The sequence below is a fragment of the Scyliorhinus torazame genome, chromosome 1, assembly GCF_047496885.1.
Source record: "Scyliorhinus torazame isolate Kashiwa2021f chromosome 1, sScyTor2.1, whole genome shotgun sequence".
Taxonomy (NCBI): domain Eukaryota; kingdom Metazoa; phylum Chordata; class Chondrichthyes; order Carcharhiniformes; family Scyliorhinidae; genus Scyliorhinus; species Scyliorhinus torazame.
Window position 1 is genome coordinate 258,129,523 of NC_092707.1, and position 276,275 is coordinate 258,405,797.

Below are 276,275 nucleotides of genomic sequence, written 5' to 3' on the forward strand. Positions count from 1 at the left end.
TGATACAACCAAGAAAGATTTTGATTTGTTTCTGATACAACCAAGAAAGATTTTGATTGGACACTAAAGCAGATGCAGGCAGCCAATCACATGCAGATGTCCAGATGTGGTGTAATGTGGGAAAAGAATATGAAGCAAGGTGTTTGGATTTATCATGATCATCTTTTCTGGACCCTCCCTCACGAGTTTTGTGACATGCCTCTGGTAGCACATGATCTGTATGCCGAATTGCAGAAGTCAAACGCTGGTGACCAACAAGCAATTATTCAAATAGAATTAAGTGAAAAGTAAATTGGCTTTTTTTCTATGTGAACTGTTGAATGACTGCAAAAGATGTATCACCATATATGCCTGTTTTAACAGAGGACGTTTAATGATGAAGAACACATAAGTAGTGTTGTACCGGACGATAGAGTAGTTTTAACCTGTGGGAAACCAGTATGATCAGACCAGCTACTCATTTTACATTCTTTAATTTTGCTTTTCACTAAGTTCAATGGAAGGTAATGTCAGGCAGTGTTTAAAATGGGTGCCTGATCTAATCATGTAAGTTGCCTACCAGATGGGTTAAGGTAACTTACTCTCTGTGACACTGCTTATTGGAAGTGGAAGGTCTGAGAATCATTTTGTTCATGGGTTGTGTGTTTAGCCACATATCTATGTAAACAAGACAGTGGTTCACCCATCACAATAACACAGCAAATTCACTGAAACAGTCTATTACACAATGACACAAGGTGAAATGATGTCTTAAAGATACTGCAAGATGCATAATGTCACAGATCTAACACTTGTAGAACTATTTGCTGACTAATTTACAAAATTAGTTTGAGATGGAATTAATCTTGGTCTTCCCTCCTGAACAATGCTGTCGGATAGAAATTGCCGATTTAAACAAAAGAACTGTGGCAGGCTTGTTAGTTTCCCAGCCACCCCAAAAAATAAATCTATTACATAATACACACAAAAAAATTCCAGTTCTGAATAACTTTCAGACTTCACTGTTAAAAGGATTGACTGCTTTACGTGGACAGTCTTCAATTTCATTCCAGTGCCATTGTTGAAAAACTGGTGTTGCCAGCCTGATTGTTCCTGCATGCTGTGTGACCTGGCCAACCCAGCCTGTGTCACTGCCGTGTAAAATATGGCAGACTTGATTCTAAAAACAGATTCTGACATCATCTGAGGTTAATGTAATCAATACGTTAATGTTCTTTACAAAGGAAAGCTTTCCTTTTTATTTGTTCTGTGCCACCTCCCCTGAATTATAATTTTCAAGTGTTCATATTTTAATATATAAATTATATATGTCCATAGTTTTCTAACAGTCTTCTATTACTACAAGCTTTTTGCTCACTGCTGTCAAATGCTAGGACATTGAGGCTAAACTTGATTCTTAATATAAATCCCTTAGTGTATCCTGTTCACTGAACAGTCAGATTATTGGACTGAATTATTGGACAGCAGCAGTGACAGCACTTGCCGTGGACCTGAAAGAAAGCAGCATGGTGGCACAGTGGTTAGCACTGCTGCCTCACAGCACCAGGGACCCAGGTTCGATTCTGTCTGTGAATTTGCACATTCTCCCCGTGTCTGTGGGTTTCCTCCAGGCGCTCCGGTTTCCTCCCACAGTCCAAAGCGCATGGTTACGGGATAGGGTGGGGGAGTGGGCTAGGCAGAGTGTTCTTTTGTAGGGTTGATGCAGACTCGATGGGCTGAATGGCCCCCTGCACTGTGGGGGTCTGGAAAACTGCAAGGATCTAGCCATCTCTGGCATGGATTTCAGCTTCCCTGATGTTAATTTGAATCTTGGTGCGACGCATGGTGAAACCTTTCTCTCCTAAAATCCATGTTTCCTCTTTATTCCCTCTGTCACTCTCCCTCTTTTTTTGACCCATTTTTCCACCTGCCCATTCTGTGATATCAGAATCTAAGAACAAGAAACAGCAGCAGGTGTAGGTCCTATGGTCCACCAAGCCTGCTCCACCATTATCTAATTAAGCTTATTTGTACAACCCTAAAGGAAATATAATCTTCCTTGGATATGGAAACCAAAACTCCACATCAGTCTTGTCTGCATTGCGGTTCACAGAGCCCCTCATTACGGCACGCAGAGCTCCTCATTGTGGCTCGTGGAGTCCCTCATTGTGGCCCACGGCACCCCTCATTGCGGTCCACCGAGCTCCTCATGGTGGCTCGTGGAGTCCCTCATTGCAGCACCTGGGGGTCTACATCGCGGCTCGTGGAGCCCCTCATTAGGGCCCCTGGGGGTCCTCATTGGGGCTCGCAGAGCCCCTCATTGCGGCCCACGGAGCCCCTCACTGCGGCCCACGGAGCCCCTCACTACGGCTCACGGACCCCTCATTGTGGCCTATTGCGGCCCGCGAAACCCCTCCTTGCGGCACCTGGGGGTCCTCATTGTGGCCCGTGAAGCACCGCATTGCTGCCCGTGGAGCCTCTCATTGCGGCCCACAGAGCCCTTCACTGCGGCTCGTGGAGCACCTTATTGTGGCTCATGGTTCCCCTCATTACGGCCCGTGGAGCCCCTCATTGCGGCCAGTGATGCCTCTCATTGCGGCCTGCAGAACGATGGTTGAAATGTCACTGAGTTTGAAGATTTCTGCAGGGGACTGCTCCAATCAGAGTTGTTTCTCTCCTGCCATTTATAGGCTCAATTGTGAGCCTATCAGCAACAAACATGGCAAAGGAACAGACTGAATGGAGCAACAATGAACAATGGCAACTGTGAGTATCTTCACGCCTTACCCTGGTTCTGGCTGCTTTCCGCCAGCTCCCGGTTCCCACTGTGAGAAATGAACATTTTTGTGTTGTTTTTACCTGTATAAACTCTGGTTCACAATTAAGATGTCAACAATGAAGCATGATGGGAAAATTAACATGTCAAGTTCTGAGTAAGCTATAGTGAGCGAATTGATGTAACTATGTACCAGGATGACCTTCGGGGAAGAACGGGATGTACAATAACAGAAATTGCTAAGCAAGAGGGAAGATAGCAGGTGCAAGCAGGGGGCCTCATTCTTATCTTTAATTGACGGTCCAAGGATATACCAGGAGCTGACAGAAATCACTATGCAAGGGGGAGGCCAAATAAGGGATCACTGATAAGGGAACTGCCCTTTCTATAGTTTGTGGGATGTGTTTCTCACGGATTGTATTTTCATGGATTGTATATAACAAAGTGATGCTGTGTGAATTCTGTGTGTCTGCTATTGCTTACTGGCGGCACCCGCTCTTGCAAGATCGATTGAAATAAATACTTCTTCAGAATTTGACTAAGTGTAAATTATTAACAGGTGAGCAGTGTTTCTCACAATTGGGGGCTCGTGGCCGGGATAGTTTTCATTGATCGAGGGGGGCGACTCAAGAGGAACCGAGAAGACGAGTCCCGTTATTTAAACGGTCTCGTACTTCATCTTGAGTGGTTACCCACGGTCAACTGAACACGTTCCTAGGGTAGTCATTCTGAAGAAGCAAATAACGGATTATAGTGGCAGGCACGCCGTGAGTGACAGTCAGGCAACTCTGCATGGAGCAAGGTAAGAAAAACAACTTTTAAGTATTACCTTGTTGACTTGGGTTTGTATCTAAACATCCGCAAGGGCGGATTGATGATATAAGGACTCTGGAGTTTATATCTAAACATCCGTGTAAGTGTATGGGCGGATTGATGATATAAGTACTTTCAGGATTGTGATTGTTTTGACGGACCGGTCATAACTAGACACTTTACTTAGAAATAAGTGAAAGTTGAGTACATTACAATGGGAAGTAAAAACTCGGAACAAGGAGACGGCGTTGATAAGAAAATCCCTAAGAATATCCCACCAGAAAGTCCAGTGGGTCGGATGTTAGTGAATTGGGATTTTGAGAGCCACGTACAAAAAAATAAGGACAGGAATATATATGTCAATGATAAAAGACCCTGTTCCGATAAAGAAGTAAGCTACGCGAGTTGTTGGCTTCCTAGCAGGAACGCCACCCGAATATATCCATTAATCCCACAGGGCGAAGACGTTCCCACCGCCCCTCTTAAACAATGGGACGTCCTAGATAATTTGCCACCCCCTTATAAGAATAAGTCAAACGACGATAACTCGCCAAATGACCAACAAGTGAATAAAGGCGAATCAGAGGAAGCCCCTGAAGAAGAAGGAGAGAGTAAAATGATATTAAGATCCACAAAAGGACAGGGAAAGGAACCAGAAATAACGAAACTGAACCCCCTTCGGGAAGTCCCGATTGGAGATGGAGATGTAGGATTTTTAAATTCTCCTTTAAATTCAGGAGAAGTCAGAGCATTCAAAAAAAGAAATGAAAACGTTAATGGACTGGCGGAAAAATTCGATCAGTTCTTAGGTCCTAATATATACACATGGACCGAATTAATGTCCATTATGAGTATCCTATTCACGGGGGAAGAAAGGGGTATGATTAGAAAAGCAGGCATGCGAAAGTGGGAGAATAGTCACCCGCCAGGGGTAAACGGACAAACAGCAGAAGAAAAGTACCCCAATCAAGACCCACACGGGAACCATCAGTCAGGGAGCCATAGAGATCAAATGAAAGATCTGAGAAATATTATCGTTGAAGGCATAAGGGAAGCAGTGCCCAAGGTACATAATCTAAATAAAGCCTTCGAAATTAGACAGGAAGGGACGGAAACCCCCTCCGCATTCTTAGAGCGACTTCGGGAATCAGTAAGGAAGTATTCTGGATTAGACCCTAACGACCCAGTAGGACAGGGACTACTGAAGGTCCACTTGGTGACCAAATCCTGGCCTGACGTACATAAAAAGTTACAGAAAATAGAGGATTGGAATGAGAAATCTCTAGATGAATTACTAAGAGAAGCACAGAAGGTATTTGTAAGACGAGGAGGATACAGAAATAGTCAACAGGCGGGGTGTTTTAACTGCGGGAGAATGGGTCACTTCAAACGGGACTGCCAGGACAGAAAGAGAAAGATACAGAGAGAGACAGAGACAGAGAGAGACAGGCAGAGAGAGAGAGAGAGACAGGCAGAGAGAGAGATACAGACAGAGAGAGAGATACAGACACAGAGAGAGATACAGACAGGGAGAGAGATACAGACACAGAGACTGAGAGAGATACAGAGAGAGAAGGCTGCAACAGGCCTGGAGTCACTGTTTCAAAACAGAGAGAGAGAGACAGTTTGATACAGAGAAGGCTGCAAATACTGAACTATCACCCGTGGGAAGGCTGAAATAAGCTTACCCTACAACTCTGCCAACCGCAGGGGCCCAACAACCAGGCATTTCAAAATAATTATTATAATTAATAAATTAATCAAATTTGATACTACTGATTCAGTATTAATAAATTATACAATGTAATACAGTCAAACAGTTGATTGATCAGTAACATTTCAATAATAGTATGGGAATGAAAGTACAACATTCTGCAATTTGACATCTTCTGGATTATACACAGAAGCTTGTTGAAAGGGTTGGTTTTCTTGCAGAGACAAAAAGGCGTATAGCTTGGAATGATGCCATTCGCATCTCCAAACTTTAAAAAATATATATATATTTGTCACTCAAAAGGACTAGGAGTAAAAGTTGGATTGCTGCCAAGTTCCCGTTATCAGGTGTCCTTGAACGATCTGTTCTTTTTAATCAAAGTTGTTTTGGGTTTTTTAAGACCAGCTTCCACATCGTTTGAAGTTTTAATTTCCAGGCTAATTCTAAACATTTATTTTAAAATATCAAACACAATAACTTATTAAACATATAGGTTTTCTGTAGATGAACTCGTCGATTCTATTAAAGAAGGCACTACTAGAAGTTTGGAGATAAATTGGGACTTCCACACTCCTTGGCATCCCCCCTCTTCGGGACGGGTGGAAAGGATGAATCAAACCCTTAAAAATCATTTGTCAAAAATAATACTAGAAACTAGGCTCCCCTGGACAAAATGCTTACCAATAGCCCTTCTAAGAATCCAAACGGTTCCAAGAAAAGATTTGGGGTTGTCCCCATACGAAATGTTGTTCGGATTGCCATACCTTGGAACAATGGGGGAAATGCCCATTATAGAATGTAAAGATATCTATGTAAAGAAATACATACTGGCACTGTCTTCCTCATTATCATTCCTCAGGAGACAAGGACTGCTAGCGCAGACACCTCCCCTTGAATTCGCAGTCCACAAATTTAAACCAGGAGATTGGGTACTGGTGAAATTGTGGAAAGAAACCAAGCTTCAACCCACTTGGGACGGACCGTTCCTGGTTTTGTTAGCCACAGAGACTGCCATACGAACTGCGGAAAAAGGTTGGACTCATTACAGCAGAACGAAGGGACCCGTGAAATCACCACCTGAACAGGAACAATGGCATGTGGAGGCCACTGAGGAACCATTTAAGATAAGATTGAAAAGACACTAAATCTTGAACTGTTCAATAATATGACAAAACTACAGCTAAAATGGACTATGCAATGTATAATAATATTAATGAGGTGGGAGTTCGGAATCGGTCGTATGATTACATTGACAATCCCAGGAAGTCGGTACCCTCAGGTAATACGGACTGATCTATGCACCCTCATAGACTGCGAGTCAGCGGGGAATGGAAAGGAGTTTAGGGTCGATTCTCTTCATTATTACCGAAGCGGAAAGATTACGGAAAGGGAGGGCTGGCTGAAAAGGTTCTGCCAATTGCCCAGAGGGGCACCACCGGTCGTATCCATTCACCAGATTAATGGAAATTCCCCCTCAACGTGCAAGGCTGGAATTTGTCACCCCGTATACATCACCGTAAAACACACGGCCCGGATTGAGACAGGCAATAGGGTTTGTTCACTTCGACATGAGATATTCGGGGTAAACGTGAGAAATGGCGAGACTGAATGCTGCTTCCGCATCTCATTAGACCAGGGAGCAACTCCCACTAATGGAACTAGGAACGACAAGGCAGAGAAAGGACAGGGAGTCAAAATAATTGAAGTAAAAGATTTAGAGCAAGCCTTTGAGATAGAGACCGGCTATGAGGAACAGAATGCGTGGATTGAGTGGGTGAGGTATTCGGCCCAGACGCTGAAGAAAGACAATTGTTATGCTTGCGCATCAGGTAGACCACAGGCCCATATGGAGCTCTTTCCACTGGGGTGGACAGACAATAGAGGGAGCATGGAATGCATGATGGCCTTGTACCAAGATGAGACAGCCTGGGGCAACAAGACCTGCACTGCCCTATCTCTGATGTTTCCTCCTGTTAATAAGAAACTATCAGCAAACCCTCCCTCCTTCTTGGTTACCGTGACGCATCATAAATCGTGTATAAGTCGTTCTGATACGGGGCTAAGTAAAGATATGGGAGAACTCAAGACTTGTACTGAGACTAAGAACGTGACCACCCAGGGCAATTACTCATCACTAAAAATACCACGTGCGGATATATGGTGGTATTGCGGAGGAAAGATTCTAAGACCCACTCTACCGCCCAATGGAAAGGGACATGCGCATTAGTTCAGCTCTTCATTCCGTTCAGTATAGCCTATGAAAGACAAGAGGAGAGGGGGAGTGTAAAAGGGGAACGATCTAAACGGGGCATACCCACCTCATTTGATGACAGTATTTACCTGGACCCCGTTGGCATTCCCAGAGAAGTACCAGATGAGTTCAAAGCCCGAAATCAGATTGCAGCTGGGTTCGAGTCCCTCTTTTGGTGGGTTACGATCAATAAGAATGTGGATTGGATAAACTATATATACTATAATCAACAGAGGTTCATCAATTATACCAGGGACGCCGTGAAGGGCATAGCAGAACAACTGGACGCAACCAGTAGAATGGCCTGGGAGAATAGATTGGCTCTGGATATGATTTTGGCAGAGAAAGGTGGTGTATGCGTTATGCTTAAGGGACAGTGTTGCACGTTTATCCCCAACAACACGGCACCCGACGGATCGATTACCCGTGCGCTACAAGGGTTAACCACTCTGGCTGTGGAAATGGCAGACAACTCAGCGGCAGACACATCCATGACTGGGTGGCTTGAATCAATGTTTGGGAAATGGAAAGGGTTAATTGTATCCATCCTCACCTCCATCATCGTGGCGATAGGAGCATTGGCGGCAATAGGCTGTTGCATCATCCCGTGCGTAAGAGGCTTGGTGCAGAGGCTCGTCGAAACAGCCTTGACCAAGCAGATGCCATTACCCCTGGGTAAAGGAGGCCAGGCTACAATTTGCCTGCTAGAAAGAGGGAAGACTGAAGGAGAGGACGGCCCCATAGAAAGGGAAATTGAGAGGATGTTGGACAATTTTGGGGTAGGTTAGAAGAGGCTACAAAGTGTAAAAAGCAACAAGAGTAAAAAGAAAAAAATGGGGATTTGTGAGAAATGAACATTTTTGTGTTGTTTTTACATGTATAAACTCTGGTTCACAATTAAGATGTCAACAATGAAGCATGATGGGAAAATTAATATGTCAAGTTCTGAGTAAGCTATAGTGAGCGAATTGATGTAACTATGTACCAGGATGACCTTCGGGGAAGAACGGGATGTACAATAACAGAAATTGCTAAGCAAGGGGGAAGATAGCAGGTGCAAGCAGGGGGCCTCATTCTTATCTTTAATTGACGGTCCAAGGATATACCAGGAGCTATGCAAGGGGGAGGCCAAATAAGGGATCACTGATAAGGGAACTGCCCTTTCTATAGTTTGTGGGATGTGTTTCTCACGGATTGTTTCTCACAGATTGTATTTTCATGGATTGTATATAACAAAGTGATGCTGTGTGAATTCTGTGTGTCTGCTATTGCTTACTGGCGGCACCCGCTCTTGCAAGATCGATTGAAATAAATACTTCTTCAGAATTTGACTAAGTATAAATTATTAACAGGTGAGCGGAGTTTCTCACACCACTAATCCTCAGGCCTCAATTCAGACCCCTCTTCCACTCTTCCCACATCGCAGCTGATTGAAGGTGTGTATCTGCGAAACAAGTATGTGGGGTTTGTGTGTGAGGCTATTGGGTGTATGAGTGTGCATGGTGGGTGTGAGTGTGTGTACATGGGGTGCCGAGTGTTGGGAGGGTGTTTGTGGGTTGCGTGAGTGTAGGGTGCCTGTGTGTGGGGGGATGATTGTGTGGGTTGCATGAGTGTGTGGTGTGTATTTGTGTGGCGTGTGAGTGGGTTGCATGAATGTGTGTGTGTGAAATGCATGTTTGAGTGTGTGTGGAGTGCATGTTTGAGTGGGATGGGTGTATGGGGTGCATGTATATGGGGAGCATGAGTGTGGGGTTTGTGAGGTATATGCATTTGGGGTGCACGAGTGTGGGGTTTCTGAGTGGGGTGCATATGGTGTATAAGTATGAGGTGCTTGAGTGTGTTGTGCGTGGGTGTGTGGGGGTTGTGAGTATATATGCTGTGTGTGTGGGGTCAGTGTGTGTGTGTGTGTGTGTGTGTATATATATGTGTTGTCTGTGGGGTGAATGTGTAAAGGGTGTTTGTGCGTGCGCGGGGGCAATGTGTACGTGTGTGTGGGGGGCGTGTCTCTGAGGCGCATGTGATGTGTGAGTGTGGGGTGCATGAGTGTATAGGGTTCGTGAGTGTGTGAGGTGTGTTTGGGTTGCTCAAGTATGTGGGGTGTGTGATAAACCATCAATAATAGACGACGAGTGATAAGCGTAACTGAGGCTTTAATACACTAAACAGCAAGCCACCTGCCTCTGGACCCGAACTGGGTCCGGAGGCAGAGACTTGCCACTTTTATACAGAAGCCTGAGGGGAGGAGGCAAAGGCGGAGCCAACCTGGACAAGCCCAGGCATGTACAACACAGCACAGTGAATATAAGACAATAATGTGGTTTACCACATTGTGTGTGTGGGATGTGTATGTTGTACGTAAGTGAATGTGTGAGGTGGGGGGGGGGGTGGTTTATGAGTATGGTGTGTGTGGGATGAGTCTGCACAATCAATGTGTGTTGTCTGTGGGGTGAATGTGTGAGGTGTGTTGTCTGGGTTGAATGTGTGTGTGTGTACGTGTGGCGTACATGACTGAGGTAAATGAGTGTGCGGGGTGGGTGGGTGTGTGTGGTGTACGTAAGTGTATGGGGTGCATGAGTGTGGGGTGCGTGGCTATGTGTAGGGTGTGCATGGGGTGCATGAGTGTATGTGGGGTACGTGAGTGTGTGGGATGCCCGAGTGTGTGCCATTGGTCATCTTTGATGCATTATACTTGATCTCTTTACTTAGGTGACACCGTGGTTGGCACTGCCAGGTACCCGGGTTCGATTGGCATATGGTACACTTGCCTTTATCAATCATGGCATAGATTTAAAAAAGCAAGGAAGTCATGTTGGAGTTGTATAGAATGTTGGTGAGACCACAGCTGGAGTACTGTGCAGTTCTGATCGCCACATTATTGGAAGGATGTGATTGCACTGGAGTCGGTGCAGAGGCGTTTCACCAGGATGTTGGAACATTTAAATTATGGAGAGATGGGATAGGCTTGGATTGTTTTCCCTGGAGCACAGAAGACTGAGGGTCGACCTGATCGAGGTGTACAAGATTATGAGAGGCATGGACAGGGTGGATTGGGTACAGCTGTTCCCCTTCGTTGAAGGGCCATTTAGGAGGGGACACAAGTTCAAGGTGAGGGGCGGGAGGTTCAGGGGGGGATTTGAGGAAAAACATTTTTACCCAGAGGGTGGTGACAGTCTGGAACGTGCTGCCTGGGAGAGTGGTAGAGGCAGGTTGCCTCACATCCTTTAAAAAGTGCCTGGATGAGCACTTGGCACGTCTTAGCATTCAAGGCTACGGGCCAGGCGTTAACAAATGGGATTAAGATTGGCAGATTAGGTGCCTATCATGTGGCGGTGCAGACTCGATGGGCCAAAGGCCCTTTTCTGTACTGTATTTTTCTGTGATTCTGACCTTGGGTGACTGTGTGGAGTTTGCACATTCTCCCCGTGTCTGCGTGGGTTTCCTCCGGGTGCACCGGTTTCCTCCCACAGTTCAAAGATGTGCGGGTTAGTTGGATTGGCCATGCTGAATTGCCCCTTCGTATCCAAAGGTTAGATGGGGTTACGAGGATAGGGTGTGGTCGTGGGCCCAGGTAGGGTGGTCGTGGGCCTAGGTAGGGTGCTCCTTCGGATGGTTGGTGCTAAATGGCCTCCTGCATTGTAGTGATTCTATGGATTTTATGATTCACTTAAGTCATTTGTATAAATTACAAATAGTTAAAACTGTTGCACTAATCCTTGTGGCACTCGATTGGACCAGCCTGCGAATTTTAAACAACCCATTTATTCCAAATCTGTTTCCTGCCCTTTATCCATGCAACTGTAACATCATCAACCTCAAGAGTTGCTAATCCCTCGAATCCAGCTCCTTTGGGCTCGATGTGTCATTCGTATGCCTGATTAGACTCCTGAGACATCTGTTCTACTCAGAAATCAATCATGACAGGAGACTCCCAGGAGAATATTCCTTTAGGGATATCCTCAAAGCATCCCTGAAAAGATCTAAACATTGTTGCTGATTCACGGGAGTCCCTGGTTTGTGACTGAACAAAATGGAGAAGCGTTACTCAGGAAGGCACCAAAGACATCAAGAGACTTCATCTGGCACACACACAGAGGTGAAGTTGAGGCATTGGAAGGAGCACACAAACTTTCAAACACCCTTCAAGCACCACCTGCCCCACATGTGGCAGTGTCTGCAGATCGCACATTGGACTCCTCAGCATTAGATTAATAGAATCCCTACAGTGTGAAAGGAGGCTAGTTGGCCCACTGAGTCTGCATTGACCCTCTAAAAGAGCACTATTGAACCCAAGGGACTGCCTAAAAAGAGAAAGAATGGGCAAAACTGGCAGATGGATTTCAATGGGGAAAAATGAGAGGTTGTCCACCTTGCATCTAAAAGGAATAAAACGGTACTGACTAAATGATGAATAGATGGAAACAGTGGAGGTGCAAAAAGGCTTGTCGATGCTACCTACCAGAGTAACCAGAGTTAAATGTAATAATAATCTTTATTAGTGTCACAGGTAGGCTTACATTAACACTGCATTGAAGTTACTGTAAAAATCCCCTAGTCACTACATTGCGGCGCCTGTTCGGGTACACAGAGGGAGAATTCAGAATGTCCAAGTCACCTAACAAGTGCGTCTTTTGGGACTTGTGGGAGGAAACCGGAGCAGCCAGAGGAAACCCACGCAGACACGGAGAACGTGCAGTCTCCGCACAGACTGTGACCAAAGCGGGGAATCAAACTTGCCGCTATGAAGCAACAGTGCTAACCACTGTGCTGCCACCACAAACGTGGGTTGTATTCCATGGTCTTTAGAAGGTTAAGGAGTGATTTAACTGAAGTTGTCCAGGTATTAAGGTGAAATAATGGGGTAGATAGAGAAACTGGGCTGATTAATATGGGGTGGGGGGGGGGGCAGCATGCTGGTATCAAAAACAGGGGTAGGGGAGGGTAAAGCAGTGTTTTCCGAACTTTTTTTCCGGGGACCCATTTTTACCAACCTTCGGGACCCACGCCAGCCGACCTTCGCGACCCACGCCGGCTACCATTGGCCCAATTAATAAATCCATACCTTAAAAACCGTCTTTATACTGCTTTGTGTCTGATTTCAGCTGCTTCTTAATGGGCTGTTCACCAGAGGCCCTGGAGCTCACATCAGCACTGCTTTGTCATGTTGTGGACCCTCCTGAACAGCTCACACCACCACTGCCTTGTCATGTTGTGGACCCTCCTGAACAGCTCACACCACCACTGCCTTGTCATGTTGTGGACCCTCCTGAACAGCTCACACCACCACTGCCTTGTCATGTTGTGGACCCTCCTGAACAGCTCACACCACCACTGCTTTGTCATGCTGTGGATTCTCCCGAGCCATTCTCTCCAGCAGGTTTAGTCGAAAGATCCTGGCCTGTTTGTGTCTCTTGCCATCTCTTCCTTATAACAAAACGATCCATTTTAAATTTTATTTGTTTGCTGCTGGCAAAATGGAGGAATCACAATTGTGGCCAAAGCACATGACGTCAATGTTCAGGGCGCGTGACCTGCTCCCTGCCTCGCTTCAGACAGGAAGATAACATTGAATTTTTTTTTAAAGCTCCTGCGTCAGCGTGCTGACGTCATGAGGAGGCGCTGCTTCTCACTGGGTGCCGCGCATGCGCACTGATGAAGAGGCACGCATTTTGTTATATGGTCGTGGCCGTCACACGTGCTAAAAGCTGCCTGCTGTGGCTGCCAGCTGTTGCACGTGAATTCATGTGATCAGGATCGCCGCGATGGACGGCTCCGTGGCCCTCCCAACACCCGCCCATGACCCACCCGCGAGTCGCGAACCCCTCTTTGAAAATGCCTGGGGTAAAGTGCCAGAAATGTAAAAGGAGTTGATGGATTAGGAGGGATCCCAGATAGGGGTAGTGAAGCGTAAGTGGGAGGAAGAGTTGGGGGGGGGGGGAGGGGGGTGCTTGTGTGTTGGAGGAGGCTTTGAGGAGGGTGATCGCATCCTCTTGTATGCTAGGCTTAGCCTTATTCAGTTCAAGGTGGCACATATGACTGTGGCCAGGATGAGGTTTGTGAAGGGGTAGAGGATAGGTGTCTCTCTAATCTAAAATACTCCTCGTGCTGTGATCAGTCTCTCTCCTTTGCTAACGACCCAGCATTCCCTGAGGTATGATATTTATTCTGGGAGCTAGTGGTACCCTCTCATGTTTGAATTACACGGAGATGTAATAATTAACTCTTCACTGGCTTGTCTATTTACATATCATTACATTGCCTTTTTTTAGACATTTATTTTCTGTTTACAAAGAAAAAAGAATGGATAATATTTGTAAAATACATGATATGAAGATGACTTTAACATTTAGTGAAAAATCAATAATGAGAAAGTTCAACAGGTACGATTCACAAATGGAGACTGTCCTTAGTCTTCACTCGTGGTGTGTTGAAGTACCAACAAGTCATCATGTCTTCGACTGGTTGAACCACTTTTGTTGTCTGACCTGGTCTTTTTTCTGTGCTTGTGGTGTTGATGTATGTCATTTGCCTTAAAAACTGGTTTGCTTTTTTGTCTTGGAGCAAATACGAATTCATGAAATTCGTTGGCATGACATTTGTTTATTCTGAACAATGTCCATGTTTCTACTCCTGGCATTGTTTTGGACTGTGCTGTAAAGTTGTCCTTCAGTTTCACAGTTGTACCATTGTGTACAGTATGTTGTTCCATGGTTTCTGTTTTTGTGCTGAAGAACTATTCCTTCTGGATAGTTGGAGTCATTTTCAAACTTTTTAGTATCAGTGTCCTTTGTGTTATCTGATGTTTCATTGAGCTTTATGATCTGAAGTTCATGTGAATGATCTGATGTTTCATTGATCTTGGTGACATCAGTCATTTCTGGTTGATCTGATGCATGTTTGATTCCTTGGTGCTCCTCTTCTGGAGTCAACTTCTCCAAGATGTCATTTTCTTGTAGGTTGTTTAGATTAGATGTGGTCTCAATTGATTCATTTATTGTTTTACTTTGATTGTCATGTTCCTTTGTACAGTTGAGCTGAGATCTGTCAGTCTCGCTGTGGTGCTGCACATCTTGTATGCTACTTGTGATCACTTTGTCACTATTCGCAAATACAATGGGTAGACATTCATAGTCTTCTTGTTGATCAAATAAGCTAGTGAGACCTTCATAGTCTTCTTCTTGCATTGTTCTCTCTCTGGGTCTTTCATTACTTCCATTCTGGAGTCTGACAGTGCTGTCTCTATGGAGTCTTTCAGTGCTCTCTTTGTGGAGTCCTTCAGTGCTCTCTCTGTGGAGTCCTTCAGTGCTCTCTCTGTGGAGTCCTTCAGTGCTCTCTCTGTGGAGTCCTACAGTGCTCTCTCTGTGGAGTCTTTCAGTGCTCTCTCTGTGGAGTCTTTCTCTTCTTGTTCATTTGACAGGTTACTGTCATCCAATTTATCACTATCTGCCAATTCATCTACCATTAGTAGAGTGGTATTTAGCTTTTCAACCGTGTTGCTAATACTATGATCGTCATATCCGAATATCTCAGCCATGTCTGAGTAATATTCTTCAATGTAGCATTCATCTTCTTTAGTTTTGGATTTGTTGATATTTTTTTCGTGTTGCATGCTGCAAACATTTTGTTTCATGGTGCTGCAAAAGTTTTCTTCAACTGTTTGTGGAAATTCAGGCATTGTTCTGCCTTGTGAGGTAAAAAAAACTTGTGTTTTGTGCTTTTAAAACAGATTTTTAAAAAAATTCTGGCAGTTTCCCTTTAAGTGGGCATGTCCAAAATGTTCTGTTATGCGTAATCTTCGATTGCGCATGCGCAAGTCGTTCTCCCCTTGTGTGCTTTTTTCAACTGCACATGCGCAGCTTCTCGCTCATGCGCAGAACGGTATGTTTGCCGGTTAGCGTCTTTTTTGGAAGTGTGCATGTGCGTACTCGTCCCGCACATGTGCAGAACGGTCAGAATTGGATCGCGCATTTTTTCTGGGTGTGCTCATTCGTCTTTTTGAGCGTGATTAATTTTCAACTGCACCATAGCTTTAACGTAGGGAAAAACATTTTCACTTTGACGATTTAACGTTTCCGCACATCTATTTTTAAATTGTTTCCTCGCATTGCACATTTTAATCGAATCTTGAGACAGCATTGTTTTGTTGCTTTTGCAGTCTTTTGATGAACTCTTCATCACTTTCACAATAATGATCAAATTTTTTAACTACCAGTTCAATGTTTCTTTTTTCAGCATCATTCTCAAATGGAATGTGTTATATACATCTGTGGCCTGTTGCCCAACCGTAAGTAATAAGGCAATTTTTCACTCATCTCTGGCAGTTTCTATATTAGAGGATGAGAGATAGAGTTGAAACTCTTGTTTAAACATTTGGCAGTTAGCATTATGATCACAGTTCATCCGGAGTCATCGTGGCGCATGAGCTTTGTCCATCAGTCCTGGATTCGTCGATGTCTCACAGCAACAGGTCTGTTTTTCGAAATTCGAATTGCATCTTAGTTTATTTACTAGATTCTCACTAAACTAAACTAGTTGGCGACAGTAGATACACCTGGTACCACGTTATTACGTGGTACATTAAAATTTAAAGCTTTCCACTCCTGGAAGCATTTTATATTACACTTTGGGAAAGGCAGCGCCAGCTGACGGAACCCCTGGCAGCAGGGATGGGCATCAGGGCCAGAGGCCCCTACATACCGGCCACCAAGAGGGCCAGGGGTGCAGAGGGGGGGGGGGGGGGGGGAACCTGCGGGGGCAGAGCCCGCAGTGCAAACCGGGACCACCATGTCGCCCTTTGGACCTGGTTAGGCACGGTGGCAAGCACCATGCTAACATGTTGGCCATTCAGCCCTGCAGACAATGGATATTGGAATTCAACCAGCAATGGTGGCCTTCCTGCTAGTCGCTGCAGCCCTGGGGGATGCCTTGCGGCTGTACGAGCTGGAGCTGCTCAAGGAAGAGGAATGCAGCAGTGGAGCATGCCTCAATGGAACAGGAGGCAGCCGGCAGGATGGAGTGCCAGCCACGCAACAGGCCGTGGAGGAGGAGTTGCAAAGGAGGCGCTTAATGTGACTTTGTGTGTACCGGCAGTGCCTCTCATTCGAGGACCTGCAGAACCGGGCATGCCATCGAAGCCTCCAACTGAGCAGGGGGACAGAGTGACAGATCTGCCAGATCATGGCGTACCTGGCATTGTGGGGGAAATGGGAGAGGACACCCGCTCCCGGTGCCTGTCAAGGTTACTTCTTCCTAAACTTCTACGCCACGGGGTCCTTCCAGGCACCGAGTGGGGACCCATCTGGAATCTCAAAGACCTCAGTGCACAGGTGCATTCGCGCCGTCCAGGTTGCTCAATATATGCACTTCAATGTGGACCGAGCCCACCAGGATGCCCGCGCACTGGTATTCGCCGGCATCGACGGGATACTCTGGGTCCACGGGGTGATCCAACAGGATGCATGACCCCCTAGGAGTACCTGCAGGTGACAGGCCGCTCTACACAAACGGAAAGTGGGAGGAATCTGTGTTAAGCCAGAGAAAATGGGCGAGGTACTAAATGAGTACTCTGCATCAATGTTCACCAAAAAAAGGACTTTGTGGAAGATGATTCTTGGGTCTGGTATGCGGACAGTCTGACTCATGTTGACATCGAAAAGGAGGAAGTATTGGGTGTTTTAAAAGACATTAAGGTAGATAAGTCTCCTGGGCCACATGGGATTTACCCCCAGAATACTGAGGGAAGCAAGGGAGGAAATTGCTGGGACCTTGACTGACATCTTTGTATCCTCATTGGCTAGAGGTGAGATCCCAGAGGACTGAAGAATAGCTAATAGAACATAGTGCAGAAGAAGGCCATTCGGCCCATCGAGTCTGCACAGATGCTCTTAAGCCCTCACTTACACCCTATCCCCGTAACCCAATAACCCCGCCTAACCTTTTTGGACACTAAGGGCAATTTATCATGGCCAATCCACCTAACCTGCACGTCTATGGATTGTGGTAGGAAACCAGAGCACCCGGCGGAAACCCACACAGATACGGGAGAACGTGCAGACTCCGCACAGACAGTGACCCAGCGGGGAATCGAACCTGGGACCCTGACGCTGTGAAGCCACAGTGCTACCCACTGTGCTACCATGCTGCCCATTGTGCTGCCATGCTACCTAATGTGGTATCGCTGTTTAAGGCAGGTAGTAGGGATAATCCAGGAAACTATAGGCCGTTGAGCCTCATGTCAGTGGTAGGTAACTTATTGGAGAGAATTCTCAAGGACAGGATTTATACCCATTTGGAAACAAATGGACTCTTTAGCAACAGGGGTATTGCCTCACTAATTTGATCGAAATGTTTGAGGAGGTGACAAAGATGAGTGATGAGAGGAGGGCGGTGGATGTTGTTTACATGGACTTCAGTAAAGCCTTTGACAAGGTGCCTCATGACAGACTGGTACAAAAGGTGAAGTCACACGTGATCAGAGGTGAGGTGGCAAGATGGATACAGAACTGACTCAGTCACAGAAGGCAAAGGGTAGCAGTAGAAGGGTGTTTTTCTGAATGGAAGGTTGTGACTAGTGGTGTTACACAGGGATCTGTGCTGGGCCATCTATTTATAGTATACATAAACAATTTGGAGGAAAATGTAGCTGGTCTGATTAGTAAGTTCACAGATGACACCAAGGTTGGTGGAGTGGCAGATAGTGTTGAGGATTATCAGAGGATACAGCAGGTCATAGGTTGGAGACTTGGGCAGAGAAGTGGCAAATGGAGTTTAATCCAGACAAATGTGAGGTAATGCATTTTGGTAGGTCTAACATAGAGGGGAAATATACCGTAAATGGCAAAAGTCTTAGGAATATAGAAAGTGAGGGAGATCTGGGTGTGCAGGTCCACAGATCTTTGAAGGTGGCATCACAAGTGGATATGATGGTCAAGAAAGCATACAGAGTACTTGCCTTCATTGGACGGGGCATCGAGTATAAAAACTGGCAAGTCATGGTACAGTTGTATAGAACCTTTGCCGCACTTGGAATATTGGGCACAATTCTGGTCGCCAAACTACCAGAAGGATATGGAGGCTCTGGAGAGGGTGCAGAGGAGGTTTACCAGGATGTTGTCTGGTCTGGAGGGTGTTAGCTATGTGGAGAGGCTGAATAGACCCGGACTGTTTCCATTAGTCCCATGGGAGTGTCCCTTTAAGAAAGGTTTTGTCTTATCACATGGCTTCAGTGATGTCATTTTGTGGGTGGAGCTGAGCTGTGGCTGTGAGGTTTGTTTTACTTTGGCTTTCAGTTTTGACTGCTGAGGACAACAGACAGAGAAAATAAGTATTTTGGCCTGTCTCTCTCTATTTTCATTTTAAAGAGTTGTTCCAAAAATGAACATTGATTATAGCTACCTGCTGCTTTGGTAACTTAAAATATATAGTTTGTTTTATGGAAGGATTTAAATCTGCTGGTGAGACGGGGTCAGAATCTCAGGGAAAGCCAGTCTCATTCAAGTGAGAATGCAGAGTGCTGGGCCACACCTTTGAAAAGAGGTTTTTGGATGATGGGATTTTGTTTTTGAATTGCTACAGTTAAGGGGGTATTCATTAAATGTTATACATACATTACTGTAACTGTGGGGTGTCTTTATGTTTGTAATTGATAAATTATTGCAGTTTGTTTATATAAATGTTAACTAAGTTCTTTGAATAAAGCTTATTTTGATTAATGTGTCTAGGAAGATTGTTGAATCACACCTGAAGTGAAGGCTCTTGTGCTCATCCTAGTCAAATTCAACATAAAGGTTGTAGGTCAGGTGGACTTCATAATATACTTGGAGTTTCTAAGCCCTGGACCATAACATTAGAAAGACAGAGGTTGAGGGGTGACCTGATAGAGGTCTACAAGATTATGAGGGGCATGGAAAGAGTGGATGGGCAGGCATTCTTTCCCAGGGTGGAGGGGTCAGTCATCAGGGGGCATAGGTTTAAGGTCCATGGGGCAGATGGGGGGGGGGGGGGGGGGTGGGGTTGGATCCAAGGAGGTTTGGGCAGCCCAGGGTGTAGGAGTTCTCCTACTCACACATGCATAAAGTGTACTCCCGGATTGATTTCTTTATTTTGAGCAGGGCCTTGCTGGCTGGGGTGGTGGACATGGGGTACTCAGCGATTATAATCTCAGACAATGCTCCGCACTGGGTTGACCTGCAGTTTAGTAAAGACAGTAATCAGCACCCGCGCTGGAGGTTGGATGTGGGACTTTTGGCGGATGAAGGGGTGTGCGAGCGGCTGAGGAAATGCATTCAGAGCTACCTGCAGGTCAATGACACGGGGGAAATTTCAGCAACAGTGGTGTGGGAAGCACTGAAGGCGGTGGTCAGGGGGGAGCTGATTTCGATCCGGGCCCACAGGGAGAAATTAGACAGGGCAGAGACAGACCGACTGGTAAAAGAGATACTACAGATCGATAGGAGGTATGCGGAGACCCCAGAGGCAGGGCTTTTAACGGAACGGCAGAGGTTACATGAAGAGTTTAGCTTGCTGACCACAGGGAGGGCGGTGCAGCAGCTGAGAAAGGCGAGGTGGGCGATCTACGAACATGGAGAGAAGGCCAGCAGAATGCTTGCACAGCAGCTTAGGAAGAGGGAGGCAGCTAGGGAGATAGGGAATGTAAAGAATGGAGATGGGAACCTGGTTGGTGATTCAGTAGGGGTGAAGAAGGCGTTTAGGGATTTCTATAACAGGCTGCACAGGTCGGAACCCCCTACGGGGCCAGAGGGGATGAGGCACTTCTTGGAGGGGCTGAATTACCCAAAGGTGGACGGGGAGCTGGTAGAAGGGCTGGGGGCCCCGATCGGGCTGGAGGAGATAGTGGAGGGTCTGAAGGCCATGCAGTCGGGTAAAACCCCGGGGCCAGACGGGTACCCAGTGAAGTTTTATAAAACGTTCTCTGGGATATTGGGGCCGGTGTTGATGAGGATGTTCAATGAGGCAAGGGAGAGAGGGGTGCTGCCCCCGACGATGTCACAGGCCACGATTTCGCTGATTCTGAAGCGGGACAAGAACCCGGAGGAGTGTGAGTCCTACAGGCCGATATCCCTGTTGAATGTGGATGCCAAACTGCTGGCCAAAATCTTGACCTCCAGGATTGAGGATTGTGTTCCGGATGTTATTGGGGAGGACCAGACGGGGTTTGTTAAGGGCAGGCAGTTGGTGGCCAATGTAAGAAGGCTGTTAAATGTGATCATGATGCCCCCGGAAGGTAGGGAGGTTGAGGTAGTGATCGCAATGGTTGCAGAAAAGACTTTTGATCGGGTAGAATGGGAATATCTGTGGGAGGTACTGGGACAGTTTGGGTTCGGGCGGGGCTTTATTGACTGGGTCAGGTTGCTGTATCAGGCTCCTGTGGCAGGTGTACGGACGAATAGGACTACATCGGACTATTTTAGACTGCACCGGGAGACGAGACACGGATGCCCCCTCTCCCCACTGTTGTTTGCGCTGGCTATAGAGCCTTTGGCAATTGCTCTGAGAGCCTCGAGGGGCTGGAGAGGACTGGGGCGGGTGGAGCACAGGATTTCGCTCTATGCGGATGACCTGCTTCTGTACGTTTCGGACCCCATAGAGGGGATGGAAGAAATCATGAGGGCTTTAGGGGAATTTGGCCAGTTTTCGGGGTATAAGCTTAATATGGGAAAGAGTGAGATATTTGTGGTCCAGGCGAGGGGACAGGAGAGGTGACTGGGAGAGCTGCCATTTAGGTTAGCAAAGGGGACTTCCGGTGGCACCCTCGAGGAAGCAGATCGCAGGTCGGATCGCTCCCGCCCACGATGGGCAAACGGACCTTTTCCAACTGACTTTTTCGGGACCTGAATCGGTGGAGGAGACGATAGAGAAGAGGCTTCCCCTCGCCCCCGCACCCCCCCCCCCCCCCCCCCCCCCCCCCCCCCCCCCCCCCCCCCCCCCCCCCGGGTATAGACCGCTGGACCAGAAGTGGTCGAGTGGAGCGGCAAGGATCGAAGCGGGAGCAGCGGGGACCCCAGACCGGGCGGCGAAACATGGCAGACAGCAGGGACCAGGGCTCACTGGCCAAGGGAGCAACAGATGGAGTTCTTCAGGAATTGCTTCGCCGAACTGAAGAGGGTCACGCTAGACCAGATGAGGGCGGTAATGGACCGAATGGTCGAGACACAGGCGGTCCAAGAGAAGGCGCTCAGGGAGGTCGAGGTCGAGGTGAAGCTCTCCAGCCAGCGGGACACGGTAACAGAGCTGGAGCACGAGGTGGAAGAGCTGAACGCCCGCCAGAGGAGGATGCAGGAGCAGCTTGAAGAGCTGGGGAACAGAGCCAGGAGGCAGAATTTGAGGATCGTTGGCCTCCCCGAGGGCTGCGAGGGATCGCATGTGGTTGCATACGTGGTGGGTATGCGCGAGGCGCTGATGGGACCGGAGGCCTTCCCTCGACCCCTGGAGTTGGATGGGGCACATAGAGCCCCCCCAAGGAAGCCCAGGACGGGCGACCGACCGAGGGCCTTGGTGGTCCGCTTTCACCAGCTGGCTGACAGGGAACGTGTGCTGCGATGGGCCAAGGCGGAGAGGAGCAGCAGATGGGAGAACTGCGAGGTGTGCATTTACCAGGACCTGGGAACGGAGCTGGCCAAGAGGTGTGCAGGATTCATCAAGGTAAAGGCAGCCCTCTACAAAAAGGAGGTGAGGTTTGGAATGCTTTATCCTGCGAAGCTTTGGGTTACGTTTGAGGAACTCCACTACTACTTTGAGACACCAGAACAAGTTTGGGCCTTCATTAAAGAGAAGAAGCTGGACTTGAACTAACGGGCACTTAGTTTTCTCAGTGCTGTACAGTGGCGGTGGTCTGTTAACCTAACTTGCTCTGACTAGGAGTGGACTTTTATTAAAAGACGAAGCTGGACTTGAACTAATGGACTCTGGGCTCTCGGGGGGTGGGGGGGGGGGGCAGCTGAGAAGTAGAGCAGAGGAGACTTAAGTTGGCAAGGGGGGGTGACCAGGGATCCCCCCGGGGGAGAAAGTCGCTTGCAGACTCTCAGGGAACAGCGCAAGAAACCGACAGCAGCAGCACCCGAGGAGGGGTTTAGAGCCACATTAGTTTAGTTGAACACGTGTGGCATGGGCAAGCAGAGCTGATAGGGGATGTGCCTTATTAACATGTTTATTCTTTCCCACTGTTCGTTTTCACTATGTTAAGGCTCTTTGCATAGGGCCTTTTTTTCTCTCTGTAAATGTTACAAATTTGTTTCAAAAAAAAAAAAAAGCAGCTAGTGGACCAAATGAAGGACGATTTTCGGAGATGGGACGCGCTTCCGTTGTCTCTGGCTGGGAGGGTGCAAACTGTGAAGATGACGGTCCTCCCGCTTCAGGTACCTAGGTATCCAAGTGGCGCGGGAATGGGACCAGCTGCATAAACTGAATCTGGCCCGGCTAGTGGACCAAATGAAGGACGAGTTTCGGAGATGGGACGCGCTTCCGTTGTCTCTGGCTGGGAGGGTGCAAACTGTGAAGATGACGGTCCTCCCGAGATTCCTATTTGTATTTCAGTGTCTCTCCATTTTTATTCTGCGGTCTTTTTTTAAGCAGGTCTACAGAGTGACATGGGCTTTGTCTTGGCGGGCAAGACCCCGCGAGTAAGGAAGGTAATGCTTGAGCGGTGTCCGGTATCTGCGGGCTGGCGCAGTCAAATTTTAGAAACTATTACTGGGCGGCTAATATAGCCACGATCAGGAAGTGGGAGAGGGGTCGGCATGGGTGTGCATGGAGGCGGCTTCATGTAAGTGCATCAGTTTGGGGGCGTTGGTAACTGCGCCTCTGCAGTTCCCGCCGGCACGGTACTCCACCAGTCAGTGGTGGTGGCGGCCCTGAGAGTTTGGGGCAAGTGGAGGCGGCATGTGGGAGCAGAGGGAGCATCGGTTTGGGCCCCAATCTGTGATAATCACTGGTTTGCCCCGGGAAGTATGGACAGGGGGTTCCGGTTATGGCGGAGAGTGGGGATTGAGAGGATGGGGGATATGTTCATAGAGGGGAACTTTCCAAGTGTGAGGGCTCTGGAGGAGAAGTTTGGGTTGGCGAGGGGAAACAAATTCCGGTATCTGCAGGTGCGGGACTTCCTATGTGAACAGGTGTCAACCATCCCGCTCCTACCGCTAAGGGCGATTCAGGACAGGGTAGTTTCCAGAGGGTGGGTAGGAGAAGAGAGTGTCTCTGACATTTACAAGGAACTTATGGGGTCAGAGGAGATGCAGACCGAGGAGCTGAAGCGCAAGTGGGAGGAGGAGCTGGGAGGTGAGATAGAGGGTGGTCTATGGGCAGACACGTTGAGTAGAGTCAACGTGTCCGCAACATGTGCCAGGCTCAGCCTGATACAATTTAAGGTTGTTCACCGGGCTCACATGACAGTGGCCCGGATGAGCAGATTCTTTGGGGGGTTGAGGACAGGTGCACAATGTGCGGGAGGATCGGCGAACCATGTCCACATGTTCTGGGCATGTCCGAAGCTTAGGGGATTTTGGCAGGAGTTTGCAGATGTCATGTCCACGGTGTTAAAGGCAAAGGTGGCGCTGAGTCCAGAGGTGGCGATTTTTGGGGTGTCAGAAGACCTGGGAATCCAGGAGGAAAAAGAGGCAGACGTTCTGGCCTTTGCTTCCCTGGTAGCCCGGAGATGGATACAGTTAGCTTGGAGGGACTCAAAGCCCCCGAAGTTGGAGACCTGGATATCGAACATGGCTAGCTTTCTCTGTTTGGAGAAAATCAAGTTCGCCTTGAGAGGGTCACTCATCGGGTTCACCTGGAGGTGGCAACCGTTCGTCGACTTCTTTGCGGGAAATTAATCGTCAGATGACCGGGGGAGGGGAGGAGGGGTGGGGCGGGGGGGAGAGTAGTTTAGATTAGAGTAGGGGGTCAATAAGGGTGGGACCTGTACGAGAGGTAAATGGCTTTTGCACTATGTTTATGGTTTCATGTATATTGTTTATTTTGTTGTTATTACTATACCGAAAAAAGCTCAATAAAATGTTTATTAAAAAAAAGGGTCATTTCAAGTTGGCAGGCTATGACTAGTGGGGCGCCGCATGGATCAGTACTTGGGTGACAGCTACTCACAATCTACATCAGACAATTGGATGTGCAGATTAAATGTAATATTTTCAAATTTGCTGATGGCGTAAAACTAGGTGGAAGTGTGAGTTGTGAGGAGGACACAAAAACGTTTCAAGAGAATTTGGAGAGGCTAATCGAGTGGACAAAAATGTGGCACATGACATGGAATACAATGTGGAGAAACGTGAGATTATCCATTTTGGTCGGAAAAACAAATAGAGTATTTATTAAATGGTGAGAGACTGGGAAGCATCGAACTTCAAAGGGGCTTGGGTGTCTTTGTCCGTGAGTCACTGAAAGCTAACATGCAATTAAGAAGGCAAATGGTACGATGGCCTTTATTACTTGAGGATTGAGTATGGGAGTAAAGTTGCATTACTGCAAACATATAGAACCTTGGCAAGACCCTACCAGGTGTACTGTGTGCAGTTTAGTCTCCTTACTTGAGGATAGATGTACCCGCCATAGATGGAGTACAACAAATGTCTATTAAATTAATTCCTGAGATGGAGGAATTGTTCTATGGGGAACAATTAAATGCACTGGGCCTTTATTCACTGGAGTTTAGAAGAAGAAGAGGTGATCTCATTCAAACATACAAAATTCTTACAGGGCTCGATAGGGTAGGTGCAGGAAGGATGTTTCCCTTGGCTAGGTGTGTGTAGAACCTAAATACACAGTCTCAGAATAAGGAGAAGGCCATTTAGACTGAGATGAGGAGTCAGAAGGTGATGAATGTTTGGAATTCACTGCCTCAGAGGTTTGTGGTGGTTCAGTTGTTGAGTACGCTCAAGACTGTGATCAATCGATTTCTACATTTCATCAAGAGATACGAGGATCATGCAGGAAAATGGGCCAGGGTTCTCCAAATTCCCGGCCAAGTGTTGACGCTGGCATAAACACCTGAGTGGTGTGCGTCGGTGTCAAAGGGCCTCCTGGCCCAGTGATTCAGAGGTCCTCGGGGCCAGGACAGCGGCGGAGTGCTATGCACTGCTCCGGCGCCGAAAGGCAGCCCTGCACGGCCGGCGCGGGTCCGCACATGCACGCGACGGCTGTCTCCGCGCTGGCGCATGCGCGTGGTGGCCGTCTCTGCGCCGGCATCACGCTACATGGCAGAGACCTTCAGCGGACCCGCGCGGAAAGAGGTAGGCCCCCTCCAGATCGTTGGCGCCCGCCGATTGGTAGCCCCTGATTGAGGGCCTGGATGCCGTGGAGGCCCCCCCCCCCCCCGAGTCAGAACCCCCTGGCCCCCCACCAGGACGGCCACCGCGCCCGCGTGTCTCAGCTCCCGCCAGGTGGTACCAGGTTGGGACCACGCCGTTGGGACTTGGCGGGAATTCGGCCGGTCGACCGCGGAGAATCGCCACGGGTGGGGGGGGGGGCTCTTTCAGTGGCCCCCAACTGGTGCCGTGTTGACAGCGCAGGCGCGATTGGCGCCGATTCTCCGGTCGCCGGAGAATCGCATCCCGGCGTCGGAGCGACGTGGCGGAAATTTCCCGCATCACCGCCGATTCTCTGACCCGGCGCCGGCTCGGAGAATCCCGGCCATGGTGTTGAAGTCGGAGATCAGGCATGATCTCACTCAATGGCAGAGTGGGCTTGAAGGGCTGAATGACCTATTCCTGCTTCTATCTCTTATGTTCTTATGTATAATATCGAGCGCGTAACATGATTGGGACTAGCATCTTAAATTTATAAAAATATTTAAAACATATCAAGGTGGAAGAAAATTGACAAATATAAAATTACCTTTCCAAGGCCAGAGAAGTTCTTTAGTGATAGTTATGACTTAACACACCATTAAAACTCCAGTGACATCTGAGGGACAGAGAGGAGGTCGGGGGCGGGGGCTGCCTGGGGATGGACAGGTGGAGGTGCAGATCACGGGCAGATCACTGATCGGTGGGTCGGGGGGGCAATGAACCCCCCCCGCAACTAGGCTGATCACCTGGAATGTTCGAGGGTTAAATGGGCCGGTCAAAAGGGCACGTGTGTTCGCACATCTTAGGGGATTGAAGGCAGACGTGGTGATGTTGCAGGAGACGCACCTTAAGGTAACGGACCAGGTTAGACTGAGGAAAGGCTGGGTCAGCCAGGTGTTTCATTCGGGACTAGATTCAAAGACTAGAGGGGTCGCGATCCTGAACAATAAGCAGGTGGTGTTTGAGGTGGGTAGAATAGTCTCGGACGTGGGAGGTCGGTTCATTATGGTCAGTGGGAAACTGGAGGGGGTGCAAGTGGTATTAGTGAATGTATATGCGCCAAATTGGGATGATGTGGAGTTTATAAAGAGGATGCTGGGGAAGATACCGGACCTGGACTCGCACATGTTGGTCATGGGAGGGGACTTCAATACAGTTATGGACCCCGGCTTAGACCGGTCAAGCTCGAAAACGGGCAGGGTGCCAGCAATGGTAAAGGAACTAAGAGGGTTCATGGAGCTGATGGGGGGGTGGAACCATGGAGATCTGGGCAGCCGAGGGCGAAGGAGTTCTTCTACTCACAGGTGCATAAAGTGTACTCTCAGATTGATTTCTTTATTTTGAGCAGGGCCTTTCTGGCTGGGGTGGTGGACACGGTGTACTCGGCGATCACAATCTCAGACCATGCACCGCACTGGGTTGACCTGCAGGTTAGTGAAGACAGTAATCAGCACCCACACTGGAGGTTAGATGTGGGGCTTTTGGCGGATGAAGGGGTGTGCGAGCGGCTGAGGAAATGCATTCAGCACTGCCTGCAGGTCAATGACACGGGGGAAATTTCAGCAGCGGTGGTGTGGGAAGCACTGAAGGCGGTGGTAAGGGGGAGCTGATCTCGATATGGGCCCATAGGGAGAGGTTTGACAGGGCAGAGACGGAAAGACTGATAAAGGGGTGGCCAATGTAAGAAGGCTGTTAAATGTGATGCCCCGGAAAGTAGGGAGGTGGAGATAGTGATCGCAATAGATGTAGAAAAGGCTTTTGATTGGGTAGAATGGGATTATCTGTGGGAGGTACTAGGACGGTTCGGATCTGGGCGGGGCTTTATTGACTGGGCCAGGTTGCTGTATCAGGCTCCTGTGGCAAGTGTGCAGATGAATAGGACAACATCCGCCTATTTTAGACTGCACCGGGGGACGAGACAGGGATGCCCCCTCTCCCCACTGTTGTTTGCGCTGGCTATTGAGCCGTTGGCAATTGCTCTGAAAGCTTCAAGGGGCTGGAGGGGACTGGTCCGGGGGGGTGAGTGGAGCACAGGGTTTCGCTCTATGCGGATGATCTGCTTCTGTACGTTTCGGACCCAGTAGAGGGGATGGAGGAAATCATGAAGATTTTGGGGGAATTCGGCCGGTTTTCGGGGTATAAGCTAAACATGGAAAAGAGTGAGATGTTTGTGGTTCAGGTGAGGGGACAGGAGGGGTGACTGGGGGAGCTGCCGTTTAGGTCAGTAGGGGGTAGTTTTAGTTACCTGGGCATCCAAGTGGCGCGGGAATGGGACCGGCTGCATAAATTGAATCTGGCCCGGCTAGTGGACCAAATGAAGGATGATTTCCGGAAATGGGACACGCTACCGTTGTCGCTGGCCGGGAAGGTACAAACGGTGTAAATGACGGTCCTCCCGAGGTTCCTATTTGTATTTCAATGTCTCCCCATTTTTATTCCGCGGTTCTTTTTTAAGTGGGTCAACAGGGTGTTGCGCGTTTCTTTTACTTTGTCTTTTCTGTGGCTCTGTTCCAATTATGGTAATCAGTGAGTTTGCCCTTCTTTCTGTGTTATCTATGTCTTGATGCTTAGAGTCGCCAGGTAGCGAATGATACCACCACAAGTTTCAACCGGCTATCGATCAAAGAGCCAAACACCAGTTAGTTAGTTCAAGGTCAAGGGTACTTTATTTACACACAATTAGTCATGCAACATAAACACTACTAGTTAACTACACCTATCGACTAAGACAACCTGTACTTAACTTCGGGCACCCGACTTAGGTCGAAAACAGTGGCCGCTGTTCGCTTATGGATCTATCGGGTTTGAAATGAGTAACTGCTGCTCAGCTAGGCTCATCCATCTGGTAGTGGGCGTTGAACTTGTACTTGCTTCTGGTGTTGCTACACTTGGCGATGGCCGTGACCGGGGTACCAAGACCAAGAGAGCGAACACATGGCGAACTCTTCTTCTTATACTCATGGGGCTTTCGCGCTCTTTTGGCGGTCCTTCGATTTGGGCCTTTCTAATTGGGTGATCCAGATCACTCTGTTCGATTCCTTAGCCAATAAGTGGGCGGGGATCTGGATGGCTGGGCGTGTTCCAAGCGGTCACTGAACCCGTTGTTTGCGTTTCCCTTGAACAGGGTTGGGGGGGTGGGGGGGTGGGTGGGGGTGGGGGGTGGGTGGGGGGTGGGGGGCTGGGGGGGGGGGTTGGGGGGGTGGGGGGGGCTGGGGGGGCTGGGGGGGGGGTTGGGGGGGTGGGGGGGGGCTGGGGGGGTGGGGGGTGGGGGGGGGGTGGGGGTGGGGGGGGCTGGGGGGGGAGGGGGGGTGGGGGTGGGTGTGGGGGGGTGTGGGGGGGTGTGGGGGGGTGTGGGGGGGGCTGGGGGGGGAGGGGGGGTGGGGGTGGGTGTGGGGGGGTGTGGGGGGGTGTGGGGGGGGGGTGGGGGGTGGGGGGGTGTGGGGGTGGGGGGGGGTGGGGAGGGGGGTGGGGTGGGTGTGGGGGGGTGTGGGGGGGGGGGGGAGGGGGGGGTGTGGGGGGCTGTGGGGGGGGTGGGGGGGTGCTGGGGGGGGAGGGGGGGTGGGGGTGGGTGTGGGGGGGTGTGGGGGGGGTGTGGGGGGTGGGGGGGTGTGGGGGTGGGGGGGGGTGGGGAGGGGGGGGGGGTGGGTGTGGGGGGGTGTGGGGGGGGGGTGGGGGTGGGGGGGGTGGGGTGGGGGGTGGGGGGGGTGGGAGGGTGGGTGGGGGGGGTGGGGGGGTGGGGTGGGGGGTGGGGGGGGGTGGGGGGGTGTGGGGGGTGGGGGGGTGTGGGGGGTGGGGGGGTGTGGGGGTGGGGGGGGTGGGGAGGGGGGTGGGGTGGGTGTGGGGGGGTGTGGGGGGGGGTGGGGGTGGGGGGGGTGGGGTGGGGGGTGGGGGGGGTGGGAGGGTGGGGTGGGGGGTGGGGGGGGTGGGGGGGTGTGGGGGGGTGTGGGGGGTGGGGGGGTGTGGGGGGTGGGGGGGTGTGGGGGTGGGGGTGGGGGTGGTGGGGGGGGGGGTGGGGGGGGGGGTGGGGGGTGGGGGGGGGGTGGGGGGTTTATTTAGGTCAGAGTAGGGGGTCAATAAGGGTGGGACCTGTACGAAAGGTAAACGGTTTTTGCACTATGTTTATGGTTTCATGTATCTTGTCTATTTTGTTGTTGTTTCTATACCAAAAATACCTCAATAAAATGTTTTTTTTTTAATCCACTGGCACTTTATGAACAAGGCACAACTGATTTTGGGGCTTTTAACAGTAATCTTACAGCATAAAAGTGGGAGTGATCAGTCCACTGATTTCTAATTGATTACAGCCTGTGAGGACAATGCATCCCATGGAAAATTATCAAAACACTGATAACTTCTAAATTTCTATGCACTGGCAGACTCCAGAATTGCTGTCAGAGTCAGAGAAATAATCGTGGCGAACGCTGACAGTTTCATCACCATTGCTACCACAAAGTCCAGATCAGTAATGGTCTGAAATGCATTGATTCTCTGTGACCAGGATCAAGAATCCCGAAAGTTATGTTGCCTGCCTGGTGCTCGGGTTCGGGATATCTCATCTGGGCTGCAGAGGGACTTGGAGTGGGAGCGTAAAGATCCAGTTGTCATGGTCCACGTAGGACAAGGACAGAGGTTTTGCTAAGGGAGTATGAACAGCAAGGAGCTAAATTAAAAAGCAGAACCAAAAAGGTAATAATCTCTGGATTACTACCTGAGCCATGAGCTAATTAGCACAGGGTCTGTAAGATTCAGGAGCTAAATGCTTGGCTCAAAGATTAATGTGGGAGGAATGGGTTTGAATTCATGGGACATTGGCACCCGTACTGGGGAAGGTGGGACACCTGTTCCAATGGGAAGGTCTTCATCTGAATCATGCTGGGACCAGAGTCCTGGCGAGGGGTGTGTGTGTGTGTGTGTGGGGGGGGGGGGGGGGCATCACAGAGATGTGGCTGCATGGGTATCAGGGCTGGGATCTAAATATCCAAAGATATGTGTCCTATCGAAAGGATAGGCAAAGGAATGAAGTTAAATTGATAGCGAGATGCAATATAGGATCAGAAGGGATAGAACCTGTGTGGGTAGAGTTGAGGAATCGCAAAGGATAAAAGACCCTGCCGAGCAGAAGTCAGGATGTGGGGCAGAAAATAAATCAGGAGATAGAAATGGCATTAAAGAAAGGCAATATTACAATAATCATAGGGGACTTCAATATGCAGGAGGACTGGGAAAATCAGGTTGGTAGTGGATCTCAAGAAAAGGAATTTGTGGAATGTTTAAGAGATAGATTTGTGGAGCAGCTTGTGACAGAACCTACTAGGGAACAGGCAATTCTGATTTGGTGATGTGTAATGAGGCAGACTTGATTAGGGAACTTAAGGTGAAGTGGCCATAATATGATAGAATTTACCCTGCAGTTTGAGAGGGGGAAGCTGGAATCAGATGTAATGGTTTCACAATTAAATAAAGGTAACTACAAAGACTTGAGGGAGGAGCTGGCCAGAGTTGATTGGAAAAGGAGCCGAGCAGGGAAGACAGTGGAACAGCAATGGCAGGAGTTTTGGGGGTTATTTGGGAGGCACAACAGAAATTCATCCCAAGGAGGAGGAAACATGCTAAGGGGAGGACAAGGCATCCATGGTTGACGAGGGAAGTCAAGGACAGCATAAAAGCAAAAGAAAAAGCTTACAAAGTGGTGAGTTTAGTGGATGTCAGAGGATTGGGAAACCTTTAAAGCGAGCAGAAGACAACCAAAAAAGCAGCTAAAATCCATGATCCTGGTTGCCCAAACACAAAAGGCCCAGGCCAAAAGAGAAAAAGAAAATCAGCACCTCCTGTTGATGAGGATGTACGTGATTATGTTGAACGCTTCCGTTCTGTGTTTACTAAGTGTTCCGGAATTGCTGTACACGCTGGTATGCCGGCGCTTGTTAATGGCCTTGTACAGGGGTTGCAGCCTGATATTAAGAAAATGTTTACACTGAATTGTGTTGGTTGGGAGGAGGGTAAGCAAAACCTGCCTGAAATCATTAGTGCACGACAACACTGAGCGGCAGCTCCAGTATCAGCAGCCCAAATTAAATGAAGGCACTGACAAAATTCTGTATGCCTGCCCACCTGGTGGACAGCAACAGCAGTGGACTCGGAATGGTAGACGTGGGAGAGGTAGGCAAGCAGGCCGGGGAGGGAATAGTGGTGCCAGTTATACGTGTGGTTTCCAGGGCACTGGTCCCGGGATTGCCCTCAGAGACGGCAGCAGCCAACCCCTACTGCCATGGCACTCCCGCCTCCACCACCTCTGAACCCTCAGACTATTCCTTATACTAAACAGTCCCTTTGGTCCACCAGGACCCTCCTGTTGGGATGCCACACCCATCAAATGCGTGCCACTACGGCTGAAGAACCTATTACACTATTGGTAGTTAATGGAACTTTCTCGTTGATACTGCCACCACTTCACTATTTGTACAGATGAGGCTCCTAGCATTCGCCTGTCACACAAACTGTTGATGTTGTCGGAGTAATGGGCCAGCTGTTAGACGTTTTAGTTGCTGTGATATGAAGAGTCTAAAGTTCTGTTCCTTTTTCACAAACACCCATTTATTTCATTCCAACAGCCTTTGCACAAAACTCTAACTACACATCACCTGACAGAGGCCACCTGAAGCCCCTTTACATATCAGTGTCAATTAATGGATACTTAACATAAATGAGACAACTAATTGCAATGCCTCTTAACCCATTACTTAACAGTCTCCCCTTCCTTGGAGAAAAAAATAATAATTAGGTGAAAACAAAATTTCAAAAAACTCAAAAACACACACATGATTTCCCCCCTTTTGGCTTCCGGTGACGGCGGGCGGGAGGTGGCCGCACAATGGAGGGCTCCCATTCGGGAATGGCATTTTCGGGGCCTTAAGCCCGGTCCCAGGGTCCACGGTGGCGGCAAAAGCAGGGAGAAGGCACAGAGGCGGCAGAGTGAAGGTACATTGAAGAAAAATGTCGAGGGTGAGCAAAAAAACTGAAGGTCCTTCGGGGAGTGGAAAGGTCACCGCGGGGTCACCAAGGAAAATGGAGGCTGGAGCACCAGGGGAGACCGCATTGCTTACGGCTGAAGAAATAACTAAGGTGATGGCTGCGGAATTCGAAAGGCAGTTTACAAAATACATGGAGACAATGAGGAAGGAGATGAGAGAGGTTTTGAGTGTGCTGGTGGAGGAGGCGATTTCCCCGGTGACGAAGGCGGTGGCGAGCGCAGTGGCGGAGGTGTGAGAGCAAGGGGAGGCGCTGAAGGAAGTGGAGGAGACATTATTGCAGCACGGTGATCAACTTGCCTCGATGGGGAAGGAGATGTGGAAGGTGATGGACATTAACAAGGAACTGTGAGGAAAAATGGAAGAACTGGAAAACAGATCCAGGTAACAGAATTTGAGGATTGTGGGGCTGCTTGAAGGAGTTGAAGGACCGAGGCTGACTGAGTATTTTGCCGCGATGCTGGCGAAACTATTGGGGGAAGGGGAGGATCCCTCCCGATATGAACTGGATCGGGCTCATCGGTCGTGGAGGCCTGTACCAAAGGCAAGTGAGCCGCCAAGGGTAGTGACTCTGTGCTTCCGTAGGTACAGGGTGAAGGAGAAGGTCCTGAGCTGGGCCAAGCAGAAGCGGGTGGTGCAGTGGGCTGGAGCTGGTATACGTGTATACCAGGACTTTACGGTGGAGCTGGCAAGGAGGCGGGCTGCCTTCAACCGGGTGAAGAGGGCACTGTACATTAGCAAGGTGCAGTGCGCATTGTATATCCAGCGAAGCTGAGGGTGACTTACAAGCTCAGGGACTTTTATTTTGGAACGGCGGAAGCAGCGGAGGAGTTTGCGAAGGCAGAAGGACTGTGGCAGAACTGAGAAATTGAGAAATGGCCATGTGCTGATGTAACCTCATGACTGTATTTTCTTCTTTTTTGTTTCACTGTGTGCGGGTGTAGGGGCTAAAGGAGCCAATGTTGTATATATTTGGACAAGGGACGTGATGGGACTTTCACTCGAAATGAGGACTCTTTGGGGTGTAGGTGGATATGCGGGGTTTGTGTGCTAAAAGGGGATTTCTGGGATTTCCTACGACCGGGCAAGGGGGAAAGGGACCCGGGCGGAGGCCTCCACACTGGCCGGTTTAAGCCGGCCAGTGAATGGGAGTGAGGTGGGGGGAGGGGCTGCGGCCATCGGACCCTGGCAGAACAGGGTCCGAGTGGTCTAACCGGGGTGGAAAGTTGGGGAGAAGGAACCGAGGTTGGGGTGTAGCCACCTGGGTTGGCCATCTCCCGACGTAATTGGAGAACAGCAAAGGCTGCAGGGAAATTCAGCCAACACAGGCAGAAACTAGCAGGTACAAGTTACTGTGTATTAAACTCTGCAAAAGCCCAGACAGCATCGATACAAGCAGCCATCTGCATAATAATGTAGCAGCCATCTACATACTAATGAGCGATCCCCAGGTACAATCAAAACATTTGGGATAAACAAAGCCAAGCCAGACTCCCCGGCGCCAACAGGATCCAACACAAAAGAGGTTAACGGACACCTCAAGACCGCCCATCGATCAGGGAACCGCTCCAGTATTGGAGAAATCGAACCAAGCGATTGGAACGAAGTCCAATCACTTGGAACCAGGTACAGGGTCCGCCCCGAAAGGCGGGAATCCCCTGGGGACTATAAAGTTAAGCCCCCAAGTTCGAATCGTTCTTCTTGACCGGGTCACTCAGCAACGCGAACCAACCCTTGACAGTGACCGGTTCAGCTTCCGCCGATATCCAGTAAGTCTTAATCAACACTCGCTACAAGATAGGCGCTCCTAGCTACCAGTCCGTACCAACTACGAATCCCGCAGACTCAGAACCCGAACGAAAGGCCATTTGTTCCCCTGACCTGGTGGGCCAGTCTGAAGCTAAGTATAGGCCTGTTAGTTGTAGAAGTAGCTTCAAAGTAGAATTTATGCATGAGTAGCGATTACTGTGTATAATAAATGTGCTTTGATTTGAATCTTACTAATTTGTGTATTGAGTTATTGATCATTACTTGAACTTTAACCTCGTGACGGTATCATAAAGATACCTGGCGACTCGAGAGCAAAGGTTATAAAACAGAGCCAGTTGAACCAACCAAAAGTTAGCAACATATTACTGGCGACATCTAACGGGACCCGATCTAGAAGTGGCTTAACCACTCCGGGAGAACCCAAAAATTTGAATTAGAGATCCAATTGGGAACAGAACACCACAAGTGTTCAAGCAGTTCTGATCAATCCTCATAATTCGGAAGTGTGTTAAATGCATGCGTAACTAACAGGGCTACAAGGTAAACTGATAGATTTTTTGTTGCGACAAAACTGTCGGGAGTTTCTATTTTGGAAAATAGCGAAAGCCGTACCCGTAATTACAGCACCGCCTTAAGCATGTAAAGCTCACAGTTTTGAGTTTAGACCCTTCGGTCGTAGCAGCCCTTCCCGACCCACAGAATGTCGGAGGAGGCACCCTTGCAGAAATGCATACCGCGGTCCTAGATGCGATCGGGTACAACCGGGGTGACCCCGGAGATGGCCTCAATAAATGCAGGCAAAAGAAAAGCAAGCACCCCACAGCGTTTGCTGGACGCCTGTGGATCCATTTTGCAGCAGTTTTTGGAGACTTAGACCGCGCCCATTTGTCCCCAGACAACATGGCCAAATGGATCCGCACCCTTATCTCCCATGCCACAGAAACAGGACAAAAAGCTTATGCAAATTATGATCCCTCAGAGGAGGCTCATAATGAGAAATGGGTTGTAAAAAGATTGTCCTGCGCCTGGGAGCAGTCTGTACAAAACAAACCCACAGTTAAAAATCCCGAAGAAAAGCAGGCAGAAGCAGACAAGCAGTTAAAACACACCAGAACCCTGCATGGGTAAATGAAGGCAAGAACAGCCCCCCACAAAGGTCACAGGAGTGTTACAACTGTAGACAGTTGGGACACTTTGCAAGAGAGTGCAATGCCCCACGAAAGCCACAGAGAGCCCAGCAGACGGGCACTCTAAGTAAGAATAAGACAGAGCCCATACATAGTGTGAGCACCCGTTCAGATCAGACGGACCGGAACGGACAGACGGTGTTCGGGCTCCCCAGTTGGGTCTGCGAAAGCCTTTGGGATAGGTCCGGACGACCGGTAGTTGCAGCGAAAATACGGGGACAGCCCATTGAGTTTCTCTGGGACACAGGAGGGTCCCGCACCACAATACATTTGTCCACCATGTACCAAAAGGACACGTGGACCACTACAGCCACTATCACCCTCAGCGGCTTTACAGGCCACTCACAGCAGGGACACATCACAGCCCCTGTACCCATTCAAATCGGCAACATCACCACAAGGACCCCATAGTTTTAGTCGATCTGCCCCACACAGCAGAACACATTGTGGGCATAGACTTTATGGATTCCTACAATCTATCCTTTGATCCAGTCAACCAATTTGTCTGGAAAATGGCAAAATCTGCAAGAGCCCCCGCAACGCTCACAATAGGTGAATACGGCAACAAAATTAGCGCAGTAGGCGAATTTTGGTTTAACCCGACGACAATTAACACAGACAAGCAGGTTCGGGCAGTGTTACAAAAGAACAGGACAGCATTCGCGACCCACAAACACGACTGTGGCGGGAATACGGGTTCAGTACAAATCACTGGACCTGAGCCTAGACCCCAAAAGCAGTATGGATTTCCCCAAGAGGCAGAGGGAGAAATCTCAAAAGTAATCAACAGCTTATTAGAGCAGGGCGTACTTAGATCAGTAGCCTCCACTAATAATGCCCCGATTTGGCCAGTGAGAAAGCCCGATGGATCATGGCGACTGACCATCGATTACCGGGAACTCAACAAAGTCACCCCCGCAGCAGCCCCACAGTAGCAACAAGTCCCGAGACCATGCTCAAGCAGGGACTCAATTCCCGATTCTTTCCGGTTTTGGATGTCAGTAATGGATTCTGGTCAATTCCATTGGCAAAGGCGTGCCAGTACAAATTTGCCTTCACCTTTAAAAATCAACAGTACGCTTCCGGTTGCGGTGATGTCCAGCTAAGCCGCACGTTTCGGCGGCTCCAGCTCAAACGGACCTTCGGGCTCTTTTAAGAGCCCCAGCGGGGAATTTTTTCAAGACGAAACCCGGTGTGGGGTGAGATAACAGGGAGTCCCCCCCCCCAACGAAAGAGGAAAATATCGGCGGCGGCGGCTACATCGCGAAGAATCCTCGAGGATAGGGACAGGAGGAAAAAAGGAGCAAGATGGCGGCGGAGAAAGCCCAGGTGACATGGGGGCCCGACCAAGACGAATTTTTAAGACGGTGTGTGGAGCTACTTAAGAAGGAGGTGCTGACCCCGATGCTACAGGCAATTGAGGGGCTTAAGGAGGCACAAAAGACCCAGGAGACGGAGCTTCGCGTGGTGGAGCAGAAGGTGACGGACAACGAAGACGAGATCCTGGGCCTGGCGGTCAAAACGCAGACGCACGAGGCGCTCCACAAAAAGTGCATTGAAAGGCTTGAAGCCCTAGAAAATAGAGCACGGAGAAAGAACCTTCGGATCCTGGGTCTCCCCGAGGGAGTGGAAGGAGCGGACTGCGGGGCCTACGTGAGCACGATGCGAAGCTCGCTGATGGGAGCTGAGGCCCCCTCGGGCCTCTTGGAAGTGGAAGGGGCTCATCGGGTCCCTGCGACGAGACCAAAGGCGGGAGAACCACCTAGGGCGACAATCGTGCGATTTCATCGCTTCAATGACAGAGAAGTGGTTCTGAGATGGGCCAAAAAGGTACGAAGTAGTAGATGGGAGAATGCGGTGGTACGGGTGTACCAGGATTGGAGTGCGGAGGTGGCGAGAAGGAGGGCGAGTTTTAATCGAGCCAAGGAGGTGCTACACAAGAAGAAGGTGAAGTTTGGGATGCTGCAGCCGACGCGACTATGGGTCACGTACCAGGAGAGACATCACTACTTCGAAACGGCGGAAGAAGCATGGACCTTTATTAAAAATGAGAAACTGGATCGGAACTGAGGGACTGATGGTAGAGGGGAAATGACACTGTCGATGTATATAGGGATGTAAATTGGGAAGGGGGACACACTAAGAAATGTGGGCGCCGGTGGGGGGAAAGAAGAGAAATAGGCGGGGGATGGGGAATGGGAGTGGGGCGGTAGAGGGAGCTGCGCCACAAGGGGCGGGACAACTATAGAGAATACGGGGCTTACTGTCCTTGTTCCCGCGCCAGAAAGGTGATGGCGGGAAGATAGGCGCAAGGTAGATGGGAGTTCCCCACACGGGGGGGGGTCAAGGAGTGAGCGGGAGAAGCCGGGGTCAGTTGAAGTCAGCTGACTTTCGGAAGTAATATGGGGGGAGCAATCACGCTCGATGGGGATCTAGCGGGGGGGGGAGGATAACTGGGTTGCTGCTGCAGAAATCAAAGAGGAACTGGTTAAAGAAAGGGTGGTCGGGGATGGAATGAGCCACCTGGGGAAAGGGTGGGAGCGCGGAACCGGGACGTGGGACTGGCCTAGAGAGGGTGATGGCTAGCCGACATGGGAAGGGGGCAGGTAGCCCCCCAGTGCGGCTGATCACGTGGAACGTGAGAGGCCTAAATGGACCGATTAAAAGGGCCCGAGTGTTCGCGCACTTGAAAGGACTGAGGGCAGACGTGGCTATGCTTCAGGAGACGCACCTGAAGGTGGCGGACCAAGTTAGGTTAAGGAAAGGATGGGTGGGACAGGTGTTCCACTCAGGGCTGGATGCAAAGAATAGAGGGGTGGCCATACTGATGGGGAAACGGGTATCATTCGAAGCTAGGAGCATTGTAGCAGATAGCGGAGGCAGATATGTGATGGTGAGTGGCAGACTGGAGGGAACGGAGGTCGTGTTGGTTAACGTATATGCCCCGAATTGGGATGATGCGGGATTCATGAAGCGGATGCTGGGACGTATCCCGGACCTGGAGGTAGGAAACCTGATAATGGGGGGGAGACTTCAACACTGTGTTGGACCCAGGGTTAGATAGATCTAGATCTAGGACCGGAAGAAGGCCGGCAGCGGCCAAGGTGCTTAAGGGGTTCGTGGACCAAATGGGGGGAATGGATCCATGGAGATTTGTTAGGCCGAAGGCCAAGGAGTTCTCCTTCTTCTCCCATGTTCACAAGGTGTATTCCCGGATAGATTTCTTTGTTTTGGGAAGGTCGCTGATCTCGAGGGTGGAAGAAACTAAGTATTCAGCTATAGCTGTCTCAGATCATGCCCCACATTGGGTGGACCTGGAACTAGGAGAGGAGAGGGAGCAGCGTGCACTCTGGCGATTAGATGTGGGATTGCTGGTGGATGAGGGAGTCTGTGGAAGGGTGCGGGGATGTATCGAGAGATACCTGGAGGCCAATGACGACGGGGAGGTCCGAGTGGGAGTAGTATGGGAAGCACTAAAAGCGGTGGTCAGAGGAGAGCTGATCTCCATCAGGGCCCACAAAGGGAAAATAGAGGCCAAGGAAAGGGAAAGATTACTGGGGGAGATTTTAAGGGTAGATAAAGAATACGCGGAGGCCCCGGAGGAAGGACTATACAGGGAGAGATGACGACTCCAGACGGAGTTCAACTTTCTGACCACTAGGAGGGTGGAGGCGCAGTGGAGGAAGGCACAGGGGATGAGATATGAATACGGGGAAAAGGCTAGTCGCCTGTTGGCCCATCAGCTGCGAAAGAGGACAGCGGCGAGGGAGATAGGGGGAATTAGAGATGAAAAGGGAGCTACGGTGCGGAGAGCAGGGAAGATAAACGAGGTGTTTAAGACCTTTTACGAAAGACTTTATAGGTCCCAACCCCCGGAGGGAAAAGAGGAGATGCGGCACTTTTTGGACCAATTAAGGTTCCCGAGGGTGGAGAAGCAGGAGGTGGAAGGCCTGGGGGCACCAATTGGGGTGGACGAGGTTACCAAGGGGCTGGGGAACATGCAGGCAGGGAAGGCCCCGGGACCAGATGGGTTCCCGGTGGAATTTTATAGAAAATATGTGGACCTGCTGGCCCCGCTGTTGGTAAGGACTTTTAACGAGGCCAGAGAAGGGGGGACTCTACCCCCGACAACGTCGGAGGCGACGATATCGCTAATTTTGAAGCGGGATAAAGATCCGCTGCAGTGCGGGTCCTATAGGCCTATCTCACTGCTAAATGTGGACGCCAAATTGCTAGCAAAGGTGCTGGCAACGAGGATAGAGGATTGTGTCCTGGGGGTGGTGCACGAAGACCAGACAGGATTCGTAAAGGGGAGACAACTAAATGTCAACGTGCGACGGCTATTAGGGGTGATAATGGTGCCCCCAGTAGAGGGGAGGCAGAGATAGTGGCGGCAATGGATGCAGAGAAGGCATTTGATAGGGTGGAGTGGGAGTATCTATGGGAGGTGCTGAGGAGGTTCGGGTTCGGGGATGGGTTTGTTAGCTGGGTCAAGCTCCTCTATGGGGCCCCAACGGCAAGTGTGGTCACGGGTCGGCAAAGATCGGAGTATTTTCGACTATACAGGGGAACAAGACAGGGATGCCCGCTATCTCCATTACTGTTCGCGTTGGCAATTGAACCACTGGCCATGGCGCTGAGAGACTCCAGAAAATGGAGAGGGGTGATTAGAGGGGGAGAGGAACACCAAGTGTCACTCTACGCGGATGACCTACTGCTATATGTAGCGGACCCAGTGGGGGGGATGACAGAGGTCATGCAGATATTGAGGGAGTTCGGAGATTTCTCGGGATATAGGCATAACATGGGAAAGAGTGAACTTTTTGTGATACACCCTGGGGACCAGAGTAGAGGGATAGATGGCCTACCGTTAAGGAGAGTGGAAAGAAACTTTCGATACCTGGGGATTCAGATAGCCAGGAGCTGGGGAACCTTAAACAGACTTAATCTGACACGACTGGTGGAACAAATGGAAGATGCAGCCGCTGTCACTGGCGGGCAGAGTGCAGGCAATTAAGATGATGGTCCTCCCGAGGTTCCTATTTGTGTTCCAATGTCTCCCTATACTGATTACTAAGGCCTTTTTAAAATAAAATAGACAGGAGCATCACGAGCTTCGTGTGGGCAGGGAAGGTTCCGAGGGTAAGGAGGGGGTTCTTACAACGTAGTAGAGACAGAGGGGGACTGGCGCTGCCGAATTTGGGCGATTACTACTGGGCCGCCAATGTGGCGATGATTCGTAAATGGATGATAGAGGGAGAGGGAGCGGCGTGGAAAAGACTAGAGATGAAGTCCTGTAAAGGGATGAGTCTAGAAGCGCTGGTGACGGGAGGGGGAGGGGAATGTGGGGGGGGGGGGGGGAGTTTCATTTTATGTTATCTGGTTAGTTTACCATGTTAGTTAGTTACTCAATGTTAGATTGTAGTTATCATGTTACTTGTACTTTTAATTTTTCTTTCGTTTGATGAGTAAGGGGAAAAATTGTGATTGAAAAACTTTAATAAAATATATATATTTTAAAAAAAATCAACAGTACACGTGGACATGCCTTCCACAAGGATTCCACAACTCCCCCTCCATTTTCCACCGACAGCTGGCAAATGGTCTATCAAAATTTTCACGTCCCGAATGTCTGTTCCAGTACGTAGACGACCTACTACTGCAGACAGACACCAAGGAAGAGCACATCGAGCTTCTGTCCGACCTCCTGGAACTCCTACAAGCAATTGGATGTAAAGTTAACCCCAAAAAGGCCCAGATTCTGGAAACTAAGGTGATATATTTAGGTACAATTACCAGAGATGGTAAACGCGAGATCGAGCACAAAAGGTTTGACTCGATTGCTAAATTGCCCCTTCCCCACAACGTTTCAGCCCTCCGATCGGTTTTAGGACTGGTCGGCTACTGCCGAAACCACATTGACGGTTTCGCCAGCAAGGCAGCACCCCTCTCAGACCTCCTAAAGAAAGGAGCCCCCCGGGAATGTCTTCTGCAGCATACGGATGCTGTTGACTCTTTGAAACAAGCATTCATAGCACTACAAGTTCCAGACCCGCTTTCCCCCGATGCGATAGAGGTAGCAAGCACAGACCGCACCCTTTCGGCCGTGCTCCTTCAGGAACGGCACGAACAGTTAAGGCCCGTGGCTTACGACTCCAGAGTTTTAGATGCTGTGGAGCAGGGATTTTCAGCCTGTGAAAGGCACCTGCTCGCAGTTTTTTGGGCAGTACAGTATTTTTCTTACATTACCAGACTGAACCCCATCACAATCTTCACGGAACACACCCCCACCCAACCTTTACTGGACGGACGACTCAAGGACGGTACAGTTAGTCAGATTAGAGCAGCTAGATGGACCCTTCTTTTGCAGGGACGGGACATCACTGGTAAAAGGACTTTTTTAGCCGACAACTTACAGTACCCCGGAACCCCCCATGAATGTGAAATTATCTCTCCACACCACAACACAGGCCCCTTTATTGCTAAAACACCCCCCAGAAAGATAGGTAGTTCAACCCAGAGCCCCAAGCACGCAGACACGTGCGAACCCATTAGGATATATGTGGATTGGTCTTCCACAATATTAGAAGGGAAGCGCATAACAGGATGCGGTATTTACGTTGGGGACCCGGAGGGACGCGCCCTAAAAGAAATAGCAATAAAACTTCCAGGACACTTAGGCGCGCAGGCGGCAGAACTTGTGGCATCGCATACATAGTGGAACACCCAGATTCCTTCCCCAGCCCAGCAGACATATATTCGGACAGCTTCTATGTTTGCAACAGCCGTACGGAATTCCTACCCCTGTGGAAAGCAAGAGGATTTGTTTCCACAGACGGAAAGCCCCTACCCTCAGCCCCATTGCTCCGTCACATTTTAGAGAGAGCCCAGAACAGGACCTTTGGGATCATCAAAGTTCGAAGTCACCATGGTTCCTCCCCCCCGCTAGAAATGTAAAGGCCGACGCACTGGCTAAAGCAGGTTCCAGGCACGGATATTTTTGGACACCCCCCGAAAGCGCACCAGTGAATGCAGTTCAGGTCTCGCAGACTAATATCGAGGATTTAGTGCAGGCCCAGAAGCAGGACAGCAATCTCAGGGAGATTTTGAAAGGAAACTATCCAGCCCCCTATAATAGGTTTAGAAATGCTCCGACCACACATGACGGTGTGGTGTTAAAAGACACCCTTTATGTGGTTCTTGAACAGGACAGGAATCAGCTCATTTGTTTGTTCCATGACAGTCATGGACATCAGGAAATTGATCCCACTATAGCCCACCTCAGGCAGCTCTGTTGGTGGCCAAGTTTAAAAGAAGACGTAACGCACTACGTTGAGAATTGCCTTATCTGTGCCCAGAACAATCCGGACAGATACGCCAAAAAGGCTCAGCTCAGTCACACCCGACCCGTTAATGGCCCCTGGACTAACCTCCAGATTGATTTTATAGGACCATTGCCCCCTTGCAGGAATGGTTATAAGTATGTACTCGTGGTGATAGACACGTTTACCAAATGGGTGGAAGCATTCCCATCCAGAACGAACACGGCAAAGACCACAGCCAAGATTTTAACCCACTACATCTTTACGAGATGGGGACTCCCCCGCAGCATTGAATCCGACCAAGGTTCCCATTTTACGGGACGTGTCATGAAGAACGTCCTCACGATATTTGGCATTACCCAAAAATTCCACATTGCATACCACCCCCAGTCGAGTGGTATCGTGGAGCGCATGAATTGAACTCTAAAATCAACCCTCAGAAAAATGGTCCAGCAAAACAACACCACTTGGGACTCAGTCCTCCCTTTTGCGCTGATGTTTTTGCGAAACACGGTTTACACATCCACAGGTTACACCCCACACGCTCTCATGACCGGACGCCCCATGAAAGGCACAGAATTTTTATTAGGATTAGATTTGACCAGCCCCGAAGTGACGGCCCTCACACACGAGAAAGCAGCAGAACAATTTGTGGCGAATGTTAAAACGGCTCAGCTAGCAGCCGCAGTGAAATTGGGCACAAGAAAGAAACAGAGCAAGGCCTGTTTCGATAAGACAGTGCATGCGACTGAGTTCAGTGTAGGACAGCAAGTCATGCTCTCCGTATACAACCCCGGCACACTCCTGTCACCAAAGTATTCGGGTCCGTACTCCATTGCGGACAAAGTAAGCCCTTCCGTCTACAAAATAAAGTACCCCAATGGAAAGACTGTGTGGTTCCATATCAACCAGATGAAGGCATATGGAACACAGTCTAACCACGCACACCACGTCATGCTCGACGCAGCACACCGCAACCCGCCCACAGCCAACGTAACCCTACCCTCCCCAACACGTCCAGCCCAGCCACGGACACCACCCCGACTCCACCCCCGAACCATAGACTCCGCCCCGGAACACTCACAGACTGCAGCAGCAGCGACAGCGACTGTGACTCGGAAAATAGCCACAGCACGCCTCCTTACTATCCCCATGCAACAGGACCGACACCCAGCGAATCTGACCACGATTCGAGTGATCCCTTCATGATCACTTTCCGAAACAAACCCCACCACCGACCTACAATGACGACCCCGATTCCGTCCCCACAGAACTAGACACCACCTTTTGGCACCCAGATAATTCGTACAGACTCGTCCGGAATGACGAGAGCGATCCAAATTCACATCAAGCAGCCCTATCAGCCCTGATACAGTCAAGAGTTTGGCATCTGGGAGAAGATGACGACTTTGAGTCTGACTCCCAAAGCGAGAACCCCTTTGCGACCCTGTTCGCAACCGATAACTGAGGTGTCCAGATGATGTTTTAAAAAGGTACCGCTTGGGAGAAAACGGTGTCCTTTCTGATGGAACCTGCAGCATGTTTGATGTTGTTTGTACTTGTTCTGTTAAATGTTGTCTGTTAGACCGGAAATTTCTTTTCCACGGCCCCACGACACCACCCTTCTGACGCCCACTGGCAGTCTGAGAAAGTAGTTTGGCCAGACGCTAGTTCAGCGGAACTAGTTTGTCCGCAGAGACTTGTCAATGTCCCAGGCACCAGTTCAGAGGAACTCGTCTGTCGACTGAAACACAGACCCCCGTTCGTAACTGCCCTTCTGGTTCGAAGGAAGAACCAATACGGCAACCCCCCACGATGACTACATTTCTTTCCCGTTCTTGTCGGTTGCTCAGGCAGTGGAGAAACGGCATTGGGACCCGCCCTGCCTGGGAACCCCCCCTCTGGTCAGCTACGCTCGGGTAGGGGAGACACGGTATTGGTAGCCATCCTACCCAGAGACTCCATCCAAATCGTACCCGTCGCGGCCCATACGCACCTCATTTCGTCAAGTTTTGTTCAAAACGTTTTCTTTTGTTTTCAGGTGACCCTTAGGTTGCCAACCTTATGCTATTTACATCCTCAAACATTTGGATGGTAAATCGCACAGCCTGTGAGGTTCAGTATTTGTAAGTGTGTCTTGTCCTGAAATTCGGTTTTTGAAAAAAAAATGAGGGAATCACACAAATTAACAATTATAAAGGGAGTAATTGGCACTAAAGGACAGACAGGCTATCATACGAGATATTAAACCAAGTTAGTAACAGACACTATGCTTGATCCCACAGAACTCCAGACGCTCCAGGACCAGAGAAGAGAAGAGAAGTGAAGTGAAAGAAGAAGAACCATGAGGACATCCTCCGCGTGGCTCATCACCCTAATGGACATTTGGTTGCACGCGAACCCCCTGACCTCAACCCCCCCCAGCCGTTGATGATTCACTTCCCCACAGTACCCAGAGCCCAGTCACAAGCGACACCACACCATCTTGGTGTGCCAGGTTGATAACCTGGTACTCCCTGTCCTACTTGATAGAATCCCTATTAGTATTGGCGATACTCTGCTGCATCGTGCAGACTATTCGTCTGAGAAAATGGAGAAGGAGAGCCTACCGCGCTCGCACCCCGTATATAGAATAAGATCCCCTATTTTTGGATGTGACCAGACCCCCGACCTCCACGATCTATAATAAAGAGCATTCGTTTGCGATTTGTTGTAAATAAAGAAATGTTCATGAGCAATTGTACAATCCTGAGCTTGACTGCCAAGCCAGAAAAATGTGTATAATATTGCTATGATTTTGTTTGTATGGTTTAGGAAGTTTTTTAAAAAAATAATTTTTATTAAAGGTTTTCATAAAATATCAATAACAAAATGAGAAAGAAAAAAGAACCCAACAGGGTTAAGTACAAAACACAATCTAAAGAAGCAACCCCCCAAACCCCTCCCCCCCTGTACCTAAATAATAAATTAACATTAACACCCCGTCTTAACACAACAGGTGTATACACCCCCTCAGACCCTCCAGTGTAAATAACATAAACAAAAATAAAGAAATAAAGTAAACCCCCCCCCCCGCCCGAGCTGCTGCTGCTATTGACCAATGTCTATCGTTCTGCCAGAAAGTCTAAGAACAGTTGCCACCACCTAAAGAACCCTTGTACCGACCCTCTCAAGGCAAATTCCACCCTCTCCAATTTATTGAACCCTGCCATATCACTGATCCAGGATTCCACGCTTGGGGGCCTAGTATCTTTCCACTGAAGGAGAATCCTTCGCCAGGCTACCAGGGACGCAAAGGCCAGAATTCCGGCCTCTTTCGCCTCCTGCACTCCCGGCTCCACTGCCACCCCAAATATTGCGAGCCCCCAGCCCGGTTTGACCCTGGATCCTACCACCCTCGACACCGTCCTCGATGGTTTAGGAAGTTAGTGTGATGAAATGTTTGAGTGAGTGTAGTTTATTTAGGATAGTTAGAGGTTCCGATTTTCTTATTTTGTAATGCATGTCCCTGTTTGACATAGCGCCCCTCAGAATTGTCAGTTAAAATTTTTTTTGCATAGTTATGGTCAGTGTAGAGGCCATAGAAGAGTGCTCGCCTGGTCAGGGAATGAAAAACAACGTAGTTATGTGATCCTTCACGCTTCGCGTTAGGATCACAAGGAGGGAGTGTAGCCACCTGGGTTGGCCAACTCCTGATGTAAAATGGAGAACAGCAAAGGCTGCAGGGAAATTCTGCCAACACGGGCAGAAACTAGCAGGTGCAAGTTACTGTATATTAAACTCTGCAAAAGCCCAGACAGCATCGATACAAGCAGTCATCTACATAATAATGTAGCAACCATCTACATACTAGTGCCAACAATGCATGCCATCCAGGCCACAATGCATGGGTGGCATCTGCGGTGGAGGCATTGGGGGCGACGGTTTTGGCTATGGATCGACATGTCCAAGGCCTGGGGCATTCTGCAGGTGCTGGACGAGGCCCAGGACAGGGTTGCCACCTCACAGGTGACCATGTCCCAGAGCAACCTGGAAATTGCAGCGGCGCTGCTGAGTGTGGCCCAGTCACAGCAGGCCCTGGCTGGGAACGTTGGTGACATTGCCCAGGCGCTGGCTGATGTGGCGCAGTCCCAGATGGAGATGGTCCACTCCCTGTGCTCCATGCCACGAGCAAGCTGACCCTGGTCGAGATCAGAGCGGGCCTCCAGGACTGGCAGTGGTAGGGAGCCTCAGGGGATAGCTCCGCTCGCACCCCCATCCTATGGAGTAGCCCGGGAGCCATTGGGCACCCCAAGGGAGGCGGAGATGGTAGGGCCCGTGCCGGTGACTCCCAAAAGGGAGGTGCCAGAACACCGCAGCACCTCGGACTCCCCCCGGACTCCTCCCACCTCCCCCCTCTCCCCCACTCCTCTTGTCCCTGGTCCATCTGGCGGGCAGTGGGTAGAATGGGGCAGCACCATGCCCCCCGGGACACCCAAGCAGCAGCCGGGCCCATCCAGGCCCGGTCACCCCAGAGAACACCAGCCAACGGGGACCCAAGTGCAGGATGGGAATCACAGCAGGCCGCCTCCACTCCTGCTGTACCGTCTGGGGAACCACCTAGGTGTAGCATTAGGGCCCATAAAGGCAGGAAATTAGACACTTGTTAGGTTGGTATCGGTGCACGGCACAGTTTATTTATAGGAGTTATGACACAAATTTGTCAATATTCGTTCACAATAAACACCTGTTGCCACCATTACAACCTGCCTCAGTGCTCTGTCTGATGGGTGGGCTGGTCTAGGCTGGCCGGGAGGAGGGGGAGGGGAAGTGGGCGGACATTAGGGGGAATCGGCGGACCCTGTGGGTGGCCCGTGCGTCCCTCTTCCGCCACCCCAGGGATCCGATGGGACGGTGTGATGGAATGGCCAGCTCGCATTCCGGGATCACCCAGGTGGATGGTGAAAGTGCTACTAACTAATGTGGAGCAACAGAACTCATCGCAGAGCGGGTTGTCATCATCATCCGCGAAAAGCGACGGGCCCCGACGGAGTCCTTGGGCGAGCACTCAGATCCTGCGCAGACCAGCTGGCGAATGTATTCGCAGATATCTTCAACACCTCGCTTCTCTGCTCCGAGGTCCCCACCTCCTTCAAGAAGACCACCATAATACCAGTACCAAAAAAGAACAAGGTAGCCTGCCTCAACGACTACTGACCGGTGACCCTGACATCTGTTATCATGAAATGCTGCGAGCGGCTAGTCATGAGACGGATCAACGCCAGCCTCCCAGGCAGTCTTGATCCATTGCAGTTCACCTGTCGCCGCAACCGATCTACAGCAGATGCTATTTCTCTGGCCCTACAATCAACACTTGAACACCTGTACTTCCGGTGGCGCTCGCGAGCGGAGTGGCTGCGTCGAGAAGAGGCTCCCGCCGGTCCACGATTTTTCGGACTTTTTCGGGGGTTTCCCCGTGGTTCTCTCTTCCTGGGTTGTTTCGGCCATTGGGGCCTGAGGGACGGGCGTCGAGTCGGTCCAGCTGGGATCCGGTGAGGAGCCCCGCGGGAGTGTCCAGCGGCCGGAACGGGAGGTATCGACCCAGAGGTCGGATGCGTGGGCGGAGCTTGTCACAAGGCGAGGCAAACGAGGTGGCAGGCCTGAGTCCAGACCGCGATGTAGAGGGGGACTAGCGCACACTGGGTGGCTCCCACTGAAAATGGATCTTTGAGGAGTTTGAAGTCCGGTCCCTGGGGGAAGAGATTTCTTGACTTTGGAATTTTGGGGGATAAAATTTGTGAAAATAATTATTTAGTTATTTTCGGATTGAAGAAAGAGAGAAGAAATAATAAGTCATTAGAGGATGCGAAAAGCAGCTAGGAAGAAATCCCGGGCTCGCCGTTGAATGAGAGGACCAGCAAAAGCGCTGACAAGATGGCGGATGCCGGACCGCATGGTGGGGCCGCATTACTTACGGTGGAGAAGATAACCGAGGTGATGGCGGTGGAGCTGGAAAAGCAGTTTGCGAGGCATATGGAGACTTTGAGGAAGGAGACGGCGGTCGCATTGAAGTCATTGGTGGAGGAGGCAATCGCCCCGGGGAGGGTAGCTGTGGCAAAGACATTGGCCGAGGTGAGAGAGCTGGGCGAGAAGATGAAGGAAGTGGAGGAGGCCGTGTCGCAGCACAGCGACCAGCTCACCTCGATGGGGGACGAGCTGCGGAGGGTGATGGAGATCAACAAAGGGCTCCGAGCAAAGCTCGAGGACTTGGAGAACTGCTCGAGACGGCACAATCTGAGAATTGTGGGCTTGCCCGAAGGGACAGAGGGCCCAAGGCCAACAGAGTACTTCGCTAAGAAGTTGGCGGAGCTGATGGGGGAGGGTGAGAACTCCTCTCGGTAGGAGCTAGACCAGCTCATTGGTCATTAAGGCCGAAGCCCAAAGTGAATGAGCCGCCAAGACCAGTAATTATCTGCTTCCATAAGTACTGCATGAAGGAGAAGGTGTTAAGCTGGGCGAAGGTGCAGTGGGATGGTGCTGGAGTTCAGATCTACCAGGACCTGACGGTTGAGTTGGCAAAGAGACGAGCGGCGTTCGGGCGGGTGAAGGCGGCACTGTACAAAAAGGGGGTGCGATTTGGTATGGTGTACCCGGTGAAGCTGAGGGTAACGTACAACGCCAAAGACTTTTATTTCGAGACAGCGGAGGCGGCTGACGCGTTCGTGAGGGCAGAAGGCTTGGGACAGACGTGAGGAGCGGAGCTGGAAGAGAGACTGTGGACTGTGTTTGGCCAGCTGGAAAATGTATAAATGCTATAACTTTCTTTTTACTGATGTGTATTGTAATTTACTTCTCTTTGCATTGTAACAGAGTTCAAGTTAATGGTGAGTTGATTGGCGTTCTGTGTTGCGACGGTTAAATCTTATGTTCGTGAATTGTATGGGTTGGATTGCTGGTTTTGTTTTTTATTTCTCTGGGACTGGGTGGAAGGGGACGGTATATCTTGGTGGAGGGAGCCACCCACGCTAGCTAACTAAAGTCGGCTAGTGAACGGAGGTGAGGTGAGAGGAGGGCTGCGGACGTTGGAGCCTGGATAGCAGGCTTCAATTGGCCTACGAGGCGAGTGAGAGGGGGGAAGGGATTGATGTTGGGAGATGTTTTTTCAAGGGGAACTGTAGGGGGGGTTCTTGGGAGGGGGGGAAAGGGGTTCGATGTTAACAATGGACAGGGGCAGGTCAGGCTTATGGGGCAGGGCCCGGTGGTATGATGATTGTGGATAAGAAGGATGGGGGGGGCGGTGAGAGACCCCAGTTAGGATAGTCACGTGGAACATGAGAATACTAGGAGGTCCGGTCAAGAGGTCCCGAATGCTTACGCATCTTAAAAGTTTGAAAGCCGATGTGGCAATGCTGCAGGAGACTCACTTGAGGGTGAAGGACCAGGTGAGACTTAAAAAGGGCTGGGTTAGTCAAGTGGTTCACTCTGGATTTGATGGAAGGGCTCGAGGGGTAGCGGTGCTGGTCAGCAAAAGGGTACGCTTCCAGATGGAGAAGGTGGTGGCAGATCAGGGGGGTAGGTATGTGATTGTGACAGGGGCGCTGGAGGGGAGATTAGTGGCGCTGTTAAGTGTATACGGTCCCAATTGGGACGATGTGGGATTTGCGAAGAAGGTGTTTGGGGCTATTCCCGACTTGGACACACACGAGCTGATTGTGGGGGGGTGACTGGAACTTGGTGCAGGAGCCAAGGTTGGACAGATCAGGGCAGCGCTCGCTGGTCCTATCAGGGGGGGTGAAGGCGCTGGCTGGGCTAACGGTGGAAATGGGAGGGGTGGACCTTTGGAGGTTTCCTCACCCAAGGGAACGGGAGCACTCGTTTTTCTCAGCAGTCCATAAGGTATACTCGCGGATCGACTTTTTTGTGGTGGGGAAGGCTTTGCTGGTTGGGGTTAAGGGGTCGGAATACTCGGCAATTGCAGTGTCAGATCATGCTCCACATTGGTTGGATATGGTGCTGGAGAAGGGGGCAGCGCAGAGGCCGGGGTGGAAACTGGATGTGGGGCTTTTGGGGAACCAAGGGTTCTGTGAGAAAATTGAAAAGGTAATTAAGGAATATGTAGGTTTCAACTGTACGGCTGAGGTGTAGAAGGCAGTTGTCTGGGAGGCTCTAAAGGCGGTGGTGAGGGGGGAGGCAATTTCGTTTAAGGCCAGGGTGGACAAAGAGGAGAGGTTGGAGCGGCAGAGGGTAATAGATGAGATGTTGGAGGTAGATAGGATTTATGCTGAAGATGGGGACCCAGCGAAGCTGGAAAGAGGAAGGAACTACAGGCGAGCTTCGACCGACTGTCCACCAGGAAGGCGGTGCGCCAACTGAGACGAGCAAGGGGTGCAGTTTATGAACATGGAGATAAGGTTAGCAGGTATGTTAGCAGGTCAGTTCCGGAGGGAGGCAGCGGTAAGGGAAATTCTTCAGGTGAAGGATAGGGCAGGGAAGTTGGTGGTGGCCCCAGTGCTGTTTAACAAGGTTTTTGAGGAGTTTTATGAGAGGTTGTACAAGTCAGAGCCACTCGGGGGAGACCGGGAGATGCAGGAATTTCTAGATGGGTTGGAGTACCCGAGGCTAGGAGAGGGGTATAGGGGTACATGAGATAGTGGAGCAGGAGATAAAGGATGCGATTGGGAGGATTCAGTCGGGGAAGGTGGCAGGGCTGGATGGGTTTTTGGTGGAATATTATAAAAAATTCAAGGATAGGCTGGCACCCCTGATGGTGGGGATGTTTGAAGAAGCGATAGGGAAGGGGGTGTTGTCGCAAACCTTGGGCAGGCATCGATTTCACTGTTGCTAAAAAAAGATAAGGATCCAACGGAGTGTGGGTCGTATCGGCCCATATCACTTCTGAATGTGGACGCAAAAGTATTGGCGAAGGTACTGGCGGGTAGGCTGGAGGAGTGCCTCCCGAAGGTGATAAGTGAGGGTCAGACGGGGTTCGTGAGAGGGAGGCATCTTTTTTCGAACATTAGGAGGATGTTGAATGTCGCTATGGCACCGGCGGAAGGGAAGGAAACAGGTGGTTGTGGCATTGGACGCTGAGAAGGTGTTTGACCGGGTAGAATGGGGGTACTTGATGGCAGTTCTGGAGCGGTTTGGGATTGGACCAAGATTTGTGAACTGGGTAAAGCTACTATATAAGGAGCCGAGGGCGAGTGTCTGCACAAACAACATCAGCTTGAGATACTTTTCTCTCCACCGTGGGACGAGGCAGGGATGTCCTATGTCCCCCCTGCTGTTTGGATTGCGATTGAGCCGTTGGCCATCGCATTAAGAAGTTCGGGAGCATGGAAAGGAATAGTGCAGGGGGGGGGATGGGGGGGGGGGGAGGGGCCTCCGCAGATACAACATTTCTAGTTTGGTGGGGAGAGTGAAAGCTGATCTGGCAAGGTGGGATGGTCTCCCTCTGTCACTGACGGGTCGGGTACAGGCGGTTAAAATGAATGTGTTGCCGCGATTTCTGTTTATTTTTCAATGCTTACCGATTTTCCTGCCAAAGGCTTTTTTCAGGGAGATTGAGGGAAGGATTACGTCGTTCATATGGGGAGGGAAGGTGGCCAGAGTTAGAAAGGTGCTGCTACAGAGGGGAAGGCAGGCAGGGGGTTTGGGTCTTCCAAACCTGATGTATTACTACTGGGCGGCGAATGTGGAGAAGGTGCGGAGCTGGGTCAGAGGGGTGGATTCCCAGTGGGTCAGAATGGAGGAGAGTTTGTGCAGGGGGTCGGGGCTGAAGGCACTAGCAACACACCGCTCCCGATAGCTCCGGGGAAATACTCAGGGAGTCCGGTATTAATAGCTTCATTGAAAATCTGGAGGCAGTTTCGCCAACACTTCGTGTTGGGGGCAGGGTCAAGGGAAATGCCGATTCGGGGGAACCACAGATTTGATCCAGGGAGGTGGGATGGAAAGTTCCAGAAATGGGAAGAGAAGGGGATTGAGACGCTAAAAGATTTGTTTCTTAGGGGTCAGTTTGCAGGATTGAAGGAGCTGGAAGCGAAGTATGGGCTGGAGCGGGGAGAAATGTTTAGATACATGCAGGTTCGAGATTTTGCCAGAAAGGAGATACAGAGCTTCCCGGAGGAACTGGCCCACATTGCTAGAGGAGGTGCTGATGACAAGGAGACTGGAGAAGGGGGCAGAGTCAGCGGTGTACGGAGCTATTTTGGAAGAGGAAAAGGCACCACCGGAAGGGATCAAAGAAAAGTGGGAGGAAGACTTGGGGTAGGCCATAGAGGAGGGGTTCTGGTATGAGGTACTCCGGAGAGTGAATGCCTCCACCTCATGCGCGAGGTTGGGGCTGATACAGCTGAAGGTGGTAGACAGAGCACACCTCACGAGGGCGAGGATGAGCCGATTCTTTGAAGGAATAGAAGATGAGTGTGAGTGTGTGTTGCGGGGGGGGGGGGGGGGTGCGCTAATCACGTTCATATGTTTTGGTCCTGTCCAAAGCTAGGGGAGTACTGGAAGGAGGTGTTTAGGGTAATTTCCAAGGTAGTGCATGTGAAACTGGGCCTGGGTCCTCGGGCGGCCATATTCGGGGTGTTGGACCAGCCAGGGTTGGAAACGGGTGCGGAGGCAGATGTCGTAGCCTTCGCCTCGTTGATCGCCCGAAGGCGGATCCTGCTGGGATGGAGACCAGCCTCTCCACCCAGTGCCCTGGTGTGGCGGGGGGACCTGTTGGAATACTTGACCCTTGAGAAGGTTAAGTTTGAACTGAGGGGAAGCTCGGAGGGGTTCTACAAGTCATGGGCACTATTTATTATGGACTTTCAAGAACTGGATAACATCAAACATTAGTTGGGGGGGATGGTGGGAGGGTTGGGGGGGGAGGGGGGCTGTGTATATTAAGGGTGACTATGGGTAATACCTGATTTCTTTTTGTCATTTTCTGTAAACATGCGGGCTGATGTTTGGGGGTTGGTGGGAGGATGGGATTGTTGTTACTGTTATGGGGATTGACATATTTGTTGCTGATTATTGTTTATTGTTGGTGGGTGTAAATTTGGGAGAAAATGTGAAAAAGGAGAATAAAAATATATTTTTTGAAAAACTCAAACATCTCAACAACAAGGACACCAATGTAAGACTGCTGTTCATAGACTACAGCTCCGCCTTCAATACCATTATCCAGACATGACTAATAACCAAACTCTGCAATCTTGGACTTGACCTCTCCCTGTGCAGCTGGATCCTTGACTTCCTCACCAACAGACCGCAAACTGTCAGGTTAGATAACAGCACTTCCTCCACAATAGTCCTCAACACCGGAGCCCCGCAAGGATGTGTGCTCAGTCCTGTATTGTACTCCCTATACACACACGACTGTGTAGCAAGATTCAACTCCAATTCAATCTATAAGTTTGCTGATGATACGACTGTGGTGGGACGTATCGCAAACAGCAATGAATCAGACTACAGGAGGGAGATAAATCACTTGGTTGCATGGTGTACTGAAAGCAACCTCTCTCTAAATGTCGGAAAGACCAAGGAACTGACCATTGACTTCAGGAAGCCTAGCACGACCCCCCCCCCCCCCCCCCCCGCCATTTGCATCAATGGCTCCGAAGTGGAGATGGTCGATAGCTTTAGGTTCCTGGGGGTCACCATCACCAACAGTCTGTCCTGGTCCACTCACGTTGATGCAACAGTCAAGAAAGCCTAACAACGTCTCTACTTCCTACAGAAGCTAAAGAAATTTGGCATGTCTGTATTGACTCTCTCAAACCTCTACAGATGTGCGATAGAGAGCATCCTTTCCGGCTGCATTACAGCTTGGTATGGCAACTGCTCGGCCCAAGATCGCAAGAAACTGCAGAGTGTGGTGAACTCAGCCCAACGCATCACACAAGCTTGCCAACCTCACATTGATTCTGTCTACACCTCCCGCTGCCTCAGGAAGGCAGACAGCATTGTTAGAGGCCCCTCCCACCCAGGCTTTGCCCCCTTCCAGACCTTTCCATCAGGCAGAAGACACAGAAGTCTGAAGAACCCACATCCAGACATAGGAACAGCTTCTTCCCCACAGCTACTAGACTCCTCAACAACTCTCCCTTGGACTGATCTGTTTCCCGTAAGAACACTATTCACAATGCCCTATGCTGCTCTTACTCATGTATTTGCTTTGTTTTGACCTTGTTCTACACTGTAACCAATCACTATTTGTTGATGTACCTGTTGTGTTACGCTCCTTCATGTAGCATAAGCTGCTTCCTTGATGTATGCTCTGACAAAGGAAGGTTCAGACTTGGAGATAGGTTTAACACATTTATTGAACAGTTAACAATTCTCCTACTTGAGTTTGACTCTCCTGCTAATCTTGCTATAGTAACTCAGTCTAACTAACCAGTCTGCTCTAAGCCATGCGGTGGGTGTGATGCTTCTGATCTGCCCCCGTGTCGCCTGTGGAAAGAGGAAGAGCATGTGTGCCCTGTCCTTTTATATGGGTTGCCCCCTTGTGGTAGCGTCACCTCTGGGTTTCTTGACTGCCCATTGGTCGTGTCCTATTCTATGTGATCATTAGCTGTACGTCTGCATGTCATGATGTCTCTGGTGTTCCCTCTAGTGTTTACTTAGTCTTAGTGTATTTACATTAATCCCTTGTGTATTTACAGTGATGCATATCACCACATCCCCCTTTTTTCGTGTTACATATTTTCTGTACAGTGTTAAAGAAAATTGAACAAAATAGGTAGATAAGTGATGACATGTACAAGATATGATGACAGTGATGATTATACAATTCCAAATAATATGCATGAGTACAAAGTTAATGAATGAATATGGTTGAGTGGCTTTCTTGTTATGTTATTGAAGTGTTGATGTTGATGTTGTCATTTCCTTGTGAACACTGGCAGTGTCCCTGTGCTTAAGGAACCAAGAAGTCATCAGGAGGTGTGCAAATGGTCAAATCACTTTGTTGTCTGATGTGGACTCTTTTTTTCTATGCTTGTGGTAGCGATGCAGTATGTCATCAGTGTAGTCTGGCCTGGACTGTTTCTTGTGATTGCGATATTGATGCAGTATGTCATCTGCCTTGAAAGCTGGTTTGCTTGTTTGTAGTGGAGCAAACTCATCTGCCTTGAAAACTGGTTTGCTGGTTTGCAGTGGAGCAAACTTGGATTGGTGAGATTTGCTGTCGTGCCATGCTATGGCTGTACTCTTGCTAGTGTTAGGAGCTGTGCTGTTATATTGTCCTGCATTTGCAGAGTTGTAGCATTTCGTACCCAGTCGTTGTTCCAGTGTTGTTGTTTTTGACGTGCTTGTTGTTGAATTTGGTGCCTTTGGTACGCTTCTTGTTGTTGTCTTTGTTGTTGTGTTTGTTGCTCAATAACCACCCCGAGTGGATAATGCGAGTCAAAGTTACTTGTGTCAGTGTCCTTTGTGGCATCTGCTGTTTCATTGAGCCTCTGATTCCTCGGCGCTCCCCGTCTGGAGTCATGTCCGGTTCACTTGAATCATCCTTGGCTTGTCGATGCTCCCCGTCTGGAAATGAAATGAAAATCGCTTAGTGTCACGAGTAGGCTTCAATGAAGTTACTGTGAAAAGCCCCTAGTCGCCACATTCCGGCGCCTGTTCGGGGAGGCTGGTACGGGAATTGAACCGTGCTGCTGGCCTGCCTTCGTCTGCTTTAAAAGCCAGCGATTTAGCCCAGTGAGCTAAACCAGCCCTTTCTGGTTCACCTGAATCAGCTTTGGTTTCTTGACACCCCCATCTGGAGTTATTTCAGGTTCACTTGAATCATCTGAGGTGTCTTGATGCTCCCCGTCCGGGCTCAAAACATTCTGGAATGCATTTTCTTGTGGAGAGGCTTGAGTGGATGAGGTTTGAATTAACGTGGTGTCACTGGAGTCACTAGTAACCTCACTTTGATCGTCGAGTGCCTCTGTACATACTAGCTGAGGTCTGTCAGTCTCGCTGAGATGTCGCACATCTTGTATGGGAATTGTGAAGCCTGTGTCACTTGTCGCATATACAGTGGGTAGACCTTCAGTGTCTTGTCGGTTAGATGAACTGGGTAGACTGTCAGAGTCTTCTTCTGGTGGCTCAAATAATCTGGGTAGACTGTCATAGTCGTCTTGCTGTGCATTTGAGCGTGGCAGACTTGCATCATCTGCTGCTGGTTGCTCAGATAAGGTTGCTAGACCTTCAAGGTCTTGTTCATGCAAGGACTGCGCTCTGGAGTCTTGCGTTGCTTCCATCGTGGAGTCTGTCAACGAGCTCACAGTGGAGGCTTGTACTGCTCTCTCTGTGGAGTCTGGCATAGTTCGTTCCCTGTGTGGAGTCATGCAGTGGGCTCGCTGTGGAGTCAATCTGTGCACTCTCAACGGAGTCGTGCAGTAGTCTCACTGTGGAGTCTTTCTGTGTTCTCCGTGTGGAGACGTGCAGTGGTCTCGCTGTGGAGTCTGTCATCGCTTTCTGTGCGGAGTTGGGGACTCTTCGTGGTGCGTGGAGCACTGTTTGTGGTGCGTGGACCACTGGTGTGGCGTCAGGCCGCTCTCTGTGGGCTTGGACCTCTCTCTGTCTCTTGGCGTCAGGCCGCTCTCTGTGGGCTTGTATTGCTCTCTGACTCTTGGCGTCAAGCCGCTCTCTGTGGGCTTGTACCGCTCTCTGTCTCTTGATGTCAGGCCACAGCAGAATCCTGTACTTCTGGGTTAGGATGTCGTCTGTGCTAGGCTGAGGATCCTCATGTCCGAAGAACTCGTCCATGTCTGTCTCGGATTCTTCACTGTACAACACATCGTGTTGCGGTTCGGATTTGGTACTGAGGTCGCCACATCCAATGATGAAATCATCGTCTGTGTCGTAGTCTTCAAGGACCATATCCTCACTTTCTGTGTCGGAGCTGTCATTGCGCTCGCGATGTCCAAAGAAGAAATCAACGTCTGAGTTGTCATCTTCAAGGACCAAATCATTTCTTTGGGCGGTGCTAACTGCTTGTTGCAGGGTTCTGTAGAGGGTACTTTCAGCTACTGGTTGAAGTTCAGGCATTGTGCTGTTGTTCCAGGTGAAAGAATTGTGTTTTCCGGCTTTAAATTTTTTTTCAGTATTTTGGGACATTTCCCGTTTAAGTGGGCCGCAGCCTCTGATGTCATGACGCTGGTGACGTTTAGCGTAGGACTGGGTTGCGCATGCGCAGATCGCTTTTCCGTTACTGTGCGCTCTTTGCGCAGATGCGCATGTGCGGTTTCTCGCGCATGCGCAGACGGACCTTTTTCTGTATGCACTTTGCACAACTGCACGTGCGCAGCTTCTCGCACATGCGCAAAACACTGTTTTGCCGGTTCTCGTCTTCTGGGGAACTGCGCATGTGCGGTTCCTGTCTCAAGATGGCTGCCAATCAAAACTGCCGTTTTCTGCATTTGCAGGCCTACCTTCGCCTCGTGGTGAGTATTGGCGCCTCTTTTACTGTTCTCTCTTGTGGTTTCCTCGCAGTATTCTTCAAACTTGTCCAGGACTGTCTGGAAGTCTCTCTTGTCTTGCCCTTTTGAGTATTTGAAGGTCTTGAAGATTTCTACTGCATTTGCACCCACAATGGTGAGCAGAAGCTTTATTTTCTCTGTATCCGCCACGCCATCTAGTTCGGACGCTGCCAGGTAGATCTCAAATCTCTGTTTGAATGCATGCCAGTTGGCACTGAGATTGCCGTGGGACCTGAGTTGCTGAGGAACCGGAATCTCGAACATCTTGCCTGGGTGCTGTTGTTGGTAGTCATGGATCTTGAGTTGAACTATATAGATTCAACAGGGCACGACTGGTACCATGTTGTGTTATGCGTCTTCATGTAGCATAAGCTGCTTCCTTGATGTATGCTCTGACAAAGGTTCAGACTTGGAGATAGGTTTAACACATTTATTGAACAGTTAACAATTCTCCTACTTGAGTTTGACTCTCCTGCTAATCTTGCTATAGTAACTCAGTCTAACGAACCAGTCTGCTCTAAGCCATGCGGTGGGTGTGATGCTTCTGATCTGCCCCTGTGTCGCCTGTGGAACGAGGAAGAGCATGTGTGTCCTGTCCTTTTATATGGGTTGCCCCCTTGTGGTAGTGTCACCTCTGGGTGTCTTGACTGCCCATTGGCCGTATCCTATTCTAAGTGTTCATTAGCTGTATGTCTGCATGTCATAATGTCTCTGGTGTGACTTCCGGTTGCGGCTATGCGGAGCTAAGTCGCACGTTCGGCAGCTCCCGCAAAAAACTGACTTTTGGGCTCTTTTCAGGGCCCCCAACGGCATTTTTGCAACGTTTCCCGCAGTGGGAAGGAGAGTACAATAGTTCCCTGACAGTATATGGCTTTTATCAGGAGCGGGGCGACTAAAAAAGTGGTGGTGGACCCGAAGAAGTGCAAGGGAAGAAGAACAAAATGGCGGCGGGCGGGGACCAGGCTACGTGGATGCAGTGGGTGCAGGAGCAACAGGAGGTTATCCAGGGCTGCTTCAGGGAGATTAAAGCGGACCTGCTTGAGCCGATGAAGGTTTCTATCGATAAGCTGCTGGAGACACAGATGGCCCAGTGAGTGGCGATCCGCCAGGCCCGACAAAAGGTGGAGGCGCACGAGGCGCTCCACAAGAAATGGCAGGAGCGGTTCAAGGAGATGGAGAATCGGCCAAGGCGGAAGAATTTGCGGATTCTGGGCCTCCCGGAGGGGCTGGAAGGGCCGGACGTGGGGGCCTATGTGGTCACCATGTTGAACTCGCTGATGGGAGTGGGGTCCTTCCAGGGGCCCCTGGAGCTGAAAGGGGCCCATAGAGTGCTGGTGAGGAGGCCCAAGGCTAACGAGCCGCCGCAGGCGGTGCTGGTGAGGTTCCATCGGTTCGTCGATCGGGAGTGTGTGCTCAGGTGGGCCAAGAAGGAGAGGAGCAGCAGGTGGGAGAACGCGGAGGTTCGAATATACCAGGACTGGAGTGCGGAGGTGGCGAAGAGGAGGGCCGGGTACAATCGAGCGAAGGCGGTGCTGCACAGGAAGGGGGTGAAGTTTGGCATGTTGCAGCCGGCGCGACTGTGGGTCACCTACAAGGACCGGCGCCATTATTTTGAGTCTCCGGAGGAGGCGTGGGCCTTTGTTCAGGCTGAGAAATTGGACACAGATTGAGGATCGGGATGGGCGTTTGGGGATTGCGGTTGATATGTTACTTTTTGAGGGGGGGGGGTCCTTTGCTCTTGTTTTTTTTTTCTTTCTGGTTTGGTGAGGGTGGTTAGGGCGGGTTGGGCACTGTTTTGGTTGGGTTGGTTGGGGGGGCTCTTGGAGGGGGATAAGCAAATGGAACAGGGGTGGATGGCCAGCAGTGAGATGGGGCCCCGCGGGGGAGGGGGAGGCCCGAGTCGGGGGTGAGGGGACCGGGCCTGTAAAGGAGCTGCGTCAGAGGTGGCGGGGCCGGGTAGGTGGAAAGCGCGGGCCTTTTCCCGCGCTGAAGACTGGTGGGGGCGGGGCCGGGGCAGGGAAGCGAGGAATCGAGTTGCTGCTGCTATGGTCAAGGGGGAACTGGAGCGAGTGGGGGGGGGGGTCAAGACGGGGGTCTGCCGCCGTGGGGAACGGGCCAGGCGTGGGGTGCGGGTGCGTGGCTGGCCGAGGAGGGGTTATGGCTATTCGGCGGGGGAGGGGGGCGGGTAGCCCCCTGATCCAGCTGATAACCCGGAATGTAAGGGGACTGAACGGGCCGGTCAAGCGGGCCGGGTGTTCGCGCACCTGAAGGGGCTGAAGGCGGATGTGGTTATGCTCCAGGAGACACACCTGAAGGTGGCAGACCAGGTAAGATTGAGGAAAGGGTGGGTAGGTCAGGTGTTTCATTCAGGGCTGGATGCCAAAAATCGAGGGGTGGCGATCTTGGTGGGAAAGAAGGTGTCATTCGAGGCGTCGAGCATTGTGGCAGATAATGGCAGTAGGTACATAATGGTAAGTGGTAAGTTGCAGGGAGAGAGGGTGGTACTGGTCAATGTGTATGCCCCGAACTGGGACGATGCGGGTTTTATGCGGCGCATGTTGGGCCGGATCCCAGACTTGGAAGTGGAGGGCCTGATAATGGGGGGAGACTTTAACACGGTGTTGGATCCTGCACTGGTTCGCTCCAGGTCTAGGACGGGTAGGAAGCCGGCGGCGGCTAAAGTGCTGAGGGGGTTTATGGACCAGATGGGAGGGGTGGTCCCTTGGAGATTTGCAAGGCCGGGGGCTAGGGAATTTTCATTCTTCTCACATGTCCATAAGGCTTATTCCCGGATCGACTTTTGTTATTTTGAGCAGGGCGCTGATAGCGAAAGTAGAGGATACCGAGTACTCGGCAATAGCCATTTCGGATCACGCCCCGCATTGGGTGGACTTAGAGCTGGGGAGGAGAGGGACCAGCGCCCGTTGTGGCGCTTGGAGGTGGGGCTGTTGGCGGACGAGGAAGTGAGTGAGTGGGTCCGAGGAAGCATAGAGAGGTACCTGGAGGCCAACGATAACGGGGAGGTCCGAGTGGGGATGGTATGGGAGGCGCTGAAAGCGGTGGATAGGGGAGAGCTGATCTCCATTAGGGCCCACAAGGAGAGGAGGGAGCAGATGGAGAGGCTGGTGGGGGAGATGGTGAGGGTAGACAGGAGGTATGCGGAGATGCCCGAGGAAGGACTGTTGAGGAAGAGGCATAGACTCCAGGCCGAATTCGACCTGGTGACCACCAGGAAGGCGGAGGTGCAGTGGAGGAAAGACGAGGGGGCAAATTACGAGTATTGGGGAAAGGCGAGCCGGATGCTGGCGCATCATCTTCGGAAGCGGGATGCATCTAGGGAGATCGGGGGAGTTAAGGGCAGGGGAGGGAGTGTGGTGCGGAGTGGGGTTGGCATCAGTGGGGTCTTCAGGGACTTTAATGAGGAATTTTATCGGTCCGAGTCCCCACTGGAGGAGGGAAGGATGGGCCGCTCTTTGGACCAATTGAGGTTATCCGAAGGTGGAGGAGGGAGTGGTGGCGGGATTGGGCTGGAGGAGCTGACCAAAGGGATAGGGGAAGGCACCGGGACCGGACGGTTTCCCGGTCGAATTCTATAAAAAATATATGGACCTGTTGGGCCCGTTGCTAGTTAGGACCTTCAATGAGGCAAGGGAGGGGGGTGCTTTGCCCCCGGCGATGTTCCGGGCACTGATCTCCTTGATCCTGAAGGGGGACAAGGATCCCCTGCAGTGTGGGTCTTACAGGCCGATTTTGTTGCTAAACGTAGAGGCCAGGGTGCTGGCGAAGGTCTTAGCCACGAGGATTGAGGATTGTGTGCCGCAGGTCATCCACGAAGACCAGCCGGGTTTGTGAAGGGGAGGCAGTTGAACGCGAATGTGCGGAAGCTTCTGAACGTTATCATGATGCCGGCGAGGGAGGGGGAGGCGGAGATAGTGGTGGCGATGGACGCTGAGAAAGCCTTCGATAGGGTAGAGTGGGGGTACCTGTGGGAGGTGCTGAAGAGTTTTGGGTTTGGGGAGGGGTTTGTCAGGTGGGTTAGGCTGTTGTATGAGGTCCCAATGGCAAGTGTGGCCATGAACAGGAGGAGGTCTGAGTACTTTCGGTTGCATCGAGGGACGAGGCAGGGGTGTCCCCTGTCCCCCCTGCTCTTCGCACTGGCGATTGAACCCCTGGCTATGCCACTGAGGGAGTCGAGGAACTGGAGGCAGTTGGTGCGGGGTGGGGAGGAGCATAGGGTGTCGCTCTATGCGGACGACTTGCTGCTATATGTGACGGACTCGGTGGGGGGAATGCCGGAGGTAATGATCCTCAGGGAATTCGGGGATTTCTCGGGGTACAAGCTCAACATGGGGAAGAGCGAGCTGTTCGTGGTTCACCCAGGGGACCAGGAGAGGGGGATTGGCCACTAAAAAGAGCAGAGAGGAGCTTCAGGTATTTGGGGGTCCAGGTGGCCAGGAGCTGGGGGCCCTGCATCGGCTTAATTTTACAAGGCTGGTGGAGCAAATGGAGGAGGAGTTCAAGAGGTGGGATGCGTTGCCGCTGTCCTTGGCCGGTAGGGTGCAGTCAGTCAAAATGACGGTGCTCCCAAGGTTTTTGTTCCTGTTCCAGTGCCTCCCCGTGTTTATCCCGAAGGCATTTTTTAGGCAGGTCAACAGGAGTATAATGGGGTTTGTGTGGGCGCGAGTGACTCCGAGGGTGAGAAGGGTGTTCCTGGAGCGGAGTAGAGATAGGGGGGGGCTGGCGCTGCCCAACCTCTGTGGGTACTACTTGGCCGCCAATGCGATGATGGTGTGCAAGTGGGTGATGGTGGGGGAGGAGGCTGCATGGAAGAGGCTGGAGACGGCGTCTTGTGTGGGTACAAGTCTGAGGGCGCTGGCAACGGTGCCGCTGCCGCTCCCTCCAATGAGGTATACCACGAGCCCGGTGGTGGCGGCTGCCCTCAAAATCTGGGGGCAGTGGAGGTGGCACAGGGGGGAAGTTGGGGCCTCGGTGTGGACCCCAATACGGGGGAACCACCGGTTCGTCCCATGGAGAACAGATGGAGGGTTTTGGGGGTGGCACAGGAAAGGGAAACAAAGGTTGGGGGACCTGTTTGTGGACGGGAGGTTCGCGAGCCTGGGTGAGCTGGAGAAGTACTGGCTCCCCCCGGGGAACACCTTCAGGTACATACAGGTATGGGCGTTTGCCAGGCGGCAGGTGGTGGAATTCCCGCGGCTGCTGCCACGCACAGTACAGGACAGGGTGCTCTCGGGGGAGGTGGGAGGGAGTGGGGAAGATCTCGGAAACTTACCAGGTGATGCAGGAGGAGGAGGAGGCCTCGGTGGTGGAGGTGAAAGGTAAGTGGGAGGAGGAGTTGGGAGAGGAGATTGAGGAAGGGTGTGTGGGCAGATGCCCTAGGGAGGGTGAACTCTTCCTCATCGTGCGCGAGGCTCAGCCTCATACAGTTTAAGGTGCTGCACAGGGCACACATGACCGGGACAAGGATGAGCCGGTACTTTGGGGGTGAGGACAGGTGTGTTAGGCGCTTGGGGAGTCCAGCAAATCACACCCATATGTTCTGGGCATGCTCTGCGCTGGAGGAATTTTGGAAGGGCGTAGCGAGGGCGGTGACGAGGGTGGTAGGTTCCATTGTCAAGCCGGGCTGGGGGCTCGCAATATTTGGGGTGGCAGAGGAGCCGGGAGTGCAGGAGGCGAAAGAGGCCGGTATTCTGGCCTTTGTGTCCCTGGTAGCCCGGCGGAGGATTCTTCTTCAGTGGAAGGATGCGAGGCCCCCAAGCGTGGAATCCTGGATCAACGATATGGCGGGGTTTATTAAGTTGGAGAGGGTGAAATTCGCCTTGAGAGGGTCGGTACAAGGGTTCTTTAGGCGGTGGCAACCGTTCTTAGACTTCCTGGCAGAACGGTAGACATTGGTCAATGGCAGCAGCAACTTGGGAGGGAGGGGGGGGTTTACTTTGTTTTTGTTATTTACACTGGGGGGTCTATATATTTGTTGTGTTAAGTCGGGGTGTTAATGTTAATTTATTATTTATGTACAAGGGTATGGAGGGTTGCTTTTTTGGACTGTGTTTTGTACTTAACCCTGTTGGGTTCCTTTTTTATTTTGTTGTTGATATTTTATGAAAACCTTAATAAAAATTATTTTTTTAAAAATGATGTCTCTGGTGCTCCCTCTAGTGTTTACTTAGTCTTAGTGTATTTACATTAACCCCTTGTGTATTTACAGTGATGCATATCACCACAGTACCATTTGTCAATGTACTCTGTTGATTATTCTTTTGTCTACTAAGTACGTACTGTGTATGTTCCCTTGGCCGCCGAAGAATACTTTTCACTGTACTTCGGTATATATGTGACAATAAATATCATTCAATCTTCCATCCCAAGGACCAGACCTGCTGTTACTGCCAACCCAGGCCTTCACCCCATAGTGCGACAGGTATGTATCACGGAGGGAGTTTCAGGTGAGGGGCTGTGAGGGTGGGATATGGTGTCCGTGCCCCTGGCCAGTCCGCTCCCTCGTCATGTCGTCGTTCCCCCTCCACCCCCCCACCCGGTCGGTGAATCTGGAGGCGATCAGAGTGTCGAATGCGCGTTGATCCTGGCGCATTTGTTGCGCCGCCTCCCGTGCCTGCCTGGGCCCCATGTCCTGCCCATCCTCACCCTCCCCTGCATCCTCCTTGTTGGACGAGGCCTGTCCTTTCCCCTCATCCTTCTCCTCCAGCACATTGCTCCTCTGCTGCGCGATATTGTGTCGGACGCAGCAGGCTGCCATGGTGCGGGCGACCCTCTCAAAATCATACTGGAGGCCCCCTCGGGAACCTGAACTGCATCTTCAGCAGGCCAAAGCACTGCTCGATCACGCCCCTGGTCACTGCATGGGCGTCGTTGTAGCGGGTCTTGGCATCGGTCTGTGGCCTCCGGATAGGTATCATCAGCCACGACTGCAGTGGATAACCCCTGTCACCCAAGACCCAACCCCCCCAGCCGGCGTGGCGGGGGGGGGGGGGCCACATGTCAGGAATCATCGAGTGTGCCAGGATGAAGGCATCGTGCACACTGCCCAGGTATCGGGCGCAGGCGTGACTGATGCACAGCTGATGGCCACATATCAGCTGCTTGTTCATCGAGTTGAACCCCTTTTGGTTTGTGTAAAGTGGCCTGTCATCTGCAGGTGCCCGTAGAAATACATGCATCCCATCAATCACCCCCTAGACCCGGGGCATCCCAGCGATGATGGCGAACCCCGCTGGCCGAGCATCCTGGTGGGCTCGGTCCACATTGAAGTGGATGTATTGAGCTGCCTGGGCATATAGGGCCTCCGTGATGGCGCAGATGCACCTGTCCACCGAGGTCTGTGAGATTCCAGACAGGTCCCCACTCCGCGCCTGGTAGGACCCCAACACGTAAAGATTCAATCCGACCGTCACTTTAATGGCCACCAGGAGCAGGTGTTCTCCCCCATACCCCCACGGTGCCAGGTGTGTCATCATCTGGCAGATATGTTGCACTGTCTCTCTGTTCAGCTGGAGTCTTCGATGGCATGCCCAGTATGGCAGGTCCTCGAATGACATGCGATGTCGGTACACATGAGGCCTCATGTGGTGCCTCCTTGGCACCTCCTCATCAGCCTGTTGGGCGGCCAGCTCTCCAACCAGGGTGGCTGGCACCTGTTCCTCTGTGGCACACTCTGCTGCTGTCTGCCCCTCTCCTGTACGCTCCACTGCTGCAGCTTCCTCCTCCTACAGCCGTAGGGCATCCCCCAGGGCTGCAGCGACCAGCAGGAAGGCCACCATTGCTGGTTGTATTCCAATATCCATTGTCTGCAGGGGGTGAAAGGCCGAGGTGTTAGCATAACCTGTAACCCCGTGCCCAACCAGGTTCACCATACTACCGTACTACATGGTGGCCCCAATTAGCACTGCGTGGGGGGTACATGCGGGCCAGAGCCCATAGTGCCAACTGGGACCACCATGCCTTCATCGTCAGTGGTCAGCACCATGGGAGCCTCTGGCTCTGGCGTCCATCCCTGATGCCAGGGGTACCATCAGCTAGCACTGCCCTTGCCAGGCGTATTCACCACAGCCCTGTAGGGGCTACTATGGGTGTTGACCTGGATAGGCCGCCGGTGGATGGCGGCAGGATGGAGGGGGGGGGGGGGGTGGTGGCGTTGGAGGAGGGAGGGGGGCACCCATAAGGCCGGTGTTACTGTGCACAACCAGGGGCCAAGGTGGGTGGTCAGTGGGTGCACAGCAAGATGGCCACGGTAATGGCGGTCCAGCCCCATGGGAGATCACCCGGGCCACTCGGCCTGTTCCCCCCCCCTCGGCCTGTCTCCCCCCCCACACACCACTCCAGCCAGCCCGACCAGTGTCCGGCTTGGCAGCCCACAGTCGCTCCTCTGTGTCCTACCTCCTCTCTCTCCTTCATCAGCCACGACGCCGGTTTCACGATTTTTAAAAGCGCAAGTGAACCGCGCCTTTGGGAGCTCTGGAGAATACCGGGTCGGACCTGCTAATGACATGCAAACGGTGTTTACAGTACGTGTGTCCCAGTACACATTGATGCCGCTGTCGAGGTGACGGAGAATTGCGATTTGGCGTCAAATGGGCTCCCACTACGATTTTAGTGCCCAACTTAAAGATCTGCTGATGATATGCTGGGATCCAGATGAAGTTCAGAGCACCAGCAACATTGAATAAACAAGTGTGCAACTACAGTGGTTGACAGAAAGATCTGTGTTTAAATATGTAAGCATTTCAATTCACAACCTCAGGACAAACCAAAGCACCTTTTCAAGAAGTACATTTGAAGCGTAATCATTGTGATGCACCAGCCAATTTGCGCACAGCAAGCTCCCAAACATATAGTTGGTAACCCTCCAAATTTGAAGAAGGACTTTTACAGATATCGACCGATTGTCTCTATGTTGCTTTAATATTGCAGATCAAATGGTCGCCTGTATATCTTGCAGCGTGCTCTCCGCTGATTTCAGGTCGCCAGCGAGTCCCTCCCAATCCAATCTATGGGAATGGTCTCTCTGCGTGTCCATCATGCCATTGCACCGCCTCCAGTTGCTGTTGTAAACCGTTGCCCCGGGAACTCCTGGTAACAGTGGAGCTGGGCGGGATTGAGACTGGAGGCAGTTTTCAGCACGGCAGTTACCGAGCTGCCGCTGTGGGGGGAGTTTTTTTGGCGCATCCCACCCAATGTCCACCTACAGGGGGATGGACTCGGGATCCCCAGTCCCGGAGCTGATCGATGTCAACAGTAACCGGGCGTTGCGCGCGCTGGGACGGGTGAGCTCCCCTGCAGCCGCCCACCGAGTGCCCGAGGTGAGTGAGCCAAGTGACCTTCATTCAATCTCCCTCCCTGGGGCCACAGACTAGGACTTCGGGGTGGGGAGGGAATGGGCATTCCGCTTGGGAAATGAGGATAGTGACTTTGTCTGGGACACCAACCCCACTTCTTAATGACAGGGGGAGAAGAAACTGGTGTGGCAATTAGGCCCTGTGGAACTTGTTATGGACAACCAATCCAGAGAACTTCATGGAATTTACAATGCAGTAAGAGGCCACTCGGCCCATCGAGTCTGCACCGACCCCTGGAAAGAGCACCCTGCTCAAGCCCACACCTCCACCCCATCCCGTAACCCAGTACCCCTACTTAATCTTTTGGACACTAAGGGGCAATTTAGCATGGCCAATCCACCAAACCTGCACATCTTTGGACTGTGGGAGGAAACCCATGCAGACACTGGAGAAAGTTAAAACTCCACACAGACAGTCACCCGAGGCCGGAATTGAACCCCTGGAGCTGTGAGGCAGCAGTGCTAACCACCGTGCCGCCTGTGAACTTGAGTTCAGGACCCACCATGAATGACCATTAAGCTGTCCAATTACCCTATAACTATGTTGACTGATATCCTTGAGAAAGAAAGACTTGTGCACGTTTCCTGTCTAAATCTTTGCAGACACTTCAGGCTTCTGAAGTGGATAGTCACTGTTGTAATGTAGGAAAAACTGGCAGCCAATTTGCACACTGCAAACTCCCACAACAGCACAGTGATAATGCTTTTTGTGATGTTGATTGAGGGATAGCTGGGGGCAATTGGGATACTTGGCATATGGGATTCATGCCTTTATTAGCTGAGGCATAGGATATGAAAGCAGGGACATTATGATGGCGCTATATAAAATGCTCATTAGGCCACATCTGAGTAGTGTGCGCATTTCTGGAAATCTGTAAAAGTACATTGCAAAACATTTCAACTTGAATATAACAGGAAGTGCCATAAAACCCAGTGTGCCTCCATACAGTATATTCCACACCTATGTGCCTCTGTACAGTTGTAATTCTCCTAATTATTTACTTTAAAAAAATATATATTTCATTACAAACATGTATCAAAACAGGTTACAGCAAATAAACACCCCAGGAAACATACTTCCCAGCAATCAACTATACAGTCTGTACAACCTCAAACTAGACCCCTTACAAGATTCCTCCTCCATTCTAACCCACTCTACCCCTTCTCCTTCCCACCATCGCCGCACCTTATCCACATTCGCCGCCCAGTAATACTGAAGCAGGTTTGGCAACGCCAACCCCTCCTGCTGCCTCTGTGTCTATAGCAGGGTCCTCCTGACCCTTGGCCCCTTCCCCACACATACAAAGTCCAAAATGATCGTTTCCAATCTCTCCTAATTATTTACCCTATACATTTCATGTCAGGCATAGAGTCTGGAGGCAAAACATTTCAAATTGAAAACTGACAAGAGTGCAATAGAATTCAGCTTTCCTTCATGCCACATGCTCCCCTCTCGGGTGCCTCAACACAATCTCAATATTGTTGTCATTCACAAAATGCATTCAATGGTCAGGGATAAAGCTCAAGGGCTCGATGAAAGGGACCTTAGATTTCTTCAATGCAAAGAAATCCTGCAGTTAAATGGTAATGAGTCAATATGGTGTAATAGACTCAAAGCCTCACATGGTTCATGTTGGAACCACTTTTGCACTCCCGGTGTAGACAGCAAGCGGAATGCACATGGTTGTATTGCTGTTGGGTTTTGCTAATAAAAGGGATTCTGGAGAAGGGACTTCTGCCTCCGTGGAATTATTACATGTATGGCTGTGGAGTTGCCCAGTAGGTGGGGAGGATTGAGATACCTGGGATATTGGGAGCAGTTTTAGGGTAGTGGAGACCTGTACTGGGTGGGAGTGGGGTTGGATACTGGAAAGATGATGTAAGAAGGGTAATTACTCAGATTTATTGGACAAAAGTGAGAAAAAGGGCTGACAAATCGGAGCCTCCACTGCAAATCCAGAACATGTCAGGGAATGATGCAAAATGCTGAATCTCTTTGCAAACGCAAAATATTGCTGGAAATCTAAGCTAAAACAGCAGGTCTGACAGCATCTGTGGTGAGAGAAATGCGGTCTGTGGCCTTTCACCAGAGATGCTGGATCTGTTTGGATCTGTATTAAGAAACAAAAGGGAACATTTTTAAAAAATCATTCACAGGATGTGGGTGTGACTGCCTTGGCCAGCATTTATTGCGATTCCTAATTTCCCTCTATTTAAGAGTTAATCACATTTCTGTGGATCTGGAGTCACATAATAATAATCGCTTATTGTCACAAGTAGGCTTCAATGAAGTTACTGTGAAAAGCCCCTAAGTCGCCATTTTCCGGCACCTGTTCTGGGAGGCCAGTATGGGAATTGAACCCGCGCTGCTGCCTTGCTCTGCATTACAAGCCAGCTATTTAGCCCACTGCGCTAAACCAGCCCCTGGAGCGGGATTCTCCAATCTCCCAGCCGCGTATTTCGCAGTGGTGGAAGGCGGCAGGCCATTTGCTGGCAGTGGGATTCTCTGCTCCCACCACTGTCAATGGGAAATCCCTTTGAAACTGCTCCAAATGGCCGTGAAACCTGCGGGGGAGAGTGTGCTGCCGGCAAGACCAGAGAATCCCCCTCCAATGAACAGCTGGGGAATTCCAGCCATGGAGGTCAGAGCAGGTGAGGATGGCAGATTTCCTTTTTTAAAAATTTAGAGTACCCAATTATTTTTGTCCAATTAAGGGGCAATTTAGCGTGGCCAATCCACCTAAACTGCACATCTTTGGATTGTGGGGGCGAAACCCACGCAACCACGGGAAGAATGTGCAAACTCCACACAGAGCCGGGATCGAACCTGGGACCTCGGTGTCGTGAAGCAGCAGCGCTAACCACTGCGCCACTGTGCCGCTCAGATTTCCTTTCGTTAAAGGGCATTGGTGAACTAGATGGGCATTTTTGACAACCAACATTATTAGACTCTTTATTGAATTTAAATTTCACCATCTGCCTGGCACCTAGATCTTTCCCTGGATTACTAGTCCAGTGACAATACCACTATGCTACCACCTCCCATTGGGGTTATATTGCCAATTGACAATGTGGACATGAGGTAGAGGAAGAGATTTATAGATAAATCTGATGAAAAATTCAGAACTAGGTTACATTTAATTGAAAAAGAATGTAAAAACAAAAAGAGGGACTTAATTGCTCAATTCAAAGGGGAATGTTGAGACATTGTAGAATAGATCTTGAATTTGTGCGCTAGTGTAAAACAAATGATGGTGAATTGGCTTGTTTTACATCCCTCCCACCCTCGGGCATTAAAAGAAGCATGGGAGCCAATTGCTGATGCATTCATCATGATCTTCCAAAATCCTCTCAATTCAGGATCTTTTGCTTGGATTGGAAAGCTATCAACGTTAGTCTATTATTTAAGAAGGGCAGAAAAGATAAACTAGAAAATTTGTCAATTGTGGAGAAGTTACTGTTCTTGGGAATGGACTGAACATTTGGACAAATATGAGCTCATCAGAAAGAGCCATTTGTGAAGGTTAAGTCGTGTTTAACAAACCTAGCTACACATTCTGAAGAAGTAGCAAACATAATAGATGCCAGTGTGCCTAGAAATGTCATATGGACTTTCAGAAGGCATTCAACATTATTACAACTGAGAAACTGAACAAAAATGAGAGTATGTTGAATTGCAGGCAACCTATTGACTTGGATAGTAGGCAGTGAATAAAGTAAGGTAATGGGAGGTTACTGCTCACTCAGGAGGTCCAGGTTGCTGTGGAAACATACACATTTTACATACATGCTGTAGTCTGAAGCTATGGATAGCGATGGTAGAGGCTCCAACTTTCTTTCCATGTCATGGCTGGCCAGGAATCTCTCTCGCTCTTATCACCTGCCATTGGTGTGAGAAGGCTAAAGGGAGACATGAAGAAAGATAAAGTGAAACAATAAAGTATTTTATAACTGCATTAAATAATAGTTAAAGAAAGGGTTGGAGTGATTTCCTCAGGAAATATGGAGTATAATTTTAAGCAGAACATGTTTTGACTTGCTGTTAGAATGAATGTTAATGCCTAATCTTGCTCGATTAATTTTCAGTATGTGTTGTTGGCTCTGGAACATTAACTAGTTCACCTGACTGAGCATATTTAATCCTCAACACTTTTCTCTCAGTATATCATAAAATTTACAGTGCAGAAGGAGGCCATTCGGCCCATCGAGTCTGCACCGGCTCTTGGAAAGAGCACCCTACCCAAACCCACATCCCCACCCTATCCCCCATAACCCAGTAACCCCACCCAACACTAAGGGCAATTTTGGACACTAAGGGCAATTTAGCATGGCCAGTCCACCTAACCTGCACATCTTTGGACTGTGGGAGGAAACCGGAGCACCTGGAGGAAACCCACGCACACACGGGGAGAACGTGCAGACTCCGCACAGCCAGTGACCCAAGCCGGGAATGGAACCCGGGACCCTGGAGCTGTGAAGCAATTGTGCTATCCACAATGCTACCGTGCTGCCCTTTATGCAATTGAGTGACATGCTATTTGAATAGTCTGCTCGATTTAGAAGGAGGATTCTCATCACTGAATTAGTGAAGGAATAATGTTCCTGGGCAAAATAAACTTGAGCGATGCAAGATGCATCCAAACACAATTTAGAGGGAATTAAATATTTAGAATAATTGCACTTTAATCTCTGCCCCCAAACTAGTATATCATTACAAGCTTTGAATTTCATTTCAATATGAACAAGAGATATTCTGGTGCTATTGCAGCTGAAGCAGGAATGCCCATGTCTTGGTTTCTTTCAAGTGTAGTGTGACCATTCCTCACATTGTGATTAGCAGAACAGTTACTATTGCTCATAAGTCAAACTTAATTCGCATGTACAATCACAGTTATTGGGATCAACGCATCTCAACAGATTTAACCTCAAGTTACGGCTCTGAATCTTGTGGTCATGATGGAGGAATTGGTTACTGAAATGTGAAAGGGGCACTTGCCTACCTTTATAAATACCAGATTAATCTTCCAGCTTCAAGAGCAACTCAACACAATGAAGCGTCAACTGGTCGAGAAGGAAGAATTAATTGCCACCCTGACTACTGGAAGGTAAGAGCATAGTACTGAGAGCACATTAAGAGTCTATGTGAGTGCATGTGTGTACTGAGGCAACATATAGTTGAAGAAAAAGAAGTAGCAGCAATCATTTGTATTTATACAATACCTTTAACCAGTAAACAGGAGCTTATCAAATAAAATTTGACACTGAGTGCATAAGGAAACATTAGGGCAGGTGACTTTAAGAGGTTCAAGAGGTTATAAGGAGCATCTTTTTAAAAATAAATTTAGAGACCTAATTTTTTTTTTCCAATTAAGGGGCAATTTTTGCATGGCCAATCCATCTAACCTGCACATCTTTGGGTCGTGGGGGTGAAACCCACGCAGACACAGGGAGAATGTGCAAACTCCACACGGACGGTGACCCAGGGCTGGGATTCGAACCCAGGTCCTCAGCGTCGTAGTCCCAATGCTATCCACTGCGCCACGTGCCGCCCCTATTTAAGGAGCATCTTGAAGGACAAAACGGGTAGAGAGAGAGAGACAGAGGGGTTCAGAGATGGAATTCCGGACCTCAGCATCTTGTCAGCTGAAGGCACTCTCCAAACGCACGACCCCACAATCTAGAAGGACACAGATACCTGGGAACATCACCACCTGCACGTTCCCCTCCGAGCCACTTGTCATCCTGACTTGGAAATATATCGCCGTTCCATTGTCGCTGTGTCAAAATCCAGGAATTCCCTCCTTAACAACACTGTGGGTGTACCTACACTACATGGACTGCAGAGGTTCAAGAAGGCAGCTCACCAGCATCTTCGCAAGGGCAATTGGGGATGGGCAATAAAAATGCTGGCACAGCCAGTGATGTCCAAGGTCTATGAAAGAATTTTTAAAAAATGCTGTCAATGGTGGAGCAATTAAAATTGGTTATCCTCAAGAAGTTAGGCTTGGAGGAAACAAGATACCTCTTGAGAGTTCTGAGCCTAAAGATATTGCACAGGTGGGAAAGGACAAGGCCATGGAGGGATTTGAAAATGGGCATCGAATTCTTAAAAAAAAAAAAAAATTTTTTTGTAAATATTTTTATTGAACATTTTAAAATTTATATACAAATATAGGGGACCCGGTTCCAATTCGCTGCCTAAGATCAGCAACATGATGTTGAAGAAAGAGCCCCAAAGGTTTGCCAGTTGAGGACATGCCCAGAACATATGTACGTGGTTCACTGGGCCCCTCCCACACTTCCCGTACCAGCCTCCCCGAACAGGCGACGGAATGTGGCGACTAGGGTCTTTTCACAGTAACTTCATTTGAAGCCTACTTGTGACAATAAGTGATTTTCATTTAATTTCACTTCTCGCACTTATCTTCTATCCCCTCAAACACCTGACTTATCCTTGCCCTCGTTAAGTATACTCGATGCACCACCTTCAGTTGTCTGAGCCCAAGCCTCACACACTGACATGGCATTCGCCCTCCGTAAGGCCTCACACCACACCCCCTCCTCCACTTCACCCCATAGCTTCTCCTCCCATTTCACCTTAATCCTCCAGTGAGGCCCCGACCTCCGCCAGCAGCGTCCCATAGATACCCAAAGTTTTACCCTCCTCCAACATGGTCAGTGACAGTACCTTTTCCACTAACGACGTTGGGGGGGGGGGGGGGGGGGTGGAACCGGGAAACCCGAAGAAACCTTCCTCACAAAATTCTGGGCTTGCAACTACCTGAATGCCCCTGACTGTACGTGCCCGTACTTCTCTACTAACTCTCCAAACTCGCAAACCGCCCCTCCAAGAACAAATCCCCATTACTGCCACCCCCTTATCCTCCCATCCCCTAAACCTGGTGTCCATTCATAGACAGCTCAAACAGATGGTTGTCCCTGATTGGTATCATCCTCGACCCTCTCCTTGCTTTAAAATGCTGCTGTGATTGCCTCCATATTTTTCGCGTAGCCACCACCACTGGGTTCCTCAAAGCCTTCCTTGTCACCAGCGCCCACAATCCCGTCCCCTCACACAACCTGGCCTCCATCTTTACTCAAACTGACTCCTGATCCCCCCCCCCCCCCCCCCCCCCCATACAGCTGGGTCCCTCTTTAGGACCACTCTTCGGATGCTCGCCACCTTCCCTGCCCATATAAACAACAAACTCATGCTTTCCACCCCTACAAAGAATGCCTTTGGTAGAAACACCGGCAGGAATTAAAACAGGAACAAGAACCGTGGTAAGATATTCATCTTCCACCGATTTCACTCACCCAGCTAACGGCAGTGGGAGACTATCCCGTCTCTGTAGGTCTGCCTGCACCCTGCTCACCAAGCTTGTGAAATTTAGCCTCTGAAGCTGCGCCCAATCCCTTGCCACCTGTTCACCTGAGTACCTGAAATGTGAGTTTGTCAGCTTGAACAGCAGCACCCCCCAAATTAGTTCCCCTCCCCGGCGGGGTGACCGGAAAACATTCACTTTTGTCCCAATTCAGTTGATACCCGGGAAAATCTCCGAACCGCTTTGGTATCCCCATATTGTCCCCCATCATCAGGACCTGGTCCATGACGTACTGCAACAGGTTGTCAGCATACAGAGACACCCTATGCTCCTCCCCAGCCTCATTATCCCCCTCCACATATACGAGCCCCTCAAGGCAATGGCCAAAGGCTCAGTCGCCAATGCGAATAGGAGGGGACATAGGGCACCGCTGCCTCGTTCTCCTCTGCAGCCGGAAGTAGCCCAAGCTTACATTATTTGTCCAGACACCAGCCTTTGGCTCCTGGTACAACAACTTAACCCACAACACAAACTTCAGCCCTATCCCAAATCGCTCCAGCACTGCGAACAGATACCACCACTCCACCCGATCAAAGGCCTTCTCTGCATCCAGCGCCACAGTAACTTCCTGCTCAACCCCCTCTGACTGAGACAACACCATATTTAACAGGCACTACACATCGTTTCTGAGAGCACTCGCCGAGTCACCGTATCCTCATCATCTCGCCTACACCAGCAGCAGGACTAGCCTGTCTACGATCCTTTTATAAAACCCATCCAGCCCCAGTGCCTTCTGGGTCTGCATTTTCCCAGTTGCCTTCCTGACTTCCTCTGCCTCCAGTGACTTCTCCAATCCCTCCTGGTCCTCCTCCTCCACCCCTGGACACTCCAACCCCTTCAAAAAATTAACGAGGTCCGAATAGTCCTACGGAGGTTCCGAGCTGTACAACCTTTTTGTAAAACGACACAGAATTAAAGGCATTTCTTAACTAGGAACTATTGTAGGCCAGTGAACACAGGAGCAAAGATGAATGGGGACTTGCTGTGAGTTAGGACATGGGTAGCAGAGTTTTAGATAGTGTCAGATTTACAGAGGGTAGAATATGGGAGGCCAGCCAGGATTGCGTCGTAATAGTCAAGTCTAGAAGCGACCGTGGCCGCGTGGCCTCATTGATAATACGTCTAACTTTGGTGATTCTAGTGTCGATATCAGAAGTTTGCAGGTTTGAGCCCTGCCGCGGTCGCTTTAGGGACTGCACGGTGGCGCAGTGGTTAGCACTGCTTCCTCACGGGGCTGAGGTCCCGGCTCTGGGTCACTGTCCGTGTGGAATTTGCACATTTCCCCCCCCGTGTTTGCGAGGGTTTCTCACCCACAACCCAAAGATGTGCAAGGTAGGTGGATGGGCCACGCTAAATTGCCGCTTAATTGGACAAAATGAATTGGATACTCTAAATTTTAAAAAAGTCTACAGGTGCCAAAGGCACGAATGAGGGTTTCGGTACAGCTGAGTTAAAGCAGGGGCAGAGTCGGGTGATTTTACGGAGATGGAAGGAGGTGGTCTGAGTGATGGTGCGGATGGAGCTGGAAGGAGGTTGTCTGAGTGATGGCGTGGATGGAGATGGAAGGAGGTGGTCTGAGGGTGCGGATGGAGATGGAAGGAGGTGGTCTGAGTGATGGTGCGGATGGAGCTGGAAGGAGGTTGTCTGAGTGATGGCGTGGATGGAGATGGAAGGAGGTGGTCTGAGGGTGCGGATGGAGATGGAAGGAGGTGGTCTGAGTGATGGTGCGGATGGAGATGGAAGGAGGTGGTCTGAGGGTGCGGATGGAGATGGAAGGAGGTGGTCTGAGTGATGGTGTGGATGGAGATGGAAGGAGGTGGTCTGAGTGATGGCGTGGATGGAGCTGGAAGGAGGTGGTCTGAGTGATGGTGCGGATGGAGATGGAAGGAGGTGGTCTGAGGGTGCGGATGGAGATGGAAGGAGGTGGTCTTCGTGATGGTGCGGATGGAGATGGAAGGAGGTGGTCTTCGTGATGGTGCGGATGGAGATGGAAGGAGGTGGTCTGAGTGATGGCGCGGATGGAGATGGAAGGAGGTGGTCTGAGTGATGGCGCGGATGGAGATGGAAGGAGGTGGTCTGAGTGATGGCGGGGATGGAGATGGAAGGAGGTGGTCTGAATGATGGTGCGGATGGAGATGGAAGGAGGTGGTCTGAGTGATGGCGCGGATGGAGATGGAAGGAGGTGGTCTGAATGATGGTGCGGATGGAGATGGAAGGAGATGGTCTGAGTGATGGCGCGGATGGAGATGGAAGGAGGTGGTCTGAGTGATGGCGCGGATGGAGATGGAAGGAGGTGGTCTGAGTGATGGTGCGGATGGAGATAGAAGGAGGTGGTCTGAGTGATGTTGCGAATGGAGATGGAAGGAGGTGGTCTTAGTGATGGCGGGGATGGAGATGGAAGGAGGTGGTCTGAGTGATGTTGCGAATGGAGATGGAAGGAGGTGGTCTGAGTGATGTTGCGAATGGAGATGGAAGGAGGTGGTCTGAGTGATGTTGCGAATGGAGATGGAAGGAGGTGGTCTGAGTGATGGTGCGGATGTAGATGGAAGGAGGTGGTCTGAGTGATGGTGCGGATGGAGATGGAAGGAGGTGGTCTGAGTGATGGTGCGAATGGAGATGGAAGGAGGTGGTCTGAGTGATGGTGCGGATGGAGATGGAAGGAGGTGGTCTGAGTGATGGTGCGGATGGAGATGGAAGGAGGTGGCCTGAGTGATGGTGCGGATGGAGATGGAAGGAGGTGGTCTGAGTGATGGTGCGGATGGAGATGGAAGGAGATGGTCTGAGTGATGGCGCGGATGGAGATGGAAGGAGGTGGTCTGAGCGATGGCGTGGATGGAGATGGAAGGAGATGGTCTGAGTGATGGCGCGGATGGAGATGGAAGGAGGTGGTCTTAGTGATGGTGCGGATGGAGATGGAAGGAGGTGGTCTTAGTGATGGTGCGGATGGAGATGGAAGGAGGTGGTCTGAGTGATGGTGCGGATGGAGATGGAAGGAGATGGTCTGAGTGATGGTGCGGATGGAGATGGAAGGAGATGGTCTGAGTGATGGCGCGGATGGAGATGGAAGGAGATGGTCTGAGTGATGGCGCGGATGGAGATAGAAGGAGGTGGTCTGAGTGATGGTGCGGATGGAGATGGAAGGAGATGGTCTGAGTGATGGCGCGGATGGAGATGGAAGGAGATGGTCTGAGTGATGGTGCGGATGGAGATAGAAGGAGGTGGTCTGAGTGATGGTGCGGATGGAGATGGAAGGAGATGGTCTGAGTGATGGTGCGGATGGAGATGGAAGGAGGTGGTCTGAGTGATGGTGCGGATGGAGATGGAAGGAGGTGGTCTGAGTGATGGTGCGGATGGAGATGGAAGGAGGTGGTCTGAGTGATGGCGCGGATGGAGATGGAAGGAGGTGGTCTGAGTGATGGCGCGGATGGAGATGGAAGGAGGTGGTCTGAGTGATGGTGCGGATGGAGATGGTCTTAGTGATGGTGCGGATGGAGATGGAAGGAGGTGGTCTGAGTGATGGCGTGGATGTAGATGGAAGGAGGTGGCCTGAGTGATGGCGCGGATGGAGATGGAAGGAGATGGTCTGAGTGATGGCGTGGATGTAGATGGAAGGAGGTGGCCTGAGTGATGGCGCGGATGGAGATGGAAGGAGGTGGTCTGAGTGATGGTGCGGATGGAGATGGAAGGAGGTGGTCTGAGTGATGGTGCGGATGGAGATGGAAGGAGGTGGTCTGAGTGATGGTGCGGATGGAGATGGAAGGAGATGGGCTGAGTGATGGTGCGGATGGAGATGGAAGGAGGTGGTCTGAGTGATGGTGCGGATGGAGATGGAAGGAAGTGGTCTGAGTGATGGTGCGGATGGAGATGGAAGGAGGTGGTCTGAGTGATGGTGCGGATGGAGATGGAAGGAAGTGGTCTGAGTGATGGTGCGGATGGAGATGGAAGGAGATGGTCTGAGTGATGGCGCGGATGGAGATGGAAGGAGATGGTCTGAGTGATGGCGCGGATGGAGATAGAAGGAGGTGGTCTGAGTGATGGTGCGGATGGAGATGGAAGGAGATGGTCTGAGTGATGGCGCGGATGGAGATGGAAGGAGATGGTCTGAGTGATGGTGCGGATGGAGATAGAAGGAGGTGGTCTGAGTGATGGTGCGGATGGAGATGGAAGGAGATGGTCTGAGTGATGGTGCGGATGGAGATGGAAGGAGGTGGTCTGAGTGATGGTGCGGATGGAGATGGAAGGAGGTGGTCTGAGTGATGGTGCGGATGGAGATGGAAGGAGGTGGTCTGAGTGATGGCGCGGATGGAGATGGAAGGAGGTGGTCTGAGTGATGGCGCGGATGGAGATGGAAGGAGGTGGTCTGAGTGATGGTGCGGATGGAGATGGTCTTAGTGATGGTGCGGATGGAGATGGAAGGAGGTGGTCTGAGTGATGGCGTGGATGTAGATGGAAGGAGGTGGCCTGAGTGATGGCGCGGATGGAGATGGAAGGAGATGGTCTGAGTGATGGCGTGGATGTAGATGGAAGGAGGTGGCCTGAGTGATGGCGCGGATGGAGATGGAAGGAGGTGGTCTGAGTGATGGTGCGGATGGAGATGGAAGGAGGTGGTCTGAGTGATGGTGCGGATGGAGATGGAAGGAGGTGGTCTGAGTGATGGTGCGGATGGAGATGGAAGGAGATGGGCTGAGTGATGGTGCGGATGGAGATGGAAGGAGGTGGTCTGAGTGATGGTGCGGATGGAGATGGAAGGAAGTGGTCTGAGTGATGGTGCGGATGGAGATGGAAGGAGGTGGTCTGAGTGATGGTGCGGATGGAGATGGAAGGAAGTGGTCTGAGTGATGGTGCGGATGGAGATGGAAGGAGGTGGTCTGAGTGATGGTGCGGATGGAGATGGAAGGATGTGGTCTGAGTGATGGTGCGGATGGAGATGGAAGGAGATGGTCTTAGTGATGGTGCGGATGGAGATGGAAGGAGGTGGTCTGAGTGATGGTGCGGATGGAGATGGAAGGAGGTGGTCTGAGTGATGGTGCGGATGGAGATGGAAGGAGGTGGTCTGAGTGGTGGTGCGGATGGAGATGGAAGGAGGTGGTCTGAGGGTGCGGATGGGGATGGAAGGAGGTGGTCTGAGTGATGGTGCGGATGTAGATGGAAGGAGGTGGTCTGAGTGATGGTGCGGATGGAGATGGAAGGAGGTGGTCTGAGTTTTGGTGCGGATGGAGATGGAATGAGGTGGCCTGAGTGATGGTGCGGATGGAGATGGAAGGAGGTGGCCTGAGTGATGGTGCGGATGGAGATGGAAGGAGGTGGTCTGAGTGATGGTGCGGATGGAGATGGAAGGAGGTGGTCTTAGTGATGGTGTGGATGGAGATGGAAGGAGGTGGTCTGAGTGATGGTGCGGATGGAGATGGAAGGAGGTGGTCTGAGGGTGCGGATGGAGATGGAAGGAGGTGGTCTGAGTGATGGTGCGGATGGAGATGGAAGGAGGTGGTCTGAGTGATGGTCGGATGGAGATGGAAGGAGGTGGTGTGAGTGATGGCGCGGATGGAGATGGAAGGAGTTGGTCTTAGTGATGGTGCAGATGGAGATGGAAGGAGATGGTCTGAGTGATGGTGCGGATGGAGATGGAAGGAGGTGGTCTTAGTGATGGTGCGGATGGAGATGGAAGGAGGTGGTCTGATTGATGGCGCGGATGGAGATGGAAGGAGGTGGTCTGTGTGATGTCGCGAATGGAGATGGAAGGAGGTGGTCTGAGTGATGGTGCAGATGGAGATGGAAGGAGGTGGTCTGAGTGATGGTGCGGATGGAGATGGAAGGAGGTGGTCTGAGTGATGGTGCGGATGTAGATGGAAGGAGGTGGTCTTAGTGATGGTGCAGATGGAGATGGAAGGAGGTGGTCTGAGTGATGGTGCGGATGGAGATGGAAGGAGATGGTCTGATTGATGGCGCGGATGGAGATGGAAGGAGGTGGTCTGAGTGATGTCGCGAATGGAGATGGAAGGAGGTGGTCTGAGTGATGGTGCGGATGTAGATGGAAGGAGGTGGTCTTAGTGATGGTGCAGATGGAGATGGAAGGAGGTGGTCTGAGTGATGGTGCGGATGGAGATGGAAGGAGATGGTCTGAGTGATGGCGCGGATGGAGATGGAAGGAGGTGGTCTGAGTGATGGTGCGGATGTAGATGGAAGGAGGTGGTCTTAGTGATGGTGCAGATGGAGATGGAAGGAGGTGGTCTGAGTGATGTGCGGATGGAGATGGAAGGAGGTGGTCTGAGTGATGGTGCGGATGGAGATGGAAGGAGGTGGTCTGAGTGATGTCGCGGATGGAGATGGAAGGAGGTGGTCTGTGTGATGGTGCGGATGGAGATGGAAGGAGGTGGTCTGATTGATGGCGCGGATGGAGATGGAAGGAGGTGGTCTGAGTGATGTCGCGAATGGAGATGGAAGGAGATGGTCTTAGTGATGGTGTGGATGGAGATGGAAGGAGGTGGTCTGAGTGATGGTGCGGATGGAGATGGAAGGAGATGGTCTGAGTGATGGCGCGGATGGAGATGGAAGGAGGTGGTCTGAGTGATGGTGCGGATGGAGATGGAAGGAGATGGTCTGATTGATGGCGCGGATGGAGATGGAAGGAGGTGGTCTGATTGATGGCGCGGATGGAGATGGAAGGAGGTGGTCTTCGTGATGGTGCGGATGGAGATGGAAGGAGATGGTCTGATTGATGGTGCGGATGGAGATGGAAGGAGGTGGTCTTAGTGATGGTGCAGATGGAGATGGAAGGAGGTGGTCTGAGTGATGGTGCGGATGGAGATGGAAGGAGGTGGTCTGAGTGATGGTGCGGATGGAGATGGAAGGAGGTGGTCTGAGTGATGTCGCGGATGGAGATGGAAGGAGATGGTCTGATTGATGGCGCGGATGGAGATGGAAGGAGGTGGTCTGAGTGATGTCGCGAATGGAGATGGAAGGAGATGGTCTTAGTGATGGTGTGGATGGAGATGGAAGGAGGTGGTCTGAGTGATGGTGCGGATGGAGATGGAAGGAGATGGTCTGAGTGATGGCGCGGATGGAGATGGAAGGAGGTGGTCTGAGTGATGGTGCGGATGGAGATGGAAGGAGATGGTCTGATTGATGGCGCGGATGGAGATGGAAGGAGGTGGTCTGATTGATGGCGCGGATGGAGATGGAAGGAGGTGGTCTTCGTGATGGCGCGGATGGAGATGGAAGGAGATGGTCTGATTGATGGCGCGGATGGAGATGGAAGGAGGTGGTCTTCGTGATGGTGCGGATGGAGATGGAAGGAGGTGGTCTGAGTGATGGCGCGGATGGAGATGGAAGGAGGTGGTCTTCGTGATGGTGCGGATGGAGATGGAAGGAGGTGGTCTGAGTGATGGTGCGGATGGAGATGGAAGGAGATGGTCTGAGTGATGGTGCGGATGGAGATGGAAGGAGGTGGTCTTAGTGATGGTGCGGATGGAGATGGAAGGAGGTGGTCTGAGTGATGGTGCGGATGGAGATGGAAGGAGATGGTCTGAGTGATGGTGCGGATGGAGATGGAAGGAGGTGGTCTGAGTGATGTCGCGAATGGAGATGGAAGGAGATGGTCTGAGTGATGGCGCGGATTGAGATGGAAGGAGGTGGCCTGAGTGATGGTGCGGATGGAGATGGAAGGAGATGGTCTGATTGATGGCGCGGATGGAGATGGAAGGAGATGGTCTGATTGATGGCGCGGATGGAGATGGAAGGAGATGGTCTGAGTGATGGTGCGGATGGAGATGGAAGGAGATGGTCTGATTGATGGCGCGGATGGAGATGGAAGGAGATGGTCTGATTGATGGCGCGGATGGAGATGGAAGGAGGTGGTCTTAGTGATGGTGCGGATGGAGATGGAAGGAGATGGTCTGAGTGATGGTGCGGATGGAGATGGAAGGAGATGGTCTGAGTGATGGTGCGGATGGAGATAGAAGGAGGTGGTCTGAGTGATGGTGCGGATGGAGATGGAAGGAGGTGGTCTGAGTGATGGTGCGGATGGAGATGGAAGGAGATGGTCTGAGGGTGCGGATGGAGATGGAAGGAGGTGGTCTGAGTGATGGTGCGGATGGAGATGGAAGGAGGTGGTCTGAGTGATGGCGCGGATGGAGATGGAAGGAGATGGTCTGAGTGATGGTGCGAATGGAGATGGAAGGAGGTGGTCTTAGTGATGGTGCGGATGGAGATAGAAGGAGGTGGTCTGAGTGATGGCGCGGATGGAGATGGAAGGAGATGGTCTGAGTGATGGTGCGAATGGAGATGGAAGGAGGTGGTCTTAGTGATGGTGCGGATGGAGATAGAAGGAGGTGGTCTGAGTGATGGTGCGGATGGAGATGGAAGGAGGTGGTCTGAGTGATGGTGCGGATGGAGATGGAAGGAGATGGTCTGATTGATGGTGCGGATGGAGATGGAAGGAGGTGGCCTGAGTGATGGTGCGGATGGAGATGGAAGGAGATGGTCTGAGTGATGGTGCGGATGGAGATGGAAGGAGGTGGTCTGAGTGATGGTGCGGATGGAGATGGAAGGAGATGGTCTGATTGATGGTGCGGATGGAGATGGAAGGAGGTGGTCTGAGTGATGGTGCGGATGGAGATGGAAGGAGATGGTCTGATTGATGGTGCGGATGGAGATGGAAGGAGGTGGTCTGAGTGATGGTGCGGATGGAGATGGAAGGAGATGGTCTGATTGATGGTGCGGATGGAGATGGAAGGAGGTGGTCTGAGTGATGGTGCGGATGGAGATGGAAGGAGATGGTCTGAGTGATGGTGCGGATGGAGATGGAAAGAGGTGGTCTGAGTGATGGTGCGGATGGAGATGGAAGGAGGTGGTCTTAGTGATGGTGCGGATGGAGATGGAAGGAGGTGGTCTGAGTGATGGTGCGGATGGAGATGGAAGGAGGTGGTCTGAGTGATGGCGCGGATGGAAATGGAAGGAGGTGGTCTGAGTGATGGTGCGGATGGAGATGGAAGGAGATAGTCTGAGTGATGGCGCGGATGGAGATGGAAGGAGATGGTCTGAGTGATGGTGCGGATGGAGATGGAAGGAGATAGTCTGAGTGATGGTGCGGATGGAGATGGAAGGAGGTGGTCTGAGTGATGGTGCGGATGGAGATGGAAGGAGGTGGTCTTAGTGATGGTGCGGATGGAGATGGAAGGAGGTGGTCTGAGTGATGGTGCGGATGGAAATGGAAGGAGGTGGTCTTAGTGATGGCGCGGATGTAGATGGAAGGAGGTGGTCTGAGTGATGTCGCGGATGGAGATGGAAGGAGGTGGTCTTAGTGATGGTGCGGATGGAAATGGAAGGAGGTGGTCTTAGTGATGGCGTGGATGTAGATGGAAGGAGGCGGTCTTAGTGATGGTGCGGATGGAGATGGAAGGAGGTGGTCTGAGTGATGGCGCGGATGGAGATGGAAGGAGGTGGCCTGAGTGATGGTGCGGATGGAGATGGAAGGAGGTGGCCTGAGTGATAGAACATAGAACATAGAAAATACAGCACAGAACAGGCCCTTCGGCCCACGATGTTGTGCCGAACCTTTGTCATAGATTATCATTGAATTTACAGTTCCGAAGGAGGCATTCGGCCCTTTGAGTCTGCACCGGCTCTTGGAAAGAGCACCCTACCCAAACTCAACACCTTCACCCAACACCAAGGGCAATTTGGACATTAAGGGCAATTTATCATTGGCCAATTCACCTAACCCGCACATTTTTGGATTGTGGGAGGAAACCGGAGCACCCGGAGGAAACCCACGCAGACACGGGGAGGACGTGCAGACTCCGCACAGTCAGTGACCCAAGCCGGAATCGAACCTGGGACCCTGGAGCTGTGAAGCAATTGTGCTATCCACAATGCTACCGTGCTGCCCTTGAGAACAAATAAATCTACACTATATCATTTAACCGTAATCCATGTACCTATCCAATAGCTGCTTGAAGGTCCCTAATGTTTCCGACTCAACTACTTCCACAAGCAGTGCATTCCATGCCCCCACTACTCTCTGGGTAAAGAACCTACCTCTGATATCCTTCCTATATCTTCCACCTTTCACCTTAAATTTATGTCCCCTTGTAATGGTTTGTTCCACCCGGGGAAAAAGCCTCTGACTGTCTACTCTATCTATTCCCCTGATCATCTTATAAACCTCTATCAAGTCGCCCCTCATCCTTCTCCGTTCTAATGAGAAAAGGCCTAGCACCCTCAACCTTTCCTCGTAAGACCTACTCTCCATTCCAGGCAACATCCTGGTAAATCTTCTTTGCACCTTTTCCAAAGCTTCCACATCCTTCCTAAAATGAGGCGACCAGAACTGTACACAGTACTCCAAATGTGGCCTTACCAAAGTTTTGTACAGCTGCATCATCACCTCACGGCTCTTAAATTCAATCCCTCTGTTAATGAACGCGAGCACCCCATAGGCCTTCTTCACAGCTCTATCCACTTGAGTGGCAACTTTCAAAGATGTATGAACATAGACCCCAAGATCTCTCTGCTCCTCCACATTGCCAAGAACTCTACCGTTAACCCTGTATTCCGCATTCATATTTGTCCTTCCAAAATGGACAACCTCACACTTTTCCGGGTTAAACTCCATCTGCCACTTCTCAGCCCAGCTCTGCATCCTATCTATGTCTCTTTGCAGCCGACAACAGCCCTCCTTACTATCCACAACTCCACCAATCTTCGTATCGTCTGCAAATTTACTGACCCACCCTTCAACTCCCTCATCCAAGTCATTAATGAAAATCACAAACAGCAGAAGACCCAGAACTGATCCCTGCGGTACGCCACTGGTAACTGGGATCCAGGCTGAATATTTGCCATCCACCACCACTCTCTGACTTCTATCGGTTAGCCAGTTCGTTATCCAACTGTCCAAATTTCCCACTATCCCATGCCTCCTTACTTTTTGCATAAGCCTACCATGGGGAACTTTATCAAATGCCTTACTAAAATCCATGTACACTACATCCACTGCTTTACTTTCATCCACATGCTTGGTCACCTCCTCAAAGAATTCAATAAGATTTGTAAGGCAAGACCTACCCCTCACAAATCCGTGCTGACTATCCCTAATCAAGCAGTGTCTTTCCAGATGCTCAGAAATCCTATCCTTCAGTACCCTTTCCATTACTTTGCCTACCACCGAAGTAAGACTAACTGGCCTGTAATTCCCAGGGTTATCCCTAGTCCCTTTTTTGAACAGGGGCACGACATTCGCCACTCTCCAATCCCCTGGTACCACCCCTGTTGACAGTGAGGACGAAAAGATCATTGCCAACGGCTCTGCAATTTCATCTGTTGCTTCCCATAGAATCCTTGGTTATATCCCGTCAGGCCCGGGATGGAGATGGAGATGGAAGGAGGTGGTCTGAGTGATGGTGCGGATGGAGATGGAAGGAGGTGGTCTGAGTGATGGCGCGGATGTAGATGGAAGGAGGTGGTCTGAGTGATGGTGCGGATGGAGATGGAAGGAGGTGGTCTGAGTGATGGTGCGGATGGAGATGGAAGGAGGTGGTCTGAGTGATGGTGCGGATGGAGATGGAAGGAGATGGTCTGAGTGATGGCGCGGATGGAGATGGAAGGAGGTGGTCTGAGTGATGGTGCGGATGGAGATGGAAGGAGGTGGTCTTAGTGATGGCGCGGATGTAGATGGAAGGAGATGGTCTTAGTGATGGTGCGGATGGAGATGGAAGGAGATGGTCTGAGTGATGGTGCGGATGGAGATGGAAGGAGATGGTCTGAGTGATGGTGCGGATGGAGATGGAAGGAGGTGGTCTTAGTGATGGTGCGGATGGAGATGGAAGGAGGTGGTCTGAGGGTGCGGATGGAGATGGAAGGAGGTGGTCTGAGTGATGGTGCGGATGGAGATGGAAGGAGGTGGTCTGAGTGATGGTGCGGATGGAGATGGAAGGAGGTGGTCTGAGTGATGGTGCGGATGGAGATGGAAGGAGGTGGTCTTAGTGATGGCGCGGATGTAGATGGAAGGAGATGGTCTGAGTGATGGTGCGGATGGAGATGGAAGGAGATGGTCTGAGTGATGGTGCGGATGTAGATGGAAGGAGGTGGTCTGAGTGATGGTGAGGATGGAGATGGAAGGAGGTGGTCTGAGTGATGGTGCGGATGGGGATGGAAGGAGGTGGTCTGAGTGATGGTGCGGATGGAGATGGAAGGAGATGGTCTGAGTGATGGTGCGGATGTAGATGGAAGGAGGTGGTCTTAGTGATGGTGCGGATGGAGATGGAAGGAGGTGGTCTGAGTGATGGTGCGGATGGAGATGGAAGGAGGTGGTCTGATTGATGGTGCGGATGGAGATGAAAGGAGATGGTCTGAGTGATGGTGCGGATGGAGATGGAAGGAGGTGGTCTTAGTGATGGTGCGGATGGAGATGGAAGGAGATGGTCTGAGTGATGGTGCGGATGGAGATGGAAGGAGGTGGTCTGAGTGATGGTGCGGATGTAGATGGAAGGAGGTGGTCTTAGTGATGGTGCGGATGGAGATGGAAGGAGATGGTCTGAGTGATGGTGCGGATGGAGATGGAAGGAGGTGGTCTTAGTGATGGTGCGGATGGAGATGGAAGGAGATGGTCTGAGTGATGGTGCGGATGGAGATGGAAGGAGGTGGTCTGAGTGATGGTGCGGATGTAGATGGAAGGAGGTGGTCTTAGTGATGGTGCGGATGGAGATGGAAGGAGATGGTCTGAGTGATGGTGCGGATGGAGATGGAAGGAGATGGTCTGAGTGATGGTGCGGATGGAGATGGAAGGAGGTGGTCTTAGTGATGGTGCGGATGGAGATGGAAGGAGATGGTCTGAGTGATGGTGCGGATGGAGATGGAAGGAGGTGGTCTGAGTGATGGTGCGGATGTAGATGGAAGGAGGTGGTCTTAGTGATGGTGCGGATGGAGATGGAAGGAGATGGTCTGAGTGATGGTGCGGATGTAGATGGAAGGAGGTGGTCTTAGTGATGGTGCGGATGGAGATGGAAGGAGATGGTCTGAGTGATGGTGCGGATGTAGATGGAAGGAGGTGGTCTGAGTGATGGTGCGGATGTAGATGGAAGGAGGTGGTCTTAGTGATGGTGCGGATGTAGATGGAAGGAGGTGGTCTTAGTGATGGTGCGGATGTAGATGGAAGGAGGTGGTCTGAGTGATGGCGCGGATGGAGATGGAAGGAGGTGGTCTGAGTGATGGTGCGGATGGAGATGGAAGGAGGTGGTCTGAGTGATGGTGCGGATGGAGATGGAAGGAGGTGGTCTGAGTGATGGTGCGGATGGAGATGGAAGGAGGTGGTCTGAGGGTGCGGATGGAGATGGAAGGAGGTGGTCTGAGTGATGGTGCGGATGGAGATGGAAGGAAGTGGTCTGAGTGATGGCGCGAATGGAGATGGAAGGAGGTGGTCTGAGTAATGGTGCGGATGGAGATGGAAGGAGGTGGTCTGAGTGATGGTGCGGATGGAGATGGAAGGAGATGGTCTGAGTGATGGCGCGGATTGAGATGGAAGGAGGTGGTCTGAGTGATGGTGCGGATGGAGATGGAAGGAGGTGGTCTGAGTGATGGTGCGGATGGAGATGGAAGGAGGTGGTCTGAGGGTGCGGATGGAGATGGAAGGAGGTGGTCTGAGTGATGGTGCGGATGGAGATGGAAGGAAGTGGTCTGAGTGATGGTGCGGATGGAGATGGAAGGAGGTGGTCTGAGTGATGGTGCGGATGGAGATGGAAGGAGGTGGTCTGAGTGATGGTGCGGATGGAGATGGAAGGAGGTGGTCTTAGTGATGGCGTGGATGTAGATGGAAGGAGGTGGTCTGAGAGATGGCACGGATGGAGATGGAACGAGGTGGTCTTAGTGATGGTATGGATGGAGATGGAAGGAGATAATCTGAGTGATGGCGCGGATGGAGATGGAAGGAGGTGGTCTTAGTGATGGTGCGGATGGAGATGGAAGGAGGTGGTCTGAGAGCGCGGATGGAGATGGAGGGAGGTGGTCTGAGTGATGGTGCGGATGGAGATTGAAGGAGATGGTCTGAGTGATGGCGCAGATGGAGATGGAAGGAGGTGGCCTGAGTGATGGCGCGGATGGAGATGGAAGGAGGTGGCCTGAGTGAGAGAACATAGAACATAGAAAATACAGCACAGAACAGGCCCTTCGGCCCACGATGTTGTGCCGAACCTTTGTCATAGATTATCATTGAATTTACAGTGCCGAAGGAGGCCATTCGGCCCTTTGAGTCTGCACCGGCTCTTGGAAAGAGCACCCTACCCAAACTCAACACCTTCACACAACACCAAGGGCAATTTGGACATTAAGGGCAATTTATCATTGGCCAATTCACCTAACCCGCACATTTTTGGATTGTGGGAGGAAACCGGAGCACCCGGAGGAAACCCACGCAGACACGGGGAGGACGTGCAGACTCCGCACAGTCAGTGACCCAAGCCGGAATCGAACCTGGGACCCTGGAGCTGTGAAGCAATTGTGCTATCCACAATGCTACCGTGCTGCCCTTGAGAACAAATAAATCTACACTATATCATTTAACCGTAATCCATGTACCTATCCAATAGCTGCTTGAAGGTCCCTAATGTTTCCGACTCAACTACTTCCACAGGCAGTGCATTCCATGCCCCCACTACTCTCTGGGTAAAGAACCTACCTCTGATATCCTTCCTATATCTTCCACCTTTCACCTTAAATTTATGTCCCCTTGTAATGGTTTGTTCCACCCGGGGAAAAAGCCTCTGACTGTCTACTCTATCTATTCCCCTGATCATCTTATAAACCTCTATCAAGTCGCCCCTCATCCTTCTCCGTTCTAATGAGAAAAGGCCTAGCACCCTCAACCTTTCCTCGTAAGACCTACTCTCCATTCCAGGCAACATCCTGGTAAATCTTCTTTGCACCTTTTCCAAAGCTTCCACATCCTTCCTAAAATGAGGCGACCAGAACTGTACACAGTACTCCAAATGTGGCCTTACCAAAGTTTTGTACAGCTGCATCATCACCTCACGGCTCTTAAATTCAATCCGTCTGTTAATGAACGCGAGCACCCCATAGGCCTTCTTCACAGCTCTATCCACTTGAGTGGCAACTTTCAAAGATGTATGAACATAGACCCCAAGATCTCTCTGCTCCTCCACATTGCCAAGAACTCTACCGTTAACCCTGTATTCCGCATTCATATTTGTCCTTCCAAAATGGACAACCTCACACTTTTCCGGGTTAAACTCCATCTGCCACTTCTCAGCCCAGCTCTGCATCCTATCTATGTCTCTTTGCAGCCGACAACAGCCCTCCTTACTATCCACAACTCCACCAATCTTCGTATCGTCTGCAAATTTACTGACCCACCCTTCAACTCCCTCATCCAAGTCATTAATGAAAATCACAAACAGCAGAAGACCCAGAACTGATCCCTGCGGTACGCCACTGGTAACGGGGATCCAGGCTGAATATTTGCCATCCACCACCACTCTCTGACTTCTATCGGTTAGCCAGTTCGTTATCCAACTATCCAAATTTCCCACTATCCCATGCCTCCTTTTTGCATAAGCCTACCATGGGGAACTTTATCAAATGCCTTACTAAAATCCATGTACACTACATCCACTGCTTTACTTTCATCCACATGCTTGGTCACCTCCTCAAAGAATTCAATAAGATTTGTAAGGCAAGACCTACCCCTCACAAATCCGTGCTGACTATCCCTAATCAAGCAGTGTCTTTCCAGATGCTCAGAAATCCTATCCTTCAGTACCCTTTCCATTACTTTGCCTACCACCGAAGTAAGACTAACTGGCCTGTAATTCCCAGGGTTATCCCTAGTCCCTTTTTTGAACAGGGGCACGACATTCGCCACTCTCCAATCCCCTGGTACCACCCCTGTTGACAGTGAGGACGAAAAGATCATTGCCAACGGCTCTGCAATTTCATCTGTTGCTTCCCATAGAATCCTTGGTTATATCCCGTCAGGCCCGGGATGGAGATGGAGATGGAAGGAGGTGGTCTGAGTGATGGTGCGGATGGAGATGGAAGGAGGTGGTCTGAGTGATGGCGCGGATGGAGATGGAAGGAGGTGGTCTGAGTGATGGTGCGGATGGAGATGGAAGGAGGTGGTCTGAGTGATGGTGCGGATGGAGATGGAAGGAGGTGGTCTGAGTGATGGTGCGGATGTAGATGGATGGAGGTGGTCTGAGTGATGGTGCGGATGGAGATGGAAGGAGATGGTCTTAGTGATGGTGCGGATGGAGATGGAAGGAAGTGGTCTGAGGGTGCGGATGGAGATGGAAGGAGGTGGTCTTAGTGATGGTGCGGATGTAGATGGAAGGAGATGGTCTGAGTGATGGTGCGGATGGAGATGGAAGGAGATGGTCTGAGTGATGGTGCGGATGGAGATGGAAGGAGGTGGTCTGAGTGATGGTGCGGATGGAGATGGAAGGAGATGGTCTGAGTGATGGCGCGGATGGAGATGGAAGGAGATGGTCTGAGTGATGGTGCGGATGGTGATTGAAGGAGATGGTCTGAGTGATGGCGCGGATGGAGATGGAAGGAGATGGTCTGAGTGATGGTGCGGATGGTGATTGAAGGAGATGGTCTGAGTGATGGCGCGGATGGAGATAGAAGGAGGTGGTCTGAGTGATGGCGCGGATGGAGATGGAAGGAGATGGTCTTAGTGATGGTGCGGATGGAGATGGAAGGAGGTGGTCTGAGTGATGGTGCGGATGGAGATGGAAGGAGATGGTCTGAGTGATGGCGCGGATGGAGATGGAAGGAGATGGTCTTAGTGATGGTGCGGATGGAGATGGAAGGAGGTGGTCTGAGTGATGGTGCGGATGGAGATGGAAGGAGGTGGTCTGAGTGATGGTGCGGATGGAGATGGAAGGAGGTGGTCTGAGTGATGGTGCGGATGGGGATAGAAGGAGATGGTCTGAGTGATGGTGCGAATGGAGATGGAAGGAGATGGTCTGAGGGTGCGGATGGAGATGGAAGGAGGTCGTCTGAGGGTGCGGATGGAGATGGAAGGAGATGGTCTGGGTGATGGTGCGGATGGAGATGGAAGGAGATGGTCTGAGTGATGGCGCGGATGGGGATGGAAGGAGATGGTCTGAGTGATGGTGCGGATGGAGATGGAAGGAGGTGGTCTGAGTGGTGGTGCGGATGGAGATGGAAGGAGGTGGTCTGAGTGATGGTGCGGATGGGGATAGAAGGAGATGGTCTGAGTGATGGTGCGAATGGAGATGGAAGGAGGTGGTCTGAGGGTGCGGATGGAGATGGAAGGAGGTGGTCTGAGGGTGCGGATGGAGATGGAAGGAGATGGTCTGAGTGATGGTGCGGATGGAGATGGAAGGAGATGGTCTGAGTGATGGTGCGGATGGGGATGGAAGGAGGTGGTCTGAGTGATGGTGCGGATGGAGATGGAAGGAGGTGGTCTGAGTGATGGTGCGGATGGGGATAGAAGGAGATGGTCTGAGTGATGGTGCGGATGGGGATGGAAGGAGATGGTCTGAGTGATGGTGCGGATGGAGATGGAAGGAGGTGGTCTGAGTGATGGTGCGGATGGAGATGGAAGGAGGTGGTCTGAGGGTGCGGATGGAGATGGAAGGAGGTGGTCTGAGTGATGGTGCGGATGGGGATGGAAGGAGGTGGTCTGAGGGTGCGGATGGAGATGGAAGGAGATGGTCTGGGTGATGGTGCGGATGGAGATGGAAGGAGATGGTCTGAGTGATGGCGCGGATGGGGATGGAAGGAGATGGTCTGAGTGATGGTGCGGATGGAGATGGAAGGAGGTGGTCTGAGTGATGGTGCGGATGGAGATGGAAGGAGGTGGTCTGAGGGTGCGGATGGAGATGGAAGGAGGTGGTCTGAGTGATGGTGCGGATGGGGATAGAAGGAGATGGTCTGAGTGATGGTGCGAATGGAGATGGAAGGAGGTGGACTGAGGGTGCGGATGGAGATGGAAGGAGATGGTCTGAGTGATGGTGCGGATGGAGATGGAAGGAGATGGTCTGAGTGATGGCGCGGATGGAGATGGAAGGAGGTGGTCTGAGTGATGGCGCGGATGGGGATGGAAGGAGGTGGTCTGAGGGTGCGGATGGAGATGGAAGGAGATGGTCTGAGTGATGGCGCGGATGTGGATGGAAGGAGGTGGTCTGAGTGATGGCGCGGATGGGGATGGAAGGAGGTGGTCTGAGTGATGGTGCGGATGGAGATGGAAGGAGGTGGCCTGAGTGATGGTGCGGATGGAGATGGAAGGAGGTGGTCTGAGTGATGGTGCGGATGGGGATGGAAGGAGGTGGTCTGAGTGATGGTGCGGATGGAGATGGAAGGAGGTGGTCTGAGTGATGGTGCGGATGGAGATGGAAGGAGGTGGTCTGAGGGTGCGGATGGAGATGGAAGGAGGTGGTCTGATTGATGGTGCGGATGGAGATGGAAGGAGGTGGTCTTAGTGATGGTGCGGATGGAGATGGAAGGAGGTGGCCTGAGTGATGGCGCGGATGGAGATGGAAGGAGGTGGTCTGAGGGTGCGGATGGAGATGGAAGGAGATGGTCTGAGTGATGGTGCGGATGGGGATGGAAGGAGGTGGTCTGAGTGATGGTGCGGATGGAGATGGAAGGAGGTGGTCTGAGTGATGGTGCGGATGGGGATGGAAGGAGGTGGTCTGAGTGATGGTGCGGATGGAGATGGAAGGAGGTGGTCTGAGTGATGGTGCGGATGGGGATGGAAGGAGGTGGTCTGAGTGATGGTGCGGATGGAGATGGAAGGAGGTGGTCTGAGTGATGGTGCGGATGGGGATGGAAGGAGGTCGTCTGAGTGATGGTGCGGATGGAGATGGAAGGAGGTGGTCTGAGGGTGCGGATGGAGATGGAAGGAGGTGGTCTGAGGGTGCGGATGGGGATGGAAGGAGGTGGTCTGAGTGATGGTGCGGATGGAGATGGAAGGAGGTGGTCTGAGTGATGGTGCGGATGGAGATGGAAGGAGGTGGTCTGAGTGATGGTGCGGATGGAGATGGAAGGAGGTGGTCTTAGTGATGGTGCGGATGGAGATGGAAGGAGATGATCTGAGTGATGGTGCGGATGGAGATGGAAGGAGGTGGTCTGAGTGATGGTGCGGATGGAGATGGAAGGAGGTGGTCTGAGTGATGGTGCGGATGTAGATGGAAGGAGATGGTCTGAGTGATGGTGCGAATGGAGATGGAAGGAGGTGGTCTGAGTGATGGTGCGGATGGAGATGGAAGGAGGTGGTCTGAGTGATGATGCGGATGGAGATGGAAGGAGGTGGTCTGAGTGATGGTGCGGATGGAGATGGAAGGAGGTGGTCTGAGTGATGGTGCGGATGGAGATGGAAGGAGGTGGTCTGAGTGATGATGCGGATGGAGATGGAAGGAGGTGGTCTGAGTGATGGCGCGGATGGAGATGGAAGGAGATGGTCTGAGTGATGGTGCGGATGGAGATGGAAGGAGGTGGTCTGAGTGATGGTGCGGATGGGGATGGAAGGAGGTGGTCTGAGTGATGGTGCGAATGGAGATGGAAGGAGGTGGTCTGAGTGATGGCGCGGATGGGGATGGAAGGAGGTGGTCTGAGTGATGGTTCGGATGGAGATGGAAGGAGGTGGTCTGAGTGATGGTGCGGATGGAGATGGAAGGAGGTGGTCTGAGTGATGGTGCGGATGGAGATGGAAGGAGGTGGTCTGAGTGATGGTGCGGATGGAGATGGAAGGAGGTGGCCTGAGTGATGGTGCGGATGTAGATGGAAGGAGGTGGTCTGAGTGATGGTGCGGATGGAGATGGAAGGAGGTGGTCTGAGTGATGGTGCGGATGGAGATGGAAGGAGGTGGTCTGAGTGATGGTGCGGATGGAGATGGAAGGAGGTGGTCTGAGTGATGGTGCGGATGGAGATGGAAGGAGGTCGTCTGAGTGATGGTGCGGATGGAGATGGAAGGAGGTGGTCTGAGTGATGGTGCGGATGGCGATGGAAGGAGGTGGTCTGAGTGATGGTGCGGATGGAGATGGAAGGAGGTGGTCTGAGTGATGGCGCGGATGGGGATGGAAGGAGGTGGTCTGAGTGATGGCGCGGATGGAGATGGAAGGAGGTGGTCTGAGTGATGGTGCGGATGGAGATGGAAGGAGGTGGTCTGAGTGATGGCGCGGATGGGGATGGAAGGAGGTGGTCTGAGTGATGGCGCGGATGGAGATGGAAGGAGGTGGTCTGAGTGATGGCGCGGATGGGGATGGAAGGAGGTGTTCTGAGTGATGGCGCGGATGGAGATGGAAGGAGGTGTTCTGAGTGATGGCCCGGATATGTGATTGGAAGCCCATCTCAAAATCGTATACATCACCAAGGTTCCCGAGAGTCTGGTTCAGCCTCCAAGAGCGAGGGTTGGATTCATTGGCTCAGAAACAGCGGGAACAATGGCTTCAGTTTTCCTAATATCTAGTGTATAAAAAAATATTTTTATTCTCCTTTTTCACATTTTCTCCCAAATTTACACCCACCAACAATAAACGATAACCAGTAACGAATATAATATCAATCCCCATATCAACAACAACAATTTCGTCCTCCCAACAATCCCCAAACAACTGCCCGCATGTTAACATCAACAAATAACAAAAGGGAATCAGGAACCACACATAGTCACCATTAACACATACAGCCCCCCCCTTAATGTTCGATGTAATCCAATTCTCGAAAGTGCATAATGAATAACGTCCATGAATTGTAGAACCCCTCCGTCCTTCCCCTCAGTTCAAACTTAACCTTCTCAAGAATTCCAGCAGGTCCCCCCGCCACGCCAGGGCACAGGGTGGAGAGGTTGCTCTCCATCCCATCAAGATCCGCCTTCGGGTGATCAACGAGGCGAAGGCTACAACATCTGCCTCCGCACCCGTTTCCAACCCTGGCTGGTTCAACACCCCGAATACGGCCTCCCGAGGGCCTGTGTCCAGTTTCACGTGCACCACTTTAGGGATTACCCTAAAAACCTCCTTCCAGTAATCCTCCAGCTTTGGACAGGACCAAAACAGATGAACGTGGTTTGCGAAACCCCCGCCTGTTCCTGTGCTGTATGTTTCTTTGTTCTTCTTTGTACTTGTCTTCTACCCCTTCAAAGAGCCGGCTCATTCTCACCCTTGTGAGGTGTGCTCTATATACCACCTTCAGCTGTATCAGCCCCAACCTCGCGCACGAGGTGCAGGCATTCACTCTCCGGAGCACCTCACACCAGAACCCCTCATCCATACCCTCTCCCAACTCTTCCTCCCAATTTGCTTTGATCCCTTCCAGCAGTGCCTTCTCCTCCCAAAATATCACGTAAATCGCCGACACTACCCCCTTCTCCAGTCCCCCTGTCGCCAGCACCTCCTCCAGCAATGTGGAGGCCGGCTCCACCAGGAAGCTCCAGATATCCTTCCAGGCAAAATCTCAAACCTGCATGTATATAAACATTTCCCCCTGCTCCAGCCCATACTTCGCTCCCAGCTCCTTCAATCCTGCAAACCAACCCCCAAGAAACAAATCTTTTAGTGTCTTAATCCCCTTCTCCTCCCATCTCCGAAAATTTCTGTCCCACTTCCTTGGCTCAAATCTGTGGTTCCCCCGAATCAGCATTCCCATGACCCTGCCCCCAACCTGAAGTGTTGGCGAAACTGCCTCCAAACTCTCAATGAAGCTATTATTAACGGACTCCCTGGGTATTTCCCCGGGGCCATTGGGAGCAGCGCCATTGCCAGTGCCTCCAATCCCAACCCCCTACACAAACTCTCCTCCATTCTGACCCACTGGGAATCAACCCCTCTGACCCAGCTCCGCACCTTCTCCACATTCGCCGCCCAGTAATAATACATTAGGTTCGGAAGACACAAACTCCCTGCCTGCCTTCCCCACTGTTGCAGCACCTTTCTAACTCTGGCCACCTTCCCTCCCCATATGAACGAGATAATCATTCCTTCAATCTCTCTAATAAATGTCTTTGGCAGGAAAATCGGCAGACATTGGAAAATAAACAGAAATTGCGGCAACACGTTCATTTTAACCGCCTGTACCCGACCCGCCAATGACAGAGGGAGACCGTCCCACTTTGCCAGATCAGCTTTCACCCTCCCCACCAAACTAGAAATGTTGTACCTACGGAGCCCCCCCAATTCCGAGCAACTTGCACCCCCAGATATCTAAAGTGAGTCCCTGCCCTAAGGCATGGCAGCCCTCCCACCCCTGCCCCCACCCCCGGTTGAGACACCACAAAATACTCACTCTTGTCCAGATTTAATTTGTACCCGAGAAAGACCCAAACACCCGAAGTAGATCCAATATTCCCCCTATTGACACAGTCGCTTCCAACACGTATAACAATAAATCATCGGCATATAAGGAAACCCTATGTTCTACGCATTCCCCCCCCCCCCCGCACTATCCCTTTCCATACACCCGAACCTCTTAACGCAATGGCCAACGGCTCAATCGCGAGTGCAAACAGCAGGGGGGACATAGAACATCCCTGCCTAGTCCCGAACTGATGCTATTTGTGCGGACACTCGCCCTCGGCTCCTTGTACAGTAGCCTTACCCAGTTCACAAATCATGGTCCAATCCCAAACCACTCCAGAACTGCCATCAAGTACCTCCATTCTACCCGGTCAAACGCTTTTTCGGCGTCCAATGCCACAACCACCTCTGCTTCCTTCCCCTCTGCCGGTGCCATAACGCCGTTCAATACCCTCCTAATGTTCGAAAAAAGGGCAGCACGGTAGCATTGTGGTTAGCACAATTGCTTCACAGCTCCATGGTCCCAGGTTCGATACCAGCTTGGGTCACTGTCTGTGCGGAGTCTGCACATCCTCCCCATGTGTGCGTGGGTTTCCCCCGGGTGCTCCGGTTTCCTCCCACAGTCCAAAGATGTGCAGGTTAGGTGGATTGGCCATGATAAATTGCCCTTAGTGTCCAAAATTGCCCTTCGTGTTGGGTGGGGTTACTGGGTTATGGGGATAGGGTGGAGGTGTTGACCTTGGGTACGGTGCTCTTTCCAAGAGCCGGTGCAGACTCGATGGGACGAATGGCCTCCTTCTGCGCTGTAAATTCTATGAAGCTGCCTCCCTGTCACAAACCTCGTCTGATCTTCAACTATCACCTTCGGGAGGCACTCCTCTAGTCTACCTGCCAGTACCTTCGCCAATACCTTTGCGTCCACGTTTAAAATTGATATGGGCCTATACGACCTACACTCCTTCGGATACTTATCTTTTTTTTAGCAACAGGGAAATTGATGCCTGCCCCAACGTTTGTGGTAACACCCCCTTCTCTATCACCTCCTCAAACATCCCCACCATCAGGGGTGCCAGCTTATCCTTGAATATTTTATAATATTCCACCGGAAACCCATCCGGCCCGCCACCTTTCCCGCCTGCATCCTCCCAAACGCATCTTTTATCTCCTGCTCCACTATCGCTCCTTCGAATGTAGCCCTGTCCCCCTCCCCTAACCTCGGGTACTCCAGCCTATCTAGAAATTCCTACATCTCCCGGTCTCCCCCAGGGGGATCTGACCTGTACAATCTCTCATAGAATTCCTCAAAGACCTTGTTAATCTGATCCAGAGCCACCACCAACTTCCCTGCCCTGTTTCCTAATATCTAGCTGAGGACATTTCTGCTCATCTAATACAGGATGTCAGATGTGCAGTCTGACAATTTACAGGCAGCAGAGGGGTCGAGAGATGGTGGTGGTGAGTTGGAACTGGGTGTTATTAGCACGCATGTCCAAATCATCGCTGTGCTTTCAGATGATGTCACTGAGGGGCAGCGTGTAGATGAGAAATAGGAGGGGACCGACGATTGATCTTTGGGAGGAAAGCAATGGTGACAGTGCGGGAACAGAGAGAGAAGCTATTGCAGGTGATTCTTTGGCTACTGTTGGATAGTTAAGAATTGATGTAGGTTAGTGCAGTCCCACTGGAGAGACATTGAAGCAGGATGGTGTGGCCAACTGTGTCACCGAGTGGTTTAACTTTGTCGCTGTCACATTTCACGAGGGCCGTTTCAGTGCTTTGCCAGGGCCAGTAACCTGATTTGAGGGAATCAAACATCGGAATTCCAGGAAGGATGGACACAGATTTTGGAGGAAATAGGATGAGCAGAAACATAGGAGAAGAAAGAGAGGTTGGGGATGGCATGGTCGTTTTCAAGGACAGAGAGTTTAGTGTTGGTCTTTTGAGGAGTGGGATGAAGATCGCAGATTTGAAGGAGGGCAAAAGGTCACCCGAAGCAAGTTAACAGTACGGGCTATTATGGGGACCAGGAAGGGATATTGGGTGGCCAGTGGGAATAGGGTTGAAGGGGCAGGAGTTGGGTATCATGGACAAGGTGAGCTCGGTGAAAGCATGAGGGTCATTGAATGGAAATTAGAGAACAATGCAAATTCAGGGATAGGGCATGAGGGAGCCTTGGAGGAAGTTTGGTGCGGTAGAGGCAGGTAAATGGATGGTGTCAATCTTAATTACAATGAAATCCATGAGCTCCTTGCATTTGCTGTGGAGGTAGAGGTGGAGGAGACCTCAGAGAAGGGTTTAAGAGGTCAGTTTCCAGTAGAGGATAGAAGATGGGGCTATCTTTCAAAGATCATCCAAACAGTTTCAGCAGAAAAAAAAAGATTCGTATTTATATCGGGTCTCTCACAAGCCCAGGATGTGCCAAATCGCTTTACAACCATTGAAGTACTTTTGCAGTCAGGCGACGATTACGCTAATACCAAAGAAAGGGAAGGACCTGTAGAACGTGGGTCGTGCAGGCCCATATCACTGCTGAATACGGACGTGAAAGTGTTGGCTAAGTTAGTGGCGGGAAGGATGGAAGGATGCACTCTGGGACTGGTTGCAGAGGATCAAACGGGCTTCATGAAGGGCAAGAAACTCTCGAGTAATATAAGGGGATTATTAAATGTGATCATGACTCCCGTCGAGAAGACGGACATCGGAGGTGGTGGTGTCTGTGGGCGCGGAGAAGGCTTTTGATCGGGTGGAGTGGCGGAACCTGTTTGAGGTCCTGGGAAGGTTTGGGTCAAAGTTTGTGGCATGGTTGCGTCTGCTATACGTGGCCCTGGTGGTGAGTGTACAGACCAATGAGATGAGCTCATGGAGATTCAGGTTGCATAGGGGAATGCCGCTGCTGTTTGTGCTGACGATAGAGCCCTTGGCAATGGCCCTTAGGGGGTCAGCAGAGTGGCTGGGGATTAGGAGGGGGAGTAGGGAGCACCGGGTGTCACTGTATGCGGACGACCTGCTGTTATACATGTCGGACCCACTGGAGAATATGTGGAGGATTATGAGCCTATTAGAGAGGTTTGGGGTTTTCTCGGGTTACAAGTTGAATGTGGGGAAAAGCGAGGTATTCCCGGTCAATGGGTCGGGGAGCGAATTTAGGGGGGTTGCCATTTAGGTTAGCCAGGGATAGGTTTAGGTATCTGGGGATCCAGGTGATGGGGGAGTGGGCGACATTGCATAAGTGGTACTTAACAAAATTGGTGGAAGAGATAAAGGAGGACTTTAGGGGGTAGCACAGCGGCGCAGTGGTTAACACTGCTGCCTCACGGCGCCGAGGTCCCAGGTTCGATACCAACCCAGGGTCACTGTCTGTGTGGAGTTTGCACATTCTCCCTGTGTTTGTGTGGGTTTCGCCCCCACAACCCAAAGATGTGCAGGTTAGGTGGATTGGCCACGCTAAATTGCCCCTTAATTGGAAAAAATGAATTAGGTACACTAAATTAAGAAAAAAAGGGCTTTAGGAGGTGGGATACACTGCATTTGAACCTGGCGGGGAGGGTCCAAGTGGTGAAAATGAATGTCCTGCCATGGTCCCTATTTATATTCCAGACGCTCCCAATTTTTATTCCGAAGGCCTTTTTTCGGAAGCAGTTATTTTGTGAAGGGCGGGGAAGATGCGAAGGGTGAAGAGGGCCCTGCTGCAGAGGCAGAAGGGAGGGGTTAGCGTTCCTGAACCTGCTGCACTACTATTGGGCTGCGAATGTGGAGAAAGTGAAGCGATGATGGGAAGGAGAGGGGTTGGAATGGGTTAGGATGGAGGAAGGATCTTGCAGGGGTCCAGCCTGAGGGCCATGGTGACGGCAGCGCTCCGGCTGGCACTGAGAAGATATACGGAGATCCCAATTGCACAGTCCACAATTAGGGTGTGGAACCAGCTGAGGAGACACTTTAGGATGGAGGGGATGTCGGTGTTAACACCGCTGTAGGAGAACCACGTGTTCAAACAGGGGGAGACTGATTGTATGTACAAGAGGTGGAGAGAAGTGGGGCTGCTGAGGGCAAGGGATTTATATTTGGAGGAGAGGTTTGCAAGTCTGGAAGAGCTGCGGGAGAAGGTAGAGCTCCCGAAGGGAAGTGAATTTAGGTATTTACAAAGAAGGGACTTTGCACGGAGGGTGTGGAAAGGATTTCCCCGGCTGCCGGAATATGCTCTATTGGAACGGCTGCTGTTTCCAGACATGGAAGGGCAGAGTAGGATTGGGGACATGTAAAGGTGGCTGGGGAGCAGGGGGGAGCGCAGATGATGAGGATCAAGGAGAAATGTCAGGAGGAGTTGGGGGGGAGATAGGTTGTGGAGTTAGGCACTACGCAGGGTGAATTCAACCTCCTCGTATGCGAGGATGAGTTTGATACAGTTTAAGGTGGTACACAGGGTCCACATGACTCGGGCGAGGATGAGTGGTTTCTTCCAGGAGGTGGCAGACGAGTGTGAGAAGTGTGGACGACGACTAGCAAATCACGAGCATATGTTCTGGGGCTGTGAGAAGTTAGAGCAATACTGGGCGGGAATGTTTGGGACGCTATCAGAGATTGTGGGGGAGGAGGTCAGGCTGGACCCGATGGTGGCAATTTTTAGGATATCAGAAATGCTGGAGCTGATGGAGGGGAGGAAGGCCGGAGTCGTGGCCTTCGCCTCTCTGGTTGCCCGGCGAAGAATTTTGCTGGAATGGCGGTCGATGGCAATGCCGGGGCTGGAGGCCTGGCTAGGGGACCTGTACGATTTCCTCCAGTTGGAGAAGATTAAGTTTGAATTGAGGGGTTCAGCGAGGGCTTTGAGGCACGGTGGGGATTGTTTGTGGCCATATTCGAGGAATTGTTTGTCGCTTGGGGGGGGGGGGGGGGGGGGGGGGGGGGGGGGGGGGGATGGGGTGAAAAAGGCGAAAAACTTGTACAGACTGTAAAATTGTGAGATGGGTAGTGTTTCCCAGATTATTTATGTTTTTGCATTTTTGAATATGTTTGGAATAAAATACATTAAAAAAAGAAGTACTTTTGCAGTGTAGTCACTGCCTTAAAGTATGAAATACAGCCAAATTGCGCAAAGCTAAATCCCACAAAGGGCAATTTGATAATGACCAGATAACTTGAGGGGTAACTATTGGCCAGGGTGCTGTGCATAGCTCCCCTGCTCCTTTCTGAATAATGACATGGTATCTTATATATCCACCTGAGAGGGCAGGAGGGGTCTTGGCTTATCCTTTTGGTCCTCCAATCCTCGTGTCATAGACCCCCGTGTCGACTGCCTGTGTGGATTTACCTGGTTATATTCCAGCTGGGGTTCCCTAATCTTTGGCTGTTGCCATTCTAAGCTCAGTGCTGCCAGAGTCAAGCAAGTGCATTAATGACGATGTGTACTCCATGTTGGCAAACAGGAGCTCCACGTCTGAGGAATTCTCAGTAGTTTGGCTCGGGGGTGGTTTACATTTGTTAAGACACTTTGACCAATGTCATGTGAGAGTACCTTTAAGAAATGGGTGTTTATCAAATAGCTGTAGTGGATGTACCTTTAAGAAATGGGGTTTATCAAATAGCTGCAGTGATGTCAGAGTGTGGGTGGAGCTGGGCTGTCTGTCGGTTTTACTTTCGCTTCGAGCTGGCAGCTACAGGGTGTGTTTGGTTTCTTTTTGCAGATTGGGAGCTGTATCCAGCAAAACCAGGTGTAATTCTGATTTCTTTCTGCATGAAAGGAATATCTTCAAATCACTTGCTAATTTAAAAGTGATAACTGCTCTCAGTAGAGAATTTAAACCTGATCTCTGTGTTAAAGAGGAAGATGAAGGGTTATTTATAAGAGTACTGTATTCTTTGGGGCGAGTATTTGAGTTGATAGTCGCTAGCATGTTTACTGTGTGTGTTTAAAAACGTTAACTGGATTCATATAATAAACATTGTTTTTGTTTAAAAATACTCTTAGTTCTCTGTTGCACCACACCTGTAAAGTGGGCCCTTGTGCTCCCCATAATCAAAATCTATTTAAAAGTTATCGGTCAGGTGAACTCCATGATACACTTTGGGGTTCTCTAAACCCTGACCCGTAATACCAAGAAGGAACTTATGTCATAAAACCATGGTATACATTACTTAAAACCCACCTCTTGGACTTGACTTTCCCCCTCTTAATATCTGCTTCTTTGGCTTGTCATCCATATTTGTCTAATTACACATCTAAGAATTGCATTGGGACATTTTTGTCTGTTATGGTTTTGCACTTTTGTCTAATGCAGAATGGTTTGAACATTAACACAGGATTGCCAGTCATGGTTGGCTTGGCCATTCCTTGGGCTGGTTTTACTCCCTGCCCTTCGCCGGGCATGTTTTGAGGAGTATTGGGGCGGGAGGGGCACATAATGTATATATCGAGTGGCTGTCCCACTGCCTTCCTGCCCAGACTAGAGCTGACACAACAAACACATGAGGTGGCCGGGTGCTGCAATCGGCGACCTCCCCTTACCATATTTAAATCATAGAGAGTCCCTACAGTGCAGAAGAAAGCCATTCAGCCCATCGAGCCTGCACCAACCCTCTGAAAGAGCACCCTACCTAGGCCCAATCCCCCGTCCAACCTTTGGACACTAAGAACAATTTATCATGGCCCATCCACATAACCTGCACACCTTTGGACATCTAAATGAATAATTAATGGTCAATTAGGCTTGTTAGCAAACCTATTGACTGGGATAATCCACTGCCCGGTTGGTGTGGGCAGGCCGATTTTTGTGACCTCGATGGAAAAATGCAGGAAGGGAGCCTCATTCAAAAAGCACCCGGTGCCCATCTGTAGTCCCGGAAGTGCCCGTTACTGAGCTATTGCACTGCCAGGACTACTGGAGCTGCCAACTGATCTGACTGGCTGGCAGCTCCAGAGGGCAGGATCTCATCCCACTGAGGGGCAGAGGTCCCACTCTCAGCTAGTTTAGCCCACCCCCAGTGTGTTATGGTTGCAGGCTGGGCTTCATCGTGGCGTGTTCACTGCTGGCTGACTTTCTTTCCGGTGGCTGAGATGCCCCTCGTAAAACTCTTTCTGCAGATCAAAAACTAATTCAGAAAGATATCTTGCAGGAACCATTTTAATAAGTGTTTTGACCTAAAGATATGCAGGTTAGGTGGATTGGCCACGCTAAATTGTCCCTTAGTGACGAGGGATGTGCAGGTTAGGTTACGGGAATAAGGTGGGGTGGGCGGGGGAGTGGACCCAGATAGAGTGCTCTTTCGGGGGGTAGGTGTAGTCGCAATGGGCCAAATGGCTTCCTTCTGCACTGTAAGGATTCCATGACCCCTAAATTGGAGCAAGGATATCATGTTGGGCATTCATAACGTCACGATAGAACAGCGAGCGCGTTTCAAAGATCACTTTATCTCCAATCTACATGAAACGTGGAGAAAGGGTCTGCATTTTTCTAGCACCATTTCTCAAAACGTTTCACAGATTGTAATGTGGAACTGTAGAAAAGCAGGTTGTTGTTGTTATAGTTACATTTGAAAAGCTCACCCTGTTGCTATTTAAGTAAACAGCAACCAACTGCACAAAGCAAAGTCCCACAAACAGCGCCTGTAATGAATGGCCAGTTAATCCGCGTTTGGTGGCAGAAACCGAGGCCAACCTCCCTCCTCTTATTCAGATCACATCACTGGATCTTTTGCAGATTGGATCTCAGTTTAACATTATATCTGAAATACAGCACTCCCACAGCATTATACTGAAGCGTGCTTACGCCTGGAGCAGAGCTCGAACTTAAATCCTTGTCTTACAGGCAGGAATGATCCAATCTGACACTTAATGCAATATAATTGATCATGTGCGTGTTACAAGCTGAATACTTTGGGGAGCTGCGTGTGATATGCAGCTTTTATTTGCTTGTTACATCGGCTTTTGAGCGTCTGATTAAATATTTGGGTTTTTGTCTCTATGGTATATTAAAGTAAATATTTTTAGGTAGGGGGGCCCAGTGTGATACCCTATCTTACAAACCTATAGTCAATCTTGGTAGTGATGTGTTGGACCAGTACCTGGGATCACTTGAGTAACATTCTACATCCATGGGAATGATTATCCATATTAATATTTGATTTAAAGGAATAAAAACTACAGCAGATAACAAAAAGAAATCACACTGGAATGGCTACAAACGTCAGGTCTGCATCCTTGAATTCAACATCACGAATATTTTTGTAAGCGCTCCACAAATTCCCTATGAACAGGGGTTTACCTTGACTGCTGAATAGCTACTCTTGTGACAGTGTGACCTGAGGGCTATAACATATCCTTCTTCTTTCTCTCCCTGCACCTAGTGGTGCACTAAGGCAGACGTTTGGCTGTTTCCATAGCTAGTAATTCCTGGAACAAGTTTCTAGTCTGTCACCAGGGGCTATAGCTTGAGGGACGCTACTCAACATCAAGCATGGGCAGCACGACGGTACAGTGGTTAGCACTGCTGCCTCACAGCGCCAGGGACCTGGGCTCAATTCCGGCCGCAGATGACTCTCTGTGTGGAGTTTGCACTTTCTCCCTGTGCCTGTGTGGGTTTCCTCCAGGTGCTCCGGTTTCCTCCCACAGTCCAAAGATGTGCAGGTTAGTTGGATTGGCCATGATAAATTGGACCTTAGTGTAGGTTAGGTTAGGGGGTGATTAGGATGGGGTGGGCGAGTGGGCTTGGGTGGACTGTTCTTTCAGGGGGCCAGTGCAGACACGATGGGCGAATGGCCTCCTTCTGCACTGTAGGGATTCTTTGACTCTATGACCAGGAGTTTCTCATGTTCTTTTTTAAAAAATATTTTATTGAAAATTTTTGGTCAACCATCACAGTACATTGTGCATCCTTTACACAATAATATAACAGTATAAGTAACAATGACCTGTTTTATAAACAAAGAATAAATAATATATAACAAAAACGAAAACTAAAACTAAATGGCAACTGCCTTGTCTCAGATAAACACTCTCCAAAAATATGATTTAACAGTCCAATATACAATTATTTATAACAACGACCTATACATATTAAACATATATATTAACAACCCTGAGAGTCCTTCTGGTTCCTCTTTCCCCCCCCCCCCCCCCCCCCCCCCCCCACACCCCTGGGCTGCTGCTGCTGCCTTCTTCTTTTCCATTCCCTCTATCTTTCTGTGAGGTATTCGACGAACGGTTGCCACCGCCTGGTGAACCCTTGAGCCGATCCCCTTAGGATGAACTTAATCCGTTCCAGCTTTGTAAACCCTGCCATGTCATTTATCCAGGTCTCCACCCCCGGGGGCTTGGCTTCATTCCACATCAACAGTATCCTGCGCCGGGCTACTAGGGACGCAAAGGCCAAAACATCGGCCTCTCTCGCCTCCTGCACTCCCGGCTCTTGTGCAACCCCAAATATAGCCAACCCCCAGCTTGGTTCGACCTGGACCCCCACTACTTTCGAAAGCACCTTTGTCACCCCCACCCAGAACCCTAGTTTCTCATGTTCTGACCACCAGCCATGAGTGTGTTTGGAAGGATTTTGCAGGTTGATGCAAAACCTGTTTTTGTTGCGCTATGAACGCACCTTACTTGGTCATCAAGTCCTGGAGTGGGACTCAAACCCGGAGCTTCTGGCTCAGAGACCGGGACGCTACCCACTGCACCACAAGACCTCCATAACATGTCCTGCATGTGTATTTCTCTTGAAGGTGGCATGTTTGGCAATCTAGTGAGACAAGACCAGTTGATGATGTTGGGTGTGGGATGTGGAGGTTGGGCACAAATCCGCAACCTCCAACACCTAGAACAACAAGAGTAGCATGTGCATGAGAACACCAACACCTCAAAGCTACCTTTCATGCCTTACCGCATCCTGACTTGGATATATATTGTCCCTTCACGGTTGCTAGTTCAAGATCATGGGACTCCAAATGTGGAATTATCTTCTTTTTTAAAAAAATATGTTTATTAAGAATTTTTCAACAACATTTTCAACCATACAAACCCCCCCCCCCCCATAACAAAAAGTAAAGAAAAGTCGCATAGCAAGACATAAACATATCAAATCAACATAATACAGAACTTTGTACATTGGATTCCTCCCGCACATATCAACTTTCCTGAACATTTATGTATTTTCTTGCTCAAGTGCCCCCAGGAAAACCCCCCTTCCCCCTCCACCCTTCTCCCCCCCCCCCGGTGAAAGAGATGTCCGTGTCCCGTGTCTCCCCCCCCCCCCCCCGGGTTGCTGCTGCTGCTGACCAAACTTCATCTAACGCTCCGCGAGATAGTCTAGGAATGGTTGCCACCGCCTGGAGAACCCCTGCGCAGACCCTCTCAAGGCAAACTTTATCCCCTCCAACTTGATAAACCCTGCCATGTCATTTATCCAGGCCTCCACGCTGGGGGGCTTCGCCTCTTTCCACTGGAATTATCTTTACCATGTAGACTGCAGCAGTTCCAGAAGGCGGTTCACCACCACCATCTTTCTCAGGGGCAGCTGGGGATGGACAATAAATGCTGGATGGCACGAGTGATGCCCTTGTCCCGAGAATGAATAAAAACAAATTTGTTAATTTTATATGCAAAACATGACTAAATAGAAAACAGTGTCCAAAATGATATGATAAGCGAGAAGCACCACTTGTTACCTACATCATCTTGGAACAGCCAATGGTACCAATCTGGTCTTCCAGTGGCAGCCATGGAGTGAGCGGTAGAACATTTGGTAGCTCCCGCTCAAGGTGGATTGCCAGGAGAAAGTGTGACTCCTCGGGTGTGGCTGGTGGATGGATCCGCGGACTAGGAGTGGGTTGAGCAGAGGGGAGCTTGTGGAGCAAGAGAATCTTTGTGCGCCACAGGACAAGATGGCGGCGGGCAAAGGGCCTGTTCTGCCCGCCCAGTGGTCTACAGAGCAGCTGGTGGACCTCTTAAATGTGAAGTTCAGCCAGCAGAGAAGGGAGAACCTAGCCAAGGTGGTACAGATGCTCAAAGCAGGGATTGATCGTGTGGGGCTGATGCTGGTGTCCCAGGACCAGGCAATTCAGAAAGTGGAGGAGGTGGTGGGGGAGCACAAGGAGCAGCTGGCCTCGTTGGCAGCTGAGATGGGGCTGATGCAGTAGACCCAAAAGAGGCTGAAGGAGAGGGTGGACCTGACCATCCACCACTGCGCTCATGTTAACTAGCCCCCCCAGCTAGCATGGCAACCCCTCCCAAGGCCTCCCAACCTCCAACCCCCCATCACTCCCCTCCCCCCCCCCACCCCGCACTCCCTCAGGAAACAAACCCCCCCCCCCCCCTCCATAATCAACTGATGTGAGTCCATGACCGAGCCTCGGAAGGTGGTGGAGGCGGGATCACTGAATATTTTTAAGGCAGAGGCAGATAGATTCTTGTTGGGCATGGAAATCAAGGGTTATTGTGGGAAGGTGGGAATGTGGAATTCGAAATGCAAACAGATCAGCTGTGATCTTGATAAATGGCGGAGCAGGCTCAAGAGGCCTACTTCTGCTTCTATTTTGTATGCTTTTTCGTACGTGTGGTATGTTCCATTTTTCTTTTAGATAGTGGGTGGGATTTAACTAAATTGGAACAAAATCCCATAGCAAGCCTGTTTAGCTGTGTGTTTCCCGGCGCTTGCAGCGCTGAGAAACACGATGCTATAAAACGGCACACTGGTTAGATAGGGGGCCTCAGCGGGGAACGTGTGGCTGATTCCGCACAGAGCTCAGTTTGGTGCATCGAGGAGCTCCGCTCGCCTGAACTCCTTAGTGTAATGAGAGATCGGTCCGCCATTTTTCAATGGCGTCCTGACCTCTGGAGTCCCCAAAGTGATCCCCGACACCCCTCCCAAGCCCCAACCGCTATGGGAGGGTTGGCCCTCATGCACCCACGACCTGAACGCCACCGTTCAAAAAATGCCAGCTTGGCGCCCTGGCAGTGACCCTGCCAACTGGCAGTGCCACCTGGGCACCTTGGCAGTGCCAGGCTGACATCCAGATGGCACTGCCTGGATGCTAGGTGACACCAGCAGTGCCAGGGTACCACCCTGCCCAAAGAGCATGTACCTGTGTGCCGTCAATCTCCTGGGTGACCCCCACAAGTGTCATTCCATCTGGTCCCCATTTTGGAGGCCAGTACAGAACGGCGCTCACCCGAGGCGAAGGGGATAGATCTGAACGCCTCGCGTACCTCAGCTGTAGCCATCTGACATGGCCACTTCCAACTAAGCACAGAGCAACTCGCAAAGACTGATGGGTAAAATGGACAAACCAAGAATCAGGCTGGTTCTGAGCCTGAAATGCATATCTGCCAGCAAAGTCCAGACGGTATCGAAACCCCGTCCCATTAGCATGTTAATCAGGCCGATTAGCATGTGATAGCCCATCTCCCCCAACACAAAGGTCTGGTACTCCAGCAACCGGGACATTCCCAGACATTTCAGCGCCACTCCCTGTCCAAGGGAAACGCAAACAACAGACACGCCCAGTCATCCAGATCCCCGCTCACTTATTGGCTAAGGAATCGAACGGAGTGATCAGGGTTCACCCAATTAGTAAGGCCCAAATTGAAGGACCGCCCAAAAGAGCGCGAAAGCCCCCCAAGTATAAAGGAAGAGTTCGCCATATGCTCGCTCTCTTTTGGCCTTGGTACCCCGGTCACGGCCATCGCCAACTGCAGCAACACCAGAAGCAAGTTCGAGTTCAACGCCCACTATCAGAAGGACGAGCCCAGCTGAGCAGCAGTTACTCCTTCGAACCCAAGAGATCCTGAACAGCGGCCACTGTTTCCTGACCTAAACCGGGTGCCCGAGGTTAAGTACAGGTTGTCTTAGTCGATAGGTGTAGTTAACTAGTAGTGTTTATGTTGCATGATTGATTGTATGTGAATAAAGTACCCTTGACCTTGAACTAACTAACTGGTGTTTGGCTCTTTGATCGCTAGCCGGTTGAAACTTGTGGTGGTATCATTCGCTACCTGGCGACTCTAAGCATTCGGACATAGACAATATAGAAAGAAGGTAAATTCACTGATTGCCCTAATTGGAACAGAGCCGGAGTAAAGAACTTAGTAAAGAGAAACAGGCAGCACAGCAAACTGCATATTAAAGTGAGACTCGCTGTCTTGCTGTAATATACAGATTTGCCTAAAAGTGTTCTCGCCCACAAAAGATGGAATTTACATCGCAACACTTCGCAAGATCACGATCAATCTCGTGAGGCATTGCGAACCAGGTAGATCCCGGCGCGAGGTCTGCCTGCTTCTATGGGCCACGCTGCGCCGTGGCGCACTGCTTCTCGGGTACAGCATGGCCGTTTAATTGTGCCTTGTATCTTCAAGACTTTGTAACATTTCCAATTGATATATTTCTATGCATTCATTTCTGAAGTCTTTTTGAAAAGAAAAAGTTCTGTAGTGTGCAATATTGATTTTAATCTGTAATGTTGATATCAGTCCAATGATCAGGCACTGTACCCAATAGTTATTGTGTATTCATGTATGCATTTTTCTTTCTCTCACTGCAGGAGTTGGAGCAGATTGGAAGCTCAAAAGGTGAGTATTTTGTTTGAAAGTTGCAATTGATGATATTAGCCGATTGTTTTTTAAAATAAATTTAAAGTACCCAATTCTTCTTTTTTCCAATTAAGGGGCAATTTAGTGTGGCCAATGCACTTAACCTGCACATCTTTGGGAGGGTGAAACCCAGGCAGACACAGAGAGGATGTGCAAACTCCACACAGACAGTGACCTGGGACCGGGTTTGAACCCGGGTCCTCAGCGCTGTGAGGCAGCAGTGCTAACCACTGCACCACCGTGCCGCACCGATATTGGCAGATTGTTTAACGAATGTTATGATCCCTGCTAATGTTACCACTGGTCAAATCAGATCCCAGGATGGATCCCAGCTTTCATTTTTAGTTTAGAAACAGAGAAGGTGGCTACTGAACAGAGTCGCAGAGATGTATTCGCTTGATCTACTTTTAACAAAAGAATAAAATATTTATTAAACGAGAAAAGATGAACTACTCCTTCACCCCCCACTATACTGTTACAGATATGTACTGGTTTGTCCAAGTTACAAAATCTCGCTTATACTCTAATGTTCTCAGTAGGTACACAGTCCACATAAACCAATAGGTGACCTGTGGTAAGACACACCACGCTCTGAAACCAAGTGGCATTATGCCTCCCAAAGAACTTTGATGGGCTTCTCATCAATCCCCCCAGACCTTTGTCACACTGTGAACCCAACTGGCCTCACTGGAATTCTATCTTCCACACGAGGGTGTCCAATCTCTGCTTTCGAAGAACCCACCTTGGAATCTCTTCGCAAACGACACTCTCTCGGATGTCTTCATCAAGGATCAACCCTCAGGGTTTCAACCTCTCCTTTCGATGCTCCTCTCCCTCAATCACATGCATTCAAGCTTCGCCTTCCATGCACTCTCTCCCAGGTATTCAGCTATATCGAGAGAACACCATTGCTTCATAAGCCTGCATTAAGGAGTTACTGACTTTCGGCTATCTCCTTGGATCTCTCGCTTCTTGTAAGCTGCATTGCTTTACATCTGCTTCCTGCAGCGTTGTCTTTTAACTTTATAATAATAATCTTTATTATTGTTAAGTAGGCTTACATTAACACTGCAATGAAGTTATTGTGAAAATCTCCTAGTTGCCACATTCCAGCGCCTGTTCGGTTACACAGGAAGAATTCAGAATGTCCAATCCACCAAACAGCACGTCTTTCGGGACTTGTGGGAGGAAACTGGAGCACCCGGAGGAAACCCACACAGACACGGGGAGAACGTGCAGACTCCACACAGACAGTGACCCAAGCGGGAATCGAACCTGGGACCCTGGCGCTGTGAAGCAACAGTGCTAACCACTTGAGTCTTCCTCTGCTCATCACTCTTAACTTCACTGAACAGGGTCACTTTCAGATTGCTGTTCTTGTTCTTGGATTTAAGTGTCCTCCTTCAGGGCTTGCTCTCTGCTGTTCCCTCTCCCAGTAAACTGCCGACAACTTGGTATCTCCCTTGATATTCAGAATTCACTTTTACTTTTAACTTTAGAGCAACTAATCTCAGATTCTTAGACTTATTTTCCTCAGCAATCATTTAAAGAGAGATTTAAAATGCTGAACTGAAACTGCTTTTGTTGTCTCTGTAGGACCCCTGATGCTAGACAACAATCTAGTTTTCCCCTACTGAAGGGTCGTAATACCTCATTAAAATGCAGGCATCATTTAAAGTGAAACTAAAATTGAAGTCTCCTTCAGACACAACTGCAAAAATATAAATTATAATTTACTGAAAAACACTATTTTAGCAGAGATTTTAACTCCTTCAAAAGAAACCAGTTAACACCCAATTATGTAATGCACAGGGGGATGCTGTAGGGAAGCATCAAACCTGTTTGACTGCCAATACTGATTACAGTAATTCTTAGATTATAAAATGCTCTGAAAACTGACATTGAGCTCACTTGCACAATTCCTACATGCTTGTGTTTTTTTGTAGTTGATTTACAAAGAATTTCTAGCACAGATATACCACAAGAACACAATAAGAAGGAGAAGGAGTATACCATATGGCCCTTTGAGCCTGCTCCACTATTTAATACAATCACGGCTGCCTATTCAGCTCAACTGGTCTATGGTGTGGGCAGCACAACATTTGAGCCAATTGACTTGTTAACAAGCTCAATTGTCTGTTAATTTTTCTTTAAACCTGGTGGGCGGGCTGCCAATTCTGGTGCCCACCTGCCTACAGTGTTATTTTCTTTGAACGATAATTTATTGAAAGTATATCCAAAATATATAGAGAATACAAAAACAGGAACAGTCCTTAGCACTAAACAACCACAAAACCACTTAACAGATTAACAATGCATAGAGCACTGTTCTGTAGCCCGCCAATTAAGCAAAATTCTCGTTCGAGCTCGTAAGGACGCAAAAGCCTCGACACCGCCTCCCTTTCCCACCATGACACCAGGATCCTCAGACACACCAAAGATAGCTACCCATGGAGAAGGCTCGACCAATACCTTCACCATCCGAGATGATACATCCGTAACACCCTTCCAAAATACCACTAATTTTGGACAGGACCAGAACATGTGAACATGGTTCGCGGGGATCCGGCACATTGCGTATATTGATCATCCACTTCCGGGAAGAAACGGCTCAGCCCAGCCGGTATCTTATGTGCTCTGTGCACAGCCTTAAGCTGTACAAGACTGAGCCTAGCACATGACGAGGATGCATTAACCATACGCATTGCTTCCTCCCAAATCCAGCCCGCCCCACGCCTCCCAAATCCTCTTCCCATTTCTGCCGCACCGTCACCAACCTATGTTACAGTGTTCCTATTACCTGTAGTAGATCTGAGTGTTTGTCCTGGCTTGGAAAACAAACCCTCCATTAGTAATTTCCCCAGAGACACAGTTAGATGAAGAAAGGCTAAAAAACAAATCCTTTCTTTTGTCTCTAAGATCAGACTGTGCTAAATTTTCAGATAGGTATGATATGCAAAGCTCTGGCAGCAGCACCAAAACTGCAAATTGCCCAGCCTAAATATTTTTTGAACAATATTTACTGACTATTCAGCAGTTTCTGACTTATTCACCACTTAGTGTTGAGCTGTGTGTGCTTATCAGGTGGGGCGCTACATGGGCAGCATGGTGGTGCAGTGGTTAGCCCTGATGCCTCACGGCGCTGAGGTCCCAGGTTCGATCCTGGCTCTGGGTCACTGTCCGTGTGGAGTTTGCACATTCTCCCCGTGTTTGCGTGGGTTTCGCTCCCACAGCCCAAAGCTGTGCAGGGTAGGTGGATTGGCCACGCTAAATTGCCCCTTAATTGGAAAAAATGAATTGGGTACTCTAAATTTTTATTAAAAAGAAGAAAAAAGGTGGGGCGCTACACCTCTGGGCGCTCACTTCAGCAGTAGGCCATGCATCTACATGGTGGTGTTCAGGATGTTGATGAGAACATCTTACAGCTCTTATGGCCTCTAGGATCCATCCTGTACAGTTGGGGTCCAAAGTGGGGTTTTGTTGTTTATGGCCCGAGGAATGGTGCCCAAAAGGAGTGTGGGAGCCATCTTCCCACCGTGGAAGAGGTAGGGTGGCCAGATTTTGAAAAGTCAAAACTGGGACACATTGAAAAGCCTTGGGACGGTGGGCTCTGTGATGATTGACAGGATGGGCATCCGATGGCGGGAGTGTTGGGGGTTGGGGCAGTTGAAGGTCGGTGGCCATGTGGCGGCATTTACCGGCATATGTCCAACTAGAGTTGGCAACTCCGTTAAGACATCCAATAAGTAAAGACAGCAGTTACAAACCACTGACTTTTGCTTCAATTATACATTTCTGCCTCTTTTTGTGAAAAAAAACTAATCGAGCCTTTGTTTGTCACAACTGTTTCCAGTCGGAATCCTCTATTCCAATCTGACTTTACAGTGCAATGCACAATGCGAAGACCGATCTCCATTTAAAAGCTCTGTTTACTTTAATTTACACACTGGGTTCCAGCAATGTTCATGTTAAACTCTAGAACGTACCTCAGGTGTGGGAGAATTTGTTTGCACCCAGAACCCACAAATGGTGTTTCGCCGAGATGCTTGCTTGGACGTGGCAGGGCCCAACTGAACTCGCCAGCCTGCAACCTTCCTCCGCATTGGTTGGTGGTTTACTGATGACTCTGTCCGGCTACCTCACCAAGTGTGGGTTGTGGTTGGCAGACACGGCCGTCAGTCTTCCTTTGTCACCCAGAGGGCTGATTCCCTCCCAGGTCTGGGTGCCGGTGGGAAAGATTCCGCACATGCGGGAGTGTGACCTGGAACAGCCGCTTAAAGGTCGGCATTCCGATTCCTAAGCTGCAGCGCGAGATTGCCTGTTTGGGGGGGGGGGGTTTAGCGCCAGCAGAGGGAGTCCGAGGGGCAGGTTAAAGGAGCGGGGCATTTGAAGAGTGGGGGGAGGGTGGGGGATTGAAACATTTGAGCAAATTGAAAGAAAACTGTCGGGACACTGGAGGCCTGGCGAAAAACCAGGATTGTCTCGCCAAAACTGCGATGCCTGGTCACCCAAAACAGAAACCACCAGGAAAGGGTGTGAGGCATGGTTTGATTTTTGGCTTAAAAGCGTGGCCTGCAAGGAGGCTGGGAAGTAGAGGGTGATTGGGTTTGAAATAGCGAACAGAATTTTGGAATTACATCTATTTCATCGTAATTAGTGACTGAGCTGTTTAGTGACATTGGGTATCCATCTGTTAGTGCATATTGTGTGGAGCAAGGGAAGCTCACGCAATTTGTTTTTGATCCTCCAGGGAATCTTTGAACCAATGGTGGAAATTCCTGTCCTGCGTGAACAACTGAATCATCATCGGGTTGCATCTGAGTCCGCTCGCAGTGAACTGGCTGCACTGCAGGTCAAATACAAAAGCAGTCAGGCTGAGGTAATCTGAAAATCCTGAGGCAGGAAGTGGCCTGCTTTCAGATGGCAGGAAGGGTGAGATTTTTTTAACGTTGAGAAAGGTGTAAAGTTTACTGATTAAATCACAGGCCTTCACCTGTTTAGATCCATTTTGTTTATTCAGTTACACAACTGCATGCAGGTTCTTCTTTATCCTCTGTCAGCATTAATGGAATATGTAAATTGAGAAGGAAATGGTGAATAAATTATGGTCAATTGCATGAGGACGGTTTCATCTGAATTTAATTTTGTTCAGGTATTTTTGGGAGGACTTTAGACCTACATTAGGGGAGGCCATTGGACCCATTCCATCAACATTCAACAGAAACCTTGGGCGGGATTCTCCAATAATGGGGCTATGTCCCAATCCAACGGCAAAATGCGGAAGTTCACTCTGGACTAAAGTCCAGAGTGATTTTCCTACCTGGAGGGTGATAGCAGGGCCCCGGAGTAGTCCTCGCAGCTCCGGCTGCCGATACAGGGCCCTGCACTTCCGGTCGGGGGTCCGTGCATGCCCACGGAGCGGTGGCCCCTGATCGATAGCCTGGCTGTCTGTGAACCCCCCCCCAACCCAGTGAAGGACCCCCCCCCCCCCCCCGCCCCCCCCCACCAGGGCAGCTGCAGACTGACTCAGCAGCCGCCATTGGCCGTTTCCGACAGGCAAAATGTGGTTAGAACCACGCCGTCGGGAACTCGGCCAGTTTACGTCGGAAAATCACCCTGGGGGCCTCTGAAAATGGCCCCCAACCTGTGGCGCGTATCCCGCATGTGCCCGATTCGGGGCGATTCACCGGGGACCGGAGAATCGCGGGAGTGGTGTCGGATCGGATTCCGGGTTTGACGCCCATTCTGTGCCCCCGTGCCGATCGCGATTCTGACGCGGAGGCTCGGAGAATTCCGCCCCTGTAGTTCCTCATCACAGCATCTCACTATCTTTTGTATGTCACCTGCATTTTGTGCCCTCACTCCCCGACTCATGACCCTTGCAGGAGTTTTTCCTCTCTCCCTGTGTGCAGAAGTGTTTCCCGACCGATCAGTCCTGGACTATCCTTTTTGCAGTGTAGATGTATCTCCCTGGTCCTGTAGCCATGGTTTAACCATTTCGCTTCCACTTAATATTGTAACTGTCCCTCTGGAGCCCTCTCTCCTGCACTTGTGCTCAAGGCTGCAAGTATTTTAAACCTTTCCTCATGGCACCAGGGATCAGCCTTATCAAACTTTTCCACGTCACTTATGGGCTATGCTATTTTCATGAGTCTTGCTGTTGATTGCAGCATTCAAGGGGCAGTCTCACGAATGTAATGTAAATGAACTTGCATTGATGTAGTGTCTTTCACGAGGTCTGGACATTCCAAATTGCTTCACGGCCACTTAAATGTTTTGCAGCAAAATCACAAAATGCTGGACAATCTCAGCAGGTCTGACAACATCTGTGGAGTGAGAATGGAGTGAATGTTTCGAGTTTGGATGACCTTGTCAAAGTTAGAGAGAACTGAAAATAGGATGAGATTTAAACTCGGGTGTGGAGCAGGATAGAGGGGCAGCACTAGGTTGAACTTGTCAAAAAAAAGGAGGTCGGCAGAAAGCGGGTAATTATAGGCCAATTAGCTTAACTTCGGTAGTAGGGAAGATGCTGGAATCTATCATCAAGGAAGAAATAGCAAGACATCTGGGTGGAAATTGTCCCATTGGACAGATGCAGCATGGGTTCATAAAGGGCAGGTCATCCCTAACTAATTTAGTGGAATTTTGTGAGGACATTACCAGGGCGGTAGATAACGGGGAACCAATGGATGTGGTATATCTGGATTTCCAGACAGCTTAGGACAAGGTGCCACACAAAAGGTTGCTGCATAAGATAGAGATGCATGGCATTAAGGGTAAAGTAGTAGCATGGATAGAGGATTGGTTAATTAATAGGAAGCAAAGAGTGGGGATTAATGGGTGTTAATGGGTGTTTAATGGGGCAGCACGGTAACACAAGTGGATAGCACTGTGGCTTCACAGCACCAGAGTCCCAGGTTCGATTCCCTGCTTGGGTCACTGTCTGTGCGGAGTCTGCACGTTCTCCCCGTGTCTGCGTGGGTTTCCTCCGGGTGCTCCGGTTTCCTCCCACAGTCCAAAGACGTGCAGGTTAGGTGGATTGGCCATGATAAATTGCCCTTAGTGACCAAAACGGTTAGGAAGGGTTATTGGGTTACGGGAATAGGGTGGAAGTGAGGGCTTAAGTGGGTCGGTGCAGATTCGATGGGCAGAATGGCCTCCTTCTGCACTGTATGTTCTATGTTCTATGTTCTCTGGTTGGCAATTAGTAGCTAGTGGTGTCCCTCAGGGATCAGTGCTGGGCCCACAATTGTTCACAATTTACATCGATGATTTGGAGTTGGGGACCAAGTGCAATGTGTCCAAGTTTGCAGACAACACTAAGATGAGTGGTAAAGCAAAAAGGGCAGAGGACACTGGAAGTCTGCAGAGAGATTTGGATAGTTTAAGTGAATGGGCTAGGGTTTGGCAGATGGAATACAATGTTGACAAATGTGAGGTTATCCATTTTGGTAGGAAGAACAGCAAAAGGGATTATTATCTAAATGATAAAATATTAAAACATGCTGCTGTGCAGAGGTACTCCTCTTTCATTCTCACTCCACAGTATAAATATTTCCCACTTTCTCTGTCTACTAACTTTGACAAAGAGTCACTGGACTCGAAACGTTAGCTCTTTTCTCTCCCTACACATGCTGCCAGACCTGCTGCGATTTTCCTGCATTTTCTATTTTGTTTCAGATTCCAGCATCCGCAGTAATTTGCTTTTATTAAGGAATATGATCTGGTCATTATCATATTGTTGTTTGTGGGGTTTGCTGTGTGAAATTAGCTGACGCATTCTTACATGACAACAGTTACTACACTTCAAAAATACTTCCTTGGCTGTAAAACGCTTTGGAAAGTTCTATGGTTGTGAAAGATTCTATGTAAATGCAAGTTCATTCTTTAAGCTGTGCAAAGCAATGCTGCTGTAGTAGTGAGTAATAATCTGGAAGGGGGGAGGGGGGGTGGGGGTGGGGGGAGGGGGTGGGGGGTGGGAGGCCCCCCCAATCCGGCTGATAACGTGTAATGTGAGGGGCCTGAATGGGCCGGTAAAGAGGGCCCAAGTGTTCGCGCACTTAAAGGGACTGAAGGCAGACGTGGTCATGTTCCAGGAGACACATTTGAAGGAGGCAGACCAGGTCAGGTTAAGTAAGGGATGGGTAGGACAGGTATTCCATTCGGGGCTGGATGCGAAGAACAGAGAGGTGGCAATATTGGTGGGGAAGCGGGTGTCGTTTGAGGCCAAGAATATTGTAGTGGATAAGGGAGGTTGATACGTGATGGTGAGCGGTAGGTTGCAGGGGACGTGGGTGGTATTGGTAAATGTATATGCCCCGAACTGGGACGATGCTGGATTCATGAAGCGTATGTTGGGGCGCATTCCGGACCTGGAGGTAGGAAGCTTGATAATGGGTGGGGATTTCAACACGGTGTTGGACCCAGCACTGGATTGCTCCAGATCTAGGACCGGAAAGAGGCCGGCTGCGGCCAAGGTGCTTAAGGGGTTTATGGACCAGATGGGGGGAGTGGATCCGTGGAGGTTTGCCAGGCCGCAGGCCAGGGAATTTTCTGTTTTCTCCCAAGTGCACAAAGCCTACTCCCGGATAGATTTTTTTGTTCTGGGCAGGGCGCTGATCCCGAAAGTGGAGGGAACGGAGTATTCGGCCATAGCCATTTCAGATCACGCCCCGCACTGGGTGGAACTGGAGTTGGGAGAGGAGAGGGACCAATGCCTGTTGTGGCGGTTGGATGTGGGACTGCTGGCAGATGAGGCGGTGTGCGGGAGGGTGAGGGGGTGCATTGAAAGGTACTTGGAGGCCAACGACAACGGGGAGGTGCAGGTGGGGGTAGTATGGGAGGCGCTGAAGGCGGTGGTCAGTGGAGAGTTAATCTCCATCAGGGCTCATAGGGAGAAGAGAGAGGGCAGGGAAAGGGAGAAGTTAGTGGGGGAGATTTTAAGGGTGGACAGGAGATACGCAGAGGCCCCTGAAGAGGGACTACTTAGGGAGAGGCGAAGTCTCCAGACGGAATTCGACCTGTTGACCACAAGGAAGGCAGAGGCACAGTGGAGGAAAGCGCAGGAGGCGACGTATGAGTATGGGGAGAAGGCGAGCCGGATGCTGGCACACCAGCTCCGTAAGAGGGTGGCAGCGAGGGAAATAGGTGGAGTCAAGGATGGAAGGGGAGCTACGGTGCGGAGTGCGATGAAAGTAAACGAGGCATTCAAGGCCTTCTATGAGGAGCTGTACAGATCCCAGCCCCCAGCAGGGGAAGAGGGGATGCGACGATTCTTGGACCAACTGAGGTTCCCGAGGGTGGAGGAGCAGGAGGTGGCTGGTTTGGGGGCACCAATTGGGTTGGAGGAGCTGATTAAAGGTCTGGGGCATATGCAGGCAGGGAAGGCCCCGGGACCGGATGGGTTCCCGGTTGAGTTCTATGGGCAGTACGTAGACCTGTTAGCCCCGTTGCTGGTGAGGACTTTTAATGAGGCAAGGGAGGGAGGGACCCTGCCCCTGACAATGTCTGAGGCAACGATCTCTTTGATCCTGAAGCAGGATAAGGACCCACTGCAATGCGGGTCGTATAGACCGATCTCGCTCCTCAATGTGGATGCTAAGTTTCTGGCAAAAGTGCTGGCTACGAGGATCGAGGACTGTGTCCCGGGGGTGATTCACGAGGACCAGACGGGATTTGTAAAGGGCAGGCAGCTAAACACCAATGTGCGGGGGCTCCTAAACGTGATAATGATGCCATCGGTGGAGGGAGTGGCGGAGATAGTGGTGGCTATGGACGTGGAGAAGGCCTTTGACCGAGTAGAGTGGGAGTACCTTTGGGAAGTGCTGCGGAGGTTTGGGTTCGGGGGAGGGTTTATTAGCTGGGTTAAGCTCCTATATAGAGCCCCGGTGGCGAGTGTGGTTACGAATCGGCGGAGGTCGGAGTATTTTCGGCTGTATCGAGGGACGAGGCAGGGGTGCCCCCTGTCCCCCCTGTTGTTTGCATTCGCAATTGAACCCTTGGCCATGTCATTAAGGGAGTCTAGGAAATGGAAGGGGGTGGTCCGAGGGGGAGAGGAGCATTGAGTGTCGCTTTACGCAGACGACCTGTTGTTGTATGTGGCGGATCCAGTGGAGGGGATGGTGGAGGTCATGCAGACTCTAAGAGAGTTTGGGGATTTTTCGGGCTATAAGCTCAATGTAGGGAAGAGTGAGCTCTTTGTAGTACAGTCAGGAGACCAGGAAAGGGGGATAGACGATCTACTGTTGAGGAGGGCGGAAAGGAGCTTTCGGTACTTGGGGATCCAAATAGCTAGGAGTTGGGGGGCCCTACATAAACTTAATTTGACGAGGCTGGTGGAGCAGATGGAGGAGGACTTCAAATGATGGGACATGTTGCCGCTCTCGCTAGTGGGTAGAGTGCAGTCGGTCAAAATGGTGGTCCTCCCAAGGTTTCTTTTTGTGTTCCAGTGCCTTCCAATCATGATCACCAAGGCCTTTTTTAAGAGGGTAGGCAGGAGCATTATGGGTTTTGTGTGGGCGAATAAGACCCCGAGGGTAAGGAGGACGTTTCTGGAGCGCAGTAGGGACAGAGGAGGGTTGGCGTTGCCGAATCTGGGTGGCTACTACTGGGCAGCCAATGTGGCGATGATCCGCAAGTGGGTGATGGAGCGAGAGGGGGTGGCATGGAAGAGGTTGGAGATGGCGACCTGCAAAGGAACGAGCCTGGGGGCGCTGGTGACGGCACCGCTGCCGCTCTCGCCGACAAGGTACACCACGAGTCCGGTGGTGGCGGCAACGCTAAAGATCTGGGGCCAGTGGAGACGGCACAGGGGGGCAGTGGGAGCCTCGGTGTGGTCCCCGATCAGGGGTAACCATCGGTTTGCCCCAGGGAGGATGGACGGGGGGTTTCAGAGCTGGCATCGGGCGGGGATTAGAAGAATGGGGGACCTGTTCATTGATGGGATGTTTGCGAGCCTAGGGGCACTGGAGGAGAAGTTTGGGCTACCCCCGGGAAATGCTTTCAGGTACATGCAAGTGAGGGCGTTTGTGAGGCGACAGGTGAGGGAATTCCCGTTGCTCCCGGTACTAGAGATTCAAGACAGGGTGATCTCGGGTGTATGGGTCGGGGAGGGCAAGGTGTCGGCGATATACCAGGAGATGAAAGAAGAGGGGGAGGCGTTGGTAGAGGAGCTGACGGGTAAATGGGAGGAGGAGCTGGGAGAGGAGATTGAGGAGGGGCTATGGGCTGATGCCCTAAGTAGGGTTAATTCCTCTTCTTCGTGTGCCAGGCTTAGCCTGATACAATTTAAGGTGGTCCACAGAGCGCATATGACGGGGGCGAGGCTGAGTAGGTTCTTTGGGGTAGAGGACAGATATGGGAGGTGCTCAGGATGTCCGGCAAACCATGTCCATATGTTTTGGTCATGCCCGGCACTGGAGTGGTTCTGGAGGGGAGTGGCGGGAACAGTATCTAAGGTGGTGAAAGTCCGGGTCAAGCCAAGCTGGGGGCTAGCACTATTTGGAGTAGTGGACGAGCCGGGAGTGCAGGAGGCGAAAGAGGCCGGCATTCTGGCCTTTGCGTCCCTAGTAGCCCGGCGAAGGATCTTGCTAATGTGGAAGGATGCGAAGCCCCCCAGCGTGGAGGCCTGGATAAATGATATGGCAGGGTTCATTAAGCTGGAGAGGATAAAGTTTGCCTTGAGAGGGTCTGCGCAGGGGTTCTACAGGCGGTGGCAACCGTTCCTAGACTATCTCGCGGAGCGTTAGAGGAAGTTCGGTCAGCAGCAGCAGCAACCCGGGGGGGATATCTTTCGTGGGGGGGGGTTATTTGGGGGGCATTCGAGCAAGAAAATACATGAATGAACCGGAAAACTGACATGTCCGGGAGGAATCCAATGTACAAAGCTCTGTATCATATCGATTTACCATGTTCATGTCTTGCTATGTGAGCTTTCTTTCTTTTTGTTACGGGGTGGGGTGGGGGGTTAGTCTGTAAGGGTGAAAAATTTTGTTTAAAAATTCTTAATAAATATATTTAAAAAAAAAAAAATAATCTGGAAGGTATGACTACCAAAATTAATTTGACATGATTTTCTAACTGTACGTTAATGGTTTGCAGAGAACAAACTGATTTAAACTTGATCTTGACTGTAGTAATATGGTATTCATTACATGCCATTCGGTAACATTGGCTGGAATTCTCCGGCTGTTGGCATTCTCTTTTCCCGCTGGCAGCACACCCGCACCTGCAGGTTTCCTGGTGATGTGGGTTGGCTTCAATGGGTAATCCCATTGACAAAGCGGGAATATAGAGTCCCGCTACCAGCGCACGCGCGCTGCCGAGAAACAGGCGGCTGGGAGACCGGAGAATCCAGCCCATTATCAACAGGTAAGGTCATTAGTTACTGTACAAATGTGTCAGATTGCTGACAAATCTTCCTGACAGCTTACAGATGTTTGTATGAGACTTGCCTCCCGAGAGGGATATCTCCAGGAGCTAAAGGCGGAAGTTGAAAGCTACAAGGTGGACAACACAAGGCAGCAATCTCTCATCGGCTGCTTGCGAGAAAGGATTCTGGAATCTGAGGAGAGGTCTGGAACTCTGCTTACGTCAAAGACTGAGGCAGAAGTAACACTGGAGGTCTTGCAAAATGAGAGCAGGGAACTCGAACAGAGGAATACAAAATTAGAGAGAAAACTCAGGTAGGCTTCTTCTCAGCTTAAAACATTCATTCAACGTTTATCTTCTGAGTCCTTCTTTTAGTAAAGTGCTTCCCAAACTTTGTGACCCCAATTGAGTGCTTCAGATTTTGTATGACCCTGTGTGGGGGAGGAGGCGGGTAACTCTTGGTCTTGGTCAGGAGGCATTCAGTTTAGGCTCCTCAATGGATGCGGGGTGGCGGGGGGGGGGGGGGGGGGAGAGAGATGGTTTATCTCCTGAACATGTCAAGGCGGGGGGGGGGGCGGGGGGGGGGGGGGGGGTTAACGCCTGAGCAAATGGAGGGGAAATGTTGCGTTTTAAAGCTCAAAACTGTTAGCATTCAGCATGAGCTTCAGGCTGGGGGTTAGCTCTATTTGGAGTTGCGGAAGAGCCGGGAGTGCAGGAGGCGAAAGAGGCCGACGTTGTGGCCTTTGCGTCCCTAGTAGCCCGGCGCAGGATCCTACTCATGTGGAAGGAGGCGAAACCCCCCGGACTGGAGGCCTGGGTAAATGATATGGCGGGGTTCATTAAACTGGAGCAGATAAAGTTTGCCCTGAGAGGATCGGCTCAAGGGTTCACCAGGCGGTGGCAGCCATTTCTCGACTACCTCGGGGAACGATAGAGGGAAGACAGATGACCAGCAGCAGCAACCCAGGGGGAAGGGGGGTGGAGGGGGCAGGGGGGGGTGGGGTTTAGTTTAGTTTAGGTCAAAGATAAAGGGGTTTTGTTACTTGTGTATTGTTAAAAATTTCTGTATTGTTATTGTTGCGTTTGCTTTGTAAGAGGGGAAAAATTGTTGTTTGGGAAAAAATTTTCAATAAAACATATTTTAAAAAAAAAAGAATATATCGGCTGTGCTTTGCCAACACATGGGGCATGTGTAAGTTAACAACATACACCCGTGAGACAGTCGAAGAGACAGACACCAAACATATTTCCTTTATCCTAATGTGATTTATTTTTAAGGAAGCAGATAAAATTTTCGGGAAACCGTGATAAGTAGGTTTGGGAATGGGGTAAAGTGACCCGTTGATGTTTTGGGGGATGAGTGGAAATAAGGAGGGAGCATAGATAGATAAGTGTGAGATGAGTGTCTGTGCAGCAATAGGTTGGGAGGATACTGGGTTTGAGGAGGTAGCTAAAAGGGCAAGAAGTAGAGAAAGTAAGGTGAATGAATCGGCAATCCGTGGAACTGGGGGAACAGTAAGAACGATAGTGATGCAAAACTGCGATGGCACGAAGGTGAGAATGGAGTGACTGAGCGCCAGATTAGCCCCATAATTCACAACCGGAAAATGCAGCCTTTCCATGCCACGTCATTCACTACTTTCCACCTGAAATTGAAGAGGGAATCAGAAAATGACAGAACAAAAACCAGCGAAGAGCTGAGGGGATAGAAACAAAAAGAGAAAGAACGAGCCACAAAGAGTGGAAAACCAAGACGAGAGTAACAGATAGTAAGATGTGTGATGATTCTCTAACCATAAGAACCATCAGAATAAAAGATATCACAGATACCTATTATGTACAGAGAAAAAACGATGTGTACATATGAGGTCTAGATGATGTGTAATAATTTTGCCACATTCAGTCAAATTATCAGTTAACATTAGCTTTATGTAGAGCGGAACGGTGGCACAGTGGTTAGCTCTGCTGCCTTATGGCGCTGAGGACCGGGTTCAATCCCAGCCCCGGGTCACTGTCCATGTGTGTTGAAAAATGAAATTAAATGAATGAAATGAAAAATGTTTGCGTGGGTTTCACCCCCACGACCCAAGATGTGCAGGATAGGTGAATTGACCGTGCTAAATTGCCCCTTAATTGGAAGAAAAAAAAAGAATTGGGTTCTCTAAATTAATTTTTTTTAAAAACGTTAGCACTATGTATTTAGACATGATATTTAAATCACCAAAGTCTTGATTTAAAAACCTAAACATGCCGAAAGTCCTGTCTAATGTTTACTTGGCAGAAAATATCTAACAGAGTGGGATGAGACCAAGCAGGAAGACACGAGAAGAACAAAAGAACATGATGAGTTTTTGGAGAAGCTCACGCGTGCCATGAATGTAGATTTGAGAGGAGCAGAGCATCGTCTGGATTTGCTGGTGTCACAGGTATCTAGATAATGCTTAATGCAAGGGCACATTAACCCAGATATTACTGTTTGAAAGGGCAGGGTTGAAATTACGGAGGAATTTCAGAAAGCAAAGAGAGGGAATAAAAAATATCAACAAGTAAAATAAAAGAAGAGAAAAGAAAGACTTGCGTTTATGTAGCGTTTTTACAACCACCGGATGCATCAAAGCACTTTATAGCCAATTAAGTACTTCTTGTAAGTTTAGTCATTGCTGTCATGGAGGAAATGCAGCTGCTAAGTTGTGCTAAGCAAATTCCCACTAACAGCATTGTGATAATGACCAGATAACGGTGGCGATTTAACTAAATGGGAACAAAGTCCCATAGTGAGAAACACAACACTATTAAACAGCACTTGGGTTAGATAGAGGGCCTCAGCGAGGAGTGCGCGGCTGAGGCCGAACATAGTCCCATTTTCTGCACTGAGGAGCTCCACTTGCCGGAACTCCTCAGTGTAGCGGAATGGCATCCTGATCTCTGGAGCCCCTGACGCGACCCCGAACCTCCCCAAGCTGTAACGCACTATAGGAGGGTAAACCCCCCCCCCCCCCCCCGGCACCTTCGGCCCGATCGCCACCATGCAAAAAAATGCCAACCTGCCACCTTGACAGTGTCAGCCTGGTACCCTGACAGTGCCCATTCCAGCTGGCAGTGCCAGGTTGGCATCCTTGTGTCAGTGTCAGGCTGGCAGTGCCAGGGTGCTTGGGCAGCACCAGCAATACCAGTGTACCAAAGGGCGTGCAACTGAGGGCTTACGATCCCCTGGGAGACCCCCATGAGTGCCATTCCATTTGGTCACCACTTGTGGAGACTAGAACGGTGCTTGCCAAGGTCTCTGATGCGAAGGGTATAGATCCCGATGGTTTGGGTATTTCAGGAATTTGCATATTAAATTGAGTCTGGCTCTCTTGCTTTAATATGCAGATTTGCCTAAGAGTAATTCTGCCCACAAGGGTGGGATTTACATTGCAATGTCTGCGAGATCGCGTTAGATCTCGCACAGCGTTGTGAGCCGGGTAGTTTCCGGGAGCGGAGTCTCCCGGCTTCTATTGGCCACGCTGCGCTGCGGCGTACTGCTTTTTGGACGCGGTGTGACCACTCGATCGCGCCCAATGTGTTTTTGTGATCCTGATTGAGGGATAATACTGGCCGGGACATCATGGTTAACTTCCCTCTTACTCTTCGAAATGAAGCCGGGGATCTTTAACATCCACCTGAGTGGATGCAAGTGGCGCAACCTCTGTTTAATGTCTTACCACAAAATGGTGTCTCCTGCAGTGCAGCACTCCCTCAGTACTGCACTGGAGCATCAGCCTTGCTTGCTGTGATAAAGCCCAGGACTGGGGCTGGGACACGAAGATGGTTTATCAAAACATAAAATGCAAGTGAATATGTAAGAAAAGGGTGGGTTCTATTCAAGACCACAGACTTAATATTCGTGTGAGGTGGAAAAAGGGCATGGTTCTGAATGAATACTTGGTTTCTGTCTTCAAAAAAGAGGGAGGAGGATGCAGACCTTGTGGTTAAGGAAGAGGAATATGAAATATTGGATGGGATAAACCATGAGATAGGAGATATTGAGGGCTTTGATATATTTGGCAGAAGATAAATGACCATGATCGCCCTTCAACCTTCTAAACTCAAGGGAGTACAATCCAAGGTTATGCAACCTGTTCATAAATTGAAGACTTAAAGACCTCGGGAGGCACGGTGGCACAGTGGTTAGCACTGTTGCTTCACAGCACCAGGGTCCCAGGTTCAATTGGGTCACTGTGCAGAGTCTGCACTTTCTGTGTGTGTGTGTGTGGGTTTCCTCCGGGTGCTCCGGTTTCCTCCCACAAGTCCCGAAACCCGTGCTGTTAGGCAATTTGGACATTCTGAATTCTCCCTCTGTGTACCCGAACAGGTGCCGGAATGCGGCATCTAGGGGCTTTTCACAGTAACGTCATTGCAGTGTTAATGTAAGCCTGCTTGTGACAATAAAGATTATTATTAGTGAATCTGGACTACAGCTTCTCTAAACTAATGTACGGTGCTTAAAATTGAATGAAGTACTCTAGATGGGGACCTGACCTTAGGCTCTGGGCATTGTTTCTCCGCTTTGGGGTAGACAAGGACCGGTCTTTGTAGTAACTTGATACAATTATTAGATTATATGGGTTGAACAAAATTATACAGCAATAATGATGAATAGGGAATAACTCAAATGTGGCACAACTTTGTCATCAAGAAAGGTCCCACTGTGAAACAGGGAGAGGTGGTGGCGTTGTGATAATGTCACTGGACCAGTAATCTGTGGATTCAAATCCCACCACGGCAGCTGGTGGAATTTAAATTCAATTCATAAATCTGGAATATAAAGCTAGTCTTAGTCATGGTATCATCAATAAGCTTATGTGTAAAAACTCATCTCATACACATAAGTCCTTTACATTAGAGAAATCTGCCAGCCTTGCCTGGTCTGGCCTCCATGTGGCTCCAGACCCACAGCAACGTGGTTGACTCTGAATAGCTCTCTGAAATGACCTAGCAAGCCTCTCAGTTCAAGGGCAATTAGAGATGGGCAAAACCAGTGACACCCACATGCCATGAATAAAAGAAAATCAAGTGGGGGTGGAGGGGGGGGGGGGGGGGGGGTAGGTCTGTACACTACAGCATAGTTACAAACACTCAGCAACTACAGGACTCTCCTTGGCCTTGAGATTCCAGCTAAACGCTTTTGCTCTCAACAAGAGACACACACCAGATCCTCCAAAGTGGCTGACCCACCCGTGCACTAATAAGTTAGATTTGTGTGGACAAGAACACTGTGTTGAAGTCTAACATTGTCCTGTGCGCTACCCCAACCACCACGATGTAACATTTTTAGGCATTTATATATAAGACCAGGGTGGGGTATTGTTTGAATTTATCGATATAATTTCAGATTTAGTTTACACCGGGAGATGACATCCAGATGTGCACAAGGCATTTCGGGTGTTGATTAGGGTGGTTCCTGTGTGGGAATTAAGTAGGTCTGATCAGGGGCTGGTTTAGCACAGGGCTAAATTGCTGGCTTTGAAAGCAGACCCGCAGATGTGCTCCCCTGCTCCCTCACCACTTTGTGGTAAATTTTGGGGCCAGAGACTCCACGGTCACTCAGAGGGTGGGGGCATCACTGCAAAAGCCCTACAATTGCAATGTGTGACGCAGTCAGAAGCTATCATGGGTTATGGAGTTCTGTACTGTTAGGACCAGCAAGGCCATTCAGCAACTCCCAGGCACTGCAGTTAACTTCCTGCTCGCATCTTCTGTTCCTTAAAACTATCACTGACTTTAGTGAGATTTCACGTCTGCCATGAAGCCTGGTTCTGCTGCTTGATGCATTTTCTTTCTTAGGTTGGAGAGGTGTACAAGGAGAACAACAGGAAAACTTTCCAGATTAGAAGCCTGGAGGAGACCATCAGCACCCATGACATTGAGTCGAAGGCGAGCCGGGAAACTATCATGAGACTTGTTTCTGAGTTGGGAAGGGAACAGAAAGCTGTTGCATCCTATGTGCAGGAATCAGATACTATCCGTAAGGTATGAATAATAATAATAATCTTTATTATTGTCACAAGTAGGCTTACATTAACACTGCAAATAGAGTTACTGCGAAAATCACCTGGTTGCCACACTCTGCCGCCTGTTCAGATACATTGAGGGAGAATTCATAATGTCCAATTCACCTAACAGCACGTCTTTCGGGACTTGTGGGAGGAAACCGGAGCACCTGGAGGAAACCCACGCAGACACGGGGAGAACGTGCAGACTCCGCACAGACAGTGACCCAAGCTGGGAATCGAACCTGAGACCCTGGCGCTGTGAAGCAACAGTACTAAGCAATATGCTACCATGCCCCCCAGAAGATGACAGTGATGTATTCAGTAATAATAATAATATTAATAATCGCTTATTGTCACAAGTAAGCTTCAATGAAGTTACTGTGAAAAGCCCCTAGTCGCCACATTCTGGCACCTGTTCGGGGAGACCAGTACAGGAATTGAACCCGTGCTGCTGGCCTTGTTCTGCTTTACAAGCCAGCTGTTTAGTCCACTGCATAAAATAAGCAATTTTTAAAATCATAATTAGAAAATGATGTTGATGAATGAAACAAAAGAAGTGGTGGGGCTGACTGGGGTGTCCAGTGGAGAGGGTTTCTGATCTTATTAATTTATTACAGGAAGATGCAGAATTGTTGCCTCGGTTAAGACTCCTTGGGCTAGTGCGCGGTCAATTCCAGCCCCACTTGACCCAGATTCACAACACAATTGAATTGACTAATAATTCTCAGACAAATACCCAAAGTCTTTGGCCCTTGGCTGCTCAATAATTACAGTCACCAGGTTTGTAAGTTTAAACACAATTTATTTTTATTTATAAGAACAATAATGAAATATGCAATAAATACAACTGGTTGACTGTTATCTAATTCCTAAATCCCCACTTTAACTTGCCACACACACCTGACAGACAAACACAAAGGGGAAGAGAGGGGTGAAAATCATAAGTAAAAGGTAAAGGACTCTTTGATTCAAATGGTTGTCTTTAAGCAGCCCTTCCTTCAAAGTAAGCTTTCAGTTCCAGGTCTCTGTTTGCATCCCGCAGTGGTTTCACTGAAGAGAGAGAAGTCCTTTCCCTTGAATGTCCAGTTTTCAAACTAAGCTCCTTGGTCCTCTGAAAATCATTCCACTCGAGTAGGACCCAATCACCACCTGTTACCGGGCAGAATGCGGCCTTTTGACCAATTAATTGGCTGAGAAGTCTTGAGTAATCATGTTCAAAAAACCATATACTATGTTGCAACTTTTTGATTTCCTCCTTGAATTGAGCTCCTCAGTGCAGGAAATGAATGCAAGTGCAGCCTCTTGGGTCTTTCTCCACCGAGTCCCATTCAAGACCGGAGTCGTTCTCGTTGCGACAAGCACTGGGAAATATCCCTCTAAACCCGCCCAGAACGGGACTCTTTTTTTCTTTTCATTAAATTGCACCCAATATAATCAAGCAGAATCAGCATGGCACCATGAAGGGGAAATCATGCCTGACAAATTTCTTAAAATTCGTTGAGGTGGTAATGGGCAGAATAGATGAAGGGAAACTGGTAGATGTAATATACTTGGAATTCAAAAAAAACATTTGATAACGTACCACACAAAAGGCTACTTAATAAGATAGGAGCCCATGGTGTTGGGGTAGTATATTAACATGGATAGAGGATTGGTTAAATAATAGAAAGCAGGTAGGGATAAGAGGGGCATTTTCAAGATGGTGTTATGACCCCCCTGGGCTAGTGCACGGTCAATTCCAGCCCCACTTGACCCGGAGGCGCAACACAATAGGAACTAACAAATAATTCTGTGAAAATACCCAACGTCTCTGGTCTTTGGCTGCTGAATAACCTGAGTCACCAGGTTTGTAAATTTAAACACAATTTATTTTTATTAATAATAATAACTATAATTAAATAGTAAGAGGTCTTACAACACCAGGTTAAAGTCTAACAGGTTTGTTTCGAATCACTAGCTTCCAGAGCACAGCTCCTTCATCAGGTGTGTGAGGAGGTGGGTTCCACAACCATATATATATAGACAAAGTCAATGATGTAAGACGATACTTTGAATGCAAGTATTTGCAGGTAATTAAGTCTTTACAGGTCCAGATGGAGCAACTGGAGAGAGGGATAATCACAGGTTAAAGAGGTGTGAATTGTCTCAAGCCAGGACAGTTGGAAGGATTTTCAAGCCCAGGCCAGATGGTGGGGGGGGTGAATGTAATGAGACATGAATCCAAGGTCCCGGTTGAGGACGTACTCATGTGTGCGGAACTTGGCTATCAGTTTCTGCTTGGGATATGGCATTATCGTGTGTCCTGAAGCGTTCCAGTCGGGGAACACTTCAGCAGTCAAGGGCATTCAGCCTCTGATATTTGGGGAAGTGTTCTCCAAGGCAGCCTTCAGGACGCGTGACAACGCAGAATCGCCAAACAGAAACTGTTGGACTTCAATCTGGTTTTGTATGACTTTTTACTGTGCCCACCTCAGTTCAACGCTGGCATCTCCACACTAAAATTAAATTTGCAGCAAATACAAGTGGTTAACTATTATCTAATTCCTAATCCCTACCCCTCTTTAACTTGCCTCCACGCTATACACACACACAGACAACAGACAAACAAACACAGAGGGGGAAAGAGGGGTGCAAAAATAATGATGAAAGTAAAAAGATAAGAGTCTTTGTCTCGATGATTGTCTTCCAGTACACCTTTCTTCAGTCTAGGCTTTCAGCTCGAGGTTTTTGCTTTCAGTCTGTAATGGTTTTCACCATAGTTTCATCCAGGTCTCAAGAACTTTTCTGCAGATTCAGAAATCAGCAGTAGGCAACATTTCTGGAAAAAGAGAGCGAGAGACACTCACAGCTTCTCTGAGCGTCCAGGATCCGACTGCCACTTCCTGCGTCTCTGAAAACCATCCCACTAGGGTAGGACCCAATAACTGCTTGTCTCCGGGCAAAATACTGCCAATCGAACCGAATCCCCCTCATCTCTCGGGTGCCAAAAAGTCTGAGTTCTGCTGTTCAGCAGTGATATCTCCGATAGCACAGTGCACTACTTTGCAACTTTTGAGTTCCTCGCTTCCTCTGCTTGACTTAAAGTTATATGTCCATTAAATATCCATGGATCAAAATGATAACCATAAAGTAAAATGAATGGGAAATCAACAGGAAGGGCCATTAGTGGCATGCCACAGGAATCAGTGTTGGGGTCACAATTATTGACAATATATATTAATGGCTTGGACGAGGGAAATGAATGTACTATTGCCATGTTTGCGGATTACACAAAAATAGGTGGAAGGCAAGTGGTGAGAATGACACAAAGAGATCTCCAGAGGGATATAGACAGATTAGGAGAGTGGGCAAAGCCTTGGCAGATGGAATATAATGTAGAAAAGTGTGAAGTTATGGGGCTGAATTGTCCGCTGCCCCGCGCCAAAATCACGTTTGGCGCGGGGGCGGGGAATCAACGTTTACACCAGAATCAGGCCCAGCGCCGCTCCTGCGATTCTCCGGTCCCTCAATGATGGAGGAGCCCAGAAATCTGTGCAAAAGACAAGGCTGAGGCATTCGCAACAATCTTCAGCCAGATGTGCCGAGTGGGTGATCCATCTTGGTCTCCTCCAGAGGTCAGTCTTCAACCAATACAATTCACTACACATGATATCAAGAAATGTCTGAAGGCACTGGATACTGCAAATCTTGAGAATGTTCCAGCAATAGTATTGAAGACGTGTGCTCTCGAACATGCCACACCCCTAGCCAAGCAGTTCCAGTACAGCTACAACACTGACATCACCCAGCAATGTGGAAAATTGCCCAGAAGTGTCCTGTACACAAGAAACAGGACAAATCCAACCCAGCCAATTACCGCCCTATCAGTCCACTCTCCATCATCAGCAAAGTGATGGAAGGAGTCATCAACAGCGGTATCAAGCGGCACTTACTCAGCAATAACCTGCTCACGGATGCTCAATTTGGGTTCCGCCAGGGTCACTCAGCTCCTGACCTCATTACAGCCTTGGTTCAAACATGGACAAACGAGCTACAAAGGAGTTCCTCAGGGTAGTGTCCTCAGCCCAACCATCTTCAGCTGCTTCATCAATGACCTTTCGTCCATCATAAGGTCGGAAGTGGGGATGTTTGAGGATGACTGCACAATGTTCAGCATCATTTGTGACTCCTCCGATAATGAATCAGTCCATATCCAAATGCAGCAAGACCTGGACAATATCCAGGCTTGGCTGACAAGTGGCAAGTTACATTAGAGTCCCACAAATGCCAGGCAATGGCCATCTTCTACAAGAGAGGATCTAACCATCACCCCATGACATTCAATGGCATTACCATCGCTGAATCCCCCACAATCACATCCTGGGAGTTACCATTGATCAGAAATTGAACTAGCCACATAAATGCTGTAGCTACCAGGGCAGGTCAAAGGCTAGGAATCCTACGACGAGTAACTCCCCTCCTGACCCCAAAGCCTGTCCACCATCTACACGGCACAAGTCAGGAGTGTAATGGAATACTTTCCACTTGCCTGGATGAGTGCAGCTCCAACAACACTCAATAAGCTTGACACCATCCAGGACAAAGTAGCCTGCTTGATTTCTCCTGTCATGCGAATGTCACTTTAAGAAATGTTTGGCTGCTCAAGTGGCTGCAGTGATGTCAGAGTGTGGGCGGAGCTGAGCTCTGGCTCTGCTTTTTAGTTTCGCTTTGAGGAAAAGCTTGGGTGTGTCTGTGTTTTTTAGTTTTGTTTTAGTGTTGGAGCTGTAGCCAGCCAAAGAAGGTGTAATTTTGATCTCTCTGCTATCTAAAGACTATCTCTAGATCATTTGGTGAATTCAGAGTGATACCTGTGCTCAGTAGAGAATTTAAACCTGACGTGCTGCTGTAAAAAAGGTTTTTGTCTTAGGATATTAAAAGGAAAGTGTTATGGGCCAGGGTTTAGAGAACCCCAAAGTGTATCATGGAGTTCACCTGACCCACAACTTTTTTTTTTTTTTTTTTTTTAAATAATATTTTATTGAAAATTTTTGGTCAACCAACACAGTACATTGTGCATCCTTTACACAACATTGTAACAATACAGATAATAATGACCTTTTTAAATTTAAACAAAAACAACAACAAATAAATAAATATTAAATAACAAAAAATAAAAACTAGCCCTAATTGGCAACTGCCTTGTCTCAGGCCACACACCCCCCCCCCCATCCCTCCCCCCCCCCAAGTCCTGGGCCGCTGCTGCTGCCTTCTTTGTTCTCCCCCATCTATCTTTCCGCAAGATATTCGACGAACGGTTGCCACCGCCTAGTAAACCCTTGAGCCGACCCCCTTAGGACGAACTTAATCCGCTCTAACTTTATGAACCCCGCCATATCATTTATCCAGGTCTCCACCCCCGGGGGCTTGGCTTCTTTCCACATTAGCAGTGTTCTGCGCCGGGCTACTAGGGACGCAAAGGCCAAAACATCGGCCTCTTTCGCCTCCTGCACTCCCGGCTCTTGTGCAACCCCAAATATAGCCAACCCCCAGCTTGGTTCGACCCGGACTCCTACTACTTTCGAAAGTACCTTTGTCACCCCCATCCAAAACCCCTGTAGTGCCGGGCATGACCAAAACATATGGGTATGATTCGCTGGGCTTCTCGAGCACCTCGCACACCTATCCTCCACCCCAAAAAATTTACTGAGCCGTGTTCCAGTCATATGTGCCCTGTGTAATACCTTAAACTGAATCAGGCTTAGCCTGGCGCACGAGGACGACGAGTTTACCCTGTTTAGGGCATCTGCCCACATCCCCTCCTCAATCTCCTCCCCTAGCTCTTCTTCCCATTTCCCTTTTAGTTCGTCCATCATAGTCTCCCCTTCGTCTCTCATTTCCCTATATATATCCGACACCTTACCGTCCCCCTACCCATTTCTTTGAGATGACTCTGTCCTGCACCTCTTGTGTCGGGAGCTGCGGGAATTCCCTCACCTGTTGCCTCGCAAAAGCCCTCAATTGCATGTACCTGAATGCATTCCCTTGGGGCAACCCATATTTCTCGGTCAGCGCTCCCAGACTCGCAAACTTCCCATCCACAAATAGATCTTTCAATTGCGTTATACCTGCTCTTTGCCACATTCCATATCCCCCATGCATTCCCCCCGGGGCAAACCTATGGTTGTTTCTTATCGGGGACCCCCCCAGTGCTCCGGTCTTTCCCCTATGTCGTCTCCACTGTCCCCAAATCTTCAGTGTAGCTACCACCACCGGACTCGTGGTATAGTTCCTTGGTGAGAACGGCAATGGGGCTGTCACCATAGCCTGCAGGCTGGTCCCCCTACAGGACGCCCTCTCTAATCTCTTCCACGCCGCTCCTTCCTCCTCTCCCATCCACTTACTCACCATTGAAATATTAGCGGCCCAATAATACTCACTTAGGCTCGGTAGTGCCAGCCCCCCCCTATCCCTACTACGCTGTAAGAATCCCTTCCTCACTCTCGGAGTCTTCCCGGCCCAAACAAAACCCATGATACTCTTTTCTATCCTTTTGAAAAAAGCCTTCGTGATCACCACCGGGAGACACTGAAACACAAAAAGGAATCTCGGGAGGACCACCATCTTAACCGCCTGCACCCTCCCTGCCATTGACAATGCTACCATATCCCATCTCTTGAAATCTTCCTCCATCTGTTCCACCAACCGCGTCAAATTTAGCCTGTGCAATGTGCCCCAATTCTTAGCTATCTGGATCCCCAGGTAACGAAAGTCTCTTGTTACCTTCCTCAACGGTAGGTCTTCTATTTCTCTACTCTGCTCCCCTGGATGCACCACAAACAGCTCACTCTTCCCCATGTTCAATTTATACCCTGAAAAATCCCCAAACTCCCCAAGTATCCGCATTATTTCTGGCATCCCCTCCGCTGGATCCGCCACATATAGTAGCAGATCATCCGCATATAAAGATACCCGGTGTTCTTCTCCTCCCCTAAGTATTCCCCTCCATCCCTTGGAACCTCTCAGCGCTATCGCCAGGGGCTCAATCGCCAGTGCAAACAGTAATGGGGACAGAGGACATCCCTGCCTTGTCCCTCTATGGAGCCGAAAATATGCCGATCCCCGTCCATTCGTGACCACACTCGCCACTGGGGCCCTATACAACAGCTGCACCCATCTAACATACCCCTCTCCGAACCCAAATCTCCTCAACACCTCCCACAGATAATCCCACTCCACTCTATCAAATGCTTTCTCGGCATCCATCGCCACTAGTATCTCCGTTTCACTCTCTGGTGGGGCCATCATCATTACCCCTAACAACCTCCGTATGTTCGTGTTCAGCTGTCTCCCCTTCACAAACCCAGTTTGGTCCTCATGAACCACCCCCGGGACACATTCCTCTATTCTCATTGCCATTACCTTGGCCAAGACCTTGGCATCTACATTGAGGAGGGAGATTGGTCTGTAGGACCCGCATTGTAGCGGATCCTTTTCCTTCTTTAAAAGAAGCGATATCGTTGCTTCTGACATAGTCGGGGGCAGTTGTCCCCTTTCCTTTGCCTCGTTGAAGGTCCTCGTCAGTAGCGGGGCGAGCAAGTCCAAATATTTTCTGTAAAATTCAACTGGGAATCCGTCCGGTCCCGGGGCCTTTCCCGTCTGCATGTTCCTAATTCCTTTCACCACTTCCTCTACCGTGATCTGTGCTCCCAATCCCATCCTATCCTGCTCTTCCACCTTGGGAATTTCCAGCCGATCCAAAAACTCCATCATTCTCTCCCTCCCATCCGGGGGTTGAGCTTCATACAATTTTTTATAAAATGTCTTAAACACTTCATTCACTCTCTCCGCTCCCCGCTCCGTCTCTCCATCTTCGTCTCTCACCCCCCCTATTTCCCTCGCTGCTCCCCTTTTCCTCAATTGGTGTGCCAGCAATCTGCTCGCCTTCTCTCCATATTCATACTGTACACCCTGCGCCTTCCTCCATTGTGCCTCTGCAGTGCCTGTGGTCAGCAAGTCAAATTCCACATGCAGCCTTTGCCTTTCCCTATACAGTGCCCTCCTCCGGTGCTTCCGCATACTGTCTGTCCACCCTCAAAAGTTCTTGCAACAACCGCTCCCGTTCCTTACTCTCCTGCTTCCCTTTATGTGTCCTTATTGATATCAGCTCCCCCCTAACCACCGCCTTCAACGCCTCCCAGACCACTCCCACCTGAACCTCCCCATTGTCATTGAGTTCCAAGTACTTTTCAATGCATCCCCTCACCCTTAAGCACACCCCCTCATCCGCCATTAGTCCCATGTCCATTCTCCAGGGTGGACGCCCTCTTGTTTCCTCCCCTATCTCCAAGTCTACCCAGTGTGGGGCATGATCCGAAATGGCTATAGCCGTATATTCCGTTCCCCTCACCCTCGGGATCAATGCCCTACCCAACACAAAAAAGTCTATGCGTGAATAGACTTTATGGACATAGGAGAAAAACGAGAACTCCTTACTCCTAGGTCTACTGAATCTCCACGGGTCCACCCCTCCCATCTGCTCCATAAAATCCTTGAGCACCTTGGCTGCTGCCGGCCTCCTACCAGTCCTGGACTTCGACCTATCCAGCCTTGGTTCCAACACCGTGTTAAAGTCTCCCCCCATTATCAGCTTTCCGGTCTCTAGGTCTGGGATGCGTCCTAGCATTCGCCTCATAAAATTGGCATCGTCCCAATTCGGGGCATACACGTTTACCAACACCACCATCTCTCCCTGTAATTTGCCACTCACCATCACGTATCTGCCCCCGTTATCCGCCACTATAGTCTTTGCCTCGAACATTACCCGCTTCCCCACTAATATAGCCACCCCCCTGTTTTTCGCATCCAGCCCCGAATGGAATACCTGCCCTACCCATCCTTTGCGCAACCTAACCTGATCTATCAGTTTCAGGTGCGTTTCCTGTAACATGACCACATCTGCTTTAAGTTTCTTAAGGTGTGCGAGTACTCGTGCCCTCTTTATCGGCCCGTTAAGCCCCCTCACGTTCCACGTGATCAGCCGAGTTGGGGGGCTTCCCACCCCCCCCCCCCTTGCCGGTTAGCCATCATCTTTTTCCAGCTTCTCGCCCAGTTCCCACGCGGCTGTATTTCTCCCAGACGGTGCCCCCCCGCCCATCCTTTCCCATACCCACTCCCCCCTTTCCCCAGCAGCAGCAACCCAGTAATTCCCCCCTCCCCCCCCCCCCCCCCCGCTAGACCCCCCGCTAGCGTAATTACTCCCCCCATGTTGCTCCCAGAAGTCAGCAAACTCTGGCTGACCTCGGCTTCCCCCCGTGATCACGGCTCGCCCCGTGCGGCGCCCCCTCCTTCCTGCTTCTCTATTCCCGCCATAATTATCATAGCGCGGGAACCAAGCCCGCGCCTCTCCCTCGGCCCCGCCTCCCATGGCCAACGCCCCATCTCCTCTCCCTCCCCACCTCCCCCCATCACCACCTGTGGGAGAAAGAAAAGTTACCATACCGCAGGATTAATCATACAATCCCTCTTCGCCCCCCCCCCCCCCCCACTCGTCCCACCACTTTGTCCAAACGTTCATTTTCGTAGTCCAATCATTCCAATTTTTCTTCTACAATAAAAGTCCACGCTTCATCCGCCATCTCAAAGTAGTGGTGCCTCCCTTGATATGTGACCCACAGTCTTGCCGGTTGCAGCATTCCAAACTTTATCTTTTTTTTGTGAAGTACCGCTTTGGCCCGATTAAAGCTCGCCCTCCTTCTCGCCACCTCCGCACTCCAATCTTGATAGACGCGGATCACCGCGTTCTCCCATTTACTACACCGAGTTTTCTTCGCCCATCTAAGGACCATTTCTCTATCCTTAAAACGGAGAAATCTCACCACTATGGCTCTGGGAGCTTCTCCTGTTCTCGATCCTCGCACCATAACTCGGTATGCTCCCTCCACCTCCAACGGACCCGTCGGGGCCTCCACTCCCATTAACGAGTGCAGCATCGTGCTCACATATGCCCCGACGTCCGCCCCCTCCACACCTTCAGGAAGGCCAAGAATCCTCAAGTTGTTCCTCCTTGCGTTATTTTCCAGTGCCTCCAACCTCTCCACAGATCGTTTCTGGTGTGCCTCCTGTATCTCCGACTTCACCACCAGGCCCTGTATGTCGTTTTCATTCTCTGCTGCTTTCGCCTTCACGACCCGAAGCTCCTGCTCCTGGGTCTTTTGTTCCTCTTTCAGCCCTTCAATCGCCTGTAATATCGGGGCCAACAACTCTTTCTTCATTTCCTTTTTTATCTCCTCCACGCAGCGTTTCAAAAACTCTTGTTGTTCAGGGCCCCATATGAAACTGCCACCTTCCGACGCCATCTTGGTTTCTGCGTGCCTTCCTTGCCGTTGTTCCAAAGGATCCGCTGCAATCCGGCCACTTTCCTCTCCTTTGTCCATCCGTGTCCAGGGGGAACACCCTTCTGGTTTACCGCACGGTGTTTTCAGCCGTTAAAATTGCCGTTGGGGCTCCTATCAAGAGCCCAAAAGTCCGTTTCACAGGGAGCTGCCGAAACGTGCGACTCAGCTGGTCATCGCCGCACCCGGAACCCTGACCCACAACTTTTAATAGATTGTGGTATGGGGTGCACCCAGCCCACTCTACAGGTGTAGTACAGCAGAAATTGAAAAGTATTTTTTAAAGCAAAACAATGTTTATTCTATGAACTCAAGTTAACCTTTTTAAAACATACAGTAAACATCTTAGCAACCATTAATTCAAATTCAAAGAAAACCCAAAGAATACAACACTAAGTAATCCTTACTTTCCTTTTAACATCCATTAGACTTAAAACAACCTTTTAACAGAAGCACATCAGGTTTAAATTCACTACTGAGAACATTTATAACTCCGAATTCACCAAATGATCAAGAGATAGTCTTTACATGGCAGAGAGAACAACATTCCACCTTATCTGGCTGACTGCAGCTCCAACACTGAAACGAAACAAAAAAACACAGGCACACCCAAGCTTTTCCCAAAGTGAAACTAAAAGCTGACAGACAGCCCAGCTCCACCCACACTCTGACACCACTGCAGTAATAAACACCCATTTCTTAAAGGTACACCCACTACAGTTATTCTATAAAAGACATCCATTTCTTAAAATCTGTGCAAAAGACAAGGCTGAGGCATTCGCAACAATCTTCAGCCAGATGTGCCGAGTGGGTGATCCATCTTGGTCTCCTCCAGAGGTCAGTCTTCAACCAATACAATTCACTACACATGATATCAAGAAATGTCTGAAGGCACTGGATACTGCAAATCTTGAGAATGTTCCAGCAATAGTATTGAAGACTTGTGCTCTCGAACATGATTTCTTAAATACTCTCACATGACAAACGTTTAAGGATTACTTAGTGTTGTATTCTTTGGGGGTTGTATTTGAATTAATGGTTGCTAAGATGTTCACTGTATGTTTTAAAAAGGTTAACTGAGTTCATAGAATAAACATTGTTTTGCTTTAAAAGATACTTTTCGATTTCTGCTTCACCACACCAGTAGAGTGGGCCGCGTGCTCCCCATACCACAATCTAGTAAAGGTCGTGGGCCAGGTGATCTCCATGATATACTTTTGGAGTTCTCTAAACCCTGGCCCATACCACTCCTCCTTCCACAAACATTCAAACTCTCCACCACCGCCAAACAGTGGCAGCCTTGTGTACCATCTACAAGATGCACTGCAATAACTCATTAAGGTTTCTTAGTCAACACCTTCCAAACCCAGGACCACAACCATCTGCAAGGACAAGAGAAGCAGATACCTGGGAACCCCATCACCTGGAGGTTCCCCTCCAAGTCACTCACCACCCTGACTTGGAAATATATCACCATTCTTTCTCAGTCACTGGGACAAAATCCTGGAACTCCCTCCCCAACAGCACTGTGAGTGTACCTACACCTAAAGGAATGTAGCGGGTCAAGAAGGCAGCTCCCTACCACCTTCTGAAGGGCAACTACGGATGGGCATTAAATGCTGGCCTAACCAGCGACACCCACATCCCATAAATGAATTAAAAAAAAAAATCTAAATCTTGTATTGCAGCCTGGCCACAACCACCTTATAAACTTTACATTGTCCCAATTCGGGGCATATACATTCACAAACACCACCACCTTCCCCTCCAATGGGCCTTCAACCAATAGCCAAGACCTACCCTGCCTGGAAACAGACCCTTTTGTTGATTAGTATCGCCACCCCCTGGGCCCTGATTAGTGGGCAGCACGGTAGCATTGTGGATAGCACAATTGCTTCACAGCTCCAGGGTCCCAGGTTCGATTCCAGCTTGGGTCACTGTCTGTGCGGAGTCTGCACATCCTCCCCGTGTATGCGTGAGTTTCCTCCGGGTGCTCCGGTTTCCTCCCACAGTCCAAAGATGTGCAGGTTAGGTGGATTGGCCATGATAAATTGTCCTTAGTGTCCAAAAGAAATTGCCCTTAGTGTTGGGTGGGGTTACTGGGTTATGGGGATAGGGTGGATGTGTTGACTGTGGGTAGGGTGCTCTTTCCAAGAGCCGGTGCAGACTCGATGGGCTGAATGGCCTCCTTCTGCACTGTAAATTCTATGTTCTATGATATCAAAGCCTGAATGAAAGACCTGGCTTACCTAGGCCTCCTACGTCCTGGTCTAGTCCCGCACCCACACGTGAGTCTCCTGTAAGAACACCACATCAGCCCAAACCTTTTAAATGGGAGAAAACTCTTGCCCTTTTTACTGGTGCCCCCCCCACCCGCATATTCCATGTGACTAAACTTGTTGGGGGTCTCTCCGTCCCCTTCACCCTGAAGTCAGCCATTTCCACCGTGATACATCATCTCCTCCGTATAAATTCCTGGGTCCCAGCCCCACTTAAGATGACCACCAGCCCCACCCGAAGATAAGAGAAAGAAAATCCCCTGGTCACTGTTAGCACCCCCCCCCCCCTCGCCACACACACACAAACTCCCCCGTACCTCCTCCCTCCCCAGGCTTACATACTGTCTGCCATCTCCGCCACCCCCATCCCTCACCAAACAAACAAACAACTTGACACATTATGCCTCACCATTACTGACCCAACAAGTCGCAGCCACTCCCCCCACTTCACTCCCCCCACTTCACTCCCATTCACTAGCAACTCCTGCTTGCTGGTGGGATGACCCCCCACCCAGGATCCCCCTCCACAAAGCCAATCAAAAATACCAGCCTAATTCCTCATAGCCTGCCTTACCCACCCAAGTGCCCAAGCCCTGGCATCCTATCTATCTTCCTCTTCCCTTACCGATAGCTTATCAAACACCCCATTTACAACCTCAACATCCAAGAAAAAAATAGTAAGAAGTCTCACAACACCATATTAAAGTCCACCAGGTTTGTTTCGAATCACGAATGTTCGGTGCGCAGCTCCTTCCTCAGGCATTCACCGAAGAAGGAGCAGCACTCCGAAAGCTAGTGATTCAAAACAAACCTGTTGGACTTTAACTTGGTGTTGTAAGACTTCTTACTGTGACTACACCAGTCCAGCCGGCATCTCCACATCAAGAAAAAAATAATAAGAAGAAACATTAACACATTGTAATAAAACATCATCAACCCCATCCCATCTCTCACAAACAAAGTCCACATCAGCACTCCTCAGACCAGTCCCAGTCCCTTCTCTCTGATGAAGGCCTCTGCCAACTCCAGCGTATCAAAGAAATGAACCTTCAAATCCGTCGTTGCTTTCAATCGCACCGGGTACACCACCCCGAACTGCACTCCTTTGCTGTAAAACACCACCTTCACCTTGTTGAACACCGCATGTCTCTTTGCCAGCTTGGCCCCAATGTCCTGGTAGATACCCACCGTGTGCCCGTCCCACTCAGTGTTGTGGCTCTTGCTTTCCCAGACCAGGACCCACTCATTCCTCTGGAAAGTATGGAAGCGGATAATCACTGCACACGTTGGCTCATTTGGCCATGGCTTCTGCTGCACTGCCCAACTCTGGAGGGACAAACACCTCAAACCCCCCCATCAGCTGGGAGAACATCTCTGAGAAGTACTCGGTTGGCCTTGAACCCTCCACTCCCTCCAGCAGTCCCACCGTCCTGAGGTTCAAACGCCTCAATCTGTTCTACAAATCCTCCAGTTTTACCCTGAGGCCTTTGTTATTCTCCATCACAAGCAGCAACTCCACTTCCAATGAGGAGAACGCCCCACATGCTGCAACAAGGCCTCCTCCACACCCTTCAACATCTCGCCTTGCTCTTTCACTGCCTTCAAGGCCTTACCCAGCTGCTCTCAGATTGGGCCCAATGCCTCCTCGATAGTGGCTTTAAAGGGTTTCTTCATCTCTTTACCTGCCCCTCAAACTGCCTGTCCGTCAGCTTCCCAAATGTTTCCAGCTCCTGTGATATCATCACCACTAGCGTGTCCAATGTAATGGGCACGACCTCCTCCGCCATCTTCCCCCTTCAGATTGCTTCTTCCTTCGACAGACTACCAACCTGGTTTCTTCCCAACGGGCTTTTTCGTCAAACCTATCGGCATAATTCCTTCAAGCAAATGTTCCCGTGTTCAGCCAACTGGCTTTGGACACAGGTAAAAAGGGATAAAAAAAACAAAGACCCTGACGGGAGTCACCTTTCGCCCAACTTGTGCTCACAGCTGTCGCCAGAAGTCACCTCTCACTTTATTATTAACCATGGCCAGGATTCTCTGAGCCTCCGTGCCGAAATCGCGCGGGGGCAGAGAATGGGGTCTCAGACCCGCGATCGGCTCCCGGAGAATCGGCACCAGTCGCGCATGCCTGGTCACCGCGGCGCCAGTCGGGGGCCTTTGAAAGAGGCCCCCGCGGCGATTCTCCGTGGTCGACCAACCGAGTTCCCGCCAAGTTCTGCCGGCGTGGTTCCCGTATGGTTTCACCCGATGGGAGCTCAGACCCGTGGCCGTCCTGGTGGTGGGCGGCGGAATCAGATTCCGAGGGGGGGCCTCCACGACGGCCAGGCCCGTGATCGGGGGCTACCGATTGGCGGGGGCGCGCCCAATCCGGGGGGGGGGGGGGTGCTGTCTTCTTCTGCGCCAGCCCGCTGTGTGGCTCCACCATGTTGCGTGGGGACTGGCGCGGAAACGGCCGCCGCGCACATACACGGACCGGCAGCCTGAAGTGCAGGGCCCCGTATCGGCAGCAGGAGCTGCGCGGCGCATGCCGGAGCTCTGCCATCCCTCTTGAAGTCGGAGAATCACTCATGACTTTTTGAAAAAAGTCTGGAGTGATGCGCGCCCATTTTCCGGCTGGCATGGCCCCATTTTCGGAGAATCTCGGCCCATATTTTTACACTTCTATTCTCTAACCCTATTTATCCCTTGGCAGTTTATGTCCTCTCTTAGTTTAGTCTGTTTAATGCTCTCCTTTCCTGTTTCAATTATACTTATTTCATGTTTTGTAGATCCCCAGTTTCTGTTTCCCAGTCAGATTGTCAGTGTCAGTAAGTTTCTTGTGTAGATTTGTTTCAGTGTCTTTTCTTTTGAACAACTTTGCAGGAATTAGACAATGCCCAAAATGCTAAACACCACATGGAAAGAGAGAGCAGAATCCTACATGACAGGCTGGATTCCATGCAAAGAGCTTGGGAAGCCTCGAAGTTAGAGACCGGAAGCTGGGAGCAGCGTTCCAGAGAGCTGGATGGGAGTTTACTGACCAGTGTGTGTGAAGCCAAAGCGGTTCATGGTCAGTTGGAGGCATTCAAACATCAACTGGCATCTCTGCTCAGCAAAGCGGATGTGACCGTTCAGCCCATTGAAGAAGCCATCAAAGGAAGGATCTGTGAAATTTGCACTAGTGAGGAAAGCAGCAAAAGGGTAAGCCATCTCTACCTGTTAATGGGGGCCAGAAAAATATTGTGAAAGGTGAAGAGGTAGAATTTGCCTCGTAGCCAGGAAATTGTGCGGCTGGGGAATGGGGTAGGGTTTTTTTTCTTTATTCTTTCCTGTGGGTGTCACTGGCGAGGCCAACATTTGTTGCCCTTGATCTGAGTGGCTTGCTCGGCCTTTTGAGAATCGACCACATTGCTGTGGGTCTGGAGTCACATGTAGGCCTGACCAGGTAAGGACGGCAGAATATCTTTCTTAAAGGACATTGGTAAACCAGTCGGGTTTTTACAACAATTGGCAATTCTGGCCATCATTAGATTTTTAATTTCAGATTTTTATTGAATTCGAATTTCAATAAGAATTGATCTGCTGTGGTGGGATTTCAAACTGGGTCCCCAGAGCAGTACCCTGGGTCACTGGATTACTAGTCTAGTGACAATACCATTTTTACAATTTAACTTAATGATGAAACAGGTACGAAGGGTGAAGTGGCCTATTCCTGCTCCTAATGTTCCTTTTTCTTACATTAATTGGCTGTACACCATAGCTGTGAAGCACAAAACCCTGGGCACAAAGCACAGGAAGCGGGTGCAGAGACCAATAACACCAAGTGCTTTAACTTACCCCTGGAATACAATGAACCCACAAAGAGCAAATGGATTGGGGGGGGGGGGGGGGGGGGGGGAAGAGAGTGCTGCCTCCTACAAAGCAACAGGCCAGGCGCCAAAATGTTCACAAATTGGGAGCAGGCCTGCCTGTCCCTCCTGCTTCATATTTCTGCTGGATCATTAACAGGACTTGAGGGGGTGACTGGAAAAGGTGGACTCCCTCTTTCCTCTTCCCTCTCACAACGCCACCCCAGCCCTCCCCCCACCAGTTGGAGATTGGGTGCGCAGTCAGCCTGCACCATAACAAGTGGGGAGGTGGCGGCTTTGTGGTGTTGCCACTGGACCGACAATCCAGACACCTCCTTGGGTTTGAATCTCGCCGCGACAGATGGCGAAAATTGAATTCAATAAAAGTCTGGAATTACAAGCCGGATGATAACTCGCCCATAACTCTCGAGTCCTTTGTAGGTCAAGTATCTGGGGCAGGATTCTCCCCTACCCGGCGGAGCAAGGGGTCTCGGCGCCGAGGAGTGGCATGAAGCACTCAGGCGTCGAGCCGCCCCAAATGTGCGGAATCCTCCGCACCTTCAGGGGCTAGGCCGGTGCTGGAGTGGTTTGCGCAGTGCCAGCGTCATCCCAGCGCATGCGCAGAGGGGATCATCTCCGTGTCGGCCATGGCGGAGGACCACACCACCGACGCGGAGGGATAGAGTGCCCCCACGGCACAGATCGGTGGGCCCCGATCACAGGCCAGACCACCATGGGGGCAACTTCTGGGGACAGATCCCCCCCCGCCCCTCCGGACTCCGGAGGCCGCCTGCACCGCCAGGTCCTGCCGGTAAGGACCTACTCTAATTTACGCCGGTATAACCGGCAAAAAAACGGGCGACCACGCAGGCTGGAGAATCGCCAGGTGGGCCCTTGCCAGCGACCGCCGACCGGCACGGCGCGATTCCCGCCCCGCCAAATCTCCGGCGCCGGAGAATTCGGCAGCCTGCGAGGGCGGGATTTACACCGCACCCCGGCGATTCTCTGACCCGGCTGGGGTCAGAGAATCCCGCCTCTGATTCCTGGACCTCCAACTGAACCTTGAAGGGACTGTAGAGCATAATTAGTGTATCTGAGGCAAAAGACAGGTGGCTTCAGGTGACTATTAACCATGTCCATAATCTACAATTGCTCACTTTGCTAATGCTAACAAAATGCTACCAAACAGAAAACTGGGGCGAGAGCTGAAGTTGGCCATACTCAGCATTTTGGCATCCCATTTTAAAGTCGAACTCCACACTCCACGTAAGGAAAGAAGATGAGACTTAAACAGCGCCTTTCACAACCTCGTAATGTCCCAGAAGGACTTGACACTCAATGGAAATACGTCTTGAAGTGTAGATACTGTTGCAATACAACAAGTGTGGCAGCCAATTTGCACATAGCAAAGCCCAATGTTCAGATCAATGACTTGACTAAATAAATGGTTTTAGTATTGATGGTTGAGGGATCAATGCGAGGGAAGGACACATTAGGCAACTCCGTTCAAACTCTTTGAATTGTGTTTTGGGACCTTTTCACATGTACCTGAGAAGGAAGGTGCGTCATCATCTCATATGAAAGATGGCACCTCCAACGTTGCAGCAGTCCCTCAGTACTGCACTGAAGCATCAATCTGAAATTTGTAATCTAGATTGAGGATCAAATCCAGAGCCTTCTGACACAGTGGGTGGGATTATCCGGCCCCACCCCTCACTGGGATCTTCTGGTCCTGCCGAAAGCATTGGACTGTTGGCTGGCCCACGGCAGGGCTGGAACATCCTGGTTACTGAGTGACAATTGATACCTGAGAGTAGCAGCAAAGGTACGAGCTGATTGTACCTGTTCCATATCGTTGTTCATTCAGTTCCAATCCGGTGGACATTGAAGATCCCCAGCACTATTTCACCTTGGACATCTCCCTGGTGTCCTGGCCAATATTTATCCCTCAATCAAGATGACTAAAATACAGATTATCTAGTCATTTATACGTTGCTGCTTGTTGGATCTTGCTGTTCACACATTGGCTGCTGCATTTCCAACATCACAACAGCGACTACATTCCAAAAGTACTTCACTGGGTGTGCAACACTTCAGGGTGCCCTGAGATGGCAAAAGTTGCTACAAAAGTGCAGTTATTTTCTTCTTTCCCTCGAACAGGGACATGTGAGGGGTTATGGCTGATTGGTCAACTCACTCTGGGTCAAAAGACTGTGGGTTCAAGTCTCACTCCAAAGACACACAATCCATCCTGACGATCCAGATCAGTACTGAGGGAGTGCTGCATGCCGTGGGTACTGCCTTTCCGACAAGGCATGAAACCGAAGCCCTGTCTCCCCTCTCCGGTTGACCGAAAAAATTCTGTATCAAAGGGATGGGGATTTCATCCCGCCTTGGACAATGTGCATCCCTCAATCAATGTCACAAAAAAAATGGTTTAGTTATTGGGCAGAGAAATGGCAGATGGAATTTAACCCAGACAAATGCGAGGTGATGAATTTTGGTAGGATTTTGGAAAGCTGTGGGTCGTATAAGGGCAGCACGGTAGCATTGTGGATAGCACAGTTGCTTCACAGCTCCAGGGTCCCAGGTTCAATTCCGGCTTGGGTCACTGTCTGTGCGGAGTCTGCACATCCTCCCCGTGTGTGCGTGGGCTTTCTCCGGGTGCTCCGGTTTCCTCCTACAGTCCAAAGATGTGCAGGTTAGGTGGATTGGCCATGCTAAATTGCTCTTAGTGTCCAAAATTGCCCATAATTTTGGGTGGGGTTACTGGGTTATGGGGATAGGGTGTAGGTGTGGACCTTGGGTAGGGTGCTCTTTCCAAGAGCCGGTGCAGACTCGATGGGCCGAATGGCCTCCTTCTGCACTGTAAATTCTATGACCTATGATTATCTCATTGCTGTTTGTGGGGAGCTCTCGTGGTTCAGACACCATAACAATAATGGTCGTGAAGCACTTTCAGATCTCCGGAGCTTGTGAAAGGTACTTTCTAAATGCAGTTTTTTCTTTCTTTCTTGTTTCCATCTTGTGGGAATTTTCCTCAATTCACTCAATGGGGAAATAGATCTATGCACAAAGTACTGATCCAATATTTAAGGCAACCGAAGCACTCTGCCACTAGGTAGCAGTGTTCTTTCATTGCTATTCAGTCAGGGTTTCACCTGCTCTACACTATATATAACACCCCCCCTTTCTTGTTAAGTGCATCGTGGTGGTTCAGCTCTGAATAATGATTGCCTGTCTTTTGTGAATTAGTTGGAAGGTTTAAAGAAATCGAGTGTTGGGTGAACAGAAGTCATCAATAATTCTGGACTTATAATTTCCTCATAATCCACCTGAACCTCTTTTCACTGGAACTTTTGTAACTTGAATTTGAGGCATAAATCTTAAAACTGATTGTACTGTTTCAATTGTTTGATTTCTGACCCTCAATTATCAGGTTTCTCTATTTATTTTGGTCTTGTCAGCTCTATACCAGTGAAAGTATTCCTGCCACTGTAGCTCTGTTTGCATTTGGATAACTTACCCCCTATCTTTTTGGAAGGGGGGGTGAGTCAGTGTTTGCAGGGGTGTCCAGGACTGAGCTAGGAATGAAGAAGTTTCTCCTGAATTTGTTATTAGATTGTTTAGCAACTCTTATATCATCCGCATAGAGCGAGAACCTGTGTTCCACCCTCCCTCTCACTATCCCCCGCCAAATTGGGTGGACAGTGACAGCCTTTTTCCTCGGATGGTGATGACTAGCACGAGGGGACATAACTTTAAATTGAGGGGAGATAGATATAGGACAGATGTCAGAGGTAGGTTCTTTACTCAGAGAGTAGTAAGGGCGTGGAATGCCCTGCCTGCAACAGTAGTGGACTCACCAACACTAAGGGCATTCAAATGGTCATTGGATAGACATATGGACAATAAGGGAATAGTGTGTAGATGGGCTTTAGAGTGGTTTCACAGGTCGGCGCAACATCGAGGGCCGAAGGACCTGTACTGCGCTGTAATGTTCTATGTTCTAAATGTTTGATGTTCGCAGCGCCATTGCCAAGAGCTCTATGGCCAGGACAAACAGTAGTGGGGAGAGTGGACACCCCTGTCTCGTCCCCGACACAAGACTAAAATATTCCGATGACACCAGATTCGTCCTTACATTTGCCACCAGCGCCTGATAGAGCAACCGAACCCAATCACAGATATTTCCACTCCATCCGTTCAAAGGCCTTTTCTGCATCCATGGCCACCATGCACCCCTCCGCAGGCAACATTATTACGTTAAGGAGCTACCTAATGTTGGATGCAACGTGCCGTCCCTTAACAAATCCCGTCTGGTCCTCCCCTATTACCCCCGGAACACAGTCCTCTATCCGTGTGGCCAAGACCTTTGCCAGCAATTTTGCATCCACATTTAGCAGGGAGATTGGCCTATACGACCCACAGCTTTCCAAAATCCTACCAAAATTCATCACCTCGCATTTGTCTGGGTTAAATTCCATCTGCCATTTCTCTGCCCAATTTTGCAGCCTATCTATATCCTGCTGTATTCTCTGACAATCTTGATCACTATCCGCAACTCCTGCAATCTTAGTATCATCCGCAAACTTGCAAATCAGACCCGCTACATTTTCTTCTAAGTCATTTATATATACTACGAAGAGCAGAGGTCCCAGTACTGATCACTGCGGAACACCACTTGTTACAGCCCACCATTCGGAAAAATGCCTTTCCACTGTTACCCTCTGTCTTCTATGGCCAAGCCAGTTCTGGATCCATCCAGCTAGTTCACCCCTGACCCCTTGTGATTTAATCTTTTGCACCAACCTGCCATGAGGGACCTTATCAAATGCTTTACTGAAGTCCAAGTAGACAACACCCACAGCCCTTCCCTCATCAATCATTTTTGTCACCTCCTCAAAAAATTCAATTAAATGAGTGAGACATGACCTCCCTCGTACAAAACTATGCTGTCTGTCGCTAATAGGACCATTCAGTTTTGAATGCATAGACCCTGGCCGGGTTTCTCCGGAATCTCGGCCAAGTGTTGATGCCGGCGTAACCACCGGAGTGGTGTATGCCGGCGTCAACGGGCCTCCTGGCCCAGAGATTCAGCGGTCCTCAGGGGGCCAGCATGGCGCCGGAGAGCTGCGCGCTGCTCCGGCGCTAAAAGGCGGCCCTGCATGGCCGGCGCGGGTCCACGCATCTACATGGTGGCTGTCTCCGCGGCGGCGTATGCGCATGGTGGCTGTCTCCGCGGTGGCGTCGAGCAACATGGGGTGGAGACCTACAGCAGGCCCGCGCGGAAGGATGTAGCCCCCTCCAGCTCGCAGGCGTCCGCCGATTGGAAGCCCCCGATCGCGGGCCTGGATGCCGTGGAAGCCCCCGCCGGACTCAGATTCTATCCCCCCCCCCGGCGTGGAACCCGGCGGGAAATCGGCCGGTCGACAGCGGAGAATCGCCAAGGGGGCCTCTTTCAGCGGTCATCTACGGTTCCCGAATCCTGCCTTTCCTGTCCTTCCTTTTTTCCGGCACATGCCTGTCCAGCACTCCCATCAACTGCTCCTTAAAAGGCTCCCACTGCCAAATGTTGATTTACCCTCAAACAGCCTCTCCCAAACAACAGCCTCCAAATCCTGCCTCCAATTCCTGGTTGTAGTTAGCCTTCCCCCAATTTAGCACCTTAACCCTGGGACAACACTCGTCCTTTTCCGTGAGTATCCAAAAGCTGGCCGGGCTCGTTCCCTAGTACTAGGTCCAATATAGCCCCCTTTCTAGTGGGACTATCCACATATTGTTCCAAAAAACCTTCTTGGACACACTTTTTAAAAACAATTTAGAGTACCCAATTCATTTTTTCCAATTAAGGGGCAATTTAGCGTGGCCAATCCACCTACCCTGCACATCTTTCGGTTGTGGGGGCGAAACCCATGCAAACACGGGGAGAATGTGCAAACTCCACAGGGACTGTGACCCAGAGCCGGGACCTCGGCGCCGTGAGGCAGCAAATGCTAATCACTGTGCTGCCCATCTTGGACACACTTAACAAGTTCCTCACCATCCAGTCCCTTAGCCCTAAGCGGTTTCCAGTCAATGTGAGTAAAATTAAAGTCTCCCACTACAACAACCCTATTATTTCTACATCTATCCAGAATCTGCTAACATATCTGGGGCAGGATTCTCCGTTAGGCGACGCCAAAATCGTGAAACGCGATCGGCCAGCGAATCAGCTCCGACGCTGAAATCAAGCCTGATGCTGGTTTCACACCCATTCGGCGTTCTCCGGCCCCCCAAAAATGGCGTGGTTGGGGCGCGCGGTAACAACTTTGGCCACCGTGTAGCCCATGGTACCTGGTTGGGCACAGGTGTATGCGCCATGATTACATGTTGGCCACCGTGGCCATGGCCGCTGCCCTGCCTGCAGCCCTGTGGCAGCGTGAGCAGGGGCGGCTCAGAGAGGAGGCAGAGGCTGCAGCAGAGGAGCGAGCTGCAGACGGGCAGGTGGCAGCCGTTCAGGCTGGAGGGCCCGCCGCCCAACAGGATGAGGAGGAAGAGGAGGAAGTGCCAAGGAGGCACCGGATGAGGCCACGTGTATACCGCGACCGCATGTCCTTTGAGGACCTTCCGGACTGGGCATGCATATGGAGACTGTGGATGAGCAGGGAGACAGTGCGACACATCTGCCAGATGATGGCACACCTGGCGCCGCATGGGACTGGGCGAGGACACCCGTTCCCGGTGGCGGTCAAGGTGACGATGGTGCTGAACCTTTATGCGACGGGGTCGTTCCAGTTGCCGAGTGGGGACTTGTCCGGCATCTCACAGGCATCGGCGAATAAGTGCACCCATGCGGTCACCGATGCCCTGTATGCCCAGGCGGATCGGTACATCCAGTACCCTGTGGACGGCACCCACCAGGATGCCCGGGCAGCTGGCTTCGCTGCCATTGCCGGGATGCCCTGGGTCCAGGGGTCATCGATGGGGTGCACGTCGCCCTACGAAGACTGGTGGATAACAGGCCGCTGTTTACCAATCGAAAGGGGTACCACTCGATGAACATTCAGGTCTGTGACCATCAGATGCAGATCCTGTACGTCTGCGCCCGATTCCTGGGCAGTGTACCCGACTCTTTCATCTTGGTGCAATCGGTGATCCCCGACACGTTCGAGGGACACCCCGCCAGACTGCGGGGCTGGTTGCTGGGCAACAGGGGTTACCCGTTGCGGTCGTGGCTGATGACGCCTGTACGGAGGCCACAGACCCGATACAATGATGCCCATTGTGCGACCAGGGGTGTGGTTGAGAGGTGCTTCGGGGTGCTGAAGATGCGTTTCAGGTGCCTGGACCGCTCCGGGTGGGGCCCTCCAGTACGAAGCCAGGAGGGTCGGACGCATTGTTGTGGTCTGCTGCATCCTCCACAACATCGCACGACAGAGGGGCAAAGTGCAGGAGGAGGATGAGGAGGAAGGGCAGGCCTCGTCAGATGAGGAGAACGAGGGGGAGGGGGACAGTGGGCGGGACATGGGGGCTGGATAGGCATGAGAGGCCGCACAATGGAATCGCCAGGGCCAGCAGGCAGGGGACATATTAATCGAGACACGTTTCAGTTGGCAGTTGGTCGCTCATGAACGACGAGCCCCGGTCATTGCGAACGTACGTGGGGAAACCCACCATTGGGCCTCACCCACCCCCCACTCCCAGGGGCCATCACTGACCGCCCACCCCCACACCCATCAGACAGAGCACCGAGGCAGGTTTCAACGGTGTTAACAGGTGTTTATTGTGGAGAAATATATGCAGTCTGTACCCTAGCCCCTATAACTCAACTGTGCCCTGCACCCAAACCAACTTAACTGGTGTCTAACTTTCTGGCCTTACAGGGATGGGGGATCCGGGTCACGTGTGAGTGGGGTAGGGGGGTTAGTGTAGGGGCACAGCGCTGACGACTCACCCTGGCCATCCTGAGGAGGCAGTTGTTTATGCACTGGGTGCCAGACCGGGCGTCTTTGCTGACAGCGGCTCCCACCTCCGCCCAGGCACGGCAAACGGTGGCGCCTGAGAACCTCCCTCCCGGGCCGGGTTACAGCACCAGCCGCTGCTCCTCCACGGAGTCAAGGAGGGTCTCCAGTTCTGCATCGCGGAAGTGCACCGCTGCACTCTTTCCAGCCATGTTGGCTGCGACGCTTGTATGTGGGAGGTGGAGAGTCCGTTGAGTGTGGCTGCAGCTGTGCGGCAATCACGGAACCGGCGAATCCGCTGCCGTTCCGCTTCCAGAGTGTGGCGTTTCCCATGACGCCCGTGCTAGCCCCTTTGGAGTGGCTGAATACCTTCACCAGTAGTGCCGTTTATGCCGTTGTGAAACTCCACAATTTTCACGACGCTGTCAACATTTAGTCTCCAGAACGGAGAATCCAGCCCCTGTTCTTCAACTTCCCGTGGGCTGTTGGGAGGCCTGTAGTACATCCCCATCATAGTGACAGCCCCCTTCCTGTTTCTGAGTAGTAGTGTTTAAGTTGTAGGCTGTGTGAACTTAAAAAGTTTAATATTGTCTTCATAATAAAGTTTTGTTTTAAAAATAATCAAGCCCTATTTCTTCATGCAATCACGCCTGAATTGAATCACTCTTTCCACACAGTCTCAAATCTTACAAATAAACTAAACTATTGGTGTTTTAGAAATGTATCCCAGCCACTGTTGGGGTCTGGTCTGGGATTGTAATAGTAAGCATCATTATATTGACTTTATCATACCTCTTCATAATTTTAAAGATCACTTTCAGACCACCTCTAAACCTTCTTCTTCCCAGAGAAAAGTGCTCTTTTCTGAAAGATATAACCTCTCAATTCTGATATTATCCTTTTAAATTGAGAGGCAGCATGGCGGCACAGTGGTTAGCACTGGTGCCTCACAGCGCCAGGGTCCCGGGTTCAATTCCGACCTTGGCTCACTGACTGTGGAATTTGCACATTCTCCCCGCGTCTGCGTGGGTCTCCTCCGAGTGCTCCGGTTTCCTCCCACAGTCCAAAGATGTGCAGGTTAGGTGGGGTTACAGGGATAGGGTGGGGGTCTGGGTGTTATCTCTTTCAGAGCATCGGTGTAGACTCAGTGGGCCTAATGGTCTTCTTCTGCACTGTAGGGATCCTGTGAAATTATTTTTGCCCCCTCTCCAGTGATGTTCTATTCGAGATATGAAGACTAGAGCAGTAGACCGTTTCCTCTAAGTGTTGACTTTAATGATAAAAGAATCTCTCAAATATTTTTGTATGTCTTTAAGTATGAACCCTTCTCTTCATGCTAACTCAGTTGTTTCAAAGGTTACTGTGACCAATTCACTCTTTGTTTATGCTGATAGCATGACAAAAGAAACACCAATTCTTACAATGCCTGGAACATTGCAAATTTGACTGAAGGAATTGGTTCCTGTTTGGGCTGAGATGAAGTGATTGCATTAAAACTGCAAACAATGGTGTTATTATCAGGAGATTTTGTTTGACGGGGAAACTTGATCCTACTGAAGGGAAAGCTTTGTACGTCACGCTTGAACGAGTACCTCCAATGGAATCTGCTGTTTAGCAGTACAATACCAGGCTAGTGAGTGTCCCACTCCCCTCCCCTCCCCCTCTCGCCCTACCCACCCTTGCTCTCCCCCCCCCCCCCCCCCCCCCCCCCCCCCCCATCCCCCATGCTTTCAAGGTGGGGACTAAATTCAGATCGGGGCTGAGGCGGAGGGTGGTGGTGGGGGATGTTGGTTGACACAGTGGATTTGACCATCTCTTCAGCCTTTCCCCTCCTTTATGTTTCAACAGTCTTTCTGCCAGATAAGCCGCTTTGGGTTCCAGCTGAACCCATGTCTGATGAGCACAGGCTCAATTCTGTGCCATTGATGAGCTGCAAAAAAAAAAATTGTAATAGCAAACTGCAATTGGGCATAGTAGGAACGGTTGATGGTAGCATACTAGCCTCTGAGTCAGAATGTTTCTTTTTAAAGTATTTTTATTAAGGCATTTATAATTTTACAAGATATCGAAAGAGCACTATGAACATCACACACCCAACCAACAACAAAACCCAGCCAACATAGCTTACCTAAACAACTCCCCAATCCCTTTTCCCTAAGAAGTCAATAAACGGCTGCCACCTCCGGGCAAACCCCAGCATCGATCCCCTCAGGGCGAACTTAATCTTCTCAAGCCCGAGAAACCTGGCCATGTCCCTGACTCACACCCCCGACTTCGGGGGCTCCGAATCCCGCCATGCCAATAAAATCTGTCTTCGGGCTACCAGGGAGGCAAAGGCCAAAACATCGGCCTCTGTCACACCCTGGACTCCCGGATCTTCTGACACACCACAGAACGCCACCTCTGGACTCGGAACCACCCTTATCTTCAGTACCTCCGATATGACGTCAGCAAACCCCTGCCAGAATCCCCTAAGCCTTGGACATGCTCAAAACATATGGACATGATTCGTAGGACAACCCCCCCGCAAAGTGCTCACATCTATCTTCCACCTCTTCAAAGAACCTGCTCATCCGGGCCACAGTCATGTGCTCCCTGTGGACTACCTAATATTATATCAGGCTAAGCCTGGCACACGACGAGGATGCATTGACTCGCCCCAGGATGTCCTCCTTCAACCCAGCCTCCAGATCCCCACCCAGCTCTTCCTCCCACTTTCGCTTCACCTCCCCTATCGGGGCTCCCTTGCACTCCATAGGCTCCTTATAAATCTCCGATACTTTCCCCTCCCCCACTCCCATTTTGACACCACCTTATCCTGTAGCCCCTGGGGTGGCAAGTATTTGCAAATTTTTATAACAATAACAAAAATAATAACAATGACTTTGACGTGGTAAAATAAACATTTCCCCACCCGACCCAATCTTACACACCACAACCATCTAACACCTATTCCCCCCCCCCCCCTTTGGAATACTGCTCCTGTTGACATTTAATTTTCCCCGAGGATGTCGATGAACGGCTGCCACCTCCAAGAGAACCCCAACATTGACCCTCTTAAGGCAAACTTTATTTTCTCAAGGCTGAGAAACTCAGCCATGTCACTAACCCAGGTCTTGACACTCAGGGGCTTCGGGTCCTCCACATTAAAAGGATCCGTCTCCGGGCTACTAGGGAGACAAAGGCAGGACATTTCACTCTTTCACTCCCTGAACTCCCGGATCTTCTGACACTCCAAAGATCGCTACCTCTGGACCTGGCGCCACCCAGGTTCCTAGCACCTTCGCAAACCCCTGCCAAAACCCTCTGAGCTTCGGGCATGCCCAGAACATGTGGACACTGCATACTCTGATGTGCAGTGCTGAGGGAGTGCTGCACTCTCTGATGTGCAGCACTGAGGGAGCGCTGCATTCTCTGATGTGCAGCACTGAGGGAGTGCTGCATTGTCCGATATGCAGTGCTGAGGGAGTGCCGCATTGTCTGATGTGCAGTGCTGAGCAAGTGCTGCATTCTCTGATGTGCAGTACTGAGGGAGTGCGGCATCGTCCGATATGCAGTACTGAGGGAGTGCTGGATTCTCTGATGTGCAGTACTGAGGGAGTGCTGCATTGTCCGATATGCAGTGCTGAGGGAGTGCCGCATTGTCTGAGATGCAGTGCTGAGCAAGTGCTGCATTGTTTTGTGTGAGATATTAAGCCAAAGCCTTGTCTGACCTCTCAGGTGGATGTAAAAGATCCTATGCCGCTTTTTGGGATGGTGTTAGTTACAGAGTGTGCCTGTTAAAGGTTTTGTACTCTTCTGTATGTTAACAGTGAGTCTTTATTAACTACTTGTAACCATGTACAAATATAGAGGAGAGTCCAGGCAAGGAAATTTAAAGGGACCCTGCCCCCTGTGAGGGAAAGAGTTCCAGATTGTCCCTACTCATTGGGTGAAGAAATGTTTCCTGATATCACTCCCAAATGATTTAAATTTTAACCTGGGGTCCTCTTGTTCTGGATTCCCCCATTAAAGGGACTACTTTCATTCCACCTACCCTAATATCATTTTAGAAAATTCAATGACATCACTCCACAACTTTCAGTCTTCAAGAGAATACAGGCTAAGCTTACTTTCCATTTTTAGTTTTGGTGTGAAGAAAATTATATTTGGCTGTGTCTTACCACTTGGAGTAAGCAATGTCTTTGCTGCCAATCATTTTTTTGCCACATGGTGTTGCTACAAAGCAGTCAGAGAGACCAATAACAATAGCAAGCACTGGAATATGCACAGACACTGGAAGTGAACAGCTTTCCAGAGGAGTAAAGAGGGAGCATGATTAATTTGAAAATGAAGGAGAAAAGGGCCAAATGGAAGGCATACACATGCAGAGCAATAAGGGTGTAGCTACACAATTAAAGGATTGGTGGAGACTGAAGTAAGAATATCTGAGAATAACAACCATTGAGAGTAAATGCAAACAGGAAAATTAAGAGGAGGTTGAAGGGAGAGATTTGTTGAAGCAAACAGATGATTAGCATGAATGCCACCTGGTCTTCGGTTGCCTCAGCCTCCTCCTGGGTGGATTCAACCCCAGGAGTTGAACACATATTCCCATAACTTCCTGGTTCCCCAGTGTCGCATTTGGGGGATACCCCAAAGATGCACTGGGGAATCCCTCTTGGGAGTTCCCACTCTAGAGCTTACCTGGCAATTGTCCAGAAGGACTAACGTCCTCGGGACAATTACGCTGGGCTGGGAACCAGCCGACAGGAACAAGTTAAATCGCTAACTTCGGATGGTTCTGCTACTTTTACCCTGATAGTTAATCTGAAAGAGTTAGAAGGGAAAAGAAATACTTCTAACTTCAGAGTAACTATTGTAAACACCCAGAACGAGACCCTCACGGGGCAGCCTGTCCGCATATGACCTCTCAGCGCAGACACGGGGAGGATGTGCAGACTCCGCACAGACAGTGACCCAAGCCGAGAATCAAACCTGGGACCTTGGAGCTGTGAAACAACTGTGCTAACCACTGTGCTACCGTGCCACAATATATATATTGTGACTAGCTGGGGTTCCAGCACCAATCCCTGCAGTACCCCATTAGTCACTGCCTGCAATTTGGAAAAAGACCGTTAATTCCTACTCTTTGTTTCCTGTCTGTCAACCAGTTTTCTGTCCATCTCAATGCACTACCCCTAATCCCACGCTAAAGTGGGACTTTGTCAAAAACCTTCTGAAAGTCCAATTAAACCATATCCACTGACTCCCCCTCACCATCTCTACTAGTACATCCTTGAAGAATTCTAGTGGATTTGTCAAGCATGATTTCCCCTTCATAAATCCATGTCTGATCCTGCCACTCTGCTATAAAATCTTTGAGAATGGATTCTAGAATTTTCCCACTACCGACGTCAAGTTTACTGGTCTATAATTCCCTGTTTTCCCTCTACCTCCCTCTTTAAATAGTGGAGTTACATTAGCTACCCTCCAATCAGTAGGAACTGTTTGAGAGTCTATAGAATCTTGAAGATGACCACCAATGCACCCACTATTTCTAGAGCTACTTCTTTAAGTACTCTGGGATGTAGATTATTAGGCCCTGGGAATTTATTAACCTTCAATCCCATCAAGTTCCTTTAGACCATTTCTCTACTAATATTGATCTCCTTCAGTTCCTCCCTCTCACCAAACCCAGCCTCCCTAACATTTCTGGTATCTTATTTGTGTCCTCATTTGTGAAGACAGAAACAAAATATGTAATTAGTTGCCCAGCCATTTCTTTGTCCCCCATTATAAATGCCCCTGTTTCTGACTATAAGGGACCTACATTTGTCTTCACCAATCTTTTTCTCTTCAGAGACATATAGAAGAAGAAGAAATCGCTTATTGTCACAAGTAGGCTTCAAATGAAGTTACTGTGAAAAGCCTCTAGTCGCCACATTCCGGCGCCTTATAGAAGCTTTTACAGTCAGTTTTTATGTTGCCTGCAAGTTTACTCTCATATTCTATTTCCCCTTCTTAATTAATCTCTTGGTCCTCCTTTGCTGAATTCTAAACTGCACCCAATCCTCAGACCTGTTGTTTTCCTTGGCCAAATTGTATGCTTCTTTCTTAATTTCCCTTGTAAGCTATGGTTTGGCCACCTTTCCCGTTTTACTTTTGTGCCAGACTCGCCTTTGGCCTGGGCTACTTTCTTGATCCTGGGCTGCTAGTGGGTGGACCACCGGCAGCTGCCACTGCTGCTGATGCAGCTGAGGACCCGCCGATCTCTAATCAGCAGGGACCTCTCTGCGGGCAGTATTTCTGCCCCTGGTGGGCCTCAATCCCGGGAAAGGCCCATGTTAACTGTCAGGACATCCCAAGGAACTGGTAGGGGTTTCCTAGTATTTCTCCAACCAGTCGGCGAGACCCCCATTGGGCTCATTAATTCCTGCCCATGTGTTGGAGTGGAGGGTTCCCAATTTACGTTACACCTAGTGATTATGCCCAGTAGACCTTATACTGAGGGGCAGTGCGCAAACATACCTTGTACTCGTAGACAGTTTGCCTGCATTGTTTTGAATGGGGAAAGTAGAAAAGTGGCATTGTAATTGCTCACATTCTTTTTTTTTCTCTCTATACATTTAGAGTATCCAATTATTTTTTTCCAGTGAAGGGGCAATTTAGCATGGCCAATCCACCTACTCTGCACTTCTTTGGGTTGTGGGGGTGAAATCCACGCAGACACTGGGAGAATGTACAAACTCCACACAGACAGTGACCCGGGGCCAGGATCGAACCTGGGTCCTCAGCTCCGTAGGCAGCAGTGCTAACCACTGTGCCACCGTGCCGCCCCCTCTCACATTCTCAATACACTCTAAGTTGTCCAGTGTATCACACGCAGACTGCAGTACAACTCTTTGATCGTTTACCACTATATGTCCCCATTCAACAGCAGGCCATAAATTCTGGCTGCAACTTAGAGCTGAAACTTACCAAACTGACATGATCAAATGGCATTATCAGATAACCAAACAAGGGCTCAAATGCTCACCAATGCTTACTATTGCTGTTTTCTTAACAGCTTGGCCATCCATGCCTATTTTTGCCAGCTATTTCTTCCCCTGGATGGAGGATTTGGAAATACTGACACGTATTCAAAGCCTGCTTTTTGAAAATGATTTTGTTTCCCGATGTGGCTGTTTAACTTTACAAGTAGCTAAATTCCTAATGCTGCAGTTCTTTAAAGGCTGCATGTTGACATAACTTCCTTCCCCTTTGCCTTCTTTTTAGAGCTCTTGTCTCCAGGTGCGAATGAAGCAGAGAGCTTGTAAATAGGCCGGACGTTACCGAATTGCACAAGTTCGGTATTTGACAGAAACCAAAAGACTGATACCTTGATTACAGGCCCTGATGAATAGTAGTGCTATTGTACTGTCTTAATTTTTCTGGGTAGGCGTTGAGATTACTAATCTCTGGTGCCAATCTGCGGAGCTCAATGTTTATCTATGAAAGGGGAAATCTTGTTACAGTTTGCTTAATGATGCGCCATGCTTTACAAATGCGCAATGAGTGTGCAGGCTATGATCAGCCTTTGAGAGGCCATATTCAAATCAGGCCAACTTTCCTGTCATCCACCCATTTGAACAGCACAAGTCTCCCTGTAGATCTGACAAAGTGACACTGCAAACTCAGCCCGTTGTCCTCTGGGTCGGATGTCGAGAATCCAGGCCCACACTCATCCTGAATCTCCCATCCATAAAACTTTTCGATAGGTAGGGCTCTTAAAATCAACCCAATGGTGCCCACAACCGCAAAGATTACCAAAGAATTGAGTCAACGTTTTTATACCTTCGGCCGTCTTTGCCTGTGCTGAACATTATATTAGCTGAAAAATCTTTATTGATTGTCTTGTAACAATGATCGTCTAGAAGCACTGAGGCAGCGGGAGCATTGGGTGAGGGTGAGGGACGCTCGCTGAAATAAAAACATGCTCAGCACTATTTCCTGACAATGATGCAATGTTTAGAGAGGGCTGAATTATTTGTTCAGTGTTTTGGAAGTGGGAGTGCCTCAGACGCAGGCTGTTAACCGGACGCGGCCTCCTCTTCAGCCAGACGGCGCTTAAGTGCTCGTAAATGCCATTAAAATATTCCACAGCAGAATTAAAATAAAATGAAAAACGCCGAATCTGCAAACCCAAAGCTAAAACAGAAAATCCAGGACGTTGCACATCAGGTCACTGGGCAAGGGGAGGACGGCAAGTTAATGCTTTGGATCTGTACCCCGCATCGAAACTGAAGATCGAACAATAAGAAGGCATTTTAGTCAGGCTGGGAAAATAGGCGAATAGTGCAGAGGGCGGAGAGAGAATCCACAGATTCACCAATCACGGAGGGAGTTAAATGTTTTCCACTTTGCACCTTTCCTCTGCTTTTCAAGCCGAACTAAAATAGCCGTTTTTCGTCATCAGTTCTGATGAAGGAGACAATCCTGAAGCATTAACCTGCCTTTTCTCTTTATGGACATTTGCCGATGCCATCATATCAAGCAGTGCAACACAGAGTAGATATAGTGACCATGGGTGGTGTGGGAAGAGGGTCGAGTATAGATTCACCAATGTGATACCAGGACTCAAAGGGTTAAACGGTGACAAAAGGTTGCATCCACTTGGCATGTATTCCCTTCAGCTAAGAGGGTTTGGGGTGATCGAATTCAGGTAAAGTGGTACAAAAGCATTCGATAGGACGGGTGCCAAGAGGGTGTGGGAATTCATCACAAGGGCGACACATTAAAATTAAAGCAAGGCCCATTAGGAATGGAATCCGAGTGACTCATGCCCGCAGTCAATTAAAATCTTCAACTGTGAGGTTGATAGATTTATTTTGTTCGGTGAGGATATCAAAGGATAGGGAACCAACACTTTAAGACTGAGATCAATAGGTTTTTAATTAGTCGGGGAATTCAGGGTTACTGAGAGAAGGCAGGACAGTGGACTTTGTGAGTGTTAAATCAGCCATGATCTTATTAAATGGAGAAGCAGGCTCGAAGGACTGAATGGCCTACTCCTGTTCCTATTTCTTATGGTCTTAAGATTGTTAAAATGGGATACAAAACAGCCATGATCGAGGCCAGAGGGGCTCATTTGATATACAGCTATTTCAGCTAAGGAGGTGTAAGGTTAGTTTACCCCCACCCCGCCTCCCTGACAATCCCATTGTATTTTTAAATTCACACACCACATATGAAAGCTCGCTGTAGGTGTAAAGTGTTGGTGCTGGCGCATTTCTGACCATGCACGACGGTACAGCAAAGGTCAGTTCCAATTGTGACCATCGGAACCAGAAAGCAGTGGCAGTCTTTAATTGTGTGTTTCTAAACGTCTCTGTCAGACAGCGTCGCAGCTGGAAGAGAAGGCGATCAAACTGGCGGAGCAACTGGAGAAGCAGGTGGATTTGCACCAAGCTGCCCTGCAGCGCTCCACGAAGGCAGAGCAGAGGCTATCAGAGCTCCAGGAGAACGTTCGGCACTTGGAGGGAAATCTGCTGTCTGGGGATGTGCTTTGCGACAGCTTGAGCCTGGACAAACTGAAAGTATGGGGACCAGTTGGACCAAGTTTATTTTCTGATTATTTCGACACCCAACTTGCTTTTATAACAGTGAATGAGAAGTAACGTCACTTATCCCATCAACTGGGAGGGAACAGAATGGGGCTATATTATTTCTTTCGGTTTTCTTCCACGCTACTCATTCTCATCCTTCAGAGTTCACCTGTCTCCTCCTTAAACCCAAGGAGCAGGACATTGGAGGCTACAGAGTTCTCCAGTTTTGCAGGCACCTTGCTTGCTGCCCCAGCTCATGAGCCCCACCACAATAAAACACTTCCCCCAAATAAAAGCAAAATCCTGCAGATGCTGGAAATCCTAAAATAAAAGCAGGAAATGTTAGACAAACTCAGGTCTGGCAGCATCTGTGGAGAGGGAAACACAGTTAATTACAGTTCTGTAGAAGGATCATTCAGACTCTCAACATTAGCGCTGTTTCTCTCTCCACCAATGTTGCCAGACCTGCTGAGTTTATCCAGCATTTTCTGATTTTAAAACACTCCCTCTCCCGCTACAGTCAAGGCCTCTTGAGAAATGTACCCACTGAGGCTGGCATATTTGAATGCCAGTGTCAGGATTAAAATTGAGGCCCAAGTATGATGCTAATGCTCTCTGGTCTCCGACAGTCCTTGGTTTCCTCTCTGTTTGGAATGATTGCATTTTTAGTTCAGGTAAATGCATGGGAATTGGGTAGATTATTCGTAAATGAGATTCAGCCCTTGGATTATTAGTCAAAGGACGGATCTCTCATGATATGGCTGGCACTCCTACAAGGGCGCCATCTTCTCTGGAGTGCCAAAAAATATGGGAATGAAACAGGCCACATCCTCTCGTAGAGTCCGTTCCTTGAAATTGCTTTTGGTGAAGTGGCTGAGACCTGAAGCTGGATTTGAGGATGTATGTTTGGGTTTAAGTTTTATATATTTTATATATGCGATGTGAATTGATGTCAATGTGAAGTAAATGTGGGACAATTTATCTGAATATTTCTTTTTTCTTAAAAATAATTTTTATTCAAAATCTTTCACAGATTATCACAACAGAAAAATAGAACCCCCCCCTTTACACAAATATTAAAACAACAAGAACAAAAGTGCATAAATAAACAAATAGATGTTAAACAGTAAACCATAGTGCATCCCCTACCAGACACGGAACCCCCCCACTCTTGGGGGCCTCGCATCCTTCCACTGAAGCAGAATCCTTCGCCGGGCTACCAGGGACGCAAAGACCAGAATACTGGCCTCTTTCGCCTCCTGCACTCCCGGCTCGTCCGACACCCCAAATATTGCGAGCCCCCAGCTAGGCCTAACCCTGGAATTCACTACCCTTGACACCGTCCTCGCTACGCCCCTCCAGAACTCCTCCAACGCTGGACATGCCCAGAACATGTGGGTGTGGTTTGCTGGGCTCCCCGAACACCTCGCACATTTGTCCCCACTCCCAAAAAAACAACTTAGCCTTGCCCCGGTCATGTGCGCCCTGTGCAGCACCTTAAATTGTATCAGGCTGAGCCTCATGCAAGAGGAGGAAGAGTTTACCTTTCCCAGGGCATCCACCCATATACCCTCGTCGATCTCCTCCCCCAGCTCCTCCTCCCACTTACCTTTTAACTCCTCCGCCGAAGCCTCCTCGTCCTCCTGCATCACCTGATACGTTGCCGAGATCCTCCCCTTTCCAACCCACACCCACGTAAGCACCCTGTCCTGGACCCTGCGCGCCGGCAGCAGCGGAAACTCCACCACCTGTCGTCTAACGAACACCCTTACCTGCAGATATCTGAAAGCATTTCCGGGGGGAGCCCGAATTTCTCCTCCAGATCCCCAAGGCTCGAAAACTTCCCGTCTATGAACAGGTCCCCCATCGTCCTAATACCTGCCCTGTGCCAACTCAAGAACCCCCCATCCATTTTCCCTGAGACAAACCGATGGTTCTCCCGTATCGGGGACCACACCGAAGCCCCCACCTCCCCCCGTGGCGTCTCCATTGCCCCCAGATTTTGAGGGTCGCCGCTACCACCGGGCTCGTGGTGTACCGCGTCGGAGGAAGCAGCAGCGGTGCTGTCACCAGAGCCCCCAGGCTCGTGCCCACACAGGACGCCATCTCCAGCCTCTTACACGCCGCCCCCTCCCCCTCCATTACCCACTTACGTATCATCGCCGCATTGGCAGCCCAATAGTACCCACATAAGTTTGGCAACGCTAACCCCCCCCACCCCCGTCCCTGCTCCGCTCCAAGAACACCCTTCTCACCCTCTGGGTCTTCTTCGCCCATACAAACCCACAATACTCCTGTTAACCCGCTTAAAGAAGGCCTTAGGGATCAGGATGGGGAGGCACTGAAACAAAAACCTTGGGAGCACCGTTATTTTAACCGACTGCACCCTACCCGCCAGGGAGAGCGGCAGCATATCCCACCTTTTGAACTCCTCCTCCATTTGCTCCACCAGCCTCGTTAAGTTGAGCTTATGCAGGGCCCCCCCAGCTCCTAGCCACCTGAACCCCCAGGTATCTAAAACTTCTTTCTGCACTTTTTAGCGGAAGCTCACCAATCCCCCTTTCCTGGTCTCCTGGGTGCACCACGAACAGATCGCTCTTCCCCATGTTGAGCTGATACCCGGAGAAATCCCCAAACTCCCTCAGGATCCGCATCACCTCCGGCATTCCCCCCACCGGGTTCGCCACATACAATAGCAGATTGTCCGCATACAACAATACCCTGTGTTCCTCCTCCCCCCCCCCCCCCCCCCCCCCCCCCCACACCACCCCAACCCCCCCACCCCCCACCCCCCGCACCAACCTCTCCAGTCCTAGACTCCCTCAAAGCCATGGCCAGGGGCTCAGTCGCCAGCGCAAAGAGCAGGGGTGATAGAGGACACCCCTGCCTCGTCCCTCGGTATAGCCGGAAATAATCCGACCTCCTCCTGCTCGTGGTCACACTCGCCACCGGGGCATCGTACAGCAGCCTCACCCAGCTGACGAACACCTCCCCGAACCCAAACGTCCTCAACACCTCCCACAGGTACCCTTGCACCACTCTATCAAAGGCCTTCTCCTTGTCCATTGCCGCCATTATCTCCGCCTCCCCCTCCACCGCCGGCATCATAATTGTATTCAGGAGCCTACGTACGTTGGTATTCAACTGCCTCCCTTTCACAAAAGCCGTCTGATCCTCGTGTATGACCCCCGGAACACAATCCTCAATCCTCATGGTCAATACCTTTGCTATCAGTTTCGCATCCACATTAAGGAGTGAAATCGGCCTATATGGTCCGCACTGTACAGGGTCCTTGTCCGGCTTCAGAATTAGAGAAATCAGCGCCCTAGACATCGTCGGGGGCAGGACACCCCCTCCCTTGCCTCGTTGAAAGTCCTTATCAGCAGCGGGCCCAACAGGTCCACGTACTTCCTATAGAATTCCACCGTGAACCCATCTGGCCCCGGTGCCTTCCCCGCCTGCATACTCCCCAGTCCCTTGACCAGTTCCTCCAACCCAACCTGCGCCCCCAGCCCCGCCACCTGCCTCTTATCTGAATATTTCTGCATCTTCGTTGGAAGGTTAAAATTGCGTTTGCAAACACAAATGCATGCACCCTAGTAATTAAAATGTTCATTTCCTATGAAGTATCTCAAATTCCTGGAGGATGTAGCAGAGAAGATGAAGCTGGAGAGAATGACAGCAGAGATTGGCTTCGGTATGCAGCTGGAGGCTATTCTTGCTCGAACTGACCAGCTGGTTAAAATGGAGAATGAGGCCATAATTGAGAACAAGACTCTTACATACAATCTGAAGAGAAAGGTAGAATAATCTCAGATATCCAATTCTTGACGTTGTCAATTTAATTTGATTGATTTTCTAGTACAAGGTTAATATGTGGAGTGAAGCCAGTATGCTATGAACAAGAAACAGCCAATCAACTCAGCAGCCATGACCCATCCACATTCTCGCCCCTCATCAACTCTTACCCACCATTCAATCCCTGTCTATCTACTTTATCATGAACTTTCTTGCTCTATCCAGCTTACCTGTCTTGATCCTGTCTATCACCGCCAGCTGGAGGTTCCCCTCCAAGTCACTCACAATCCTGACTTGGCAAATATGTCACTGTTCCTTCACTGTCGCTGGGTTGAAATCCTGGAACACCATCCCTAACAGCACTGTGAGTGTACCTACACCTCTGGGTCTGTAGGGGTTCAAGAAGGCAGCTCACCACCACCTTCCCAAAGGCAAGTAGGGAGGGGCAATAAATGCTGGCTGAGCCATCGACACTCACATCCGTAAATGAATTTTTAAATAATCCACCAGTCTTTCTATCTGTTTATGGTATAGATTTTCACCTTAGGGCAGTAATCTTGGAGGCAGTATACGCACACCTTCATGGAATCCCATTATTTTCATTTTATTGATTCCTATTGAGAGTTTGGGCGATCCATCCCAGGAGATTACTGTCTAGGCAGTGAAGATAAAAATCTGTGCCCATTACCCTTACACATCATAGAATCCCTACAGTGCAGCACGGTGGCGCAAGTGGTTAGCACGGTTGCCTCACAGCGCCGAGGTCCCAGGTTCGATCCCGGCTCGGGGTCACTGTCCGTGTGGAGTTTGCACATTCTCCCTGTGTTTGCGTGGGTTTCGCCCCCACAATCCAAAAGATGTGCAGGATAGGTGGATTGGCCACGCTAAATTGCCCCTTAATTGGAAAAAAATAATTGGATACTCTTTAAAAAAAAAATAATAATAATTTTTTAAAAAATTTTTAAATCATAGAATCCCTACAGTGCAGAAGAAGGCCATTCACTCATCGAATCTGCACGACCTTCTGAGAGGGCACCCCACCTTGGCCCGCAACACCGTAACCCCACCTAACCTTTTTGACATGAAGGGGCAATTTAGCAATTTAGCATGGCCAATCCACCCAACCTGCACATCTTTGGACTGTGCGAGAAAACCCACTCAGACACTGGGAGAACGTGCAAACTCCACACAGACCGGGATCGAACCCGAGTCCCTGGCACTGTGAGGCAGCGGTGCTCATCATTGTGCCACCATCAATAGTGACAACTGTAAATCCAGTATCTAAACATTTCAAGATAGAGTGTGCATGGGTTTGAGAAGGAGATTGAATGAGCTGGTGGAGCCTGTGGTAGGGGGGAGTGTACATTTTCAACTCGCTACCATCTCCATTCATGCCAGTGGGGAGAGCATTTAATCTTTGTTTATAGAGGTCTATAAAATAATGAGGGGCATAGATAAGGTAGATAGTCAACATCTTTTCCCAAAGGTAGGGGAGTCTAAAACTAGAGGGCATAGGTTTAAGGTGAGAGGGGATAGATTCAGAAGGGCCCAGAGGGGCAATTTCTTCACTCAGAGGGTAGTGAGTGTCTGGAATGGGCTGCCAGAGGTAGTAGTAGAGGCGGGTACAATTGTGTCTTTTAAAAAGCATTTAGATAGTTACATGGGTAAGATGGGTATAGAGGGTTATGGGCCAAGTGCGGGCAACTGGGACTAGCTTAATGGTAAAAACTGGGCGGCATGGACTGGTTGGGCCGAAGGGCCTGTTTCCATGCTGTAAACTTCTATGATTCTATGAACTGGAGCCAGTACCTCATGCAACCATCCCAGAATCTTGACCTAACGGTTTTTACTGGGCATATTTTCACACTCATTACTGCTTACATTTTAAATTGAAATGCTATCCAGTCCTTTCAATTCCCAGTCATCGAGTCACCTCGTCTGTGTTTATCCCAGCACTAACAAGGACAGGAAATTGCAGGTTACTGTTACGTCCAACTGATTTGGAGCTAACACCTAAACCTGAAGCAATATCTGTCCACGACAATTGTGCTTGGGGAAAAATAGCAATCAAGAGGCTCCCTGGATAGGCATCTATTTACACCAGGCTGCAATAAGACTTGTACATCTATTTACACCAGGCTGCAGTAAGACTTGTACATCTATTTACACCAGGCTGCAGTAAGACTTGTACATCTATTTACACCAGGCTGCAGTAGGACTTGTACATCTATTTACACCAGGCTGCAGTAAGACTTGTACATCTATTTACACCAGGCTGCAGTAAGACTTGTACATCTATTTACACCAGGCTGCAGTAAGACTTGTACATTTATTTACACCAGGCTGCAGTAAGACTTGTACATTTATTTTCTCTCACAGACCTTTCAGAATTACTTAATTCAGAGTTCTTTTTTCTCCTTTTCTAAAATGTTTGTGCTGATCAAGGTAAGTGATACTGATGCTAAAGAATGGAGTTCAGACTATTTTAGTACCAAACAGTCCCATGTTAGGAACAGAGACAGACCGATGGAAAGTAAAGCTCCCTCTACTCGGTCCTAAAGAAAAAAGCCTCAGCACATCCCAAAGTGCTTTACAGCCAAAGAAGTACTTTTGAAATGCTGCCGTTGTTATAATACAGGAAACCCAGCAACCAATTTGTGCACCGCAAGCAGGGAAGAGGATAGGAACAGATCATCCATTTTGGTGATGTTGCCCGAGCGACAAATATTGGCCAGAACCCTGGGTAGAACACCTGTTCTCCTTTTCTGACTGCCACGGGAAGTATTACAGCCACCTGTGAGGATTTAACACCACATTCAAATGAAATGGCATCTTCGACAGTGCAGCACTCCCACCCATGTAATAATAATAATAATCTTTATTATTGTCACAAGTAGGCTTACATTAACACTGCAATGAAGTTACTGTGAAAATCCCCTAGTCACCACATTCCGGCGCCTGTTCATGTACAAGAATGGAGAATTCAGAATGCCCAATTCACCTAACAGCACATCTTTCGGGACTTGTTAGAGGAAACCGGAGCACCCAGAGGCCACGCAGACACGGGGAGAACGTGCAGACTCTGCAAAGACTGTGATGCCAGCGGAATCGAACCTGTGCTAACCACTGTGCTACCGTATCGCCCATATTATGACGTATTGGCCTGGATTATGTGTTTAAGTCTCTGGAGTGGGATTTGAACACACAGCCTTTTGACTCCAGGCCCAGGGTGCAGCTACTGAGCTAGGGCTGATGTTTTAAAGAACAAATCGCTTTCAATCTGAGAGAACAAAAGAGACTAATTCTTTTTTCTTTAAACTCTCCCAGCTTAAAGCCCAGAAAGAGAACTTGGTCAGCAAGGAGCTGCACATGGACCTGTTGAGGAAAAAAATCACCCAACTGGATGTTGAGAAACAGACCCAAACTGCGCTGGCGGTGGAAAGGGACGAGGCCCACTTAACTGTGCGGAAGCTGCAGAAAAAAGTGGAACGCCTTGAGAAGGAACTCCATAAAGCACAAACCTCCAGCATAGATCTGAAAGCGAAGCTCTCTGACACTCATGAGCTTAAGGTACTTCTAAAACTCCCAGCCCACTTATCATTGGCCAATGTGCTATTGGCCTCTGTCCTAATATTCTGCATGTAAGGTTACTATCTCACAACCTTTAGCTTTAAGGGCTCCTGCAAAAAATAGGTTCAGTGGAATAGGGATGCCAGCTATTCAACAAGGTTGGGTTTGACTGGCTGATCTTGAAAGCTGGTATTTGATACTCCATTGTGGATGGTGGATGCTGCCTGGTTCTGTACTAGTTGCCAAGTTCCTCTTCACAGTGAAGAGAGGACCAAGTGAGGTTATCAATCATAACATGAACAGTACATTGTTCTTCCCTTCCAGTTTGAAAGCAGATTACACAATCATTGCTGCACCGTGTACTTCTTACATTGACCCATTTGTGTCAGACCCATACTGGAAGTATTGGATTAGCGAATTGCCTATTTTGCTTGCATATATTGTATCAACCAAGTAGGCAGAGGTAACGAGTAATTCAAAAAATATCCCTGATTTTGGTGTTTCCAATTCTCTTCCCGCATCTAGTGGTGCACTAAGGCAGACTTTTGTCCATTTTCATAGCTAGTAATTCCTGGAACATGTTGATTGTCTGTTGCCAGAGGCTTATAGTTTGAGGGGCGCCATTCCACATCAAGCATGGATGACCAGGAGTCTTTCCCGCTCTTACTGGCATTCATTGGCGTGGTTGGAAGAATGTACAGGTTGACATTCAACCTGTTTGGCTGCGTTATGAGCGCACCTTTCTTGGCCAACAAGTCCTGGGGTGGGATTCGAGCCAGACCTTCTGACTCCGAGACAGGGACGCTACCCACTGCACCACAAGACCGATTCTGGTGTTTAAAGGAGAGCAATTGTATTTTTTTATTTTCCAATCTTGGGCCATGGACACTATATTGGCAAGGCTGACATTCATTGATCATCTCTCGTTTTCCTGGGAAAGTGATGATACAACTGCATGCTTGCTTGGCCACTTCAGAAGGTAGCTAAGAGCTAACCATGTTGGGGATTGTTCATGACCATGTTTGAGGAATTGTTCGCCGTGGGGGGAGTGGTGAAAAGGGGGAAAAAGAAAAACTTGTACAGATAGAGACTGTAAAATTGTGAGTTGGGGAGAATGTTCCCCAGAGCATTTATGTTTTTGTACTTCTAAATGTTTGTAAAAAATTACATTAAAACAAAAAAGTGCTAATCATGTTGGAGTCCCAGAAAGGAAGACTGGATAAGAATGACAGGTTTCCTGCCCTAAAGGACACTCATGAATCGGTTCATTGAGTTTTTACAACATGGTCACTTTTCTGCTTCTTGTTTTATATTTTCAAGCTGCCATGGTGGGATTTGAACTCACTGGCGGGTTCATTTGGCCCTCCTCCCCAGCATGTTTTGTTGCAGTGGAGGTGGCCTGCCATTGACCGCCAGCACCATCCTCCGGTCTCGCTGCTGTCAACGGGTTTTCCCGTTGTTTGCACCTTTCACTGTCAGGGAACCCACTGTGGAGGACCGCCCGATGACAGGACTGGAAGATCCCGCCGGTGGGAATGGCTGAAAAATGTTAGCAACTGTCTCTGAATTACTGGTTCAGGGACATTACCACTATGTCGTTAACCTTGATTGGTTGGTTAGTTGATGCTGAGATGCAAATCACCCTCTACATTGAGACTTCAACACTTACATACTTTCCTTTGTTAATTGAAAGCTTTATTGTTGGTTCATTCTCTATAAGGTGTGCACAATTCCAATTGATAGAACTGTCTTCTCCTCCAATATGTCTGTAGATTAAAACACTAGAGCAAAGTAAAATGATAGAGGAGCTGAATAAATCCATGAAGAGGCTGGAGAGGTTGAAGGAGACGGCTATAGAAAAGCTAAACTCCACAAAGTCCGATCTGGACTTCACCGAATTTGAGGCAAAGGAGGAGAAAGGTCGAGCTCGGAACATACTGGAAGCTGTGGGCAGTGAGCTGAAGACACTCAAACAGACGCTGGAGGAAGTGGGCAAACGGGAGAGACAGGTAGGGGTATTCATCATTAAACTCCTCAAGGTGAAGAGCGACGTCCATTTGCAACAGCACTGAGATGTTCCATTCCAAGATTAGCAGGTGTGCATGGTGGCACCTCTCTTGCCTCTGAATGTGAAGGCTGTTGGTTGAACTCACACCAAAGGGATGTTTTAAAAATTAGTTTACGGGATTTGGGCCTCTCTGGCTGGGCCAGCGTTTATTGGCCATTCCTAGTTAGCGTGATGGTGGCTTGCTAGATCATTTCAGAGGGCATGTAAGAATCAACCACCTTGCTGTGGATCTGGAGTCAAAAGCAGGCCAGATGAGGCAAGGATGGCAGATTTCCTTCCCTGAATGACACTAGTGAACTTGAGCACCTAACAGTGTAGTATTGAGGAAGGGCTATAATGTTGGCGATGCTGTCTATTGGAAGAGATAGAACATAGAACAATACAGCGCAGTACAGGCCCTTCGGCCCACGATGTTGCACCAAAACAAAAGCCATCTAACCTACACTATGCCATTATCATCCATATGTTTATCCAATAAACTTTTAAATGCCCTCAATGTTGGCGAGTTCACTACTGTTGCAGGTAGGGCATTCCACGGCCTCACTACTCTTTGCGTAAAGAACCTATCTCTGACCTCTGTCCTATATCTATTACCCCTCAGTTTAAAGTGATGTCCCCTCGTGCCAGCCATTTCCATCCGCGGGAGAAGGCTCTCACTGTCCACCCTATCCAACCCCCTGATCATTTTGTATGCCTCTATTAAGTCTCCTCTTAACCTTCTTCTCTCCAACGAAAACAACCTCAAGTCCATCAGCCTTTCCTCATAAGATTTTCCCTCCATACCAGGCAACATCCTGGTAAATCTCCTCTGCACCCGCTCCAAAGCCTCCACGTCCTTCCTATAATGCGGTGACCAGAACTGTACGCAATACTCCAAATGCGGCCGTACCAGAGTTCTGTACAGCTGCAACATGACCTCCCGACTCCGGAACTCAATCCCTCTACCAATAAAGGCCAACACTCCATAGGCCTTCTTCACAACCCTATCAACCTGGGTGGCAACTTTCAGGGATCTATGTACATGGACACCTAGATCCCTCTGCTCATCCACACTTTCAAGAACTTTACCATTAGCCAAATATTCCGCATTCCTGTTATTCCTTCCAAAGTGAATCACCTCACACTTCTCTACAATAAACTCCATTTGCCACCTCTCAGCCCAGCTCTGCAGCTTATCTATATCCCTCTGTAACCTGCTACATCCTTCCACACTATCGACAACACCACCGACTTTAGTATCGTCTGCAAATTTACTCACCAACCCTTCTGCGCCTTCCTCTAGGTCATTGATAAAAATGACAAACAGCAACGGCCCCAGAACAGATCCTTGTGGTACTCCACTTGCGACTGTACTCCATTCTGAACATTTCCCATCAACCACCACCCTCTGTCTTCTTTCAGCTAGCCAATTTCTGATCCACATCTCTAAATCACCCTCAATCCCCAGCCTCCGTATTTTCTGCAATAGCCTACCGTGGGGAACCTTATCAAACGCTTTGCTGAAATCCATATACACCACATCAACTGCTCTACCCTCATCTACCTGTTCAGTCACCTTCTCAAAGAACTCAATAAGGTTTGTGAGGCATGACCTACCCTTCACAAAGCCATGCTGACTATCCCTGATCATATTATTCCTATCTAGATGATTATAAATCTTGTCTCTTATAATCCCCTCCAAGACTTTACCCACTACAGACGTGAGGCTCACCGGTCTATAGTTGCCGGGGTTGTCTCTGCTCCCCTTTTTGAACAAAGGGACCACATTTGCTGTCCTCCAGTCCTCTGGCACTATTCCTGTAGCCAATGATGACATAAAAATCAAAGCCAAAGGTCCAGCAATCTCTTCCCTGGCCTCCCAGAGAATCCTAGGATAAATCCCATCAGGTCCCGGGGACTTATCTATTTTCAGCCTGTCCAGAATTGCCAACACCTCTTCCCTACGTAACTCAATGCCATCTATTCTATTAGCCTGGGGCTCAGCATTCTCCTCCACAACATTATCTTTTTCCTGAGTGAATACTGACGAAAAATATTCATTTAGTATCTCGCCTATCTCTTCAGACTCCACACACAATTTCCCATCCCTGTCCTTGACTGGTCCTACTCTTTCCCTAGTCATTCGCTTATTCCTGACATACCTATAGAAAGCTTTTGGGTTTTCCTTGATCCTTCCTGCCAAATACTTCTCATGTCCCCTCCTTGCTCATCTTAGCTCTCTCTTTAGATCCTTCCTCGCTACCTTGTAACTCTCCATCACCCCAACCAAAACTTCACACCTCATCTTCACATAGGCCTCCTTCTTCCTCTTAACAAGAGATTCCACTTCCTTGGTAAACCACGGTTCCCTCGCTCGATGCCTTCCTCCCTGCCTGACCGGTACATACTTATCAAGAACACGCAGTAGCTGATCCTTGAACAAGCCCCACTTGTCCAGTGTGCCCAACACTTGCAGCCTACTTCTCCACCTTATCCCCCCCCAAGTCACGTCTAATGGCATCATAATTGCCCTTCCCCCAGCTATAACTCTTGCCCTGCGGTGTATACTTATCCCTTTCCATCATTAACGTAAACGTCACCGAATTGTGGTCACTGTCACCAAAGTGCTCTCCTACCTCCAAATCCAACACCTGGCCTGGTTCATTACCCAAAACCAAATCCAACGTGGCCTCGCCTCTTGTTGGCCTGTCAACATATTGTTTCAGGAAACCCTCCTGCACACACTGTACAAAAAACGACCCATCTATTGTACTCAAACTATATCTTTTCCAGTCAATATTTGGAAAGTTAAAGTCTCCCATAATAACTACCCTGTTACTTTCGCTCTTATCCAGAATCATCTTCGCCATCCTTTCCTCTACATCCCTAGAACTATTAGGAGGCCTATAAAAAACTCCCAACAGGGTGACCTCTCCTTTCCTGTTTCTAACTTCAGCCAATACTACCTCGGAAGAAGAGTCCCCATCTAGCATCCTCTCCGCCACCGTAATACTGCTCTTGACTAGCAGCGCCACACCTCCCCCTCTTTTGCCTCCTTCTCTGAGCTTACTAAAACACCTAAACCCCGGAACCTGCAACATCCATTCCTGTCCCTGCTCTATCCATGTCTCCGAAATGGCCACAACATCGAAGTCCCAGGTACCAACCCATGCTGCCAGTTCCCCTACCTTGTTTCGTATACTCCTGGCATTGAAGTAGACACACTTCAAACCACCTACCTGAACACTGGCCCCCTCCTGCGACGTCAAATCTGTGCTCCTGACCTCTCTACTCTCATTCTCCCTTACCCTAAAACTACAATCCAGGTTCCCATGCCCCTGCTGCATTAGTTTAAACCCCCCCAAAGAGCACTAACAAATCTCCCCCCCAGGATATTTGTGCCCCTCAGGTTCAGATGTAGACCATCCTGTCTGTAGAGGTCCCACCTTCCCCAGAAAGAGCCCCAGTTATCCAGAAATCTGAATCCCTCCCGCCTGCACCATCCCTGTAGCCACGTGTTTAAATGCTCTCTCTCCCTATTCCTCATCTCACTATCACGTGGCACGGGCAACAACCCAGAGATAACAACTCTGTTTGTTCTAGTTCTGAGCTTCCATCCTAGCTCCCTGAAAGCCTGCCTGACATCCTTAACCCCTTTCCTACCTATGTCGTTAGTGCCAATGTGGACCACGACTTGGGGCTGCTCCCCCTCCCCCCTAAGGACCCGGAAAACACGATCCGAGACATCACGTACCCTTGCACCTGGGAGGCAACATATCAAACGTGAGTCTCTCACACTCCCACAAAATCTCCTATCTGTGCCCCTGACTATAGAGTCCCCAATTACTAATGCTCTGCTCCTCTCCCCCCTTCCCTTCTGAGCAACAGGGACAGACTCCGTGCCAGAGGCCCGTACCCCATGGCTTACCCCTGGTAAGCCCCCCCCCCACAAGTATCCAAAGCGGTATACTTGTTTCTCAGGGGAACGACCGCAGGGGATCCCTGCACTGACTGCTTTTTCCCAGTCCCTCTTACAGTTACCCACCTAACTCCAATCTTTGGTGTAACTAATTCCCTGAAGCTGCTATCTATGACCCCTTCTGCCTCCCGAATGATCAGAAGTTCTTCCAACTCCAGCTCCAGTTCCCTAACTCGGTCTTGGAGGAGCTGGAGATGGCAGCACTTCCTGCAGGTAAAATCAGCAGGGACACTAACTGCATCCCTCACCTCAAACATCCTGCAGGAGGAACATTGCACTCCCTTCCCTGCCATTCCTCTAACTTTCTACCAAGATCTGGCTAACAACTAAATTACATTTTTTATAAAAAATAATAATAATATAATAAAATATGGTACTTACCTCAGACCAATGGGTTTTATTATTAGATTAGAGGAGGAGGGCGTGTGGGAGACACTACACGTGTAGTGTCTCGGGTTTCCTCTCCACCAGAATTTATTGGTGAGGGTCTTCCCAGACGTCCGCGGGTCGACTTCCTGTTCCCGCCTAAAACACTAATTTAAAAAAAAGAAAAATTCTCAGCTCCTGCTGAAATTGACTAACCAGCCAGCTCCACTCCCGCCGAAATCGACTGGCCTGCCCCTGCAAAGACAAGTGCTTTTAAAGGACAGACTTACCTCCCAGCAGCCACTTCCGCACTGCTCCCGCTGAAACTGACTCACCAGCTGTTCTCCCGCCGAAATCGACTGGCCTGCCCCTGCAAAGACAAGTGCTTTTAAAGGACAGACTTACCTCCCAGCAGCCACTTCCGCACTGCTCCCGCTGAAACTGACTCACCAGCTGTTCTCACGCCGAAATCGACGTGAGATGCTGAACTGATGCTTAATCTGCCCTCTCAGGGTGAAAGGATACTATGGCACTATTTGAAGAAGAGAGCAGGAGAGTTCTGAAGTCATGGCCAACATATATTGTTGCTCTATTAATAATGTTGGTGAACCACAAGCCTTCCCTTATATCGATCAAATGACCACGCAACCAGTTAGTTAGTCCAAAAGATGGTTTATTTACATACACAAGAGTTATCTCGACATGCAAACACAATATCTACTACGAGTTAAACTACACCTATCAGCTACAATAACCTATACTTAACTGCAGGGCTACCGGCACTGTGCAAATGGATAAGGCCTTTATCTGGATTTCACTTGGCTGGTTCGAAAAAGGCGGCTCTGTCTCTGCTGGGCTCATCTGTCAGGTAGCGATCGTTGGTCTTGAACTTAGCTGGCTGTTCTTCCTGCAATTGGGCTGGCACAGGCCGGATCCAAAAGAGACAGAACACATGGCTGTGCTCTCTTTTATCCCTTTGGGATTTCGCGCTCTTTGGGGTGGTCCTTAACCTTGGACCCAATAGTTCGACAGGGCTCTGATCACCGTCTTCGATTTCGGCCAATAAAGGGGCCGGTGCCTTGGTGGCTGGGCGGGTCCTTAGCGGTCATTGACCTTGGAAGTTGGGCTTTCTGAGTAAGGAGAGTGGCGCCAATCAGTCTGTGGCTGTGGTTGATTGGAGTTCTATTGTCCTGGGAAAATGGGCCATTAAAATGCAAAGGAGCGATGATTTCGATCAGGTTTGGTTACCTGTGTTTCAGATACACAAAGGCTCTGTATCTGTCTGAGTCCTGGGTTGGCCATAATTCCCATGGTCCTTTGCAAGATGACTATCTTAGATGGCTACAATATCCCCCAACCAACAGGTTATCCGGTCAACGTTCCATTGCTGTTTGTGGGCTCCTGTTATGCATACATTGGCCACACTTCCTACATTACCACAGTGACTAGAATTTACAAATACGCCATTGGCTGTAAATTGCTTTGGGAAGTCCTGAAGCTGTGAAAGGAAATTTATAGATGCATCTTCTTTCTTTCTTTTGTACAGATTAGACGCAGAGCATGGGGAGAGGGTGGGGTTGGTCACAGTTAAGTTCACATGGAAGAACTAAGGGCGCAATTCTCCCATCGGGAGACTAAGTCCTGACGCCGGAGTGAAAACCGGAGTGTTTCACTCCGGCGTCGGAGGCCACTCCCAGCCCCCTATTCTCCCGCCCCCAGGGGGCTAGGAGTGGCGCTGCGTCATTTACGTGCGGCGGGCCTTGGCGCTGTGTAAAAGCAGCGCCGCGTAAATGACGCGACCGGCGCCGCGTAAATGACGTCACCCGAGCATGCACGGGTTGGCCGGCGCCAACCCGCGCATGCGCGGTTGCCGTCCTCCCCGCAGCCGCCCTGCAAGAAGATGTCGGATGGATCTTGCGGGACGGTGGAGGAAAGGAGGTCCTCCTTCAGAGAGGCTGGCTCGCCGATCGGTGGGTACCAATCGCGGACCAGACCCCTTTTGAGGCCCCCCCCAGGTGCAGGAACCCCCCCCCCAGCGTTCCCGCGCTGTTCCCGCCAGCAGCGACCAGGTGTGGATGGCGCCAGCGGAAACCTGTCATGTTGGGCAGGCCGCTCGGCCCATCCGGCCGGAGAATCGGCGCTCGCCCATTACCAACGGCAAGCAGCGATTCTCCCAGCGGCCAGCCGTGATTCTCGCCGCGCCGGTTTGGTGGGGGGGGGGGGGGGGGGGGTTGGGAGAATCACGTCGGGGCGGCGTGGCGGGACTTGCGCGGCGCCCGGGTGATTCTCCCACCCGGCGTGGGGGGGAGAATTCCGCCCTAAGTATGCAGTAGGTAATGTGTGACCGGGAGAACCACATTCACATGGCTCAAATGGCATTTTTGCATCAGCCTCTTCAGGTTGTGTTGCCAGGACCGGGCCCAGTGGGAGGATAGGCCAACAATCAAATGCAGAAATCAATATGGCTCTGCCCTCCAAGTTAAATTTGCTTACAATTCCTCAGAAAATCAGGGGAACCTTTAATTAGGCATACCGTCTGTACCTTCACCTCGACTGTCTTCTCAGCCCTTCCAATGCGTAAAGCTCCTGCCCAGGATCCCTAACTATCTCCCTCATCCTTAAAAGGTTAAATTGTGGGGACTACTGCTGGAACTTTGTTTGTATTCCCTTGTGTTTAGAAGGTGATTTGATTTGGTGTTCAAAATGTTAAAGCAATTTGTTAGGATTGCTGTGGTGTGAGATTCTAGAACAAGGGGGCCATGATGTTAATGTTAAAGCCAGGCCATTCATGGGTGAAATTAGGAAGTTCTTATTGACACAAAGGGCGGTGGAAACCTGGAACTCTCACTAAGTTTTTAAAAACAAATTTAGAGTACCCAATTCACTTTTTCCAATTAAGGGGCAATTTAGTGTGGCCAATCCTCCTAGCCTGCACATCTTTGGGTTGTGGGGGAGAAGCCCACACAAACACGGGGAGAATGTGCAAACTCCACATGGACAGTGACCCAGAGCTGGGATCGAACCTGGGACCTCGGCGCCGTGAGGCAGCAATATTAACCACTGGGAACTCTCCCTAAATGGCCATGGAAGCCGGTGGGTCAATTGAAGTTTTCAAGGCTGAGCTAGATATATTTTTGTAAGATAAGAGAAATAAGGGGCGCGATTTTTAACGGGACAATAACAAGAGTCCTGTTTCGGGCATGTTTAGCCTGCAGCGTGAGAAAGACACCGCTATTTCATGGTACTTTGCCTTTTCTCTTTGGCCTTGGCGAGCAACGTCCCGCCGATGCCGTACTTGACATAATTTCCTGCACTGACGAGCTCAGCTCGCCAGTGCAGGAAGATCATTTGATTTGATTTATTGATTGTCACAAGTAATAATAATCTTTATTGTCACAGATAGGCTTACATTAACACTGCAATTAAGTTACTGTGAAAATCCGGGGGGGGGGGCTGCCATTCCGCAGGGTAGGGACTCACTTTAGATAGCTGGGGGTGCAGGTTGCTCGGGAGTGGGGATGGGGGGCTCCGTAGGTACAACATTTCTAGTTTGGTGGGGAGAGTGAAAGCCGATCTGGCAAGGCGGGATCGTCTCCCTCTGTCACTGGCGGGTCGGGCACAGGTGGTTAAAATGAACGTGTTGCTGCAATTTCTGTTTATTTTCCAATGCCTGCCGATTTTCCTGCCAAAGGCTTTTTTTAAGAGAGATTGAAGGAATGATTACCTCGTTCATATGGGGAGGGAAGGTGGCCAGAGTTAGAAAGGCGCTACAGAGGGGAAGGCAGGCAGGGGGTTTGGGTCTTCCGAACCTGATGTATTACTACTGGGCGGCGAATGTGGAGAAGGTGCGGAGCTGGGTCAGAGGGATTGATTCCCAGTGGGTCAGAATGGAGGCGAGTTTGTGTAGGGGGTTGGGATTGGAGGCACTGGCAATGGCGCTGCTCCCGATGGCCCCGGCGAAATACGCAGGGAGTCCGTTAATAATAGCTTCGTTGAGAGTTTGGAGGCAGTTTCGCCAACACTTCGGGTTGGGGGCAGGGTCAAGGGAAATGCCGATTCGTGGGAACCACAGATTTGAGCCAGGGAAGTGGGATGGAAATTTTCGGGAATGGGAGGAGAAGGAGATTAAGACACTAAAAGATTTGTTTCTTGGGGGTCGGTTTGCAGGATTGAAGGAGCTGGGAGCGAAGTATAGTCTGGAACAGGAGGAAATGTTTAGATTCATGTAAGTTTGAGATTTTGCCAGGAAGGAGATACAGAGCTTTCCGGTGGAGCCGGCCTCCACATTGCTGGAGGAGGTGCTGGCGACAGGGGGACTGGAGAAGGGGGTAGTGTCGGCAATTTACGGGGCTATTTTGGAAGAGGAGAAGGCACCACTGAAAGGGATCAAAGCAAAGTGGGAGGAAGAGTTGGGAAAGGATATGGAGGAGGGGGTCTGGTGTGAGGTGCTCCAGAGGGTGAACGCCTCCACCTCGTGCGCGAGGTTGGGGCTGATACAGCTGAAGGTGGTGTATAGAGCACACCTCACAAGGGCGAGAATGAGCCGGCTCTTTGAGGGGGTAGAAGATGTGTGTGAACGTTGCAGGGGTGGGGGTGGGGGTGGGGGGGGCGGGCACTAATCACGTTCATATGTTTTGGTCCTGTCCAAAGCTGGAGGATTACTGGAAGGAGGTGTTTAGGGTAATCGCTAAAGTGGTGCACGTGAAACTGGACCCGGGCCCTCGGGAGGCCATATTCAGGGTGTCGGACCAGCCGGGGTTGGAAACGGGTGCGGAGGCAGACGTTGTAGCCTTCACCTTGTTGATCACCCGAAGGCGGATCCTGTTGAGATGGAGATCAACCTCTCCACCCTGTGCCCTGGCGTGACGAGGGGACCTGTTGGAATTCTTGACATTTGAGAAGGTTAAGTTTGAACTGTGGGGAAGGATGAAGGTGTTCTACAATTCATGGACATTATCCATTGTGCACTTTATTTGTTTTTCTAAATATATTTTATTCTCCTTTTTCACATTTTCTCCCAAATTTACACCCAACAATAAACAATAATCAGTAACGAATGTAATGTCAATCCCCATATCAAAAACAACATTCCCATCCTCCCACCAAACCCCAGACATTAGCCCGCATGTTCAGACAAACAAATGACAAAAAGGAATCAGGAATCACCCATAGTCACCATTAACACATGTAGTCCCTCTCCCCCCAGCCCTCCCAGCCACCGCCCAATGTTCAATGTGATCCAATTCGCAAAAATGCATAATGAATAACGCCCATGAATTGTAGAACCCCTCCTTCCTTCCCATCAGTCCAAGTTTGACCTTTTCAAGCGTCAAGAATTCCAGCAGGTCCCCCCACCACGCCAGGGCACAGGGTGGAGAGGTTGATCTCCACCCTAACAGGATCTGCCTTTGGGCGATCAACAAGGCGAAGGCTACAACATCTGCCTCCGCACCCGTTTCCATCCCCGGCTGGTCCGACACCCCCAATATGGCCTCCCGAGTGCCCGGGTCCAGTTTCACGTGCACCACTTTAGAGATTACCCTAAAAACCTCCTTCCAGTAATCCTCCAGCTTTGGACAGGACCAAAACATATGACCGTGGTTTGCGCCCCCCCATTCCCCCCCCCCGCCCCTCCATCCCTCCCTCCCCCCGCTCCCTCCCTTCATCCCCTCCCTCTTCCCCCCCCCCCCCCCCCTCTCCATACTTCATTATGCACTTTCAAGAATTGGATAACATCGAACATTAGTGTGTGTGTGTATGGGGAGGGGCGGCGGGGGGTTGGGGGGAGGGGGACTGTATATGTTAATAGTGACTATGGGTGATTCCTGATGCCATTTTGTTATTTGTTTATGTTAACATGCCGGTTAATGTTTGGGGGGTTTGGTGGGAGGATGGGATCGTTGTTATTGATATGGGGATTGACATTATATTCGTCTGAGCACACTCCACAATTGCAGAGACAAACTAAACTGCCCAATTAGTAGCTTATCAACAGCACCCAAACTCTGAAGGATCGCTATACGCTGGTTCTAGAATCATCTATGTGACTTGAGTGCTCATTTCAGCAGCATATATACTAAAATTGGAACGATACAGAGAAGATTAGCATGGCCCCTGTGCAAGGATGACATGCAAATTCGTGAAGCGTTCCATATCTATGTGACTTGTATTAATGACCTGTTTCTGTGCTGGAGTTGGTACCAGAGCTTTTTTTCCCCCTGTGCCTCTTTACCAGAAGAGGGAGTGTTTCACTGCAAAATGCGAGGCCCGTGTTTACTGTAAAGCAGGCTAACATGCAGTCGTACAACCTCCCCTGCAATTGGGAAGGAGAACAGGATGGGCAGTGGGGTCTGTTAATATTTTATGGCCATTTTTTGGGAAGTGTGGGAGATTTTCTGTTCCAAGGCTGACCCTCGGTGACCTGGGGTTGAAGACAATTGGGGAAGGATGGGGAGAGGGAGTAACTACCATTGCATCAAGGGAACCAATTTCTGGTTTGGATTCTAAAGCTGGCATTAAGTCTTTGACTGATCTATTCTTGGGGCTATGCCAGTCTTGAGAGGTTGCTTGGGACACCTATATTGCACCTGAATCAAAGTGGTTTCAGATGTGTATCTGATGTTATTCGGACATGGCAGGCTGGCTCCCTAAATTGGATTGGCGTGTACCCAGAAATGAGCACAACAAGATCTAATTTCACCCACCTAATTTTAAGCACTTCACACACCACTGATGCAATAACCTGCTTCAATACAAGTTATCCTGTGAGGCATTTGGGCCACTTTCAAGTCACTTCAGAATCTATTTGCTACGAGTTAACAGTTAACTGGTTATTGGTTGCTTGGGGATCGAAAGGAACAGTAAGGGCAATTTCACAAAGTCCTGCACCTGTGATGCACAATCAATTACTCGTGAGACAAGGAGAGTCATACTAATCGGCTTTAATCAGCTAGAACTGTACCCAGCAGCTTCGATACAGAAAGTGAAGGCTGCTGGGACGGCATTGGTTCTTATACCCTGCCTCTCAGGGCGGAGCTATGTGCGTCAGCCAATGGTAGACTCCTAGGTCTAGCCAATGGGCATCCACCTCTCGGGTACTGCAATACCTGGTATTACCACATTCACCCCCTGTTAAAAAAAGGACCAAGCGGGGTGATGGCCAGTGTTACTGTCGCCGTTTGCATGGTAGGACCAGGTATTGCAGGTAACGTGATGTCGAGGGTAACAGAGAAAGTTTTTATTGTTTTATGGTGCAGCAATCAGACGATCGGGTGGCCTGGTCGTCTTTCTGTATCGAAGCTGCTTGGTATAGTTCTAGCTGATTAAATTGATGCACAATCAGTCAGAACCCCTTTATCTCCACTGCGTGTGACCCGGAGGCCAGGGAGATCCGTTGGTTTACGGGATGGGTGATAAGGGAACAGCGCCTTACCATGTCGGGGTGGACGAAGCTTTCCGTGCTCCCGGAGTCGATTAGGCACGACGTAACGTGGCCGTTGATAGCGATCGTTGTGGTGGCTTTCGCTAGCGTCTGGGGCCGACTCTGGTCCAGGGTCACGAAGGCCAGCTGCAGCAAGGGGAAGGTCTGGTCAGACAGTGTGGAGTCGGCAGTGCTGGGGGCCTGAGGCCGGTTCCGGGTAACGGGGGCCAGATGTCGCAAGGAGGAGTTCTGGTCAGGCAGCGTGGAGTCGGCGGTACTGGGGGCTTGAGGCCGGTTCAGGGTAACGGAGGCCAGCTGTAGCAAGGGGGAGTTCTGGTCAGGCAGCGTGGAGTCTGCAGCGCTGGGGGCTTGAGGCCCCATCCAAGATGGCGTCAGCCACGGGTCGCACATGGAGTCCGGGGATACAGAAGATGGCGTCTGCAAGAGACAAAATGGCGGCGCCCATCCACCCAGCGTGGTGGCCGGGGGGCAAATTGGCCGCGCCCGTGGGTCGCACGTTGCCTGTGGGTAGGAGGGCGGTGGTGGGCCTTGGATGGCCGGGACCTGGAAGAAAGGCTGATGATAGTCACTGGTGACCGCTGCCACGGCACGGGCCTGGCAGACTGCGACATAGTGGCCTTTCTTGCCGCACCCTTTGCAGGTGACGGTGCGAGCCGGGCAGCGCGCGCGTGGATGATTTGCTTGGCCACAGAAGAAGCAGTGTTGGCTGGCGGTGAAAACGGGCCGTCTAGCGGCGCAGGCCTGCAGGATTAGCGGGAAAGTCTGGGGGGCTGCTCCGACGGGGTGCCACGCAGCCCAGGGGGGTGCCATGCGCCCGGGAGCATAAGCCAGTGCGTTTTTGTACGCAACGTCCATAGACCCTGCCAGGGCCCGTGTCTCAGTGAGGCCCAGTGTGTCCATTTCAAGGAGCCTTCTGCGGATGTCGGGGGAAGTCATACCTGCCACAAAAGCGTCCCGAATTAAAGGTTCCGTGTGCTCATTCCCCATGACTGTTGGGCAGCCGCAGTTCCGGCCCAGCACTAGTAGGGCCCGATAGAAGTCCTCCAGTGTTTCGTCAGGGCTCTGCCTTCTAGTTGCCAACAGGTGATGGGCGTAGACCTGGTTCAGAGGACGGATGTAATATCCTTCTAACAGCTCGATAGCTGCAGCATAATTCTCCGCCTCGTCGATCAGAGGGTAGATTTCAGGGCTGACCCAGGAGCGTAGAAGGTGCATCTTCTGCCTTTCCGTGGGGGTGTTGGCGGCTGTGTTGATGAAGCTCTTAAAACACGCCAGCCAGTGCTTAAAAATAGCAGCGGAGTTGTCTGCGTGGGGACTGAGCTGAACGCACTCCGGCTTGATGCGGAGGTCCATCCTTTCAGAAGTAATAGCTGATTAAATTGATGCACAATCAATTACTCTCGAGACAAGGTGAGTCATAACTAATCGGCTTTAATCAGCTAGAACTGTACCCAGCAGCTTCGATACAGAAAGTGAAGGCTGCTGGGTCGGCATTGGTTCTTATACCCCGCCTCTCAGGGCAGAGCTATGTGCGTTAGCCAATGGTAGACTCCTAGGTCTAGCCAATGGGCATCCACCTCTCAGTTACTGCAATACCTGGTATTACCACAACCTGGAAAGAGCCTTTTCACCAAGGGAGTGTATCAAGTGCACATGGTGATCACCTGGTGGAACTTTCGAGTTGCACTCTCTGCCGGCGAACTTTCATGTCAGAGGCGCAATTTTGTAAAATAATCTTTGCTTCACCTGGGACATCTTGTATATTCATTAACACAGTGTCATCTCGACTTCCGGTGGCGGCCATGGAGGAGTAGGTCACACATTTGATAGCTCCCGCCTGTGACGGACTTTTGGACCTTTTTCTCCCGTTTTTTCCCGGATTTTATTGGATGTGTCAGTGCAGAGTGAGACGGTGAGGAGAAGTCCCCCTCCAGTGCATGGAGAATTGGACCAGAAGTGGCCGTGTAAGAAGACAAAGTTTTACAAGAAAGACACGAGCAGAGCCGGCATCACGGGAAGACATGGCGGAGAATCAGGGCCTCGGGGAGACAGCACAGTGGTCGACAGAGCAGCTCGCCAAGCTTAAGAAGGACACACTGGACCGGATCAAGTCTTTGATTGATCAGGTGGTGCTGAATCAAGAAATCCACAGACGTGCGATCCAGGAGGTGAAGGAAAAGGTGTCCGAGCACGAGGAATACCTAACAATGTTGGAGACCAAGGTGGAGACGATGAATGACCTCCAGAAAAGAATGCAGGAGAAGCTGGAGGACTTAGAGAGCAGGTCCAGGAGGCAGAGCCTGAGAATCGTCAGCCTCCCTGAGGGCAGTGAGGGATCAGATGCGAAGACCTATGTGACGAACATGTTGGAGAAGTTGATGGGGGCTGAGGCGTTCCCTCGGCCCCTGGAAGTGGATAGAGCGCAGAGAGCTCTCGCGAAGAAGCCCCGAGCGAACAAGCCGCCGGGGGCGATGGTGGTATGTGTGCACCAGTTCCTGAACACGGAACACATTCTGCGGTGGGCCAAGAAAGAGCAGAGCAGCAGGTGGGAGAATTGTGAGCTGCGCATTTATCAAAACCTGGGCGCGGACTTGGCCAAGAGATGAGCCAGGTTTAATCAGGCCTCTTTAAGTAGGGGATGAAGTTCGGAATGCTGTACCCAGCGCGTCTGTGGGTCATATATGAGGACCGGGAATTCTACTTTGAAACACCGGACGATGCATTGACTTTCATCAGGGAAAAAAGACTGGATGTGAACTAAAGATACTGGAGCCTTAGGGAGAGTATTGCAGTAGCGACTTTTGTTCTGGTTTGAATAAGTAGTGTTATGTGCAATATGGGGTTATTTTGAGGTCTAAAGTTAACTTTGTTTTACTGGGAGCTGGATGGGGGGGGGTTCTGTGGTTATTTTTCCACTGTTTTTCTGCTGTTTATTTACTGGGGAATGTAATACTTTGAATATGTATGTCCAAGTGGGGGGGGGGGGGGGGGAGAGAGAGAGAGAGAACAATGGAGAGACAGTCAGTTTGGTGCCATGGGCGGGAGCTATCAGGTCAGCAGGCTCATTGAAGCACAGTGGGGGGTGAGCAGGTGATGAGCTTGAGCTTGATATGAGGGCTTGGGTTTCTGGTGCTGTTACCAGGGGGGAGGATGGGGGGGAGCTGCTTTGCTGACGGGAGGAACTGCTACTCGGGGACAAATTGGAGTTTGGGGACGGCGGATGCCTGAATGGGCTCGAGGAGGCCGGGGACGCGCCTGGAGGCTGGCCGATAAAGGGTGATGGCTAGTCGGCGGGTTGGGGGTAACGTTGGGTCGCCAACCAGGCTGATTACATGGAACATTAGAGGGCTGAATGGGCCCGTCTAGAGGGCTCACGTGTTCGCACATCTGAGGGGGCTGAAGGCGGACGTGGCAATGTTACAAGAGATACACCTAAAGGTTACAGACTAGACTAGATTGAGGAAGGGATGGGTTGGCCAAGTATTCCATTCAGGGCTGGACTCAAAGACCAGGGTGGTAGCGAATCTGATTAATAAACGGGTGGCATTTGAGGCAGGGAGAATCGTGTCAGACACGGGGGGCATGTACATAATGGTGAGTGGGAAGCTGGAGGGGGTGCGGGTGGTACTCGTGAACGTATATGCTCCGAACTGGGCTGATGTAGAATTTATGAGGCGGGTGTTAGGTAAGATCCCAGATGTAGAGTCACCAAACTTGATTATGGGGGGAGATTTTAACACAGTCATTGATCCGGAATTGGACCGGTCAAAATCCAGGACTGGGATGGTGCCAGCCGTGGCAAAGGAAATGAAGAGGTTTATGGAACAGATGAGGGGAGTAGACCCATGGAGGTTTGGACAGCCAAGAAGGAGGAAGTTTTCTTTTTTTTCCCATGTCCACAAGGTATACTCTCGGATCAACATTTTTGTTCTGAGCAGGGCTCTACTGCCGTGGGTGGCGGACACTAAGTACTCGGCAATCGCAGTATCGGATCATGCCCCACATTGGGTGGATCTACGGGTTAGTTTGGAGAGAGGACAACGCCCGCTTTGGAGGCTGGATGTGGGATTGTTAGCAGACAAAGCTGTCTGTGGGGGGGGGGTGAACAAGTCCATCCAGAACTACCTGGAAACAAATGATACGGGGGAGGTCTCTGCAGCAACGGTCTGGGAAGCTTTGATGGCAGTGGTCAGAGGGGAATTAATCTCGATACGGGCCCACAGAGAAAAGACAGAACGGGCTGAGAGGGACAGGTTGGTTGGGGAGCTACTCCAGGTGGACAGGAGATACTCGGAAACCCCAGACGTGGGGTTACTAAACGAGCGGCGGAGATTACAGGTGGAATTTGGGCTGTTGACTGCAGGGAAGGCGGTGGAACAGCTGAGAAAGACAAGGGGGGCGATCTATGAGTATGGAGAAAAGGCAAGCAGAATGTTAGCGCACCAGCTCAGAAAAAGGGAGGTGGCCAGTGAGATAGGGAGAGTAAAGAGTAGAGACGGTAATACTGTCCTGGACCCAGTGGGGGTGAATGAAGTGTTTAAGGACTTTTACAGTAAATTATATGAGTCGGAACCCCCAGCTGGGATGGAGGGGATGAGGCAGTTTTTGGGTCAGTTGAGGTTCCCGAGGGTGGATGAGGATCGGGTGGAAGGGCTGAGAGCCCCAATTGAGATTGAGGAAATAATCAAGGGGTTGGAGGGCATGCAGTCGGGCAAGGCTCCGACGCCGGATGGCTACCCAGTGGAATTCTATAAGATATTTTCGGAGTTATTGAGCCCACTGCTGGTGAGGACATTTAATGAAGCAAGAAAGAAAGGGAGTCCTCCCCCCAACAATGTCGCAGGCCTCAATTTCATTGATCCTGAAAAGGGAGAAGGATCCGGAGCAATGCGGGTCATACAGGCCGATTTCTCTACTGAATGTGGACGCCAAACTGCTGGCTAAGATACTGGCCACAAGGATAGAGGACTGTGTCCCGGGGGTGATACCAGACGGGGTTTGTAAAGGGCAGGCAACTCACGGCCAATGTTCGAAGACTCCTAAATGTCATTATGATGCCCTCAGAAGGAGAGGAGGTGGAAGTGGTGGTAGCGATGGATGCGGAGAAGGCTTTTGATCGGGTGGCGTGGAATTACCTGTGGGAGGCGCTGGTAAGGTTTGGGTTTGGTGAGGGCTTCATTGACTGGGTGCGGTTGCTCTATCAGGCACCAGTAGCGAGTGTGCGTACGAACCAGTTGAGGTTAGGTTATTTTGAACTACACCGAGGGACAAGGCAAGTGTGCCCCCTCTTCCCGCTACTGTTTGCTCTGGCCTTATAGCCATTGGCCATGGCGTTAAGAGCCTCTAAGCACTGGAAAGGGCTGGTTCGGGGGGGGGGGGGGGGGGGGGGGGGGGGCACCGGATCTCGCTTTACGCAGATGACTTGTTCTTGTATATCTCAGACCAGTTGGAGGGGATGGGGGGAGTTATGCGGATCTTAGGGGAATTTGGTAAGTTTTCTGGGCATAAATTAAACATGGGGAAAAGCGAGATGTTCGCGATCCAGGCAAGAGGACAGGAGAAGAGACTGGGAGAGCAGTCACTTAGAATGGTAGGAGGGAGCGTTCGGTATCTGGGAATCTAGGTGGCCCGGGATTGGGAGGCACTGCACAAGTTAAACCTATCATGGCTCGTAGAACAAATGAAAGAGGATTTTAAGAGATGGGACATGCTCCCACTATCGCTGGTGTGGAGGCTACAGACCGTGAAAATTACGGTCCTTCCCAGATTTCTGTTTGTCTTTCAGTGCCTCCCCATCTTCATCCCAAGGTCCTTTTTCAAGCGGGTGAATAAGGTTATTTCGGGCTTTGTGTCGGTGGGTAAGACACCGCGAGTGAAGAAAGTGTTACTGGAGCGCAGTCGGGGGGAGGGTGGGTTGGCGCTGCCGAACATTTGTAATTACTACTGGGTGGCTAATATAGCCATGATTAGGAGGTGGGTAGTGGGGGAGGGGTCGGTGTGGGAGCGAATGGAGGCGGCGTCATGTAACGTCATAAGTTTAGGAGCACTGATAATGGCACATCTCCCGTTATTGCCGGCCCGATACTCCACAAGTCCGGTGGTGGTGGCGGCTCTGAGAATCTGGGGGCAATGGAGGAGATTTAAGAGAGTGGAGGGAGCATCGATTTGCACCCCGATTTATAATAACCATCGATTTGTACCGGGTAGGCTGGATGGTGGGTTCCGGAGATGACAGAGGGCAGGAATTAGGAGGATGGGGATCTATTTATAGACGGGAGCTTCCCCAGCTTGAAAGCCTTGGAGGATAAATTTGAATTGCCAGCAGGGAATGGGTTTAAGTATCTGCAGGTTAATGTGGAGGGACTCGAAGCCCCTGAGTGTAGAGACCTGGGTTAGTGACATGGCTGGGTTTCTCGGTCTCGAGAAAATAAAGTTCGCCTTAAGAGGGTCAATGTTAGGGTTCACCCGGAGGTGGCAGCCGTTCGTCGACTTTCTCGAGGGAAATTAAAATGTCAGCAGAAGCAGAATTCCAAAAAGGGTGGGGGGGAGGGCCGGACTGTTGTTTTATTGTTGGGGGTGTGTGAAGATTGTGATAGGTGGAAATGTTTATTGTGCCATGTTTATGTCACTGTTATTGGTATTATTAAAATTGCAAATACCCGAATAAAAATATTTTTTTAATAACAGTGTCATCTCTCCTGCTTGTAGGTTACTCTCTATATAAACCCTTTGGGTGAGATTTACTGACTGATCACGCCGGGGGGGGGGGATCTTCTGTTCCCGCTGAAAATGCACCCCCGCCGCGGGTTTCCGACAGCAAGGAGTGCATTCAACAGGAAACCCCGTTGACAATGGCAGGAATAAAAGATCCCATCACTGGCTAATGGTGGCTCGCCTACTGGCACTGGGAAACATGTGGCGGGTTGCTTGGTAAATTACCACAAGAACCAAATGTTTAAATTACCGAACAAGAATTTAGTTTTTATAACTTTTACTTTTATATGAATCAGAATCAGCATAAATTAACAGGCGGATCACAATTGGTATGAATCATACATTACAGATGAATAGCCAATTTAACAAGAGATTTAGCAGATTTTCTAGGCTGTACATTCCACTTGTATGGCACCAATTTCAGCCACAAATTCTTCCCAGCTCAGACCTTCCTTGAGCAGAATTCCTTTCCTTCAGGAGCTGATTCTCTGCTGCCAGCAGCTTCCATGTGGGGCAGCACGGTAGCATTGTGGCTAGCACAATTGCTTCACAGCTCCAGGGTCCCAGGTTCGATTCCGGCTTGGGTCACTGTCTGTGCGAAGTCTGCACATCCTCCCCGTGTGTGCGTGGGTTTCCTCCGGGTGCTCCGGTTTCCTCCCACAGTCCAAAGATGTGCAGGTTAGGTGGATTGGCCATGATAAATTGCCCTTAGTGTCCAAAATTGCCCTTAGTGTTGGGTGGGGTTACTGGGTTATGGGGATAGGGTGGAGGTGTTGACCTTGGGTAGGGTGCTCTTTCCAAGAGCCGGTGCAGACTCGATGGGCCGAATGGCCTCCTTCTGCACTGTAAATTCTATGATGATAATGATAAACAGGGTTCCGTTGTGCAATCTTCCACACAATGGCACACAATTTTCCAGAAATTCTGCCAGAACAGCCGTTACCTTCGCACGGGCTGATTCTGGGGTTTCATCACTCGGAGATTAATTTAGAATGGCAGCAGTCCTAATTAAGATTCCGATCGCTAAGAAATCCAGCTCTCCGACTTCGCATGCTAACTGCCTCTTATTTCCAGTTCTTCTCTTCTTCTTTTCTGTTTGCCATGCAGCCTATGTATTTTTTTAAACTATTTTTGTTCAACTATTTTTAATCTTATACATACTACATAAACAAAACAATACCAGTCCAAATATAAGCCCCCCACTCCCACCTACCACCCCCCAGACCGTAGCCCCACTTTTCCAAAAATACCTAACCCCCCACCATAACAACTAATGGTGACCAGCTCTTTGAAATACACAATAAGTGGCTTCTATCTTCGGTAAAACGCCTCAATGGCTTCCCTCAAGGTGTACTTGACTTTCTCAAGGTAAAGGTACTCCATCAGATCTCCCAGCCACACTGAGGCACTGGTGAAGAAGCTGACCTCCACCCCATCAGCACCCACCTCCGAGCAATCAGCGAGGCTAAGGCGAGGACATTAGCCCCCACGCCCGTCTGCAGCTCCGGCGAGTCTAACACCCCAAATATGGCCACCAAGGGATAAGGCTCCAGCTTAATTTTCGGAGTCGCCAACATGATACTGAAGAAGGAGATCCAGAAACCACAAGCCTGGGACTTGACCAGAACAAATGCACACAGTTGGCCAGACCCCCTGGACAGCGCTCGCACTTGTCCTCCGCCCCTGCAAAGAACTGACTCATCCTGGACCTAGTCAGGTGAGCCCTACACACCACTTTAAGTTGTATTAAGCCAAGCCTTGCACATAAGGACGTAGAGTTTAACCTCTGCAGGGCCTCACTCCTCATCATCCAACAGAGGCCCCAACTCCTCCTCCCACTTGGCCTTAACCCCCTCCACCGATACTGAGTCCTCTGACATAATCCGTCCATAGATACCAGAAATGTTCTCTTCGTCTGACCCTGCGAGCGAAAGAACCTTTTCCATTAGCGAGGTTGGCGGTGCCACGGTGAATATCAGGAAGATCTGTTTCACAAATTACAAACTTGTAAATATCTAAACGAGTCAGATTACAAAAGCCCAAACCTCTCCGACAGTTCCTCTAAACTGGCAAACCGTCCCTCCAGGAACAGATCCTCCATTCTTTCCAGTCCCTTCCCTTCCCACCCTCCGAACGTAGCATCCAACCTCACAGGCTCAAACATAATGATTCACACATATCAGAGCCAGCCTCAATACAGCCCCAATTTAAAATGCTGTCGAAATTGTCTCCATATCTTGCAGCCTCTGTATTTTAATTTCCCGTAGGTACTACTTCCAGGTCAAGCAGCACTAGCTCACATAAATTGGATTTTCCAAAAAAGTATAATTAATCCCTTTTCAAGTCATACAAACTTTTAAAAGTCCCTTTTTAGCCATTCTGAAGTACGACAGATTCCCCAAACATTTCAAAATAATTACAAATTTTCCTTGCCATTGCTGCTTCTGGGCCAAAAGCCAGCTCACGATGGCCGAGTCTGTGTGAATCTGTGTGTTTGTATCTGTTTGGCTCAGTGCCTTTGCATCCTGCACAAATGGACTATCCTGAGGCCTCATCAGCACCTTGTTTTTTTCTGTGGTATCTGGAAAAGCTCGATTGCAAATTTCACAGGTACACAATGTTTGTGGAGTCTGAAATGTACCTTGTAGCCTCTTCCTGTTCTTCAATTGCAATCAGTTTACGAACACAGTAGCAAGATGATAAATCGATTGTATCATTAATTGGAAAATGCACCGTGTCTTTCACACCCGATGTGACATTGCCAACAGAACACTGACGCCTGCTCCAAACAAGTTGGCAGTCATCAAAGAAAAATAACTGTTAAAATGGACCCAGTCAATATTTTGTACTGCACCTTGAATCATAGAATTTACAGTGCAGAAGGAGGCCATTCAGCCCATCGAGTCTGCACTGACCCTTGGAAAGAGCACCCCACTCAAGCACACACCTCCTCCACCCCATCCCCTTAATCCAGTGATGCTCGATCAATAACTCCAGAACCGAGATTGGAGATATTTGAAGGCTTTATTACACTAGATGTTTCCCCCAGCAGCGCAGGTACAGAAGGCAGCTGCTGGGGCTCTTATACCCCGCCTTGCTGGGCGGAGCCAGCAGACAGGCTTAACCAATGAGAACAGGGTACCTTCTACACCAATGGTCTTCCGGCATTACAGAGTACCGTAATATCTCTAATACTGACTACCACATTCACCCCCGATTAAAAAAGAGTCCAGCGGGGGGGGTGGCTCCGGTGAGGGGGGTGGCCTCGCATTACAGAGTGGTAGAAGTTAAGGTTATGAAGGTACCTGGTATACCTCCATACAGTGTTTCGCCTCGTTACATCGCAACTATTTACAAAATTTATTTACATTTCAGAATGAAGCAATTAGTCGATCGGGGGCCCTGGTCGTCCTCTACGATAGTCGTAGCTTTGATGGTGATGCAGGCGGCGGCTCAGGTGTCTGTGGCTCCGGGAGTGAGGCTTCGGCTTCTTCGGCAGCTGCTTCATCACCCCTCGACGGAACCGGTGGGAGAACCGATCCACCTGGGAAGGGGGCGGCTGTGGGGTGCTCGGTGGGAGGGAGGGTGGGACTGGTGGTGGGGGAGTGTGTGGGGATCCAGCAGGCACCAGGTCCCTTAGGGAGACCGTATCCTGTCGGCCGTCGGGATACGCCAGGTAGGCATACTGAGGGTTAGCGTGGAGGAGATGGACCCTCTCGACCAATGGGTCCGATTTGTGCACCCGCACGTGTTTGCGGAGCAGGATGGGTCCAGGAGCTGCCAGCCAGGTCAGGACCAAGGTCCCAGAGGAGGACTTCCTAGGGAAGACAAGGAGACGTTCGTGAGGTGTTTGGTTGGCCGTGGTACACAGCAGTGACCGGATGGAGTGGAGGGCATCCGGGAGGACCTCCTGCCAGCGGGAGACTGGGATATTCCTGGACCGTAGGACCAGTAGGACGGTCTTCCAGACCGTTCCGTTCTCCCTCTCTACCTGTCCGTTTCCCCGGGGGTTGTAACTGGTCGTCCTGCTCGAGGCAATGCCCTTGCTGAGCAGGAATTGATGCAGTTTGTCGCTCATAAAGGAGGACCTCCTACCGCTGTGAATGTAGGCGGGGAAACCGAACAGCGTAAACATACTGTGGAGGGCTTTTATGACGGTGGCTGTGGTCATGTCGGGGCAGGGGATGGCGAATGGGAACCGGGAGTACTCATCAATCACGTTCAGGAAGTACATGTTGCGGGTCGGTGGAGGGGAGGGGGCCTTTGAAATCCATACTGAGGCATTCAAAGGGACGGGAAGCCTTTATCAGGTGCGCTTTCTCTGGCCTGTAAAAGTGCGGCTTGCACCCCACGCAGATTTGGCAGTTCCTGGTGGCTGTCCTGACCTCCTCGATGGAGTAGGGCAGGTTGCGGGTCTTGATGAAATGGAAGAATCGAGTGACCCCCGGGTGGCAGAGGGCTCGGAGGCGGTCCACTTGTGCGTTGGCACATGTGCTGCGGGATAGGGCATTAGGAGGCTCGTTTAGCTTCCCGGGACGATACCAGATCTCATAGTTGTAGGTGGAGAGTTCGATCCTCCACCATAAGATCTTGTTTTTTTCCCTTGCCCCGCTGTGCATTATCGAACATGAAAGCAACCGACCGTTGGTCAGTGAGGAGAGTGAATATCCTGCCGGCTAGGTAATGCCTCCAATGCTGCACAGCTTCTACTATGGCCTGGGTCTCCTTTTCAACTGAGGAATGGCGGATTTCTGACGCGTGGAGGGTGCATGAGAAGAAGGCCACGGATCTGCCCGCTTGGTTGAGGGTGGCCGCCAGAGCTACGTCGGATGCATCGCTCTCGACCTGGAAGGGGAGGGACTCGTTGATGGCGTGCATCCTGGCCTTTGCAATGTCTGCTTTGATGCGGCTGAAGGCCTGGCGGGCCTCTGTCAACAGGGGAAAATCTGTGGATTGGATCAGTGGACGGGCCTTGTCCGCATAGTTGGGGACCCACTGGGCATAATAAGAGAAAAACCCTAGGCAGCGCTTCAGGGCCTTGGAGCAGTGAGGGAGGGGGAACTCCATAAGGGGGCGCATGCGTTCAGGGTCTGGGCCTATAACTCCATTATGCACTACGTAGCCGAGGATGGCTAGACGGTCGGTGCTGAACACGCATTTATCCTTGTTATATGTGAGGTTAAGGATTTTTGCGGTATGGAGGAATTTTCGGAGGTTGGTGTCGTGGTCTTGCTGGTCGTGGCCGCAGATACGCAGATAGTGACATTATCAAGGTACGGGAATGTGGCCCGCAAACCGTACCGGTCAACCATTCGGCCCATCTCATGGAAGACCTTGACTCCATTAGTGACCGAAGGGAACCCTTAGGAAGTGGTAGAGCCGCCCATCTGCTTCGAAAGCAGTGTATTTGCGGTCGCTAGGGCGGATGGGGAGCTGGTGGTAGGTGGACTTTAGATCCACCGTGGAAAAGACCTTGTATTGCGCAATCCTGTTGACCAGGTCGGATATGCGGGGGAGAGGGTACGCGTCAAGCTGCGTATATCTGTTGATGGTCTGGCCGTAGTCTATGACCATCCTATGCTTCTCCCCGGTCTTTACAACCACTACTTGACCTCTCCAGGGGCTGTTGCTAGCCTCAATGACACCTTCCCTCAGTAATCGCTGGACCTCCGACCTGATAAACAGCGCCTTACCGTGTCGAGGTGTATGAAGCTCTCCGTGCTCCCAGAGTCGATCAGCCAGGACGTCTCATGCCCATTGATGAGCACCGTCGTCATTGCAGTCGAGAGTGTTCGGGGCCGGCTTCAGGTTGCAGCTATGCGGAGCCAAGTCGCACGTTCGGCAGCTCCCGCTAGAAACTGACTTTTGGGCTCTTTTTAGAGCCCTTAACGGCGCTTGCTCGACGTTTCCCAGTGTGGGAAGAAGATAGCAATATTCCCCCGATAGTGTATGGCTTGGACCAGGAGTGGGGCGATCCAAAAAGTGGCAGTGAAGCAAAAGAAGGTGCGAGGGAGGAAGACCAAGATGGCAGCGGGTGGGGACCAGGCAGCGTGGATGCATTGGGCGCAGGAGCAGCAGGAGTTTCTTCAGCGCTGCTTTAGGGAGCTGAAAGCGGATCTGCTGGAGCCGATGAAGGCGTCAATCGATAAGCTGCTGGAGACCCAGACAGCCCAAGGGGCGGCGATCCGGGAGGTCCGGCAAACGGTCTCTGAGAACAAAGATGAGATCCTAGGCCTAGCGGTGAAGGCGGAGGCGCTCCATAAAATGGCAGGAGAGGTTCGAGGAGAAGGAGAACCTGTCGAGGCGGAAGAATCTGCGGATCCTGGGCCTCCTGGAGGGGCTGGAGGGGCCGGACGTGGGGGCCTATGTGGTCACCATTCTGAATTCGCTGATCGGAGCAGGGTCCTTCCTGGGCCTCTGGAGCTGGAGGAGGCCCACCGAGTGCTGGCAAGGAGGCCCAAGCCCAACGAGCCGCCGCGGGCAGTGCTGGTGCGGTTCCACCAGTTTGCTGATCGGGAGTGTGTGCTCAGGTGGGCCAAGAAGGAGCGGAGCAGCAGGTGGGAGAACACGGAGGTCCGGATCTACCAAGATTGGAGCGCGGAGGTGGCGAAGAAGAGGGCCGGGTACAATCGGGCGAAGGTGGTGCTGCACAGGAGGGGGGTCAAGTTCGGCATGCTGCAGCCGGCACGTCTGTGGGTCACCCATAAGGACCAACATCATTATTTTGAGTCCCCGGAGGAGGCGTGGGCCTTTGTTTAGGCCGAAACATTGGACTCGGACTAAGGGTCAGGGGCGGGGGGCCGCGGTGACGGGATGGTTGGGGATTGTTGTGTTGTATTTTGAGGGGGGGTTCTTTGTTGATTCTTTGTTTTTTGGGAGTTGGTTGGGCACTGTTTTGGTTGGGTCCGCCGGGTGGGTTTGTGGAGGGGGGTAGGTAAACAGCTTGGGGGGTTGATGGCCGGCAGGGGGGATGGGGTCCCGCGGTGGGGGGGGGGGGGGGGGGGGGGCCTGAGTTGGGGGTAAGGGGACTGGTCCTGAAAAGGGAGCTGCGCCAGAGGAGGCGGGGCCGGGCGAGTGGAAAGCACAGGATTTTCCCCGCGCTAAGGGCTGAAGGGGGTGGGGCCGGAGCTGGGAAGCGCGGGCTTTTTCCCACGCTGGGAGTGGAAGGGGGAGGAGGAGAGCCTGCTGGTGGACAATGTGGGGGGGTGGGAGGGGAAGTTCCACACTGGAGGGGGGTCGAGGAAGTGGCGGGAGTGGCCGGGGTCAGCAGGAATCGGCTGACTTACGGGAGTGCAATGGGGGGAGCAATGCAGCTAGGGGGGGGACCTAGCTGGTGGGGAGAGGGGGGGGGGGGAACCGGGTTGCTGCTGAAATGGCCAAGGGGGAGCTGGAGCCGGTAGAGGGGGTCGGGGCGGGGTTCTGCCGCTGTGGGGAACGGGTCATGCGGGGGGCGCGGATACGTGGCTGGCCTAGGAAGGGATATGGCTAGTCGGTGGGGGAGGCGGGAGGGGGGCAGGCAGCCCCCTGAACCGGCTGATAACCTGGAACGTAAGGGGGCTGAACGGGCCGGTCGAATGGGCCGGTCAAACGGGCTCAGGTGTTCGCGGCTGAACGGGCCGGTCGAATGGGCCGGTCAAACGGGCCCAGGTGTTCGCGCACCTGAAGGGGCTGAAGGCAGGTGTGGCCATGCTTCAGGAGACGCACCTGAGGGTGGCGGATCAGGTAAGGTTGAGAAAGGGAGGGTAGGCCAGGTGCTTCATTCGGGGTTGGATGCAAAAAATCGTGGGGTGGCGATCTTGGTGGGAAAGAGAGTGTCGTTCAAGGCGTCGAGCATTGTGGCAGACAATGGCGGTAGGTATGTGATGGTAAGTGGCAAGCTACAGGGGGAGCGGGTGGTGTTGGTCAATGTATACGCCCCGAATTGGGACGATGCAGATTTCATGCGGCGTATGCTGGGCAGGATTCCGGACCTGTAGACAGGGGGCCTGATAATGGGGGAGGGGGGGGGGGATTTCAATACGGTGCTGGACCCGGTGCTGGATCGCTCCAGGTCTCGGACGGGTAGGAGGCCAGCGGCGGCCAAGATGCTGAGGGGGTTCATGGACCAGATGGGAGGGGTGGATCCATGGAGGTTTGCGAGGCCGGGGGCCAGGGAATTCTTATTCTTCTCCCATGTCCACAAGGCCTATTCCTGGATTGATTTCTTTGTCATGAGTAGGGCGCTGGTTCCGAGGGTGGAGGATACGGAGTACTCGGCGATAGCCATTTCCGATCACGCTCCGCATTGGGTAGACCTCGAGCTGAGGGAGGAGAGGGACCAACGCCCGCTGTGGCGCTTAGAGGTGGGGTGTTGGCGGACGAGGAGGTGAGCGGGCGGGTCCGAGGGTGCCTAGAGAGGTTCCTGGAGGCTAATGACAATGGGGAGGTCCAATTGGGGGTGGTCTGGGAGGCGCTGAAGGCGGTGGTCAGGGGAGAGCTGATCTCCATTAGGGCCCATAAGGAGAGGAGGGAGAAGAGAGAGAGGGAGAGGCTGGTGAAGGAGATGGTGAGAGTGGACAGGAGGTACGCAGAGGTCCCGGAGGATGGATTGCTTAGGGAGCGGCGCAGCCTCCAGGCCGAATTCGATCTGTTGACCACCAGGAAGGCGGAGGCGCAGTGGAGGAAGGCGCAGGGGGCGGTATATGAATATGGAGAAAAGGCGAACCGGATGCTGGCGCACCAGCTTCGGAAGCGAGAGGCAGCTAGGGAGATCGGGGGAGTTAAGGATGGGGGAGGGAGCACAGTGCGAAGTGGGGTGAGTATCAATGGGGTCTTCACGGACTTCAACGAGGAATTGTATCGGTCCGAGCCCCCACTGGAGAAGGGAGAGATGGGTCGCTTTCTGGACTGGTTGAGATTCCCGAGGATGGAGGAGGGGCAGGTGGCGGGGCTGGGGGCGTTGGTTCGGTTGGAGGAGTTGGTCAAAGGGATAGGAAGCATGCAGGCGGGGAAGGCACCGGGGCCGGATGGGTTCCCGGTCGAATTTTATAAGAAGTATGCGGACCTGCTGGGCCCTCTGTTGGTAAGGACCTTTAACGAGGCAAGAGAAGGAGGGGCTTTGCCCCCGACGATGTCTCGAGCGCTGATCTCCTTGATCCTGAAGCGGGACAAGGATCCCCTACAATGTGGGTCATACAGGCCGATCTCACTCCTAAATGTAGATGCAAAGTTGTTGGCGAAGATTTTAGCCAAGAGGATAGAGGACTGTGTGCCGCAGGTCATTCACGAGGATCAGACAGGGTTTGTGAAAGGGAGACAGCTGAATACGAATGTACGGAGGCTCTTGAATGTTATAATGATGCCGGCAGTGGAAGAGGAGGCGGTGATAGTGGCGGCGTGGATGCAGAGAAGGCCTTTGATAGGGTAGAATGGGGGTACTTGTGGGAGGTGCTGAAAAGGTTCGGATTTGGGGAGGGGTTCATCAGTTGGGTTAAGTTGCTGTATGAGGCCCCGGTGGCGAGTGTGGCCACGAACAGAAGGAGGTCAGAGTATTTTTGGTTACACCGGGGGACGAGGAAGGGGTGTCCCCTGTCCCCCCTGCTCTTTGCGCTGGTGATTGAGCCCCTGGCCATGGCGTTGAGGGGATCGAGGAACTGGAGGGGGCTGGTGCGGGGTGGGGAGGAACATCGGGTGTCGCTCTATACAGACGACTTGTTATATGTGGTGGACCCGGTGGGGGGAATGCCGGAGGTGATGAGGATTCTCAGGGAGTTTGGGGATTTCTCCGGGTACAAGCTCAACATGGGGAAGAGCGAGTTGTTCATAGTGCACCCGGGGGACCAGGAGAGGGGGATTGGTGAGCTCCCACTAAAAGGGGCTGAGAGGAGTTTCAGGTACCTGGGGGTCCAGGTGGCTAGGAGCTGGGGGGCCCTACATAAGCTTAACTTCACGAGACTGGTGGAGCAGATGGAGGAGGAGTTTGACGTGGGACGTGCTGCCACTCTCCCTGGTGGGTAGGGTGCAGTCAGTTAAAATGACGGTGCTCCCTAGGTTTTTGTTCCTGTTCCAGTGCCTCCCCATCCTGATCCCTAAGGCCTTCTTCAGGTGGGTTAACAGAAGCGTTATGGGGTTTGTGTGGGCGCAGAAGACCTCGAGGGTGAGAAGGGTGTTCCTGGAGCGGTGCAGGGATGGGGGGGGGTTGGCATTGCCTAACCTCTGTGGGTATTATTGGGTCGCCAACGTGGCGATGGTGCATAAGTGGGTGATGGAGGGGGAGGGGGCGGCATGGAAGAGGCTGGAGATGGCGTCCTGTGTGGGCACGAGCTTTGAGGCGCTGGTGACGCCGCCGCTGCCGCTTCCTCCAACGAGGTACACCACGAGCCCGGTGGTGGCGGCTACCCACAAAATTTGGGGGCAATGGAGACGTCACAGGGGGAGGTGGCGCCTCGGTGTGGTCCCCGATACAGGGGAACCACCGGTTTGTCCCGGGGAGAATGGACGGAGGGTTCCTGAGTTGGCACAGGGCAGGTATTAGAAGGATGGGGGACCTGTTTGTGGATGGGAAATTTGTGAGCCTGGGTGAGCTGGAGGAGAAGTTTGGGCTCCCCCCGGGGAACACCTTCAGATATATGCAGGTAAGGGAGTTTGTTCGGCGGCAGGTGGTGGAGTTCCCACTGCTGCCGCCACGAGGGGTCCAGGACAGGGTGCTGTCGGGGGGTGTGGGTTGGAGAGGGAAGGATCTCGGCAACGTATCAGGTGATGCAGGAGGAGGAGGAGGCCTCGGTGGAGGAGCTAAAGGGTAAGTGGGAGGAGGAGTTGGGTGAGGAGATTGACGAGGGGACGTGGGCGGATGCCCTGGGGGGGGTGGGGTGAACTCTTCCGCCTCTTGCGCGAGGCTCAGCCTCATACAGTTTAAGGTGCTGCACAAGGCACACATGACCGGGGCAAGGATGAGTCGGTTCTTTGGGGGTGAGGACAGATGTGTTAGGTGCTCAGGGAGCCCAGCACACCACACCCACATGTTCTGGGCATGCCCAGCGCTGGAGGACTTTTGGAAGGGTGTAGTGAGGACAGTGTCGAGGGTGGTAGGTTCCAGGGTTGAGCCGGGCTGGGGGCTCACAATATTTGGGGGTGGCAGAGGAGCCGGGAGTGCAGGAGGCGAAAGAGGCCGGTATTCTGGCCTTTGCGTCCCTGGTAGCCCAGCGAAGGATTCTTCTTCAGTGGAAGGATGCGAGGCCCCCAAGCGTGGAATCCGGGATCAACAGTATGGTGGGGTTTATTAAATTGGAGAGGGTGAAATTTGCCTTAAGGGGATCGCTGCAAGTGTTCTTCAGGCGGTGGCAACCGTTCCTAGACTTCCTGGCAGAGCGTTAGGAGATGGTCAGTAGCAGCAGCAACCCGGGGGGGGGGGGGGGGTTCGTTTTTCTTGATTGGGCGTGTATATTTGCTTTTGTGTTGATGATGGCTGTTAATTTATTATTTGTGTATATGGGGGGGGGAGGCGGGGGTTTGTTCTTTACTTTCTGTATTTTGTTGTTGATATTTTGTGAAAATTTGAATAAAAATTATTTTATTTTTTAAAAAAGAGTGTTCGGGGCCGCGACTGGTCCAGGGTCACCGAGGCTAGTCGTGGCAGCAGTTGGATGTTTTCTTTGGGCGGTGTGTGGTCATCTGAATTTGGGTCCTGGGAGCCCAGCCAAGATGGCGGCGCCCACTGGTCGCACATGGCTGGGGGTGTACAAGATGGTGGCACCCATCCATCGCACGTAGTCTCCGTGAGACAAGATGGCGGCGCCCAGAGGCCCTGGAGGAGAAAGATGGCGGCGCCCGCTGGCTGCACAGGGCCCGTGGAGGGGGCTGTGGTGGCAGTCCGTATTCGCCTCCTGGGGACTGCAGCAATCGCCCGGGGCCTGGCATACCGCCACGAAGTGGCCCTTTTTGCCGCATCCTTTGCAAAAGGATGAGTGGGCCGGACAGCGCTGCCTGGGGTGCTTGGCTTACCCGCAGAAATAGCAGCGGGGCCCTCCGGGGTTGCCAGGCCGTCTCGCAGCACAAGCTTGTGGGGGATGGGAGATGCGTCGGGGTCGGCTGCGGGGGGTTCCACGCTGCCCAGGGGGCTGCCGCGTGGTCGGGGACGTAAGCGCGGGTGTTTCGGGAGGCCACATCCAGGGAGCTGGCAAGGGCCCGTGCCTCCTTGAGGCCTAGTGTCTCTTTCTCCAGCAATCGCTGGCGGATCTGGGAGGACAGCATACCTGCAATGAAAGCGTCCCGGATCAAAGGTTCTGTGTGGTCACTTGCCGAAACTTGCGGGCAGCTGCAGTTTCTCCCCAACACCAGGAGCGTACAGTAGAATTCCTCCAGCGATTCCCCGGGGATTTGGTGCCTCGTTGCGAGTAGATGTCGGGCGTAGACCTGGTTTACAGGGCGAATATAATGTCCTTTCAGCAGATCCATTGCGGCCTCAAAGTCGTCCACATCCTCGATGAGGGTGTAGATCTCTGGGCTCACCCTCGAGTGCAGAATTTGTAGTTTCTGGTCTTCCGTGGGTGTGTTTTCGGCCGTCCCGAGATATCGTTGAAGCACGCCAGCCACTGCTTGAAGGTCGCCGCTGAGTTTGCCGCGTGGGGGCTGAGTTATAGACACTCCGGCTTGATTCAGAGCTCCATTCTTTAAAATCTAGTGTAATAAATTGATGCTCGATCAATAACTCCAGAAGAGAGATTGGAGACAATTGAAGGCTTTATTACACTAGATGTTTCCCCCAGCAGTGCAGGTACAGAAGGCAGCTGCTGGGGCAACACGGGCTCTTATACCCCGCCTTGCTGGCGGACCCAGCAGACAGGCTTAACCAATGAGAACAGAGTACCTTCTACACCAAATGGTCTTCTGGCATTACAGACTATCGTAATACCTCTAATACTGACTGCCACACCCAGTAACCCCAATTTACCTTTTTGGACACTAAGGGGCAATGTAGCATAGCCAATCCACCTAATCCGCACATCTTTGGACTGTGGGAGGAAACTGGAGCACCCAGAGGATTCCCAAGCACACACGGGGAGAACGTGCAGACTCCACACGGAGAGTGACCCAAACCGGGAATCGAACCTGGGACCCTGGAGCTGTGAAGCAACTGTGCTAACCACTATACTACCGTGCTGCCTGAATGGAGATTGCCTTGACTTTTCTGTTTCCTATATCTTTTAACGATTTGCTGCTTGTTACATTCTAACCCCAGCGAAGCTTTATCCAACCTGTCACATCCGATATGCCCCCCAATAACATCATCATCCCTTTTTCTGTCAGAATCGGAGATGCAAGGAAAGATTTGCCAAGCTCCGTTGCTAGCGAGTGATCGACAGGAACGCGGGCTGGAGAATCAAGCACAGCCGCCCCCCCTCCCCACTCACACTGCTCCCCCCCATTCACACTGCTCCCCCCCCCCATTCACACTGCTCCCCACCCACACTCCATTCACACTGCTCCCCCATTCACACTGCTCCCCCCACATTCACACTGCGCCCCCCATTCACACTGCTCCCCCCATTCACATTGCTCCCCCCCATTCACACTGCTCCCCCCCATTCACACTGCTCCCCCCATTCACACTGCTCCCCCCATTCACACTGCTCCCCCCCCATTCACACTGCTCCCCCCATTCACACTGCTCCCCCTCCCCCCGCATTCACACTGCTCCCCCATTCACACTGCTCCCCCATTCAATCTGCTCCCCCCTCCCCCCGCATTCACACTGCTCCCCCCCATTCACACTGCTCCCCCTCCCCCCGCATTCACACTGCTCCCCCCCATTCACACTGCTCCCCCCATTCACACTGCTCCCCCCATTCACACTGCTCCCCCCATTCACACTGCCCCCCCTCCCCCCGCATTCACACTGCTCCCCATTCACACTGCTCCCCCCATTCACACTGCTCCCCCCTCCCCCGCATTCACACTGCTCCCTCCCCATTCACACTGCTCCCCCCATTCACACTGCTCCCCACCCACACTCCATTCACACTGCTCCCCCCATTCACACTGCTCCCCACCCACACTCCATTCACACTGCTCCCCCACATTCACACTGCTCCCCCCCATTCACACTGCTCCCCCCATTCACACTGCTCCCCCGCCATTCACACTGCTCCCCCCATTCACACTGCTCCCCCCATTCACACTGCTCCCCCCATTCACACTGCTCCCCCCCATTCACACTGCTCCCCCCATTCACACTGCTCCCCCGCCATTCACACTGCTCCCCCCCATTCACACTGCTCCCCCCATTCACACTGCTCCCCCGCCATTCACACTGCTCCCCCCATTCACACTGCTCCCCCCTCCCCCCGCATTCACACTGCTCCCCCATTCACACTGCTCCCCCGCCATTCACACTGCTCCCCCCCATTCACACTGCTCCCCCCATTCACACTGCTCCCCCTGACCCCGCATTCACACTGCTCCCCCATTCACACTGCTCCCCCCCATTCACACTGCTCCCCCCTCCCCCCGCATTCACACTGCTCCCCCCCATTCACACTGCTCCCCCCCATTCACACTGCTCCCCACCCACACTCCATTCACACTGCTCCCCCCATTCACACTGCTCCCCACCCACACTCCATTCACACTGCTCCCCCACATTCACACTGCTCCCCCCCATTCACACTGCTCCCCACCCACACTCCATTCACACTGCTCCCCCACATTCACACTGCTCCCCCCATTCACACTGCTCCCCCCCCATTCACACTGCTCCCCACCCACACTCAATTCATACTGCTCCCCCCATTCACACTGCTCCCCCCCATTCACACTGCTCCCCACCCACACTCCATTCACACTGCTCCCCCCCATTCACACTGCTCCCCCCCATTCACACTGCGCCCCCCATTCACACTGCTCCCCCCCCATTCACACTGCTCCCCCCATTCACACTGCTCCCCCGCCATTCACACTGCTCCCCCATTCACACTGCTCCCCCTCCCCCCGCATTCACACTGCTCCCCCATTCACACTGCTCCCCCCATTCACACTGCTCCCCCCATTCACACTGCTCCCCACCCACATTCCATTCACACTGCTCCCCCCATTCACACTGCTCCCCACCCACACTCCATTCACACTGCTCCCCACATTCTCACTGCTCCCCCCATTCACACTGCTCCCCACCCACACTCCATTCACACTGCTCCCCCCATTCACACTGCTCCCCACCCACACTCCATTCACACTGCTCCCCACCCACACTCAATTCACACTGCTCCCCCATTCACACTGCTCCCCCCCATTCACACTGCTCCCCCCTCATTCACACTGCTCCCCCTCATTCACACTGCTCCCCCTCATTCACACTGCTCCCCCTCATTCACACTGCTCCCCCCATTCACACAGCTCCCCCCTCCCCCCGCATTCACACTGCTCCCCATTCACACTGCTCCCCCCCATTCACACTGCTCCCCCTCCCCCCGCATTCACACTGCTCCCCCCCATTCACACTGCTCCCCCCCCATTCACAATGCTCCCCACCCACACTCAATTCACACTGCTCCCCCCATTCACACTGCTCCCCCCATTCACACTGCTCCCCCCATTCACAGCGCTCCCCCCCATTCACACTGCCCCCCCATTCACACTGCTCCCCCCATTCACACTGCTCCCCCATTCACACAGCTCCCCCCTCCCCCCGCATTCACACTGCTCCCCATTCACACTGCTCCCCCCATTCACACTGCTCCCCCTCCCCCCGCATTCACACTGCTCCCCCCCATTCACACTGCTCCCCCCCATTCACACTGCTCCACACCCACACTCCATTAACACTGCTCCCCCTCCATTCACACTGCTCCCCACCCACACTCCATTCACACTGCTACCCCACATTCACACTGCTCCCCCACATTCACACTGCTCCCCCCATTCACACTGCTCCCCACCCACACTCCATTCACACTGCTCCCCCCATTCACACTGCTCCCCCCCATTCACACTGCTCCGCGCATTCACACTGCTCCCCTCCCATTTACACTGCTCCACCCCCATTCACACTGGTCCCCACCCACACTCCATTCACACTGCTCCCCCCCATTCACACTGCGCCCACCATTCACACTGCTCCCCCCCCATTCACACTGCTCACCACCCACACTCCATTCACACTGCTCCCCCCATTCACACTGCTCCCCCCATTCACACTGCTCCCCCACATTCACACTGCTCCCCCCCATTCACACTGCTCCCCCCCATTCACACTGCTCCCCCCATTCACACTGCTCCCCCCATTCACACTGCTCCCCCCCATTCACACTGCTCCCCCCATTCACACTGCTCCCCCCCATTCACACTGCTGCCCCCCCATTCACACTGTTCCCCACCCACACTCAATTCACACTGCTCCCCCCATTCACACTGCCCCCCCATTCACACTGCTCCCCCCGATTCACACTGCTCCCCCCGATTCACACTGCTCCCCACCCACACTCCATTCACACTGCTCCCCCCATTCACACTGCTCCCCCCCATTCACACTGCTCCCCCATTCACACTGCTCCCCCATTCACACTGCTCCCCCATTCACACTGCTCCCCCCCATTCACACTGCTCCCCCCCCATTCACACTGCTCCCCCCATTCACACTACTCCCCCCATTCGCACTGCTCCCCCCCATTCACACTGCTCCACACCCACACTCCATTCACACTGCTCCCCCCATTCACACTGCTCCCCCCCATTCACACTGCTCCCCCCCATTCACACTGCTCCCCCCCCATTCACACTGCACCCCCCCCATTCACACTGCTCCCCCCATTCACACTGTTCCCCCCCATTCACACTGCTCCCCCCATTCACAATGCTCCCCCCCCATTCACACTGCTCCTCCCCATTCACACTGCTCACCCCCCATTCACACTGCTCCCCCCCATTCACACTGCTCCCCCCCCCCATTCACACTGCTCCCCCCCCCCATTCACACTGCTCCCCCCCTATTCACACGGCTCCCCACCCACACTCCATTCACACTGCTCCCCCCATTCACACTGCTCCACCTCCCCATTCACACTGCTCCCCCCCATTCACACTGCTCCCCCCCCATTCACACTGCTCCCCCCCATTTACACTGCTCCCCCCCATTCACACTGCTCCCCCCCATTCACACTGCTCCCCCCCCCATTCACACTGCTCCCCCCTCCCCCCACATTCACAATGCTCCCCCCCCCATTCACACTGCCCCATCCCATTCACACTGCTCCCCCCCGTTCACACTGCTCCCCCCATTCACACTGCTGCCCACCCACACTCCATTCACACTGCTCCCCCCATTCACACTGCTCCCCCTCCCCATTCACACTGCTCCCCCCCATTCACACTGCTCCCCCCCATTCACACTGCTCCCCCTTCCCCGCATTCACACTGCTTCCCCCCCATTCACACTGATCCCCCTCCCCACATTCACACTGCTCCCCACCCACACTCCATTCACACTGCTCCCCCGCATTCACACTGCTCCCCGCATTCACACTGCTCCCCCCCATTCACACTGCTCCCCCCATTCAGACTGCTCCCCCCCATTCACCCTGCTCCCCCCTCCCCCCGCATTCACACTGCTCCCCCCCTTCACACTGCTCCCCCGTCCCCCACATTCACACTGCTCCCCACCCACACTCCATTCACACTGCTCCCCCCATTCACACTGCTCCCCCCCCATTCACACTGCTCCCCCCCATTCACACTGCTCCCCCCCATTCACACTGCTCCCCCCTCCCCCACATTCACACTGCTCCCCCCCATTCACACTGCCCCACCCCATTCACACTGCTCCCCCACATTCACAGTGCCCCCCGCATTCACACTGCTCCCCCCCATTCACACTGCTCCCCCCATTCACACAGTTCCCCCCTCCCCCCGCATTCACACTGCTCCCCCATTCACACTGCTCCCCCATTCACACTGCTCCCCCTCCCCCCGCATTCACACTGCTCCCCCCCATTCACACTGCTCCCCCCCATTCACACTGCTCCCCACCCACACTCCATTAACACTGCTCCCCCCCCATTCACACTGCTCCCCACCCACACTCCATTCACACTGCTACCCCACATTCACACTGCTCCCCCACATTCACACTGCTCCCCCCATTCACACTGCTCCCCACCCACACTCCATTCACACTGCTCCCCCCATTCACACTGCTCCCCCCATTCACACTGCTCCCCGCATTCACACTGCTCCCCCCCCATTCACACTGCTCCACCCCCATTCACACTGCTCCCCACCCACACTCCATTCACACTCCTCCCCCCATTCACACTGCGCCCACCATTCACACTGCTCCCCCCATTCACACTGCTCCCCACCCACACTCCATTCACACTGCTCCCCCCATTCACACTGCTCCCCCATTCACACTGCTCCCCCACATTCACACTGCTCCCCCCCCATTCACACTGCTCCCCCCCATTCACACTGCTCCCCCCCATTCACACTGCTCCCCCCCATTCACACTGCTCTCCCCCATTCACACTGCTCCCCCCATTCACACTGCTCCCCCCCATTCACACTGCTGCCCCCCCCCATTCACACTGCTCCCCACCCACACTCCATTCACACTGCTCCCCCCATTCACACTGCCCCCCCCCATTCACACTGCTCCCCCCGATTCACACTGCTCCCCCCATTCACACTGCTCCCCACACACACTCCATTCACACTGCTCACCCCCCCCATTCACACTGCTCCCCCCCCATTCACACTGCTCCCTCCATTCACACTGCTCCCCCCATTCACACTGCTCCCCCCCATTCACACAACTCCCCCCCATTCACACTGCTCCCCCCATTCACACTGCTCCCCACCCACACTCCATTCACACTGCTTCCCCCATTCACACTGCTCCCCCCCCATTCACACTGCTCCCCCCCCATTCACACTGCTCCCCCCCCCATTCACACTGCACCCCCCCCATTCACACTGCTCCCCCCCATTCACACTGCTCCCCCCAATTCACACTGCTCCCCACCCATTCACACTGCTCCCCCCATTCACACTGCTCCCCCCCATTCACACTGCTCCCCCCCATTCACACTGCTCCCCCCCATTCACACTGCTCCCCACCCATTCACACTGCTCCCCCCCAATTCACACTGCTCCCCCCCCATTCACACTGCTCCCACCCACACTCCATTCACACTGCTCCCCCCATTCACACTGCTCCCCCCTCCCCATTCACACTGCTCCCCCCCATTCACACTGCTCCCCCCATTCACACTGCTACCCCCCAATCAAACTGCCCCCCCCCATTCACACTGCTCCCCCCCCATTCACACTGCTCCCCCCCCATTCACACTGCTCCCCCCTCCCCCCACATTCACACTGCTCCCCCCCCATTCACACTGCCCCATCCCATTCACACTGCTTCCCCCCATTCACACTGCTCCCCCCATTCACACTGCTCCCCACCCACACTCCATTCACACTGCTCCCCCATTCACACTGCTCCCCCTCCCCATTCACACTGCTCCCCCCCATTCACACTGCTCCCCCCCCATTCACACTGCTCCCCCCGATTCACACTGCTCCCCCCATTCACACTGCTCCCCACCCACACTCCATTCACACTGCTCCCCCCCCCCCCCCCATTCACACTGCTCCCCCCCCATTCACACTGCTCCCCCCATTCACACTGCTCCCCCCATTCACACTGCTCCCCCCATTCACACTGCTCCCCCCATTCACACAGCTCCCCCCCATTCACACTGCTCCCCCCATTCACAATGCTCCCCCCATTCACACTGCTCCCCACCCACACTCCATTCACACTGCTCCCCCCATTCACACTGCTCCCCCCCCATTCACACTGCTCCCCCCCATTCACACTGCTCCCCCCCATTCACACTTCACCCCCCCCATTCACACTTCACCCCCCCCATTCACACTGCTCCCCCCCATTCACACTGCTCCCCCCAATTCACACTGCTCCCCACCCATTCACACTGCTCCCCCCATTCACACTGCTCCCCCCCCCATTCACACTGCTCCCCCCCCCATTCACACTGCTCCCCCCCATTCACACTGCTCCCCACCCATTCACACTGCTCCCCACCCATTCACACTGCTCCCCCCCAATTCACACTGCTCCCCCCCGCATTCACACTGCTCCCCACCCACACTCCATTCACACTGCTCCCCCCATTCACACTGCTCCCCCTCCCCATTCACACTGCTCCCCCTCATTCACACTGCTCCCCCCCATTCACACTGCTACCCCCCATTCAAACTGCCCCCCCCATTCACACTGCTCCCCCCCATTCACACTGTTCCCCCCCATTCACACTGCTCCCCCCCTCCCCCCACATTCACACTGCTCCCCCCCCCATTCACACTGCCCCATCCCATTCACACTGCTTCCCCCCATTCACACTGCTCCCCCCATTCACACTGCTCCCCACCCACACTCCATTCACACTGCTCCCCCCATTCACACTGCTCCCCCTCCCCATTCACACTGCTCCCCCCCATTCACACTGCTCCCCCCCCATTCACACTGCTCCCCCCCATTCACACTGCTCCCCCCCATTCACACTGCTCCCCCCTCCCCCGCATTCACACTGCTTCCCCCCCATTCACACTGATCCCCCTCCCCCACATTCACACTGCTCCCCACCCACACTCCATTCACACTGCTCCCCCCCATTCACACTGCTATCCCCATTCACACAGCTCCCCCCCATTCACACTGCTCCCCCCATTCACAATGCTCCCCCCATTCACACTGCTCCCCACGCACACTCCATTCACACTGCTCCCCCCATTCACACTGCTCCCTCCCCATTCACACTGCTCCCCCCCATTCACACTGCTCCCCCCCCATTCACACTTCACCCCCCCCATTCACACTTCACCCCCCCCATTCACACTTCACCCCCCCCATTCACACTGCTCCCCCCCATTCACACTGCTCCCCCCAATTCACACTGCTCCCCACCCATTCACACTGCTCCCCCCATTCACACTGCTCCCCCCCCCATTCACACTGCTCCCCCCCCCATTCACACTGCTCCCCCCCATTCACACTGCTCCCCACCCATTCACACTGCTCCCCACCCATTCACACTGCTCCCCCCCAATTCACACTGCTCCCCCCCGCATTCACACTGCTCCCCACCCACACTCCATTCACACTGCTCCCCCCATTCACACTGCTCCCCCTCCCCATTCACACTGCTCCCCCTCATTCACACTGCTCCCCCCCATTCACACTGCTACCCCCCATTCAAACTGCCCCCCCATTCACACTGCTCCCCCCATTCACACTGCTCCCCCCATTCACACTGCTCCCCCCCTCCCCCCACATTCACACTGCTCCCCCCCCATTCACACTGCCCCATCCCATTCACACTGCTTCCCCCCATTCACACTGCTCCCCCCATTCACACTGCTCCCCACCCACACTCCATTCACACTGCTCCCCCCATTCACACTGCTCCCCCTCCCCATTCACACTGCTCCCCCCCATTCACACTGCTCCCCCCCCATTCACACTGCTCCCCCCCATTCACACTGCTCCCCCCATTCACACTGCTCCCCCCCTCCCCCGCATTCACACTGCTTCCCCCCCATTGACACTGATCCCCCTCCCCCACATTCACACTGCTCCCCACCCACACTCCATTCACACTGCACCCCCGCATTCACACTGCTCGCCCCCATTCACACTGCTCCCCCCATTCACACTGCTCCCCCCCATTCACCCTGCTTCCCCCCGCATTCACACTGCTCCCCCCCATTCACACTGCTCCCCCCCTCCCCCACATTCACACTGCTCCCCACCCACACTCCATTCACACTGCTCCCCCATTCACACTGCTCCCCCCCATTCACACTGCTCCCCCCCATTCACACTGCTCCCCCCCATTCACACTGCTCCCCCCTCCCCCCACATTCACACTGCTCCCCCCATTCACACTGCCCCATCCCATTCACACTGCTCCCCCCCATTCACACTGCTCCCCCCATTCACACTGCTCCCCACCCACACTCCATTCAAACTGCTCCCCCCATTCACACTGCTCCCCCCATTCACACTGCTCCCCCATTCACACTGCTCCCCCCCCATTCACACTGCTCCCCCCCCATTCACACTGCTCCCCCCCCCATTCACACTGCTCCCCCCCCATTCACACTGCTCCCCCCGATTCACACTGCTCCCCCCATTCACACTGCTCCTCCCCATTCACACTGCTCCCCACCCACACTCCATTCACACTACTCCCTCCATTCACACTGCTCCCCCCCCATTCACACTGCTCCCCCCCATTCACACTGCTCCCCCCTTTCACACTGCTCCCCCCCATTCACACTGCTCCCCCCCCATTCACACTGCTCCCCACCCACACTCCATTCACACTGCTCCCCCATTCACACTGCTCCCCCTCCCCATTCACACTGCTCCCCCCCATTCACACTGCTCCCCCCATTCACACTGCTACCCCCCATTCAAACTGACCCCCATTCACACTGCTCCCCCCCCATTCACACTGCTCCCCCCCATTCACACTGCTCCCCCCTCCCCCCACATTCACACTGCTCACCCCCCATTCACACTGCCCCATCCCATTCACACTGCTTCCCCCATTCACACTGCTCCCCCCATTCACACTGCTCCCCACCCACACTCCATTCACACTGCTCCCCCCATTCACACTGTTCCCCCTCCCCGCATTCACACTGCTCCCCCCTCCCCCGCATTCACACTGCTTCCCCCCCATTCACACTGATCCCCCTCCCCCCACATTCACACTGCTCCCCACCCACACTCCATTCACACTGCTCCCCCGCATTCACACTGCTCCCCGCATTCACACTGCTCCCCCCATTCACACTGCCCCCCCCCCCATTCACACTGCTCCCCCCGATTCACACTGCTCCCCCCATTCACACTGCTCCCCACCCACACTCCATTCACACTGCTCCCCCCCCCATTCACACTGCTCCCCCCCCATTCACACTGCTCCCCCCCCATTCACACTGCTCCCCCCATTCACACTGCTCCCCCCCATTCACACAGCTCCCCCCCATTCACACAGCTCCCCCCCATTCACACTGCTCCCCCCATTCACACTGCTCCCCACCCACACTCCATTCACACTGCTCCCCCCATTCACACTGCTCCCCCCCATTCACACTGCTCCCCCCCATTCACACTGCTCCCCCCCCATTCACACTTCACCCCCCCCCATTCACACTGCTCCCCCCAATTCACACTGCTCCCCACCCATTCACACTGCTCCCCCCATTCACACTGCTCCCCCCCCATTCACACTGCTCCCCCCCATTCACACTGCTCCCCCCCATTCACACTGCTCCCCACCCATTCACACTGCTCCCCCGCAATTCACACTGCTCCCCCCCGCATTCACACTGCTACCCACCCACACTCCATTCACACTGCTCCCCCCATTCACACTGCTCCCCCTCCCCATTCACACTGCTCCCCCCCATTCACACTGCTCCCCCCCATTCACACTGCTACCCCCCCATTCAAACTGCCCCCCCCATTCACACTGCTCCCCCGCATTCACACTGCTCCCCCCCCATTCACACTGCTCCCCCCTCCCCCCACATTCACACTGCTCCCCCCCCCATTCACACTGCCCCATCCCATTCACACTGCTTCCCCCCATTCACACTGCTCCCCCCCATTCACACTGCTCCCCCTCCCCATTCACACTGCTCCCCCCCCATTCACACTGCTCCCCCCCCATTCACACTGCTCCCCCCCATTCACACTGCTCCCCCCATTCACACTGCACCCCCCTCCCCCGCATTCACACTGCTTCCCCCCCATTCACACTGATCCCCCTCCCCCACATTCACACTGCTCCCCACCCACACTCCATTCACACTGCTCCCCCGCATTCACACTGCTCCCCGCATTCACACTGCTCCCCCAATTCACACTGCTCGCCCCCATTCACACTGCTCGCCCCCATTCACACTGCTCCCCCCCATTCACCCTGCTTCCCCCCGCATTCACACTGCTCCCCCCCATTCACACTGCTCCCCCCTCCCCCACATTCACACTGCTCCCCACCCACACTCCATTCACACTGCTCCCCCCATTCACACTGCTCCCCCCCCCATTCACACTGCTCCCCCCCATTCACACTGCTCCCCCCCATTCACACTGCTCCCCCCTCCCCCCACATTCACACTGCTCCCCCCATTCACACTGCCCCATCCCATTCACACTGCTCCCCCCCATTCACACTGCTCCCCCCATTCACACTGCTCCCCCCATTCACACTGCTCCCCACCCACACTCCATTCAAACTGCTCCCCCCATTCACACTGCTCCCCCCATTCACACTGCTCCCCCATTCACACTGCTCCCCCATTCACACTGCTCCCCCCATTCACACTGCTCCCCCCCATTCACACTGCTCCTCCCCATTCACACTGCTCCCCACCCACACTCCATTCACACTACTCCCCCCATTCACACTGCTCCCCCCCCATTCACACTGCTCCCCCCCCATTCACACTGCTCCCCCCATTCACCCTGCTTCCCCCCGCATTCACACTGCTCCCCCCCATTCACACTGCTCCCCCTCCCCCACATTCACACTGCTCCCCACCCACACTCCATTCACACTGCTCCCCCCATTCACACTGCTCCCCCCCCCATTCACACTGCTCCCCCCCATTCACACTGCTCCCCCCCATTCACACTGCTCCCCCCCATTCACACTGCTCCCCCCCATTCACACTGCTCCCCCCTCCCCCCCATTCACACTGCTCCCCCCCCATTCACACTGCTCCCTCCCATTCACACTGCTCCCCACCCATTCACACTGCTCCCCCCATTCACACTGCTCCCCCCACCATCACACTGCTCCCCCCATTCACACTGCTCCCCACCCATTCACACTGCTCCCCACCCATTCACACTGCTCCCCACCCATTCACACTGCTCCCCCCATTCACACTGCTCCCCCCCATTCACACTGCTCCTCACCCACACTCCATTCACACTGCTCCCCCCGTTCACACTGCTCCCCCTCCCCATTCACACTGCTCCCCCTCCCCATTCACACTGCTCCCCCCCATTCACACTGCTCCCCCCCATTCACACTGCTCCCCCCCATTCACACTGCTCCCCCCCATTCACACTGCTCCCCCCTATTCACACTGCTCCCCCCCATTCACACTGCTCCCCCCCATTCACACTGCTACCCCCTCCCCCGCATTCACACTGCTCCCGCCCCATTCACACTGCTCCCCCCTCCCCCCACATTCACACTGCTCCCCCGCATTCACACTGCTCCCCGCATTCACACTGCTCCCCCCCATTCACACTGCTCCCCCCATTCACACTGCTCCCCCCCATTCACACTGCTCCCCCCCCATTCACACTGCTCCCCCCTCCCCCCGCATTCACACTGCTCTGCCCCATTCACACTGCTCCCCCCTCCCCCACATTCACACTGCTCCCCACCCACACTCCATTCACACTGCTCCCCCCCATTCACACTGCTCCCCCCCATTCACACTGCTCCCCCCATTCACACTGCTCCCCCCCCATTCACACTGCTCCCCCCCCATTCACACTGCTCCCCCCCTCCCCCCCACATTCACACTGCTCCCCCCCCCATTCACACTGCCCCATCCCATTCACACTGCTCCCCCCCATTCACACTGCTCCCCCCTCCCCCCGCATTCACACTGCCCCCCCTCATTCACACTGCTCCCCCCTCCCCCCACATTCACACTGCTCCCCACCCACACTCCATTCACACTGCCCCCCTTTTTCAGTGAATGACCGGGACTTTGGGACCTTATTACCCGATTCACTGATCCATGCCCCCATCATCGAGTGTCTACGGCACAGGCCTCTCTCACAATCTGCACCCTCCCCACGCCGCAAAAAACCCGCCGCACCCAAGGGGTCTCCCACCCCACACAAACCCGGAGATCAGCCCACTAACCTTCCTAAAGAACGACTTGGGGACAAAGATAGGGAGGTTCTGAAATACGAACAGAAACCTAGGCAGCACCGTCATTTTCACTGCACCCACCCTACCAGCGATAGCGGCAGCATAATCCACCTCTTGAAATCCACCTACTTCTGCTCCGCCAGTCGAGCCAAGTTCAATTTATGCAGCTGCGCCCAACTCCATGCCACCTGATACCCAAATATCTGAAACTCACCCCCACCACCCTAAATGGCAACTCCCCCGGTCTCCTTTCCTGCCCTCTGCCATTAATCCAGAACACCTCACTCTTTCCCATGTTCAATTTATATCCCCAAAACTATCCGAATTCCCCCGAAATCTCCTTTAAACCTCCGGCTACCTACCGGGTCTGAAATATACAATAACAGGTCGTCCACGTAACAGCAAGACCCTATGCTCAGTATCCCTCTCCTTAATCTCTCGACATCCTAAGTGCCATTGGCCAACGGCACGTAGAGAGCGGCCACCCCTGTCTTGTCCCACAGTGTAGCCCAAAGTACCCCCGAACTTGCGCGGTTAGTCCGCACACTCACAACCAGCGCCTTATATAGTAGCCGGACCCAATCCACAAACACCTGCCCAAACCCGAACCGCCCCAGCACCTCCAGCAAATACGCCCACTCCACCCGATCAAAAGTATCCGCGTCCATCGGCACCGCTACCTCTACCTCCTGCCCCTCCGACGGCATCGTAATTACATTGAGCAGCCTGTGCACATTTGCCAATAACTGCCTCTTTTCACAAATCCCGTCTGATCGTCTCTTATCACCCCCGCACAAAGTCCTCAATCCACGATGCCAGCACCTTATCTAACTGCTTGGTGTCTACATTCAGTAACGATATCGGGCGGTACAACCCACACTGCTCCGCATCCTTATCCTTTAAAATCAGGAAGATGGAAGCCTGTGACAGTGTAGGGAGGCCTCCCCAATTCCCTCGCTTCGTTATACGCCCTCACCAGCAGTGGCTCCAGGTACCCCCTGAGTCACGATCAATTGAACAAAGACCGTCTGTGGGGTCCACAATGCGTAGGAGGGGTGGGCCACGTGGCTGGGGGGGGGGGGGGGGGGGGGGGGGGGGGGGGGGTAGGCCTGACTGGTGCGCGAGGCGACTGTCATAGAGAGCGTTAGTTTCTTTGTCTCAGCTAGATCAAGCGTGGCCCCTTCTAACAGTCTTTGGCGTATGAGGTCCAACCCAATCCCCGTAACGAATGCCTCCCGCATAAGGAGGTTCGAATGTTCAGTGGCCGTAACGGCCTGACAGTCACAGTCCCGGACGAGTGGGATTAGGGCCCGCCAGAAATCTTCTATGGACTCACCAGGGAGTTGAGAGCAAGTGGCGAGTACGTGCCTGGCGAAGAGCGTGTTCGTATTCTGTGTGTAGTTTTCTTTGAGAAGCGCCATGGCGTCGGTGTAGTTCGGGGCGTCCTGGATCAGCGGAAACACGTTGGAGCTTAACCTTGGAGTACAGGATCTGTATCTTCTGAGCCTCCGGAACAGGGGTGGTCGCTGAGTTGATGTACGCCTCGAAGCAAGCTAGCCAGTGATTAAAGTCCTTTTTGGCGTTGCTTGATTGTGGATCCAGCTGCAGGCGATCCGGTTTGATACGGAGGTCCAACCTTTAGAAAATCTTAGAACAATAAATTGAGGCACGATCAATTGAACAAAGACTAGAGTTGGATACAACTGAGGCTTTATTGCTCTAAGATGTGTGGCCTCCCACAGCAGCTGGCGAAATGGCTGCTGAATGAAGGACATGTATATTTATACTCTGCCTACTGGGCGGAGCCAGCAGGCAGGGACTACCGGCAAACCTGTAGTACAAGTCCTACCTTACACCACCTAATATAGGTGCAACAGTGGTTTACCACACCCCCCAAACTTTTTATGAAACTCTACCGGGAACCTGTCCGGCCCCCGGGCCTTACCCGCTTGCATCGCTCCCATACCATCCATCACCTCCCTCAGCCCAATTGGGGCCCCCAGAACCTGTGCCAGCCCCTCCTCCAGTTTGGTAAACTCAAACCCATCCAGGAATTCCGCATCCCCTTCCCAGTCAGGGAATCCGACTCGTAGCGCCTCCTATAAAAGGCCTAAAACACCCCATTCACCCTCTCCAGGTCCATCACCACCATACCCTTATCATCCCTAATTCTACCAATCACCCTCTCCGACTCCTGCTTCCTTAACTGATGGGCCAACATCCTGCATGCCTTCTTCATACACAGCCCCTCTGGCCCTCTGCTACTGTCCCACTGCCTTCCCCTGAGAAATTAGCCCAAACTCCACCTGGAGCCTCTGCCTCTCCTTCAACAACCCCGCCTCTGGCACCTCCAAATACCTTCTGTCCACCCTCAAAATCTCATCGACCAGCCACGGCCTCTCCTCATGCTCCACCTTTTCCTTATGCTCCCAAATCGATATAAACTCCCCCTTGACTACAGCCTTGAGTGCCTCCTGCAATGTGGCAGATGTGACCTCCCCCGTGTCGTTCAACTCCACGTAGCTCCGAATGGCAGCCCCCACCCGCTCACACAGCCCCTCATCCGCTAACAGCCCCACAAATTCACCACAATCGCTGAATACTCCGAGTCAGCCAGCCGCCCCCCCCCCCCCCCCCCGCAGCACCTTGTTCAGCACAGAAAAGTTGATCTGAGAGTGCACCCGGTGCACATGGGAGAAGAATGAAAACTCCTCCGCCCTTGGCCTCCCAACCCTCCAACACACAAAGAATAACAAAAGGCACGCTCACCATCACTGCTCCCCCTGCCTCAGAATACCCACCCCCAGACATTTGTGAAAAAACACACAAAACTCCTCCAAAGTCCAATGTCCTCACACTCCTCCCAGTCCATTGTCCCTCATAAAGTCCGTCACCTCCCCTAGCATGCCAAAATAAAGCTCCTGTTTTTGGAATGTCACCTATAGGCAGGCCTGGTTTAATACTCCAAACTTCACCCCCTTCTCAAAGAGGGCCGCCTTTATCCGGTTGAACCCGGCTCTCCTCTTTGCCAACTCCGCACCCACGTGTTGGTAGACCCGCAGCTCACTTCCTTCCCAGGTACACTTACTGGTCTGCTTCGTCTGTCGTAGGATCTTTTCCTTATCCAAAAAGTGATGCAGCAGCACCACCATCACCCTCGGCAGCTCGCCCACCTGCATCCTTCCCCTCAACGCCCTGTGCGTTCGGTATACCTCGAGAGGCCAATCAAGTGCCCCCTCCCCCCAACAACGTCTCCAGCATACTTGCCACATACACAGCGGCTCCGCATCCTCAACGCCTTCAGGCGTCCCAACAATCCTCACATTTTGCCTCTTGGAATGATTCTCCAGGTCTTCCAACTTCTCCCTCAGCCTCTTCTGGCTTTCCCGCATCATTCCCAACTCTGCAGCCAATGAGGCCATCTGCTCCTCATCGCCTGCTCCACTTTCTGAATCGCCTGGCCCTGGGACTCCAGCCGCTGCACTCAGTCAATCCCAGATCTTAACGGCTCCACCACTTGGCCAGGTCTTCCAGGGTCTTTTCCCTCTGCTGCTGGAACTTGTTGTTCAAGAACTCCACTAGCTGCTCTGTTGACCATTGGATGGGCAGAACACCCCCGTGTCTTCCGCCATCTTTGCCTGTGGCGCACCACGAAAATTCTCCTGCTCCAACTGCTCTTTCTTTCTCGTGGCACTCCTCGTCCGCTGATCCATGCACCAGCCAAACCTGAGGGTACACCTGCACCCTTTGGGCGGGGAAAGACCAGAGAAAAACCACCTTGAGCGGGAGCCACCAAATGTGCGACCACTCACTCCATGGCCGTCACTGGAAGTCGCGCTGTAACAATTCTGTGATTCTCTGCCACAATGACTGCCTGGCTGAAGGCGAAGAAGTGGGAATGGAGGGTAGTCATGCTTAAAATGCGAAAATATATAACATTTTGTTTACTGGAGATATGTTTGAAACTTGAGACGAGATGCTTGCTACAGTTTGATGCTTGCTCTTTATGCTTCTCTGTTTCATTATCTTCCTTTGACTTATTTTTAATCATTTCTCCATTCCCTTCCCTTGCCAGATACTGTGAATACTTACCCCAGATGCTCAATTTTTCATTCCTCCCTAAACCACAATGGCCTCTGCTGTCATTTCCACTGTCTTGATGTACCCCAGCTGTCTTGTGTGTGTCCAACTGACTGTTAAGTATTTCTTGATGTTTCTGATTCCTGAGCTTATTGACTTTTGAGGCAATTTTTTTGGAATTTTTGTTTATTGTCACGTGTCCCGAGGTACAGTGCAAAGTATTTTTCTTCGAGCAGCTCAACTAATCATTAAGTACATGAAAAGAAAAGGAAATAAAAGAAAATACATAAAAGGGCAGAAAGTCATTGCGTCCCCGAAACCGTCCGCGTCTTCGATAAGCGTGTAGATTTCTGGGCTCACCCTTGAGTGGAGGACTTGCATTTTCTGTTCCTCCGTGGGGGTAGTCGGGGCCGTCCTGATGTACCCGTTGAAACATGCCAGCCAATGTTTAAAAGTTGCTGCTGCATTTGCCGGGTGAGGGTTGATTTGAAGACTCTCTGGCTTGATGCGGAGAGCAGCAATTCTTCAATCTTGTTCATTAAATTGATGTACGATCAATCACTACTGAAGCGAGATTGTAGTCCAATTGAAGGCTTCAATGAACAAGTAGTTACCCCAGCAGCTCCGGTACAGAATGACTGCTGTGGGTGAAACACAGACTCTTGTGCTCCGCCTGCTGGGCGGAACCAGCAGGCAGATTCTACCACTCATACTACAGTATAAGGTACATCCCACCTAGGTACCGCGATACCCCTAATATAGCCTACCACAAGGGCAACACAAGGTACACAATGTAACTACATAACACCGGCATCGGATGAAGCATACAGGAGTGTAGTGTTAATGAGGTCAGTCCAAATGAGGGTCGTTTAGGAGTCTGGTAACAGTGGGGAAGAAGCTGTTTTTGAGTCTGTTCGTGCGTGTTCTCAGACTTTTGTATCTCCTGCCCGATGGAAGAAGTTGGAAGAGTGAGTAAGCCGGGTGGGAGGGGTCTTTGATTATGCTGCCCGGTTTCCCCAGGCAGCGGGAGCTGTAGATGGAGTCAATGGATGGGAGGCAGGTTTGTGTGAGAGACTGGACGGTGTTCACGACTCTGAAGTTTCTTGCGGTCCTGGGCCGAGCAGTTGCCATACCAGGCTGTGATGCAGCCTGATAGGATGCTTTCTATGGTGCATCTGTAAAAGTTGGTAAGAGTTAATGTGGACATGCCGAATTTCCTTAGGTTCCTGAGGAAGTATAGGCGCTGTTGTGCTTTCTTGGTGGTAGCGTCGACGTGGGTGGACCAGGACAGATTTTTGGAGATGTGCACCCCTAGGAATTTGAAACTGCTAACCGTCTCCACCTCGGCCCCGTTGATGCTGACAGGGGTGTGTACAGTACTTTGCGCCCTGAAGTCAATGACCAGCTCTTTAGTTTTGCTGGCATTGAGAGACAGATTGTTGTCGCTACACCACTCCACTAGGATCTCAATCTCCCTCCTGTATTCTGACTCGTCGTTATTCGAGATCCGGCCCACTATGGTCGTATCGTCAGCAAACCTGGAGATGGAGTTGGAACAAATTATGCCACGCAGAATTTTCTTCAACACTTCAAAATATGAGTTTTAAAATACTGGTAGGGTAGGAAACTGCTGATATTAATGATGAAATCTTTTCGGGAACATTCCTGTGTTTGAGGTGTTACCCAGCGTCAGGCTGCTTATATCACCAGCTGTTATTTTCAGCTGATGGGTCCCGAACATCCAGTGGGGATTGTGCCAAAATCCCCTTACCACTTCATCAAATGCCCACTTACACCGTTCTCCGTGAGTTCTCCCACCATGGCAGGTACCGTGTAGTATTGGGATTAATGTGGAATGCTCAATCCACAGATCAAAGAGCATTTCAGATTTGATATGGTTAATGAAGTCAAGATAAATTGCTCAGAAAGGAACTATTTTGGCCACCGTCCCTCGATCAGTGCTAACTGTTCACCTGGAGTTATCCATTTTAGCCTAATGGCTCTCCCCTTTTCCTTTGCCCTTTAATTTTATTTTCTTTCCCAGTATTTGTCCAATTCCCTTTTAAATACTGTCCGTCTCTGCTTGTGCTAAAGCGTTCGTGTTTTCAGAACCCTCCGGTTGTGAACATTCCTACTAACATTATTATGTTGAACATCTTCATCAGCTTCTACGATACGATGGGGAAACACTTTTTTTCCTGGACTTCACCTGTATTTTGTATCTTATAATGAGACATGAACCCCCACTTTCTTTCTTCATTCTGACTCTGTGAGTAACTATTCACAAGCTTCTTCAAGAGCACCTTCTCACAGCAGAACTTCTACCCTGCTAGCCGCCCTCCATTCTTCCACCCTCTGTAAATTTGAGCTCACCTACAGCTCTGAGGTCCATTTCAGAACTCACAACAGGTCCTTTCACTCCTGTGCTCACTGAGCCACATTGGCTCCCGATCCCACAACACCTCATATTTAAAATTCTCATCCTTACATTCATGCCCGCCCATAGCCTCACCTTCTCTCTGTCTGTGTAACCTCCTACCGCCCACTGAGATCTTGGGCGGGATTCTCCGACCCCCCCGCCGGGTCGGAGAATCACCGGGGGGGGGGCGTGAATCACAACAGGTCCTTACCAGCGGGACCTGGCTCCACGGGCAGCCTGCAGAGTCCGAGGGGGGATCTGGCCAGAGAGTGGCCTGGCCCGCGATCGGGGCCCATTGATCCGCGGGCGGGCTTGTGGCGTGGGGGCACTCTTTCCCTCCACAATGGCCGCTGTCAACGTCCGCGATAGCTGGTGCGAAGAAGAACCCCCCAACTCGCGCCAGCCGGCGGAGATTGGCATGGCGCCAATCCACTTCAGCTGGCGTGGCGCCAAACGCTTTGCCCCTGAAGGTGCGGAGGCCCTGCCAAAGCTTCCACTGCCCGCGGGTCGGCTCTCCCCCGACTGTGGCGGCGCTGGACTCAGTCCGCAGCCGCCACGCCGAGTTCCCGACAGAAAATAGCATGAGAGACCCACGCCGTTGGGAACTTGGCCTTCCGGGGGAGGAGCTTCGGTGGGGGGGGTGGGGAGCCTCCGATAACGTCCTGAGGCCGGCCATACGGCGCGCGGTGGACTCCTAGAGTGTGCCGTTCTGGAGGGGGCGGAGCATCACAAAAGCAGCGACGCCCCGATTTCAGCACCAACATGGATTCTGCGGCCGATCACCGAACGTGATTTCGGAGTTGGAGACCGGAGAATCCCGCCCATGGTGGCTCAATCTTTGGATCCCTGAAGTGACCCCTGACCCCTGCAAGCCCCAAAGCACTATTGGAGGGTCACTGGCCCCGCCTCTTCAACACCCATGCAGGGCACGCCCAACCCGATCGCCACCATACACAAAATACTCTGGCATGGTTGGTGCCACCCAGGAACCCTGCCAGTGCCACCTGGGCCCCTTGGCAGTGCCAGGCTGGCAACCAGGTGGCAATACCAGGGTGCCAGGCTGGCAGTGCCAGGGTTCCTGGGTGGCACCAACCATGCCAGGGTACCACCCTGCCCAAAGGGCTTGCACCAGAGGGCCTCCGATCCCCTGGGAGACCCCCACAAATGCCATTGCATCTGATCCTCGTTTGTGGAGACTGATGGTGCTCGCCCGAGGTCTCCAAAGCAAAGGGGATAGATCGGGAAACTGCACATTAAAGTGAGACGAGCTGTCTTGCATTAATATGCAGATTTGCCTAAAAGTGAACCCACCCACAATGGGCAGGATTTACATCGCAACGTCTCGCTAGATCTCGTGAGGTCTTGCGAGCCGGGTAGATCCCGGGAGTCGGGTTTCCCGGCTTCTATCGGCCACGAGGTACCGCTGCAAGCTGCTTTCTGGGTGCAGCACAGCCGTTTGATTGCACCCTCCATCTCCCTCTCTCTTCCTTTAAGACATTCCTTTTAGTCTTCCTCTTTGACTGTCCTGATTAATTGTCTCTGTATCAAATTTTGTTTGATAATACTTCTGTGAGGCATTTCCTCACATGTTGTAGATTTCTTTGAATTAAGGACAGGCATCATATAGTTACAGGCAGTTATTCTTGTTATTTCCACTTGATTTTTTAACCTGTCATTTAAAAAATAAACTGATTGTGATCCTACTTTGGAAACGCTGTGAATGAAATATACACGTTAAGGTCAGAATTCTCCGCCCGTCCCGTGTCTGCGTGGGTCTCACCCCCCCCACAACCCAAAGATATGCAGGGTAGGTGGATTGCCCCTTAATTGGAAAAATTGGGTCATCTAAATTTATTTTAAAATAGAATTCTCCGTCTGTTCACGCTGGCGGGATTCTCCGGTTCCATTGCAACAAATGGAATTTTGGCTGGCCATCAAATTCCCCGTTCTCACCGGCAGTGGTGACGTGATGAACTCGGATCAGAGAATCCCGGCCTAACTATGCCCTGATCATTTTGGTGGTATCTTGGCCTATAATTGTTCCGGGGCGATGGTGACGTAGAGGTAATGTCACTGGACTAGTAATCCATGAGGTCCAGGCTAATGCCACGGGAACTGGTGCAATTTGAATTCTGTTAATAAATCTGGAATATAGGGCGGGATTCTCCCATGCCGCGCCGTATGGGAGAATCGTCGTTCACGCCATTTTTTCCCACGGCGCCGGTCCAACACCGAGGAGCGGAGAATCGGCGCCATTTACGCCGGCGCGTTTGGCACGGCGCCAGCCACAGGCCGCTGTCCGTGGCCGGGCCGCCGATTCTCCGGCCAAGCGGCCGCACGGAAGCGGCAGAGTCCCGCCGGCGCCGTTCACACCTGCTCGCAGCCAGCGGGAACTCTGCGCGTAGGGTCGGGGGTCGGCCTGTGGGGTGGGGAAAAGCGCTCCTTCATCGGGGGAGGGGCCACCGATGGGGTCTGGCCCGCCATTGGGGCCCACCGATCGGCGTGCCGGCCTCTCCATCCCCGGCCCTATTTTATTACGCGGCCGGCCCCTGAACCCCCGCGCCATGTTGCGTGGGGCCAGCGCGCTGAGGAATTCCCCCACACATTTGTGGGTTGGCGTGGCCCAACTGCGCATGCGCGGGTTGGCATGGCGCCCATTTGGCGCCTGAAAGGGAGGCTGGAGTGGCGTGAAGCTCCAGCCGGAATCACTACTGCCCGCACCCGTTTTGCGCCTACGTGAAACGCGACGGCATTCACGACGGCGCGAACACTCTGTCTCCATTTCGGAGAATCACGCCCATAGTCTCAGTGATGGTGACCATGAAGCAATTATTGACTGTTATGAAAACAAAAACTCATCTGGTTCACTCGTGTCCCTTTTCAGGAAGGGAATCTGCCATTCTTACCTAGTCTGACCTACATGTGACCCACAGCAATGTGGTCGACTTTGAGCTGCCCTCTGAAATGGTCGAGGTCAAGGGTAATTAGGGATGGGCAGCAAATGCTGGCTTTGCTAGAAACACCCTCATCCCGTGAAGGAACAAAGAAACAACCATGAGTGGGATTCTCCGTCCCGCCGCACCAGATTTCTGGCGTGGCGTGCTGCCGGGATTCTCCACCTCGCCAGCCGGCCAATGGGGGCCATTGTGGGCAGCCCCATGCCGCCGGGAAATCCCTGGGCTGCGGGCGCAACGGAGAATTCCAACAGCGGAGAATCCAGCCCCAGACCTTAAACAAGTGTGCTGATTAACTAGGTGATTAACATAATATGCACGTTTATTGTTTCAGCTATTGGATTTCAGAGAAGTCGTATCACAGATACTGGGCTTGAACGTGAATGCTCTTGCGCTTCCTGACTATGAGATAATCAAACGGTTGGAAAAGCTGGCCCAAGCTCACCACACCTCCGCCATGACAGCACTGTGCCTGGACAACTCGGTGGGTAAGCTACACCAGGGCTACACGGCAGGATGTGAGGCCAGGCAAAGGTTGGCGGGCAGTCTGAACCATCCAGGTCCCAAGCCAATGACCGCGTTGCCAGCACGAAGACCAAAGTGTGGCTCATCGTAAAACATCTGGACGCTTTTTAAATTGACAGATGCCAGTGAGCAAAGTATAAAAAGTGTTTATACTGATCATTTCGAGACATCACCGCTTATCTGCACCCCTCTTTTCCCAGGATAATCTTCCAACCATAAACTTAAGTGATTGGCCATGGATCAGTAACACCCTCACCAATGTCAGAAGGTTGTGGGTTCAAGTCCCACCCCAGAATCTAGGCTGACATTCCCAGTGGAGCACCAAAGAAATGCTGCATGGTTGGCGATGCCATCTTTCAGATGGGATTGAGACCTTTTTTTTAAAAAAAATATTTATTCAAATTTTCAACAAAACCGCCCCCCCAGCAAGACGAAAGAAACAAGAACACAACAATCAGAAATTATACATTGAATTTCCCCCAGATACAATAAACTCCATATAACATTTAAAAACACAAATGGGGAAAAAAACCCACATTCACCCAAACACCACCCCAAAAGAAACCCCCCCCCTTCCTTCCCCCCCCTCCCCCCCGCCCTTGGGCTGCTGCTGACCTCCTCCTAATGCTCCACGAGATAGTCTAGGAATGGTTGCCACTGCCTGAGGAACCCTTGCACAGACCCTCTCAAGGCAAACTTTATCCTCTCCAGCTTGATGAACCCTGCCATGTCATTGATCCAAGCTTCCACACTAGAGGGCTTTGCATCTTTCCATAGTAGCAAAATCCTCCGCCTGGCTACCAGGGACGCAAAGGCCAGAATACCGGCCTCTTTCGCCACCTGCACTCCCGGCTCATCCGATACCCCAAATAATGCTAATCCCCAGCTCGGCTTGACCCGGGCATTCACCACCTTGGACATAGTCCTCGCAAAACCCCTCCAAAACCCATCCAGCGCCGGGCACGACCAGAACATATGGACGTGGTTTGCCGGGCTCCCCGAGCACCTCCCACATCTGTCCTCCACCCCAAAGAACCTACTCAACCTCGCCCCAAAGAACCTACTCAACCTCGGCCCTGTCATATGCGCTCTGTGAGTAACCTTGAACTGTATCAGGCTGAGCCTGGCGCAAGAGGAGGAAGAATTAACCCTACTCAGGGCATCAGCCCACAGACCCTCATCTATCTCCTCCCCAAGCTCGTCCTCCCACTTGCCCTTCAACTCCTCCACTGAGGCCTCCTCCTCTTCCTTCAGCTCCTGGTAAATCGCCAAAACTTTGCCTTCTCCAACCCATACAACCGAAATCACCCTGTCCTGAATCCCACGTGCCGGAAGCAGCGAGAATGCCCTCACCTGCCGCCTCACAAACGCTTTCAGGTACATGAAAGTGAGGGCGTTTCCCGGGGGTAGCCCAAACATCTCCTCCAACGCCCCCAGGCTCGCAAACGTCCCATTGATGGACAGGTCCCCTGTTCTTCTAATCCCTGCCCGATGCCAGCTCCGAAACCCCCATCCATCCTTGCCGGAACGAACCGATGATTCTCCTGAATCAGGGACCAAACCGAGGGTCTCGCCTCGCCCCTGTGTCGCCTCCACTGCCACCAGATCTTCAACATCGCCGCCACCACCGGACTCGTGGTGTACCTTGTCGGCGAGAGCGGCAGCAGTGCCGTCACCAGTGCCCTCAGGTTCGTGCCCACACAGGACGCCATCTCTAGCCTCTTCCACGCCGCCCCCTCTCCCTCCATTACCCACTTACGGATCATCGCCACATTGGCTGCCCAATAATAGCCACACAAATTCGGCAGCGCCAGCCCCCCTCTGTCCCTGCTACGCTCCAGAAACACTCTCTTCACCCTCGGGGCCTTATTCGCCCATACAAATCCCATGATGCTCCTGCTTACCCGTTTGAAAAAGGCCTTGGGGATCAAAATGGGAAGACACTGGAACACAAAGAGAAACCTCGTGAGGACCGTCATTTTGACCAACTGCACCCTACACGCTAGTGAGAGTGGCAGCATATCCCATCTTTTAAAATCCTCCTCCATCTGCTCCACCAACCGCGTCAAATTGAGCTTGTGCAGGGCCCCCCAACTCCTAGCTACTTGGATCCCTAGGTACCGAAAGCTCCTTTCCGCCCTCTTCAGCGGTAGCTCGTCTATCCCCCTTCCCTGGTCCCCTGAATGCACCACAAAGAGCTCACTCTTCCCTACGTTGAGTTTATACCCTGAAAAGTCCCCAAACTCCCTAAGGATCCGCATGACCTCCACCATCTCCTCCACTGTATCCGCAACATTGCAACAACAGGTCATCGGGATACAACGACACCCGGTGTTCCTCTCCCCCCCCGGACCAATCTCCTCCATTTCCTGGACTCCCTCAGTGCCATGGCCAGCGGCTCAATTGCCAGTGCAAACAATAAGGGGGATAAGGGACACCCCTGCCTCGTCCCCCGGTACAGCCGAAAGTACTCCGACCTCCGCCGGTTCGTAGCCACAATCACCGCCGGGGCTCTATATAGCAGTCTGACCCAGCTGATGAACCCCTCCCCGAACCCAAACCTCCGCAACACTTCCCAAAGATACTCCCACTCCACCCGATCAAAGGCCTTCTCCACGTCCATAGCTGCCACTACCTTCGCTTGCCCCTCCACCAAGGGCATCATAATCACATTGAGGAGCTTCCGCACATTTGTATTTAGCTGCCTACCCTTCACAAATCCCGTCTGGTCCTCATGAATCACCCCCGGGACACAGTTCTCAATTCTCGTAGCCAGCACCTTCGCCAGCAACTTAGTGTCAACATTGAGGAGCGAGATCGGTCTATACGACCCACGTTGCAATGGATCCTTGTCCCGCTTCAAGATCAAAGAAATCAGCGCCCTGGACATTGTCGAGGGCAAGGTCCCCCCCCTCCCTCGCCTTATTAAAAGTCCTCACTAGCAACGGGCCCAGCAGGTCCACATATTTCTTGTAAAATTCAACTGGGAACCCATCAGGCCCCGGGGCCTTCCCCGCCTGCATGCTCTCCAATCCTTTAACCAGCTCCTCTAGCCCAATCGCCGCCCCAAACCAGCCACCTCCTCCTCCTCCACCCTCGGTAACCTCAGCTGATCTAGGAATCGTCGCATCCCCTCCTCCCCCGCTGGGGGCTCAGACCTGTACAGATCCCCATAGAAGTTCCTAAATACCTCGTTTATTCTCACCGCACTCCTCACTGTATTCCCGTACAGTACCACCCGCACCCCCTGCAACCTACCACTCACCATCACATATCGACCTCCATTATCCACTACAATATTCAGTGCCTCGAACGACACCTGATTCCCCACCAGTATTGCAACCCCTCTGTTCTTCGCATCCAGCCCTGAATTAAAGACCTGCCCTACCCATCCCTTTCTCAGTCTAACCTGATCAGCCACCTTCAAATGTGTCTCCTGGAGCATAACCACGTCTGCCTTCAGTCCCTTTAAGTGCGCGATCACCCGGGCCCTCTTGACCGGCCCGTTCAGGCCCCTCACATTCCAAGTTATCAGCCGGATCGGAGGGCTACTCCCCCCGCCCCCCTCCCCCCCCCCCTCCCCCCCCCCCTCTGCCGACTAGCCATCTCCTTTTCTAGGCCAGCCACGTGCTCGCGCCTCCCGCACCCTCCAGTCCCCAGGCGGCGGACTCCCGCCCCGACTACATCTCCTACTTCCAGCTCCCCTTTGGCCAATGCAGCAGCAACCCAGTTTCCCCCCCCTCCCCCCCGCTAGATCCTCATCTTGCCATTTTGCTCCCCCCATGACACTCCCGCAAGTCAGCTGACTCCTGCTGACCCCGGCCTCACCCGCCATTCCATCGACCCTCCAGTGTGAGAATCCCCCCACCCCTTGGCAGTCAGTGTGCGCTCCTCTCCAGCACCGGCCTTCCCCGGCCCCACCCCCATCCTTCCCTAACGCGAGAAAAAGCCCGCGCTTTCCTGAGCCGGCCCCGCCCCCTCTGGCACAGCTCCCTTTTGCGGCCTTACCCCAACTCCCCATCCCCAGCCTCCACCCCCCCTCTTCCTCCGCGGGGCCCTGCCCCTCCAACACTGACGCCCACACTCTCCCACAGCCCCCACCTCAAATCCATTCACCCATCGCCACCCAGTACCCAATCAAAAAGAACATTCCCCAAGCGCAGTAAACACAGTAAACATCCCCCCACGACAAACCCTCAGTTTGAGTCCAACTTTTCAGACTGGATAAAGTTCCATGCCTCATCAGGCGTTTCAAAATAGTGGTGCCGATCTTGGAACCTGACCCACAATCGCGCTTGCTGCAGCATCCCGAAATTCACCCCCTTCCGATGGAGCACCGCCTTAGCCCGGTTAAAACCAGCCCTCTTCTGAGCGACCTCCGCATTCCAGTCCTGGTAAATTCGGATCTCAGTGTTCTCCCACCTGCTGCTCTGCTCTTTTTTGGCCCATCTCAGGACACACTCTCTGTCCATAAAGCGGTGGAACCTCACCACTACAGCCCTTGGCGGCTTGTTGGCTTTGGGTCTCCTTGCCAGGACCCGATGAGCCCCATTCAGCTCCAGGGGCCTCGGGAAAGCTCCCGCGCCCATCAGCGAATTGATCATCGTGCTCATATATGCCCCGGCATCGGGCCCCTCCACTCCTTCAGGGAAACCCAGAATCCGAAGATTCTTCCTCCTCGACCTATTCTCCATGTCCTCAAATTTTTCCACCCACCTCTTGTGCAGAGCCTCGTGCGCCTCCACCTTCACTGCCTGGCCCAAGATCTCATCCTCGTTCTCCGAGGCTTTTTGCCGCACCTCCCGGATTGCCGCCCCTTGGGCCTCCTGGGTCTCCACAAGCTTCTCAATCGCTGCCTTCATTGGCGCCAGCATTTCTATCCTCAGCTCCTCAAAGCAGCGTTTAAGAAACTCCTGCTGCTTCTGTAACCACTGCGCCCACGCTGCTTGGTCTCCACCCGCCGCCATCTTGCTTTTCCTCCCTCGCACTTTCCGCTGCACCAGGATCACTTTTTTAACCGCTCCACTCCTGGTCCAATCCATATAATGTCAGCGGGACCTTGCTGTCACCTTCCCACACTGGAAGCCGTCGAACAATTGCCGTTGGGGCCCCTCTGAAGAGCCCAAAAGTCCGTTCCCGGCGGGAGCTGCCGAACGTGCGGCCTACCTAGGCATAGTCGCAACCAGAAGTCCTTGAGACCTTCTAAGGTGTGTGGAAAAGATCTTGAAGAAAAGGAGCCACATTCTCTCCTCGCAAATACTTAGACTTTAAAATGCATCATTCAAGCAGAACATCTGGTCTGATCACATTGCTGTTTGTGGGAGTTTGCCGTGTGTGAATTGCCTACTGCATTTTCCTGCATTATAACAGTGACCACACTTCAACGGTTTATCTGTGCAGCACTTTGGGAAGTGGCGAGGTCTTGAAAGGTGTTTCATGAATGCAGGCTGTTTCTTTACTTTCTTTCTAAGTGCCAGAGGCAAAATGGTGGTAGCTAAGCAGGATGAAGTAAGAAGATGGGAGTAGAGGCCCAATCAAAGTGAAAGCCAGCTCAAAGCAGACAAGGCAGGGAGGCAGCTGGATGGAAGAATGCAGGAATTGCCAGAGAACAGCGGCACAGACACTGAATGAGTGACCAATTGTTAACTGGGTTGTTGGGTTACATGTAGCAGAGGAGTTTTCTAAGCTAATGGATTTGGGGCGGGGGGGGGGGGGGTGCGTTGATGGCAGCAAGTGTGTGGAGGGTGTCTGAGAAGTGCAGCTACCCATGAATGTCTTCAGGTTCTCCTCACTGCTGAGAATTCTGTACAGTTTGACATTCTTTTTGCCGAATATGGAGTTCCCTCTCCTGTCACCCGAGACCTTAGCTCCCCAATATCCAGGGCCCCAGGCAAGAGACTTTTTTTATTATCCTGCCATAGGATGTGGGCATCAGTGGCTAGGCGGGCATTTGTTGCCCATCCCTAACTGCCCTTGGGAAGGTTCTGATAAGCCGCTACCTTGAGCTGCTGCAGCATCCATCGCTGTTTGGTACAATTGAGTGCCTTGCTCGGCTATTTCAGGGGACAGTTAAGAGTCGAGCACATTGCTTTGTGTCTGGAGTCACATGCAGCCCAGACCAGGCAAGGACGGCAGATTTATTTTCCTAAAGGGGCATTAATGATCCACTTGATTGCTAGCTTCATGGCATCACAAAGATTAGCTTTCAATTCCAGATTTTTATTCATTTCTTTATATTTTGCCAATTGCCATGGTGAGCTTTGGAACTATATCCCCCACAGAATTGGCTGGAGTCACTGGATTACGAGTTCAATGACATTACCACTACGTCACTGTCTTCCCTAAGCCTTGGGTTTGTGGATCACCCAAGTCTGGGCACCTAGGGCTGCTGCAGGAGTGTAAGACTGCACAGATTCCCAGTTGTTGGTAGAGCATAGATAATCACCTAGACCCTGGTTAAACCTCAATAACACGTGGATCATTGGCAAGACTAATATCTATTACCCATCCTTAGTAGCCCCAAGAAGGTGTCAAAGACTGATAGAGCCATGGAGTCATCAAAACAAAAAAGGAGACCATTTGGCCCATCAAGCCCTTTCCAGGTCACTGTTGAGCAATCCAATCAGTCCTGATACTCCTCACTCTACCCCAGTGGTGCTGTTAGTTTATTTTCTTAAGTCCCCATCCAATATTCATTTGAAATCATTGATCATCTCTGCTTCCACCACCCTCATAGGCAGCAAGTTCTAGATTATTACCACTCACTACACAAAAGGTTCTTCCTCACAACCCCATGATTCTCTTGTCCTAAACATCTGTCCCCTAGTCATTGTACTGTTGGCTAATGAGTATAGTTTTTCTTTGTCTACCTCATCTAAACCTGCCATAATCTTGTACACCTCTATCATTTCTCCCACCACGTCCTTTGCTTCAAATGGAACAACTCCAGCTTCTCCAACCTAGCCTTGTAACTAAACTCCTTCATCCCTGGAACGATTCTGGTAAATCTCCTCTGTACCCTCCTTCATTCTCCTCACTTCCGTCCTCATCCCTCCCTTCCTCAACCTCAGTCGTCCACTCCATTCGCCTCCAGTGAGCTCAATAAAGTTACAACAATCTGGCCCTGTGCCGTTGGGGGTCTGGTGACCAGTGTCAGAGAGGGAATGGATTGTAAGCACTTGTTTCGCAGTTTGGGTGGGCTCGTCTGATGGGATCTCCCATCGCAACTGCGAGACAAACTATCGAAGAGGCTGGAGAACTTTCAGCGTTTGTTGTGGAGGAAAGTTTTCCGCGAGCAACTCAGATTGTAGCAGGAATTGCCAGGAAGAGTAATTGAACAGGGAGCAAAGTTATGTAACTTTGTGTATATTATTACAGGCACAAACCAGATACATTTCCACCAGTGGAAAGGAGAGTCTCCTGGATGACTAAAACCATAGAGACAGTAAAGGAGGCTTATGACAGGAGGCGAAAGTGGGCCTTGTCGAACATCTGCTGTCAGTGTGTTGAAGTTATACCCATTGTACTGTTTGCTCCAGGTTCCAGGCCTTTGTCCTGGATGAAGGCTCGGCAATATAATTAGGATAATGTGGGACTTGCAGGGGAGGTTGGAGGTGATTGCGTCCCCGTGCACCCGCTGCCTTGCTGTTCTTGCTGGTGAGAGTCTTGAGGGAGGTCCTGTGAAGAAGCCTTGGTGGGTCACGGCAGTGCATCTTGTTCATGGTACACAGAACAGCCACAGGGCACACCAACCGTGGTGGGTGTTTAAGGTTGTAGATTAGCTGGCTTTGTCCTAGATGGAGAAGAATTGGGGTGCCTCAAGTTAGGAATAGCGAGAAGTCTGTGAATGTCCCTGCAAGGCGACATGGCTATCCAGAATTTTGTGAAGGTTGGAGATAGGACAATAGTTGGAGAGCATGGGTGGCTATAGAATAACATTGATACCCCTATGTAGCACTGAGGCAGTGAGACTTCTGACATTGGATAGAAAGTCTGTTACCTTTGTACCATTATGGTGGAAAGTGCACATCTCCTGTGCCAATAATTTGAAAAGGGCTTCCCTGATCTTTCATCAGTTTGGTGAGGGAAGCAACAGAGAAACAGCGGGAATTCTGCCTCCTGGAGTCTGGGCTTCTTTATGACTTTGCTGCCTTGTAAAATCACTTATCCAACAACAATGAATATCTGCAACTAAACATGGTTTGTGTGGAGGAGAAATTTGGCATTTTAGGCTTTGCACAGTTTTGCTTTTTCTGTTTCTTTACCGATTTTCATTTGCTCCATTATATATGACAATTCTACCTTTTATTATTTCTCTTTATAAACCTGAAATCTGCACACAGATTGCATGGTGTAATTGAAAAATTATTTTCTCTTTTTCACTGGTAAGACAGATGTGAGGGGCATTCTTGATGGGGGGGGGGGGTGGGGGGGGGGGAGGGGGAGCGGAGGGGTTGAGAGCCAGGGGACAGAGATCGGAGACATGGAAAAATAACCCTAATTTCCAAATACGACCCCTGTACTTGAAATTCACGACACTGGAATGAACTCTCCTCCAGAACAGAATACTTTTAACCTTTTGCAATTTCCATGAAGAAGTGCCATTTATGTAACTTTGTGAACAACACAATTGGAAGGTGTTTAATAGTGAGATACATTTATTTTGGAGATTAAAATATTTTTGAATGTAAACCAAGTAATGTGGTGTTTGGAGCTTGAAAAGTGAATATAATGAAATAAATCTGTCATTGGTGTAATTATATAATATTGTGCCTGTACATTCCTAATGAAAAATGTTATTTCTGATCTGACCACTACAATAGCATGTGGTATTGATAGATATAAGAGAACAGGAATATTATTACAAATTACAAAAGATGCAGTATGGTATTTCGTCTGTGATCAAATGTATTTTTCTGGAGAATTGAATTGAATTGCATAGTACCTTTTTATATATTATTACTGAAAGGATAAGCTTGTCAACTGAGAAATTGGAGACCTTGAAATGTTGAAAGTTAGCAAAAAGTCAATCACACTGGAGTCAAGGCTGTTCCCCTCAAGTTCATAAATTTACATCTTAATGGTCGAAACGTCCTCCATTTTGTGGAGGAGAATCTGGAGGAGTCTGGAAGACCTTGAGACAGCTGTAATAATTTGGCTTTCCAGGGCTGAAAATGCCCTACCATTGTTACATAACTCAGAACTTCTTCAAGAATGTGGCCTGGAGGAGGTTTTGGTGCATTTTAAAAACGCACTAACAGACCTCTTAGACACAAGGACATCCTCTTTCCTGAGGCAATCATTGCCTGTTTGGAGGTATGCTTCTCTTCATTCGTTTCTTCAGCACCAGAGACACAGCATACCTCTGAAGGCAAACGTAGTTCGTGCCAGACCCCAGCCCATCTCCATAATGGAGGCATGGAATCATCAGCACAACCGCCCATTCTTTAACAGATCTTTATAGAACCACTGAAGGAACACCAGCCCACCTGCGCAAGGTAATGCAGTCACTCTTGAAGCTCTTCAGATGTCCAAGCAGAGTAAGTTGTCCAGTGTTGGTTGCCCTTGCCCTCCCTCAGCTGGTTTCCAAAGATTAAATTAAATACAAAGGATGCAGCGACAGAAGGAGATTAGTGACCTCACACCTAATGGGTGTTCTGGAAGGCTTGTTGTGTGGCGAACCCGATTGGCGTAGCAGTGGAACTAATGGTACAGTCTTTGAGAAGGCACCCAATTCAAAGGGCACCGCCAAAGTATTAAGGATGGCTGGCAGGTTGAGAAGGTGGAATGGCAATTCAGCACCCGTGATGGCAAGGGCTGCCAGCATCTTGATCAGTGGGGTTGGAGGCCTGTGGGCTCCCAAAGGTGGCGACTATTATCAGAGCCCGTTCAGGAGGGTCGCCTGCTTCCATGGCAACCTCTTCTTCCAGGCGCACTTCCAGCCAAGACCACCACTCCTGGTGGTGCTGCTGAGCCACCAGCCCACCAACTGGCTGGCAGTTCCTGGGGCAGGTAGCCATCCTTTAAAGGAACAGCAGCCCTGACGTCAACTAAACCGCCTAAAAATGTAGCCAGGAGTCAGCCACAGGTGGCTGAGGTGGGGCTGTCTGTCTTTCCGGCCCATCGACAGGATCTCCATCGTGACAACAAACATCAGCCCAAAATGTGAATTCCAAAACAAACTGATGTACTCGCTGCGCATTTTACATTTTTAAAATTCATTCATGGGATGTGGGAGTTGCTGGCTAGGCCAGCATTTATTGCCCAGCCCCAATTACACTTGAGAAGGAGGTGGTGAGCTGCCTTCTTTGAACGGCTGCAGTCCATGTGGTGCAGGTATATGCACCCAAAAATCTGGAACAATTGAATTTTGTGCCCATAGTTTCTTTTCAATTTCCTTTTTAAAAAAATCATTCTAAAGCCTCAGCAACACCAGTGTGATTATAAACAGAATGTTCTGATTTAAAAGTTTGAATTTTTAAAAATGTGATTATGAACTCAATTATTTTTAATAGCAGTAATATTTGGGGGAAAAGATTTTTTGCTCTGAGGGAGCATGCCAATGTATGGATTTGATATATGAGTACTAGTTCTGGCCTATTTGTGCAATTGGACCACCTCTAATCATTTTATATTCAAGCATTTTATATTCAATGATATGTTTTCTTCCAGGTGCTACATCTTCATTTCATTTCTCAAGTAATCAATGAGTGGAAAGGTTTGCTTAAAATCCAACTCCCGATTATGTTTCATTTTTACAGATGAGGGCAGTTTTTACCATTTTGAGATTAAACTAGTTATATCTTTGTCATTTGCATATAGGGAGCTGAGATATTTTCTTCTTATGGGGAGTTTAATCTTCGTATGGGCTAGGCAAACCAAATTTGCAGTAATGGTGCACTCAAGATAGTTTTCTAGATGAGTATGTTGAGGAGCCAACTAGAGAACTGGCTATTTTGAGCCTATTGTTGTGCAATGCAGCAGGGTTAATCAATAACCTTGTAGTGAAAGAACCTCGGGGAAGAGTGATCATAATATGGTTGAATTTTACATTGAGTTTGAGAATGATTCAGTTCAGTTCAATCGGATCTTAAATCTGAACAAAGCAAACTATGTAGATATGAACAGCAAGTCAGCTAAGGTAAATGGGGAATCTCAAAAGGTATGATTATAGGTAGACAATGGAAAACGTAAAGAATTAATTCATAACTTGCAACTATTATCATTCTGTTAAGAATAAAACCTCCAAGTGTTACAACTGTGGCGAGTAACAAAAGTTAGTCGATAAAAGGAAGAGGCTTATAATGTCACCAAAATGAGTAGTATGCCTGGGGATTGGGAGGATTTTAAAGTTCAACAAAGGATGATCAAGCAATTGAACTAGAGAAAATCAGATATGAGACTAAACTAGCTTAAGACAGATTAACAGCTCTCTCTAAGCGAGAAAGATGCTTTCCACAGAGTACAGCCCAAGGAGTCTCTCATGTGGGGAGGATATTCCACTGCAGCTACCACATGGTCTTGGCTGATCCGGAGACTCTCCCTCTTACTAACTGCCGTAGGCGTATTGGAAGGATTTGCAAGTTAATAATCAATCTATTTGCCCACATTATGAATGCACCTTGCGTGTCCATCAGGTCCTGGAATTGAACTCACACCCTGAGCTTCTTGCTTGGAAATAGGGACCGTCCCAATGCACCACAAGACTTGGTGAATGCTTCTTTAGCGGTGTAAAAAGAAATTAGTGAGAGTAACTGTAGTTCTTTCGAGGCAAAGACAGGAAAAATTATAATGGGGCATAAAGAAATAACAGACATTGAATAAACACTTCGGGAGGAATCTACCCAGCCCTGCGAAGAAGGGTTTAGAGGTGGGACCAGGAGAAAATTGCATATTAGGTCAACTCCCTGATACATTCTCATCTCCGAAGCAGTCAACAAGGAGCTATTTAGGGTCACTTAAGGACCCACTTAGGGCCAAGTTGCAGATATTACCTGAATCTCCTGGCATCAGACCGGCTCCTCAGTTAGTTGAGTAGCTTCCCAGTGGCAGGCCGGAAGGCTGTCAGTCTCTCATTTCACTGGTCACCCCTTATTCAGCTACATGATTACAAAGGATAAAGCCAGGATCATGACCATTCCTGTGGAGAGATTATTCCTCCAGGCTCGATGGGCTGAATTGCCCACTTCTGCTACTAGTTCTTATGTATGTACTTATTGTCTGACGGCACCTCCAGTTTGCAGCACCCTAATGCGACCTACTTGTCTCAGCAGCGCTCATCTCTCCTGTGGGACTGCATTGTCAAAAGCTGCAGACTCTCTGATTGGACCTCCCACTTGAGGAACCTGCCTCATTATGTATTCTTGGCCGAGATCCCAGGCAGCTATTATAATATGAGAACACCCGTGCCCCAAAGGAAACATAGATTGACGGCTCAGGCTCTCTGACCTCTGTAATTGATTTCATTTTTAAATTTTAATTTAGAGTACCCAATTAATTTTTTCCAATTAAGGGGCAATTTAGCGTGACCAACCCACCTAGCCTGCACAGCTTTGGGTTGTGGGGGCGAAACTCAAGCAAACACGGGGAGAATGTGCAAACTCCACACGGACAGTGACCCCGAGCCGGGATCGAACCTGGGAACTCGGCACCGTGAGGCAGCAGTGCTAACCACTACGCCACCATGCTGCCCTTGTAATTGATTTCATAATGTTTTTTGCACAAGTTCAGTAGTTTCAAGGGTCTGTGGTTTTTGAAACTTGAAAGGACCTGGATGATTGACGTTTTATTAGCTTGCAGTCCGGACTTTCTTTTCAGGCGTAAGAGAAAGTTATCAATGGAATACTTTCTTTCAAAGCTTTTTTTTTACACATGCCTTTATACACTATGGGGTGCATTGATTTGAAAAAGCGTATAGTGGGTTTTAAAGGGAATGGAAGGGCCATAGCTTGGCAGAGGAGCATGAGAGGCTTGAGGGAGTGGGTGGAAGAACAGAGTGTGCTATAGGGGACATGAGGGGATGAGGATATGAGGAGGAATGGATAATAATAATTATAATCATTATTAGTGCCGCAAGTAGGCTTACATTAATACTGCAATGAAGTTACTGTGAAAATCCCGTGGTCGCCGCACTACGACACCTGTTCGGGTACACTGAGGGAGGATTCAGAATATCCAATTGATCCAACAAACACGTCTTTTGGGACTTGTGGGAGCATACGGAGGAAACCTACGCAGACACGGGGAGAACATGCAGACTCCATACAGACAGTGACCCAAGCTGGGGATCGAACCTGGGTCCCTGGCTCTGTGCAGCAACAGTGCTAACCACTGTGCGACTGTGACGCCTATATGGGGCTTGGGGAATGTTTGGAAGAGGAAGGGGGGAGGGAGGTTTGACGGCTGAAGGGCCTTTGTGTTTTTTTTCCTCTGGGACAACGTGCCACCGCACTTAGGTTGGCCTTGTAAACAGGCCGCCTCCACATCCGGCAGCCCCTATAACTGCCTCTGCCCTCCTTCCCAGATCAGCTGGCCAGATTCCAGGCTGAAGCCATGCCTCCCCCCGCCCCCCCCCCCCCAAAACCAGTACTTTTCCCGTGGTGGGCGGGTAGAGCTGGTAATTTTACCGACTCCCGCTGCCCATCTCGAGTATGAAAATCCTGGCCGGAAAGACTCCAAAAGATGGGTTGGTCATTTAGGACTGAGATGAGAAATTTCTCCACTACCAGTGGTTGTGAATCTTTGGATTTCTCTATCCCAGTAAGCTGCATGTGTTCAGTCGGTGAATATGTTCAAGATAGAGATACATTTCTGGACACTCAGGAAATCAAGGATATTGGGATAATGCCGGAAAATCGCCGAGGTAGGGTATCAGCTTGATCTTGAAAGAGCAGGGCAGGCTCGAAAGGCTGAGCGACCTACGTCCCCTTTTCATGTGTCTTTCTCAAAGTGTTCTCTGCTCTTGGAGTTCTAGCTGTTTTGTGGGACACAATCTGTTACTCCAGTCTGCAGACTGGAATTGGCTGGAATTAGGGGTTAGACCTTCTTCGGAAAATAGACATAAATCAGCTTGAATATTCAAGTATTATGATGGGCTGTTTGCCTGCTTCCAAGAAGTTTGAAAAAAAGAGTACATTTATGTTGTGTTTTCTGACAACACGTCAAATGTGATTAATTGTATGCTTTGTAAGTTTATTCTTGTAGGCTGCAAATAATTATATGGTTGATATATTACGCCTCCATTTTTTTCAATGTATATAATTATTATTAACATGTCAGTTGTGACTCGGTTGGTAGCACTCTCATCTCTGAGTCAGCTGCTTGTGGCTTCCAGTCCCCCTCCAAAGATTTCAGTGTAAAATCAGGTGAACACCCCAGCGCAGTACCATGGGAGCAATGCACTGTAGGAGGCCCTGGGCTTTGGATGAGGCATTAAACTGAGGCTGCGGCATGACCCTTTCAGATGGATGCAAAAGATCTATGGCTTAATTTGAAGAGCCCAGGTGTTCTTAATTGGGTCCTGGCCAACAGTTATCCTTCAAGCGGCATCACCAAAACAGATTACCGGGTCCTTATCTCCCCGGCATCTGTGGGATCTTGCTCTGCACAAATGCACATGGGCTGCCATGTTTCCTGAACTCCCAACAGTCACTACACTTCAGGAATAATTCATTGGGTGCAAAGTACTTTGATGAGTTGAAAACATTGGGTGCAATTCTCTGAGAGACTAAGTGCTGACACCGGGACTGAATCGCGAGGGTTCTACGTTGACAAAAGCGGTGCCGGTCCTGGAGCAATTCAGGACCTGTTAATGAGCTAGCACCGGGACCACGTGGAAAACCTCACACTTTTCTACATTGTATTACATCTGACACTTCTTTGCCCACTCTCCTCGCCTGTCCAGGTCTTTGTGCAGCCTCTCTGCTTCCTCAACACAACCTGTCCCTCTGCATACCTTTGTATCATCTGCAAACTTAGCAACAATGCCCTCAGTTCCTTCTTCCAGATCGTTAATGTATATCGTGAATAGCTGTGGTCCCAACACTGACCCCTGCGGAACACCACGAGTCACTGGCTGCCATGCTGAAAAGGACCCCTTTATCCTCACTCTCTGCCTTCTGCCAGTCAGCCAATCCTCTATCCATGCCAGTACCTTGCCCCTAACACCCTTATTCAGTCGCCTCTTGTATGGCACCATGTCAAATGCCTTCTGGAAATCCAAATAAATCACGTCAATTGGTTCTCCTTTGCCTAACTTCATCATTATCTCCTCAAAGAATTCTAATAAATTTGTCAGGCATGACCTCCCCTTGACGAATCCTTGCTGACACAGTCCTATTTTACAATGCACTTCTAAGAACTCCACAATCTTATCCTTAATAATAGACTCTAAAATCTTATCAACAACCAGAATCAGGCTAACTGGCCTATAATTTCCTGTCTTCTGCCTCCTTATCTTAAACAGGGGTGTTACATTAGCCATTTTCCAATCTTCTGGAACCCTCCCTGCCTCCAGTGATTCTTGAAAGATCACCACCAATGCCTCCACAATCTCCTCAGATATCTCTTTTAGAACTCTGATGTGTAGTCCATCTGGTCCAGGTGATTTATCCACCTTCAGACCTTTCCGTTTCCCCAGAACCCTCTCCTTATTGATGACCACTACACTCACCTCTGCTCCCTGACTCTCTTAAAGTTCTCGTATGCCATTTCTTTGTTTCCTATTATTACTTCTCAAGCCTCATTTTCCAATGGTCCAATGTCCATTCTTGCCTCTCTCTTAGCTTTTATATATCGAAAAAAAACTCTTGCAATCTTCCTTTATATTACTAGCTAGCTTACACTCATATTTCATCTTCTCCACCCTTATTGGTTTTTAGTTGTCCTCTGCTTGCTTTCAAATGCTTCCAAATCTTCTGGCTTCCCACTAATTCTCGCCACATTGTATGCTTTTTCCATTGCTTTTATGCGGTCCTTGACTTCCCTTGTCAGCCATTGTTGCCTTGTCCTCCCCTGAGCATGTTTCCTCCCCCTTGGGATGGATTTCTGTTGTGCCTCCTGAGTAACACTAAAAACCCCTGCCATTGCTGTTCAACTGCCTTCCCTGCTAGGCATCCCTTCCAATGAACTCTGCCCAGCTCCTCACTCATGTCTTTGTAGTTACCTTTGTTCAATTGTAAAACCGGGGACGGAATTCTCTGATAATGGGGCTACGTGTTGACGCCGTCGTAAATACCGGAGAGTTTTCCGACAGTGCCAACGGACCCCATAGCGCACCGTTTCTGCGGGCCACAAGGGGCCAGCACGGGCGTCACGAGAAGCACGGGGTAGCGGCCTGAGATCGGCGTCCGATACATGGGCCGCGTCACATTAAAATAACATGAGCCCCCACACACAGCCGAATCTGGGAAGATGGCTGCCCGCTGTGCAGCGCCAAGGTTCCGGGATGATGACCTGGACACGCTCCTGGACGCCATGGAGTAGAGGAGGGGGGCTCTGTACCCCAGACCCGGCTGCAGGACCCCACGCAACACCGTTCTGCATTTGTGGAGGGAGGTGGGCGAGGCAGTCAATGCCGTCGGGCCGACACCCAGGACAGGCGACCAGTGCCGTAAGAAGCTGCACGACCTACTCACAGCAGCGGGTGAGTACCCAGCACTATGCCCCTGGCACCAACCCCCCTACCCCCACACATGAGACACCGCCTCACCCCTCCCCTAGCCCTGACCCATATGGCTGCGCCCACCCGTAATGGTGTCCGTGGCGTTGACACCCCCGTGTCATGACGGGGTATTCCCGGCCGCCGTGGCTGCATCCCCCCCCCCCCCCCCAGACCCTGCTCCCCCTCCCCGCAGTCAAGGCCGTGCCCGTTTCGCCAGCCCGAGGTCTCCCTATGCCGCCCCCTACCTCCTCCGGCTGCATCGTCCTCTGACAATTTTTTATACCAGATTAGAACCCCGCCGGTGTGACCTCGGGTCACGGCGTCGGGACTTCGGCCCATCCGGGACGCAGCATCGTTGGGGGCCCGGAGAATAGCTCGTTGGGCCATCTCTCGCGATTCTCCGGGCCTTGCGACACCCGCCGCGATCACGTGGTTTTCGGGGGTTCGGAGGTTCATGAACCAGCGTCGGAACAGCGTCGCGGGCCGTTTCGCCGTAAAAGCCTATTCTCCGAGCCCCTGATTCCAGCTTCTCCCTCTCAAAATGCAGGATAATTTCTATCATATTGGGATCACAGCCCCCTAAAGGTTCATAGAATCATAGAATTTACAGTACAGAAGGAGGCCATTCGGCCCATCGAGTCTGCACCGGCTCTTGGAAAGAGCACCCTACCCAGGCCCATATCTCCACCCTATCCCCATAACCCAGTAACCCCACCCAACACCAAGGGCAATTTTGGACACCATGTGGCAATTTAACATGGCCAATCCACCTAACCTGCACATCTTTGAACTGTGAGAGGAAACCAGAGCACCCGGAGGAAACCACGCACACACGGGGAGAGCGTGCAGACTCCACACAGACAGTGAACCAAGCTGGGAATCGAACCTGGGACCCTGGAGCTGTGAAGCAATTGTGCTAACCACTATGCTACCGTGCTGCCCTAAACTATTCCTTCATCTACTCAAGTCTAATCAAGTCTGCCTCTTTACACATCACCAAATTGGGAATTTCTTGTTCCCTAGTGGACTCTACCACAAGCTGCTCCAAAAAAACATCTCGTAGACATTCCACAAATTCCTTTTCTTGGGATTTACAACCAACCTGATTTTCCCAGTCCACCTGCATATTGAAATCCCTCATGATTTTGTTATATTGCCCTTATATGCCTTTTCTATCTCTGATTTATTTTCTGCCCCACATCCTGAGTACTGCTAAAGGGCCTGTACATAACTCCCATCAGGGTCTTTTTTCCTTTGCGATTCCTCAACTCTACCCAAACAATTCTACGCCTTCCAACCCTATATCGCTTCTTGCCATCGATTTAAGTTTATTTGTTACCTGCAATGCAACCCTGCCCACTTTGCCCATCTGCCCGTCCTTTCGATAGGACACATACCCTTTTATATTTAGATCCCAGCCCTGATCCCCTTGCAGCCACATCTCTGTGATGCCCACAACATCGTACCCGCCAATTTCAATGTGCACAATAAACTCATTTACCTTGTTCTATATACTGCGCGCATTTAGGAACAACACCCTCAGTCCTGCATTGACCATCCCCCTTCTCATATTTGTCACCTTTTTTGCTATGCCTGAAGTTGGTTTCCTGCCGCTTTCAATACTCTGCTCTATTACGTGTTCTGGAAACTTTAAAGTCCTCATCATTAACTTGCACTCTCACCTTCTCCTTTCACTTTGATTTTCTAATTCTCCAAACAACTGAAACTCCCCACCCCCCCACTATTTAGTTTAAAGTCCTATCTACAGCCCTAGTTATGGTTTCGCCAGGATTCTGGTCCCAGCTTGATTCATAAGACCATCCCATTGGAACAACTCCCTCCTTCGACGTACTGGTGCAATGTCCCATGAATTCAAACCCATTTCTCCCACACCAACATTTAAGCCACGCATTTGCCTCTTTAATCTTATTGACCCTGTGCCAATTAGCTCAGATAGTAATCCAGAGATTATTACCTTTTTGGTTGTGCTTTTTAATTTAGCCCCTAGCTGCTCATATTCCTTCAGAAGAACCTCTGTCCTTGTCCTGCCTATGTCATTGGCACCTACGTGGACCACAACAGCTGGATCTTTACCCTCCCACTCCAAGTCCCTCTGTAGCCCAGATGAGATATCCCAACCCCGAGCACCAGGCAGGCAACTCAACCTTCAGGATTCTCGATCCTGGTCACAGAGAATAGTGTCAATGCCCCTAACTATACTATCCCCAATAACGACTACATTTATTTTCTCTCCCGCCACTTGAATGGCTCCTTGTTCCAGGGTGCTGTGGTCAGTTTGCTCATCCTCCCTGCAGTCCCCGTTCCTGACCACAGGGGGCAAGAATCTCAAATCTGTTGGACAGGGACAAGGGCTGAGACTCCTGCAACCCTACCTGCTGGATCCCTCTAACTGCCTCATTCGCAGCCACACCCTCCTGTCCCTGGCCACTGGCTGAATTCAAATTATTTAATCGAAGGGGTGTGGCTGCTTCCTGAAACACAGTGTCCAGGTACCTCTCCCTCTCCCTGATGTGTTGCAGCATTTAAAGCTCAGAATCCAGCTCATCAATTCTGAGCCGGAGTTCCTCAAGCAACCAACACTTACTACAGACATGGTCACTGGGAACCACAATGGGGCCCACCAGCACCCACATCATGCAGGAACAACACATCACCTGACCCTGCATCTCTATTTTATTTAATTAGATTTAATTTTATTTTTAATTTCCAACTAGGCCAAGGCGGCCCACAACTGCAGAGAGAGAGAGCAGACCAGAGGGAACCCACCAGACCTGCAGCCCCTCACTGCCGCTGAGTAGAGGGCATTGGACCCGGTCGGTGGGGCCGCAGACCGGGTAGTCCCTGAGGCGGAAGCCGGCATCGGGGAAGCAATTGAACCCCCAGTGGATTGCAATGTCCCTATGGCATGCATGGCACCCTCACCCGCACCCCACCCCACCACCACTCCCCCACCCACGATCTAACCATGCGTCTTGCCTTATGACTTGCAGCATCACCTGGCAACGAGGTGGGCCCATCGGCGTCCCCCAGCCCCAACCCCAAAACTCATCAAGTAATGAGGCAGTACCTGCTGACGTGAGCCCCCAGCAGCAGCAGCCCCATGACACCTTGGAGGATGCGTCTGTGGAAAATACCGTCTCTGCAGCACCAATACCCTTCACCATCCCAGAGACACTCACCTTGGTTGGGCAGGTTAGTGAAGAGGCACCTGGGGCACTATCTGGTGCTCACCACACACATGCTGCAGTACATCAGGGGGAGGTGGGAACCCCTGAGGGAGCAGACGGTTGGAGGACGCCCCTCACCAGGGATTAGCTGCCGTCCAGACAGTCTCAGGCTTCTGGAAATGGTGGTCCTATCAATGCTGGAGATGCAATCACAGAGCAAGGGACTACATGAGGGGTAATCTGCAACCATCCAGCGCCTGCAGGTGCAGTTGAAGGAGCCCAACCGCCTGCAGAGGCAGGAAGTGTTGCCGATAATGCATCCCACCTAGGCCAACACCGAATGGGTGGCGCCCGCAGCGGAGGCCTTGCCTGTACGAAGGTATCGGCCGTGGCTCAAGATGTCTAAGGCCTGGGATACGTTGTGTGGGCAGTGGCCGAGGCACAGGACAGGGAAGCCCTGTCACAGGCAGATATGTACCAGGGCCACCTGGACATTGTTGCGGCTCTCTCGAGCTCGGCCCAGTCGCAAAGGGCCATGGATGCAGGTATCGATGGCATTAGCCTGGCACTGGTTAACTTAAGCCCATCAGAGAGAGATCTGGCACGATCACTGAGTGACATGGCACAGTCCCAGAGGAACATGGCCCAGCACCAGAAGAACACGGCAGAGTCCCTGCACTCCATTGTCGCGAGCATTGAGACTCTGATCGAGATGAGAGCGGGCCTCCAGGTTTGGCAACGTCAGATGGCGGGGGAGCCACTGCCGCCAGCAGCTGACACTGTGCAGGAAATCCACTCAAACCTCACTAACACCAGCCACTGCAGTCTCAATTCATAGCTTAGCTTCTTGCCATATTACGTGCTGCCTCAGAGCTTTCAACCATTGAGAGCATAAAATACTTTCCCTTTTGATGAATCTCGGTTAAAAAGAGCCAGACTGAGTGCATTAATTTAAACAAGAACATGCATCAACAGGTGAGATATCTGGTACGGAATAATGAATAATTTCTGCTGAACATGCCTGTTTAAAATAGATATGATTTATAAGATGAATTAGATCAATATTGATTAAAGTTTGGTGCTTGTGGATTGGAATTTACTGTGGGCTAGGAACACTGGATTTGCACCGTGAACTCCATTTTCTCAGTCTTGGTCAGATTACATGCCGGAAACAGCACAGTCTGCTTCAGTACACTATGTTCTATACTGTAACGCCATATAAAGTTAGGGTCCAGTACATTTTGTTTGTGCAGCTGTGATGCAAAGGCACCTGGTATGCCAAGCCAAGTGGCACCTGGGTCACTTTGAAGTGCTAACCTGATGGGCTGTGATCACTTCTAACAGGTGACCAATACTACTGAGGATGATGTGTGGACAGAGACCTTTGTGCTCCAGGCTGCAGGTGGCTTTTCTAAGTCGCTTTGTTATCCTTGGACTGTGCTGCGTTATTGTTGGGTCTTGCATTTTAATGCTCATTATGGGCAAGAGGCCACTTTTACATGTGGTCTCCAAGACTGAGTTTTCCACACTATTAAAAATCAAACGTTCAAAGGGTTTCTTTTTTTTTGTTCCTCTGTAGTTCACACACATTCCAGTCATGCTGTACCTGAGAAAAGAAATAAACTCAGAAGCTGCAGAATTGGCTGTGAGGTCGCTAATCATTTAAAACATACGTGTCAAATTAAAAGTCTGAAACCATTGTTTTCTCACATTTGCTATTAACTCCTTTTTTAGACTAGCAATTTTTTCCTACACCCAATGTACTTTAAGTAAACGTTGAGATGAGAGTTTGCAATGTTAGAATTAGACACAAATCTCATGATTTAGTGCTCCATGTGCAGTGCATGGTGTGATTGATGCAAAGATGGATAAATAAATAGGTAATCGGTTTACTGAAAATGCATCATGGTGGCATGTGCTGAATTGTGATGACAATACAAATAAAACAATCAAAATTTATAACACAGTTGGAGACAATCCGTAAAATAAAAATAAGATATAAAATAAGAAGAGTATTGCACTATTAGGAGCACCCAGAGGAAACCCACGCAGACACAGGGAGAACATCCAGACTCCACACAGACAGTGACCCAAACCGGAATCGAACCTGGGACCCTGGAGCTGTGAAGCAACAGTGCTAACTACTGTGCTACCGTGCTGCCTATCTGTGCTACCGTGCCGCCCAAATGCAGGTCTCCTTAATTTATAGAATAAGAATGAAAGATCCATTCGACTCTGCGTTTTGTATTAAAGTGTATCGATCATATGTTGTGAGGTTGAGTTCTCAATCATTTGTCTACCATTGGCAAGTTTTACAAAATGGGAGATTGGGCTGTGCTGTAGTCACTGGAAGATCCCGCCCATTAACTCCGGTAGAACTTTATGGGTGGCGGAATTTACTTACTTGCCATCCGAAGAGTCGGCGAAGAAAGCATCCCTGCCAATGCTGGCTACCCTCAGCCATTTCACACAAAGTAATTGAGATTCAAGAGGTCAGGATTTCAGGGCTGCAGCATTTCCTCGGTTTCAAAAGTACTTCATGGGCTGTGAAGCGCTTTGAGACAATGACGTCAACAAATTGCATTTAGATAGTGCCTTTAATGTGATACAACATCCTAAAGTGATTCACAGTAGCTCTTAATCAGCAAAACGTGGCACCAAGCCACAGAAGGGAGGTATTTGGACATGTGGTTTTAAACAGGCATCTAACAAGGAGAGGGGGAAGTGGAAAGGTTTCGAGTACAAGGAGGTTATGACCTAGGCAGCTGAAGGCTCTGCCACCAGTCGTGGAGCAATGAAAATCGGTGATGTGTGTGTGAGAGACCAGAATTGGAGGAACATGGAGATTTCAAAGGTTACAGGGATAGAGAGTGCCAGGGAGGAATTTACACACGGATCAGAATTTTGAAGTTGAGGCATTGCCTAATAACTGCTGAGACTGAAAACAGCTCAGCTAATCAATGGGAGATTTGACTCTACATTGAATGATTTACGATAATGCAAATAGGTCCAAAAAGTAGACAGGGTATTTCCAGTTTTAATTAAATAGGAAGAGGATGAGCAAATAATAATCAAAGATTCAAAGTAACATTCCAACTGATGAAGATTGTCCACGAAATATTAGCGAGACCACCCATGGAGTATTGTGTCCTCATCTGCTCAGTGAACTCACCGAAAGACATTGCGACATTGGAAAGGTTTCAAGATAAAACAGCAAGGATATTTCCAGGTTGGAGATGACTGAACGACTGGAAAGACTAATGCCTCATTCTCACCGCAGAAAAAAATAAAACCAGGCTTGACAATAACATGACCCAAGTTTTTAAAATGAAAATCGCAAAATAGTTTGAAAGCCCGGATGCGAAGAGAGAATTTTACAACAAACTTTTCACTTCCTTTGCTAGTCCCATGGTATATTATTTGAATAGAGAGCGTTATATTACTTGAAGTAATATGTGTTACTCATTTGTTTATAAAATAATTTTTATTAAAGGTTTTCATAAAATATCAATAACAAAATGAGAAAGAAAAAGAACCCAACAGGGTTAAGTACAAAACACAATCTAAAAAAGCAACCCCCCAACCCCTCCCCCCCTGAACCTAAATAATAAATTAACATTAACACCCCGACTTAAGACAACAGGTGTGTACACCCCCTCAGACCCTCCAGTGTAAATAACATAAACAAAAATAAAGTAAACCCCCCTACCCCCCCACCCCCCGAGCTGCTGCTGCCATTGACCAATGTTTATCATTCTGCCAGAAAGTCTAAGAACGGTTGCAACCGCCTAAAGATCCCTTGTACCGACCCTCTCAAGGCGAATTTCACCCTCTCCAATTTTATGAACCCTGCCATATCGCTGATCCAGGATTCCACGCTTGGGGGCCTTGCATCTTTCCACTGAAGGAGAATCCTTCGCCGGGCTACCAGGGACGCAAAGGCCAGAATTCCGGCCTCTTTCGCCTCCTGCACTCCCGGCTCCTCTGCCACCCCAAATATTGCGAGCCGCCAGCCCGGTTTGACCCTGGATCCTACCACCCTCGACACAGTCCTCGCTACACCCTTCCAGAATTCCTCCAGCGCTGGGCATGCCCAGAACATATGGGTGCGATTTGCTGCGCTCCCTGAGCACCTAACACACCTGTCCTCACCCCCAAAGAACCTGCTCATCCTTGTCCCGGTCATGTGTGCCCTGTGCAGCACCTTAAACTGTATGAGGCTGAGCCTCGTGCACGAAGAGGAAGAGTTCACCCTCCCTAGGGCATCTGCCCACGTCCCCTCTTCGATCTCCTCTCCCAACTCCTCCTCCCACTTACCTTTCAACTCCACCACCGAGGCCTCCTCCTCCTCCTGCATCACCTGGTAAGTTTCCGAGATCTTCCCCACTCCCACCCAGCCCCCCGAGAGCACCCTATCCTGTACTGTGTATGGCAGTAGCCGCGGGAATTCCACCACCTGCCGTCTGGCAAACGCCCTTACCTGTAAGTACCTGAAGGTGTTCCCCGGGGGGAGCCCGTGCTTCTCCTCCAGCTCACCCAAGCTCGCGAACTTCCCGTCCACAAACAGGTCCCCCAACTTTTGTATCCCTGCCCTGTGCCACCCCGAAAACCCTCCACCTGTTCTTCCTGGGGGGAACCGGTGGTTCCCCCATAATGGGGTCCATGCCGAGGCCCTAACTTCCCCCCCTATGCCGCATCCACTGCCCCCAAATTTTGAGGGCCGCCACCACCACCGGGCTCGTGGTATACCTCCTTGGAGGGAGCGGCAGCGGCGCCATTGCCAGCGCCCCCAGACACGTACCCACACAGGACGCCGTCTCCAGCCTCTTCCATGCAGCCCCCTCCCCCTCCATCACCCACTTGCGCACCATTGTCACATTGGCGGCCCAGTAGTACCCACAGAGGTTGGGCAGCGCCAGCACCCCCCTATCTCTACTCCGCTCCAGGAACACCCTTCTCACCCTCGGAGTCCCTCGCGCCCATACAAACCTCATTATACTCCTGTTAACCCGCCTGAAAAAAACCTTCGGGATAAACACGGGGAGGCACTGGAACAGGAACAAAAACCTTGGGAGCACCGTCATTTTGATTGACTGCACCCTACCCGCCAGGGACAGCGGCAGCACATCCCACCTCTTGAACTCCTCCTCCATTTGCTCCACCAGCCTTGTAAAGTTAAGCCTATGCAGGGCCCCCGAGCTCCCGGCCACCTGGACCCCCAAATATCTGAAGCTCCTCTCCGCCCTTTTTAGTAGGAGCTCGCCAATCCCCCTCTCCTGGTCCCCTAGCTGAACTATGAACAGCTCGCTCTTCCCCATATTGAGCTTGTACCCCAAAAAGTCCCCGAATTCCCTAAGGATCCTCATTACCTCTGGCATTCCTCCCACCGGGTCCGCCACATACAGCAGCAGGTCATCCGCATAAAGCGACACCCTGTGCTCCTCCCCACCCCGCACCAACCCCCTCCAGTTCCTCGACTTTCTCAGTGCCATAGCCAGGGGTTCAATCGCCAGTGCGAAGAGCAGGGGGGACAGGGGACACCCCTGTCTCGTCCCTCGGTGCAACCGAAAGTACTCGGACCTCCTCCTATTTGTGGCCACACTCGCCATCGGGACCTCATACAACAGCCTAACCCACCTGACAAACCCCTCCCCAAACCCGAACCTCTTCAGCACCTCCCACAGGTACCCCTACTCTACCCTATCGAAGGCTTTCTCAGCGTCCATCGCCACCACTATCTCCGCCTCCCCCTCCCTCGCCGGCATCATGATAACGTTCAAAAGCCTCCGCACATTCGCGTTCAACAGGGGAGACACCCCTTCACAAACCCGTTACCCATTTGTTTATGCCGGGAAGTTCTTAACTTTGATGATGATCAATACTCAAAGTCGTCCAATGATAAATAATTTATTGAATAACTAAGCAATTAAATTGTGAGTTCGATTCTTTAATACTTTATTAGTAGTTAAATGAAACAAGATAGAATTAGATTAAACTATGAATATTATACTTGCACTCTGAGCTAACTATACTCTTCTGTTCTCTAGTCACTACACACCCGAAGAGAGCAGGAAACAGATTAAGCTTGTATTTATACCCCCTGTTAGTGTTGCCTTCTAGTGATCATCTGACTGTGCTGACTACGCATTAACCCTTAATGTATATACATATACAGAGATCACTGCAGAAAGAGATTGCAGAACTCTGAGGTACAGAGAGACCTGGGTGTCATGGTGTACTTGTTACCTATTACTTGTTGCCATCACCTGCATGTTATCTCAAAATGGCAAATCACCAAGGAATGCCATTCACGATTGAATGTGCCCACTCACTGCTTTCGCCAGACATGTAGGGCAGCCTCTGGTTTTCTACTGTTGAAGACAGTGTAGGGTTTCAGTCTCTCAGCCATCAAACTGCATCTACTGTGTTCCTTGCCACTCACTAGATATGACTCCCCTTGAGTACTCATGGCATTCACTACCATCTGACATCAGGTCAACAGCAACAGGAGATGCGATGACCTCACTGGACAAATTTTCAGATGTATAAAACATGGTGAGTGGAATATCTTGCATGATGGGTGGCCACACCACACACTCACAGCTGATGGTCAGTGCTTAGTCATGCACATGGGGGATTATAGGGTGATCACTACATTGATACTGAGGGTGAAGTGAATCTATAGGAGCTTCTGATGAAGGCCAACATGCCAGACCCTTACATGCCCACAAACATTGAAGCAACTAGCAGCAAGATGGAGTCCAGGACACTTCCAAACAGCAAGTGAACATATATTTACAAGTACTAAAAATATATACATTAGTCGTACACCTATGCCACCTGTGTGCTTCAAAACCTCTTTGTCTTTTATTTTTCCATTACTGCATCTGTTTTTAAAATATATATATTTATTCAAATTTTTCAACAGATTTTCACCAAACTCCCCCTTCCGCCCAACAAGAAGAAAGAAACAAGAACACAACAAGCAGAAATTATACATTGGATTTCCCCCATATACAATAACCCCCCATATAACAGTAAAAAACACAAATAGGGAAAAAAAACACATTAACCCAAACACCACCCCAAAAGAACACACCCCCCCCCCCGGGCTGCTGCTGCTGACCTCCTCCTAAAGCTCCGCGAGATAGTTTAGGAACGGTTGCCACTGCCTGAGGAACCCTTGCACAGACCCTCGCAAGGCAAACTTTATCCTCTCCAGCTTGATGAACCCTGCCATGTCGTTGATCCAAGCTTCCACACTGGGGGCTTCACATCTTTCCATAGTAGCAAAATCCTCCGCCTGGCTACCAGGGACGCAAAGGCCAGAATACCAGCCTCTTTCGCCACCTGCACTCGCGGCTCGGCCGATATCCCAAATAATGCTAATCCCCAGCTCGTCTTGACCCGGGCGTTCACTACTTTGGACATAGTCCTCGCAAAACCCCTCCAAAACCCATCCAGCGCCGGGCACGACCAGAACATATGGACGTGATTTTCCGGGCTCCCCAAGCACCTCCCACATCTGTCCTCCACCCCAAATAACCTACTCAACCTCGCCCCTGTCATATGCGCTCTGTGAGCAACTATAAACTGTATCAGGCTGAGCCTGGCGCATGAGGATGAAGGATTAACCCTACTGTGGGCATCTGCCCACAGGCCCTCATCTATCTCCACCCCAAGCTCCTCCTCCCACTTGCCCATTAATTCCTCCACTGAGGCCTCGTCCGCTTCCTGCAGCTCCTGGTAAATCACTGAAACCTTGCCTTCTCCAACACATACACCCGAAATCGTCCAGTCCTGAATCCCACGTACTGGAAGCAGCGGGTATTCCCTCACCTGCCGCCTCACAAACGCCATCACTTGCATGTACCTGAAAGCGTTTCCCGGGGGTAGCCCAAACTTCTCCTCCAGCGCCCCCAGGCTCGCAAACGTCCCATCGATGAACAGGTCCCCCATTCTTCTAATCTCTGCCTGATGCCAGCTCCGAAACCCCCCACCATCCTTCCCGGGACAAACCGATGGTTCTCCTGAATCGGGGACCAAACCGAGGCTCCCACATCGCCCCTGTGTCGCCTCCACGGCCCCCAGATCCACCACCAGACTCGTGGTGTACCTTGTCGGCGAGAGCGGCAGCGGTGCCGTCACCAGCGCCCTCAGGCCCGTGCCCATACAGGACACCATCTCTAACCTCTTCCACGCCGCCCCCTCTCCCTCCATTACCCACTTACGGATCATCGCCACATTGGCTGCCCAATAATAGCCACACAAATTCGGCAGCGCCAGCCCCCCCACTGTCCCTGCTATGCTCCAGAAACACCCTCTTCACCCTCGGGGTCTTATTCGCCCACACAAATCCCATGATGCTCCTGCTTACCCGTTTGAAAAAGGCCTTGGGGATCAAAATGGGAAGACACTGGAACACAAAGAGAAACCTCGGAAGGACCGTCATTTTGACCGACTGCACCCTACCCGCCAGTGAGAGTGGCAGCATATCCCATCTTTTAAAATCCTCCTCCATCTGCTCCACCAACTGTGTTAAATTGAGCTTGTGCAGGGCCCCCCAACTCCTAGCTACTTGGATCCCCAGGTACCGAAAGCTCATTTCCGCCCTCTTCAGCGGTAGCTCATCTATCCCCCTTCCCTGGTCCCCTGAGTGCACCACAAAGAGCTCACTCTTCCCTACGTTGAGTTTATACCCCGAGAAGTCCCCAAACTCCGCAACATACAACAGGTCATCGGCATACAACGACACCCGGTGTTCCTCTCCCCCCCAAACCAATCCCCTCCATTTCCTCGACTCCCTCAGTGCCATGGCCAGCGGCTCAATTACCAGTGCAAACAACAAGGGGGATAAGCGACACCCCTGCCTCGTCCCCCGGTACAGCTGAAAGTCCTCCAACCTCCGCCGGTTCATAGCCACACTCGTCACCGGGGCTCTATATAGCAGCCTGACCCAACTGATGAACCCCTTCCCGAACCCAAACCTCCGCAACACTTCCCAAAGATACTCCCACTCCACCCGATCAAAGGCCTCCGCGTCCATAGCTGCCAATACCTCCGCTTCCCCCTCCACCGAGGGCATCATAATCACATTGAGGAGCCTCCTCCCTAGCCTTATTAAAAGTCCTCACTAGCAACGGGCCCAGCAGGTCCACGTATTTCCTGTAAAATTCAACCGGGAACCCATCCGGCCCTGGGGCCTTCCCCGCCTGCATGTTCCCCAATCCTTTAACCAGCTCCTCCAGCCCAATCGGCGCCCCAAACCAGCTACCTGCTCCTCCTCCACCCTCGGGAACCTCAGCTGATCCAGGAATCGTCGCATCCCCTCTTCCCCCGCTGGGGGCTCAGACCTGTACAGATCTCCATAGACGTCCATAAATACCTCGTTTATTCTCACCGCACACCGCACTGTATTCCCTCCTCTATTCTTAACTCCGCCAATCTCCCTCGTTGCCTCCCTCTTACGAAGCTGATGTGCCAGCACCCGACTCGCCTTCTCCCCATACTCATACACCACCCCTTGCGCTTTCCTCCACTCTGCCTCTGCTTTCCCCGTGGTCATCAGTTCAAATTCCGCCTGGAGGTTCCGTCGCTCCCTAAGTAGCCTCTCCTCGGGGGCCTCTGCATAACTCCTGTCCACCCTTAAAATCTCACCCACCAACCTCTCCCTCTCCCTCCTCTTTCTCTTCTCCCTGTGGGCTCTAATGGAGATTAGCTCTCCCCTGACCACCGCCTTCAACGCCTCCCAGACTACCCCCACCTGCACCTCCCCGTTGTCGTTGGCCTCCAAGTACCTGTCAATGCACCCCCGCACCCGCCCGCCCACCCCTTCATCCGCCAACAGCGCCACATCGAGGTGCCGTGGCGGGCGCTGGTCCCTCTCCTCCCCCAACACCAGCTCCACCCAATACGGGGCGTGGTCCAAGATGGCTATGGCCGAATATTCCGTTCCCTCCACTTTCGGGATTAGCACCTTACTCAAAATGAAAAAATCTATCCGGGAGTAGGCTCTATGGATGTGGGAAAAATAAGGAAAATTCCCTGGCCTGCGGCCTGGCAAACCTCCATGGATCCACTCCCCCCCCAATCTGGTCCATAAACCCCCTGAGCACCTTCACCGCAGCCGGCCTCTTACCCGTCCTGGACCTAGAATGGTCCAGTGTTGGGTCCAGCACCGTGTTGAAGTCCCCCCCCATTATCAAGCTTCCTACCTCCAGATCCGGAATCCGACCCAGCATGCGTTTCATAAATCCGGCAACATCCCAATTCGGGGCATATACGTTCACCAGTACCACCCGCATCCCCTGCAACCTACCACTCACCACCACATAGCGACCTCCATTATCCGCTACAGTATTCAGTGCCTCGAACGACACCCGCTTCCCCACCGGTATTGTAACCCTTCTGTTCTTCACATCCGGCCCTGAATGAAAGGCCTGCCCTACCTATCCCTTTCTCAGCCTACCTGAGCTGCCACCTTCAGATGTGTCTCCTGGAGCATAACCACGTCTGCCTTCAGTCCCTTTAAGTGCGTGAACACCCGGGCCCTCTTGACCGGCCCGTTCAGGCCCCTCACATTCCAGGTTCTCAGCCGGTTTGGGGGCTACTCCCCTCCCACCCCCCCTGCCGACTAGCCATCTCCTTTTCTAGGCCAGCCACGTGCCTGCGCCTCCCGCACCCTCCATTCCCCCAGGCAGCGGGCCCCCACCCCGACTACCTCTCCTACCTCCAGCTCCCCTTTGGCCAATGCAGCAGCAACCTAATACCGCCCCCCCCCCCCCCCGCTAGATCCTCATCTAGCCATGTTGCTCCGCCCATGACACTCCCGTAAGTCAGCTGACTCCTGCTGACCCAGGCCTCTCCCGCCATTCCATCGACCCCCCAGTGTGAGAATCCCCCACCCCTTGGCAGTCAGTGCACGCTCCTCTCCAGCACCGTCCTTCCCCCCTGGTCCCACCCCCATCCTTCCCTAACACGGGAAAAAGCCCACAGTTTCCGTCTGAGCCGGCCCCGCCCCCTCTGGCGCAGCTCCTTTTTGCGTCCTTACCCCAACTCCCCATCCCCGGGCCTCCACCTCTTCCTCCGCGGGGCCCTGCCCCTCCAACACTGACGCCCACACTCTCCCACAGCCCCCACATCAAGTCCATTCACCCTCCCCACCCAGCACCAAAACAAAAAGAACATTCCCCAAACACAGTAAACATCCCACCACGAAAAACCCTCAGTTTGAGTCCAACTTTTCAGACTGGATAAAGTTCCATGCTTCATCAGGCATTTCAAAATAGTGGTGCCGATCTTGAAACGTGACCCACAATCGCGCTGGCTGCAGCATCCCGAACTTCACCCCCTTCCGATGGAGAACCGCCTTAGCCCGGTTAAAACCAGCCCTCTTCTTAGCCACCTCCGCACTCCAGTCCTGGTAAATTCAGATCTCCGTGTTCTCCCACCTGCTGCTCCGTTCTTTTTTGGCCCATCTCAGGACACACTCTCTGTCCATAAAGCGGTGGAACCTCACCACTACAGCCCTTTGCGGCTCGTTGGCTTTGGGTCTCCTTGCCAGGACCCGATGAGCCCCATCCAGCTCCAGGGGCCTCGGGAAAGCTCCCGCACCCATCAGCGAATTGAGCATCGTGCTCATATAGGCCCCGGCATCGGGCCCCTCCACTCCTTCAGGGAGACCCAGAATCCGAAGATTCTTCCTCCTCGACCTATTCTCTATGTCCTCAAATTTTTCCTGCCACCTCTTGTGCAGCGCCCTGTGCGCCTCCACCTTCACCGCCAGGCCTAAGATCTCGTCCTCGTTCTCCGAGGCTTTTTGCCGCACCTCCCAGATCGCCGCCCCTTGGGCCTTCTGGGTCTCCACAAGCTTCTCAATCGGCGCCTTCATTGGCGCCAGCATTTCTGTCCTCCGCTCCGCAAAGCAGCATTTAAGGAACTCCTGCTGCTCCTGCGACCACTGCGCCCACGCTGCTTGGTCTCCACCCGCCGCCAACTTGCTTTTCCTCCCTCGCACTTTCCTCGGCACCAGGATCACTTTTTCAACCACTCCATTCCTGGTCCAATCCATATAGAGTCGGGGGAACCTTGCTGTCACCTTCCCACATTGGGAGCCGTCGAACAATTGCCGTTGGGGCCCCTCTGAAGAGCCCAAAAGTCCATTCCCGGCAGGAGCTTTCGAACGTGCGCCCTACCCAGGCATAGCCGCAACCGGAAGTCCCATTACTGTATCTATGTACAGCCACGACATCTGAAGCTGAAGTGGAGACTGCCTGCTGACTGTTCTGCCCTATTGACTGTGATGACCTTGGTGGACATTCTCTCATGGTTTGAGGCCTAGAGGGCCCCGACCTGCCTAGGGTCTTCTGCTCAGGTGCCCCTGCTCCAAAAACATCCTCTTGACCCACAGTGCCTTCCCTTTCCACACAAACCCCGAGATCAATGCGTTGACGTTTTTAAAGAATTTCTTCGGGACAAAGATCGGGAGGTTCTGAAGTTGAAATATGAACTTTGGCAGCACCGTCAGCTTCACTGTCTGCACCCGCCCTGCCAACGACAGCGGCAGCATGTCCCACCTCTTAAATCCCCCTTCATCTGCTCCACCAACCAAGTCAGATTTAACTTATGCAGCTGCCCCCAAAGCCGTGCCACCTGAATGCCCAAGTACCTGAAACCCGCCCCCACCACCTTGGACGGCAGCTCCCCCAACTCCCTCTCCTCTGGACTCTTGTCCATGTTCAGCTTGTATCTGGAAAACCGGCCAAAGTCTTACAAAAAAACCCATAATATTGGCAATGCCCTCAAATGGGTCAGAAATATATAACAACAGGTTATCCACATATAGCGAAACCCTGAGCTCAACAGCCACCGCCCCGCACAACTCTTTTCAATCTCTCGACGCTCTAAGCGCCATAATCTATGGCTCTGTAGCCAAGGCAAAAAACAACGGGCAGAGTGGGAATCCCTGTCTTGTCCCACGGTGCAACCCAAAATATCCCGAGCTCACCCGGTTCGTCCGCACACTTGTGACCAGCATCCTATACAGCAACCGGACTCAGTCCACAAACCCATGCCCAAACCCAAACCGTCCCAACACCTCCCACAGATGTTCCCACTCCACCTAATCAAAAGCCTTCTCTGCATCCATTGCCACTGCCACCTCCACCTCCTGCCCTCTGGGAGCATCATAATCACGTTAAGCAATCTCCTACTGCCTCCCCTTCCCAAACCCTGTTTGGTCCTCACCTATCACCCCCTGGACACAGTCCTCAATTCGCTAAGCCAACACCTTCACAAACAACTTAGCATCCACATTTAGCAACGATATCAGACAATCGGATCCACAGTGCTCCAGATCCTTATCTTTCTTCAATATCAGGGAGATGGACGCCCGCTATAGTGTAGGGGGAGCTCCCCGCTCTCCTTTGCCTCATTATACACCCTCATCAGCAGTGGCCCCAGAACCACCCCCCCCCCCCCCCGCCCCCCCCCCCGCCCCCCCGCCCCCCCAAACCTTTTATAAAACTCCACCAGGAACACATCCAGACCCGGGCCCTTTCCTGCCTGCATCAACCCCATACTCACCATCACCTCCCTTAACCCAATAGGGGCCCCCAATACCCGAACCAACTGCTCATCCACCCTGGGAACTCCCACCTATCCAGGAACCGCCGCATTCCCTCCCCACCGGCTGGGGGCTCCGACTCATATAACCTCCTATAAAACTCCTCAAACACCCCATTTACCCCCACCAGGTCCAGCACCACCCTTCCAATCCCATCCTTCACTCTGTCAATCTCCCCCGCCGCCTCCTGTTTCCTACGTTGGTGGGCCAGCATCCTGCTCGCCTTATTTGTATTTTGCCCCCCGGCCCTCCACAACTGCCCTACCCCCTTCCCCGTGGACACCAATCCAAACTCCATCTGGAGCCTTTGCCTCTCCCTCAACACCTCTGGCACTGGGGCCTCCAAATACCTCCTGAGCACCCTCAAAATCTCTTCCACCAGCCTTGCTGTCTCTGCCCGTTCCACCTTTTCCCTGTGTGCCTGAATCAAAATACATTCCCCCCCGAACTACTGCCTTGGGTGCCTCCCAAAGCGTGGCGACCGTGCCCTCCCCCGTATCGTTCAGCTCCATGTACCCCCGAATGGCGGCCCTCACCCGCTCGCACACCTCCTCATCCGCCAACAGCCCCACATCCAACCTCCACTGCGGGTGCTGCGCCCCGCCCAACTAGCATGGCAGCCCCCGCCCAAGGTCTCCCAACCTCCTACGATCCCCGATTCCCTTCCCCCCTCATCCGCACTCCCTCAGGAAACAAAGAAACAGAAAAAGGTGCACTCGCCCTTGATATCTTGATACTCTCCAAGCACCCCGCTACCAAGCCCAACAAAACAGATCAAAGGAGAAAAAGCTCTCCAACGACATCTGGTGGCAGTCATGGTGTGAGTGGTCGCATATAGTGCAGCTCCTGCTTGAAGGTCTAGAAAAGAGCTCTTTATACCCAAAATTAGTTGCAACTTCAACAGAAAGGTGTAACTGGAGGTCGGAGGAGAGGTTCTCCCCGGGAGTGGTATGTCTGCTGGTTACCAAACCTGACAGAAGAAGGTGAAAGATCTGGCCAAGGAGTTGGAAGAGACTTGTGGTGCAGCAGCCAGTGGAAGGATGGTGGCGGGGAAAGGGCTAGTACAAGCTCAAAAGCCCCTAGATGGAATAGTTGATGGCCTTCATCAAGGAAGAGTTCCACCAGCAGAGGAAGGAGATGCAGGAGGATCACTCGAAGGCCATCAAAGGGGCTGTGGCTGAAGGGCTCAATGGAGAGGGTGGAGAAATGTTTGGAGGCACAGGGGCCGCAGATACGAGAGATTGAGAGGGTGATGTCGGGCCACAGCGATGGGGTGGTGGCATTAGAGGCGGAGGTGAGGTTCTTAGGCGAGACATTGAGAGCAATGGTGGAGGACCAGAAAAATAGATCGAGAAGGCAGAATCTGCGGATGGTGGGCCTGCCTGAAGGAGTGGACATGTGAGTGCACAAGGTACGTTTCGAGGATGCTGGCAGGGCTGGTGGCGGTGGGGGTGCTGGATAAGGCCCCTAAAGTGGGCAGAGCACAGGTCTCTAAGACAGAAGCTTAGAGCGGGGGGCCACCGCAGGCGACGATCATGAGGCTCCCCAAGTTCGTGGGGAAGGAGAATATTCTGCAGTGGGCCAGGGAGAAGCAGAACTGTGAATGGGAGGGCAAGGTCCGAATATATCAGGTCATTGGAGCTGAGCTGGCAAAACAACGCGCGGGGTTCAACAAAGCCAAGGAGGTGCTATATCAGCGGTAGATCAGGTTTGGGGTGCTCTAACCAGTGAAGCTTTGGGTGACGTATGCAAGCCAGGAATACTATTTTGAGACCCCAGAAGTTGGTAATGACTCCATCAAGGAGCATAAACTGGGGGAGAACTGAACTGAATTCTGGGAGATGCAGGTGCTGGCGCTTTGAAGTAATTGGGAATACTTGTGGAGTGGGGGTTGGAAATGTAGTAATATGTATGATGGAGTTAATAACTACATCATAATGTAAGATAACCACTAGATGGCAGCACTAGATTCATGTATAAATAAGTGAACTCAAAGGATCTTGGGTCTCTTCGAACCAGGAGTGACGAGACAGCAGTTAGAGAGAGTTATAGCATAGTTAATACGTGTTGTTGAATATCGTTAATACATATTCTGAATTCCTTTCTCACCAGTGATAGTTCTGTAAGAGTGAACAAACTCATTAGTATTTAATTTGTTATTCATTAAACCTATTTTGCTTTGAATTGAAGATTGTTATTTCTTTAAAATCTAACCATCTGGAAGTAAAGCAAAGAGTAATGACATATTACAAAGAAGTAATGTAACAGGAGGGAGTGGTTTTTTTCTTTTCCTCCGATGTGGAGGGTGTAGTAAACCACTTTGCACCTCTATTAGGTGATGTATGGTAGGACCTGTACTACAGGTACGTTGGTAGTCCTTGCCTGCTGGCTCCGCCCAGTAGGCAGAGTATAAATATGTGTGTCCTCCAGGCTGCAGCCATTTCGCCAGCTGCTGTGGGAAGCCACACATCTTAGAGCAATAGAGCCTCAGTTGTACCCAACTCAAGTCTTTGTGCAATTGATCGTGCATCAGAGGGGTTTTTTCTTTTTGGTGTTGGGCTGACAAAGGGTAGCAGGGTGAAAAATTTGAAAAGTTTGTAACGGAACGGCTGTCCCCATCCCCCCTCCTGCGGCCTGGAGCTGTGTGTTTTTCTTTTTCTTTGTTCCTTGTTCTTGGGGAAGGTGAACTGTTTCTTCACCTCCCGGGTCCGCCCTGGACAGCTCCTCCCCTCCGCGCTCCAATCCCCCGAAGTCCTGAGCGCAATGGCCAACGGCTCAATTGCCAGGGCAAACAGCAACGGGGACAGGGGACACCCCTGTCTCGTCCCCCGGTGCAGCCTGAAATACACCGACCTTAGCCGGTTTGTGGACACACTCGCTACAGGGGCCTGGTACAGACCCATGCGGATAGGGAAGGGAGGGAGAAATATGAACGGATAATGAGTGAGATAGTGGAGGTAGACAGGGAGTACTCGAGGGTGCCCACCACAGAGGGATTGGCGAGGAGGAAAAAAATTACAGGGACAATTTGATAGGCTGATAACAGGGATGACGGTAGGACAGCTGCGTAGGGCAAGAGTGGTGCAGTAAGAATACGAAGAGAAGGCAAGTCGAATGTTAGCGCATCAGCAACGGGGGCAGGTCGTGTCCAGGGAAAAATTGAAGATACGGACTGGGGTAGGGGATGTGGTTTCGGAGCCAGGGAAGAAAAACAAGGCGTTGAGGGAATATTTTAAGGAGCTGTCCAGGGCGGACCCGGGAGGTGTCTTAGACGAACTGGAGATTTCACAGTTGGAGGAAGAGAAGAGGCAGGCGCTAGGGGAGCCCCTGGGGCTGAGGGAGATATTCGACAGTATAAGGGGTATGACGTCGGGGAAGGCCCTGGGCCCGATGGCTACCTGGCGGAATTTTATAAGGACTTTGCGGCAGACCTGGCACCGTATCTTTTGGGGGAGTTTAATGAGGCATTGGAGAAGGGAGAGCTGCCGGAGTCGATGACACAGGCAACGATCACATTAATAGCAAAAAAGGGGAGGGCCCTTTGGAATGTGGGTCGTATAGGCCCATATCCCTGTTCACAGATGTGAAAGTGCTGGCTAAGCTGGTGGCGGGAAGGATGGAAGGTTGTGTCCCGGGGGTGGTTGCGGAGGACCAAATAGGCTTTGTCAAGAGCAGACAGCTTTCTAGCAATATAAGGAGACTGTGAAATGTGATCATGACTCTGTCGGGAGCTCATGTACCGGAGGTAGTGGTGTCCATGGATGCGGAGAAGGCATTCGACTGGGTGGAGTGGCAGCACCAGTTTGTGGTCCTGGGAAGGTTTGGGTTTGGGTCGAAGTTTGTAGCATGGGTGCACCTGTTATATGTGGAACCGAGGGTGAGTGTGTGGACCAAGGATATGGGTTCACGGAACTTTGAACTACACAGGGGAACAAGGCAGAGGTACCCGGTGTTGCCGCTGCTGTTTGCGCTGGCTATAGAGCCTCTGACAATGGCTCTTAGGAGGTCGGCAGAGCGGCAAGGTATTATGAGGGGATGAAGGGAGCATCAGATATTGCTATATGCGGACAACCTACTTTTGTATGTTTCGGACCCACTGGAGAGCATGGAGGGGATCATGGGCCTGTTGGGGAAGTTTGGGATAAAAGTTACATGTAGGGAAAGCAAAATGATGCTGGTGAATGAGTTGGATCGGCAAGCTAATTTAGGGGCGATGCCATTTAAGGTGGCCAGAGACAAGTTTAGATACCTGAGGATTCAGGGAGCGAGGGAATGGGCGATGCTTCACAAATGGAATTTAATAAAACTGGTGGAGGAGGCTAGGGAGAATCTCCAGATGTGGGACACACTGCACTTGATTTTGGCAGGAAGGGTCCAAGTGGGGAAGATGAACATTCTGCTGAGGTTCTTGTTCATATTCCAGACATTCCCGATCTTTATAACGAAGGCCTTCTTTCGAAAACTAGATACGATTATTTCGGACTTTGTATGGGCTGGGAAGATGCCAAGGGTTAAGAGAACCCTGTTACAGAGGCAGAGGCAGCAGGGAGGGTTGGCATTGCCGAACCTGCTATATTATTATTGGGCGAAGAATGTGAAGAAGGTGAGGCGATGATGGAAGGAGAGGGGGTAGAATAGGTTAGGATGGAGGATGAATCCTGTAGGGGTCCAGCTTCAGGCTATGGTGATGACAGCATTTCCAATGGCTGTCCAATGAGTGTTCGTAGCGATAGCAAGGATAGTGGGGAAGGTGGAGCCGGACCATTTGGTGCGGATATTTGGGATATCAGAGAAGCCAGAGCTGATAGAGGGAGGAAGGCCGACGTTGTGGCCTTCGCCTCTCTGATTGCCCGGCGATGAATCCTATTGGTCAGCGACGACACCGGGGGTAGCAGCCTGGCTGGGGGAATTATATGACTTTCTTCGGCTGGAAAAGATCAAATACAAGTTAAGGGGTTCAGCTGAGGGTTTCAAGGCAAGGTGGGGGATGTTCTTGACCGTGTCTGAGGAGTTGTTCATCGCGGTGGGGGGGGGGGGGGGGGGGGGATAAAGGGAGAAAATGTATACAAACTGTATAGTCGTGTGATGGGATGTTTGTTTCCCAAATTGTTTATGCGTTGTAAGTTTTTATATAGTCTTGGAATAAAATACATTTTTTTAAAAGTCAAAGCTCTCCAACAACAACCAGATGAAAACACCTCCTCCAAAGTTCAATGTCCTCCTTCTCCTGCGGGTCCATTATTTCTCAAGAACTCCATCGCCTCCTCTGGCATACCAAAATAGCATTCCTGATTCTAGAAAGTCACCCACCCAGAGGCGGGCGGGTACAGCATGCCAAACTTCGCCCCTTCTTGAAGAGGGCAGCCATGACCCGGTTAAACCTGGCCCACCTCTTTGCAAGCTCTGCATCCAGGTCTTGGAACACCCGCAGCTCATTCCCTTCCCAGGTGCACTCCCTCGCTTGCCTCGCCCACCGAAGAATCTTCTCTTTGACCAAGAGGGAGTGCAACCGCACCGCCATCGCCCTCGCCGGATCGCCCGCCTGCGACCTCCTCATCAATTCCCTGTGACCTCAGTTGACCTTCAGGGGCCAATTAAGGAGCCCCTTCCCCATCAGCTTTTCCAGCAACTTGGCCACATACATGCCGGCCTCTTTTAATGCCTTTGGGCATCCCACAATCCGCATGTTTTGCCTTCTGGAGCGGTTCTCCAGATCCTCCGCCTTCTCCTTCAGTCTCTTTTGGGTCTCCTGCATTATCCCATCTTGGCCACCAATGAGGCCAGCTCCGTGCTACCCCACCACCTCCTCCACGTTCTGGATTGTCTGGCTCTGGGACTCCAGTGTCTGCTTCACATGGTCAATCCCTGCTTTGAGCGGTGCTACCACCTTGGCCAGGTCCTCCAGGGCTTCCCTTTTCTGCTGGCTGAATTTTTCATTTAAGAAGTCCATCAGCTGCTCCATTGACCACTGGGCAGGCAGAACAGGTCCTTTGCCCTCCACCACGAAGATTTTCCTGCTCCACCAGCTCACTTCTTCTCGACCCACTCCTAGTTCATGGATCCATCCACCAGCCACACCAGAGAAGTTACACTTTCTCCTGAAACTCCTACACCTCTTTCCATCCAAAATTCCACCCCACAAACGGAGAAAGGACCAAAAACTCTACCTTGAGCGGGAGCGACCAAATGTGCGACCGCTCACTCCATGGCTGCCACCAGAAGTCCTCAGTGATAGACAGGGCTAAGCGATCTGACAAATAATGGATCAGATCTAAGCTCTGTAGTCCTGCCACATGCAGCCATGAATGGTGGTGGACAATGAAACAACTCACTGGAGGAGGAGGCTCCAAATCTATCCCTATCCTCAAAGATGGAGAAGCCCAGCACATTCGTGCAAAAGGCAAATCTGAGCATTTTAGCCATAAGTGCCAAGTGGATGATCCATCGTGGACACAAAAAGTAGCACAAAATCAACGAGGCCAATTAGTGCCCCGACAGTCCACCCTCAATTATCAGTAAAGTGATGGAAGGGGTCATCAACAGCTATCAAGTGGCACTTACTCAGCAATAACCTATTCATTAATGTTTAGTTTGGCTTCCGCTAGGGTCACTCAGCTCCTGGCCTCATTACAGTCTCGGTCCAAACATGGACAAAAGAGCTGAACTCTACGGGGGCGATTCTCCCAAATGGAGCCCAAGTATTCCCGCCGTCGTGAAGCCGTTGTGTTCCACGACGGCGTGAACCGGGCCCCGGTACGACCTATTCTGTCCCCCACAGGGGGCCAGCACAGCGCTGGAGCGGTTCACGCCGCTCCAGCCTCCTTTCCCAGCGTCAAATGGGCGCCGCGCCAACCTGCGCATGCGCGGGGGACTTCTTTAGCATGCCGGCCCCGACTCAACATGGTATCGGTGTTCAGGGCTGGCCGCACCGGAAAGTAGGCCCTGGGGGGCAGAGGCCGGCCCGCCGATTGGTGGGCCCCGGTCGCGGGTGAGGCCCCATCGGAGGACCCTGCCCCCTGGTGAAGGAGCCCCCCACCACTCCAGAGGCCGCCCCCCCCGACCATTCGCGCAGAGTTCCCGGCAGCAGCAACCAGGGGTGAACGGCACCAGCAGGACTCTGGCGTCGCACCAAATGCGCCGGCACAAATGGCACCGATTCTCCGCACCTCGGAGAATCGCACGCCGGCATCGGGGCGTCATGGCGCGGTTGCGCCGATTCTCTGGCCCGGCGTGGGGCTCGGAGAATCGCCCCCCCATGTGAGGTGAGAGTGACTGCCCTTGACATCTAGGCAACAGTTAAGCGAGTGTGGCATCAAGGAGCCCAAGCAAAATTTAAGTCTATTGGATTCAGGGGGAAAGTTCTCCACTGGTTGGAATCATACGTAGCACAGAAGAAGATGGATTGGGTTGTTGGAGGTCAATATTTTCACTTCATAGAAATTTTTTTTCATAGAATTTACAGTGCAGAAGGAGGCCACTCGGCCCATCGAGTCTGCACCGGCTCTTTGAAAGAGCACCTTACCCAAGCCCACACCTCCACCCCAGCCCCACAACCCAGCCACCCCACCCAACACTAAGGGCAATTTTGGAGACTAAGTGCAATTTAGCATGGCCAATCCACCTAACCTGCACATCTTTGGACTGTGGGAGGAACCCGGCGCACGCGGAGGAAACCCACGCACACGGGGAGAATGTGCAGACTCCACACAGACAGTGAACCAAGCCGGGAATCGAACCTGGGACCCTGGAGCTGTGAAGCAGTTGTGCTAACCACCATGCTACCGTGCTGCCCACTTCTGGGACATCATTATAGGAGTTCCTCAGGGCAATGTCCTAGGCCCCACTGTCTTCAGATGCGTCATCAAAGAACCTTCCTCCCATCATATGGGGATGTTTGCTGATGATTGCACAATGATCAGCACCATTCACGACTCCTTAGATACTGAAGCAGTCCATGTCCAAATGCAGCACGACCTGGAATACATTCAGGCTTGGGCTGACAAGTGGCAAGTAACGTTCACGCCACACAAGAGCCAGGCAATGGTCATCTCCAACAAGAGAGAATCTAACCATTCAACAGACACAGAACTGGACCAGCCATATAATTACTGTGGCTACTGTGTCAAACACGAGAAATTCTGCAGCGAGTCATTCAACCCCTGACTCCTAAAGTCTGTCCACCATTTACAAAGCACAAGTCAGGAGTGTGATGGAATACCTGGATGACTGTAGCTCTGACAATGACACCATCCAAGACAAGCAGCCAGCTTGATTAGCACCCCAGTCAGCACCTTCAACATTCAATCTCTCCACCACTAACACACAGTGGCAGCAGTGTATACTAACTACAAGATGCACTGCAACAACTCACCAAGTCGGTGGGTGGGGACCCCTTTCTGGATTGGTCTTGGCTACGGTTGTTAGTTTCCGTCAATGCAGCTTCATCTCTGTTGTATGGAGCTTCCTGTTCCCCTACCCCCATCTCCCACCCTCCTTCCGAGCCCCTCAAAGGTGATGTTAAAACCGCAAGAAGAGCCAGGTTTGTTTGAAGTACTGCAGAAAATATTGCAAGGTACACTTTCGCTGTTTGAGTTAATGCAGCAGTTTGGCTCAGGTGGAGCAAGGAACAGGAGGGGTAAATCGGGAAGACGGACCTGAAATGAACGTCCAGGTCTCACATCTAACCCATGTAATAAAGGTGAGGACAATCAGGTCTCAAACAATGTGAGGAGGCTATGCCTAATAAACGGAGTCATCAAACAGCAGTACCATCTTCAGAAACCTCACTTCAACTTCAGCATAGAAAGGAAAAGAAAGAGAGAGTTGCATTTATATTGCAACGTACTCAGCCTCAGGGCATTCCAAAGCCCTTTTACACCTAATTAAGTTTATTTGTTTGATGTGTGGTCAGGGTTGTAGAAACGTGACAGTCAGTTTGTGTGCAGACCATAAGAAGAAGGACTGATGATGCCACATAAACATGTTGAAGAAATATCATCGTAGGGAAGAAGATACGAAGGAATCTGAAGCAGTGTGTCAGGTGGTAGAAGTAGTGGAAGAGGACTGAGATAGTCAGAGTGAGGGAGGGGAAGATTTGGCAGTTCACAGAGCAAATACATTAATACTAGAAAAGTTAGATACTGAGTTTGCATACTTAGAAGAAGAGCAACAAAAAGATCTCATAAAACTACTGTAAATGCAGAAGAAGATTTGTAGAGACACACTAGGGTGCACTGCATTAACTGAACATGGTGTAGACGTGGGTGACTCAAACCCAATAAAAGAGCATTCATATCAACTGAACCCACTGAAACCAGCTCAGATAGAAACGGGAACCCAATACATGTTGGGAATCATTGAATTGAGCTGAGTAAGGGTGGCTGGAGTTCACCGGTCGTGTTAGTGCCTAAGCCGATGGGACAACGTGGTTCTGTCGAGACTACCAGAAAGTCAAAACCATCACCTAAACAGATTTGTATCTAATTTCCGGCTTGGAGGGCTGTATCGATAGGATAGGCAGTGCCTTGTGCCTCTCGAAAATCGATCTGTTGATGGGGTATTGGCAGGTTCCTTTAACACTCAGGGCGAAAAAGATATCTGCCTTTGTGACTCCAAGGGGATTGAATCAGTATAAAGTGATGCTGTTTGGATTTTAAATGCACCAGCTACATTTCAATGACTCATACATCAAGTAGTGGCTCAGGTGCCTAACTGCGTGGTCTATTCATACGATGTGGTCGTTTATAGTGGCACATGGAAGGAGCACGTAGGACAATGGGAGGAGTTATTTAAGTAAGTGCAGTTGGCCGATTTAGTCATCAATTTGACCAAAAGCAAGTTTGCTAAAGAGACAGGGACGAGTGACACCCAGAACAACCAAGGTTCTGAGTGTGGCTCACAAGACATTTTGTTGACCCTTGCTGCAGGGTTGCCGCATTGCGTTCACATCATTTTTTTCCTACCGCTATGATTGAAGTGGAACGCATATAAAGCAAGGGCGAGGGAAGTGAGGTGAATGCTGATTGTTCACAACATTGACTGCGAGAGCCGTGCGCTTCCTCCGTGTCCAAATTGTCAATATTTATTTTGTTTTACCATTTGGAGTTGATGACAGTTCTATTAATGTATAAATAATTAAGCATTTTCTATAACTCGTTATGAAATATTTGTCATGTATTAAATGTATTTAATCTTATTCATGGGGTTGTGGATATTGAACAAGCCCAGTTTCAATCTTGCAGCCCACTGAAATGAAGGAGGGACACCCATGCGGCACATTCACTAGCCAAGGTTGCCCATCACTGCTCTATATCCGAGAGGAAAGACAGCAGTGGAGGGTCGTACAGTCCAAGACCTCATTCCCACCTCTAGCGATATGCCCCAATGCTGGCGAATCTGCCAGGCATTTTGTGCATTTTCTGTCCTTCGATTCGTTTTAGATCTCTCGCTGCAGACTTAAGCGCGTACCCCATTACAGAGCTTTTTAGAATGTTCCTTTTCACTTTCACTCCATCTTGCAGTCTGCCATTGATAAATTATGCACGAAAGGAAAGCCTCAGTTGTCCAAAAATAATCAGAATGGCTCCTCGCTTGCTTAGTGCAACCAGAGAAAACAAACGGAGCTTTGGCAGAAGTTGCAGTGCACCAGTTGGGAATAGCAGTCTTTATCCTCCAAAGTGTTGCAAAATGTATCCGATACAGGTCAAAATGTGTTTGGTGGGACTTCCGGTTACGGCTATGGCTGGGTAGGTCGCACGTTCGGCAGCTCCCGCCGGGAACGGACTTTTGGGCTCTTCAGAGGGCACCCAACGGCAATTGTTCGACGGCTCCCAGTGTGGGAAGGTGACAGCAAGGTTCCCCCGACATTATATGGATTGTACCAGGAGTGGAGCGGTTAAAAAAGTGATCCTGGTGCAGCGGAAAGTGCGAGGGAGGAAAAGCAAGATGGCGGCGGGTGGAGACCAAGCAGCGTGGGCGCAGTGGTCGCAGGAGCAGCAGGAATTCCTTAAACGCTGCTTTGCGGAGCTGAAGACAGAAATGCTGACGCCAATGAAGGCGGCGATTGAGAAGCTTGTGGAGACCCTGATGGCCCAAGGGGCGGCAATCCGGGAGGTGCGGCAAAAAGCCTCGGAGAACGAGGACGAGATCTTGGGCCTTGCGGTGAAGGTGGAGGCGCATGAGGCACTGCACAAGAGGTGGGCGGAAAGATTTGAGGACCTGGAGAATAGGTCGAGGAGGAAGAATCTTCGGATTCTGGGTCTCCCCGAATGAGTGGAGGGGCTCGATGCCGGGGCATATATGAGCACGATGCTCAATTCGCTGATGGGCGCGGGAGCTTTCCCGAGGCCCCTGGAGCTGGATGGGGCTCATCGGGTCCTGGCAAGAGACCCAAAGCCAATGAGCCGCCAAGGGCTGTAGTGGTGAGGTTCCACCGCTTTATGAACAGGGAGTGTGTCCTGAGATGGGCCAAAAAAGAGCGGAGCAGCAGGTGGGAGAACACGGAGATCCGAATTTATCAGGACCGGAGTGTGGAGATGGCTAAGAAGAGAGCTGGTTGACTTCCGGGTAGCGGCGATGCGGAACTAAGCCGCGCGAGTCGGCAGCTCCCGCAGAAACGGACTTTTGGGCCCGCTAACGGAGCCCCAACGGACCTTTAGAAAAAAAAACAACCCATGGGGAAGAACGGAGGAAGTCCCCTACAGCCCTGCATGGACCGGACCCGCAGTGAAACGGCAAGGAAAGCGGCCCTGGATCAGCGGGAAAAGAAAGAAGAAAAAAACAAAATGGCAGCACCCATGGACATAAAGGAGATGAAAGAGTTTATCAAGTGCTGCTTCGAGGAGCTGCGTAAGGAGATGGTGGCGCCTATACTGGCAATGGTGGAAAAACTTGGAGCAACCCAGAAAGCCCAAGAGGTGAAGGTTCAGGAGATCCAGGAAAAAGTGAGTGAGAACGGCGGCGAGCTCGTGGGCCTGGCGGAGAGAGTGGAGCGGCACGAGGCGCTGCACAAGACGTGGGCGGGAAGACTCGAAGACCTGGAGAACAGATCAAGGAGAAACAACTTGAGGATCCTGGGTCTCCCAGAAGGAGTGAAGGGGGCCGACGCCGCGGCATATGTGGGCACAATGATCGGGACGCTGATGGGTGCGGAGCCCCCCCCCGAGATTGCTGGAGCTGGATGGGGCGCACCGAGTGCTAGCGAGTAAGCCCAATGCAAAAGAGCCGCCAAGGGCGATGGTAGTGAGATTTCACCGGTTTACGGACAGAGAGAGGGTCCTGAAATGGGCCAAGAAGGAACGGAGCAGCAAGTGGGACAATGCGGAGATCAGAATATACCCGGACTGGAGCGCGGAGGTCGCTAAGCGGAGAGCGGGTTTCAACCGGGCCAAAGCGGTGCTGCACCGGAAAGGGGTGAAATTTGGAATGCTGCAGCCAGCGCGACTGTGGGTTACACATAATGGCCAACACCACTACTTCGAAACGCCCGAAGAGGCGTGGACCTTTATACTAGCTGGAAAATTGGACTCCAATTGAGGGTTTGTGTGGGAGGGGGGTGTTTGAGGGGTGAAGTATGATGTTTGTTGTACATAGGGGGTCAACCACGCGCAGGAAAGGATATATGGGCTGGGGGAGAGGGCCATGACAGGAGCAGCGCCATGGGGAGCGGGGCAGGTTTTGGGAAGCGCGGGGTTTTTCCCGCGCGCGGCAAAAAAATAAATAAAAAGGGCGGGAAGGGGACAAAGGAATGTACATTGATTGGGAGAGACCCACACGGGGGGGTTAAAGGGATGGCGGGGGAAGCCGGGGTCAGCAGGTGTCAGCTGACTTACGGGAGGGATATGGGGGAGCAAAAAAGCTAGACGGGGATCTAGCGGGAGGGGGGGGGGGGAAGGAGGGGGGAGAGGAGGGATGTGGGGAAGGGGGGGGGGAAAGGGTTGCTGCTGCACTGGCCGAAAGAGAACGGGACACAGAAGAAGTGGCTGGGACGGGGGTCCCCCAGCTGGGGGACTGGAGAGTGAGGGAGACGCGGACAAGGGACTGGCCCAGAAAAGGAGATGGATAGTCGGCGGGGGGGGGGGGGGGGGGGGGGTGAGAGTCCCTCCAATCTGGCTGATAACGTGGAACGTGAGGGGCCTGAATGGGCCAGTGAAGCGGGCTCGAGTGTTCGCGCACTTGAAGGGACTGAAGGCAGATGTGGCAATGCTCCAAGAGACACAGCTGAAGGTGGCGGACCAGGTCAGGTTAAGAAAGGGATGGGTAGGACAGGTATTTCACTCGGGATTGGACGCAAAAAACAGAGGGGTGGTAATTCTGGTGGGAAAGCATGTGTCATTTGAGGCCAAGACTATCGTAGCGGATAATGGAGGGAGATATGTGATGGTGAGTGGTAGGTTGCAAGGGACGTGGGTGGTGTTGGTAAATGTATACGCCCCGAACTGGGATGATGCTGGATTCATGAAGCGCATGTTGGGGCGCATTCCGGACCTGGAGATAGGAGGACTAATAATGGGAGGGGACTTCAATACGGTGCTGGACCCAGCACTGGACCGCTCCAGATCAAGGACGGGAAGGAGGCCGGCGGCGGCCAAGGTACTTGGGGGGTTTATGGATCAGATGGGGGGAGTGGACCCATGGAGGTTTGCAAGACCGCAGGCCAGGGAATTCTCTTTTTTCTCCCACGTGCATAAGGCTTACTCCCGGATAGATTTCTTTGTTCTGGGCAGGGCGCTCATCCCGAGAGTGGGGGGGACGGAGTATTCGGCCATAGCCGTTTCGGACCATGCCCCGCACTGGGTGGAACTGGAGCTGGGAGAGGAGAGGGACCAACGCCCGCTGTGGCGGCTGGATGTGGGACTGCTGGCCGATGAGGTGGTGTGTGGGAAGGTGAGGGGGTGTATTGAAAGGTAGTTGGAGACCAACGACAACGGGGAGGTGCGAGTGGGGGTGGTATGGGAGGCGATGAAGGCGGTGATCAGGGGAGAGCTGATCTCCATCAGGGCTCGTAGGGAGAAGATAGAGGGAATGGAAAGGGAGAGGTTAGTGGGGGAGATCTTGCGGGTGGACAGGAGATACGCAGAGGCCCCGGAGGAAAGATTACTTGGGGAAAGGCGACGGCTCCAGACGGAGTTTGACCTGCTGACCACGGGCAAGGCGGAGGCACAGTGGAGGAAGGCGCAAGGGGCGACTTACGAGTACGGGGAAAAGGCTAGTCGGATGCTGGCGCACCAGCTCCGTAAGAGGGCGGCAGCGAGGGAAATAGGGGGAATCAAAGATGGAAGGGGAGCCACGGTACGAAGTGCAACGAAAATAAATAAGGTATTTAAGGACTTTTATGAAGAGCTGTACAGGTCCCAGCCCCCAGGGGGGGAAGGGGGGATGAGGCGATTCCTGGACCAGCTGGGGTTCCCGAGGGTGGAGGAGCAGGAGGCGGTTGGTTTGGGGGCACCAATTGGGCTGGAGGAGTTGAGTAAGGGTTTGGGGAGCATGCAGGCGGGGAAGGCCCCGGGGCCGGACAGGTTCCCGGTGGAATTCTACAGAAAATATGTGGACCTGCTGGCCCCGCTACTAGTGAGGACCTTCAACGAGGCAAGAGAGGAGGGAACCCTGCCCCAGACAATGTCGGAGGCGACAATCTCCCTGATCCTAAAGCGAGACAAGGATCCACTGCAATGTGGATCGTACAGGCCGATTTCGCTCCTCAATGTGGATGCTAAGCTATTGGCGAAGGTACTGGCCACTAGGATTGAGGACTGTGTCCCGGGGGTGATACACGAGGACCAAACGGGATTTGTAAAGGGCAGGCAGTTAAATACCAATGTGCGGCGGCTCTTAAACGTGATAACGATGACATCGGAGGAGGGAGAGGCGGAGATAGTGGCAGCTATGGACGCGGAAAAAGCCTTTGACCGAGTAGAGTGGGAGTACCTCTGGGAGGTATTGCGCAGGTTTGGGTTCGGGGGAGGGTTTATTAGATGGGTTAAGCTCCTTTACAGCGCCCCGGTGGCGAGTGTAGTGACAAACCGGCGGAGGTCAGAGTACTTTCGGCTGTACCGAGGGATGAGACAGGGGTGCCCCCTCCCCCCTGTTGTTTGCATTGGCGATCGAACCCTTGACCATATCACTTAGGGAGTCTCAGAAATGGAGGGGGATAGTCCGCGGGGGAGAGGAGCATCGGGTATCGCTATATGCGGATGACCTGCTGCTATACGTGGCGGACCCAATGGAGGGGATGGTGGAGGTCATGCAGACTCTGAAGGAGTTTGGAGAGTTTTCGGGCTACAAGCTTAATGTAGAGAAGAGTGAGCTTTTTGTACTACAGGCAGGGGACCAAGAAAGAGGGATAGGGGACCTGCCGCTGAGG

At 51.2% G+C, this 276,275-nt stretch overlaps 1 protein-coding gene and 1 non-coding gene across 2 annotated transcripts; both read left to right on the forward strand.

The window, feature by feature from the left end:
* The first annotated feature begins 67,721 nt into the window (after nt 1–67,721).
* ccdc170 (coiled-coil domain containing 170) lies at nt 67,722–231,018 on the forward strand. Its single transcript, XM_072505176.1, has 13 exons — nt 67,722–67,926; nt 72,990–73,066; nt 111,142–111,169; nt 115,941–116,069; nt 123,617–123,873; nt 125,841–125,985; nt 129,386–129,571; nt 145,109–145,426; nt 163,373–163,573; nt 167,210–167,383; nt 170,708–170,950; nt 172,723–172,959; nt 227,252–231,018. The coding sequence occupies exons 1-13, from the start codon at nt 67,801–67,803 to the stop codon at nt 227,531–227,533; spliced, it is 2,403 nt and encodes an 800-aa protein (XP_072361277.1). The 5' UTR covers nt 67,722–67,800; the 3' UTR covers nt 227,534–231,018.
* LOC140430574 (U6 spliceosomal RNA) lies at nt 183,395–183,501 on the forward strand. The gene has a single exon (XR_011949459.1). It is a non-coding gene; the product is annotated as a U6 spliceosomal RNA (small nuclear RNA).
* Nucleotides 231,019–276,275: the final 45,257 nt, after the last annotated feature.

Excerpts from the sequence above, each read along its gene's own strand:
- ccdc170 (XM_072505176.1), top strand. The coding sequence starts at position 67,801 with ATGTCCACCTACAGGGGGATGGACTCGGGATCCCCAGTCCCGGAGCTG. Across the intron at positions 111,170-115,940 it reads GCAGATTGGAAGCTCAAAAG|GGAATCTTTGAACCAATGGT; the intron begins GTGAGTATTTTG and ends TTGATCCTCCAG. Across the intron at positions 125,986-129,385 it reads TGGATTTGCTGGTGTCACAG|GTTGGAGAGGTGTACAAGGA; the intron begins GTATCTAGATAA and ends TTTCTTTCTTAG.